Below are 246,335 nucleotides of genomic sequence, written 5' to 3'. Positions count from 1 at the left end.
TCTCCACAGGGTCCTGGTAGAGAAGATGGCTACTGGCAACCTAAATGTCACATCTTCCCAACTTAAAACTTCTCTTTCCCGTTATCTATATGTCAGACTCAGAAAAGGTCTCTGGCCCTACTTGGGTCATTGCCCATGCTCCTGGATCACTCGTTATGTCCAGGGAAATGGATACTAAGATTGGCCAAGTCTGTGTTATGGGTCCATCCCTGTCATCAGGAGTGAGGTTACACTTCCACAGAGTAGAGGTGTTTGGTCCAGGGTAGTGTCTCCAAGGTAACCTGCACAGCCAGGGATGAAAGCCCTCACAATCCAGCTCCTTCCAGCAGTTGGGTACCAGTTAATACAGTCAAGAAGTGTCAGGACTAGAAGAAGTATAGTAATGTGGTCCCAAGACAGTGATTCTAATTCCCTCCTCTACTAACAAGCACAGGTCTGTCTGCAAGGGTCAAATTCTATCTTTCACTCTGGAGTTTCAAATTATCTATAAATGTATCTCCTCTAGTGGTTGAACTGCCAATAGGTTGTACCTGCCTTAACCAAATGCTGACTTGTAGGACTGCCTGTCGGAGCACCATCCCAGTTTAACAAGAATAAAGAACATGGAGCTTTTCTAGAGCAGTGCTCTTTGAATAAAAATTCTGGGAAAAGCACTTTGAGAACTGACTGTATTTCTAAAGATTTCTTAATAATGATAATTTCTCCCAGCATGAGCAAGAATAGAGATCTGTGTTTCAGAATAAATGGATTATGTGTCCTAGCAACCTGGAATTTTAAACTTTTTATTAGTCTTCCCCTGCAGTTGGCACATGAAAGGGGAAAAACACAGACATCATTAAAGAGAGAGTTTATGTGTGAAGTGTGAGATATAAGAGCTCTTAATTTTCTCTTGCAGCTGAGTAAATCTTTGGAGTCTTGGCTGAATTACCGGAAATGAAACGTACAATTCAATTGTGGCTTGACAAGTTTATTTACCCAAGGAGGGTCTCAATTATTGTTGATTTTTTTTGCTGTTTTAATTAACTTAATAATAAAGTTGATATACTATATTTATGTAATTATGTTGAATTTATGAAATTTATTTCTCCTTTTATCGCCCTACTTCAAAAGAAAAAAGCAAATATACAAAGAAATGCATACGATGAGCTTAATTATTTAACTGGGCAAGAGTCAACAGGGATATTAATTTATAGGAATTATCTGGAATTCTTCATTGCCTTACTTGCAACTGGTATTGATTTTCCTCTTAAGGAAAAATTTCCCTTTTTTCTTCTGAACCAAAGACTTATGATGATTAAATGAGATAACATATACTCAGTATTGGCATAGAACAAGTTTTCAATAAATGTTTCTCTTTTCAGCTCCTTCCAATAACTAGTCATCAGGCCTGATGATTTAGCAGAACAAGTAGTTCTCAAATTGCAGAGCATATTGGGATCATCCCAGAAACTTGTGAAATATTCCACCCCCTGGTGCCCACTTTGGAACCACAGGATCTGAATTTCCAGAGCTATGTCCAACAAGCTCTGCTGAACACCAACTATCAGAACCGCTGATCATAAGCTTTGCTTAAGTCGGAGCCTGCAACAACTTCTGGGTTTGTTTCTTTGGCTCCCAAGAATTGAATGAATTCTGTATCCATTTTAGAGAGAAATTTGGAGCTAGAAAGGAACTTAGAGAGTATTTATTCCATTTCCTTCTATTGCAGTTGGAACTGAATCCCAGAGAGGCTAAGTAACTTGCCCCATGGGGACACCCGGTCAATTGCTGTGCATGATGTGTTTGCCCCTGGGCCCCATCCCACACCAGAGCTGAGTTTGAGCATTAAGTTCTCCTTGGCTTCATGTAGTGGAGACATTGACTTTGGGATCAAATTTACCTACTTTTGCTGCTAATACATAGATGACTCCATCCTGAATACGTCACACACATCCTATGTTTCATACATCGTACAAAAGTAGCTTCCCAGTTCTAATGGCTGGCTATTTCTCACTTTTATTACCTGATATAATTACCCCTTGCCCAGTCTTCTGCCTGGTGATGTGATTCATGACTGTTATTAGCAGCAGGCCTGAATGAACTTTGAGAGGAACATTATGAGCAAATATCATCGATCAAATACCGTATAATCCCATTTGATTATTTTAGTGTATCAGGAGAGTGAGAGATTTAGGTAGGTAACTTTGGAAAGGATTGTTTCCTTTTTATAGCTTCAAGTCAAGTTGGCTTTGGGGAGTATAACGTCCCATTTTTCAAGTTTAGGGGCAGAAGTTTTAAGTGCCCACCCATCTATCTTAGAACTGCTTGATATGAACATTGGATGAAAGACCACCATATATGATTTACGATGATGTTTTTGAAGTTCAAGTCCTAAAAGTGAATGAGAAACTCAAGATTAGGTGTAATTAGTGTCTCTTTCAGTTATCTGAATTGATCTATCCTACCTGTAACTCAAATTATTATTACTGGAAATTAATACCTCTCAGGCTACGCCTTACTGATTTCTGAGCCATTCCCAGGGTGTACTTCATGTCTTCCCATCTGTTTCTCCAGCTGTGGCCTCGTCTGTGGCTGACCTTAATGGGATTCTTCCCTGTTGGCCGAGGCAGTCTTCCACTACTAACTGATGCTCTTCCCACCACTATGCATGGCTGAAGGGGCACAGCCTACACTTCTGTCTCTTCATTCCCTATACCTCTGTTTTAAGGATAGTTTCCTGAAGATTTGATAGTAATGAAAGGGAGGTACAATACCCGCAGAGAAAGACCAGATCAGCACTCAGCTTCTCTAAAAAGTCTAAGCCCCTACTTAACCCCAGGTCTCCCTTTACCAGGCTGGGACAGCTCACTTCCTACTGGAAAGTTCTAAATGCTTCAAGGTTTGTGCCAACTGTCTCCCATCCCTAGAAAGAAAAGGGAGTTTCTTCCTCACTTCTGTCTGTGGTCTACTTGCCTTAGACAATTAATCTATTGCCGAAAGATTGAGAATTAGAAATGCTCTTTCCCTCATGGGCAACGATGATACAGGAGAGAACGGCGTGGCTCTCATGCCCCGACAGCACGGTCGTACCATGGCCTGATGTTAGTACATTTCCCAGAAGCTGGGTTATTCAGTCCCAAACCGTGAATGAAATATCAAGAACCCAACCAGTTTGAGCTGTTCCAAGCTCTATTTAGATAATTCCATCTCTTCATCAACGCTTCATAAACGGGCATGCATAGGGGTCCAGTCTTCCCTGAAGTCATCTTGTTACACAGAGAAACATTCCTCAGTGCAGTACTTTTCTTTTTTTTTTTTTTAATGCTGTACTTTTCTGAGTGTGGGTATTAATGTTCTTACTGTGAAAACCACACCCCAGGGATCCCTCCACAGCGTGGCTGATATTTGGGCACCCTCACGTCCCTTGTGTGCAATCCTCCTAAAGCTGCAGGCCTGGCTGGATGGGGAAGCCCAGTGGGGGAGGCCCTAGGAGTCAGCCTGCTGGGACACAGAGCACAGCAGAAAAGGGCAGAGGACAGATCTGAGGGGCACGTGGAGAATAATCAGCACAGTGCCTGAGGTTAGAGTATCCAGGGAGAGTCTGATTCCCTGCTGGAGACTTTAGAACATCATAACTCAACAAGAACTAGGGTTTTCCTGAAGACTGGGTTCAAAAACTCTAACCTGGCTGTGTCTCTGTGTGTGCATGTCTGTGTGTGTGCCTGTGTGTGTATGTGTGTACAGAATCTGTGTGTGTGTATGTGTGTGGGTGTGTGTCTCTCTGTGTGTATGTATGTCTTTGTGTGTATTTGTTTGTCTGTGCCTGTGTGTGTATGTCTATATGTGTCTGTGTGTATCTGTGTGTGTATGTCGTGTGTGTGTGTGTGTGTGTGTGTGTGTGTGTGTTTCCCTGAAAGCAGGGTCTTGGGCTGGGACAGAGAAGAAAGGAATTTCTGGGGTGGAGGACCCAGAACTCACACTGTGATGATTCTGAGTCTGAGAGGCAGTGGATACCCAACCCTGGCCTGTCCAGGCATCTTGGGGCTAACTGGCACCTGGGAAAGCGGTCTTGGGAATCTGAATGACTGTGATTTTGATTAGGCAAGGCGGGCTTTGACATAGCATAGTAGCATCACCCTTTTAAAAGAACCATCAGGCCAGGACTGCCTCTAATATTCGAGGGCCTCAAGGCAATAGACAAACAAAAGCCTGCATACCACATGTCCAAATCTTCAGAAGTCACAAATCAAGCTATGTCACAGCTTAGCCCTTGTGCCAAACACGGCCACAGCACTCCCCAGGGATTGTCCTTGCAACCTGGAAGCTGAAGAAGCCACACCCTTCCCCTGCCTGCTAGTGGCAGCCTAGCTCTGCTGGGGCGGCCACGACAGACAGGCCAGGGCAGACTGGGGTCTGGGCTCAGACTCCTGTGGGCAAATCCACCTGCCTGACCAGGGACAAGGATGGACGTGGGCCCAGCTGACTGGGGAGTTCTCAGCCCTCAGCACTTTCACCAACAGAGCAGAAGGAGTCTATTGTCAAATTGCTTTGGAAAATTCCACAAACCAACTCTCCTGCCCACGCCCTTGGAGAGTCACAATTTACATTACAGCATATAGTAAAGATTCTGATGGATCATATGAGAAGAAAATCTGCTGAACTTTGTTTAACTCAGCATTTCCCAAATGGGGCATTTTTTTGGGAACCTTCCTTTTCTCTTTAAGCCTTATTAATATCCCAGGGCACCAGGGTTCTCCAGCACACCTAAGGAACTGCTTTTCTGGGAAGGGTTTCTGGACCTCAGATGCAGAGGATGGAGTGAATCATAACTCGGTCTGCAGCACATGATTGTTCCTGGTTCATGCCAGGCCCTACTCTCATTCACTCTTACATTTATCCAGAGCCCATGATCACTGGGGTAAGCATGGTGCTTTAGGGCTCACAGTACTTTTAGGGGTCCACAAAATAATTTCTTTTAAATCAGAAGTAAACATGTGCTTTCAGGTCAAAGAAGATTTTTTGGTACATAATATTAATATATTCACCTTTATTCCAAAACAGTTGTAAAATATGATTTTATATATATATATATATATATATAGTATATATTATATGTGTATATATACACACATATAATATATATATATTTGGCTGTGCCCCGGGGCTTGTGGAATTTTAGTTCCTCAACCAGGGATTGAACCTGGGCCTACGGCAGTGAAAGCCTGCGTCCTAACCAGTGACCACCAGGGAATTCCCTTTAATATATTTTGTCTCGATGAAATGATCCATGAATGCAAAAGGACCAAGGGCCTCTGGAAATCAGAATGTGGTCCCGTATTTATGTATTCTCCTTATCTTATATTCCAGTCCTATTGTCCCCAACAAGCAATGCTTTTAACGTGTACACTTACTTCTATTTGTATGTTTTTGAAAATATATATTGTTGCTTTGTGTAATGTATTTTTCATTTACATGATATTGTATTGTTCTGTTTCCTGCAATTTTCACTGAGCACCATGTTTTTATGATCAACCCATGCTGCTATAAGTACGTTCAACTCTATATTATTGCGTCTACCTGCTGCAAAATACTCCATGGTACATCTGCACGTTTTACCAGTTCACTCTCCCAGCAATGCACGCCCAGACTCCATCTCCATCTCTGTACTGCAGTGACCGCCATGTACATTCCCCTCATGGTCCCGGGTGGGAAAGTCTCCAGGATATATTCTCAGAAGTTAATTTCTGAGCCAGAGGGCACATACATACTTAATTTGGCTAAGTTATACCAAAAGACTCTCAGGGAGAAATGCTGTTTTCATATTTTTCCTTTTTTTGAGCTGGTCATGTCAGGGTTTGCTATCCATTATGTTAGCTTCATAAAATAAATTGGGTAGTTCTTCTTTTATATTCTGGAGCAATCTATATTGTACTGGAATTCATCGTTCTTTGGAAGTGTGAAAATATGGGCAGTATGACTGCTTGGGGTTAAAGCCAATTTATATAGGCAGTTCTCTGAAAATGTTTTATATTTCTTCCTTGGCTATTGGTTCTAATAAATTTTAAGAGCTCTCAATCCAATGTGGGCACCTAGGCAGGAATAACTAGGTCCATGTGACACTAAGATGTGTATTTCGGTTACTGATGACTTTGTAACTTGGTGTAACGCCTGTGTACAATGGTTGCTCAGTAACACTATTGATGGGCTTGCAGTTCTTAGCTTCCTACTGCAGAGCAGGATTTCATTCTCTGTATGTGAGATAGGTCTGCCCTGGTCCAGGAATGGGATCTTTTTGTTTTTCATCATCTCAAAGTTTTGCTTTTAAGTTGACAGTGATGTCTTATACTTTTTGGCATAAGTTTTTACATATTTAAATTCTCAAAAAGTTTTCCCTACTGAGGAAGCCAAGGCTGGCAAATGATGACTTATAAATCATGTGAATCATTCTGATTACCCAGAGGACATTTTTTTCCCTTAATATTAGTCATTCCAAAATTGCACTTGTATCACAAAACTGTCCTTTCCTGAATTGTGTGTGATAAGTGTGTGACCCGTTCCTTTCTAATTACTGCAATTAAGATTAGTATGTTTTCAAAAAGGGAGCTATCTGTAAAAATGATGTGAGAGTTTTTCATTTCTCAAGTTCACTTGGCAAGTTACATTACACAGATATCTTCCATTTTAAATAAACCCACTACTGTACCTATGTTAAAACTTATAGAATTATGCCAAAGGAGGCTCATGTGTTTCCTAAAGAGTTTTCTCTTGGACCTATCAAGAAATAACTCCCGCCCCCTGCACCCAGGATATATACCACGAATTTTGTCAGTCATTGAGAGAATAAGATTTACTTTCCTGATATTAATATTATAACTTATTTTGCTGGAATACAACTATTATATAAAAGAAAAGATATGACAATTGGATTCTAGGATCCAAAGTGACTCAGAGGTCAACTTTTCTTCCTTTCTCTCACTTTTTCCAAATGTAACCTAAAGTCCCATAGGCTTAAAGAAATTTTCCAGAAGAAAATCTTTATATGAAAGCAACTGTGTCGGGCTTCCCTGATGGCGCAGTGGTTAAGAATCCGCCTGCCAATGCAGGGGACAAGGGTTCAAGCCCTGGTCCGGAAAGTTCCCACATGCCGTGGAGCATCTAAGCCCGTGCGCCACAACTACTGAGCCTGCGCTCTAGAGCCCGCGAGCCACAACTGCTGAGCCCACGTGCCACAACTTCTGAAGCCTGCGTGCCTAGAGCCCGTGCTCCGCACAAGAGAAGCCACTGCAATGAGAAGCCCGTGCACCACAACGAAGAGTAACCCCCGCTCTCCGCAACTAGAGAAAGCACGCACGCAGCAAGGAAGACCCAACGCAGCCAAAAATAAATAAATAAAATAAATAAATTAATTAAAAAAAAAAAGCAACTGTGTGGACTTCATATCATTAATTCTGGAAAGAAAAGCGCAAAGTCCATTTTCTAATCTTAATTTGTTGTACTTGAGTATCTTGTGCTGACTTCTGGTATCAGTGGGAGTTTGGTGCTTTCGTCCATTAATTGATTTTAAAAGCATTTATTGATATCTGCTTTATGGCAGGGTTATAGTGGTGAACAATTACAACCACAAAAAAAACAGACCCTGCCCTCCTCAAGCTTACATTCTAATGGAAGAACTAGACAGCACACAAAGGATCAGGGGTGGTTTTAATTCTCTGGGGTTTCTGTGTAGAGTGTGGAATGAGATGGGGGTGAGGGGGAAGAGGCACAGTGGTGACAGCAGACAGAGATGACCAAGACAGAAGTGGTGGCTTGGCTGAGAGCAGTAGCAGTGGAGAAGGAGAGAAATGGACAGATTGAGGATAAGATTTGAAATAGAGCTACAGATCTCCAACATACTATATGTAAGGCTACCTTGGTCCAGCTTCCCAGAAACAGACTGAGATGGAGACTTTGGGGCAGGAATTGCTTGAGGAGTGTTCTCAGAACGCCTGTGATGGAGTGAAGGAAGCAGGGTAGGGGAGTCGAAGTTGAACTGCAGTTACAGCAGAGGCCTCAGCTGACCTCAGGGGGAGAGCTGAAGTTGGGCTGGCCCTTCCGATATGTCCCAAAATGAAGCGAGGAAGGGGTGGGTCTTTGTCCCGCTCATGAACCAGTCATTGGAAATGAGCTGCTCAAGGAGAGGACCTGGGCCAGGCAGCCCCCTTCAAAACAGGCAATTCCTGGAGAGGGACTCAGCTGGGAGTTGTCAGGAACCAGCATTCAGTGGCTGGGAAAATAGGTGCCTAGGTCCTAATGGGGGGCATTTGGGTGGCGCATCACTCCATCCACTAGAGTACACGTAGCTCTCACTTCCCTAGCAGGTGTTGCGTTCTAACCTAGACTGATGATAAAGTGGTAATCTCAAATTTTTGAATTCTCAAAATTGAGTGAGCATCAGAATCATCTGAGAAGTAAAGTGCATATTCCTGGACCCAATCCCCCCAGTCAGAGGTCTGTGCTGTGACCAGAGATTCTTCATTTTTAATGAGTATTTTAAGTTATTCCGATGCAGGGGTCTGCAGATAACACTATGGAAAAAAAAAAAAAAAATCTTGTGTTAGGTACAATTCTAAGAAGCCGCCAAGACTTCCTGCCCTTGGTGTACATGCCCTGCATAATCTCAGGATTGTAAACTGGTGGATTTTACTCTTGTGATTATATTATGTTATATGGCACAGTGGATCTTAAGGTAGGGAAATTGTCTAGGTGGGCCTGACCTAATTACATGAACTCTTTAAGATCAGGGAGCCTAGCCTCATCATGTGAGACACTTCACCTACAGAACAGTGAGTGGATAAATGGGTATTCTTTTAAGCCACTGAATTTGTGGTGTTTGTTATGCAGTAACAGAAAATTAATACAAAAATTATTGCATTAAGCATATCCTGGAGACAGAACAGAGAAGAAATAGACTTGGTTCTGCGACTAGTTGTTCTAGGTGAGAGCATGGCAAGAAAGGGAATGTCCCTTTAAGTTCTTCCCAGTTAAATGGAGATGATATGCCCACCATGCCTCCTTCATGGGATTTCTTGGGGTGGGAAGGCCCAATTCAGGTATAAACATAACATACAAAGAACTGAATCATTATTACAATATGAGCTCTAGGACTTTTACAAGATTATTCATAGTGATTCTTCCAAATTGAATATATAGATTTTGAATGAAAAATTTCTTGTGTACCTTAAAGATATATAGAAAGTACTTCCTCTGACTTTGAAACAAATAAAAGAGCACCAGGCTACTCACTGGCTTGCCTACCCAGTGCCAACATACTGTGGAACCGGGGTGAGCGAGACTCAGGGTGCCCTCTGAGCCTGGAACTCCTCTTCCTGGCACATTGTAGGGCTGCGTCAAGACTCTGTTAATGGGGGCAACAAGGGTGGACCACAGAGAGTGGAGTTGATCAGGATCCAGCCAGGAAAAGAGAAGCCACGTTGGCTATTACAACAGAGTAAATATAATGTACAGAATAGGTGCTGGAGGGCTGAAGGGGCAAAAGGGAACACTGGTGTAAACAGATAATAACTTCAGGAAGTACTGATCACCACTTAGAACTGTGGGAAGAAAAGAAGAGGTTGGGATTAGCGAAATCTAGAAATTCAGAGGAGGGAACCTCTTGGAGCTGGGATGCAGATCTCTGAGGAAGAAGCCCAAGTGGTGCTGGCACCACTGAAGAGGTAAAATGAAGCAGGTTCTGGGCACGCTGAAAAAGCTGGAGTCTGGAACAGCTACTGCTGCTGGGGCAAATGGCCACTGCTCCGCTCGCAGTCTCTGTAATACCCCCTGTTGGCAGAACCCAGTAGGGGAGCAAGCAGGCAAAAGGAAAAGACTGTGTGCGGAGTCCAGCCACAGCATCACAGAGCAGGTTGTGAAAGGGTGGGTTTGGAGCTAAGAAGCGGTACCTTAGTAACCAGCACAGGTGATTTCCAATGCGGCCAGGGAAGTCTGATCTCATTTGAAGGATTCAAGACAGTGGTTGGAGATGGGAATGGTGGGAGAGGGCTGACTTATTATCAACTACCCCTTTGCCCTAAGGAAACATCCAAGGTCTAAGGAGCCTGAAGGGGACAGCTTTCTGACAATAGAAACCCTGGGTTGGAGAGAGAGGGATGAGAGCGGTAGGTGGCTGGCTAGAGAGTACCTTCCAGGGCATGTCCATATGAAAGATGCTCTCCATCAGAGCCAGGCTGGTGGACTAAGCTCCTGCTTCTCCAGTGAGGGTACTCGTCCCCCTGGAGGGACATAGAAGAATGCCAGGGAGTGCATAAAACTATAGGATGAGCATGGTGCATCTTCTAGGAATGTCACCTTTTCTGGAAGGTTTTAGGGAAAATATTTGAAGAAATCTAGGGGTTTGAAAGTGGTAATGGTGTTCTTGAGCTACTTGGATATTACAAAAATCGTAGTGGAAACTATAGCTGTAATAAAGCTGTACAACCTTCCATACATCATCTTTTGGGGATGGAATTATGTTAACTCCTTCAGGTGACACTGGCTGACATACAGGTCTACATGCGGAGGCCCCTGAAAATATTTTCATATTAAAAATGTGTTGTGGAATGGGGTACAAATTTTACTTTTAACATTAATATATAAGATGTCGAAGCAAATGTATGTTTGCAATAGACAACATCAACTGCCATCCATCCTTCCAGAGTCCTTGAAAAAGTTTGGGGACTCCTAGTCTTTATGATCTGTCACCTGAATTTTTTAATGCTCAGGAGGGGGTCTTTTTTTTTTTTTTTTTTGTCTAGAAAAGACTTTTTCTTTTCTATTTGAAATTACAAACATTTATTTTATTTTATTTTTAAAATAAATTTATTTATTATTTATTTATTTTTGGCTGAGTTGGGTTTTCGTTGCTGCACGTGGGCTTTCTCTAGTTGCGGCGAGCGGGGGCTACTCTTCGTTGCGGTGTGCGGGCTTCTCATTGTGGTGGCTTCTCTTGTTGAGCAGCTCGGGCTCTAGGCGCTCGGGCTTCAGTAGTTGTGGTACACGGACTCAGTAGTTGTGGCTTGCGGGCTCTAGAACACAGGCTCAGTAGTTGTGGTGCCCGGGCTTAGTCGCTCCGCGGCATGTGGGATCTTCCCGGGCCAGGGCTCGAATCCGTGTCCCTTGCGTTAGCAGGTGGATTCTTAACCACTGCGCCACCAGGGAAGCACCTGAAATTACAAACATTTAAATTATAAAAATTAAAACTTAGTTTTCTTAAGCCTTTATATTAAATTTAGAAATCTTGTTAGACTTTTTAATAAACCTACTAAAACAAGAAGAGTCATCTTTGTTCTCAGATTAACGGTAGATTAACTCAATTTGGACAGATTAAATCCTCCGCACATTGGTCACACTTATAAACTTAATTAAATTCCCGTAAATATTTTAAATTGCATTTGTACATTTAATATATTTAATTTTCTTAAGTGTTTCAAGTGCCCAACAAGGCAAATTTATGACCTAAAAAGCAAAACCTTTCTAAGTACTTTGATAACTCTCATATATTAAATAAATTAAATTTATAAATATAGTTATCTTTTTGTTCTCTTAAATATTACAATGCTGGTTAAATATTTCTTCAAGGTTTCTTTTGTTTTTCAACTTAAAATTAGAAGTCAAAAACCAATGGTAAAACCTTTCAAACTGAGTTCACAGGCTAAGCCACCAGATTTTCTAATCTGCCATGTTCTCTAACCCTTTAAATAACCCTGGTTATTACAAAACTGATTCCAAAAGTGAATATAAAATTATGAGTTATATGGTTTTGATTTGCTTCTTCATCTCTATTCAATTCTAATCTTTTCCAGGGTTGAAAGGCATTTTCCCAAATACAGGAAAACAATTGTACCATCTTGGGTGGGTCCATATGACAGCATTAACCATTCCTGACTATGACATGGTTGGGATTTTGATCAGGGTACAGACCTTTGGGCTCCATGCATCACAAATGATCATGCTGGATCATTTTTGAAGATGGAGGTTTGAAACCCCATCTTGGATTACATTTAATAAATTTATTTTCTGGCTATTTCTATTCTATACTCTTTTTTTAAAAATTGGGATATAATTTGCATATAACATTGTGTAAGTTTAAGGTATACAAAGTGTTGATTTGATACACTTACATATCGCAATGTGATTACCACTGGTAGCACTGGCTAACCTCTCTACCATGTCCCAGAATTACCATTTCTTTTTTGTTGTGGGAATAATTAAGATCTACATCCTTTCATTTTCTCCTCTTGTCTGATATATTAGTGCCTTCTCTTTTCTGGTCACCACTTAAAGACATTTTCATTTCTTATCTTCTGGTTCTCCCAGCAGAGCATTATTCTGCTGTGGTGGCAAGATAGCAGGTGTGGGTACATGTGGGAGAAGGCCTTCCATCTCACCCTCTGGATACAACCGCAGGTGCAAAAAACACTTACTCAGTGCGAATGAACCAATGCGTTTATAGGAGGAGCCAGGAGAAGCAAGAGTCAGCATCCCTCCCACTCTCACTTTCCTTTCTGCCGTTGCCACTGAAGGCATGTAAAATTTGTGCTAACCAGACAGGGGGCAGAAGAGAGTAAGGGGCTTGGGCTCTAAAAATGCCTCTTGAGGTAGCCCCCCGAAGGACTTAGGAACTTGGCGTGTGGCTTCAAACAGATTTGGATTTGAATCTTGCCTCCACAATTGAAGAAAAGCACGGAAAAGTTATCTGACCTCTCTGATCCTATTTTCTCAACTTTGAAGTCCCCAACTCATGGGATGATTGTTATAATCATTTGAAATTGTGTACATAAAGCAGACAGCATTGTGCCCAGCACACAGTTCACTATAATTGCCAATTTATTGATTCATTTTTCCATCTCCATCTTGCTCAGTGTGCTGTCTCCGGCACTTAGCATAGAGCCTGGCACCAGCACTTGTTGGATGGATGACTTCCTATCCATGACAATGTTTGGGCCAGCTGCTAGAACTGTCAATGTTGGATGCTACTTGTACCCGAGTGACTTGCTTGGGCCATGCATGGAACGTTGGTGTTATATGAATGCTATGGTGATTGTTTTGTGTGATGTCTGTTTATGCTGTTGGATATCAGGGTAAAGCCACAGTCATGTATACAGAGTGAGGTCAGACCTGAAGGATAAGAGAGTTCATTGTGTCATCAACTTGGTAAAAGGCCTCTATTGCAGAATTGGGTGGGAGAAGTGTAGGTGGGTAAGAGAATGGTGATCTTTCTTTCTCTTGGACTTGACCACAGAGGTGTCAAGATGACTGGGAAGAGACTGTGAGAAGGTCTTTACATGATACCCTTCATATATGGCCACTTTCTGAGTCTTAGCCCTATCTTATTCTAATGAGCATCCGAGATAGCTACACTCTGATGCCAAAAGGCTGGGATTTCTTCTTTCTCTTGGCTCTTAACCGGTTACCAGGGATTCTCAATTTCATCACTATTGACATTTTGGCCCAGATAATTCTTTGCCGAAGGGGCTGTCCTGAGCATTGTAGGAGGGTTAGTAGGTACTGTAGCAGGGAGCAATGGAATGCTCTACTCACGAGATGCCAATAGCATCTCTACAATTGTGACAATAAAAAATGTCTGCAGACATTGCTGAATGTCCCCTAGGGAAGCCCGTTTGCAAACCACTGAACCAGACTGTTTCTTATGTTTTTTGTATTTACTTCCCTCATATGCCCTTTGGCACTTTGTAAAGTCTTCTTGAAAATTCTATCCTAACTGTGCTAAGGGGTAAGGAAACATATATTGGATAAGCATAAACCAGGTCCTTAAAGGAGCAGACCTCGACAGCTACTGAGGTTGATGGTGGCAGTAAGAATCAAAGCAAAAGAATCCTAAGGGGAATTGAAATGCAGTTTCCCACCTGGAACTTCTCTTCAAGCGTTCGACACTAAGACGGATGGTGGATTTGCTTATGTTGATTTTGGAATTTTTTCCACTCTGAGGCAGGTGCACATTTAAGAAGTTCTGAATAAATGTCATGTCCCTTTATGGAGGCTTAATTAGAGCTGGGTTTCATAGTTTTTAGCTGGGAAGGGAAAATACAAAGGGTAAAAGTTTAACGTGGCTGAAAGCCCAAGAAATAAATTTGCAAAGCACTTTATGGCCTTTCCAGCTATATCAGAAATTAAGAGAGAATGACGGTGCCATTTCCTGGTAGCCAAACATCTGGAAATGTTTTTCCCTTGTTTTCATGGGCACCATGGTTGACTCACAAGGGACTCTCCCTCTTGGCATCTTTTACATGGAGTGCTAGTTGCAACTTGTTGGCAGATAAGATTGATGGATCCTTCAATTCCCTACACTTTCCTTGTCTTTTGAAACATTCCATCCAGGCCCCAAAATGCAATCCAGTGGAACAACACAATGGGGTGGCCTGCAAAGCAGGTGCAAAGTTTTGGAAGAGATTCCAATACAGGTATCTCTGGGCAAGTGACAAGTCAATAAATGTATGTCTTAGGGCTAATTTGCATTTTTTAAAACCTGAGATATTGTGGAATAGGTAGGGGACAGTTTGCATATTAAGTTGAGTTCAGGAGACATTATTAAATGATGCAAGGGATTGGGCTGGACGTTGGACTAGACATGGGACAGGGGAGGGGAGTTTGGTCAGGCAGGATCACTTTTGGAAACATCCTCAGGTTGTAAGGGAGTGAAGTCAAGCATGAATATAACTGTGATACACTTTAATACCCTGTAGAGGCCAAAGGCTATGGGAGGGAGGAGGGGGGAGAGGCTACTTGTGATCCAGAAGGATGTGGGATGACCTCATGGAGGAGAAAGCATTTGAGCTCTGTAGGATTTTGACAGATGGAGTTAGATGGCTGTGGAAGGGCCCTGTAGCTGCAAGGAATGGAAGAGTACAAGCAAAGGAACGGAAATGTGAAAGAGCAGGACGTGTTCTGGGGCTCAAGTGTGGCTGGGTATTATTGGGGTACAGAGGATGATTTTAGGTGGGCTGTGCAGGGCTGGCACTCAAGTAGTAAGAATCAACAGAGCATTGCTGCTCATTCATTGTCCCTCTGCTATTCTGGATTGTTAAATGTTTCATATATAATCCCTAGGTACATGGATACATTTTAAAATGTTAATCATTATATTCAACTGTGAATTCAAGAACTGCTGTATAATATAAATTTTTCTCTTAAAATACATTTATTTAGGAAGAAAAAGTGAGTCAATTTAAAGAGAAAATTAAATAATAGAATAGGTGGATAAGCAAATCCTGAAGATGGCACGTGAATGACTGAAGTTTGGGAAACACTGGACCAGAGGCACAAGAGATTAGAGGCAGAGGACTGGTCAATAGCCATTGGATTGACTGTCTTTGCAGTCAGCTAGATCATGACTAGTATTTGTGACCTGTGGCGTAACAAGTGTGTAGTACTGAGCCCAACCAACATTTACATTTTTAACCTTTAACCTTTTTACTTTACTGTGCATGAAAAGCTCTATTCAACTTAAAGGGATTTCTAAAAAATCATATACAAAAGCTTGCTAAGCCTGTAATTCTACTTCTGTAAATATTTTGAGCATTTCCTTCTAGACTTTTCTCTACTTACCCTGCATATATTAGATAAAGTTGGAATCATACTTGTAAACTGTTTTGTATCTTCCTTGGCCATCTATGATAGTTTCATGAGCATTTTCCCATGTTACTCTATATTCCCTCAAAAAGATTTTTTCCGTTTGGAGGGATGTACCATGATTTAATCATTCCTAATGTTGGACTTTTAGGTTGTACCCAGTTGTTTGGACAGATAACAAAGTTGTTAGAAACAGCCTCTTTATGGCCACCGTCAAAAAATGTACAAATAATAAGTGCTGGCGAGGGTGTGGAGAAAAGGGAACCCTCTTACACTGTTGGTGGGAATGTAAATTCGTAGAGCCACTGTGACGAACAGTATGGAGGTTTCTCAAAAAACTGAAAATAGAGCTACCATATGATCCTGCAGTCCCACTCCTGGGCATATATCTGGAAAAGACAAAAGTTCTAATTTAAAAAGATACATGCACCCCGGTGTTCACAGCAGCACTATTTACAATAGCCATGACATGGAAGCAAACTAAGTGTCCATCAACAGATGAATGGATAAAGATGATGTGGTATATATATATATATTACTCAGCCATAAAAAGGAATGAAATCTTGCCATTTGCAGCAACATGGATGGATCTAGAGATTATCATACTAAGTGTAGTAAGTCAGATAAAGAAAGACAAATATTATATGATATCACTTATATATGGAATCTAAAAAAATGATACAAATGAACTTATTCACAAAACAGAAATAGGCTTAAAGACATAGAAAACAAACTTATGGTTAACAAAGGGGAAAAGGCAGAGGAGGGATAAGTTGAGAGTATGGGATTAACAGATGCATATTACTATATATAAAATAGATAAACAACAGGACCTAGTGTGTAGCACAGGGAACTATATTCAATATCTTGTAATAAAATATAATGGAAAAGAATCCAAAAAAAGAATATAGATATATACACATATATGTATAACTGAATCATTTTGCTGTGCACCTGAAACTAACACAATATGGTAAATCAACTATACTTCAATAAAAAAGAAATAGCCTCTCCTTCTTAAAATGTACAATTAGAGTTTTTTTTAGTATGTTCACAAAATAGTCCAACCATCAACATTCATTCCACAACATTTACATCACCCCAGAAAAAAACCCCATAATCCATTAGTGGTCACTCCCATTTACTCCCTGCCCCCCACCAGCATCTGGCAATCACAAATCTACATTCTGTCTCTATAGATTTACCTGTTCTGGACACTTCATATAAATAGAATCATATAATGCGTGGCCTTTTACGACCAGCTTCTTTCACTTAGTATAATGTTTTCAAGGTTCATCCACACTGTAGCATATATTAAGAAAGCATTAAAAATCCACTTATCTTCCTTATTTAAAACAAAACAAAACTTCTAGTTAGCTTCTAACAGAAAGGTGTCTCCTCTCCTCTCCCCTCCTCTCCTTTTCTTTTCCCACTCCTCTTTCTCTCATTTATATTCCCTCTCTCTCTCTCTCTCTCTCTTATGAAAAATAACTGTCTGCCTGCTCTGGGTTCTCCTGATTTTAGCACATCTTAACTATGATGTCCTTCACCTCTTTCCCCTTTTCTGCTCCAGTCTCCATTTCTTCCAGGCTAATTTAAAGAAACAAGAAGGAACAACCTCTTTTTTAGCTACAGCTTTCTCATCTGTATCTGCTGACTGATCATAAGCAAACTTACCTTATTCTGGGAATGATGGTAGAGGACTTCCTTTCTGGACAATGTTGTATGAAGAGCGGGCAAGCACTATTTTGCAGCATTTTCTTAACCTAGAACACGCATTTACTCAGTGCATGGCACCATAGGGGTTGCTCTGTGGCATATGGATGTGGGAAAACCAAAGACCTCCTTTAGGTAGCTTGTATTCTAAAAAGGGGTCTGAAACGTTCTTGATAATACTGCTTCATAGTCATCCACTGGACTACACTCCTTCAAGGGCTGGACCCATGTTCTGGTTCCAGAACAGCTGCAGTGCTTTGCACAAAGAAGCCTTATTTTTGTTAGGATGTCTTAAAAGAGATACACATAAAGTGCTGAGAAAGGTCAGGTGAGGTAGGGGTTAATTCTGGCTGGAGAGACCTAAGTAGGCTTCATGGAGAAAATAGTTTCTGTGGAAGGCAGTGAAGGAGGAGTAGGAGTCAGGCCTGTAGAGCTGGAAAGAGAATTCTAGGAAAAGAGGAAATGTACAGAGGTGAGGTGGTGTGAGGCATGGAAAGGGAACCATGAGTCAAGTTAATGAGGAGTTAAGTTTGAAATAAACAAGAAGGAAGTTCAGAAGTTCACATCAGATGTCTCAAACTTCCAAGTAAGGAAAAAAGCAAAGGTGTCTTCAAAACACGAAAGGAATGGGGGTGGAATTTGGGCCCAAAGGAGTGTGGAAAAGGTTTGGCTGTAGGATGTGGGTTGGAAACTCAAATAGACACAAGACATGAGATCTTGAGGTGTTTGTGGGTCATACGTATGGAGATATCTACAAATATTGAACCATCTAGATTATAATTCAACCAGTATCTTAAATATATTGGTGCACATATTTTACATTTTAATCATTTACTTTCTATTAAAAATTAAAGTATAGCATACATTCATTTATTCATCATCTAGCAACAAATGTTACTAAACACTATTTTAGACTATGGGGACATAGCAGTGAACAAGATAGACGAGACTCCTGCCTTTTTAAACATTTACATTCTAGTGGGGAGTGGGGAGACAGCAAAAACAAAACAAAACAAGTAACAGAAAGGTGTATAATAATAGCAGAGACAAGCATAGTTAAACATCATTAATTCAAAACGATTTATTCAAAATAATACACAAACATTAAAAGGATGTTTTCTAGCTAACTAGTACCATTTCCTAATATAAATATTAGAAAATCCAAACATGGTTCATTTACGTGTATTTTCTCAAACAGTTCATAGGTCAAATTCACAGGGTTTTATTGTACCAAAGCAAAAAAGTTATTCAGCACAATATGAAAGGCAATTTGAAAATGTCTGGGACATTTCAACACAAGGTATATCCATAATTAATGTCCAGAAAATCATGCTAAGAGTTATAACATCTTGGTAACAATAGATAACACTAATTTTTTCCTCTTGAATGTATTTATGTACATATTTAGATGCATAAGATGCAAAGGTACATAAGACACCATTCCTACTTTCAGAGAGCTCCTAGTCTGGAGGAGGAAAGAATCCATTAGAAAGCTAACAAAATACACTGTAAATAACTGGTCCAAGTCCCGAGGGAGGCAAGCTGGGCCTTCCCTTGAACCTTCATTAACGTCACAACCTGGCCTTGAAGGATTCGGGGAGGGGGTGGGAAAGGTCTGCTTAGGTAGAAAGAACTGCATTAACAAAGGTGAGGAGGAAGCAGGTGTAGAGAAAAGGAACTAATATTTATCGAGTTCTCAGCTCCACCTTAGGTACATAGTAGATACTCTCTAAATGTTTGTTCAGTGCCTCGGCATCCTTGATGAAAAAGGCTCATTAGAGCCACGTTGGAGAGAAAGACACTGAGGATCAGAGAGATGAGGTCATATTTCTAAAGTCACACAGCTAGAAGTTGGGAGATTTAGATATTGACCCCCAGGATGTCTGCCTAACAAACTTCTGTTCTTTGCCCTGTCCAGATGGGTGGCTAAAGTCTAGGGTGTGTAGTCAGGGAGCAGAGTGGGCACTGTAGCCGGCGGGGAGCTTAGACACACAAGTTGGGACTGGACTGCAGCCATCCCTAAATGACATTCTAAGGAACATATGCTGTTCTTAGTGGGAAGCCACCAAAGATCTTAAGGTACGAGAGTAATGTCATCAGTCTTTATTTTAGGAACAAAGTAAGTGTGATAGTGTGGAAGTTAGGGGGTAGGAATAGGGGCAGTGGCTATGAAAGTAGACTGATAGACAAGTTAAGAAACGCTATTGTACAGAGCTGATGAGGATGAATAGATCTGAGACTGAACAGGGGTTGTGGAAATGGAGACCCAGGGGAAAGAGGCCTGGAAACATGTCACCACCATTCACTGACCAGACAGATCTGAGGGACGGCAAGGGATGCATGATGGTGCTGGGATGTCTAGTTTTGGTTTGGATGATGTCATTAACTGAAACAGGGAAAATAAGAAAAGGAATGCAGTTGGTGGGCAGAAGATAATATTTTGGACATTTTGAGTAGAGCCATCCAACGAAAGATGTATAGTGGACGGCAGGAAATATGAGATGAGCACAAAGGAGACTGGCTGGAACAAGAATGTGTTGGAAGCCACTGGTCTCTAAGAGACAGGGCCAGATGATGGGAGGGCCAAGGAGAGGTGTAGAAGGAGAAGAGAAGAGAGGAGAGGAGCAAGGCAGAGGAGGGGAAGTCAGCAATGGAGGCTAAGGAAGAAAGGCAGAGAGGTACCAGGAGAACCAGAGAAGGGTTATGGAGGCCAAGGGAAGAGTCTGGGGGGGAGGTGGAGTTGGCTGATTGAAGGTTTTCAGTGACCTCACTGAGATCAGCTCCCCGAGAACAGATGGGGCAGAAGCCAGGGTGAGGAGTGAAGAGTGAGTGAATGATTAGGGAAAGACAGTACAGTCGATTCTTTCAGAGTTTCACAGCAATGAGACGAGAGACTGTATAACTTGAGGGAAGTACAGAGTAGAGAGAAATCTTAGTGTGATCCCGTGGGAAGTTTGTGAGCTGGCAGCTGCCTTCGTCAGTCACCAGAGGGGAAAAGTGAGTGAAGCACAGTTCTCTCTCTTCCACTCGTGGGCAATGCAGCTTTCCTAACACGGAGCGGAGAATCCGACTTAGTAACAGCATCCTTTCTATAACTTTTAAAAGACCGGAGTATTGCAACATTGCTGTTCTTGGGGTATGTCCTACGGATCGCTTTATAATGATGTTCTCTTCGGGAGGGATAAAGATAGGACTGGACTTGTAGCAAAAGGCTGTAGCAGGTGGCCAAGCACCTCAATTCTGAGCCAGGCTGCCGAGACTCAAAGCCCATCTCTGTCGCTTGCTGTGTAACCTTAGTCAGTTATTTAACCTCTCTGTGGCCCAGTTTCCTCATCTGAAAACAAGAGTAGTAATAGCGCTACTATAGTGACGGATTGTTGTGAGCATTACCCGAGTTAATACGACAATATGAAGAACTTGGTATAATGCCTGGCATAGAGTCAGCCCCATGGAGGTACTAGCTGTTATTGTTAATAGTTACGCCAAGGATCTTGAGCATCAGTGTTGGGAAGGACCCTGGGGTTTAACTAACCATGACCTTTTCACCTGCCACCAGCCCATGTTACTGCTATGACTGCTTTGGCTGTTCTTCACCAACATGAAATTCTTTTAATTTTGCATGAAACAGACCTGCAAATTAATATTTGCTTTTTCAAGATTAGAAGAGGCAGTTCTGAAGTAGAAAAACAATGGACTCTCCTGCGAGGTAATAAGGAAGAAGACACTCTTTAGGAGAAACTCCTTTTGGTGTAGTAAAATTCTGAAGCACATAACAGTATATGTGCTCATAACAGTATAACCAAATAAATAATTATAATACTGGGGATGGAGGGGTGTCTACATGCAATTAATTATCTGACTCTTTTGATTTATTTTGACCATATAGGGAAGCTATATTTATGCTTCACATCTTTCTTAAAACATTCGTCCTCTAAAATATTCCAAAGCACCAAAGTAAAACCTCTGGCCCAAGGCAGTATGCAAAAATAACCTTTTATTTTGTTGTTAGTTTTGATGGCAATGCAGTCTATTACTTGGAATTGCTCTACTTCACTGTCCCCTGCTGGTCAAGGCCCAGGACAACCCACAGCTCCATGACCACACTGGTCAGCTTCTGATTTTGTGCTCCCCAAAGGCTGCAAAAAGATACCCCAATTTCTTCTAATTAAGAAAATACATTGCTATTTTAACTTACATCCTGGCCAAGTCCTGGTTTTGTGCGACCTGTAGCTTATTCAGTTTGGGGGACCCTCTTTAAGATGAAAGAATAAAAAATTAGAAATACAAAATCAGATATGGAAGAGAATATCTATTTTTGAATGAGAAAAGAAATGACAACAGGTTACAAATTTCAAAATGCTGGGGCTTCCCTGGTGGCGCAGTGGTTGAGAATCTGCCTGCCTCGAACACGGGTTCGAGCCTCGGTCTGGGAAGATCCCACATGCCGCGGAGCAACTAGGCCCGTGAGCCACAACTACTGAGCCTGCGCGTCTGGAGCCTGTGCTCCGCAACAAGAGAGGCTGCGATAATGAGAGGCCCATGCACCGCGATGAAGAGTGGCCCCCGCTTGCCGCAACTAGAGAAAGCCCTCGCACAGAAACGAAGACCCAACACAGCCATAAATAAATGAATAAATAAATAAAATTAAAAAAAAAATGCTGACAACTACCACAAACACCACACAATCCAGAAAAATAAAATATTTTTTATTAACTAGCTCTCTCACACACCTCCCTAACACTCTTTTTCCCTGCATTAAAAAATTCTTTGTCTTTTAGTAAAAAAAAAAACGATTTTGTAATATTTTCTATGGTGGAAATAGAAAGATAATTCAGATTTTCCTTGATCATGGTTCAAAAAATTTTTTTTACTGTTGATAGTTGAGAAGAATTTCTCTCAACTTCACAATCCCTTTGTAGTGTTGTGTGCATTTTAGGTTGGTGGTCAATTTGGGGGAAATTTCTATGATTCATGTATGAGATTTCAGGACATTTTCTAACTTTCTTGTACAATATGTAATCTTGAATACTCTGAAATTGATAGCACTTATTAACCAGTTTATCTCTATGTCCCCCTTGTAGTGGTATGATTTCTGTTATTCTTTTTTTTTTTAGATGGCAGCACTTCATGTCAAATTAGCACGATATCTAAATATTGTTCCAATTAAAGGTATTTTCGCTTCTCTCCCTTAATGGGATCATCAAACAATCCCAAAAACCAATTTATTACTTCTATTTGAAATTCGTCTCTTCCTCTTGATGAGTTACTGCTTTTGGTATGATCTGAAATTTTTTGGTCACAATTTGCTTTTCAGTGTCAGACTAATTTCTCCTGGTTTCATTCTTCATAGTAACCACTTTTGTTTCATATTCCACTAATTTTTTAATCTGAATTTTCTTTCAAAATGGTAACTATGTGAGGTGATGGGTGCGTTAGCTAACTTTATTGTGATAATCATTTCACAGTAGATATGTATATTACATCACCATGTCGTACACCTTAAATTTATACAGCTTGGTCAATTGTACCTCAATGACGTTGGAAAAAAATGTTTTCTTTCGGTTCTTCAATAAAATAAATGACAAGTCAAATGATGTTTGTTGCTTCTCATTTGTTTTACTGAAACTTTGCAAAACAACTTTCAAAACTGCAGCTGATACATTCCCCACTCTCCCCAGTTTCTCCTCCGCAGGACCCATAACTGCCTGCAGTCACTCTGATGCCTTCGATATGAGGGAAATGTGATAGACAAGAAGTTGGAGTGGAAAGGGACAGCTATCCAAACCAACTGTGGTTAAAATATCTTACTTTTGAAAATTTTGTGTAAATGGATGATCACGTGAGCACAGTGCTGGGGCCCCTCGCAGGGGTCATTAGCTCCACGGGGACTCTTCACATCCCACTGTGATCCCTTCTGTTTCCAGGAAGTGCCAGAGTTTGGGAACAACTCTGTATTACCTACTGATTCCTTTCTGCTGTTCCTGTCTGTGCAGAAAACTGTTTTAATTTAGATCAGGTGGATGGAAAGTCAGTCTAAAAGAGAGAAAATTCAGAATTAGGAAATATTTTAAAATGTACATTAAAAAAAAATAGATCCGCAATTATATTTGCTGATTTCACCTCTCTCAATAATTGACAGAGCAAGTAGACAGTCAGTAAGGATATAGTAAACTTGAACAACATTGCGAATAAACTTGTTCTAGGGAAAAAGTACTGTTTTAAAAATAATTTAAATAAAAAATAAAAGTCTTGTTGCTATAATCTGCTTTGTAGTCTCAAATTTTATTGTCTCTTGGAAAGATCGATACTATTTCCATCTGACCAGCCAGTTTGCAAGTCTGGAAACAGGTATTGAGGCCCGAAGTGTTGGGTCTCAGATTCATTCTCTCCCAGGAGGCCCTGGGCTCCTTGTGCAAATTCCTTCCATCCCTCCCTGGCAACCTACTTTGCATCCTAGAGACCTCCAGGAGGAACAGTGCCAGAATTCCTTCTGATACACCCTCTGCCCTCCTCCAATGTCTCCTGGACAATGCATCTATCTCATAAGTAAGAGGGACTGAGCAACTGATCTTTTCCAGGACAAACGTTACGCTGCAGCTTCCACCGCTGGACACAGGACCAGCTGGAACAACTGAACATCTTTGCTCAGTGGGCCTCTTGTTTCAAGTTGGCCTTAGCAAGGTCCCCATCCCACAGACCACCCAGTGTACACACGGTTAGTAATGCCACATATGGCACCGACGTCTTGGCCTCTAGGGACACGTTTTAGGATAACACATCTGTCCTCTCATGCCACCTTACTCCAACTTCCCCCAGGAGATGCTGGTGGTTTGGGAAGGAGTTGTTGTCATACAACCCTCAGATCCTCCTCCTCCTTTCCTCTCTGGGATCGCTGCAGAAAGCACGTGTCACGTCCTGCAGTTGACCACCCAGTAAAAACTCTGCCTGGTGGGGTGAGGCCTGCGGTTTTCTAGGCCTGCCTGTGGCCGACTCCCTCAGTCTTGCACTATGTGCCAAGACACGGAAACTAAACTAATCAAGACACGGTTCCTTCCCAGGACATCTAGCAACTATGAAGATGTAAAAATTAATACGATCTTGCATATTGTGTTACACACCCAAATTAATACACACCCAAAACTGAGCGATCCCAACACTTTCCCAATTTATCTGCCCGCATAAATTATTCCACCTCTGGATAGTCATCCCACAGGACTACTCCTGACTTAATTGCATATAATGGCGTGGGTGGTACTGCAGAATGTTTTCTGTTTGCCTATTGGAATGGGAGAGAATAGACAGGGAGGTGAGGGAAGAGGAGGAGGGAGCAAACTGGAAACATTTCAAGCAGACTCTGGAGCTGAACTCGTTTTAACTTGCCAGGACGCTGTAGAGTACATCATCACACACGCCTCGTCCTGTTTGTGTTAAGTCAGTAAGCTTCACTTGAGCGTGTCCTAAGTGGCAGGTACATTTCACATTCTTTGTCCTTGGTTTCAAGGTCCCTTCATTAGGCCGCACTGGCACGTTTGGTGAAACTTCTGACCAAATGATTACTCCCTGAACCCCAAATACAACTTCACTTTTCCTGACTTTGTTCCTTTTCTAGATGCCACTGCATTTACCTGGAATGGCCTTCCCCCAATTCCTGCCCTTTGTAATCTTCTCCATCCTCCCAAGCCCACCTGCCTTGGTCACCTTAGCAGATGTGAGTTTTTGCTCTGCGTAAGAAAGACCCATCCTTTGCTATTTCTGAATCTGTTTCCTTAGTGAGTTACTTGCAGAATTTTATTTTTTTCTCCAGTTTTCTCTAGTGGGGACCCTGAATTGGTTTCTCACAGTTCTGTCATGGCTGGAGTCTAACATATAATGACTTCACAGACACAGAAGCAATTTCTCATACTTCTCAAAAAAGACACACGTATGGATATCTGCTTGATTCATTTGTTCATGTATCTTGTTTCAGTTCAGATTATATACTTTTGGAGGGATGTATATTTTGTACCTTCTAAGATACTTATTTAACAACCGATGCTCAGTTAATGGCAGCAGAGAAGGAACACATTCTCCCTGAATTCTGGAAGACATAAATCAAAGAAGTCTACCATGAGCCCCCAAAGCTTTATCCTAAAACTTTGTATGCGTTTTACAATCCTGTCTGTAACATACCCCTGTTTGTTTTAACATGAAAATGTTATGAACTGCTTATACTAGGTAAACTTAATGCTTTGAAAAGATGTGCCATATTGAATTTCTGAGTCTGTATATCCTCTGATCCACAGCTGCTCACCCCTGCTGTGCATTCCAGTTAAAAAAGCATGGCGACTAGAAGTTAAATAAATGTTTATGGGATGAATACATGAATAAAAAATCTGATAACACTAATGGAAATTTTGTATTTAGGCAACTCCTTCCAGAAATTTATATATTGGGTCACAGTCTTCCAAGGGAGTTAACTCACCAGCAGGAGTATGATCTGTGTTTCTTTCAAGTCCGGCCAGCTAGTGCACAGATGCAATCATTCCTTACTATAATTAGCTTCACTTTACAGGTGGGAAAGTGGAGGCTTAGGCAGATAAACAAGCACCACAGTAGCCGTGAGTAAATAGACCATAACACCCCTGTCTCTCAGGGCACCCAGGCCAACTCCCTCCTGCAGGGGCCCCAAGCGCCCCCAGTTCAGGCCTTCACGTAGCACTTTTCATGCTGGGTTGAGATTACTTGAGCACTTCAGACTGCACCCGTGGGCCAAGAGCTCCTCCTTGCTGGGACTCTGTCTTGATCATCTCTGCGCGCTCAGCTTCCCACACGGAGGGCTCCTAGGAAGTGTGAGAATGAATAAATAAAAATATATAAATCCAAAAAACTGCTGAAGGATTCTTGATTTTCCAGGCCTGTCTTCTAAGTAGGCCCTTGTGTTTTTAACTTGTGCTAAGAGTATAAGTCTAAGTGAAAAAGAATCTAATGCTTACATTAGAACATGAACTCAATGTTTCTCAAGACTTTCTTTTTCTATTTTTACTGTATTGAAAATGTTCACTCAAGCATATCTTCTTTACTCTGGATTGATTCCCCTTCAACTCTTTGGGAAACCCTCGTGGATCAGGCCACAGGGATTGTTTTTGTCTCTGAGAACAGGCACTCCCTCCTTTGCTGCTGCAGGTACACAGCTTGGTTGTCTTCTGTGGGGATGACATGAATAGTCTTGGTCACCACTCTTACAGGACCCCGAGTTAAATTGGCTTCAGACAGATACAAGGAAAATTCCTTGTTAACTATTTTATAGGTACAGATGGCAAATCTACAACTTATAATGGTTTTTTAAAACAGCTTAACTGAGATATAGTTCACATACCGTGAAATTCACCTATTTATACCAATTAATGGCTTTTGGTGTGTTCACAGGGTTGTGGAAAGATCACCACCCTCAATTTTGGAACGTTTCCATCACCACAAAAAAGAAACCTCTAGCCTTTGGCTCCAACCCCAACCTCTCCCCGCAGCCAGGGTGGGAGATGGGCGGAGACTAGCCATAGGCACAGGGAGAAAGCTCTGCGGCAAGTACAAGAATCTACTTTGTATGAATATGAATTAGTAAGGATCATTGTGTTTTCAAGTGACAGAAATCCAAATCAAACTGGCTTGGGCAAAATGGAGCATTTTTTTTTTAAACATCTTTATTGGAGTATAATTGCTTTCCAATGGTGTGTTAGTTTCTGCTGTATAACAAAGTGAATCAGCTATACATATACATATATCCCCATATCTCCTCCCTCTTGCGTCTCCCTCTCACCCTCCCTATCCCACCCCTCTAGGTGGTCACAAAGCACCGAGGTGATCTCCCTGTGCTAGGCTGCTGCTTCCCACTAGCTATCTATTTTACATTTGGTAGTGTATATATGTCCATGCCACTCTCTCACTTCGTCCCAACTTACCCTTCCCCCTCCCTGTGTCCTCAAGTCTATTCTCTAGTAGGTCTGTGTCTTTATTCCTGTCCTGTCCCTAGGTTCTTCAGAACCATTTTTTTTTTTTTTTTAAGATTCCATATATATATATGTTAGCACACGGTATTTGTTTTTCTCTTTCTGACTTACTTCACTCTGTGTGACAGTCTCTAGATCCATCCACCTCACTACAAATAACTCAATTTCATTTCTTTTTATGGCTGAGTAATATTCCATTGTATATATGTGGCACATCTTCTTTATCCATGCATCTGTCGATGGACACTTAGGTTGCTTCCATGTCCTGGCTATTGTAAATAGTGCTGCAATGAACATAGTGGTACATGATTTTTTAATTATGGTTTTCTCAGGGTGTATGCCCAGTAGTGGGATTGCTGGGTCATATGGTAGTTCCATTTTTAGATTTTTAAGGAACCTTCATACTGTTCTCCATAGTGGCTGTATCAATTTACATTCCCACCAACAGTGCAAGAGCATTCCCAAAATGGAGCATTTTTTTTCATGTTAGTTTTTATTTATTTTTATGTTTTAATCTTTATTTTATATTAGCGTATAGTTGATTTACAATGTTGTGTTAGTTTCAGGTGTACAGCAAAGTGAATCAGTTATCCATATACATATAGCCACTCTTTTTAAGATTCTTTTCCCATATAGGCCATTACAGAGTACTGAGTAGAGTTCCCTGTGCTATACAGTAGGTCCTTGTTGGTTATCTATTTTATATACAGCAGTGTGTATATGTTAATCGCAACCTCCTAAGGGAGCATTTATTGACTAACAGGATCCATGGACATTTGAGCAAGCAAACCATGGGAAGGGCACACAGGCAGCTGGGTCTTAGAAACAGATAGAACAAGGGACTTGAATGCTGCCAAGACTCTTCTTTCTTCTCTGCCCTTCTTCTCATTTTTTTCTCAATAAAACCATTTTCCTCCTCACGGCAGGAAACAGCAGCATCTCCCCTGCCTCATGGCATTCCTCCACCGCCAAGGAACTTAAGAATCACCTGGAAGCCTAAAGCCACCAACACGGACAAATTCCCGTGGAAGGCAACCAGGCCAAACTTCAAAAATCATTATTGTTGGGCTTCCCTGGTGGCGCAGTGGTTGAGAATCTGCCTGCCAATGCAGGGGACACAGGTTTGAGCCCTGGTCTGGAAGGATCCCACATGCTGCGGAGCAACTAGGTCCGTGAGCCACAACTACTGAGCCTGCGCGTCTGGAGCCTGTGCTCCGCAACAAGAGAGGCCGCGATAGTGAGAGGCCTGCGCACCGCGATGAAGAGTGGCCCCCACTTGCCGCAACTAGAGAAAGCCCTCACAGAAACGAAGACCCAACGCAGCCAAAAATAAATAAATAAATTAATTAATTTAAAAAAAAAACCAAAAAAATAAAGAATAAATAAAATGACATTTAAAAAAAAATCATTATTGTTTTGTGGGGTGGGTTTTCTTCTGGGGGATAGGATGATGTTGCGTTTCAAACTTAGAATAACTTATACAACAGAAAAGGTGGTTGATGACAGCCAACATCTGGCTATAAATGAAAGATAGAAAGTAATACAAATTAAGAGGCATGTTTACTTCACACCATGTGCTTGAAATCCAATAATAGTCACAATGTAGATATAGGGGTACCATAAAAATCTGTGGGCGGTGTCATGAAAAGGTTAAAAACAAGGATAAAATAAGGATAGAATGTTAATGCAATCATATGACGAAGTTCTGGTCAATGGGATGTAAGTAGAAGCAGTGTGTGCAGCTTTTAGGAAGTGTCCTTCAGGGGTGTCCTTTCTCTTTCTCCCTCCCCTTTCTTATTCTTGATGGTTTGAATGAGGATGCAAAGCCTGGCGCTGAAGCAGTTATCTTGAATCTTGAAGTAGAATTTGTCTGTTGAGGACAGTGAGAAACAGGATGGAAAGGGCCTGGGTTCCTGATGACCATGGGGCCACCATACCAGCCTGGGATTACTTATGCCAACGTTATCATAAGAGAGACAAAGCCTCAATCTTGTTCAAGCCACTGCTGTTTTGGAATTTCTGCCATACTTGGTCAAACCTTGGGATGAAAAATTGCAATAAAATGTTTCCTATTTTAATAATTTCTCAATCTCAGTGGATGGTACTGACAGAGTAGGACAATGACATTTACAAGTAAAGCCTCAAAAAAAAAACCCTACTTCCTATGTACTCTTTTGCAGGAAGTCACTGGAGTAAACCAATTAAGAGGAAGACATGGGATCCTGGCAATGGGGAGTCCAACACAGGAGACAGGTGGAAGCATCTCTCAAATGGGGCTGGTGGGAAGCTCCAGGACAACAGGTGTGCAGCCAGCCTGGAGAGCAACCTGTCCAGATTGTAGCACAAGAGTAGATTCTTCTCCAATATAGATTCTTTTCCATTATAGGTTATTACAAGATATTGAATATAGTTCCCTGTGCTATACAGTAGGACCTTGTTGTTTATCAATTCTATATATAATGGTTTGCATCTGCTCATCCCAAATGCCCAATCCATCCCTCCCCCCTCCCCCTCCCGCCTTGGCAACACAAGTCTGTTCTCTATGTCTGTGAAGATAGGTTCATAGATAGGTTAATTTGTATTGTATTTTAGATTCTACATACGAATGATATCATATGATACTTGTCTATCTCTGTCTGATTTATTTCACTTATATATATATATATTCCAGGTCCATCCATGTTGCTGCAAATGGCATTATTTCATTCTTTTTTATGGCTGAGTAATATTCCATTGTATATACGTACCACATCTTATCATTCACCTGTCAATGGACATTTAGGTTGCTTCCTTGTGTTGGTTATTGTAATTAGTGCTGCTATGAACATTGGGGTGCATATATCTTTTTGAATTAGAGTTTTATCCAGATATATGTCCAGGAGTGTGATTGCTGGATCATATGGTAACTCAGTTTTTAGTTTTTAAAGGAACCTCCATACTGTTCTCATAGTGGCTGCACCAGTTTACATTCCCACCAACAGTGTAGGAGGGGTCCCTTTTCTCCATACCCTTTCCAGCCTTTATTATTTGTAGACATTTTGATGGTGGCCATTCTGACTGGTGTGAGGTCCAAGGCCCCACTCTTTTTTTTTTTATTTTATGTGCTTCCTTTTATTTTATTTTTTTCTCTTTTTTTTTTAATTGGAGTATAATTGCTTTATATTGTTGTGTTAGTTGCTGCTGTATAACAAAGTGAATCAGCTATACGTATACATATATCCCCATATCTCCTCCCTCTTGGGTCTCCCTCACACCCTCCCTATCCCACCCCTCTAGGTGGTCACAGAGCACCGAGCTGATCTCCCTGTGCTGTGCGGCTGCTTCCCACTAGCCATCTATTTTACATTTGGTAGTGTATATATGTCAATGCAAGGCCCCACTCTTAATAATTGTATTATGCTCCTCACTTTGCCAGTTGAAAAGAATGTGGTGATTCCACCTGTAACTTTAGTTAAAAATCTGACAGAGGACTCTGGGAGTTGAGGAGATTGGCTCCCTGCCTGTACTGATTTCCCTAGATGGTGTTTACTGAACAAATATTCATTCGGGGCAGCATAACAGTTCCTAGAGGAGAAATCAGTTCAAGCACCACACTCATATTTTGTAACCTGAGTATTCCTCTTTCTCTCTTTCCTGTGCCCAGAGGGGCATAGGATGAATGCTCAAAGGCATTCCCTTTAATTTGTATACCCCCTTAGCCTCTGGGAAAAACACTGGATGTGGGTGTCTTGGTCAGGGCAATGTTAGTTCTGTAATGAATAAATCCCAACACTTCCGTGCCTCAATCACACAGGGCAGCCCGAGGCCTGTGTCCCAGTCAAAGGGCTAGCTCTCCTCCTTGCAGTCATCCAAGGACATAGGCTCCCTTCCTCTTGTGGCTCAGCCTTTCCCTAGCCTCCCTGTCATGAGCAGAAGGGGAGAGGTGGGGAGAAAGACAGCACTCTTTAGCCTGCTTGTCTGGTAGTGACACACATCACTTGGTCACCTTCCATTGGTGACAGCTGGTCACCTAAGACCCCATGGAGATGGCAGGGGAGCTGAGAAATGCAGCCCCTGGCTGGCAGCTCCTTTCCAGTAGCAACTCTATTGCACGGACAGAGAAGGACGAGCAGGGATGTTTGATAGAGAGTTAACCTTCTCTGCCATAGGGAGCGTCCACGTTTTCCCATTCAAGGAAAGACACTTACCTGTCCACATTGGAGAGAGGCAGGCAAAGAGTACTCCTCCATTTCCTCATGGCTGCAGGTGGAAATCTGATGATGGCAAGCAAAACCCAGTGCCTTATAAATAGATAAATGGATAAAGAAGATGTGGCACATATATACAATGGAATATTACTCAGCCATAAAAAGAAATGAAATTGAGTTATTTGTAGTGAGGTGGATGGACCTAGAGTCTGTCATACAGAGTGAAGTAAGTCAGAAAGAGAAAAACAAATACCGTATGCTAACACATATATATGGAATCTAAAAAAAAAAAAAAGGTCATGAAGAACCTAGGGGCAAGATGGGAATAAAGACGCAGATCCACTAGAGAATGGACTTGAGGACACAGGGAGGGGGAAGGGTAAGCTGGGACAAAGTGAGAGAGTGGTGGTGTATATATGGACATATATACACTACCAAATGTAAAACAGATAGCTAGTGGGAAGCAGTCGCATAGCACAGGGAGATCAGCTCGGTGCTTTGTCACCACCTAGAGGGGTGGGATAGGGAGGGAGGGAGGGAGACGAAAGAGGGAGGGGATATGGGGATATATGTATACGTATAGCTGATTCACTTTGTTATAAAGCAGAAACTAACACACCATTGGAAAGCAATTATACTCCAATAAAAATGTTAAGAAAAATAATTGATGTTAAGTATTAAAAATAGATATGTATACAAAAAAAAAACCAACAAAAAACCCAGTGCCTTGAAGACTTTGGCTAAAGCAGAGCCAGAGACCACCAGCTTCTTAGAGAAGTTCATTACTTTTTTCATTTTATTGAAGACAAGTAACCTCTCTCTCTTTTTTTGATATTTATTTTTTTTTCTAATTTTATCTTTTTAATTGAAGTATAGTTAATTTATGTCATGTTAGTTTCAGGTGTACAGCACAGTGATTCAGTTATATATATAAATATATATGTGTGTGTGTATATATATATATACATATATATATATATATTTTCTTTTTCAGATTCTTTTCCCTTATAGATTATTACAAAACATTGAGTATAGTTCCCTGTGCTATACAATAGGTCCTTGTTGGTTATCTGTTTTATATACAGTAGTGTGTATATGTTAATCCCAATCTCCTAATAACCTCTCTTTTGCATAGACTCTATGGAAAAAAAAAGATGTTCATGTTTTCTAGGTAGGGAGCCTATCCATTTGAATATTACCCTAAACAAAGCTGCCTAAGTATCCATCAAAAGGGGAACGGTTAAGTAAATTAGATATAACCATGCTATGGAATAATAAGGAGCCAGTAAAAATCACATTGCACAAGACAGTTTATCGACATGAGAAAATATCCGTAATGTATTAGGTAAAGAAAGCAGGGAACCAAAGATAATTAAATAACTACTAATCAATGACTAACTAAAATTAAGTGAACTAACAGAACTATACGTTCTTCTTTTTTAAAAAAGAGGGTTGGGGCTTCCCTGGTGGTGCAGTGGTTGGGAATCCGCCTGCCAATGCAGGAGACATGGGTTCGAGCCCTGGTCCAGGAAGATCCCACATGCCACAGAGCAGCTAAACCCATGCGCTACAACTACGGAAGTCCGCACATCCTAGAGCTGGTGCTCTGAAGCGGGAGAAGCCAGCGCAGTGAGAAGCCTGAGCACCACAATGAAGAGTAGCCCCTGCTCTCTGCAACTAGAGAAAGCCCGCATGCAGCAACGAAGACCCAACACAGCCATAAATGAATGAATGAATGAATGAATGAATGAATGAATAAATAAATAAATAAATAAATAAAAGCATTTATAAAAAAGAGGGTTGTAATAGATTACATTATTGTTCAAAAACACTTTCCGCCTCCTTTGTATACTATCTGTCCCATTGAGGTCGGCTTGGTCACTGAGTTTGCCATGTGGGTGGAAGTGATGTGGTCCTTCCAGGAGACCCGCAGGCAGGCACTGCTCCTGAGTCCCAGATGCACGATGATGGAGAGTGGCTGCCGCCGACCCACCACGGACATGTGATGTGAGCAAGAAATAAACATCTGTCATCGTAAAACGCGAACTGAGCTTATCCTTAGGTGGCAGAGGTGCTTTTGAAAAAATTAACAAACAGAATTGAGAGGTCGAAGTAATATGAATGGGTTTCTCCTTATTTCACAGCTTCAAAGAAAAACATTTCTGTTTTTTGCTAGATCAGAACATCTTTATTATACTGTAAAAAGTATTATCTCCTAGTAGAGATTCTTGTCCTCTGATAAAAAGAAAAATAATCTCATTATGTTCTGATTGAACTTGATGTGTTCATGCCCCAAGAAATAGGGGAGGCAGAAAGAAACAGTGGGCAGTGCCATAATGGGCTTCATTCATTTCCATGCAAAGTAAGAATGCAAATGGCAATATGAGGTCAAAGAAGAGATTCTGACACAAATGAAAAGGCCATGGCCTTTGAAATTAAATTGAAACCAGGCAGATTGTAAATACAAAAACTGAGGTAGCAGCAGTGAATTTACATATAATGGTTGCATTCACAGAGCAGGGCAAAGCAAATGATGCTGTTATCAGTTATGCAAGTAACTCCTATCCTGTATGTGATGAGTAAAAATTATACAGTACCAGTAATTAAATAGCAATGAAATTCAATGGAGAACAAGGGAATTAAAAGTTCATAAGAGCATTCTATTTGACTTGTGATATTTGGGAATGAAATTAAAAGCAACTTCATAGTGAACTGACTATAGAGACAATAATAATTCAGATTTACAAGCTACAAAGGAAAGGATCAGGAGCCATGATAAAATTTCTCACAATGTGCCATGGAGGGACAAAATGATAAATCAGAATAATTGTTATTATTTTTTAAAATATTTATTTATTTATTTATTTTACTTTTGGCTGCATTGGGTCTTAGTTGAGGCACGTGGGATCTTTCATTTCGACGTGCAGCCTCTTTGTTGTGGCGAGAGGGCTTCTCTCTAGTTGTGGTGCGCGAGCTCCAGAGCGCGTGGGCTCTGTAGTTGCTGTGCGCGGGCTTAGCTGCCCCGCGGCATGTGGGATCCTAATTTCCCAACCAGGGATCGAATCCTAATTTCCCAACCAGGGATCGAACTCACTTCCCCTGCATTGGAAGGCAGATTCTTAACCACTGGACCACCAGGGAAGTCCGCAGAGTAATTATTGTAAACTAAAACATTATTATCCCTTTGTAGAAGGGGAGGGAAAAAAACCTCTGGTGAGATTCCCCCTTGCATCCTGAGTGACATTCTTGTCTCCGCAGTTGGAAAAGAGAATAAGTTAGAGAAAGCCTACAGAAGGCAATGATCTCAGATGGAGATGGATGGTGGAGAGGCTATTGATGTAATTGCCAAACATGTACTTACCTACCATATGCTTAGCACAAGGCCAATATGATGTATAAAGTAGATTTTTATAACAGAAATGACAGCTCCTCACCAAAACTTGGTTTCTTTCCTTTCTGGGCTCACAGCTAGACAGCATTTTCCAGACTCCCTTGCAGTTAGTTGTGATCAAAGTATTAAAGAGAAAAAAACCCTACTAAGACAAAAATTGAGCTCTGGGTGGAAAACACACTGCATACTTAGTAGAAGGAAAGCTTTTCTTAGCACTTAGCTTTGAAAAGGGACAAACTTTGAAGAGCACCTACTAAGTATACAGAGCACAGAATGAGATGCTTTTCACACGGGTGCATGGAAAAGAAATATATTTGGACAAAGAGGAAGGAAAATGCAGTGTCTGATGTTTTCAGTCACTGAAGTCTATCAAACAGTGAAGAATGCCTGATGTAAATGACTGGAATCCAGTCAAAACATTTTTACAAGGTATAACTAGAATGAATTGTATTTTAAAAATTGTCTTATTGAGATATAATTCACACCCCATATAATTCACCCATTCAACATGTGCAATGCAATGTTTTTAGTATATTCACAAAACTGTGCAACCATTGCCACAATCTAATTTTAGAACATTTTCATTCCCCCTTGTATACCCACTCATTAATTCCCTTTCCCTCACTACCCGTCCCCTCAGCCCTAAGCAACCACTCATCTACTCTTGGTCACTACAAACTTGCCTATTCAGAACATTTCATATAAATGAAATCATACAATATGTGATTTATTTTGTGACTGGCTTCTTTCACTTAGCACAGTGTTTTTGAGGTTCATCTATGTCGTAGCATGTATCGGTACTCCATTACTTTTTATTGCTGGATGACATTCTATTGTGTGTATTTACCACATTTTGTTTATCCATTTATTTGTTGTTGCACATTTGGGTTGTTTACACTTTTGGCCGTTGTGAATAATGTTACTATGAATATTTGTGCACAAATTCTCTATGTTTTCATTTCTCTTGGGTATATACTCCTAGGAGTAGAATTGATCAGTCATATGGTAACTCTGTTTAATCATTTGAAGAACTACCAGATTGTTTTCCAAAGTGGCTACACCATTTTACATTCCCATCAGCAATGTAGGAGTTTTCCACTTTTCCCACATCTTTGCCAACCCCTGTTATTATCTGACTTTTTTGATTATAGCCATCTTAGTGAGTGTGAAGTAGTTTCTCATTGTGGTTTTGATTTGTATTTCCCTAATGAAATGATATTGAATATATTTTCCTGAATATACTTTGCTTATTGGCTACTTGTAGATGTTCTTTGGAAAAAGGCTTATCAAATCCTTTGTTCATCTTTAAAGTGGGTATTACTGAGTTGTAATTTTATTTTATATTATTTATTTTTTAAAATAATTTTTATTTATTAATTTTTGGCTGCATTGGGTCTTTGTTGCCGTGCACGGGCTTTCTCTAGTTGTGGTGAGCGAGGGCTACTCTTTTTTGAGGTGCACGGGCTTCTCATTGTGGTGGCTTCTCTTGTTGAGGAGCACAGGCTCTAGGCGCATGGGCTTCAGTAGTTGTGGCATGTGGGCTCAGTAGTTGTGGTGCACAGGCTTCGTTGGTCCACGGCATGTGGGATCTTCTTGGACCAGGGCTCGAACCCGTGTCCCCTGCATTGGCAGGCAGATTCTTAACCACTGTGCCACCAGGGAAGTCCCTGAGTTGTAATTTTTTAAAATATATATTCCAGATACCAGTTCCTTACCAGATGTATAATTATAAAATATTTTCTCCCATTCTGTGCATTGTCTTTTCACTTTCTTGGACTGTGTCCTTTGAAGCACAAAAGCTTTTAGTTTTGATGAAGTCCAATTTATTTATTATTTCTTTTGTCATTTGTGCTTTTGCTGTTGTATCTAAGAATCCATAGCCTAACTAAAGATCATGAAGAGTTACTCCTATGTTTTAAGATTTTTATAGTTTCATCTCTTACATTTAAGTCTTTGATCCATTTTGAGTTAATTTTTGTATATGGTATGAGATTTTTGGGGGGTGGTGTCCGATTTACCCTTTTTCCCGTGGAATTTCAATTGTTCTAAATCCGTTTGTTGAGAAGACCACCCCTTCCCTCATGTAATTGTTTTGGCAAGCTTGTTGAAAATCATTTGCGCCTAAATGAGAGGGTTTATTTCCGGACTCTCAATTCTATTCAATTGATCTCTATCTGGTGACAATGAGTACTAGAAAGTAATTAAGCGATTTGGAACTCTTTGCTCAAAACTGCTCTTAACTGATTCTTATACTTTTAGGCAATCCATCATTGTTTGTTTAATTTCAGAGCAAACCTCCCGAAAGTGGTAAATGAAAAACTGTTCCAAAAAAATTAAAGCGAATTAAAATAAATTGTTTGAGAAGGTTCTAAAAAAGTTCAAAACATCCTGGGGTGTGGTAATATTTGAGTGAGAAATAACTGGCCTAGTTTACTCGCTCTATTGTTCGTTAGAACGTCTCTCCCTTTCTCCTCAGGGACGGGCACTCTCAAAGATCATTATCCATAAAGTGGAGGAAGGCAGAATTTCCACTGCCATCACTGGTTTTCTCTCCTCTGGCCAAGTGTTGCGACGTCTCTAAAAGCCATAGAAAATTCTGTAATCTCTAGAATTTTTCAACCGCCTTCCCAGAATGAGATTTGTTTACTACCACAGCTGAGAAGGAGAAGCGCACACCTGGCCATCGCAGGTGCCCGCTCGCCCGAGAGCGTCGCCCAGGCCTTAGGAACGCCAAGGTCCTGTTCGCACCTGCTCGCCGAAGGCGCTAGAGCCCCTGGCAGCTCAGGCTCCCCACCTGCGTCTAAGCCTTCCCCTCGCAACGCGCCCCTGGGCCTCGTTTAAAGGGCACCGCAGGTGCAGAGTTGCAATGATGCAGTCCTCTTGGGCGTTCGCAGCGCGCCATCCCCGGGGCTGCCCTGCCAGAGAGCCCGGCCACCTGGTTTCTTCTGGGCGGCAGGTCGGAGGCCCCCGGGTCCCGCTCGCTGCGCGGTGGCGTCGGCGGAGCCGGTGGCGCGGGATCGCGGACCGCTCAGAGGCTGTGGGGCCGGGCGGGCGGCGCTGGATGGGACGGGGCGGGGCCAGCGGGCCCCACCCTCGCCTGGGCGCGGCTTGCGGGTCGGCTGGCAGCCAGGCGGGCGGCTGCAGACTCGAAGAGAGCCGGAGGCGTGGACGCCGACCCCGGAGGACTCGGCGGCCGGCGCGGGGAGGCGGGTGTGCGGGCCGCGCGGCTTCCCTCGGCGGCGCCGCTCCGGGCCTCGGCCATGCCCTCGCCGTGGAGAGAAGTGCCCCTGGAGAGCCTCCTGGGTAAGCCGAGGCCGCCCGCCGCGCATTCGCCGGTCCGCTCCCCCGGCCCTGCCCGGCGCCGCGGTGCTCGGCCGGGTTGGCTGAGCTCCCAGAGGGAGGAACGCGCGCTCGGTGCCCGGAATAGAAATGCTTATCGTCCCCTGGCAACTTCTGCTGCTGGAGGAATTGAGAGAGAGAGAGAGCCCCCACGCCACCCTGGTGTTGCGCCCAAGGGGCCCGACTTCTTCACCTGTCGGCCTTGAACCGCGAAGCTGGTACCAACCCCGAGTCCCCTCACCCGTGATGTTTAAGTTTAACTGAATAAATTTCAGCACCGAACTTTACCTTTCAGAAGGAAAGGGGCACCCGTTTCCCCCGGTAGCTGTAGGTGAGCAGTCAGCGCGGTGGCTACCGCCTGGGTTGACCCCTCACAAGTGGCCTTGGGTAGTGGCTGCACATTTGAGCATTTGGCGGGAAACGTCGAACTCGAGTCCCGTGTGCTCACTTAGCAGCTTTGCAGAAAGTCCCAAGAACAATTATTGTTGTAATATTGTCCGAGTTGTATGGTTGAAATCAGAATTCCCAGACAAACGTTTAGGAGATTGCTAGCATCTCGCTGTTCACGATGAAGGGGAGGGGTGCCTTCCTAAGAACTTGATTTTCTGGGAGCTGGTAATGCTTGGGCTGGGGGGCGGGGCTCATTTTTTGGCCTAGTCTGTATCTCACAAGTACACGATGTAAAGCGAATTACATTCAGTGAGTACCTAGGGTGCTAGGTACTGTGTGTACTTTATCTTTTAAAATCTTAATAGCTTTGCGAGGTGGTTAAAAGTACTGTTTTTGGTGGTTAAGGATGGTTTGGAACCGGACCGCTCGGTTTTAAGTTCACTATGCCATTTGCCACTTTTGTGACCTTAGGCAATTACTTAACTTTCTGAGTCTAAGGAGTTTTCGTTGTTTGATTTTGCATTTGTAAGAGGGGAGTAGAAATAGTGTCAATTTCATAGGATGCGGAAGAAGAGAGAAGATCGGAGTGAATACTTAGCACAGAGCCTAGCACATGGTAACTGCCCATTGGTTAATTATCATCATTGTAGAAGATTACAGTCAGTAGTTGGCAGCTGTGAAAGTAACGTCAAATCTGGGTTTTCCACTACCCTACACTGTCTCCTAGGGTTAGGTTTAAAATAGTCTGCTCACAAGAAAATGATTATTTCCTAACTAACGTGCCTTTGGCTGTAGTCTGGAGTGGGAGGAAGGAGTTCTGCCGTTTGTTGCTCTTTTTGATTTTCACGCTATTTCTCATTAAAGAAGGGTCGATTTAGTTAAGGAAATTTTATCAATCAGGGTCCTGACAGGAAACCAGATTTAACCTAGATGGTCCAAATGAAGAGCCTTTAATAAAGGGACTACCTACCTACGGGAGGTATGAACGAGGTTAAAGGGACAAGCAAGGGATGTTGAGCCATTCTCATTGTGGGCCTGACAGGAAAGGGGAGGAATTCTGTTACTGGAACCCAGTTAAGGCCAGGGTCATGAAGGAGGGCGGCCAGCGGGAGCAGTTTTAGTGGCGGGAAGGGCTACTGTTTGAAACAGTGAGAAAGTTACACTTTCTCTCTCTCTTAAAAACTTTTTTTTCCCCTAGGATATGTTTCTTGGTCTCTCTGCGATGGCCTGGGACCGATGATCTATTACTTTCCCCTGCAAACACTAGAACTCACTGGGCTTGAAGCTTTTGCCATAGCATTTCTTTCTCCATTATTCCTCACAATTACTCCTGTCTGGAAATTGGTTAACAAGAAGTGGATGGTAGCCCTGTTGCGGATAATTACCGTTGGTAAGATTTAAAAGTGATTCCTTAAGTTTTTTGTGTTTTTTTTTAAAGTTAAAAATCAAGTGAAAACATGTAGACTGTTCTTTTTTTTTTAATTAATTTATTTATTTATGGCTGTGTTGGATCTTCGTTTCTGTGCGAGGGCTTTCTCTAGTTGCGGCAAGCGGGGGCCGCTCTTCATCGCGGTGCGCGGGCCTCTCACTATCGCGGCCTCTCCTGTTGCGGAGCACAGGCTCCAGACGCGCAGGCTCAGTAATTGTGGCTCACGGGCCTAGTTGCTCCTCGGCATGTGGGATCTTCCCAGACCAGGGCTCGAACCTGTGTCCCCTGCATTGGCAAGCAGATTCTCAACGACTGCGCCACCAGGGAAGCCCCTGTTCTTTGAATGCTAAATGATTAAATAAAAGATTTCTCTTTCTCTTACTACTACCTTGAAGAGTTTTAGTAGAATTGGAAGTCTAGACCAAGAGTCAGCATGTTTACATTTTTAACTTTTCTGTCAGATTGGAAGAGCTTAAGGATCTCTGAGATGAAGAGGGGAAAGATACCTTGGAGAACAGCTTAACTCTTGAACATATTTTTGTTCTTTTTTCCAACTATGACACAAAACTCCGAAGCCATTAAAAAGTTGTTAAATGATACTGCCTAAAAATATGAAAATTATGCATGATGAACACCGTATGAAGCAAAGACAATCAACAGATTAGGACAGCTATTGCAGCTCTTCCAGTCAGAGGGCTAATTTCATTAATATATGGAGTTCTTACAAATCAATAATAAAAAAGGGCCAATAGTTCAATAGAAGAGAAAGCAAAGGATATGATCAGTTTACTGGAAAGGAAATATAACTGGTTCTTAAAAAGATACTAAAATGTATAGAATACAAATCATACACACACACACACACATATATTCATAGACAGTCTCACATATCAGGTTGGCAAAGAACAAACTCTGACAACAGTGTTGTAAGCGTGGGAAAGCAGGCACTTACGCATTGCTGGTGGAGCTGTAAATTGTCACAACTTCTGCAAAGGATCGGTTAGCATTGTTTATCAAAAGGACAAATATGTATCTTTCACTCAGCAATCCCACTTCTGGGAGTATATCCTATAGATAAACTCACATATGTGTAAAATGATAAAAATAAAAGGTTCTTTAATCATTGCAGCAATGTTTATAATAATAATGTTAGAAATAACCTATATGTCATCTAAATGGGATAGGTTAGGTTAAATAAGTTATGGTTATGAAACTTGGAGTACTATAGAATACTATGCAGCTATATTAAAGAATGAGAACATTTATGTAAGGAAATGGAATGTTCTTCAAAATATGTTGTTAAGTGGGAAAAAAGAAGCGCTAAACAGTATGTGCAGAAGACTAGCATTTGTGTAAAATAGGTTAGATGAAAATATATTTAATAATTAATTGGACATGCATTAAATAGGTCTAGAAGTATTTTTTAAAAACCTGATACCATTTTAGTTGCTTCCAAGGTGAAAAATTTGGTACCTAGACACAGGTATGAAAGGGAAACTTTGCACTGTATACCTTTTGTAGCTTTTGAATTCTGAATTTCAGTACGTTACATTGCCAAAACCCAGCAATTAGAAAATGTACACTTACTATCACAAACACTTGAGGTTATTAACATTAGTAAATATTGAGAGACCTTGGAGAAGTACTGGTAGGAAAAAAAAGTAAGGTGAGGTCATGGAGAAATGGTTTTAAAAAACAAAAACACCAGACTCCAGTCTGGTGGAATCTGTAGCTGAGAAGTCTGCCTGTCTTGCCCTTGTGCTATAACACAGTTGGTTTCTCTGAGTTTTCCAAGTGGCATTTGTTCTTGAGCCACGCTGTAGGAACAGTCACTTGACTTTTTTCAGAAACAGTGACAGGAATCACTAGGGAATTGCCTTCTGTTTTTCCGTGCATCAGTCCCTGAAGAAGGCAGAACGTGGTTAGTGAGTGTAGTGAGTTATGTGGTTACCCACAAAGGTCTAGAGCTCAGAAATAGCAGCGGTAAAGACCATTGGAAAATGCATCCTTTTAAAGGATGACGTCTATAGGAATGAAATAACCATGAAATTTTCAGCTCTAGAGATAATAGAAATGAAACTTTCTTCTTTTTGAGTATATATAGTAACAGAGTTAAACTGGCCTTGGCTTACAGAATCCTTCTATGAACGATGATGGCCTCATCATACTCCTTGGTTGGCTTTATGGGAGGGATCTCATCAGTGGCCCTTTTTCGCTGCCTTTGCTCAATGCTGCCTGTGGCAGCTTTACCTACAAAGCCACCCACTGAATAGTTACTGGGACAGTTTTTTTTAAATTTTTGAGTCCAGTTCTGGCCCAGGAATTTATGGAGGCTATAATGTAATAGTAGATAACTTTGGCGGGGGGTATGGTATTTGAGATGCTTCTTGTTGCTCCCCTTTCATCTGCTTCCTCCCTGAAAACCCATCACCTTGAGTAGAGGTAGAATTGTATTTGAGAAAGGGGAGTGGGTAGGAAAGTGACTCAGAGTTGAGGATGAAGAAACCAGTTTTTGTCAGATGCTCTTCCAGGTAGCCATTGAGCTTTGTTGATGCTAAAGAGAGGCTGAAGTAAGCCATGATTTGCCTTAAAACTCCCTTTTCAGATGCTTCTTAAGGAAACGAAACAACTTTGTTTTTACAGAGTCCTAAGGCATTCTTACATAACTACAAAGAAGATCTGAGTGTTCTGTGCTATCTCATCACTGACACCTCAGATATTTTAAGTTGATTACTATGTGGTTAACTATTAAACTAGTTCATACTACCAGTGATTTAGGTTATTTTTGACCTAAATATTTCGACCCACTAAAATGGCTATGATCATAAACATAGACAATAAGTGTTGACAGGGATATGAAGAAATTGAAACCCTCGCACATTGCTGGTGGAAATGTAAAATGGTGCAGCTGATTTGGAAAACAGTTTGGCAGTTCCTCAAGATGTTAAACATAGTTGTCATATGACCCAACACCTCCACTCCTTGGTATAGACTCAAGAAAAATGGAAACATATGTTCACATAAGACCTGGTACACAAATGTTCATAACAGCGTTATTCATAGTAGCCAAAAAGTGGAAACAACCCAAATGCCCATCGACTGATGAATGGATAAACAAAAGGCAGTATATCCATGCCATGGGATATTATTTAGCCATAGAAAGGAATGAAGCACTGATACATGGTACTACATGCATGGACCTTTTTTTTTTTTTTTTTTTTTAAATTTAAAGTGTCATTTTATTACCTTTTCTTTTTTGTATAACAATATCTTTTTGTTTTATTTAAAGTTTTACAGACACGATTATACACATGATATTCAGCAAAAGATTTTCACTATCTGCATTTTTCACTGGCCATTATTCTTGTGTGTGTCTGTGTTTATTGAGGTATAATTAACATTATAACTAATGTTAATTATAAACTAATTAACATTAGTTTCATGAATATAACATAATGATTCCATATTCATATATATTGCTAAGCAATCACCACAATAAGTCTAGTTAACATCTGTCCCCATACACAGTCACAAAAAAATTTTTTTCTTGTGATGACTTTCATTATTCCTTTGTTTCATCTATGATTATTCCTGAATAATTGTGTTGAATAGCGAGGGAGTATTTAACAAGAATCTGCTCTGAGTATCCAACATATGAGGTGCATCACTGCAGACCAGGCTCTCTCTGCCTTGGGACCTCAGCCTGGAATGCACTTTCTCTTTCTCCTGCCAGGTAACTTTTACTCATGCTCAGGCCTTAGCTAAAGTGATACTTCTGGGAAACCACCTTTAAACCTTCTGCAGTCCAGAGCTCCTGTATATTTCCCTCTGGACCTATATTTCCTTTTTTCATATTGTGCATGGACCTTTTTTAAAAAAAGATTTTATTGAAGTTTAATTGGTTTACAATGTCATGTTAGTTTCAGGTATACAGCACAGTGATTCAATTTTATATATAATATAATATATTTTTCAGATTCTTTTTCCCTATAGGTTATTACAAAATACTGAGAATAGTTCCCTGTGCTATACAGTAGGTCCTTGTTGGTTATCTATTTTATATATAGTAGTGTGTATATGTTAATCCCAACCTCCTAATTGTCCCCCACTCTTACTTTTCCCATTGGTAACAATAAGTTTGTTTTCTCTGTCTGTGAATCTCTTTCTCTTTTGCAAATAAGTTCATTTGTATCTTTTTTTTTTTTTTTGGTAAGATTCCACGTATAAGTGGTATCACATGATATTTGTCTTTCTCCGTTTGGCTTACTTCACTTAGTATGATAGTCTCTAGGCCCATTAACATGCATGAACCTTGAAAACATTATGCTAAGTGAAAAAAAACCAGTCACAGAAAGCTGCATATTTTATGATTTCATTTATATGAAATGTCCAGAATAGGAAAAATCCATACAGATAGGAAGTAGGTAAGTGATTGCCGGGGGCTGGGGGTCGGAGTTGGGGGGAAGAGGAGGGAAGGGAGTGACTGCTAATGGGCACAGGTTTCTTCCTGGGGTGATGAAAATGTTCTGGAATTAGATAGTGGTAAGAGTTGCACAACTTTGTGAATGTATTAAGAACCATTGAATCATACACTTTAACAGAGTGAATTTATGGTATGAATGATATCTCAATAAAAATTTTCAAAAAGATTTATGCACGCAGATAATTATATATTAACTCTATCTTCCCGAGTGTAACCATGGTATCAGACACAGCAGTTATCAAATGCAGATCATCGAATACCAACGCGTGATTGCCAGAAACGTTCAGCTCTCCTTAATCTGCAGGCAGCACAGCCTCCTTCCAGGCTCCAAATGCCTAACTTCGGCTCTTGGTTCTCGCGCTCCGTCTGTCTTCCTCACTGGTAGTGCAAGCCGTGACGTGGTGGACAGGAAGTGGTTTGCAAAGGTATGGTTCATATCTTGTGCCTACAGACAAACAAATGTGGTCAGTTACCAAAGGGAAGGTTGGGACCAGGAGTTGCAAGATATAGTATTTACCTTGCATAAGGCCTTGTAGAAGTCTCACTTTTCTCCTTTTCACAAAGTCGGGATGTGAATATTTGCCATCAGTCTCAATAATGTTGTGAGAATAAAGGCATTCTAACAAGTTGCCTAGGTAACGGGCTATACAAAGGCTAAGTCATGTGCCAACAAGGCTAAGTCATGTAGATTACCAACAAGACTACCTCATATACTCCTTCTCTGACACTGTGAAATTCACAATGGACATAGTACATTGAAACCACATAAAAAGTTGTTAAAAATACTTCTGTCCCTACAGGTACTTCAGAATCTGGGGATTCATTTTAGGACAGATTCTTCTTGTTGTTCTCCGCATTTGGTACACTTCACTGAACCCAGTCTGGACTTATCAGATGTCCAACAGAGTGATACTGACATTAAGTACCACCGCCACACTTGATCGCATTTACACAGGTAAGTGTAGGCCCAGTTTATTTAGGGATTTTCTCTCTTGCACAGTTTATTTACCTTTCTTATCTGAATGTAACACATCTTGGAAAGATAAAACTAGTCTTTCTGCACTCTATCTCCGTTTCTACTTTTTCTCCCTCTGCAAGAGTAGCCGGCACAGGTAGTGGACGGTTATCTAGGCAGAAGGCACCTTTTGCTCGCCAGCATAGAGGGTGACCATAGCAGTCCGTCTCTGGCTTGTCTCAGTGTGGAGTGCGAGAGTAGACCCAGGCCTCATACTCCCTGCTGGCTTTCAGCTCTGTCTTCCTCCTCTTTCCCTCTGGACAGGACTTTCCAGGACGAGGACGGTGGGAACTGCATGGGTTTGTTTGGGTTTTCTTTGGTTTGTTTGTTTTTTGCTTTTGTTCCCGCCCCGCCCCGGGCCCAGCTCTGAAGATATTTAAGCTCCAAATATGAAATTTAAAAAGAAAGGAAATCCTACATATTCATACCACCTTTCAGATCACCTGTCTGGAGCTGACAAACAAACTTGGACATTTGCTTCACATGCTAACTCGAGACTCTTCTGAAAAGAAGGGAGAAGTGTTACTAGATTCTACATAACTTGCTCCTGGCTTTGTGTGTAACTCTCAGTGAGTCGCTGTTCTTTTGTAAATACAAGGAGAAATCTCACAGATTAATGGAAGTTTAGAGGGTTTGGCTCACCATGAACAAAGGGCTTGTATAATTCCCCCTTGGCCCGAATTTTGGCATGAGGTGGGGTTAGTGAGAACAAGGGAACATCATGCACGTAAATTGGTCGAGGGACGTTGATATTAATTAGAACATTTAGAACTCGGTCTAGTGCCCTAATATATGTTTTATATTTCATAAATCGCTAAAAGTAGAAACTCAGGCAGCACATTTCACAGGTACAGCCTGATAAGGATCTGGATTCAGGTTATCGCTTACATTTCCCGACTGGAGTTTTCTTCTTTCTCACCTCTGTTTTAAATTTATGTGACCCAGTTGTTGGTCCCTTCCTGTTTTTACACTGTGCCCCATTTACAAAACTTGACTTCTCACCAGCTTCCCCAGGATATCTGATCATCCCAGGCATTTTTGGGGGTAGCTTTATTGAAGATTTGCTGGGTCTTGGGGGAGGGTCACCCACCATAGTATGCAGCAGTGTTAATCAGCAAATGCAGCTTAGGCGTCTCTGTTCTCCAAAGACTGTCTCCTAACCTCCAGGTCCTGGCCTCCTTCCGTCTTCACATCTTCTCTCCCTCATCCCTATAGCTTTCAGCTCTGCTTCTCCTTCCTCTCACTCCTTTATTGGCAGAATGGCTTTCTTCCTCTTTGTGAAATCGGGCTGTCACCCTCACAGGCAGACCCGGAGTTTTCTTTCTATCCTGGAGAGGGCTTCTCAGTGTCATGAAGCATCTACCCAGCAGGCTCTCTGTTCCTACAAAGAAATTCTACTGCCAGCATTTTCTCCAGTTGTTACGTTTCTGTATGTGAAGTCATTAATGCAACAAACTGAGACCTCGTGGTTAAACAGTCCCGGGAAGTATAGTATAGTAAAGTACACAGGTGCTGCCTAAGCTCTCTTTACCAGCTGTATGATCTTGGGCAAGTTACTTGTTTTCTCTGGGCCTCAGTTTTTTAATCTGTGAAATGGGATTAGTAATAAAGCCTACCTCGTAAAGTGGTTGTGAAGATTAAATGAGTTCATGTAAAGGGCTGGGCACAGGGCCTGGCCCATGGTAACTGCTCAGGCGATGCACTGTTGTCACTCCGGGGACACAGAGGGTTAGACGAGAGCCCTGTGCTTTTTTTTTTCTTATTTTATTCAGTATTTATATTTATTACACATGCTAAATTGTTTGTTGAGACCTCGGAATGGGAGATACTATGAGGGGAGTAAAGATGAGAAGGGGTGAGAGAAAAGGAGAGGGGTATACACAAATGAGTTCTAGGGAGGGATTAAATGAATACTGTCCACTGACATCATCAAAACTGGGGAAGTTTTTGCCACATTAGCACATTCCCTTCCTTTATTGTTATTTTTTTTTAATGTATATTAAACTTATCCAGTGAAACCATCCAAAGACATACAAAGAAGAGTAATTATTTTGCCCTATCCTCAGGGCTTTTTTTTTTTTTTAAACATCTTTATTAGAGTATAATTGCTTTACACTGGTGTGTCAGTTTCTGCTTTATAACAAAGTGAATCAGTTATACATATACATATGTCCCCATATCTCTTCCCTCTTGCATCTCCCTCCCTCCCACCCTCCCTATCCCACCCCTCTAGGTGGTCACAAAACACCGAGCTGATGAGAGCCCTTTTCTTTTGGGGAGAAGCAGCCTGATATTCTGAAAGTGTTCCACTCAAGGTGGACTGCATTTGTTCCCTGAACATACCTTTCACTTTTCGTACATATATTTTAGCTCATACTGTTCATTTCACTTTAAAGAAGTAAATAAATTTCTGCATTTTCAGTTGTCAAATTCCAAAATGATTTGTTCCCCCTAAATCGTTCCCGATCTAGCCTGCCTGAAATAACCTCTCCCACTGACTATCTCCCAGCACGTTCTGCTTTGGATTGGGTCTCATCTCCTCTTCTGAAGTAAGGTCCTTGAAGCCAGGTACCATTCTGTTAAATAGAGAGGGTAAATTTCCATGTAACTGATCCTTTTCCATTTTTCATTCTAGATGGTGCCTGCTGTAGACCTGCGGGGAAGAAGTCTGGTGAGGCAGCGAGGGTGATGGCTTCTAGACCGAACTGGTTGTTGGCAGGGGCTGCCTTTGGCAGTCTCATGTTCCTTACTCGCTGGATTTTTGGAGAAGTCTCTCTTGTTTCCAGATGGGCAGTGAGTGGGCATCCCCATCCAGGGCCAGATCCTAACCCATGTGGGTGAGTTTGGGTTTGGAAGCAATCCAGAAATTGGCTAGTATTGTTGAAGAAATTCCTCCTCTGTGTGAGCAGCTAGATCTGCACCAGCCAGATGTTTCGTGTTCCTCTTTCCCTAGATGTCAGAAACATTGCAGGACATTACTGCAGTAGGACAGTACTGGGTCTACTCTGGAGATGACGGAGCTGGAGGGGTATTTGCCCCAGTGCTGAGGGATTGCTGGGAGGTAGATGAGGGAGGACTGAGGATAGTGCACGGCTAAGTGAGAGGTCCTGGGAGCTCCTGCATGGGCACGCTGAGGAATTCCTGCCAAGAAGAGCGTTCTCGGTGCCAGGGAAAGCATGGCATTCCTCCAGATGTGCCTATTACAGTTATGGGCACTGGGTAGGATGAGACCAGAGGGCCTTGATGAGAGACCGGGTTGGCAGCAAGGCAGAGAGCTTTAATCTCTGCAAAGGAGGGAAGCCTGGGGGAGCTCTGCATCCTCTGTACTGTGGGACTTGTTCCAGCTGTGGGGCTCCCAAGGAGTTAGCAGTCTTGAGCTTAAGTGCTGGTTCCTGTGCTTGGTCCTCACTGACCCTCTCTCTACTCTTCCTGACACCTTTTTTCTCCCATGGCCAGGTCCAGCCTTTCACGTAAAAAGATGGGAGGAACCCTTAAAACTTCTGCCTCAGATATCTGTTTTCTCCTAAAGCGCTGAAATTCCCACATATGGAGACACACTGGCTCTTTCCCCAGAGGATGTCTGGGCACATCCCACAGTTGTCTCACATGCAGTGTGTCCAAGTCTGGCTCAGTAGTTTTCACTACCCAGACATGTCCTTCCTCCTCCGGGCCTTGGTTTTTACTCTATCTATCCCTCTACCGTCTAAGCTGGAAACCAGGAGTCGTCTTAGAATTGTGTGTCTTCCTCATTTTCTGCATCTCACTTGGTATTAAGTCCAGTCGATTCTACTACTTCTCTTAAAGCATCTGTGCCTGCCTCCCTATCCCCCACCATATCTCCTTAGTGGATCCTCCCATCTTTCATCAGGCTACTGCTCTGGTCTTCTAATGGCCTCTCTGCAGTGTGGCCATCTCCACACTGAGAGTGAGATCTCTAAAATGCACACCTGACTCCATCACTCTTTTGCTTAAAACCTTTCAGCAGTTTTTCTCCCCCAAACCAGGTCATATGAGACAGGATCTGCACCCTCACCCTCACTTAATTTTTTAAAGATGCTCCCTGCCTTATCCCCATGCTTCACCTGGGCTGAAATCACTTTCAGTTCCCTAGACGTGCCAGATTGTCCCAGTCCTCCATCTGCATGTACGTTCTCTAACCTGTGTCTGGGCTACCTCCTCTGCCTTGATGTCTTGGCAAGCTCTTACTCACCCTTCAAAACCCAGGTCATGCATCTCCTCTGTGAAGTCTTCTCTGATTATCCCACAGGCTACCTTGAATGCCCATCCTACCCCCACCCCCTTGTACATCTCTTATTATTATTCTGTATTACAAATTGTTTATACTACAGTTATTTTATGTCCTTCATCCTTTCTAGACGCTAAACTCTTTGAGGGCCGGGAATGGGAAAACGAACTAATACTTATGAGTTCCTCTGTGTCCGGCCCTGAGCTAGGAAGTGTACATATGTGATCTCATCCAGAGTCTATATCTTTTTGATCTTGGATGCTCTGGCATATTTGGGAGGTGGGGAGAGAAGGAAGAAAGGCACAGAAGAAGAGAGGGGGAGGGAAGGAGTTTATTCTTATGTGTTAAAGCTTCATGTCCAAAACTCCCATGAAAACAAGCATAAGACGTGCGGAAGAGCAACAGGAGAACTGGACCAGGAATCCGAGGCCAGCCTCGAGGGCTGGAGTCCTGGTTGGCCGACAGCAATTCACCATTCAGCTTTGGACCAGTCGCCTGACATCCCTGGCCTTGTTTTGCTCACCTTTAAAATGAGGGTTTTCATTTTATGATTTTGTATGCTGGAGTGACACATTGAAGATGGAGATGCAACGCCTGAGACCAGCACTTCCCCAATTGTGTTGTGTGGAACACTGGTTTCCTGAGATGTGAATAGGTAATCTGAGACAAAAAAACAAGCAAAACCCAAACCTCTTTTAGATCAAGTAGGTTTTGGAAACACCGTACTTCATCTTCCTTTGTGATTCACAAGGCACATTAGCATCACAGAGACTCTCGGGAGTTTCTCCAACTTACTCGAACATGGAATTCCTTTGTTAGAACACCTATCAACACATCATAAAATTGATGTTTCTCAGAACCCTGTCTGAGAAATGTTGCATTAGATCATCATCACCTATGACCGTCATAGTAGGAATTGCTCTCTCAAATTCTGTAGATTCTACTTAAGGGAATGGGTCATAAATCTGTTTTGATGGGCTGAAGATGTGGGAGATGGGAGGAAGGTGAGAGAGAGGCACAGATGGTGCTGAGGGGACTTTGGGAAACCAGAGGATCAGTGCAGACCACAGAGCCTGGGAGGATGAGGGAGCAGGACACTGTCTTAGCCACATGTTCCAACTTCCCATTAGCCCACCCCAGCACTCCTGACTCCAAAACTCTCCCTCTTCTGTGCTGTTTTCTACCTTCTAATATCCTGTGTTATTTTCTAACTGTGTTTATTGTCTGGCCCTCTCCCCCACTGGAATGTGAGCGCATGAAGGAAAGGGATCTTTGTTCACTGACGCATCCCAAGCCCCTAGAACAGAGCCTGGCACACAGTAGGACCTCATAAACATTTGTCGTTGACTTGGGGATAGACAATGATCAACAGTGTCCTCGCCAGCCTTTTCTCTCTTCTGTAGACCCAGGACCACTCTTAACCTTAGAAGGTGGGGATAGGCAGGAGAGCGGCTGAGAGCCTCACTCCAGAGCTGGAGGGGCTTTTTTGGATTCTTAGTCCTATGTGGGCGACTGTGTACAATCTGTGGCAGGTTTCTTAGTGCTCTTTCCCCCAGTGTCCTCCCCTGCAAAATGGGGATAATTATTGCATTTACCTACAGACTTGTGTTAGATGAGCTAATATATGTAAAAATCTTCAAACAGTGCCTGGTATGTAGTAAGTACTATGTTTTTTAGTTTATTTATATTATAGCTGTTTCACTGAGTGCCATGTTGTAGCTTTTATTGCTGCTGGATTTCCCCCTAAAGTTTAAATTCTTTTTTTTTCCTCCTCCTCCAAGTTTTTGCCAAAGTAGCAAAAGAATGAAATAGTTTGTGGTTGTTTTTAAAAACACACAACTATTAATTATTTACCAAACTCACATCAGTCCCAGGAAGGCAGAGACTATTGATAAAAGCAGTATTGAGGTTGAGAAAAGAATGAAAAGAGGCACACTAAATAGAAACTATTCCTAGTGTCTTTTTCTTTTTATCTTTGGCAGAGTCATGTAAAATGTCACGTGGCCAATATGAACTATAATTTAATAGTCTGAGAAAACTCAATTTCTGTGTTTACACTGACCATGAAAGACTGCAGATATCGTTTATCTCAAGTCAGAGGTGCTTTTATGTCAATGTTCTGAATGTATATAATATTGGTTCCCAGTGGGCTTTCATTATCTCATTGGTTGTTTCATACTCATATTATCTTTTGGATGTGCCTAGAGGTAGGAGATACACATCTGTTTTATATCTGGGACAATGGAGTAGTAACAATGTCAGATGTCCTATAACGTGTCATTTTTTTTTACAGAGGTGCAGTTCTGCTGGGCTTGGCGAGTAGATTGATGCTTTCGCCTTGTTCATGGTTTCCTGGTTCCAGTTTAACCTGGTGGATGACAGGTGTGTGGTTTCCCTACAGAAATGCTTCATTGTCCAACTTACTTGCAATTGTCCAACTTACTCCATGTGCCCCTGGAGTGGAAGGAGATGACCATACAACATGTGCTGTTGCCCGGTGGGATAGTCTCACCAAGTGCAGCCACTAAAACCCAGATGTCACCACGGTTACCAGTGGCTACTGGTTCCAGGTCCCTGCTTCCTCCTCCTTCACTTTCCCTCTCCTCCTTAGCTGTCTTATCCCCCGACTGGGCTGACATACTCTCCCTCGCCTCCTAAATGACTTATCCAGGCACAGATGTCAGGAACAGTTGTGTGTTTTTTTTTTTAATTTTATTTGTTTATTTATTTATTTATGGCTGTGTTGGGTCTTCGTTTCTGTGCGAGGGCTTCGTCTAGTTGCGGCAAGCGAGGGCCACTCTTCACCGCCGGTGCGCTGGCCTCTCACTATCGCGGCCTCTCCCGTTGTGGAGCACAGGCTCCAGACGCGCAGGCTCAGTAATTGTGGCTCACGGGCCTAGTTGCTCCGCGGCAGGTGGGATCTTCCCAGACCAGGGCTCGAACCCGTGTCCCCTGCATTGGCAGGCAGATTCTCAACGACTGCGCCACCAGGGAAGCCCGGAACAGTTTTATTGACAGTCTGAGGAGATGGAGGGTCAGACATTGCCACTTTGCCAGACCTCTTCCCCTCTCCAAGAGCATCTGTTTTCAGGACTACCTTCCTTTGGGACTCCACAATGAAGCTCAATTTCCCTTTCTCTTTTGTGTGTAACAGTTTGGCCCTCACTCCTCTACCAAGCCTTGGGGTCCACGTTTGCTTATTCAAAGGCTTGGACCCTCTCTGCCCATTCACACCCTTCAGGAATATAGAATATCAATGAAAACTATCCTATTTCTGGAGCAATCTACTTATTTTTATGATTATGACCATTTCATTACTGTGACTGAAACTGAATTATGCCACTCTGCTCCCTTCCCCTTAAAAGGCAGGAATGGTGAGAGTCAGTTTTAGTGTTAAATAAAAAACTTCCTGCTCTGTGACAGGGCAAATACTATGTTTGGTTTCTGTGAGGAGAGATGTCCTTATACATTTTAATTAAGCAGGTGATGCAGAGTTTTGTACTAGAGGCTGGGCGTGGGTTTGTGAGACTACACGTAACAGTAATGGAAGATGAGGGTTAAATAACCTCGTAGGTACGTTTCTGTGCACCCTCAGTGCCATCATCCTTGCGTGAAGACGTGTATGTCATCCAAATAGGCTACTTAATTCCTGAGGTTAATGAGGTCCTCATCCTCCTGGAGCTGTGTGAGCAAACAGTTGCAGTCACGTTCAGCTGTTTTTACTTGCTTGTGTATTTTCGGGTAGACATTCCATGTGGGGATGCTTGTGTGAATATAATGTAGGAGTAACCTTTCTTCTCATCAGAGAAATGCCTCCTGAGATTCCGCACAAAAATGGCCAGGGAACTTTGTAAATGTGGAGTGTGCAGTGAGCATATAATAGCTTCTTAATCTCTATGCAATTAGGAAAATGAACATGAAATACATTGAAAGTTGTGCAGCATTTATATCATGCCTTTTCTTATGGAATAGGAGCAAAAGGCTTATTGGGCAGGTAATTAGCAGCTTCATTTCAAACATGGGAAAACTGAGGTCCACAGAAACATAAACTTAAAGAACAGAAAAGCTGTGAACTTGTTGTTTTATGCTTATGCTTATTTCCCCAGATAAGTAAACATAGCCTCGGAGAGTTAAACCTAATTTAGTTTGACTGTCTCTCTGAAGTGTGAAATAGAAGGCCCTAGGGGCAAGCAGATTTAGGGCTTCTAATGGGCTGTTTGCAGTAGAGAGGAAAGCAGGGCCGTAATTCGTGAGCTCTGTCTCCCTCTCTGATGGTCTGCTCACCTGAATTCAGTAGGAGCTCACAATTATCTAGAGATGGTGCTCACTTTTCACTGTGATTCGTCTCTGGAAAACACCTCATAAAGCAGAATGCAGAAAAAGAAATCATATTTTTTCATTGTACAGTTAAAGTCCCAGCTAGGTCCCAGTATGAAATTAATTATGGCAGTGACCAATAGAATTTCCCAAATGCAAAGATACAGGAACTTTAGATCTTGATGGCAATTAAATTAGTAACATCAAAGTTCTATTTAAAAAGGCATAAATGTACTAAATGCACTGATAGGACCCCAGTGTACTATACAGTGTGCTTACAGTTTTATTATATGAGAAACTTGATTAAAAGTGAACATGTTAGTTACTATAAATATCATTGGAATATTCAATTACCATGAATTCTGCTTGGTGTCTTAGATGTTGTAAAGATCTGGGGGGGATTATTTGGGAGGACTCAGTCTCAAACGAAAAATAGTTAAGCTGTATAGTTAAGAGAAAAAGGTAAAGTAACGGTGTATCATGTGCTACCACTGGTGTACAAAGAGGGAAATGCACACACAGGCATTTTTCTTCCTGTGCACAGACTACCTCTGGGAGGATGCAGAAGAAAATGCTAACACTGTTGGCCTTCACTAGGGGAACTAATAGGTGACAGGGGACAGAGGGACTCTTTTTTTACCTTTCAGAGTTTGGATTGAATTTATAATCTATTTAAAAGTACAATTTTAGGGGCTTCCCTGGTGGCGCAGTGGTTAAGAATCCACCTGCCAATGCAGGGGACATGGGTTCGAGCCCTGGTAGGGGAGAATCCCACATGCCACGGAGCAACTAAGCCCGTGCACCACAACTACCGAGCCTGCACTCTAGAGCCCATGAGACACAGCTACTAAAACCCACGTGCCACAACTACTGAAGCCCGCACGCCTACAGCCCATGCTCCACAACGAGAGAGGCCACCGCAATGAGAAGCCCGCGCACCGCAACGAAGAGTAGCCCCCGCTCGCCGCAACTAGAGAAAGCCCGCGTGCAGCAACGAAGACCCAACGCAGCCAAAAAATAAATAAATAAAATAAATTAAAAAGAATAAAAGTACAGTTTTAGTGGATTTAAAAATATGTAGCCTGTTTAAAAATAGAAACTAAATTAAAAATGAAAGTGGTAACAGTCGAGGGAAATTTGAAGAGATGTTTTCTTTCCCTTCAGGTAATTCTTTGTAGTAAGACAGACACAACAAAGTCATTTTGATATCTTTAGATTAAAATATCAAACTAGGACTCATTATTTTGAAAAATAGTCATTATAAGCTGGTAAACAGGAAAAATTCCCTCTCCCTAATAATCAAATAAATGAAAATCAAAATATGCTATGACTTAATCATTAATTTGGTAAAGATTTTTAAAAAGAAATGCTTTTGGCAGGGTTCAAAAGGCTCACCTTTGGGACTTCTGGCAGAGTTTCTGGAGGAAGTGAGAACTGGTATAACCTCCCGGGAAGGCAGTTGACCACAATTATTGACTCTTTAAAATGCTTTTGCCTCTTGACATAGTAGTTGTACGTCTAAGAATCTTTTTAAGAATTATTTTAAGAAAATAATCAGAGGTGTAATAAGAGATTAATTGACAAAGAAAGATGTTCCTCACAGTGTCAGAAGCTTCCTAAATGGCCAAGAATAGGAAAATGGTTGCTTATTTTTGTGTGTATTTATGCAGTGCAAGAGTGTATGTACATAAACATGTTTTAGAAGAAAAACATTAATAACACGAAAAAAATGTTCTTGGTATAATGTCCCACAAAAAGCAGAATATAATCCTCAATATGTGGTACGATTCCATTTATGTAAAAATACTTCTGCATATACACAGAAAAAGACATAGGGGAAATACATAGGAGTATTAGCTGGGATCATCGCATCTCAGTCCTAGGCGATCCTCAATTGCTTGTTCACAGTTCTGTATTTTTAAAATTTCTGCAGTGAATAGGCATTATGTTTGTTCATTTCAAAATGAAAAAAAACTTTTATCATTAAAATAATTGTTGTTGGATCTAAGATTTTGAAGGTCTAACTATAGAGTTAAAATCTGTGGGTTGTTTTTGAAGTGGGGAGGAATAGGCAGTCACATGGCATTGTCCTGTGATGGTGCAAGTAGAACTTACTGATGGGTGAGTGCCATGGGGCACTAAGAAGCTGGCTGGATCCTCTTCTCGGGGTTCTTGCCGCAAGCAGTAAGGAGGCTGCTGTAGACATACTTGAAGGGTGGCTCACTGTTATAAAACATTGACTGAAATGTCCAATGTCTAGAGGATGTCATATTCTCTGCAAAGGTGTTATATTGATGGCTCCAAAATGGGGTGCTGTAAGTCCCTGCTGTGCTGCTGTCTCAAAGCGGATTTCATAGGACTATGGAGAAATGTTATATTCCCTCAGATTTGGCTCAACGAATTAGCAAACATTTACTAAGTGCCTGCTGTGGACCAGGCAGATGGCACAGCCCCCACCACCTCCGAGGCTGTTGTGTGAATGAGTGAACTGCCTGCAGAACTGTAAAGCAGTGAGTCTACAAATGCAGTCTCAGTCACAGCTTCTTTGGGGGCTATGGGGTTGGTAAAGTCAACTTATATATTGTGGGACGAAGGGCAGCATTTAAACTCCTTTAGAAAGTTTCTTAACACAAATGTTCTACAAACATGACTCTGCATGCTTTCTAATGCCCTAGATCTGGCTGGTTAAATTAAATTAACAAATTTTTGGTATTACAGGTAATTTCCTTTTTTTTTTCCAGCTTTTGCTATAAGGATCTTAACACAAATAACCGAAAAATGCCTTCTTCTCTCCTGCTGTTCTTCCTGAAGAAATAGCACTGGACTGAGATTTACTGGACCCACATTCCACCTCCAGTTGTGCAAGTAACTAGCTGCATGACCTTGAGCAAAGCATGTTAACCTTGCAAAGACCTTAGTTTCTCATCAGTCTAGAAATTGAACCAGAATGCCCCTAAGGTCCCTTCTGGCTCTAAATAGCTATAAATCGGTTGTCCTATAAGCTTATTATTCCTCTTTTTTTTTTTTTTTTTTAAGAAAATGGAGGAGACTATTACAACTTTCCTGTCTGATTGTTTTTCTTTCTCTCTCTCACAAACAGGAGCGACCTCGGCTCTGGGTCTCCTTTACCTGCCCACGTGGGCAGCCGCTCTCTCTGGCTGTGTGCTCGCCCTCTTCACAGCGTCCATGTGGCCTCAAGTGCTTGGACACCTTATTAGCTCAGGGTCAGGCCGTGGGAAAGCCATGACCACTGCCATGGTATTTTATCTTCTAGAAATATTTTTCTGTGCATGGTGCACAGCTTTTAAATTTGTCCCAGGAGGTGTGTATGCTAGAGAAAGATCTGATGTACTTTTGGGTGAGTACATGTGGAAGGTCTGGATTCAAGTAACTACTCAAAAATTCCCTTCAGGGCTGACTAGGATTTAGCACTTTACATGACTGATTAAGATAAATAGGATGATCTTGCCTTTCTTATTGAAATAGACTGTTTTGGTTAAAAAAAAAAAACCTGGAGGAATGTCTAAATTAGTATTTAAAAAGAAATTTCTTAATTCATTAATGAGTTTCAGTAATATTTATTACTGCAAAGGCCTTGGAAGTGAATAGCTGTGAAAAAAACAAGTTTAATCCATAATAAGGTATAAAAGAGGTCCCCGTAACCCCATATTATATGATATGTAAGGAAAAAATATGAGCATGGTGCGTACATTGCTATTTTGGTGGTAGGCTTGTAAATATATATAGGAAGTGTGATTTTTTTTGGTTCCCCTGAATTTTATGTATGGTTTTTATTTACCGTCTTTTTACCAAAAGATTTTTTCATGTGTGAATTTTAGTGTAAATGGTAAATTCTCAAATCATAGAGTACATATCTTCCATTTCAGTGGTTATGAACTTATGTACCAAAATTAAAATATCATAAACTTAGTTCAGTTCAATATTTCAGAAACTGTCTTCTGGCAATAGTGAAATTACTGATGTGTACCAGGCAGACACAGATCAGATATTGCTTGTCGTTTTATTTTAAGTAAAACATGTCCAGAGCCTCCAGGATAAAATCTTTGAAAAACTGAGGAGACAAAACATGTTAATAGGGGATTCAGTTCTTGTTTGTTCAGACATTTTTCCATTTGTTCATTTATTCATTAAAAAATTATTTTGCACCTACTATGGTCCAGGCACAGTGCCAGGTGTAGGGGATTTAAGAGACATAGGGTCCTACCCACCTGGAGCTTCCGTGTAGTGGGGGAGATACCACACATCAGATTAGACAGATTCTTAGGGGGTTACAGCTGGGGTAAGTGCTGCACAAAAGTCTGGGCTTCTACTTATGTTCGTCTGCAGTTCCCCCTTGTGCCCTTGGAATATATCCAAATCGCCCTGTACATTTTCACATAAACTCTTCTCCTCTATGAGCTAGACATCTGTCAGGACAGGCTGATTTGGAAGAGGTATTTTTCAATTATGTGAGATATTTTTAAAAACTTTTGAGGATTTGCTATTTCTGCTGGGACATCCAGGCTGTCAGCTGATCAGAGACATACATTGCTGCATTTCGTCTGCGATAGTCTCGGCTTTGCGAACCTTGTATTTCTTCTGATTTCTTTCAGGTGTGTGTACTCTCTCCTGCTCTATCTTCCTATCCAATGCCCTGCTTTTTTCTTACTCCAGCTTGTTTGGGGGTCTGCCATGTGGAGCAAATGAATGAAAGTAAGAGCCATGCTAAGCATATATTTCTTTCTTTAGAATGTTATGAATGAAGGGTGTTTTGAGTTCCTTCTCGCTACTTATGGAATTGCAGAAATCGTGCTTTATTCCAGCTTCAAACAACTAAGAATTCTTTTCAGTAAGAGTGACGTTATGTCGATAAGGCCACAAAAACTAAGGAACATTAGTAATGTTCAGAGTAGCTTTGAATAATGATTGAAAAGAATCTGTATTAGATCAGAAACTAGATATAAATGTATTGTCTAGGTTTCTCCTGCTATTTCCTGGAAATTGCACATAACTTTTTTTTTTTTTAGCCTTCCACCTAAGCATAACTTTTACTTGACATTCTCTAATTTATATATTGTTCAATCATACCTCTGTTTCCATTCTCATTATATACAACGTTAGAAGTATGTAGACTTCATGTGTAAGCTACATTGGAATGCACCCCAGTTAAGCTCATCTTTCTTGGCCCAGTGTGAATTCCAGCGTGCATCCTCTGTGTGGACCCACAATCCAGGCCAGAACTGTTGCCACAAACACTGCCGTATTAAGAACCTACAAATCCTCCTCGTCTGTTCCTCAACTCGGTCGGTGCCTGTGGTCCCTTCAGTGGAGAAGACTGAGTCCCTAAGGCAGTCCAGAAGGCTGCTTTCTCTTCTCCCCACCCTTCCCTGCATGACCAACAGTCAGTGACCGACACTATCACCAACCTAACAACTAGGAAACACTCAGGAAATTCAAAGTAACCCCTCATCAGAAAAAGTTTGGGGTTTTTTAATGTAAAGCATAATTTCTAGAACCCTACCTGATTTCTTATGATCATCCTAATTATCAAAAGTAAAACTGGAGTAATTACTTAGGTACTGAGATAACTCAATAACTGATTTTTCAGGATATGTCCATTTAAATGAAATCAAGGCTCCTGGAATTTACCATTAGAAGGATTTTTTGGATTAGAATGTAATATATTCATCTTTCTTTTTTTAACAGGGACAGTGATGCTAATTATTGGGCTGAATATGCTATTTGGTCCCAAGAAAAACCTTGATTTTCATCTTCAAACAAAAAACAGTCCTAAAATGCTTTTCAGAGAGAGTGGAAAATACATGAAACTTTGTGAGTATAATTTTGCTTCCTTTTTAAAAGCATTTTATTATCATATATGGCCTTTATTATGTTGAGGTTCCTGGACTTCAGACTATACTACAAAACTACAGTAATCAAGACAGTATGGAACTGGCACACACACAAAAATATAGATCAATGGAACAGGATAGAAAGCCCGGAGATAAACCCATGCACATATGGTCACCTTATCTTTGATAAAGGAGTCAAGAGTATCTGATGGAGAAAAGACAGCCTCTTCAATAAGTGGTGCTGGGAAAACTGGACAGCTACATGTAAAAGAATGAAATTAGAACACTTCCTAACACCATATACAAAAATAAATTCAAAGTGGATTAAAGACCTAAATGTAAGGCCAGACATTATAAAACTCTTAGAGGAAAACATAGGCAGAACACTGTATGACATAAATCACAGCAAGATCCTTTATTTATTTATTTATTTATTTATATTTATTTTTGGCTGTGTTGGGTCTTCGTTTCTGTGCGAGGGCTTTCTCCAGTTGCAGCGAGTGGGGGCCACTCTAAATCGCGGTGTGTGGGCCTCTCACTGTTGCGGCCTCTCCCGTTGCGGAGCACAGGCTCCAGACATGCAGGCTCAGTAGTTGTGGCTCATGGGCTTAGTTGCTCCGCGGCATGTGGGATCTTCCCAGACCAGGGCTCGAACCCGTGTCCCCTGCATTGGTAGGCAGATTCTTAACCACTGCGCCACCAGGGAAGCCCACAAGATCCTTTTTGACCCACCTCCTAGAGAAATGGAAATAAAAACAAAAATAAACAAATGGGACCTAATGAAACTTAAAAGCTTTTGCACAGCAAAGGAAACCAGAAAAAAGACAAAAGGACAACCCTCAGAATGGGAGAAAATATTTGCAAATGAAGCAACTGACAAAGAATTAAACCCCAAAATATACAAGCAGCTCATGCAGCTCAATATCAAAAAAACAAACAACCCAATCCAAAAATGGGCAGAAGACCTAAATAGACATTTCTCCAACAAACACATGAAAAGATGCTCAACATCACAAATCGTTAGAGAAATGCAAATCAAAACTACAATGAGGTATCACCTCACACCAGTCAGAATGGCCATCACCAAAAAATCTACAGACAATAAATGCTGGAGAGGGTGTGGAGAAAACGGAACCCTCTTGCACTGTTGGTGGGAATGTAAATAAAAGAAGTGAAATTGAGTTATTTGTAGTGAGGTGGATGGACCTAGAGTCTGTCATAAAGAGTGAAGTAAGTGAGAAAGAGAAAAACAAATACCATATGCTAACACATATATATGGATTCTAAAAAAAAAAGAAAAAAAAAGGTTCTGAAGAACCTAGGGGTAGCACAGGAATAAAGACACAGATGTAGAGAATGGACTTGAGGACATGGAGGGGGGATGTGTAAGCTGGGACGCAGTGAGAGAGTGGCATTGACATATATACACTACCAAATGTAAAATAGATAGCTAGTCGGAAGCAGCTGCATAGCACAGGGAGATCAGCTTTGTCACCACCTAGAGGGGTGGGATAGGGAGGGTGGGAGGGAGACGCAAGAGGGAGGGGATATGGGGATATACGTATGCAGATAGCTGATTCACTTTGTTATTCAGCAGAAACTAACACAACACTGTAAAGCAATTATACTCCAATAAAGATGTTTAAAAAAAAGCATTTTATTATAAAACATAAATTTTCAGACATATGAGATTAAAGAGTATGATGAACGCTCATGTACCCTTAAAGCAGTTCCAACAATTATTAACATTTGCTAATGTTGTTAATACCTATCTTCCTTATATTTTTTGGTAAAATACTTTAAAGCAAATCTCTGATATTGTATTTTTTCAACCATAAATACTCTGTATTAGTTTTGTTTCACTTCTAATGTAGATTTAACAGGTAGGATTTCCAAAATATTTTGTTGTAATAGTTGAGACCATTTATTTCATTTCTTGTTCTTTTTTGGGAGATTTAATATGTTAATGTTTGGAATATTGATGAGCTGGAAACTCAGGCATGAAATTAGTTTACTATTCAGTCTGACTCATCTCAAAATATACTAGATTAAATAAAAATGTTTATTGAATGTGTAACATTTGCAGATAGTGTATTAGGATATAACATACTGCATAACTCCATAGCATTATGTAGAATACAAAGATATATAAAAGCTGGTCTCTACCGTCAATGACTTGATGCTTTACTAGAGAAGACAGAATCTTATGGTGTAAAGAGCTAAAAAACAATTAAGAAGCTAAATAAAATTTTAATATATTTCTAAAAGAAATGTCATGAAGCAGTAAGATCATTAGATAAACCCCTTCATATATGTTCCATCATAATTTGAAAAAGTTATATTAAAATTTAGGGGAAAAATTTAAATTTAGGTGGTTTTTTTTTTTTTTTTTGTATGTATTCTTATACTTTAGGTCTGTCCCTTGAAATCAGCATCTGGCGGCTTTTGTTTGTTTGTTTTTAGTCCTGATAATCTTTGTCTTTATTATTACTATTATTATTAAATTATTTAATTCATTCATCAAATTGAGGCACTTGAAACAACTTATTTACAAAGTTGTTTAGATAGCTTTGTATGATTTTCCAAAACAAGCTTTATTTTTTGGACCCATTTTTGGTTCACAGCAGAATTGAGCAGAAAGTACAGAGATTTCCCATAGGACCCTCTGAGCCCACATATACACAGCCTTCCCTGCTAGTGACCTGCCCTACCACAACTGATGAACCTACAATGAAACAGGACTATCACCCAAAGCCCTTTGTTTACATTAGGACTCATTCTTGATGTTGTACATTCTGTGGTTTTTGATGAATGTATAATGATATATATCCACCATTGTAATATCATATGGCATAGTGTCACTGCCTTAAAAATCCTCTGTGCTCTGCCTGTTCATCCCTCCCTCCCCCTGCCAATGGCAATAACTGTCTGCTTTTTTTAAAAAAATTAATAGATTTTATTTTTCAGAGCAGTTTTAGGTTTACAGACAAATTGAGCAGAAAGTGTGGAGTTCCCATATACCGGCTCACACTCCCACCTCCTCAGTTTCCACCATTATTAACATCTTGCATTATTACAATTGATGAGCCAATACTGATACATTATTATTCACTGAAGTCCACAGTTTATATTCGAGTTCACTCTTTTTTTATGTGTTCTGTGGGTTTTGAAAAATGTATAATGACATTTATCCACTATACAGTATCATACAGAATAGTTTCACTGTCGTAAGCATGGTAATGTGCTCAACCAATTCATCCTTCCCTCCTTCCTCCAGACCCTGGCAACCACTGATCTTCTTACTGTCTCCATTGTTTGCTTTTACTAGAATGTCAATCTTTGTCTTTTAACTTGAAATGTAATTTATTTTTATCATGATTTCCCTTGTGTTATGATTTATTTCCATACTCTTACTTTGTTTTTGCTTTTTCTACTTTTTCTAGGCATATTTTTCCTCTTTTTTCTTCTTGCTTTTGCATTGATTGGGTTTCCTTTTTCCTTTTTTCTTATCCTTCTCCTCTCCACTCCTCTTTCTAGGTTGGAAATTATACCTTCAATTTCTTTTTTTCAGTAGTTGGTTATTTTTTTCTCAGAACATTAAAGATAGTATTCCCCTATCGTCTGACTTCCATTTTTGCTCTTGGGAAGTCAGCCATCAGTGTAATCTTTGCTCTTTTGAAGATACAGTGGCTTTTCTCTCTGGCAGCATTTAAGATTTTTCTTTGTTTTGGTGTTCTGAGTTTCACTGTAATACATCTGGATGCGGATCCAGCCCCTCCCTTACTTGCAAGTGTTTGGGCTTTTTGAATCTTAAGAGTCATGTTTTTTTATCAATTCTGGAAAATTCTCAGCATTATTTCTGCAAATATTACCTCTTCCCCATTCTTTCTCTTCTCTCCTTTTTTGACTCCAGTTAGATATGTGTTGGATCTTCTTATTCTCTTCTTCATGTCCCTTAACCTCTTTCATATTCTCTACCTTTGTTTTTAAGCTGCCCCTTGTACTAGTTCTCCATTAAGTTTTGTCTAATCTGCTTTTTATCTTGTCCATTGAGTTTCTAATTTTAATTGTTATAATTATTATATAATTTTATTTCTAGAAGTCTATTTAATTTCTTTACAAATTTTCTTGCCCATTAATTTAATCTCATATTTCTTAGTTATCCCATTGAATATCCTCTTTTATTTTTCTAAACGTGCTAAGCATGCTTATTTTATATTCGATTCTAAAATTTTTAATATCTGAAGTATTTTGGGTTTGATTCAGCAGGGTGTTTTTGCTGTGGTTCCTGCTCATGGAGACTTGCTTTCTGGTGTATTATTTCTTGTATATATTTGTGATTTATTTTTATTTTAGTTCATGGTTCTTGGAACATTTTTAGGGAAGCTTCTTAGAAACCTGAGTTTAAAGTATGGGTTATATATGCGTGTCACACATGAAAATTAACCCAGTAACTAGACATTGCCCCTTTGCATAAAATCTTATCTGCCAATAAATTCAATATTTTCATAAAATTATTTTTTTAAAAAAGAAACTTAGTTTCTTCTAAACAATTATTTCTGGTTTCTGTTTAGTTTTGTGGCTGCTTGTTGGTGTGGGGTTGTTGGGATTAGGACTACGGCATAAAACCTATGAGAAGAAATTGGGAAGAGGGGTAAGTCATTAAAAGTTTTGATATAGAATTTTATATGATATACGGCCTACAGAGCACAGAAAGGAGTTCTGACTTGATTTTTCTTGAATTGGAAGCCACCAGAATATTTCAAGCAGGAGCATGAAGAAACATGATATATATTAACTTGGCTGCTCTGTGAAGAATGGATTGTAGAGTAGAAGCAGGGAGATAAGTTATGAGGCTTTTTCAGTTGTCCAGGAGAGAGACCCTGGAAGTTTGGATGGGGGCCGTGGCCCTGGATTTGGAGAGGAGTGGATAGACTTACAATATATTTTGAAAGTAAAGCTGATAGGAGTTGCTGATGGATTAGATGACACTGAATGAGAAGAAGGAAAGAATCAAGGATGACTTCTATGTTTTGGCTTGAGCAACTGGGTGGAGGGTGGTAGCATTTACTGACGTGGGAATAACAGGTTTTGGAGTGATGAGAGCCAGAGTCAATCATAGGTATGTAGTTACGTGAAAAGGCATAATTTGATTAATATAATCATGCCTCTTGAAGTCTCTCTTGATGGTTCTGTTCTCTTTATAGGACATTCGGTAAACTGAGTAATATTTCTTGCATAGAGATGAGATTCACACCCCACTGCTGTAGCACAATGAGCTGTTTAGGTTAAGTGGTGGCCCTCCTATGCAAAGAGGTGGTGCTTACCCTTCTCTCAGCTTGAACTTGTATGTTCCACTTTGAGTTGTTTTTTTCAGTTGTGGTGATAGAGTTGGTCTAATCTGGCCATACTCTTTCACAGGATCCCTATTGTTGATCGGTTGGTATTAGTTTGAAATAGATGGTTAGGGTTGGGCACTGCATTCTCTGACTGGGCCCATGGGATCAAAAGAGGACTCTTCAGAGGGTGCTGTGCTCCTGAACCTTGGCCTTGCCAGCGCAGTGGGGAGCAACACCATGTATAACTCAGAGTTGGCAGACCACTCTGTAAATATGGTAAAGGACTCTGTGTATCCCTCTGTGGTCTCATTCTCTGATATAAGGGTAACCTCTTCCTGCATATGCTTGTTATCGTATTCATGCATTTCTTTATATTGTTACTACACATGACACACCTCTATACAATATTGTATTTTTCCATGTTTTTAACTTTATCTAAATAACATCTGACATATATATTTTGCAACTTAATTTTTTATTTAAAATAATCCTGGTGAGATTCATCCATATGGAAATATGTAGCCCTAATTCATTTATTAGGGCTGTGTAGTATTCCATTTTATGTATGATCATTTTTTTATTCATTTTCCTATTTTTCCTATTGAAACAACAGCCAGGTTGTTTCTAATTTTTTGCTATTATAAACAATGCTTATCAGAAATATCACTTTCCAAACATTCTTCCTAACTTCCAAGCCTAAGCTAGAAATTCACAGATTATAAAATACCTACTAGCAAATATCTCCGTATTATTATGCATTAGCTGTGGGCAGATGCCTAAAAAATATCCTTTGCTGAAATATGAATTTTGGTGGAGAGAGGTGGAGAAGAGTGGATCGCTGAAACTGCCATTGTTCATTCATCCTAAATTATCATTAAAACAATTCCTCAGGCACCAGCCACAGAGGTCTCTGCTGCCATCTGGCCTTTCAGGTTTGGCTTTGACAATGAAGGATGGCCTAATTTAGAAAGATCAGCTCAACTGCTCAGTCAAGCAGGTAAGTCTTACTGAAATTATTTCCAGGTTTTGAGAAACTCCTACTGTTATGTTTATTTTGAGCAAGATCATAAGTAATAGGAAGAGGGTTTGCTGGGTCATAAACTAATCTCTTAAAAAGGCTTTACTTTGGTGGGCAGCTACAGGAGGATTAAGCTTCTGTAACCACATCTGTGTTTGCTTGAGAGCAATTAATTCAGTTGATTCTGAACAAAGTCTCATACTGGGTATCTGCAGGAGAATCTTGTCATGCCTTTGCTCTTGGAAATGCCCCTGCTGGTGGCTCCTGTCACTTGGGAACCCACTGTTGGGGACCAGAAAACTGTCAGATTAAAAGGCAGAATGGGTTGGAGTGATGCTCATTTGCAAATCAAATTGCTTTCAAGAGCCTGAGGGCCAATTTTATTTGTTTCCATGCCCTGGGGTACTCATCTTTGGATGAAGCATCCTTTAAAATATGTGGGTGTTTGGTTCTTAGATCAACAACATGGAGAATGGAGCAAGAGACTTAAAGGGCTAAACTGTTCTAGTTATTCCTAACGATAAGCATGTCTCCTGAGAAATAGCTGAGGGTCTGTATGATTCTAATGCCATTAAGAAATTTCTCTGGCCCTTAGTCCTTTAGTCCTGATTACAGGCCTCTGGGGCAAATCTGACCAGGGTATCTGAATAAACTTACTTCTGTGTCAATACAATGGAGGTGTTTGCCCAGGAATAAAACACTACTGTATACTCTATTGTTTCTGAACATAAATTGGATATTTGAGAAAGGTATTAAGCTTATTTGAAATTTGGGGAACGATGTTAATATTTGAAAATTTAGAAAAGTTATGTTTTTATCCTTTCCTACATTTCCTCAAGGTGTCCCATGTTTTAATTGCGTTCTAAATATGGTAAAAAAATTTTTACAGCTCAGATTTGAACCAGTTCACTTTAGTAACCCATTAGGAATTACTTTGGTTTTTGATTTACGAGTAAAGGCAGGGGATTAAAGAATCAAGTTTTGCTAATTGTTTTTACATTGCTATGGTTAATCACCATGTGCATTTTTTTTTTTTCTGAACAGGTGCAGATTTCATTACAATTTTGGAGAGCGACGCTTCTAAGCCCTATATTGGGAACAATGACCTGACCATGTGGTTAGGGGAGAAGCTGGGTTTCTATACCGACTTTGGTCCAAGCGCAAGGGATCACACTTGGGGGTGAGTGTCCCTTCGGAATTAATCCCAAACATATCCCTGAAAGACTAGGCAGCATAGACTTGGAGTGGATAGTTGATATTGTTATACCTTAGTCCTATGAATATGTCCCAGTGATGCTTCTTGGAGGATGAGGAGGTGCTGAAGATATGCATATTCCATCCTATTTTAATGGTTTCCCTTTCGCTGGATACTTTCAGTTCTTCACTCTTATAAAAACCATTTAGTGTAGGAGCTGAAGTTACAGCACTAAACGTGTCTGTCCTGGACGCTGTCCTCATGGAGCTTACATTATAGTGTGAAGAGATGGAAAATAATCATGGACACACAGAAATAAATAATTTGAGATAATGGTAAGTGCTGTGTGGAAAAGGAGAGTGGCTGGGTGGGCAGGGCAGCGGGGGATGCTGCTGTAGGTAGTGTGGTCAGGAAGGTCTCTCTGCCGACCCCATGATGAGGAGGACCCAGGACCCGCTGTGGGAGGAGCCAGTGTAAAGACTTGAGTCTGGATCAGTCCTGGTGTGCTGGAGCACAGGGTTTGAGGGGGAGCTAGTAAGAAAGGAGGTCAAAGGTGTGCCCCTGATCTTACAGGTCCCATAAGCCATGCTTAGCACTGATTTAATTCAGTTTTTAAAAAAAATAAATTTATTTATTTAATTTTATTTATTTTTGGCTGTGTTGGGTCTTTGTTGCTGCACGCGGGCTTTTCTCTAGTTGTGGCGAGCAGGGGCTACTCTTCGTTGTGGTGTGCGGGCTTCTCATTGCAGTGGCTTCTCTTGTTGCAGAGCATGGGCTCTAGGCGCACGGGCTCTAGTTGTGGCTCATGGGCTCTAGAGCGCAGGCTCAGTAGTTGTGGCGCACGGGCTTAGTTGCTCCGCGGCAAGTGGGATCTTCCCGGACCAGGGCTCGAACCCGTGTCTCCTGCATTGGCAGGCAGATTCTTAACCACTGCGCCACCACGGAAGCCCTTTAATTCAGTTTTGATAGGAAACCACTGGAGGATTGTAAACACAGGAGCAATCTGATCTGATTTACATTTTTGAAAGATCATTCCGGCTGTTCCTAGAAAAACAGATTGTCAGGGGGCAGGAGTGGGAGCAGGGAGACAGGTGATGAGGTAGAGGCATTAGCACAGGTGAGAAATGACAGTGGGAGCCGTGGAGATGGAGAGAAGGGGGCAAACTCAGGAGCTATTTTGGAGCAGGGCTGACAGGACTTCCTGATGGTTTAGATGTCAGAGCTGGAAGTGACAAGGATACACCAAGGTGTTTTACCTGAGTCCCTGATAGGAGATGATGCCATTTAATGGGACAGGAATGACCGGGTGAGCATCAGGATTGTGCTAAATTGAAGATGCCCCTGGACGGTCAGGTGACGTCCATAGGTGCTTGTGTGCAGCCTGGAGGGCCGAGTGGGACAGCACAGGCTGGCCATGTGCATTCAGGGATCATCACTGTAGGCATGGTTCTGTCAGAGGAACTTCAGGAGGCCAGACAGTGTGCTCAGCCTGAGGTCTGAGCTCTGATCATCCTTTCCACATGTAGTTCTTTGACTTAGAGTGAGGCGGAACGGGTTTTCCTATCTTTTTCGGACCATTTGTAATTTCTAATTTTGTAAATTGTTGCTCTGTGTCCTGGCTGGCAAGGTTGCACATTCTCAAATGCGTTGATTAATATTAGAATTGTTTATGCAGATAAGTTGCCAGAGTAACAGTGCTAGTAAAATGGAGCTTGTGTATCCTAATTCTGCCCTTTTCGTGTTTCCATAACACGTATTAAGCAGAGTTGATAGTGTTGTGCTTGGTGACACAGTGAGACATGCTGAATAGCCCAGATGCAATGAACAGTCCGGCAGACTGCCCCATACCTCTCCGCCACATTATTGCTCTCAGTGCCCCTCAGTGGGATGCCTGAAGTGTGTGCATCCCTCTTGAACACATATTCTTAGTCCTGTTTGCATGATATGGTGAGACCAATAGTGAAGCACGTGTTTCTTTCCATTCGAGTACAGGATTATGGTTTTGTCAAGATACCGGATTGTGAAATCAGAGCATCACCTTCTTCTGTCACCAGAGGGCGAGATTGCACCAGCCATCACTCTGACTGTTAACATTTCCGACAAACTGGTGGATTTTCTTGTGACCCACTTTGGGAACCACGAGTGGGTTTCTTTGGTCTTTCTCGAAGTACACAAATGCCAAGACATATTATTAACACATTACTTTGACTTCCATGCATTGACCTTTCTTACTTTCTTCTTCCTTTTTTTTTTTCCAAAGTATTTTTCTCTTTGTTGCTGGTTTTAAAAATCAGGCATAGAGGGAGTTCCCTGGTGGCCTAGTGGTTAGGACTCTGGGCTTTCACTGCCAGGGCCTGGGTTCAATCCCTGGTCCAGGAACTGAGATCCTGCAAACCGCCCCCCCCCGCCAACAAAAAAAAAGAAAAAGGAAAAAAAATCAGGCATAGAAACCTTTGAGATGCAGGCAGTCCTTAACGATGGTACAAGGCAGCATGATGGCCATGTTAGCCAGCAATTACTGAGCAGGTGCTGTGCTAAGTGCATTATTGTATTTAATCTTCATTTTGTATAACGTTAGTACTATTATAGCCCCATTTTACAGATAAATAAACTAGACTGAAGGTTAGAAGACTTGTCCAACCCGGGTCACACAGCTAGGAATTAAGTAGACCCAACTCAGAGCCTGCAAGTGCTTGAAACCGCATGGTAAACCAGACTACGGAAAGATGAAATTCCCTTTTCCTACAGGATTACTCCAGTTGGAAGTACTGTTGGAATTTGAGGGTACTAAATAACATTTCCTTTTCCCTCAAGTTTTCAGTCGACTGAGAGGCAGGCAGAGGAATCTGGCAGGAGGATCAAAATATCTCTTTTGATTCTGATGAACGTATTTGGACAACATGGCTTAAGTGTGTCCACGTGGACCTGCTAATCCATTCCCCCAACAGTACATGATGCTGGCTCCCCCAAAGCAGCTGACCTACCTGGCAGGGGCAGAGTCTGCCCTGTCAAACTCTCCCCTTAGTGGAGAAGATAACGCAAGGAAACACCCCTTCTGCAAACCGGCAGGTTCCAGGGAGAAGAGTGAGGAGGTGTTTGAGACAAGCATGCCCAGTTCATTCTTTTTTTTTTTTTTTTTTGATTTCTTTCCTCTGATAATTTCTCTTCTGCTTATGCGTAATTGTTCCCTTCACTAATACCCATAGCAATTTGTACTTCCTCTTTTTTTTTTTTTAAATTAATTATTTATTTATTCATTTATTTATTTATGGCTGTGTTGGGTCTTCGTTTCCGTGCGAGGGCTCTCTCCAGTTGTGGCAAGCGGGGGCCGCTCTTCATCGCGGTGCGCGGGCCTCTCACTGTCGCGGCCTCTCTTGTTGTGGAGCACAGGCTCCAGACGCGCAGGCTCAGTAATTGTGGCTCACGGGCCCAGTTGCTCCTCGGCATGTGGGATCTTCCCAGACCAGGGCTCGAACCCGTGTCCCCTGCATTAGCAGGCAGATTCTCAACCACTGCGCCACCAGGGAAGCCCCCCCAGTTCATTCTTACAAGCTTAATTAATTAGAAAAATCCTCCCAAGAAGTAAAGGGTGAGAGGGAGAGAGGCCAGAGATGATTTTCTAAGTCGGTTCCCCTCCAAGGAGACATGAAGAATGGGGAATGAATTTTATCCACAAAGAATAACATTCACAACCAGTGACTTAGTACTGAATAAATCACGAATAATGCCAGCAATATGTCGTTAAAACAAAGATAAAAGTATATAATTTATACTCTACCATACTAAACATTCTCTAATAGTAATTGAAAACACAAATGCGAAGTGCTTAGCGCTATAAAATACAGCATAGGGGCCCTGTCCACATTAGTGACACAAGAGGCCACAGAGCTTTACAGTGACATATAGAACATTAGAAAAACAACAAACAAAATACGGGTAGCAGACATATTCGTTTTGTTTAGGTGAAACTTACAGTATGACAGAACCCAACATTGTTGTACTGTAAGTTTCACGTAAGCAAAATGAGTATGTCTGCTACCCATATTTTCCTATTACTTCCCTTTTTCTCGCAGTATTACATGGATCTGTGAAAGCATACTTGACTATTTTCTGAAATAAGTCAGAGCATAAGGAATATAAACTAACCATTCAAATGTAATTAATGTGAACTGTTTGGTAATCAGACTCTTGCTGGTCTTCTTAGAAATGGGAAGGGTGTTTGGAGGACGGATGGTATAGACAGTCCACATCTCTGTAAAAAGATGTTTGAAGAAACGCCTTCTGTTTCTCCCAGCAATTTTCAGGTTGCAAGTATAGGCATTCAGAAATCATTCTGCTGAGCTTAAATTGCACTTGAATTGGGTTTATCTTTCAAAAAATAGGCACTTTTGTGTTTAAAGGTTGCAAGGTCTCAACCTAAGAAACAGTTGAGTATACTCCATCCTGTTTTCCTTTGCTTTTTTTCCCCTGCCCCCTTTAACTTCCTCTGACCTCTGAAATGTGAAGAATAGACTTGTGAGGGAAGAGCAGACTAAAAGATAGCCCTCAAATTGTTTGGAAAAGAGGAGAGAAGGATTACCTTTTCTAACTTTCTATTAACCACATATTTAAAGCCCTGTAACTAACAACATACCCTTTGCTTGCTACCTTACTCACTTGATTTAATAATAATGATGCCAACCACAGCAGTAATGATAATAGCTAGCACCTGTCGAGGAGATGTGACTGTAAGGGAAGGGAAGGGAAGCAGTATAGTTTAATGGCTAAGAGCATGAAACTCCAGAACCTGGAATCAGACAATCTGGTTTGAATCCTAAGTCAAGGTGTATGCTTCACCAAATTATTTAACTATCTTGAGCCTCAGTTTTCCCATCTGTAAATCAGGAGCGATAATCCTACTTATAGGATTCTTGAGGGAATTAAATAAGATATATTATCTCATGCAAAGTATGTGACTAGAGTAACTGCTCAGTTAATACTGGCCATTATTATTAAAGCAAATCAGACACCTCTAAGTGTGAAGCGCATTGGGCAGCTTTAAAAAAAAGTCATTCACCAAACTCGAATCAAGCATCTATTGTGTCCCAAGCACAATGCCAGGTGCAGCCTTTTCCCTTAGAGCCTTAGCTCTTGTCTCACTCTTTAGAAGCCCTGTCCAGTCCCCACAAGTGACATGAGAAAGTTCATGTTTCAAATAACTTGTGAAGCCATCACTACATATTTTTGCTCACCTTTGTTTTTGTAATACTAGATAAAAAATTCTTACTCTGAAAAAATATTTCATGATTTCATTTTCTAGTGATTATGGCATATAAACATGAAATCATATTAGGAATGAATTACAGAACGCTTATGCATGTTATTAGCTGATTCAATGGGATTTCTAAAATTACTGACGACACAAATATCTCTTTACAACCAATAAACAGAAAATAGCAGCATTCCTTAGAAGTTACTTAGGTATACACCGTAACTAAAATTGGTATTATTTTAGGTAATTAACTGAGCCACCAGTTAATCACCATGTTTGTTTCTTATAACATGCATAAATGTAGAAAGAAGAAAGAGCACAGAACCTGTAGTCTGTAGTTACAGTTTTGGTTCTGTTGTAAGATAAACTCAGTGAGCTCCAGTTCCCTTGTCTCTGAAAATCAGATAAAATTATTTTTTCTAGCCCACATCATATGGCTATTGGGCTGATCAAATATCAACAGATAAGAAAACATAAAACATGTGTTCAATCTCTCTCTTTCTCCCTCTCTCCTAATTCCTCCCCCTCCTTTCTTTATACCCATACATACATATAGGTTTTACTTTTATTATTATCACTGGATAAAATTTATCTCCTGAGAAAATGTAAAGCCAAATTCACAGATTATTTTCCAATAATATATTACTAAAACATATTTGAATGAAAGCTCTATCCGTGGTGCAGTGACTTTGGCATTCTCTAGATTGGATTTGAATCCCAGTTGTGTGTCAGAAGGAATAGAATTCACTGCAGACTTAATGAAGGGACTACTTACCACGATGTTGGAAGGGTCAGAGGAACAGATAAGAGATGCTAAGGTACTCAGACACTAGTAATGGTGGGGAATCAGTACCATCCTTAGGGCTGAAGGGACAGGTAGAGGAAACAGTGTTCCCAGAGCCCCGTTTGATCTGGAACCAGAAGAGGGGCCACCAGGCATGAGGAGTGCAGCTCGAAGAAATACTCCAATTTCTCTCTCTTCCTACCCAAACCTCACTGGAAATTAGTAGACAAGGAAGCCCAGGAGATGAAATCTGCAGAGACCAGCCTCCAGGGCATAGAGAAGGGCTGGGAATGGATCTAGGCAAAGATGTTTAGCAAATGGTCATCCTTTTCACTCTTCTGTTTCTTGAGACATCTTTTAATAGTGCTCAGCTGTCTATACGTAAGAATGGCTAAGCTTAGTCCTGTCTTCTGATCCTACGTCAGTGAGGTTTCTCCAGTCTTCTCAGCTCTCGGTGATCTCCCTCTATCTTCCTTTGTCATTGATTTTTCTTAACAGTCATTTATTAGCTGTCTTACTCCGTAAGTGCCTGTGTTGGTCTGCTGCCTATTTGCTTTTGGATCCATTCCTGGTTCAGCTCCCTTCCAGCTACAGATTGCAGGAAACCACATTTCCCAGAGTCTGCTGCCTTCTGGCTTCTGGGTAGGTTTAGCCAATGGGACGCACTAATGCAAGGCTGGAGGGCTGGAGGAGGGCAGGAGACAGAGTACTTCTCATTCTCTCTCTCTTCTTTCTCTGTTGTCTCTGGCAGCGGCTAAGTCTCTTCTGTGGCTCCAACTCCTCCTTCAGTGGCCCTGGATCCTTCTGAGTAGCTTCCTCCATAGTACTGTTTCCCACCAGGTAGGACTGGCTTGTGGACTCTGGGAATATCACCTCTTCCTGTTGTCCCTCTAGCCCTAGAGGTGGTAGTGGTTTCTCACTGTTACTAAACTCTAGTTGCTTCACTGATTCCTGTTTGGCTTCCTATCGCCTAGTAGCCAATCCCTTGTATTAAATTCACTTTGTTTGAAACACCTAGAGTGGTTTCACTTTTTCTTGCTGGATCATGCAAATATGATGTCCCTATTTTTCCCCAGACAGACTGACTATAAACCCCTCAGAGTCTTGATGTACTTGCCTGATTGTCTCAGTTACACACTTATAGTGCTTAGCATGATAAAAGCAGCACACTTAGCCAGTATTTGACCAGGAGAGCCAGGGAGGCTTTCAGAAACTGTTCAGTTGAAGGAGCTGAGTAGGTTAACAAACCTGGTGTGTTCTGTGAATGTTAGGATTCTCCCTCTTACCGGTACTCCTTGCTTTTTCTTTTTTTTAAACTACTAATCTTTAGCTGTAATACTGATGACCAGGTCTTAGATTATTGTTATAATTTCTTCTGATGAAAAGTTGAGCAATTGCTGTTTTTAGATATTTATATCCACTCGACTCCAAATGATTTGCGGGGACAGGTCATGTTGTTCTTGGTCAAAAGTTTGTCAGCCTGCTCAGTTGAAGCACTATAGCTGTCTTGCTCATTTGCATAACATTAAGTCAATGTGTCCTAGTAGGAATTATTCTGGGTTTGTGCAGTGTTTGAAGATATTCTTTGGGAACTTAGTTAGGTACCTAATATTTTTTAAAAATTGTTTTGCAAATACAGTAAAGAGGTATATTTTTGCATTTTTTCAGAGATGACCTCGATAGGAAACTTCAAGCTATTGCTGTTTCAAAACTACTGAAAAATAGCTCTGAGCAAGTGATATTTCTGGGATATATCACTTCAGCACCTGGTTCCAGAGATTATCTACAGCTCATTGAACGTGGCAATATGAAGGTAACACAATCTTCATAGGATTTCTGATTTCTTAAATAAAGTGTTTCTTCTTCATGTTTTGAAAAACCTAACCCAACATTGTAATATATATCCTGATTATCTACTGCTGCATGGAAAACTACCAAAAAACATACTGGCTTTGAGTAGCATTCATCTCTTTGCTCATAAATCTGCAATTTGGACAGGACTTAGTGGGCACAGCTCATCTCTGCTCCACACAGCTAGGTGGCTCACCTGGGGACTGGCGGAGCCACTTTGCAGATGACACATAAATGGCAAGTTGGTGGGGCTGTTGACTAGGAGCTCAGCTGGGGCTTCGGGCTCAGAGTCTTGCTTCCTCTCCGTGGGCTGCTTGGGCTTCTTTCCTGCATGATGGCTGGGTTCTAAGAGTGAGTGTCCTAAGAGAACCAGGAAGAAGTTGTATTGCCTTGTATGACCTCGCCTTGTAAGTCATATAATGTGAGTTCTGCTGTCATCACAAGCCTGCTCACATTCAAGTGGAAGAAACATAAACCCCATCTCTCGATGAGAGGAGTATCAAAGTCACATTATAAGAATGCCATATGGAAAGTGGATTATTATAGCCATGTGTAGAAAATACAATCTGCCACATTGTACAAGTTAATCATGATGAGAGTAAAAGATAAAATGGCATACAGAGAGGCTGGCTGATCAGGGCCTTACTAAATGACACTGAATTTGTCCTTACCTGTTCAGGTCCCAAACGGTTGAATTTCTCAGTGTATCCAGATATAATCATACTCTGGGAAACTGACAGACAAATCAAATCCTTGAGACATATATACACTAGAAGGTTAAATACATTAGTTTATAATGAGAAATACAATTATTATATTTAGTTAAGCCCTATGTAGATTTCTTGGTCCTTTACATGTCTTTTTTTTGTGCTTCATGGTCTTGAGATAATACCTGCAAACAAAAAAACTTATCCATTTTATCAAGTGCTTGGAAAGACAGGTGAGAGAGAGTTGTATGATGAGGGTATTCTGTATGTGACAGAAAACACAAAACGACAGTGGCTTAAATAAGAGAAGTATAGCTCTTTATGTAAAAGTCTGGGCTGGTGATTCACCACTGGTACGGCACTTTGTGGTATCGGCAGTGTGCTCCTTCTATCTTGTGGCTCCGCATTACAAGGCTTCCACTCCCAAGTTTGCCTCATGGTCCAAGATGGCAGCATCCTTGTTCTAGTTAGCAAGAGGGAGGAAGGAATACAGAGGGGACCAAGAGCATATGCAAGTTATCTCTAAGGCAAATTCCAGGAAACTGACCTCTTCTACCTACATTTCATTGACTGGAATTTAGTCGTTGGCCATACCTCACTGTACGGGAAGTTGAGAGATGCAAAATTTAATCTTGATACCCTTATACCTAGCTAAAAATCCTACAACTTTGGAAGAGGGGCAAGGCAGATATTAGGGAGATGAGTTAATCTCTGCCCTAGTGGATAAGGCAGAAGTGGAGTCAAGATGGACTCCTAATTTTGGCTTTGGTCAGAGGGTTTATAATGGTGACCCTTATTATTATAGAGAATACATAAGGAAGAAGAGTTTTGCAAAGAAGATGAGTTCAGCTTTAGGTTGAATTGAGGCAACTGTGGGATATTAGTGGAGCTGTCCATTAGGCAGCTGGACATATGGATCTGGAACTGAGAAGGGCTGTCAGGACTAGAGATACAGATTAAGGGGTTGCCACCATCTAGGTGATCATTAAAACCATGGAAGGGGACGATATTGCTTATGGAGTTAGAGAATTGCAAGAGGAAGACCAAAGAAAACTCCTGATAGAGTCACATTTAGTGTGGCTACCATGGGGGTGATGGGTGAGGGAAGAGGAGGGAAATTATCTCAGAAAAGAGATTAAGGAGAAGTCAGAGGAGTAAGAGGAAAATCTGGAGAGTGGAATCACAGGGGTTGCATTAGTTATTTATTAGTGTATCACTGTGTAAGCTACAAACCTTAGTGGCTTAAAAAGAACAATGGTCCAATATCCACATGACTCTGTGGGTCTACTGAGTGGTTTTCTGTTCTTGCCTGCATTCACTCGTGGAGTCAGCTGGTGGCTGTGGCTGGGGAGGTCTGACATGTCCCCACTCACTGGTCTGGGGCCTTGGTGCTGGCTATTGGCTGGGCTTCTCTCTCTATGTAGTCTCTTATCACTCACTAGCCTACCTGGTGCCACATTTACCAGCTTTGTGACCTTGAGGCAAGTTATTTAACCTTTCTGGGCCTCAATGTCCACATCTATAAAGAGGGGATAGTAATACCTATTGTATCATCGGGTTGTTCTGAGGATGAAAATAAAGTAATGCCTGAAAAGCCCTAAGCCTTGCATGTAGGAGGCACTTAATAAGTGGTAGCTACATATTTGTATTGTGTACATCTGGCTGTATGTATCAAATCACATTAGATAAATGTATAAGTATATGGTCTACAAAGTATAGAAGAATACTAGACAAGATGATATTTGGCAAATTTAAGAAAAAATTGATTGTATCCTAATAAGAGAGAGAATTTGTGTGTGTGTGTGTGTGTGTGTGTGTGTGTGTGTGTGTGTAAGAGGAATTTTATTTGATTTTTATTTAATACTCTGTTGGGTTCCACTGGCACAGTCAGAAGCTGTGTCAAGATTGGCAGTGGACAGACACTATCAAACTCTTAGAGGTAAACATAGGCAGAACACGCTATGACATAAATCACAGCAAGATCCTTTTTGACTCACCTCCTAGAGAAATGGAAATAAAAACAAAAATAAACAAATGGGACCTAATGAAACTTAAAAGCTTTTGCACAACAAAGGAAACCATAAACAAGATGAAAAGACAACCCTCAGAATGGGAGAAAATATTTGGAAACGAAGCAACTGACAAAGGATTAATCTCCAAAATATACAAACAGCTCACGCAGCTCAATATCAAAAAAAACAAACAACCCAATCCAAAAATGGGCAGAAGACCTAAATAGACATTTCTCCAACAAACACATGAAAAGATGCTCAACATCACGAATCATTAGAGAAATGCAAATCAAAACTACAATGAGGTATCACCTCACACCAGTCAGAATGGCCATCATTAAAAAATCTACAAACAATAAATGCTGGAGAAAGTGTGGAGAAAAGGGAACCCTCTTGCACTGTTGGTGGGAATGTAAATTGATACAGCCACTATGGAGAACAGTATGGAGGTTCCTTTTTTTTTTTTTTTAATTAATTAATTAATTAATTTATGGCTGTGTTGGGTCTTCGTTTCTGTGCGAGGGCTTTCTCTAGTTGTGGCAAGTGGGGGCCACTCTTCATCGCGGTGCGCGGGCCTCTCACTATAGTGGCCTCTCTTGTTGCGGAGCACAGGCTCCAGACGCACAGGCTCAGCAGTTGTGGCTCACGGGCCTAGTCGCTCCGCGGCATGTGGGATCTTCCCAGACCAGGGCTCGAACCCGTGTCCCCTGCATTGGCAGGCGGATTCTCAACCACTGCACCACCAGGGAAGCCCTGGAGGTTCCTTAAAATACTAAAAATAGAACTACCATATGACCCAGCAATCCCACTACTGGGCATATACCCTGAGAAAACCATAATTCAAAAAGAGTCATGTACCACATGTACCACAATGTTCATTGCAGCTCTATTCACGATAGCCAGGACGTGGAAGCAACCTAAGTGTCCATCGACAGATGAATGGATAAAGAAGATGTGGCACATATATACAATGGAATATTACTCAGCCATAAAAAGAAACGAAATTGAGTTACTTGTAGTGAGGTGGATCGACCTAGAGTCTGTCATACAGAGGGAAGTAAGTCAGAAAGAGAAAAACAAATACCGTATGCTGACACATATATATGGAATCTAAAAAAAAAAAAAAAGGTTCTGAAGAACCTAGGGTCAGGACAGGAATAAAGACACAGATGTAGAGAATGGACTTGAGGACATGGAGAGGGGGAAGGGTAAGCTGGGACAAAGTGAGAGAGTGGCATGGACATATATACACTACCAAATGTAAAATAGATAGCTAGTGGGAAGCAGCCGCATAGCACAGGGAGATCAGCTTGGTGCTTTGTGACCACCTAGAGAGGTGGGATAGGGAGGGTGGGAGGGAGACCCAAGAGAGAGGAGATATGGGGATATATGTATATGTATAGCTGATTCACTTTGTTATAAAGCAGAAACTAACACACCATTGTAAAGCAATTATACTCCAATAAAGATGTTAAAAAAAAAAAGATTTGCAGTGGATTCTCATATAACTTTTTCTATTAGGAACTTTATTAATGCAGAGAGGAGTTTTAATCATAAATGCTTGAGTGAACAGATATTTCTCTTTAAGAAATGAATATTTAAATTCTGTAGTCTTAAAATTTGAGAGCAACTTTTTAAAACCTAATAAATAAAAAGATAGTAAAACATATTCATAGTTGATTAACCCCACTATATACAGTTGAATGACTAAATTTTTATCTCTTTCCAAGGCAAACAAGAGCAGTACCTTTAGAATTTATTTGCTTTTTTTATCATTAAAATTTTTTAATTTAATTTTTAAAATGTATTACAGTTTTTCCATGTATACAAAAGTCATAGTTGATATGTGTGTGATATGTAAGTAATAGTAAAGATTAATTAACAAGCATTCATGTGTCCACCACCAAGCTTAAGAAAAAAAATTAGTACATAATAAATTGTGGTGTGTTCTTTGTGATTTAAAAATATTTTTTAAATTAAATTTTAATAGTAAAATTTAGTCAACATAGTCAAAAGTCAGGTATATTTTTTAAAAGAAGAAAATGAATATTTCTTTAATATAAAAGCTCCATATTTAGAGTTTTGCCAACACATTACAGAAAAAAATGTTTATGTTCTGATTTTCTGATGAAAAGTAACGCTGGTCTCAAGCTTTCAACGTCAAATAGACTCATGATTACTTCTGAAACGTGTGTTGCCAGTGACTCAATTTAACAAACAGACTGAGCTCCTGCCAAATGCCAGCCTTCCTGCCAGGAACCAGGGAGCCTAGGTGATTGAGTCTTTCTGCTCAGGAAGGGGAGAGTGGAGACATCTAAACAATTAACTGTACAGAGTGGTGTAGCTGGTGCGCATAAAGGACTACACAGGATGACCGATGAGCATGCAGTCAATTCTGCTTGGGATGAGAGACTTGGAAACCTGTGCAGAGCCAGTACCATGTTGTGATTGCTGCCTAACTCCCTCTCTAGACCACCTTCATGTTTTACTCCCAGCATCTCATACTGGGGCTAGATGGGCATATGGTAGGTGCTCCAAAAATATCTATAGAATGAATAAATGATTTTGACCTTAAAAAATCAGTAGGAGTCAGGCAGAGAAAATAGCAGGCACAAAAGAAAGGCATATTTATTACTGTAGCTCATACATTTTCTTGGCAATTCAGAATAGAGCACCGTTTTTAATGCTTTAAACATTCTCTTCTCTCTTCATTATTAGGATATTGACAGCACAGATCAAGACAGATGGTGTGAATACATTATGTATCGAGGGCTGATCAAGTAAGCATAGATGTTTGATTGTTGTTTTTTTTTCTTTTTCTTTCTTCCTTTTTTTTTTTTTTTTGGATTGTTGTTTTTCTTAATATACTGTTATTGTGATCTTTTGGGTCTATCCTGGAAGGAAAAACTTTCTGGAAGCAATTAGTTAATTGTGTTACTTTTCATAAACATTGATTTGACTAGTTACCCAGTTTAACATTTTTTTCAATGTATAGCCTAATGATTTAAGAAGGAGTAAATGGTTAAGCAAATTAAGTTTAATTATGCAAAGAGGATACTGTGTGAGTTATTAAGCATGATAATTATGTAACTGTCAGTACATGTTAGGAATGGCACCATTTTTGACTGTATGCCATGGTGGAAACAGCATGGACCGTGGACTTGAGTTCCAGCTTTGCCAGCTTCTAATCATGTAATCTTGGGTAAGGTAACTACCTTGTTGGAGCCACTACTATATTGTGGTGAGCTCTCAAGGTAGATTATACTTTTAAAAAATATCACCCTATGTCATCCCATATCAAAAAGTAAATATTATCCATATATATATAAAAATTCAAAAATACTGTAGCTGAAAGATCTCAAAATTCAAACACGTAACTGTGTAAATTTGTTTTGAAGGCAGTGTTGCTTTAAACAAAGCAAAGAGCACTTTAATATCAAAAAAGGGACTAATCAGTCAGTCACTTATTCAGCAAGTATTTATTAAATACCTATTACATGATTGGCATTGTTCTAGGCATTGGGGATATAACAGGAACAAAATAAAATCCTTGACTCGTGGAGCTTCCACTCCAGTGGAAAGAGACAGAAAGTAAGCACGTAAGGAATAGACTATGCCAGGTGGTGATAAATGTGATGAGAAGGATGAATAAAGCCAGGTAAGAAGGGTGGGGAGTGCCGAGGGTGGGCAGGGTCACTGTTCTGATGGGGTGCTGTTCAGGCAGCAGCCCGAATGAGGGGGGAGTCCGCCTGCATACATCCTGAGAAGAGCATCCAGGCAGAGGGAAGAGGAAGTGCAAGAGTTTGAGGAGGGCATGCTTGGTATTTTTGGGTAACAGTGAGGAGGCCAGCACAGCTGGAGTAGAGTGAGATGGGAGGTGATGTGAGAGAGGTAAGGAGGGACAGATCTTGTTGACAGTGATGGATTCACAGGCGCCTCCACTTACAGGGTTCTTTAGTGGATGCAACATGCTGGAGACCATCCCTGAAACTCATCTTGAAATTCCGTTAGTACAGAATCTGTTTGGAGCTATTTGACCTGAGGACTCTTAACTACCCTCCTTGGGGCAGTGCTGGGAACTGTGGGACAGTGGGGGCTTCTAGGATGGACCTCTCTGGGCCTTAGTTCCTCCTCCATACAGAGCAGTTCATCACCTGGAGGCATCTTGGCATTGCCTGCCTGAAGAGGGGAGCTGGTGTGGAACTGATCACCTCTTAGGTAACCTTCTGTTCTAAGATCTGTGATCTACATTGATGAAAGAAATGGTTGCCTTCTGGAGATGATATAGAATCACAGGGTCAACTTCTCTCCCTTTGGAGATATGGCTTGCTCACTTATGAGTCACAGTCTGGTGAAAGCAAACCATTAGGTTCTACTGTTCTTTACCCCATTTGCCATTCAACAAGTACTGATGGAGCATAATGTATCTCAGCCACCAGAGGTATAGCAGTGAACATTCAGAGAAGCATCCCTCAACTGGCTGAGGGAAGATAGACAATGATTGGAATGATGGAGTCAATAATTCCATTGTGTCTTATTTTAGGAGGTGATAACTATAGTGAGGAAAACTTGAGCAGGATAAGGAACATCCAGAATATGGAGATGGGATGCAGTTGTAAATAGGGGTTTGGGTAGGTCTTAATGAGAAGTTGACATTAGAGCTAAGATTTGAAGGAGTGGCCCATGTGGCTGTCTGGGAAAAGACCTTTCCAGGTAGAGGGACCAGCTAGTGCAAAAGCCCAAAGGCAGGAGGGCTGATGTTTTTGAAGAAAAGTGATATTCGTGGGGCAGGAGTGTGTATATGGAGATGGAGGTAAAGGAGGTAAGTGGGGAGTGTGTGGGCAGCGAGGGAAGGGAGCAGGTCTTGTGGACTCTTATGAAGGACTTTGGATATTACTTAGTAAATTGGTTCCTGGATAATTTCATTGGTTCATATGCTTACTGAGGTGGCCAGGGAGGCCCCTGAGATGCTAAGCTCATTCTGGTTACACTAATAATTCAGAAACTCTAAAGACCCAGCACATACCCATATGGCTGCAGGACAGATAGCTTGACTATTATTTTGGTGTTTCCAAAACATTAAGGTGGGAGGGAGCATGCTAGTTTTGTAAAGTATATGATATCTCAGATTGAGAACACTGCTTCTGTTTAAATTCATATTAAAGTGGTTGCTTTAATGGGGATATTAGAATTTCTAGAAGACAGTTTATGATATAGACTGAAAAAGGTATATATTCAAGACGTAAAAATTGTTAGTTGCCAAGGGACAGGGGTATTTATAGTATTTATAGTACCAGTGCCCATAATAGTTAATCACTGGGCTCTGTTTGTACATTTGTGGCCCAAGACCTTCTTTGTCTCTCCTTAGGAGAGTGGGATGGCAAATATATGTGTATATTTAGAAATATTTGGGGCTTCCCTGGTGACGCAGTGGTTGAGAGTCTGCCTGCCAATGCAGGGGACACGGGTTCGAGCCCTGGTCTGGGAGGATCCCACGTGCCGCGGAGCAACTGGGCCTGTGAGCCACAACTACTGAGCCTGCGCGTCTGGAGCCTGTGCTCCGCAACAAGAGAGGCTGCGACAGTGAAAGGCCCGTGCACCGCGATGAAGAGTGGCCCCCGCTTGCCGCAACTAGAGAAAGCCCTCGCACAGAAACAAAGACCCAACACAGCCAAAAAACAAATTAATTAATTAAAAAAAAAAAAAAGAAATATTTGGAGATATATATATATACACACATACATATAGTGACTATGACTGTCAGAGATGGTATATTAGTCTGCTTAGGCTGTCATAACAAAATACCATAGACTGGGTGCCTTTAACAACAGAAACTACTTTTCTCATGCTTCTGGAGACAGAGGGAAAGAGCATGCATGCTCTGTGATATCTCTTCTTTAAGGACACTAATCCTATTGGAACAGGGACCCACCCTTATGACCTCATTTAACTTAATTACTTTCTTAGAGGCTCTATCTCCAAATATGGCTACACTGGGGCAGGGGGTTAGGGCTACAGCATATGAATTTGGGGGGAGGAAACACAGATGTTTAGTCTGTAACAGACAGGAAGGTAATTTTGAAAATACCAAAATTAATGAAGTTAGGACTACTGTTACTCAGTTTCTGTCCACAAAACCAATTCTATAAACTTTACCTTGATCATCTAATTCAATGCCCTGCTCTCAGTAGGCACTTAATAAATATTTACTGGACAACAACGAGAGAGTCCCTGTTTTAGTAGAAGATTTGGATTGTCAGGTTCCTTATCGTCAAGGACTTTTTGAAGGCTGTGTCTATGAAATGGGTTAGAACTTTGATCTTAGAGATTTGGGAAATAAATAACCTAGATTTACTAGAGACAGTGACATAGAATTACAGGGAACTGCACAGATTTGGGACCTGAGCTTAGACAAATGCATTAACCTGTCAGACAACTCAGACCCACATCTGATGCCATCATAGCTCTTCTCTTACCTGCTGTGGTGGGCAGATTTGCTGCCTCCACTGGTTCCAGCTCTGGGTTTCTGTCTCTATTTTGTATGGAGTTACAGGTTTTAAGTGTTCCTCCTACTGCCACTGTGGCCCAAGCCCCCATCGTCTTTTACCTAAATTGTTGCAGTGGCCTCCTAACTGGTATCTCTGCTTTGATCCTTTCCCTGGAGTCTGCTCTCTACACAGTAGCCACTGCATCTCTGCACAAAACTCCTTGGATTACCATTTCATTCTCAGAAGAAAATCTCAAGTCTGTCAGGAAGGCTTTGCATCATCTGCTGCCCCCACCCCCGTGCAAACTCAGGTTCCCCCTATGCACTCCACTCCAGTCATTGTGGAGTTGGTTCTCAGAAAAGCCAAGCACGTTCTACCCCAGGACCTTTGCATTTGCTGTTCCCGTTCCCTAGAACGCCCTTCCTCCAATACCTGTATGGTTTGCTCTCTCACTTCATTCAACTTTTTGCTCAAACGTCACTTTGTCAGAGAGTTATGCTCTGACCATCCACTATAAAATAACAGCCTCTGCCACCTAGCATGCCCTGTCCTCTGTACCCTGCTTGTTCCCCCATAGTACTTGGGTACTGATCACCATACATATATACATATTTAATTTGTTCTCCCCAACTAGGATGAAAGCTCTATGAGGGCAAGACCTTCGTTTTGTTCACTGTTTATCCCCAGTACCTGAACAATGCCTGCATGTAGTAGGGACGGGCTATGTATTTGTTTTTTAAATAAATGAATGACTGAAGCTGACATTTTTTTTTTTAATTTTTATAGCTACTTTATTTATTTATTTATTTATTTATTTATTTATTTATTTATTTTTGGCTGTGTTGGGTCCCCGGTTCGTGGGAGGGCTTTCTCCAGCCGCGGCAAGCGGGGGCCACTCCTCATCGCGGTGCGGGGACCGCTCTTCATCGCGGTGCGCGGGCCCCCCACCACCGCGGCCCCCCCCCGCCGCGGGGCACAGGCTCCAGACGCGCAGGCTCAGCAGCTGCGGCCCACGGGCCCAGCCGCTCCGCGGCATGTGGGATCCCCCCAGACCAGGGCCCGAACCCGCGTCCCCCGCATCAGCAGGCAGACTCCCAACCACTGCGCCACCAGGGAAGCCCTGAAGCTGACATTTTTTAAGAGGCAAAGTATAAATAAAATAAAATGAATTCTTGGCTGCTTATGGTTCTCCCATTTTTCCACGTGAGCTTCTCTATAACTATCCAGAGAGACAACATCTACAAAATGCTTTGAATTTCCTGGAGAACCAAAAGATGTAAGCAAAAACAAGATGTACAATTTTTTCAGACATGAAAATTGTGCAGTTTTTCAGGCATTAAAAATCTTTTATTTTAGATGTTTCATTGTGAATGAAAATGTACATGAGGTTTTTTTTAGGTGAGAAAGAATTTAGGATTTTTTAAGGTAAGAAAGAATTTAGGCCTATGCTCCTGTCATTCTGAAGAATTCCTGCTATTGACGCAAAACAAATGTGTGAGAGGCAATTTGTACAGACAGAATATTCATTAGTGTAATAAAGTAGAGTCAGTTTGCCAAGTATGTTTAGTTAATTAAACCTATGTGCATATTCCTTATTCATTTATATCATAAAAGCAATATTTTGATAAATATTTAGAGTAATAAATCAAGTTAATTCTAGTGATATACAGAGTAGAGTTAGAAATGGGAAATTGGATTAATAATGAAGGTGTTATCTATAATACTAGATCTCATCAGACTTCTGTATGATAATAAAATCTTTACAAACCATTTGTTTCTGCCACAGATTGGGTTATGCAAGAATCTCCCATGCTGAGCTGAGTGACTCTGAAATTCAGATGGCCAAATTTAGGATCCCTGATGATCCCATTAATTATAGAGACAACCAGAAAGTGGTCACAGACCCCAGGGAAGTTCCCAAGAAAATTAACTTCAATCCCAGGTGAGTGAGTTCCTTTATGTTGTGAACTACAGCTATGAGGTTGTCCATCCCCTCTCAGGACCTAAATATTACCTCACAATGAGCTACAAATTAGATTCGGTTCTAGAGGTTTATTCATGTTAAGGGAGCTCCTGGTAAAGATTATGACATCCTACTTGGGTTGAAGTTATGATCCCTGCTTTCTGGGATAGAGAAACGTGTTGAAGTCCCAACCTCAGGCAAAAAGATCAATGGCACCATCACCGTCATAATAGCTAACATTAAAGTGTTTTTGTGTCCTAGACCCTGTTCTAGATGTGTCGTGTGTTGTCTCGATGAATCCACATTGGATCAGTCCTCTTGTTATCCCCATTTTAGAGGTAAGGAAGCTTAGGCTGAGGAACATAACTTCATCAGGGTTACGTGGCTGGTCAGGGACAGAGCCAACAAGTGGGAAGGAAGCCTGTTAGTATCATTGGGTTGCTGTGATTCTCAGCGCTGGCTGCACTTAGACTCACCTGGAGAGCTTTTAAAAACTCCCTCTGCCTGGGTCCCACCCCAGACCAATTCATCAGAACCTCTTGGTGATACATGGGCTTTGGGTTAAAAAATAATCTTTCCAGGTTATTCTAATGTGCAGTAAGAATTGAGACTATGGAGAGTGGATTATTTATTTCCATTACAGATACTCTACCCTCTGAAATATGTTGGGTGTTGTTTAGTTTTAAATAGAGGTTATCTGAGAAACCTATTTGCAGCAAAACATGTGATTTGGAATAGTTGCTCTTTTTTCCTCCCATGACTGGATAATGAGAGGAAATGTCTGCCTCAAACCAGACCCAGAATATGTCATATACCTTGTTAGTATTATTTGACATTTCTACTACTTTTACCAACTAGTAGCTATAGAAACTTCTCAGATGTCATTTTGTTTGGGGGGGAAGTGACATTTATCCATTCTCTTTTTCTTCCTTGTCTCTCCTTACAAGAAAAAACTGTATCAAAGTGTAGGCAGCAAACGTAAGGAGAGCTATAGCCAAGTCTTGATTTGCTTCAGTCACTGTATTTGATCTTGCCCTTTGTAACTGCAATGTGGCTGTGAAGAGCATGGGCTCTGGGGAAAAGCTGCCCAGTTCAGACCTTCACTTTTTGCCAGTGAACAGCTGCGCAACTGTGAGCAAGTTGCTTAACCTCTCTAAGCTTCAAATCTCATCTGCAAAATGGGAAAAATAGTAGTGCCTGACTCTTAAGTTTTTTTGAGGTTTGAATGACACACAAAGTTCTTAAAATAGTGCATGGTAAATCCTCCAGAGCCAGTAGCTGCAATAGCAGCAACAGTATTTGTAGCAGTTAACAGTAGAAGTAAAATAGAAAGCTTGCCTCCTTTTGTTGACTGAGGTGACTTCTTAAATGGAAGCTCAAAGATCTGGGAAGAAAAAAAATTTTCCTGTTTCCTTATTCTCATATCAGGAGTGTGGAGAAGTCCAAATAAAATATTTTTGGCTAATCACAGCTGCAGATTGATCCACACCAACCATGAAGGGTGCTCAATCTGCTTTCTCACTCAGTTTAATTATGAAAATAACAGAAGCATAAGTAGAAGGTCTGCTTTAAAATTCCTTATAAAATATATACATATGAAAATTTATAAAATAGAAATAATCAAAGAATCACAAAAATCCCATTCCTTAATTCAACAGCCATTAAGTACCATGATGCCAGTACCATGCTAGGCCTTATGCTGGAAACTGAGGACAGAGTGGTGAATAAGACCAAATCTTTGTCCTGTGGAGCTTATGTTTTAGTGGGGAGATAAGCAATTCAAAGATTATCACTGGTAATATTTTTGGATACATCTTTGCTTTTTTATATGCATATATATCTATATATCACACAATTATCCCAACTTTGTAAATGTATGAAACATGTATATGTGTATGTGTGTTCATTCTATTTGTTAATCTGATTTTTTTTACATCCAAACAGTATATGATGAACTTCCTTCAGTAATAAAATACTCTTCTGAAAATATCTTTAATGATTGCATAATATTCCATTGTATGGATATACCAAACTTAGCTAACCAATTGTTTTATTGCACATTTAGCCTTTCATTATTACAGAAACTCTTCCAGGGACTCTATGTCTTTGGGTATATCCTTGATTTCTTCCTTAGTACTCGGTTCTAGTCATGGAATAGTACAGTGAAAGGTTATGCAAAATTTTAATATCCCTTATTGTTGTTTTGAGATGACAAAGTAAACAGATCTCCCATCTCCTACGTTATTGTAGTCATTTGGATATTGCAATTGCTGATTAAGAAAAGGAAGTCATAGCTTCCTTTCCAGTGCCTTTTGTATTTCATCATACCAACCAGAGCTATATAATTACCTAATTATTCTTTGGCAAAGTAAATCATTAATTTGTAGCACCTGAGCACTGTAGAAGCCTTAGAAATTGCAATTTTACCAAAATAGATTTTATAGATGCATAAATATAACATGAATAACATCCCTTCACCTATAAAATGGATATTATTCCCACCGAGAAAGGGAGAAAATCCAGACTTATTTTTCACAAATGTTTTCAGCCAATAATTCTCAAACAGTTGTGCTTTTGGAATGATCCATAATCATGGAATGAGGACTTTGAAGGTTAAAATTTAGTATGCCTTTTCCATAGGCATGAATCCTTTTTTTTTTCTTCATTTGCTGTTTTATAAATTAATCATATCTCTCCTGGTTTTATGATAGATAAGTAAAACCACAATAGATTATGGTTAAATTTTACATAAGAACATATCTTTTGGAATAGTTTTTACATATCAACTACTTTTTTTTTTTTTTTTAGATTTGGATCTTACAAAGAAGGACATAATTTTGAGAACAATCATCATTTTCATATGAGTACTCCCAAATACTTTTTATGAACTATTTAGAACAGGAATTCATTGACCACACAATCCTAAGGGAAATAAAAATATAATTAAAGATAAAAAGAAGAGATGAACTAAAGCGGGAAACTATACACAAAAAAACCCTTGATTTTGAAAAAATATGATATCTATGCAGTGGGAAATTCTATCAATTTATAACATATATTGCTAAATACAAGCATTTCTCCAAATTGTTTTTCTTAAATATTTGATAAAAAATAGAATGTGGGGTAACCTAAGAAAGTTTTACTATGAGAGAGAAAATAACAAAAATGTCTTACCTTTTTTTTTTTTTTTTATTAATTTATTTATTTATTTTTGGCTGTGTTGGGTCTTCGTTTCTGTGCGAGGGCCTTCTCTAGTTGCGGCGAGTGGGGGCCACTCTTCATCGCGGTGCGCAGGCCTCTCACTATCACGGCCTCTCTTCTTGTGGAGCACAGGCTCCAGACACGCAGGCTCAGTAGTTGTGGCTCACGGGCCCAGTTGCTCCGCGGCATGTGGGATCCTCCCAGACCAGGGCTCGAACCCGTGCTCCCTGCATTAGCAGGCAGATTCTCAACCACTGCGCCACCAGGGAAGCCCTGTCTTACCTTTTTAATGCTTAAAAATAGGAAATGGATTTTTTGACTAGCTGGAAGGATTACTTACAGAAATCAAGCAGCCTTACATCCCTCTTGGAACAAAGCAGGGAAAAAAAATGTTTAAAGATTAAGTCTAATTGTTAGAAGAATAATGTGTACATATAACTGTTGTTGACTCAGCAGCTGCAGCACGCCCATTGCCATCCTTCCCTGAGCTATGATAGCGTCGTGTCTCTTCTCCGGGTTTGCATCACTCCCTGGCTGTACAGGACACGCTCTGTTGATGTCTCCAGTCAGTCAGGCCACCAGCTGTCAGGGAACATACCTCGGCACACAGAGGGGTCCCACAGAGAGAATTTTCTTCCCTAGAGCCAAGCAGGTAAGTGATGGGGAGAATTCAGCCCAAAAGCATTATCTCCGTGAGGAATAGTGGTTTGAATGTTGTTCAGGGGGGCACACATTACATCTTGGAGCTAGAAGGGCCCTGAATGTTGTTTGATCTCTTGGGGCAGAGATAAAAATTCTAAGAGAATTTCCAAAGGTTTTATGTCACCATCTAAGGAGGTTCCTGGGATCTATTTAATAAAAACGTGTTGAGCACATCACCATATGCAAAACACGATGTCATACTGTGGTGGTTTTAAATATGTCCACAAGTGATTTGGCACTTCCTTCAAAAGGTGGGGCCTGACTGGTCTCTTTCTGAGTGTGGGCTAGACTTAGTGACTCACTTTTGATGAAGAGAATAATGTGAAAGAGGGGGCATGTGACTTCTAAGCTTGGGTTTTAAAAGATTGTGGCTTCTTCTGCCTCAGTCTCATCCTCTTGGATCTGAGAGAAGCCAGGTGCCACATCATGAGCCACCCTGTGGAAAGGTGGGGAGGGACTGAGGCCTCTTGCCAACAGCCATGGGTGTGAGCTACCTTAGATGCGGAACCTCCAGCCTCAGCCAAGCTTCAGATTGTACTTCAGCCCTAGCTCACATCTTGACTGCCACTCATGAGAGACCCAAGTCCAACCACCTGGCTTAGCTGCTCCTAAATCCTTAACAGATAATAACTGTTGTTTTAAGCCATCTGTGTTCAGATCTTCCTCAACTTATGATGGAGTTATGTCCTGAAAAACCCATGTAAATTGAAAATATTGTAAGTTGAAAATGCGTTTAATGCATCTAACCTACCAAACATCATAGCTTAGCCTAGCCAACCTACCTTAAAAGTGCTCAGAACACTTACATTAGCTACGGTTGTGCAAAATCATCTAACACAAAGCCTATTTTATAAAAAGTGCTGAAAATCTCATGTAATTTACTGAATACTGTACTGAAAGTGAAAAACAGAATGGTCATCTGGGTACAGAGTGGTTGTAAGTGTGGGTTACCCTGTGATCTTGTGGTTGACTGGGAGCTGCGGTTCACTGCCCTGCCCAGCATCACGAGAGACTATTTGTACTGCATATCACTAGCCCGGGAAAAGATCAAAATCCAAAATTCCAAGTGTGGTTTCTACTGAATGCATATTGCTTTCAAATCATCGTAAAGTCAAAAAATCCTTAGTGGAGCCATGGTAAGTCGGGGACCATCTGTATTTGGGTAATTTGCTCTGCATCAGTAGATAACTAACACAGCCCTTGAAACTATTCACATTTAGGGAACTCTGGGAACCTGGCAACAACAAACATATTTACTTAGCATCTATTATATCCATAGTACAGCACTGGGCATGTGATGGTGATAGGAGGTATCACTTAAGTGAAAAAGACACTGCCCTTTTCTCTGGATCCTCATCACCAAGTTTGGGAAACAAAAAGATGCAGAGACATCTTGAATGGTAACTATTGACTCTTGACTCTCTATTGAGCCAAGTGCTTTACCAACATTATCTCCTAACAACAATACTGCAAGGTCATGTAATCCAGATGACAACTGGGGTCACTTTACCTTTTAGCTCTGGATAAGATGGACAGAACCCCCATGCCACTCCCTCCAGAAGACAGTGTCCTCTCCCAAACTTCTGTCAGTTGTGGGAAGTTAAGGGGCAAGTGACATTTTTGTGGTCACCTCTCACACAGATCTCCTTCCACTGTCATAGTTCAGTTCATAGATGGTCTTGCGCTTGCATTTCTAACACTTTGATTATGCTGCAGTACAAGGAGAGGATGCACTTAATGCACCTAGCAGTGCCTGGCACTCAGCAGGTGCTCAGAATTTCCCAAAGTTCTGGGGAGGCAAATACACAGAGGCAAGGGCTGCTTCTGACTGTGCCAAGCCAACAGAGGTCTCTGTTCTTTCCTTGAGTTCCTCAAAACAAACCAAGTAAAGCAAAGCTACTCTCACCATGTGTTTTAGTGATAGCATAAGATTTAGAAAGACAGAAGGGTTTAAATTATAAAAACTCAAAACCTCTTCAAGTAGAATTAGATATTCCCTTGTTTTACAAATCTTTTGTCTCTTCCACATCATGAAGTTTAGGAATCTCCCTCTCATCTTCTCTGGTTCCCACAGCTCCCCCAAATTTCTGTTCATTTCTAATGCAAAGTGGATACTAGCTCTTTTTCTCAGTCTCTCGCTTGTTCATCAAGCGCTCAGGACCTTACTTTCCATCTCACATGGCTTATCTGAGGTGGAGATTTCAATACACCTCTCTCAGTAAATGACAGAGCAAGCAGAAAGTTTAAACAACACAATGAACTTAACCTAACTGACATGTATAGAACAATGAGTGTCCCAAGTAACTTCAAATTACTCATTCAAGTGTACATGGGACATTTACCAAAACTGACCATATGCTGGAGCAAAAAGCAAAATTTAACAAATGTCAATTATTGAATTAATACAGAGTATATTCTCTAATGACAATGAAACTAAGCTTAAATAACAAAAAGATAATGAGAAATCCCTAAATATTGGAAATTGGATAATAAATTTCTAAGTAGTCCATGAGTCAAAGAAGAGATCAACATAAAAATTAGAAAATATTTTGAACTAAATATTAATGAAAATATGACATCAAGAGAAATAGAACCAATAGGAGATATGTATCTATATATAGATATATATGCACACACATATATGGATATATATACATCTATATATCTATAGGCTGTATATATAGAACCAATAGGAGATGAATATATATGTACATATATATCTCTGTATCCATATATATCCACATGTGTATATATATATCCATCTCCTATTGGTTCTGTTTCTCTGTAGAGACAGGCTTGATATGATATCAAAACTGAAAAGAATGTTAAATGGAAAATCATAGGCCAATCTTGATCATGTACATAGATATAAAATTCCTAAGCAAAATATTGGTAAATCAAATCCAGCATTGTATAGAAAGATAATATATTATGACAAGTTAGGTTTATTCCAGGAATTCAAGGTTAGTTTAACACTTGAAAATAAACCAATGTAATTCAGAATGTAAAACCAGAAGTACCACAACAATGTATAAATGTAAAGATATATACAAAAAAGCATTTGATAAACTTAAATACCCATTTATTATTTAAAAAAAAAAGTCTTAGCAAACTAGAAATAGAAGAAAAGTTTCTTGATCCAATGAAGTGTATGTACAAAATCTTACAGTGACCAGAACAACAGTGAATTATTGAATGCTGTCTTTTTGAGATGGGGCATGAGGCATGAATGCCTGCTATGATCACTGTTTTTGATACCAGAGGTCCTAGCCAGTGCAATAAGGCTAGAAAGACAAATAAAGGGTATAAGAATTTAAAAAGAAAAATAAAATTGTCATTATTTCAGACTACATGATTGTTTTTGTGAGAAAAACCCATCAGAATCTACAGGTAAACTTTTAGAATTACTGGAAGCATAAATCAAGTGGAAAACACACACATTAGGATGAACTGGAAAGAACTAGCATTGAAAAGAACTGCAAGCCTGCTTCAAATCATCTAAGTCCTGTTCCTTAAAGTGTGGCCCATGGACCATCGGCACTGGATTAGTCTGGCTTCTCCAGAGAAACAGAACCAATAGGATATACGTATATAGGAAGACATGTATTATATGAAATTGACTCATGCAATTACGGAGGCTGAGAAGTCTTGCAATCTGCTGTCTGTAAGCTGGAGACCCAGCAAAGTTGGTGGTGTAATTCAGTCCAAGTCCCAAGGCCTGAACCAGGGAAGCCAATGGTGTAGATTCCAGACTGGGTCTGAAGGCCCGAGAACCGGGAGTGCTGAGAGCAGGAAAAGGTCAATGTCCCAGCTCAAGCAATCAAGCAGGAAAAAAAATGGTGAGTTCCTCCTTCCTCCACTTTTTGTTCTATTTAGGCCCTCAACGGATTGTATGATGACCACCCACACTGGGGAGGGCCATCTACTTTACTGAGTCCACGGATTCAAATGCTTATCTCATCCAGAAAACCCTCATAGGCACATCCAGAAATTATGTAATCTGGGTACCCTGTGGCCAGTCAACACTTAAAATTAACCATCATGCTGACATCACCTGGGTTTTCTTTTTAAATTGTGTAGTCTCAAGGCTTGCCCCAATTCGACTAAATCAGAATTTTCACTTTAACGAGATCCATAGGTGGTATGTGTGGACATTAAAGTTTGAGAAGCCCTGATTTTAGCTGTCCCCAAAATCTCAAGCCCTGAACTGAAATGAAGGTGATTCTGGATGGCTCGTGCCCCTAGACTCCTGGCCAAATAAGTAAATAACATAAAATAAAATACAATTAACAATCCTCTTATGAGGAAGATAATAGATCTCAAATCATTTTTGTAAATAATTCTTTCATATACAATGTCCAGTCCACAAACAAAGATGACAGAGCACACAAGGAGATAAGACACCCATAAACCACAATCAGCAGAAATAACAAGGGAAACAGACTGACTGAGGCTTTAGGTATGGGATTTATCAGATATAGACTATAAAACAACTATGCTTGCTGTGTTCAAGGGCCTAAAAGCCAAACTTGAACATTCCAGCAGGAAAATTACTCTTTTGTAAAACTATACAAAGTGACACAGCAGATTTGAAAAAAAAAAAAGAAAAATTCTAGAACTCTCAAAAATACCATAATTGAAATTAAGAATTCAGTGAACTGCTTTAACATCAGAATAGACAAATAGCTGAAGAATTGGAGGATAGGTCAGAAGACACTCAGGTCCACAGGTCGAACAGGGCTAGGGAATAGGTCCCAAGGAATAGGGGTAAGGGGAAAATTCAAAGGCATCTGTTTAATATTTGCAAAGACACTATCCTTGTTCTCCATATAAATAAACACATATTTAATAATCCCTTTATACCTTCATACAGTAGTGTGCTTTGTTCAAGTCAAAGTATACACCTTTCACTAGTTTTAACAAAGTTCACAGAGCCCTGGTATTATGTAATCCCCTTTAACCTGATGATGATTATTCCAATGCAAGTCCAGGAACTCAGACCACCTCTAACCAGCCCAGCCTTGCAGATGCTTGCTGTTGCCGAATCCTGGGGTAAAATAAAGGCCCTGATGTTTTGGGTGGGGTGAGGGTGTGGCTGACCACAGTTTCTCTGATTGCTGGGCCCTTCTGAGAAGACTCGCCTTGGAGTAGGAGGCTGATATCAGCCTGCTGTAAATTGCTAGGAGGGAAGGTTGCCATCCTGGGAATTAAGGAGACTGCTTTGGAGACTTTGATAATGTGGCTGCACTTGAAATGATTGGTAAACTGGTATAATCTGTCAAACCAGCAAAATACAGTATGTTCTTATCTCTCCTTTTAAGGTTTCTAAGGAAATCTATAGACCTAATTCCTCTTCAATTCCAGCTTACTTTGTAGAGAAGTAAGGTTTGCAGATTCCTTATGTTTGCACTGCTGCCTAGCAGAGTAAAACACTATATAAAAGTTTCTTTTTTTTTTTTAATTTGTTTTTTTGCAATAACAGAAACTCTCAAAACGTATCTTTATAAACATTTTCTAACATTTCTGGCAGTTTTCCACTTAGATTTTTTTTTTTTCTTTTAAAAACTGAGCTAGCAAGCAAGATATCAAATATGCTTCCCCCCGCCCCCAGATTCCTTTTAAATTTAAGATGAGAATACACTTGTTTCTTGAATACACCCTTAGTGGGACAGGTATTATGGATTGAATGTTTTTGTCTCCCCCAAATTCATATGTTGAAATCCTAACCCCCGATGTAATGGTATTAGGAGGTGGAGTCTTTAAGAGCTAATTAGGTCATGCAGGTGGAGCCCTCATGAATGGGATTAGTGCCCTTATAAGAAGAGACAAAAGAGCTTTCTTTCTCTCTGCCCTCCACCATGCGAGGATACAAGGAGAAAAAGGCCATCTGCAAATCAGGAAGAGGGCTCTCGCCAGACACTGGATCTGCTGGCACCTTCATCTTGTACTTCCCAGTCTCCAGAACTGTGAGAAACGTTTGTTGTTTAAGCCATTCAGTCCATGGTAATTTGTTATAGCATCATGAACTGACCAAGAGAACAGATCTGATAATCCAGTGAGTCTCAACCTGGGGTGGGGGTGGTCTGTAGATTGAAGAAGGCAGAGTTCCATGGGGGAAATGGAAACATCCAAATCTCTTCCCGTACTTTAAAGTGGACATATTCTTAACAGCCAATGTCTCCTCCATTCTGGAGACCAGGCTCTCCTTTCTTCCCTGCTTGCTCTCCAACCAATTTTCTACTTAGTGGAATCTGGCAATTCAGAGATGTGTCCTCTTGATGTCCATTCATTTCTCATTTGTTTTTTTGAATACTAGTACACTTTAAAAATGATCAGATGGATTCTGGGGACAATGGAAGAGACAAGAAAAAAGGAGAGTGCTGATCTGCTGTATTGTGGAGTGGTGAATTTATCTTATTTTATACAGTTGGGTCAGTAGTTATTTTGATTTCAGAGTATTTGGGAAGCATCTGATTATTTTAGCCATAGCTTCTTATGAGCTAATAATACAATCTCTCTCCCTCTTTCTCTCTTAGTTAGATCACTTTAATCCGTACCAAGAAGCTCTGAGTTAATGCCGTGAGCTGCCTTTGTTATGCGAGCAGCTAATAGGAGCAGAAACATAGTCAAGTAATTTCAGAGTAAAGACATTAAAGAAGACTCTAGAATGGGAACCACCTAGTCAAGCATTGATTGATAATGCAAATAACCAGACACCCTTAATAAACTATAGCTTTTCTCTGCACTCAATGTGTAGGCATAAGAGGCAATTCCTCGGAGAATATGCCCCTTTCAGAATCCTGAAATTCATAATCACAGGGCTGGAAGGGAACCTAGAGATCATGTAAATGAGCTCTCTTGTTTTGCAGACGACAAAATGAATTCAGAAGCTAGGTGCCTACACAAGGATGTAGCTGAATAACAGAAAAGCTGAAACAAGAACACAGTTTTCTTGACTCCCTGGTCCAGAATTCTACATTCCCTACAGTATTGCCTCATAAAATTTGGTGGGGTGGGTGGGTGGAAAACATTTCCAGGGTATATCATGAGGATCTGATACAGTCATGCTTCTACACCATAAAAACTGATGCTCCAAATTGAGTTATGTCTGTCTGTCTTACACACATCTCTAATCACAGATGGTGCCCCAGCCCTGGACTCACTCACCACCCTATAGGGACAGACGCTGACCCTCTACTTCTTCTCCTTCCTTTCCCCCTTCCCCAGGGCACCAGTATAGGGCCCGTATCTCCGGTGGAGGAGATTGCTTTCCGAACCACCTTTTTGACCTCATTTCTTCCCTTCACTTTGTTGACCCTGCTGTCAGCAGCTCCGTGGAAACTCTGCTTCTTCCCATTTTGTGAGATGCTCGGACCAAAGGGACCCCAAGCCCACTCGCTGGCTAACTTTGTCACTGATGCTTTGCCTGGCTGGCTGGTTGGCTGTTAGAGTTCTTCCCTTCCTCTCTTCCTCTCCCTCCCTCTTCTACTCCTCCAAGGTCATTCCCTTCCTAAGGAGGCAGGCCCTTGTCTTCGCTGGAGGCTGGAGGATAGAGACTCAAGATCTTTCTTGTCACCAAGGACATTCAGCTTCCTCTGCTCACAGCTGGGCTCCTTCTTTGAGGCAAATGTCCACCTCTGCCCCGCTTCAGATCCAGTGACTTATTTGAAGAATTAGGTCAATGCTCTCCAAATGTTTTGATGTACGCAGCCCTAACAGTAAAAAAAAAAAAAAAAAAAATGAGCATGCACTGTCAATATATTTACTTATAACTGACATACATGTACTACTATTAATCCATATGTTAAATATAAGTAAAGCTTAATTTATCTCCAATATTTTGGGGGTAAGAAGAAATATAAATTGTCACAAATTCTCTTTGTACATCCTCCTCCCCCCCTGCACACCCCAGAACTGCCGAATTGGGCAGTAGATTCTCTGGGAGCCACACATGGAATAAGTCTGGGTTCCGTAACAGTAATAACGATTGCTGCCACGTTTTGAGCCCTAACTGTGCATCAGGCATGATACCATGTCTTTACATAAAATGTTCCACTGAATTTTTGCAGGAGCTCCATGTGGTAGGCACTCTTGATTCTCATTTTATTGTTGAAGAACTGAGGCTCAGAGATGCTGAGCTTTGCCTACCGTTGCCACTAGCAAGAAGCAGGGCAGAATCAAAGCCAGGTCTCTTCTGACTTGAAGCACGTCTTAGTCACTGTGTTGTGCTGCTTCGGGGATGACAGCAAGCAGTTGAGGACTAAGAACTGTGCTGAGCCCTGGACACACACAGAGAACAGGGACGCAGCCTCTGCCCTGTAAGACTGCCATCCTACTGGGCTCTGATGTCCTGGGGGGCTCCCTAGATCTGACTGAAAAGGGTTTGATCAGGTTGAGTATATCTTCTGAGGCTTAAAAAAAAAAGTTCACAGCATGGAATTGTTGTAGGAATTTTTTTAAACCTTAAAATGTATAATTATGCAGTATTGTAGCACATTTGGAATTCTGTTGGCTCTGAGTCTTGGAATCCTATCATTTATAGCATTCTAAGTTTCAAACACTCAACTTATAAACTAACTTTTTAATAAATTAACTTTTCACAATTTTTTCAAGAGTTTGGATTTCCCAAACAACATACTTAAACAAAGTTATTATAGCATTTTAGAAAGATCAACAAGAAGCACTGATGAAATTTTCAGGTAATTAGAGTACCATGTTCTTTGAATATTCTGGTTAACTGAGATTACTGCTTCAAGATACTCTCAGGTGAATAGAGTCATAGGAAAAGAAATAATTTCCCCAAATTCCTTAATGAAATAAATAACTTAAAACCTGATGGCATATTCTTTCCCAGCTGGAGATAACATTAATATCCCTTACTCACAAAGCCCTGGAGCCCATCACAGTAAAGAACTAGAAGTTGAATGTATTTCTGTTCATTTCTACCACAGATTCCCGATGGCACGTGACTTTGCATCCCTAAACAGTAATGGCAAATGTCACAAAAATTAATCATTGTAAACACCTGTGTTCAGAGACTATCTGTTCTTTAATATTGACAAAACGTTGCTTTGTAGTCTGCAAGTCCTTTTGCATTTACAGTTTCTTTTTGATCATCATAGTCATCTTTTTTAGCTGATGTCCTAATTATCTATTATTGTGTAGTAAACATGTCTCATGATTTTGTGGTGTTGACCTAAAACAAATAGACTGCCAGATATTTCTCCAGCAAAGATGGGTTTATTCTGGATTAGCAGAGGATTGCAATTTGGTGTCTGTGGCCACGACAAGCCACGTGCAAGTCCCAATAAGGCACGGGAAGGAGACCACTTGTATAGAAGAGAAAAGGAACTTGGGAGGGCTACAGTAAACAAAGAGTCCAAGGCTGAGTCCTTGCCAGGAAAGAAGAGGAGTCTTTCTTCTTTCTTTGGGGCTCTGCTATCATCATGGGGTGTGACAGCTCTCCCTTCTGGTCTCCTGACTTTATTTAATTGAGGTTTGTTTATTAATTTTTTACAGTGGGTTAGAAATTTGGGCAGCACTCGGCGGGGCAATCCTTCTGTTCCATTTGGCATTGCCTGGGTCACTTGCTGGCATGTGGATGGTGGCGGGGCTGGACCAGAGGGTCCTAGCTGGCTTTACCCATGTGACTGTGTCTTGATGAGGAAGGCTGGAGAGGACTCAACTGAGTCCCTTAGCTGTCTTCTCTATGCTGTTGGGTAATTAGACTTTATATATGGTGGCTCAGGGCTCCCAAGTGAGTATTCCAGGAGGTAGAATATGGAAGCTTCCAGAAGACTAAGACGTAGGCTCAGATGGAACAGTCACTTCTGCCATATCCTATCCATCAAAGTAGTTGCTCAATTCAAGGACAGGACCAGGTCCCCACCTCTCAATAGGACAGGTATCGAAACGTATGTGACCGTCTTTAATCTGCCACAGCTAGATTTCAGGAGGTGTTCTTTGCATTTTCTAGATGAGGAAACTAATACTCAGGCTGATTGAGTTGACTTGCCCAGAAGGGCATATCTAGTAGGTGGGGAAGGTGAGACCCTGCCCAGGACTGCTGATTCCAAGGCCAGTATACCTATACTGCTGGAGACCTTGCTGGGCTCAAATAAATATTTTCTAAAGAACATAATATGCAACAGTGCTTCTTCTCCTCCTCCTCTTCCCCCCCTTCCCCCTCCCCCTCCCCCCTCCTTCTTCATCTGGCTTCTTAGCTTTTAAAATTTATTGGGGGAATTCAGGGCATTTGAGGGCCCAGACAAGCCCTTAAGTGTCTGTGTTTCTGATGGTACATGTGCCCAGTGGCTCTTTTTTCCCATTTGACCTGTTTTCTTCCTGAGGCAGGAATGAGGTAAGGGCAAGAGGGAAAAGGTGGAAGTTTTTCTGTAAGAAATGGGGGTCGGGATAATTCTATTTAGTAGCTCCAGATGCTGCCCTTAGCATTGGCTGCTGGTTCCATTACCTTCAGTTCTCAGCAAGCAAGGGGCTTCACCCATGCAAGAAGCACCATTTATTTAAGATTAATGTGGGTGGGAAATTAGTCAGGAAACAAATAGCTGGGGGACAAGGAAATAAGTATGAGCTATTTCATTGACCATTAAGAATCAGTCCTCTGGAATCTGGCTTTAAATCGAGACCTCGCTTAACAAAAGCCAGAGCATGCTTCACAGCAGTTTTCCTGTACAGTATAAATGGCTTTTTTGAAAAGCACCTCCCAGTACATGACATTTGCTCTATTGCTCAGATTTGGTCACAGGAAATCCTGGGGTTCTCTCTGGTAGAAGGCACTTTGTCTTTACTAATAAGCTATGCTTTCACTTTTCTTTATCTTAAAATGTCAAAAGATGCTTCTTTTCCTCTCTCAGTGAAGCAATGGCTATACTAACCCTCTCCTTTTTTTCTTATTATATAGCAGAGCCTATTGTTATATTATCCAATATTATTTTATATTATTAATTATGTAATATTTTATTTGTAATTATAATTATAATAACAGCCTATTGCTATGGCTACTATAGCCTACTGCTATAGTATCCTTTAGATTTTTTAAAAAATTTATTTATTCATTTTATTTAAATTTTTTTTTTTTTTTTTGGCTGCATTGTGTCTTTGCTTGCACCCAGGTTTTCTCTAGTTGCTGAGAGCGGGGGCTACTCTTTGTTGCAGTGCGCTGGCTTCTCTTGTTGCAGAGCACAGGCTCTAGGCGCGCGGGCTTCAATAGTTGTGGCACACAGGCTTCCGTAGTTGGGGCTCGCAGGGTCTAGAGCTCAGGCTCAGCAGTTGTGGCGCACGGGCTTAGTTGCTCCGCGGCATGTGGGATCTTCCCGGACCAGGGCTCGAACCCGTGTCCCCTGCATTGGCGGGCAGACTCTTAACCACTGTGCCACCAGGGAAGCCCTATCCTTTAGATTTAAATTTGTGCTCCAAGTCTTCGCAAATACCTCGTCTCTCCTCTTCCAAAGTGCTGGAATTTGTTTTATTTACTGAAAAGAAACCTGCCCTATTTTTTACCAGACAGCAAAAGCACTAAAGAAATCTACAAAAGCACTTTGGAAATCTACATCAGATCTAAGCAGGGAAAAATTCCCTTCCAAGTACTCCTGAATGTAACCATGCCAAACAGCATATTGCATACCCGTAGCCCAGGACTTCAAAGTAACAGCAAAATTAAAGTTCAATCAAAGCATCGTTCACTCGGAACATTTTTGCTTTGTGGATATCAAGTACCACATGTACTTGCAGTGGCTAGAATTTCCATAAAAGGAACAACAGGAGAGCTAGATTGCATTACCTAAAAGCACTGGTGGCTGTTATCACAAAGGGAAAAAAATTAAAGCAGAGGAAAGATGATAGGAGTAGAGTTAGCTGAAAATGAAAGGCAGAGTGCTTGAGCACTACCTGGGAATATTAGTGGGACCATGAGCTGTGCCCATCTGATGTGTGCCGTTATTATATCCTTTATCCACAATGTCTGAGGCTTGGGAAATTTCTGTGATTTATGAAGTGCCACCAAGCTTGCCTCTCTGGCAAGGAAAGCTACTGTGGCTCAGTTTAGTGCAGTGGTTTCCAAAATGGGATCTTTCGCTCCTGGGGTGCAGGAAAAATATTAATTAGAATTACTATTTTATTCCATAGTATTTTAGTGTTTTAAATCTTGATCTGGGGGTTATGTTTATAGCAATGCTATTGAAAGTGAGGGCCATCACAGGCAACATCACTATCACCTGGAAGCCTGTCAGAAATACAAATCCTTGGGTCCCATCTGAAAGCTACTGAATCTCTGCTGCTCTGGGGTTGGGACCCCATGGGCTGTGCTTGAACAAGCGCTCTAGGTGATTCTGATAACCACGAGACTTTGAAGAGCAAACTGGTTTTTAGTGTATATGTTTATAAATAAATACACATGGGAGATGCACTCAGACGTTTTTACTGATGGGATGCTCAAACAAAAATGCAGGAAGATGATGCAGTGATGGAAACCTGCTGACTCAAGGACATACTCTTCCCTTTTTTTCTATTTTGCTAATTAACCCTGGGATTGGGGGGAGGTATCATTTAGCCTCTTATTGTACTTTCTAGGTGAATTTAAACAAGTTACTTAATCACTCTGGAAAATGAGAATAAAGTGAGATGTTTTATCTCACAGGACTGTTGAGGAGAGTTAAGTAAGCTTGTGTATACCAGAAGCATGTAGTGAACCTTGAGCACAAAACAGATGCTTGGTTCCTCTTTTCCCATATAGCTGTGGATGCCACAGCATCAGCAGTGTAAGTTCTTCTGCCTGCTCTGGTAGATCTATTAGTCCCCAAACACATCTGTATATGTATGGAAGCTAAAAAAAAAATCTCTTACGGTCTACAGACTATAACCTTGTATATTACACTTTGTGACACCATGCCAATACAGACAGATGGAGAGGGCAGCAAATGAGTTTATTCAACATAGTTACCCTTTCCAAGAGTTGTATGTAATTTTCCATTGACATTCCAAGCTGCAAAGAATAGCAGTGTCAGTGATGCTGCAGACCGTAGCAGTTCAACATCATGCTGTTGTGAGGAACAGCTAGTAAAACCCATTTCTGATTATCCTCTAGAGCAAGTAGCCTCTGACTCAAGCTGTGCATGCTTCAGCCTGGCAGCCGGACACAGCTGAGTTAGCTTGTGGGAGATGATGAAAAGTATTAGCCAAAGGTTTTCTCTACGAGACCCGGGAAATGTGCCGAACCTTTTGTGTTCATAAGAATCACCTGGAGAGCTTGTGCAATTGGCACATTTCTGGGCCTCATCCCCAGAGATTTTTATTCTATCGGTATGAGGCGGGCCTAAGAATCTGTATTGTTAACAAGCTTCCCACGTGATTCTATTGCAAGTGGTCCACGCACAGGAGAATTTATGTGCCCTGAATCGCAGAGGTTTTAGAGCTGATTAGCACTTTAGAGCTCATTTGGTGTGATATTTCTTAACCTTTTTCCCTTCATGAAAGCCAAGACGATTGCCATTAAGATAAATGCATGACACTTTCTCATTAATATATTCACATTTGACAAAACCACAAAGGTTGGGAAAGACTAAAACATGCCACAACTGTTAGCAGCAGTAATTCACAGCAGACCGAGGCACTGATAAGACTGTGTTTTACTCAGTTCCCTACTATGGAATTTAACAGTACCTCTCAAGAAAACTTATCAAAATATGAGGGAGAGAGAAAAAGTGTTAATACAGAAATGACCTTGAATCTACTGCTGTTTTAGAAATAAGTCATTAGTAATCTTGAGTACTTTATCAGTAACAGATTTCCTGGTGATACAGATCACAACTGAGACACGCCCTTGTGGCAGGGTCTGCTAGTTGTCTCCTGATATTTCTTTTCCTCTGTGCTCTGTAAGAACCTCCAAATTTTAGCTGGGCACATGGACACTGAGGAAAAAATGGCTACATCTCCCAACCTCTCTTGCAGCTACGAATAATCATGGGCCTAAGTTTCTGACAATAGGATATAAGAGGAATTAGTGAGACTTCTAGGCAGTGTCCTTAAAGGCAGGGCATGCCTCTTCTCCTTTCTGTGGCTGGAATGGGAGGTGAAAGTTAAAGCAGCCGTCTTGGACTATAATGAGGAAAGTATGTGTTGAAGGTGGCAGAGGAAAGAACCAACTAGAGGGGAAGAAATAATCAAAGAAATAATAGAAAGAAAAATGTCCAAGGCTGAGAAAAGGTGGAATCTTCTGACTGAACATATCCTCCAAATCCTGAACAGGATGAAGGAGATGAAATCAATATCAAGAGGCACACGGGCACCATTTCAGAAATCACAGCCCTTGTTGCCACAGGATCCAGGGAGGTTTCAAATGGCTTAAGACTGTGGGATTGTGAGTTGTTGCTTCAGCACCTTGAATCTTGAAGTAACTGCCCCTATACTGTTTCCAAGGTATAGAGCAAGCAGTCGATGATTGTGTCTTAGTCGATGAGCCTCAAGAGGAAAATGCTCAGATCAAGATGATGGAGTAGGAAGAGCCTGGGCTCACCTCCTCCCACAGACACACCAAAACTCTCTCTTTCTGAGAATGACCTAAAGACTAGCAGGACAACTCTTCTACAATTAGGGATGTAAAGGAAAAACCACGTTGAAACCAGTAGGAGGGGCAGTGATCTAGCCAGAACCCACAGGTGACCCAAAAGCAGAAGGGGATATCCCAAACTCAGGGGTCCTTCCTGAGGAATGAGGGGTTCAAGCCCCACACTGGGTACCCCAGCCCTAGGGACCAGGATGATCAACCCCCTTAAAGGTTTTGAAAGCCAATGGCGCTCTATGACTGGGGAGCCAGGGGCTGTAGGAATCTGTGACTCCACTCTGAAATGGTCTCACACAAACTTACTTGCTCTGAGTCCCAGCCCAGAGGCAGCAGATTGAAAAATGCCTGGCATTCTATCTGGCCTGCCAAGAACCACCCCAGCACACACCCAGCCTGCACCAGATTCCTGCTCTAGGCCCCCAGCCCCCTGCCAAGGCGGCAGCCCTCACTGGGCCCCAGGAGAAGTCCCTGTCAGCACCAGGCTCTGGCTACAGCCCCACCCACCAAGGTGGTGACCCCCAACATGCCCCAGGAGAAGCCTTGTCCTGTGCCCACTTCAGGTCCAGCCCTCCCATCAAAGCCACTGGCACATGCAATCTGCATAGGGACGTTCCTACACAAGGACATGCCTTTAAGACTGGGAGAGGTAACTGTTTTGTCATAGAGACAAACACAGAAAGTCAAACAAAATGAGAAGACAGAGGAATACGTTTCAAATGAAAGAACAAGATAAAACCACAGGAAAAAACCCTAATGAAATGGAAAATGAGTAATTTACCTGATAAAGAGTTCAAAGCAACAGTCATAAAAATGCTCAACAAACTCCAGAGACAAATGGAGGAACACAGTGATAACTTCAACAAAGAATTACAAAATATAAAAAAGAACCAATCAGAGCTGAAGAATACAATAACTGAAATGAAAAATGCACTAGAGGGAACCAACAGCAGACTAGGTGATACAGAAGAATGCATAACACAGAATAGTGGAAATCACCCAATCAGAAGAGAAAAAAGTATTTAAAAAAACAAGGATAGTTTAAGGGACCTCTAGGACAACATCAAGCATACTAACATTCACATTATAGGAGTCTCAGAGGAGAAGAAAGAAAGAGGGTGGCAGAAAATGTATTTGATTAAATAATGACTAAAAAATTCCCAAACCTGTGGAAAGAAACAGATGTCCAGGTCCAGAAAGCACAGAGAGTCCCAAACAAATTGAGGCCAAAGAGGTCCACATCAGGACATATCATAATTAAAATGGCAAAAGTTAAAGAGAAAATTTTAAGGCAGCAAGAGAAAGGCAAAGAGTCACTTACAAGGGAACTCACATAAGATTTTTTCAGCAGAAACTTTTGTAGGCCAGAAGGGAGTAGCATGATATATTTAAAGTGCTGAAAGGAAAAAATCTACAACCAAGGATACTCTACCCAACAAGGTTATCATTCAGAACTGAAGGAGAGATAAAGAGTTTCCCAGGCCAGCAAACAAGAAAAGAGTCCATCACCACTAAACTGACCTTATAAAAAATGTTAAAGGGCCATCTTTAAGTGAAAAAGGAAAGGCCATAACAAGAAATAAGAAAATATATGAAGGAAAAATAAACTCACTGGTAAAGGCAAATTTATAGTAAAGGCAGTGGATCAACAACTTAAAAAGCTACTATAAAGGTTAAAAGTTGTAAAATTAACTAACTACGATAAATAGTTAAGAGAGACACAAAAAGATGTAAAATATGACATCAAAAATGTAAAATGGGGTGGGGGGTAGATGAAAAATATAGAGCTTTTAGAATGTCTTAAACAACTATCATCTTAAAACAAATTTACCTATCTACCTACCTATCTAGCTACCTATCTACCTATCTATCTATCTATCCATCTATCTATCTCATGGTAACAATAAACCAAAAACCTACAATAGATACACAAAAAGCAAAAGAGGAACCTAAACATAACACTAAAGAAAATCATCAAGCTACAAGGGAAGAGACCAAAAGAAGAAAAGAACAAAACCACAAAAACAAACAGAAGACAACTAACAAAATGGCATTAAGTATGTACCTATCAATAATCACTTTAAATGTAAATGTACTGAGTGCCCCAGTCAAAAGACAGAGTGGCTGAGTGGGTTAAAAAAACAAGACTCATCTATACATGGCCTACAAGAGACTCACTTCAGAGTGAAAGACACAGAGAGATTGAAAGTGAAGGGATGGAAAGATATTCCATGCAAACAGAAACTAAAAGAAAGCTGAGGTAGCAATACTCACATCAGACGAAATTGATTTTAAAACAAAGTCTAGGGCTTCCCTGGTGGCGCAGTGGTTGGGAGTCTGCCTGCCAATGCAGGGGACACGGGTTCGAGCCCTGGTCTGGGAAGATCCCACATGCCACGGAGCAGCTAGGCCCGTGAGCCACAATTGCTGAGCCTGCACGTCTGGAGCCTGTGCTCCGCAACAAGAGAGGCCGCTACAGTGAGGGGCCTGCGCACCGCGATGAAGAGTGGCCCCTGCTCGCCGCAACTAGAGAAAGCCCTCGCACAGAAACGAAGACCCAACACAGCCAAAAATAAATTAAAAAAAAAAAACCAACAAAAAAACAAAGTCTATAACAAAAGACAAAGAAGGGCACTGCAATAACGATAAAGGGGTCAATCCAAGAAGAGGGTGTAACACTCATAAACATATACACACCTAACACAGAAGCACCTAAATATATAAAGCAAATATTAACAGGCATGAAGGGAGAAACTGGCAGTAATACAATAATAGTAGGGGACTTTAATACCCCACTTACATCAATGGATAGATCATCCAGACAGAAAATCAATAAAGAAACACTGGCCTTAAATGACACATTAGATCAGATGGACTTAATACCTACAGAACTTTCCATCCCCAAAGAGTAGAATACACATTCTTTACAAATGCACATGGAATATTCTCCAGGATAGATCACATGCTAGGCCACAAAACAAACCTCAATAAATTTTAAAAAAAGAAAAAGAGGAAAATGTCAGAAACATTATACACTTAGATTCTAGGAATAGCATCACATACAGCAGAATGCAAAATAACAGTAAGGTAGATAAACAATCATTCATAGAGCAAAATAACTTTTATATCTGTACCTGCTGTTGAAGTCCCACAGAAAGTGCACCAGGGAAACTTACTGCTTATACAAGCTGAGTCTACTGCAATTGCAGAGCAAGGAAAACATAACCTCTTCTGGAGTCTCGGTAGGGTCTCCAAAGGGGGAAGTTAGGGAAGGGTACTTATAGAGTTTGGAGGGCTGGAATTAGTCATAGGGCAGTTTAGGTCAGGGATTGACAAAATTTGTAAATCTGGCAAGTTGCTAGAACTGTCCGTGGTCTTTGGAACACATAAATCCATGTGGAGTTATTGTTACTGTGGTCTTATATTGGGATATATGGGTCTAAATGAGCAGGTGTTAAAATAATTTGAATTTAGATAGTTGATGTTACACACTATATTCTGGCATAGTTAATCTATTTTGCAAACCACAATACAGGCTGTTTTTTGTTTTTTTGCAAACTGTGGTTTCCATTTCTTTTCTCACTGTAGTATCTCGCATAGTGCCCTCGTGGGCACTCAATAAATGTTTGGTTGAATGAATTAGTAAATTAATTATTAAAGGTAAATCAAGAACAAAACTAATGGTCCAAGTATCTACACACAAAAGCATCTGGCAGTGGTGCTTAATAAAAATGCAGATTCCTGGGGTCACCCCCCAGATAGTGTGATTAAGTAGGTCTGGATTTGGGGCTAGGTGATTCTGATGCAAGTGGTCCACAGATTTCACTTTTGAGAAACACTAGCATAGTGGCATGGTGATAAAGTGGGCTTGAGATGTTAACATGTGGAAGGAAATAAGACCTTATAGGTATCTTTGGGACTTGGTTAAATAGGATTGATAATTGAACTAAAGAAATCAAGAGTTATGTCCCCTTCAAAATAAGCCAGCTGATAGAAAAGGAAGCACAATGAACTGTATAAGTACATACTTACCTAAAACTCTATGCATTTTTTAATGAATAATAATCCTTTGATTTATTTACTACACATTTTTGTTACCCAGAGCTAACCTCTTTCAACTCCTTTTTATTTTTTCTATTTTATTTTTTCTTTTTTAACATCTTTATTGGAGTATAATTGCTTTACAAAGGTGTGTTAGTTTCTTCTTTATAACAAAGTGAATCAGCTATACATACATGTGTATCCCCATATCTCTTCCCTCTTGCGTCTCCCTCCCTCCCACCAAAATCTGTGGATTTTTATGTGATACACAGTGGTGAGCACTTAGTTGAGAAGTAAAGAAAAGAGAAATAGAAGCGATATTGTCATGGTAGAGCGTGTCAGATTACAGTGTCTTGACAGAGCTCTGTTACTAGGTTATTTCTTATTAATAATAAAATGCCTAAATTAGAATGCTTTTATTATGCTTTTCATTGAGGTGAAATTAACATTAAATTAAACATTTTAGAGTGAACGATTCAGTGGCATTCAGTTCATTCACAGTGTTGTGCAACCACCACCTCTCTCTAGTTCTGAAACATTTTCATCACCCAACAGTAAAACCATGTACCCATTAAGCAGTCATTCCCCAATCCCTCCGCCCGCCCCCGCCCCACCCCTCCCCAGCTCCTGGCAAATGCAGATCTACTCTGTCTCTATAGATTTACCTATTCTGGATGTTTTGCATAAATGGAATCATGCAATATGTGGCCTTTTTGTGTCTGGCTTCTTTCACTTAGCATAATGTTTCCAAGATTCATCCATGTGGTAGCAGGTATCAGTACTTCATTCCTTCTAATGGCTAAGAATATTCCACTGTATGCATATACCCCAATTTGTTTATTCATTCATCTGTCCATGGACATCTGGGTTGTTGTTCCCACATTTCTGCTACTGTGAATAGTGCTGCTGTTTGTGTACAAGTATACCTGCTTATTTTAGGTATATACGTAGGAGTGGAATTGTTGGTTCACGTGATAATTCTATGTTTAGACTTTTGAGGAACTGCCAAACTATTTCCTGCAATGGCTGTACCATTTTACACCTCCACCAGAAAAAGATGAGGGTTCCAATTTCCCCACATCATCACCCACAGTTTGTATTTATTTATTTTTTGCTACAGCCATCCTAGTGGATATAAAGTGATATATCATGGTGGCTTTGATTTGCATTTCCCTAATGACTAATGATGTGGAGCATCTTTTCATTCGCTTGTTGGTCATTTGTATATCTTATTTGGAAAAACGTCTATTCAAATTCTTTGCCCATTTTACAATTTGGTTGATTGCCTTTTTGTTGTTGAGTTATAAGAGTTTTTAAAAATATATTCTGGATACCAAGCTCTTATCAGATGTGTGATTCAAAAATCTCTCTCCCATTCTGTAGGCTGTATTGCTTTTTAAAAAATTAGTTGAATTGACTAACAGTTATCTTTATACTAACATAAATTTCACTCCCTTGTGTTCTGATGTGCTTTCTTGAGTGGAAGACCTAGTTAGGGCCATGTGAATACATATAAATGTCTGGTATATATTGCCTCGCTCCTAATCTTAATAAGTTTGTGGGAACAAGTTGCTCATGGGAACATATTTTTCAGGAGGATCATGGCCAAAAAAAAAAAAAAAGATTGAAAATTGCTTTTCTAGACCAAAGGTCCAGATTCAAGAATAGGATGATGTATTCCTGATTCCTGCATACCAAAAACTGGTTCAGAGGCGTGAAACAAAAGCAGGAGGGACACCAACTAACGTGACATATATGAAGTCTCCTCAGCCACACCGACCTTGCCGTTCCTCAACCCTTGGATCTTGAGACAGAGTGACGAAAAGCAAGATAATTCCGTGATCCTTATTCCCAACGTTGGCTCATTCAGCAACCTCCAAAGAACAGAGTGCAGCTCAAGCCATTAGAATTTGGCTTATTAAAAGGGGACATGAGTCTCACAAAGCCTCAAATACCAGCTTTTTATTTTTTATTTTTTAAACAAAACTAATAGCAGCAGCAGCAGCATGAGATGTAGCATGAAGCTGAAATTGTTCAGATCCTGGAGCTGGAAGGGAAGGATATGCACCAAAGAGTGATTGCCCTTAATTTAGGAATAATACAAAGACCAGTGGGAAAGCAGACTGTTCCTGGCTGATAAAACCTTGGAGGATTTCAAGTTTCCCGACACCTCTAGACAGGGCCCTAGCAAATATTAAGCGCAGAGTGAAAACCATCTTTAACATTCGGCTATAGACTTTCAGATCTGGACTGTGCTTCATCTTAAAGGTGTCCCACTGGCATGTAGCACGCAGAGACAGAATAAAAGCCGCTGATTCTTCCTAATGAAATCAATCCCACTGGCTACCCACAGCCAAATTCTAGACAAATCAGAGCCATCTATTAACATAAGTATAAACTGGAGACTGTGTATGCTCAGGGTCAGCAGAAACCATGGATGAACTTGGCGGGTGATGAGAAAAGTACAGAAATCTACTCTGCCCTCTAATACTTTGCCACTTCGTCTAGTCCCAGTGGACACAACGATCACCAGCAGAGAGTTAATCAACTCTTGATGGATGAAATGTTTACCGAGTTTTTGTTACATGCTGGAGACAGTGCTAGATCATCAAAGACAAAGCTCCTGTTCTGAAGGTAAGGCGGCCATACAGAGTAGAGGTTTCTCACACAGGAGGATGGGGCCTGGCAGAGTGGGGAGGCCCACTGGACTTGGGAGGAAGGAGAGCTGGGTCAGCTTTGCTCTGAGCCAGGACTCTCCTGGTTGCAAGTGATAGAAACCTAATTTGAATTACAAAGAGGGAATGTATTGTCATGAAACCAATCCCCTGGAAGGGAGGGGATCTGCCAGGCTTCAGAAGCAATTGGAACCAGGGACTAGATAGCCATCAAGACAAGGTCACTGCACGGGCTATGTCTGGAGAGCTCTTCCCTCCCACTTAGTTTATCTGCTACTTGTTATTCATGTGTCCAGTCACTTCCTCAGGAAAGCCTCCCCTCCCCTGACTCAGCTCCCTGACTGAATCTCACCCAGACACCTGGCTGGTCTATTCAAGCCTTTGGGGCAAATTAGAAAAAGGTGACCCTTTTGCATGGACAGCGCCAGGGTGTGAAGAATAGGGTCCCCCTTCCTCTGGGCACATACAGCTTCACACCAGGCCTCATGGCTTGGTGAGAAGACTCTAGATGGGATTTCAGCCCACTTGTCCCCTTGGCTGTACTGCTTTGCGCAGTGTACACACTGGCTTATCAGCTGTGGACCCTGCAGTTCTCAGCTAGCATGACTGGCTCTTGGAGACCCTAATCTTTCTGTTGAGCCTCTCCTCAGAGCCTGTGCCCATCTTCAGTGAGGGACCACACAGTGGCAGGCGAGAGACTGAATTTGCATTGTCGAAGAGAGAAGTTGGAAAACCACAGAAATAAAGTGATGCGGTGCTCACAAAAAAACCCTGTAGTCTATTGTATATTCTCAGAAGACTACCTTTTCTCACTACTTGTCAAAATAGGAGTTTTACTTTGCTTGCCTGATTATTTAAGGAATGTCTCCCCTGCAAACTTGTAAGCCCCACAAGGACAGCAGTTGGGCCTGTTTTTGCCCAACATGTTATTCCTAGGGCCCAGCAGTGTCTGGCACGTGGTAAGCCCTTAATAAATACTGTTTGTTTCATGAATAAATGAATGAGCAAACAAATGAGTGTGTGTTTATTCCTCTGAGACTGGCTTTTTTAATGAGGGGGGAGCCATGCTTGAGGGCAGCTTATAAGCCCACAGACAGAGAAGGCTGCTTCTTCTTAATTCTGATTTTTAAAATTCCAGGGAAGGATGCTCACTGGCCCATTTGAGATCGCATGTCCACTGGGAGTGGGAGGCACCCTGACTGGCAATTCCTATCAAAGCTCTTTTTGGTGAATGGTAGGGTGAGCAGTACCCCAAAAGTAGAGGAGACTCTTGCTGGCGAAAGAGGAGAAGGCTGGGCAGAAACAACTCTGATGGCCCCCATACTGCCATTGACTTGCCATGGGCTGGTCACTTCTGTCTTTGTTTCCTCACCTGTGGAATGAGGGAATGAGCTGAGCTCATCTCTGAGATCATCCAGCCCAATGTTCTGTTCGTTTTGTTCTGCTTCTGGTTGTGGTTCTGTTTCCTCCTGCCAAATTCTGTTCTAGTGCTGCACGTGTTAAGTGGAAAAAAACATGACTGTGGGCAGCCTCAGTCAAGGCAGGCTTAATGGAGGTGAGCTTTACGCTGAGTGGGAAGGGCAGGGGAGTTGTATATGGAGAGAGAGGGAGGAGGGGAGGCTTTTCAGGGTGAGAGGCTGGCTGGGAGAAGTCTGTTAGGGATTGGTGTTGAGCCATTTGTTTGCTAAAGTCTTTTTTTTTTTTTAAGAGTAAATATCTTTGTAAGGGGTACCATGTTAGCTCAGCTATATTTTCTCCTGAATTAGCTTATCCAAGAACAGTAAGCCGGTCATCCACAAGGATCTGAGGGAATGAGACATTGGACAGGTAAGTTTTGATCATCAAAATAGGTCCTGAGTACAAGCATTTCTCACGTGTATGAATTAGGCTGATCACCGTGGGGTCGATGTATACAGTTGACCCTTGAACAACACGGTTTGAACTACACGGGTCCATTTTTATGTGGTTTTCAATAGATATACAAAAATATACATGTAGAATATCGTGTGCAAGACTTGTATTGAAGTGGACAGCCTATCCTTACATAGGCACGAGGTGAGTGATAGTTAGTATAAAATTCATAATGTGTTAGTTTTCTTACTGTTTTATAACTCTGCTCTCAAAGAGTTACATTACTGTACAGTATGCTTCTCTCTCTCATAATTGGAGACACTACGTATCAGCCTATCATCACAGGTAAGTGGTTTTAAAAAACATGTAACAGTGTTTCCAGCACTGTGCTATGAATATGACACTATATGCCATAAAAATTTTATAATGATTCATTCATTAGTGTATAGACTAGGCTACTGGGAAGCCATCATATCAATTACACTAGGCGACCATAAAGCAATCATAACGCTGCTTCTTCATTATCAATGCATGAATCGTTATACCTGTGAATATATACAAACTTCTTTTTCACATTATCTCTTCATTTTTGATGCCTCGTGTTAGTAATACACATAACATCTACAGTGTTTTGTATTATATGACGATGTTGATGTAGGTGCTGACAGACGACTCGTAAACAGATGGTGTAAACTTACAGTATAGATAAATACAGTACTGTAAATGTATTTTCTCGTCCTTATGATTTTCTAAATAACATTTTCTTTTCTCTAGCTTACTTTATTGTAAGAATACAGTATATATTACATATAATGTGCAATATATGTTAGCCAACTGTTTTATCAGTAAGGCTTCCAGTCAACAGTAGGCTATTAGCAATTAAGTTTTGGGGGAGTCAAAAGTTATATGCAAATTTTTGGTGCCCTGACCCGACCCCACCCCCAGTAGTTCAAAGTATAACTGTACTTTGTATGTGTGCTGGTTGGGGGTGGAAGATAGCTTTGCTCCAATAGTGGGGGAGGGGACTCAGGGGGGCAGGAAGGAAAGAAGTGTCTCCCTTTATCATGAAGCTTAAAATGCATGAGGCTCTTACATACACAACTAGCCCTAAACCCTTCCCGTGATCATTAAGTACAATAACCTCTTGGTTATTGAGAGGTCTCGGCCTGTCTGTTCCCCTTCTAGTTTTTTTTTTTTTTAGAAGACTTTTTTTTTAATTTTATTTATTTATTTATTTATGGCTGTGTTGGGTCCCCACCCCTGCGCGAGGGCCCCCTCCAGCCGCGGCAAGTGGGGGCCACTCCCCACCGCAGTGCGCGGGCCTCCCACTATCGCGGCCTCTCTTGTTGCGGAGCACAGGCTCCAGACGCGCAGGCCCAGCAATTGTGGCTCACGGGCCCAGTCGCTCCGCGGCATGCGGGACCCTCCCAGACCAGGGCTCGAACCCGCGTCCCCCGCACCGGCAGGCAGACTCCCAACCACTGCGCCACCAGGGAAGCCCCCCCCCCCCTTCTAGTTTTTCAAGCAACCCCTCTGGTTTTCCTTAAGGATGCTGTTTAAGCTCACTTCAGTCTTTTTCAATCTTGTTCCTACTGGGAAACAGTAAGGTTTGCCTTCACTCCCTAAGGATGGGCCTTGTTCTGAAAGTGGGAGCAGTCTGTCCAAGAGGGCCATCCACCAGGCACCACAGTGGAAGCTCTGGGAACCTGGGAGCGGGGCTGCAAGAGGGAGAGAAGGCTTCCAAGGGGATATGGCAAGAGGGGGACAAGTGGCACAGTTTGGAGCTGGGTTCAGTGGCAATCCTATAACAACACTCTGCTACTTTGGGCCCTGCTCTCACACACCCCGACACATAGTCCTGTTGCCGCACCCTTGGATCTGTTTCACAAGTAAGAGAATAAAATTCCATACCCTGGAACTGGGGAAACTGTGTTTCATGTTACCACTAATGATGGACAGAGAGAACCCAGGACATTGCCTGGACCCCTAGAACTAGGCAAGGTGTGACTGCCTACTGGTACTAGAAAAATCGGTCCAGCTTCCACATCAGAGGCCCTGGAGTGTGTGTTGGGGGAGGAGAACGGGTGGGTAGGCAGCCCTCTGTAAAATGCTCTACAAAGATGCAATATAGCAGTGACTGAAAATACAGATCTGCAGCCAGTCTGCATGGGTTTAATTCTCCTGGTTCTGCCACTCACTAGCCGTAAGACGTTGGGCAAGTTACTTTACCTACCTGTGCCTCTGTCCCCTCATCTGTAAAATGAGTTTAACACAAGTTTCTACCTTGTGGCATTGTTGGGAGGGTTAAATGAGTTCATACAGGTGCTAGAACAGTACCTGGTGCCAAGTGAGTGGTACTTGAGTGTTTGCCAATATTTATAGTCCCCCAAAATTGTCTGTGGGTTTGAAATGTTTCCCAAAGCTGAAGTTATAAACTTTGAATGGAGGTTTAGAACAGGCTAAGGTTGTGGTGATGGAGCTTGGAAGCCAGAAAAAGTGACTGTGAGGATGGAGGGATGGAGAATAAAACGGAAGCCGTTGTAAGGGCTCGAGGCTGGACTTTCAGGGTAAACCCACCAGACCGTGCGGGGCGGGGAGCAGGGTGGCTGGGAGGCCTAGAGCTCAGCAGGAGCTGATGAGGGCCTGGGGTCCAGGAGGAGGGGAAGAAACAAAGGAGAGGCAAGGCACTGGGTGATTGTGGGCAGGGTAGGGCCCAGGGTCTGGGTGTGGCTGGCTGCAGAAAGAGCAGGGGGTTTTTTTGTTTTTTCTTTTTTAAAAATTTATTTATTTTATTTTTGGCTGCGCTGGGTCTTTGTTGCTGCACGTGGGTTTTTCTCTGGTTGCGGCGAGCAGGGGCTACTCTTCATTGTGGTGCACAGTCTTCTCATTGTGGTGGCTTCTCTTATTGGGAGCACGGGCTCTAGGCGCGAGGGCTTCAATAGTTGTGGCACGTGGGCTCAGTAGTTGTGGCTCGCGGGCTCTAGAGCGCAGGCTCAGTAGTTGTGGTGCCCTGCCCTGGCTTAGTTGCAACGCGGCATGTGGGATGTTCCCAGACCAGGGCTCGAACCCATGTCTCCTGCATTGGCAGGCGGATTCTCAACCACTGCGCCACCAGGGAAGCCCCAGAAAGAGCAGTTTTGACTGCAACCAGTTTGGAACTGGAGGTGAGCAAAATCTGGAAAGAAAGGAAGTTTATTTTTGGCATCTCCTCTCCAGAGAACACCGCTCCTCTTCTGCTCTATGTCTGATACCTCCACACTGCCTTGAAAGTGCTGCCCTCCAGAGCCAAGCCTCCCCCGTCCCCACCTGAAACTGCTCACCTCCCCCTCCACTCCCCTCACAAACCTCCCATTATTTGAGCGCAGGCTCCCAAGTCAGCCTGCCTCGAGGAAAGCTAACAGAGCGGAGCTCGTCTCTCACTAAAAAAATTACTGATAGCCACGGACTAGTCCCTAAGGTGCCTTGATTTTAAAAAGTTCAAACTCGTAAACTAAAACGAATTTCTAATCTAGGAATTCTTAATTTAGGGGGTGATAGGGTGGGCGTTGGTAGGTTTCTGGCCTTTGGCAGACAGTCATCATTTTCAATGAATCTTAAAGGGAGTCTGTGATTCCCCAAATGTTAAGGGCATTTGCTTTGACCTATTTTGGCTGAGGCAGCGGAACAAAGTAAAACGTAAGCATCACAGCTTAGTTGGAAGAAAACAGTTTTCAATTGTGTAATGTCTCCAGATTCTTTTCTGTTTCTGTTTTGGAACCATGGATGTTTTCCTTAAATGCTTGGATTCACTGCTTTCCCCCCACCAACGTGTCCTGTGGTAGCTTCACCTGGGGTTCAGGTGCGACTGCTGGGAGGTACGGGGTAGCTGAGGCAGATGTAACTAGGTTGCAGGGGCCTGGACTCGGCTTAGTTGGATGTTTTCAACAGCCTACGTCATCTTCCCTTCTAAAACAGGAAGCTCATACTTCCACAGCATGCTGTCATCACCAAGGAAGTGGGCATATATTTCCACAGCGCGCGAGCTCCTCTTCCCTCCCCCATTTCCTATTGCTGCCTGTCGCTCCACCCACTCTCCCAGACTGCTTCCCTTTGCCATAATGAGATGCTCCGCAGCCACGACGTCCGGAGACGGATGGGGCCTCCTGTACTGCCCTGAGACGGATGTTAAAGATACGGTATTCATGGAAGCAGGCTAGAAAAGGCGAGGAGGAATGAAGAGCCTCGTTTCAACAACACACAGGAGCCGATGCTGGAGTAAAATGGTTTTTCCTTCTGTCTACGCCTTGCTAGCTGGGGTAACTGAAGCAATGCTGTACTTATGAAAGTCACTCTAAAGGTCATGGAGTGTTTAGATTCTATTGGAAAATTATACCTTCTGAGATTGAATCTAATGCGACATCACTAGGACTTGATTAGCTCAATGCGGTTGAGGTGGAAACACCCAATTCAGAGAAGAACATGTGGTAATGAATGAATACATTTTAATTCAAATATTCTGTTAAATCCCTAGACAGGTGTGATTTCCATAAAATAAAAGGCCCTGGATAAAAAAGAAAGGTGTCGGTTTAGGCATCTTATAGTTGTGCTGGAGAACAGATTAGTTAAAAAAAAAAAGGCTTATTAATGCTACCCTAATAGTCATGTGTCAAGAAATCTTGAAGGTTAGAAATAGTTTCAAAAATAAAATTTTCTCTACATCTAGGAGAGGCAAAAAAAAAAAATTCATTGCTAAATGAAATTGAAATTGAAACACTGATGTCAAATCTCAGTGTAATTGAAAAATTCTTAGCTTTTCTGAGAGATCCCTAAGATGGCTGCTTCATAAAGGAAGAAACTAGGATCTTCTAGATATTTAAACATACAGACTCATTTTTACCCGAAATAGTCCCAAGCATAAAAATTAGCCTATTGCATCTCACAAGATTGCATTAGGTTCACACAGAAATATGTGATGCCATCACATAATTGGTGCTCAAGCAGTCATTCCTGCTCCCCTCCTACTTTTATAAATGCTTTTATATATTTTATTTTATTTATCCCTTGAAGGTATTATTCCCATTTTTTTATAGATGAAGGAACTGAGGCCCAGACAAGTTTAATGCCGGTTCAAGGGTTTAAGTGTAGGTAGGGCTTCAGTCTTAATTCAGGATGGCCCAAGGGTAATACTTAAAGACATTTTGCCTTTGTCTCTAGTATAGCAGATTTAAAATCTTTTATACCAGTAACTGTGGCTTTCAGGGAAATGTAGTATTACATCAAAGTACAAGGAAGATAAATTATTCATTATGGGAACACAATATGTGTCTCTATTCAGGTAGAATCCCCTGTCATTTATTACGATCTGTTTACTCGTTTGGGGTACCATCTTTCTATAGTCGCAGGAATTTCTTATATCCATTTGAACTTCCAGTATCAATCAATTTTCATTAAGCAAGTTTTTAAAGAGTTTGAATGGCGGGCATTGATATTGGGTACTCATTTTTTTTCTTTACTGTATAAAGTCTCACATGTCGGTTCCAAACTAGACTAATTTCACACTGGTGGCATGTCCTAGTGAAGGACGCTCTTGTATGCTAATTCAATGTTCACCGTAAACTCTAGAAGGGAGGAAAGAAGCCCAGCTAATAGAACATAGTGACTGTGGAGTCAGGGACTAGCTCAGAGGAAAAGACAGATTTGGGATGACAAGCTGGCTGTGAGGGGGAAGAGTATATTCCAGAATGTGCTGAGTCCCGGAGAGTGTCACACCGACCACAGCAGCTATCATTTACTGAGCATTACTATGTGCCAGGTACTTTTAAGAGCTTTACTTGTATTTACTCATTCATTTAATCCTCACAACATTCCTATGAAGTAGGTCCTACTATTTTCACTATTTTGTTGATGAGGAACCAATACGATTTTAATCCAGGCCATCTGGCTCCAGAAAGCCTAAATTCTGCTTCAGAAAAAAATGGCATAAGTGCTCGAAGGCTAAAAAATGTCCAGTGTAGAGGTGGTTCCAGAAAGTTCCATCTATTAAGGTTTTTTTATACTGGGACACACATTATAGCCCCAGTGGAGGCAGATGAAAAAAATGGAAGTTTCTTGAATGTGCATTATAAGCCCACATGACAGAAGCATATCAATTTTACGAAGTAACCAGTAGTGACTGTTACTTGTTTGTGTTTAATAGTCAGTGTTCTGACCTCTAGTGTAAGAGCAGAGATTGTCCTTTTTGGTAACAATGAGGAAAATGTCTACTTCTATGCTTTTTCCTTTAACCTGATAATTGGGACCTGACTATATGCAGGTGTTGAGAAATGAAACCAACATTTTTATTACCCTAGTAGCATCTGGCAAGTAGCTATTTGCAAAACTGTTCTATGTATATATGTGAAAAGCAACATATGTTATAGTGACATACGTAATTAAATTAAGAGCTGAAACTGGTTCCCAATAACACAGGCCTTAATGGTTAAAAGGTTAATTCCAGTAGGCTGAAGAGGCTGCCCCCTTTCACTGATATATATTTATTACATTTAGTAGGACCTCATTAGATACTCTGGATAAATAACCTCAATAATAATATACCATGAAGTAGACAGCTGCTTCTGAAATAAGATCAAAAGGATAAAATAGATAAGAAAGGGGTAGTAACCTGGAAATAATCTTTCTGACTCATATTTTTCATAATATATATCTACAAAGGCAGCTTGAGTGGCTAGATATTCAACTCCAGAAAAAGGTCAGGTTTCACACACTGTCTTTTAAAAGCACATTCATATCCATATTATTATATCCTTATAAATAACTCTCTCACGTATGTAGGGCATATATTAACCTGATTACGAAGAGTGAGAACTGAAGCCCAGCAAGAGAACACTATAACACAGGGAGTTTGGCTACTTAGGGGCACTATTACTTACTAGCTGAGTGGCAAGTTGTTGAAGTTCTCTAAGCCTCAGTTAACTTATCTGTAATTTGAGGATAATATCAGTACTCCATTGGGGGTGTTGTGAAGTTAGGTGGAATAATTAACAAGCAAAGCACTGTAAGAGTAGAGCTTATCACACCGGAAACACTAAAAAAAGCCATCATCCTTTGGGTCAGCAAATTGTCAGTTGGTTATGAGTTTGGAGAAATAAACCATCCTGATCTCTATGGATATATTTACTCCTCCCCCCACCCCTCATATCCTGGAAACCCACTTAGCTGGACTTTTTGTAACTAGTGGAGTTCTACACACTCTCTCACTGTAATCTGAGGCTGAATTAATTCCTTCCTGCAGTTTGTTTTCTCATTCTCTTCAAATCTCCACGGGGCACATTTATCTATTTGTCTGAGCAGGCCCAACTTTATTTCAGTCTTAAGGACTATGCCATTCTCCATTCTGTAACCCCAACCCTAATACATGCAGGAAAAGCAAGCTATAATGGAATTTGTGGAATTTGGGGAAAAGTTCTAAAATGTTATTAAAGAGCACTGCTATTCTTTCTCACTAGACTCTTCCATATCAAATTTCAATCTAGGCTTAAGGTATTTAAACATATATGATTAAAATTAATGTTGGGCAACAAATAATATGGAAAGATTCCAATTAAATTAGGTATCAGTTGACACAGAGTAACTTGCTTTAATATTACCTTAAAGCAGCAACTGGGTGAAGCAAAATGGCATAGAGACTGCATTCCCAAATATCTCTACCCACCACAGTCCCAAGACAATTATTAACTTTTTTCTCCAAGGATATGAATATAAATGCACAGAAGCATAACATTATTATCTCAGTAGACATCCCCACAGGGATCGAGTGATTTGGGAATGCTACCAATGAGAAAAAATAGAAATGTATTATATATTAAAAAAATTCCGTACTGAACTTCATAAAAAAGAAGGCAATATTCCAGCTCTGAAGTACAGAATTTGAAGTAGATTGATATAATAACTTTCAAATGGAAAGGGAGAGTTGTCTACCCACCTTTGGAATTTGAAGCCTTGCTAATTGGACAGTGCAGTGCAGGGGAAAGACCTGGTCTAGGAGTTGGGATACTTGAGTTTAATTAATGCTTTGCTATTAACTAGCTGAGTGACTTCGACTACATGTTTAGCTCTTTTGGACCTCAAGTTTCATATTCCTAAAATGAGGAAGTTGGATTTGATAATCTCCAAAGTTCCTCTGAGATCTAAAATTACACCTTACAGTCAACATTCAGTTCACTTTGAGGAAGAGTTAACTAGTGCCTACTGTTTGAAAGCACTGTACTAGGTGCTAGGGACATAAAGATAAATACAACAAGCTTCCTACCCTCAAAGGTTTATAATCTTATAGATTATTAAAATGACAGGGTAATATTTGCAGAATATTATGCAGTCATTTAATTATACCTGTTTTATTACTCATAACACATGTGGGGCAGGGAGGCTTAGCAGACTATGAGCTTTGCCTCTCAATCCTCAGGCTATAGCCGACTCACTAGAAAGATCTGAGTAAATTACTTTCTACATCGGTTTTTTTTCTTTGAAAATAATCATACTGACCCTGAAAGTGATGCTGGAAAATAACAAAGGTTGTATATTCTATAAATTTTTATGGACTGCATGTGCCAGAGGAGTGTTGGGTGCTGGGGCAAAACAGCTGGCAGGTACCTCATGTAGATTAACCATTATATACATTATTATACAGTTTGCTGCAAATAAATCAATATAGCAAATGACTACCTAAAATTAATTGTGGCCTTATTTTAATTTGGAGGTCTCAAGAAACAAGTCCATTTCTGTGCAAAATAATGTGTCTCAGCCCTTGAAGTACCACGATAAGCAGTAAAATGCCATACAAATATTACATATACAAAATATTATAAACTTGTATAAACTATAAATGTTTCCTAGATGTAGAATAGGTTGAAAACACAAATGGGGTAAAGAATGCAGGAGCAGTTTTTCTGCTCAGACTAAGGACAGACATGCTGACAATTAGATCTGCCCCAAAAGATCTAATTTTTTTTTCAAAAGTAAGGGGTGGTGGGGGGAATCAGTGGGCCTCTCTTTTATTTGGCGACAAGCAAGTGCAAGAAAGTTCATCTGTAATTTGTTCAGTTATCTATCTTTTGCACATCTGCGTTCTGGCCGGAAGGGACTTTGAGGTTTTTCTGCAGCACATGAGCATCAGCGGGCTCTATCCTCTTATAGTAGTTCTTCTTCGTCTCAATAATCTCAAAGCCAAACTTTCTGTAGAAGTCAATTGCAGACTCATTGCTGATCTGGACATGCAGATAGATGTTGTCAAAAGTGCCATCTTTTTCATCTTTTTCCTCATCTTTCCAAGATGTTTAAGACATGATTTGACATTTTAGTTCCTATTCCTAGCCTTAGGTATGGTGCCAGACATCCTAGTGTCGTGATGTAAAGTCTCTTCTGATTCTGTGAATGAGCCACCCTACAGCATACTGCACCTACTGCAATATCATTGAAATAGGCAAGTATTTCAGAGTCCAGAGGTACCTACCCACCTCTGCAGGGCCCAGCTGATGCTCTGTCAGGTTAAAGGTCACCAATGATGAAATGAGATTTTTGTCTTGTCTGAACTGAACCTGAAGTGGATAAATCAGGTTCAATTCTGAGAATCTATGATTAGATGAAGTGATCCATAAGTGTTTGAATGACAGAAACATGATAGATATAAAATTATAAGGATGTAACTTATTAATGAGACATTAGGGATTAAGAGGGATGGAGTATATTACAAGGGGAGTGGTGTGGGACAGAGGAACTGGTTTCATCTTGTTCCTTCAAATATGTTGCTTTTAGCCGTAATATTTATGCCCTGATTTGAAACTTAAATTTCAGAACCCTGAAACTCAAAAGCCTTGGCTGTATAAGTCTAAAACAAAAACGACTGTTTTGTTACCGGTCGTTCTTAGTGTCATCCATCCTCTGAAGCAGGAGGGTGGATTGGCTCCGCTGCAGGATGGCGCAGGGCTTCTGCATATAGAGAAGCGGTGTTTGTGTGTTGTGGCTGGGATAGGATGGGGGCAGTCCTCCGTTAATATCTCAAAATATCATTCCGCTACAATAATATGGTTGAGTGTGATGAGTTGGTTTGAAAGCCTTAAGAAAAACTGGTCGGAACTCATGAAAATGGTGCGAATGGTCAGAAGTCACCTAAATTAACGCCTTCCTCTGCCAAATAACAGCCAGTTTTGTTTTCTGGACAGTTTCTTGGCGTTACTGACATATGCGCTTACGCTAATTGTCCTTTGAGGGCTGGTAACTTGGCCCCTGGACTCGCCGACATGCCAGACTGAGCCCGAAGCTCAGAGGGTGGCCCTGGGTTTCCTGCACGCGGTCTGGGGGGCGCACATTGTGTATCACCGACAATGCAGCATTCGAAGCCTTTAGAACAGCCCATTTGTCATGAAGGAGGAAGAAATGTGCTGTCTCTGGAAAAGAAGTGCATTTCGAAAACGAGGAGAAGACGGACTGTTGTACAAGAAAGAATTTGTTCCTCACCAGAGGGTTTGCTGGAAATGAAGACGCGGCGATGCTTTATCCAGTTTCTAGCTGTACGAAACGGCTAGCAAGATAAGTCCCAGTCCAAGTTCGGCGCGGACTGGGCTCCTGCAGAGAGCCGCTCGGAGGCGTGGAGACAAGCAGGAGACTCCGACGCGCCGCGCCAGGCGCGAGGGAAGAGCTGATTCCCCTACTCTGTGCAGCGGGATGCAAGCCGCCCCAACTGCTCTTCCCCTTCTCGGTTCTTCGGGAAACACTTCGCATGCTTTGTTTCAGATGTCGACCCGTCTTTCTCGGTTGGTCTACAGCTCCACCAATCCCGCCCGCCACAGGGCGGGGCTTCAGGGTCAAGGTGGACCAATTCCCCAGCCTCGCCCCTACACGCGCTTTCGGACCCCCGGGGCTGAGTGACAGTGGTCGGGGCCAACCTGCTCTCCCAGAACGTGGCCTCCGCCAGGGGCGTTAGGGAATGAGGCGTCGGGGCCAATCGCATTGGACCTCGGGGGGCGGGGCCTCTTTGCCAGCTCCAGACCGGCGCTCTCCGTACTCCTTTTGTCAAATGAGAGATGAGGAGGGGCGGTCGCTCAGTCAAGGTTCAGCCAGTGGAGGAGGAGAGGTGGGCGGGCCGGGAGTGCCTGGCGGCGGGTCCTCAGCTCCCAGCCGAGGTGCGGCGAGCCGGTGGGGGGACCGCGAGGCGAGCGCGGGAGCCTGGGCGGCGATCGCGGTGTGAGCTACCCGAAAATGCACTCGGATGCCGCCGCTGTCAGTGAGTAACAGAGAGCTAGCCGGCCGGGACCGGGCGGCTGCCAACACTCTCCGCTTATCTCCCACAGTCCCCGCTCTGCGCCTCCTGTCCCAAAACGCACCGGGAGCCCCTGCCCGGGAGCCACCCCTTCTCCTCCCGGGGCCGGGGCGGGCGGTGACGCTGCGGGCGGCGCGGGGCGGGGGCGGGCGTGGGGGGAAGGGGCCGGCCTGTCGGGGGAGGGCGGAGGTGAGGGGGGTGGGGACTGGCTCCATTTCAGTGTTGGGGGAAGGGGGGGGCGGGACGTGCGATGAAGGGCCGGGACCAGAGTGTCCCGGGTGAATGGAGGTGGAGGCGGCGGCGGGCGCTAGCGAGCAGGGCTGGGGGTTGGCACCGGCGGCGGGGGAGAGAGAGAGAGCGAGCGAGCGGGGCGCAGGGGTGAGGATTTCCTAGGAGCCGAGCGGTGCGGGCGGCTCCGTGAGAAAGGCGGGTGAGTGCTAGGGGAGCGCGGGGGCGGGGACAATGGGAAGAAGGGCTGGATGGTGGGGGTGGGGGGGAAACAATGGGGTGGGGGATTGGGGGCAGCGGCCGTGCGGGGCAAGAGGGCGGGCGAGGAGATGAGGGCTGATGTAATGGGAAAGCGAATGGTGGGAGGGATTGAGGTGTGATGGGATAGTTGGGGAGTCCGGCGGGCGGGAGGGCCTTAGGAAGCGTGGAGGGGTAACTGGGAGTGGTGAGAGGAGGCAGACGTCGGGGTAATAGGATGGAGCAGGTGTTGGGAAGATAGGGTAATTGGGAGTGGAGAGGAAGAAGGTGGGGAGGGTTTGGGGTGACGGGATGGAGGTAGGGGTAGAGGAGGTGCAGTGGGGGTGAAGAGCTGGTTGGGAGGGAAGGGAGGTTGGGAGGGGCCGGGGCAGGGGTAAAACTGTCTTGTCCAGATTCGGTCCGCGTGGGGCTGGGGGGGAAGGTGTCAGACTACGCGTTTGGGGGAGGTGTATCCTCCCCCGGATTAGGGCCGGGTTCCTTGAGGGGGAGCTCTGAGGTTTGGGGTGCTTAGAGAGGAGGGGGCGGGGCTGAGGTGGAGGGGGCGGGGGAGGTGCCCAGAGGTTGGCGCTGGCCGCGGTTTCCCCCGAGCGGCGGGAAGCGAGGTCAGCGCTGGCGCGGGCTCTGGCTGCGGGAGTGGGAGGCGGGGCAGGGGAGCGGGCTGCGGGTTTTCCGTGGCGGGAGCCGGAGGGGTCGGGCCCTGGAGGCCAGGAGCGTGGGGCGGAGGGTGGTCCCTGGCGGTCCGTGGATTTGGCAGTCTGTGACGCAGTTGTCTAATTTCTGGTCGTCAGGTGTGGAGGCTGGTGGCTCGGGACCCGCTTCCCTGCCGGGAGGGCCGGACCGCAGCGCCCGCGGGGCGCGACCTCTCCCAGCCTTGCGGAGAAGGTGTTTTAGAGGTTTCCTTTAGGGTCTGGCTCCAGTCGCCGGGTGTGAGGGGAAAGGCAGTCCCGCGGAAAGGGGAAAAGCAGTCCTGCGGAATTCTGGGACTTGTAGTCCGGGCCGCGGTTGGGTTGGATGCACGTGGGTAACTGTGGAAACGAGTCCCAGAATGCAGCGCGCCCCTCGGAGCTTCCCAGCTCTGCCAACTCGTGCTTTATTCCCCGCGGACCCGAGCGCGCTCTAGGGCGGTGCTCCTGTCCCCTGGGACCTTCTCCCTGTGTCAGCGGCTGGGGGAGAACCAAGCCAGACGCAGTCCTTTCGTACTTAGGGTCTTGATCCCCGAGTTGACTGTTTCCCTCTGCGTTTGGTGGCCTTACTTGTAGAATAAATGCTTGGTTTTGAACCATCTAGTACGTAGGTTGTGGAAAAACATTCAAGATGCAACACAATCTAAAGCAGCGCTTACGGTGGTGTATATTTGTGGCATCCAGTGTATATAAACACTAGGTTAAAATGTTCCGTCTTAGACAAATCTGGGAATGCAATGGAGACACATGTAAACCTTGTGAAGATAGTATAAATTATGTGTTTGTAGTTCTTGGGCTGTTTAGATTGCCAAAGGATAAGGGAACTTTTGGAAAAAAGATGGTCTTGAAATGAATTGACTGTTGGAGGCGGCTTAATGGAATTGAGGGTGGACGTGGTCCCGTTCATTTAAGCCAGCCTGAAAATGTGAAGATGAGCGAAGGGAATATTTGATGTCTTCAGTTTTCAAAGAAGCATGGGAAGCAAATGAGACTAGAGAAAGGTAAACTCAGTGCAGGACCTTAAGAGGTTTCCATGTTTTTTCGTTTCTGTTCTTTAATATCAGAAACCATCCATTTAGACTGTAGACTCTCCAAACATCACATCCTTTGCCAGTTTTCTTTACCATTTATATGCGATGACTCCAAAACCTGTAATGATTAACTCAGAGATGACAGAGTATTTTTATGTGTTACATAGGGTATTTTGAAACTGTTGGTAGCATGGTCACTAGAAGAGTATTATGATGACCCTAATGATAAAAATTTTACCAAGAAGTCCAAAGATTTGGAAACTGTCTGGTATGGTTACAAATAAACTGAACTTGAGTACTTGTGTGATTTTATCAGAAAAAGATTTATATCTATTTTATATTTTACTTAAGCTTATGGTGAAATACCTAGGAAATCCTTTGTAATATGTAACATGGTCATGTTTGTTTGTTTTAATGTGCATGTATCACTGGAATTTGCTCTTGTAAAGGGTGAAGTGTATGAGGTTGAAAACAAGAGCTGTACAAGATGGTGTTTTTAAAGAAAACATTAGGCTAGTCATTTTTTTCCCTTTTCTTTTTTTTCAATTTCATCCCAAAGGGCAGGTGCCCTATACACACACATGACACTCCCTCTCCCCCAGCCCCCAAAACCTGGGTTCCTGTACATAATCACCTTATACTTTCTGCTCTGGTTTTTAGGCTCCTCTTTGATTTTTGGCCTTTGGGGAGGTTCTGTGTTTTCTTATGAACAAAATTTTTTGACTGTTTTAAACAGATGGTTCCAACTTAGTGATGGTTCGACTTTACAATGGTGCTAAAGCAATATGCATTTGATAAAAGCTGTACCTCGAATTTTGGATTTTGATCTTTTCCCAGACTGGTGACGTATGACACTCTCTTGATGCTGGGCAGCAAGCGGCGTCCAGTCAGACACAATACACTTATCACCATTTTGTACCCAGACAACCCTCCTGTTTTTCACTTTCAATACAGTTTTCAATAAATTACCTGAGGTATTCAACATTTTATTATAAAATAGGCTTTGAGTGAGATGATTTTACCCAAGTATATGCTAAGGTAATAAGAGTTCTGATCATGTTTAAGATAGGGTAGGCTAAGCGGTTATCTGTAGGTTAGGCATACTAAATGCATTTTCGACCTAGGATATTTTCAGTTTGCAGTGGTCTTAACTCAGGGTAAGTGGAGGAGGATCTGTACTGGTAAGGATTTTCAGGTTATCTTGTCAGTAACGTTGCCAGGAAAGAAAGCCCCTCATTTTCAACACTTCAGAGGATTTCTGTACTTTTACTCTTTCCTTCCTCAGCTCTTACCTCCAAGAATTACCCCTATTAACACTTGATCACATTTTTTTCAAATGTTATTTATCATTATATCCTTTTCTCTTTTCATCTTTAACTGCTCCCAGAAGCTCTTATTAGCTTATTGCTTGCTTCCTGACAATAATATATGCTTGCATTTTTCTCATCTCAATAATAACAGTCTTGCTTAGTCAGCAGTGTAAAAATCATGGTTTCAGAAACTGACCTCATGATGACTTTTGTTGTATCAGTTAGGATGCCTCTGGCAAATAACAATACTCAATCAAAAATGGCTTAAGTAGTAGAACTTATTATTGTCAGCAAGAAGTTTAGCGATAGATGGTTCTAAGGCTGGTGCAGAGTCCTAATGATGTCTTAAGAATGTAGGCTCTTTGTATACTTTTTTCCTTTCTTCTTAGTATTTGGTTTATCAAGAGCCTCAGGCTCATTGCCTCATGTTTGCCATGTGGTTGCTGCAGCACCAGACATCATGCCTTTGTAAGAAAAGGAGGGAAGGAACATACTTCCTTACAGTTCCCTCCTAACAGAGTGGAGTTTTTTTCTCACCTTGGCGACTTCCCCTTTAGTCTCACTGGGTAGAATTGACCTCCTGCCACTGCTAGTTGTGAGGGAGGTGGAGAAAGTGAAAGTCTGGCATTTTCAGCTTCTCTTGTGGGATGTGGACTTTGCTAGGGTGGAAGAAGGGTGAGGAGAGTGCTCTGGGTTGGTAGCCTGCAGTTATTTCCCTGAATCAGCTACTTTGTCCAATTGTCTCTGGCTTGGACTCAGTTTTTTTTACCTGTTGATTTATTTTCTGTTTCATTCTAAAATAGAGGTGACTTACTAAATATAGATAAAATTCTGTCGAAAGAAAGAAAATATAGATTTACAGGCTACACATAAATGCTTGCCATATGTTAGAGATGGGCCATATATTTGGCTCTGAGCTTCCTAGTAGCCAAAATAAAGAGGAAAACAAGACCAATTAATTTTATTCATTTGGTTAATGAAACTGCAGTTCATTTAATAACCCAAGCTGGAAGCTTAGACATTCCTCATCCTCTCTTTCCCTGGTCAGTAGCGAGAGAGAGGCTGTATCTCTTCCCATGCCTGTCCTTTCTTTTCCATACCTATTGCCATTGTCCTAGGTCTGATCCATTCTTTCTTATATTGTAATAACCAGTACTCCTTTTGCCAGGCTCAGCCTCCTTTTTATCCTCTCCATCACCAGTTGCATATCTTTGTCCTTATGATCCCCCTACCCCAAAACCTCAGAGTCTCCTAGTTGCTTACTGAAATAGACTCCTCAGAAGCTGGGGTTGAACCTGTTCTGTAGTTTAAGCTCAGTTTTGAATTCCCCCAGCACTGCTCCCTCCCCACTGCCTTCAGTGCTACTTCTGTGGAAGTTCTGTGTTCCTTGTTCCCTCTCTCGAAGGCTCTCTCCTTCCACTGAATCTCCAAAGACTGTTTACTTCTATTCTCAGTTTTATCTTATTTAACAGTAGCTGCTTGTTTACTTATTTGTCCCCCCACCAATTAGATGATAAGCCCCCTGAGATCTGGGACTGTGTCTTACTTAGTCACCACTTTATGGTCCAGCAGAATGCCTCGCTTAGGACCTCAAATATGTAATAAATTGAACTTAAATGGTCAACTCTTGAGCAGTTAGTGAATTATCTGGAAAATTTTAATGTTTCCTCCTGCTATCCTGCATGTTTCCGAGGTGTCTTTCATTGTCTTTAGATTTTTCTTCCAGGCATACAAACTTCCGCTTATTCATTCTATGCCCTCTTTTGACCAAGTTGTCCTATGCAAACCAATTTAAGTAATATATATGTTTAAATACATGCAGATACCAGTTTTGAAGAATGTCTGTGGCATGGAGCAGTTCTCGGAGGGAGCGGAGTGCTGGTGATATGCTGAGGGGCCGAGAGCAAGCGTGCATGTGACAGTACACGCGTCTGCTTCTGACCTGGTGTGTAACAGGCTGCCCAGGTGGGGAAAGCTTGGGCAGGGCTTGGACGGCCTGGATGTGTCTGTTTTTCCCCTCTTCTTGTTTCATGACCAGATTCTGGTCCAAAGGGCTTATTTCTTAATGTTAACAATACATTGAGCTCACTAAAGGCTTGCTTTCTTTAGAAAGTGAACTATGTTAGTTGGAGGTGAAGTTTCTGAGCCTCTGACATTAATGCTAACATCTCTTCATAGGTGGTCAGCTTAAATTAGAGTTAATAGCTTTTCACAGCTTATTCTTTTTTCTTATTCTGAGATTCAAGTTAGAAGTACCTCTTGAGAGTTATTCTTTTAAGCAGAATGTACATTTAAAAATATTTGTGGCTATAAAAGAGGCTATAATTTGTGGCTTATGTTTTAAATAGAAAAAGTATTGAAATACATTTTAAATAGAATCATATATTTTAGCAATCGTTGCATGACTGTTTTAGATCTAAGGATCTTTTTTCTATCATGTTCAGTATTCTAGTAGACAAAGTATCTGCTACTTTAGATTTTAATTGTTTTTCTTTTAATCAGGAGATACCTTTAATGAGTTATTTTCAATCTAGGAAGGTAGGCTTGTAGTTTTTGAAACTACTAATTAATATATTGAGTAAAACACTAAATGATGCAGAAAAAGATCCCCACCCACCCCAAATAACATTACCTCTGGGTATGATTTTTTTTAGTTCCATCTTTGAGGATTTTTTCCTTGTGAATATTTTTTGAAAACCTTTCATTACTTGCTGGCTGTATCAGTAGTACTTGCAGAGATGGTGTGTCATCCGTCTGTGTCCGTGATGGCCTTTGCCAGTCGTCGGGGCCCAGGCTCTTCCTCTGATTGGGGAATTCTTACCATCAAAGGCAGAGCTGCCCAGATACAGCCACACCAGGGTGTGAATCTGAAGCTGAAGGCAAGACATGGGAAGCAATTGGAAGTGCCTGGCGGCCTTTTACAGACGATGGACGGTGGTGACGGCTGCTTCTAGAGGCCGTGGGAGCTACAGCCCAGGCAGGTCCGGGCTGTGTCGGTGGTGCACTCTGCAGCATGCCCTTAGGCATTGTTTTGGTTGTACAGCTGATGTGCTTGGTGCTCTGGTTTTCCTAGAGAGTCTGTGAACTACCCAATAACCTTTAAAAAAAAAAAAATCGCTGTTCAAATAGCTAGTTGGTTTCTGATGCTCGCAACTAAGAATTCGGACAAATCCAACATCCAGACCCGTCATGGGTTGGTACTTGGCTGAGGCCCTTGTGGAGAAGAGCAGTGATCTGCCTTTCCACCCTGGTTGGACTCTGTTCAGAGTCCAAGAGTCCTGGCTCGAGGTGACCCAAAAGGCTAAAGGGGGGACACAGGCAGTGTCAGGGGGAGCTGCCTTTGCCAGTGGTCAGGCAGGACTCTGAGGCACGCATCAGTCACCCCACTGATCTCACCATGTGGAGCTCTTACTGCTGTCTTTGCCTGATTCCATCTTTGTCCCCCCGCCCCCTCCCCAAAATTCTTGAGAGTATTAGGTATGGAAATAATATTGGTAGAATGTTTATTTTGTTTAGCCAAAATTATATCTAATAGTCCTAATTGCTTTTTAATTGACTTTATCGAGTATAATTTACATTCTGTAAAATTGTACCCATTTGATAAATACGTGTGTGTGTAACCACTACTATAATTAAGATATAGAATGGTTTCATTACCCCCTAAAGTTCCCTTGTATCCCCTTTCAGTCTGTACTTCTCTACCTCCCACCACAGTTTTTTTTTTAAAGATTTTTTTGATGTGGACCATTTTTTTTAAAAGTCTTTATGGAATTTGTTACAGTATTGCTTCTGTTTTATGTTTTGGATTTTTTGGCCACAGAGGCGTGTGGGATCTTAGCTCCCCAACCAGGGATCGAACCCGCACCCCCTGCACTGGAAGGCGAAGTCTCAATCCCTGGACCGCCAGGGAAGTCCCCCACCACAATTTTTGGCCTTTAATATATATCATCTTAGGCCTCCTCTGTGTTAGTTGATGATTTGTCATTTTGCTGTTCATGGGGATAGTACAGTATAAAAAGGTGTAATAATCTCTCTCTGTCTTTTTACTGAACTGTTAAATCCAAAGACAAACTGTCAGTGCTGTATAAATTATAAATCTGGTAATTAATACTTTACCACATAGAATGGGCTTGAATTAGATGACTTGTTCCCTTGAAAGATTTTCTGGTGGATGGCTTTTCTTGCTTCTCTGTGGGCCAAAGGCATACAATGCTAGGTTTTGCTCCTTGGATACCACGATTTCTTTTCATTGTTATCTGGGTCAGGTTGAGAGGCAGGAAAGCATAGTAGTTAAGTGTGGGCCCTGGTTCTGGGTTCTGCCTCTGTTAGCTGTGTGACCGTGGATAAATTACTCAGCTACTCTGTGTAAGCTTCAGATTCCTCATGCATAAAAAATACCTCCTGTGTGGTATGGAGTTAGTCAGTCAACAGTGTTTATTGAACACCTACTATGTACCAGGCCGTCTTCTTCATCTGTCGTGAAGTTCCCCTTGCAGTGTGGGGGAAGATGCAGATAATAAGCAGATAAGTCATGTAGTATGTCAGATGGTGAGCAGTTCATTTGAGAAAACTCAAGCAGGGAAGGGCAGTGCACAGGTGCCCCTGTGTGTGCAGGGGGGAGAGGAGCAGAGCAGGGGACGTTGTAATTTTACAAGGCTCGGTCAGGGAGGGCCTCACTGAGAGGCTTGTCAGACAAGACCTGATGGAGGTGAGGGGGCATTCCAGGGAGAGGGAACACAAACGCAGAGACTCTGAGGAGGGGAGCAAGGCTGTATTTGAGGAACAGCAAAGAGGCTGGTGTGCTTGGAGTGGAGCTGGGGATTGGGCAGAGAGAAAGAAGTAGGAGGCAAGATCAAAAGTGATCCTGAGGATTAAATTAGATAAAACACAAAGTATTTAGAGAAACGCTTGGCACTTTTCTAATGATTACTGTGTAATGACAATTTCTTCATTAGGCTTTAAAAGGAGACCCTTGAGAGGAAAACAGGTTATAAGAAAGAAAAGAAGCAAGTGAAGCATTGCCTCACTTAGTCACTCTCCAAACCTTTTTTCTCGCTGCTGGGTGCTGCTGTAACAACGTGACTGAGCCTGGTCCTCGTGTTTCAGGAGCTTCCCTCCAGCAGGCTTAGTGGTGGATGCAGAGAGGTCCTGGACAGTTGGAGTATGGGACAGGGCAAGGTTATGTGGATGCCCGGGGTGCTGTGGGAACAAATCGGGAGTCATTAAAATTAGACTTCAGGGAAGGCTTAGCTATTGTCATGTGGGTTTAGCTTTTGAAGTTTCATTACGTGAAGAAAAAGATGGGTGTGTGCCTGAGGGGTGAGGTGGGAGGGTGCTTTCCAAGCAGAGGGAACAGCCTGGCAATAGCATGGGCGTTGGATAGGCCAGAGCGAAGGGGGGCGAGGTGGAGGGATGGGCAGGAGCCACGTGGGAAGGGCTGGAAAGAGGCACCAGGGAGGTTTATGAGTGGAAAGGAGGTGAGGGGAAAGAGAGAAGTTAGAGGAGGTGGGGCGTGGGGAGAGAAGAGGAACAAAGTGGGATGGGGAGGGGAGGGACTGACACATGTTTATACACAGTGATCATTCTTGGGCTCCTCCAGCTGCCGTGCCTGCGTTAACTCATGTAATCCTCGCCACAGCGCTCTGAAGTAGGTCATGTAGGTACTGTTATCATCCCCGTTTTACAGATGAGGAAGCTGAGGTACAGAAAGGTTAACTAACCTTCTCAAGGTCACACAGCTGATAGGTGGTGAACTGAGATTCTAACTCAGGCATTCTGACTCCGGGGTTTAGGTTCCCACCACTGCCTGTGAAATAATACTCACTGTTTTATCTGTGCTTTTCATTTAATCCTTATGGTAACCTGGCAGGTATATTGGAATTCCATGTTTTGTCACTGTTATCTTTGTTTTGCAATTGGTTCTTTTCTTCTTGGAATGGGTCCCAACAGGATAAGGTCTAGGATGAATTCCTCCTTTCCCACTGCTCTTCTTCCCCTCATTTCTGCCATCTCACAATGACAGTGGGCATTTAAAAACGGATTCTCGCTGGGCAACTGATTGTGGCAAAGAAGAGTATTTCCATACTTTTTCTTTACTCACTAATGAAATAGTCATTTTTAGTCTTAGATTTTATTTTAAACAGACATTTGTATTAAGTACTTTTTAAACACATAATTTTTATATATAGGAGATACCTAACAACATTGCAGAAAAGCCAGAAAGCTTACCTTTCAGTAGAGCTACTAAGGTAGTTTTTGCGTAACATCTTTGAAATGATTCTCTTTCCTTTTCCTGTAGTTGAGGGTGGGTTTAAGTCTTTTTCCCCTTTAAGATCTCTTTCTACAGATTCCATTCCCAAAATTATTAGACCTCAGATTACTTGTTCTTAATTAAACAGGAAGCTGAGAAGGAGTGTTGTACATTCAAGTCCAGGCAACTGGCTATTGAAGTGAGAGTTTTAAAAACCTGTCCTCTTGTCATCCCTTCTGCCCCGTCTTTACTTTTTGATCTTCTGGGCTCAGTCTGTCTTAGTCTCTTCTATGTTGAATAATAATAGGGATTAAAATAATAAACCTTCATTAGTGCACAGTATGGGCCACCGCTGGGCTGAGTGCTTGGCATGCACCGTCTCAGGAGTCCTCACGAGCCCTTGTGAGGGGGGGCCTGCTGTTGTGGTCTAGTGAGGTTGGGTTATAGGCAGGGCCCTCAGCTAGGACGCCACAGAGCAGGGGCTCTAACCCAGGGCTTTCCGAGGCCAGAGCTGTACTCTTTACCCTAAATCTGGCCTCTCCTGACATTAGTGAGATGAGAGGGTGATTTTTACTCTGAGCGATGGGAGTGGACGGATCTGTGTTCCTCCGTGGGTAGGGTGGGGTGAAGGGAGTGAATCTAGGGCCCTGTGTACCTTGTCACAGTGGGAGAGCTGCCAGGCCGGCTGTCCTGAAGTGGCCGACTCCGTTGAGATGGCACCACCAGCAGGCACAGGCTGCGCAGTGGATGACGGGTGCTAGGTGGCATGCCGCCTGTCTTGGGCGGGTGGCTTCTTTCCCAGCCGCTTCTACAGGTCCTGTGAGAGTTAGGAGGAAAAAGCCAGCAGCAGTGGTGTGCTTGGATGGTTTTAACGTCAGATCTTGTGTTCAGTGAAAGCGCCGAGTCACCTGTGATGACCTGCTCCCATTCCTTGTCAGTTTTCCCCTTTCCATGCTCACCTTTTTGGCCCTGTGCCTTATAAATAGCAAATATTTATAGATGAGGAGAATGATATTAACACCTTCCTCACTGCTACTTTGCTTCATTTAGTTTTCACCTAGCTTTTCGACCTTGAAAAGCCTGGATCTTGATCTTTTCTTCATGCTGCAGGGCTTGCAGTGAATGAGTTGAACTGCCCTCTGGCCCGTGCTGAGGTTGTGATGTGGATATGGATTGGCTGCGGCAGGCTGGGGCTGGGGATCGAGGCGAGGGTGGAGACGGAACGCTCCTCTCCGGTTGCACTGTAGAGTCACCTGGACGGCTTGAGAAGCCTTTGACAACCCCACTCCTCTTTTTATTTAGTTGGTCTGGATTGGGGCCCGGGCCCTGGCAGTTATTCGCACTGCCCAGGTGACTCTGATGCGCGGCGGCTGGATGAACGCTCAGGCGCTTCCTGTGTGCTCGGGGTTTGGTTTGGGCCGGGCGGCAGAGGACTCCAAAGCTGCGGCTGCCCCCTCGGGCCCTGCCCTGGGCGGGGAGCACAGGCCACCCCGCTCGCCGCGCAAGTGAAGCGGAGTGGCGCGGAGCCGCGTGCCGGGCACCGTGCTGGGCACCTCGCAGCACGAGTTAGCTGGATCCTCACAGTGTCCTTAGGAGGCAAGCACTATTACCATCCATTTTATAGACCAAGAAATTCCTACTTCTGACAAGTTAGACAGGTGTGTGGTGTGAAGCTGACCCACGACCTGGCTTTTGGTTTTTTCCCAGTTGTGGAAAACTCGTTTCGGATCTTTGTGTTTTAATAATTTGGCCTCAAATGTGAATATGTTTGTTTTAACGAATGAGACGTGTACTTGTGCCATCTCACATAGCTAAATGACGATCAGTTGGTGTGCAGAAGTGTAAATTGGTGTCTGTAATCCCAGTTGAAAATACTACTTTTTATTTTATTTTTATTTTTATTATTTATTTATTTATGGCTGTGTTGGGTCTTCGTTTCTGTGCGAGGGCTTTTCTCTAGTTGCGGCGAGTGGGGGCCACTCTTCATCGCGGTGCGCGGGCCTCTCTTGTTGCGGGGCACAGGCTCCAGACGCGCAGGCTCAGCAGTTGTGGCTCACGGGCCTAGTTGCTACGCGGCATGTGGGATCTTCCCAGACCAGGGCTCGAACCCGTGCCCCCTGCATTGGCAGGCAGATTCTCAACCACTGCGCCACCAGGGAAGCCCCCAATACTACTTTTTATAGCGTCAAAAGTAGACTTCATTTTATGGTAGATTTTGTCTGTCAAGTTATTTTGAGATAAAACTCATTTCTAATGACCTTTTACTTAAAATTGCATTTTGTACTTGTCTTTTAAAATGACTTATACTCTGTATGCTTGAGCTCATGTATAGATCCTCCCTGACTTGTAAGCTGACCCCCTCTTTACACTCTGGCTTCTGTAACCTTCCAGGGTACTAAGCAAGTCGAATCTCAGCATTTTAAACGTGCTCCAGTCTCGCCATCGTAAAGCCCAAACTCAGCAGCCTCTCAGTCCCCCACCCGCACCCCAAAAGCCATTACTGATTTAGTTCTTCATTTTCATTGTCATCAGAATGCATTTATTAGTACATATCTGTGCATAGTTCTTATTAAAAATTTTTATACCTGAGAGTGTTGCTCACTGATTGACCACCTGGAGTTTTTAGCTCATAATAAAATACTTTCATGAATCTTTAGTGACAAGAGGAAAGAGGTGTAGTTAATAGAAATAATATAGGCGTTATGTACCTTTTCTGCACTATCTTTTCTCCAACAAAGAAAAAAAGAAGTTGGTAGGTTGTTTTAGATTTTACCAGTTTTAGTATCTTTTTATTTAATATTAAAGTTCTCTAATTTTGTGTGCTTGCTTATTAACAACCTTGGGTGGGAAATGCTGCTGCTTTTTACCCCTGATGGAGTATGAAGATACATGGACACTTGCTCCCATCAGAAATAAGCTAGAATGGAGAAAGGAGCTTTGGATTGGGAATTAGAAGATGTGAGTTATCCCCAGCTTGGCCACAACTAGTTACCTGACCCTGCTTGGGCTAATTTTCATAGCTCAAGGAGAATTTTTGAGACTTGGACAAAAGGACATGAAATGTTGAGCTTCCCTCTCAGCACCTGAAAGCAATCTTGTTGGTTTTCCTCCCAGTACAATCACATTTGGTGTAGAGGTTAGTTCTAAAGTCCATATGTAAGGTGAAAATCACCTGTATTAAAAATATCACTGGAAATACTTTCAGAAGGTGCCCCTCATCAGAGGTTGTCTCCAGCACAGCAGTTCTTTCCTCTGGCATTAGGACAGGTCGCTGGCTCTTCAGCTGAGCGCCAGTTGCAGCAGCTGGCTTATGTTTAGGGACTGTGTTTTATGAAGAATACATTTCTTTAAATACTTGACTCATACAAGGTTGTGAGATCCACGTGGAAACTGAGCCGACCCAGTGACCGTCAGATTCCTGTTGCCCAGCTCCCACTCATGAAGTAGAGACCTCGAGGGCAGTTACCGGGACAATTGACTTTTCTTCTCTCTCCCTCTTCATTTTGCCAAGCAATTGAGTTGAATTTGTGTGAGTTGAATGTGGGTGTCCTGCAATCCCGTTGTACTCAGGATGTCTTCCCTCCACTTTTGCTGCCACAGTCCACCTTAAGACCCTAATCATTTCCCACCTCAGTCACTTCCAGTAGTCTTCATGAAAGGCCGCTCTAAATCCAGGCCACACACTCGCCGTAGGGAAGTCTATCTAAAAAACTGATTAAAACACTTTCATGGCACCCAGGCTCACAGCAGTGCTTCTCAGACTTCTCCACCAGCGTTCTGCTATGGCAGAATTAAGTACCCTCTGGATTCTGGGAGCGTAACTTGGTCTGGTGAAATTTCTTTCAAATTTTGTGCCATAGTCATTTTTTTGTTTTCATGTGAAACAGTTGTACATGAATTACCTTTGAGTAGGACTGATGCTGCTTGAGTGTGCCCTGTTTATCTGTTACATTTGCATACCCTCTGATGGTCCAATTGGAAATACAAGTCCTTAGGAGATTAAACTCTTAAGCAGGATTCAGAGCTGCCTTTTTCTGACCTTGCCTGCCTTTTGAGTCTCCTGATACCATGCTGCTTCTCACATATGAAGATCTAATGGTGTGAATGCACTGAAATACCCTGAACATATTGAATTTAAGTCTTGATGCCTTTGTACCTGCATTCATTTATTCCTTGAGTACTTTTTGAGCACCTGATGTTTCCCAGGTATTGCTTTAGGTACGAGGGATACAGCAGTGGACAGGAGCAAGCAAGTTCTGGCCTTTGTGAAGCTTACATTCTAATGCGAGAGGAAGATGACACACAAATATGACATATATCAGGAGGTACTAATGCCATAAAGAGAAGTAAAGCATGGTAAAGTGATAGTGAAGAAGGGGTCCTGTTTGTTGGGTCTGGCAAGGTTCTGTAAGAAGGTGATATTTCAGTGGCAACCTGATTAAGTGTGAGAGCAAGCCATGTTATTATTAGAGGAAAGAGTGCTCAACGCAACGAGAATAGCACGTGCAAAGGCCCTGAGGTAGGAGCATGCTTGGAGTGTTCACAGAATAGCAGGAAGCTCACTGCAATTGAGAAGAGTGAGCAAGGGGAAGATGAGTAAGAGATGAGATTGGGTACATGGGTAGAGGCGGAATGTGCAGAGAGAGCCCTGAGTCCATGATACGGACTTTTCTTTTGCTTTGGATGCCTTCCCCTTCCATGCTTTGGGTGAGGTTGAAATTAATTTTAATTTGTTCCACATGGTAGTTGGTTGCCCCTCTGTTTGCTAAATAATTATCTCTTGCCCATTGATTTGAAAAAAAAAGGCAAAAGATTTATTCGATCTGAAGAGAAACCAGAGTATTTCATTGATTTGAAATGCCAGTTAATCATATTAATTATATGTGTTTATACATACTTAAAAACATACAGACATGCTTGCAGGCATATATACAGACATATGTTTATTAGCTCTCTTCCGTTGATTTGTATTATAATTACTGTTATAATTACCTCTATACCAGGCATTGGCACACTACAGCCCCTGGCCCCAGTCAGGCCCACCACCAAGTTTTTATAAATAAAGTTTTATTGGAACACAGCCACACTCATTTGCTTGTGTATTGTTTATGGCTGATTTTGAGCTACAATGGCAGGGTAGTTGTAACAGAGGTCGGATGGCCCACAAAGCCTAAAATATTTAAGATCTGGCCCTCTGCAGAGAATTTACCAACCTCTGTTTTATATTATGTATTGTCTGATAGGGCAAGTTCTTCCTCATTCTTCTTTTTCAACAATTTCTTGGCAAGTCAAGCACGTTTGTTCTTTTCAGATGAACTTTAGAATCAATCTGCCAAGCTTGCCCGACTCCCTTCCTTTTCCCCCACCTCTTTTTTGGGGTGGGGAAGTGGGAGGCAGGGAGAATAGGAATTTGACTGCATTTAATTTGTACTTTAGTAAAGGGCGAAGTGATCGCCTTACAATACTGGGTCTTTCCATTCCAGGAATATAATATCTCTGCATTTTTGTCTTTCAGGAAGCTTTCATTGTTTCTTCATTTGGTTGTTGCATGTTTAAGTTTATTCCTACATGTATTATTGCTTTTCATTGCTGTTATAATTAAGATCACCTCCCAGCTATATTTAACAAATGACTATTTATGTCATAAAAGAAAGGTTTGGATTTTTATGTATTTAAATTGTTTCTGACCCTCTTACGGAAGTAAACTCCTATTAGGACTGTTAATTCTGAAATTTGATTCTTTTGGTTGATGGTCATTGTCTGAACTTACCAATAATTGTTTTATTTCTAATATTTATGTCTCTGCCTATATTGTGGGATTCTATACTGAGAGTAGTTTGGGGGAAGTGAATTTTGACTCTCATTGGCGTTCACTTTCTTCTATTATGTAGGTCACAGCAAATAGTAATTATAAAAAAACCCAAACAAACAAACCAAAAAAAACCCCAGAAAACTTTCTGCCCAGTCAGCATTTGTTGATCATTTTTAAGAATGCCCAGAAGATAATTTAGGCAGACCATTTATCAAGCAGGCTGTGCCTTTCTGCAGAGCCTTTAGTCGCTCTAGAGTCAAACCCAGTGACTACTTTACTGTGGAGGGCCTTTTGATCATGGACTAAAGTTGACTTAACCAAGCATTTATACTTTGGAATTAAAATATGAGCAGAAGGAGATTTTATGAATGAGTTAGTACTTTCCTAAATATGTTCTCTGTAAAGCATTTGATCTTTATCCTTAACATCATCTATTCCTTAAGGATGTGAAATCTATTTTAGATTTCAAGGTCTGTTACTTGCCCTGAGCACTGAACAGATGAACCGTAAATTCAATATGTGTTAACCTTTGTGGATTTATCTTTTAATGCCATTTTGGTCTTTTTGTCCTGAATTTGTGTCTACTCCCCAGCTTCTTACCTTGGTGAAACTAAAGAAGAACTATTCTGTTCGTGCTGCTGTTCCTTTTCATTTTCCCTTTTTTTTTGGTGAAGCGATGATGAGGTGGTTATGGTAGTAGATGCTGGATATGGAAATAGAGAATTGCTGACATGTATTATGTGACTTGTGAAATGAACCTTGTTGCTTGTGTTGTCTGTAAAGTGAAACTTCATGTATAGAACCTGATCTTAAATGCTTTTGTGTATTTTTTCCCACTGTTGAGATGATCTTCCACCATCATTATGAACGTCAGTTGGTGGTATATGAATATAGATAGAAAGCCATCACACACAGTAGAGATGTATCAGGCCACATGCCTCAGTCATAGAGGGAGCTCCAACTTTGAGATCTTTGATGTGGGGCTTGACTTGGACCTACAGAAAGTAGAAACCATTGTAGATAGCTGTGTGGTGTGGAAAATGGTATAATCAAATAGAGTGATAATTGATATCTTTTATTCGGCACTCACTGTGATCCAGGCATTACATTGGCTGTCTGCCACATCTAGGCATTGTGATCTCACTTCACAACTGAGGACGTTGAAATTTAGGTTAAATAACTGGTAGGCCTGAGATTCAAACTGACTGTTAGACTCCAGAGTCAGGTTGTAAAGCTCAGTGAGTGGTATTTTGGCAGAAACCGTGTGTGTGTGTGTGTGTGTGTGTGTGTGTGTGTGTGTGTGTGTGTGTGTGTGTGTGTGTGTGTGTGTGTGCGTGTATGTGTATAGAAGGATTTAGCAGTTTTATTTTGTTTAGATTCTCCTGTGTGAATCTTGACAGTTGAATTCACATCAGGGTGGTATGGCATGAGTTCTGGAGACCTCATTGCTGCAATGATCTTTGGCAAACCCCTTCTGTGTGGCCTCAGTGAGAGAGAATCTAGACCCTTAAGTTTTCTGGTTTTGTTTTTTTGGGGGGCCCAGGAGCTTAATTAATATTTCAAGATGTTAATGTAGTATATCAATTGTCGTCCAAATTTTAAATTGAGAGAATACAAAAAGGGGGTTTATGGCTTGGTCATAGGTGCCAGGAGAGGGGGGCAGTGGAAGATTAAGCTCCCCAAAGCCTTTGCGGGTCAGGACGAGGCTTTTGCTTCTAGTTTTAGAGCCCCTACCCAGCTTTATGAAGTAGAAGCATAAGTAAATAAATACACACACGTATACACACTCGGATACCCCAAATGGTTTTTAATCCTTTTCTGTGCAATCGCACTAACTAAGATGGAAAATCAAGGTCTGTGCACATTATGTCATCATTTACCTTAAATATGGCTAAACCATTCAGATGCCAAATAATTAATAATGCAAAATAGTGAACACATGTCTATGTTTGAGGCCCTGCTCTGGTTGCCTCTCAGCCAAGAACTCTGATTCTTTGGACCATTCTCGGTGGCTGTGCCTGTGGCGTGCATGTGCCAGAGCCGTGCATGTGTGCATGTCAGGGCCTCCGCTGCCTGCTGGCCCCTCTGTCCTCCAGGCCAGCCTAGACCTGGATTCCTGGCTCAATTTAGAAAAGAAAGTGAAGCTTTCTAAATGCTGGCAAGTCAGCTTGCTTTCCAGATTCGGAGCAGCAGCCCAGAGAGTCCAGCCCCAGCAGAGACAATTTGTGTTGTAGTGTCTGCGCTTTGCATCTGATATGTGTCCCACATAAAAATTCCAGTGAAGGGAGATTTTTTCTTTTTTATCCGAATGGCATAACTTGGAAAGTTACAGTATCTTTTCAAGGTTATTTTCAGACTAACCTTTACTAGTCTTTATGATAGTAAAGAAAAGGAACTACTGTAAGTCTTGATATTTTATGAAAATACTTCTGTTGCTTGTTCAAATATGAAATTATTCATAGACTTTTAACCCATATTCGCATAGCCTAATATGTAGGCAAGCATACTTAACTTTATAAAAAACATTTGAAACTGGAGATTCAAAAGCCGAACAGTTTAACTTAAAAGTTTTATGTTGTGCAGGATTGTATGATGGAGCAACTTAATTCGTCTTGTGTGTATGATTCATTGTGCAATTATTAGAGATGGCATGTGGAGACAGTCTTTGATTTGGCCATGTTTCTCTGTGAGTGTGAGTTCTGCCTCTGTGTTTCTGGTTCTGTGGCACATTTTACTGTTGCCATGCAGGTAACTATAGACTACATCCCAGAGCCCTGGCCTTTCAGACTGGGAGCTTGCAGGATAGTCCTTTGATCTGTCTGTGTTTGTTAAATTAGGAAGGGGAGGGGCTTAGATTCCGTTTCTGCTCTATGTTATATAAGAGCCAACAAAATAAGTATATTGTAAGAAATGCCGAATGGTTGAGATGCTTTCCTATTATTTTCTTGCCAGGAGCTTGATACTGTGCTAGTAATTCTGGGGAAGAGAAAGAGAAAGTGAACAAGTTTCGTTTGAGATCTGTCTTCTATTTGTGTGACTTGTTTAATTTGCTAGCATTATTGATATTTTTCTTTTAAGCTCAAGTTTATTGCTGATAGGCTATTATAACTACTGAAGTATTTTTATTTTACCTTACAATTCACATGAACATTTCATGAACTTTATTTTAACATGTGGTTGGGAATTTAATTTTATTGTCAGACTTTATTTCTAGCAGATAGGTTGGTAGTTGCATGTTGTATCTTATTTAATAAGTATCAAATTAATGGAGATAGAATTCAGTTGTATCAAAATATTTGTTTATCTTCACTTCTGAGCTTTCTTTTTTAATAGTCTTTTTGCAATATGAGAAGTAAATGACACTGAATTTTCCCCTTTTTCTTTCAAAGACTTTCAGCTGAACTCTCATCTCTCAACACTGGCAAATATTCATAAGATCTACCACACCCTTAATAAGCTAGTAAGTCAATCTTTTAAAGACAAAACTACCAGCTGTTTAAAGTAGTAGTTTTAAGTGTATTTGATAAAATTTAGATTATGGGTATTAAGATATCAGCTGTTTATGAAACTATTGAATTTTAAAGCTTGCTGTATGGTATGTGATTTCTTGGTAATGATGAACATATTTCTTGCAGAATCTAACAGAAGACGTTGGCCAAGACGATCACCAAACAGGTATCTATAAATGCTAACACTACTTAATTTTAAATAAACTTCCTAATATAAAGTTATAATGCATTCCATTAGCAAGTTGTTACTTGGTTGAGGATTGTTTTTCAGGGTGTATGGAGGTAGCCATCTCACAACTCCTTCCCTGGAGGAAATCTGTTCTAGGGCTCTGGTTTATAACAGAGTCCTTCAATTCCTTTAAAGGGGCTGGGGAGTCTCCCCAGTGGTTTCAAAATAATCATTTCTCTACTGAAGTGTTTTAGTTTATACTAAAAAGTTGCTACAGTAGTGCAATTTGGAAGGTATTCCATAAATATTTGTTGACTTGAGATGTAAAATGAGTTGATAGGTCAGTAGGGGCATGTGTGTGTATGTGTTGTATAGGTCCTGAGGATTTATGAATGGGAAAACTGAAAGTTGATAATTGTAAACAATTCTCTAGCCCTGTGGTTCTCAAACTGTAGCTGGCATTATAATCACGGGGGGCAGGGTGTAGTTCCAATGGATTGCTGGGCTCCACCCCCAGAGTTTTTGATTCTGTAGGTTCGGGGTGGGGCCCTAGAGTTTGCATTTCTAACCAGCTTCCAGATGATGCTGATGCAGCTGGTCTGGAGACCACACCTTGAGAACCGCTTCTCTAAACTGTAATGATCATAAAGTTCAGAAACTTGCACTTGATCTGTAGTTATGAAAACTTCTAGCAAAAATGATTAAAATATATTTTAAAGTTTTTGAAAATTACCACAGTAATACATGAATACATGCTTGTTAGAGAATTGTGAATAACACAGAAGCAAATGAAGTAAAAAGCCACAATCCTCCTTCATGTCTCCCAGCCCAGCCTTCCCCCAGTTTGCCGCTTAATGTTTGTTCTTTCAGACATTTTTGTACCTGCATATATTTTTATAGTAGTGGGTTTTTAAAAAAATTTATCATTGATGAGCTCATACTGTACATACTGTATAGCATCGTTCTTTTTTCATTTAATTTTTTAACTTAATGGTGTATCTTGGAGGTTGTTGGGATTTAGAACTCTCCCCACCCTTCCCCTCCAGATTGGTTCAGGATCAATTGAAAATTAGGCACAAGATGGAGATTGAAGTAACAGTTGTGTTGGAAAACACAGCTTAGAAGAGCAGCAGAAACGCAGAGGCTTTTCAGTATTTCAGCTCAATTAGATAGCCTTACACGCAATCACTGCCACAGCTAGTTAAGCACAGCACACCTCCCGGCCCCTCTCTAACCCACCACTTATGGTGGAAGGGTATCAGCTTCTGCTGGCAGGTTGATCTGAAAGGGAGTTCAGAAGGGGCTGGGCCCCTCTGCTCAGTTCCTCCCCGCCCCAATCACCAGTTAGATCAGACATTCCTTCTTCCAGAGGAAGGAATGAGAGAAGGGGGAATGTATTCTAGAAGGCCAGGCCACAGAGGGTCCCTTCACCTGATCTTTCTGTTTTAGTAAATATAGGTCAACTCAAGGCAGTCAAAAACAGTTTCCTTAATAATTTTATTGATTGATTGATTATAGCTCCTTAATTTTAGAAGCAGTGTATGCACATGGTTTTAAAAGAGATGTCAAAAAGGTGTAAAGAAGCGAAGGTTGCTGGCCCGTTTTATGAGCCCTAGCTCCCATCCCCACTAGTACTACACCCTTGACTCTCCAGTGATAACTCTTATATTCTTGTATTTGTTTCCCAAATGATGATGATATATGTTTTTCCCCAAATACAAGTATACCTTTGTATGTGCCTCTTGTTTTTGTCACTCAGTATATCTTGGAGATCTTTTCATTGCAGCACATTTATAAAACTTTATTTTTCAATGACTGCATGATTTTCTGTTTCATGGATATATCATAATATGTTTCTATTGATACACATTTAAGTGTGTTTAACTTTTAGCTAATTTTCAGGGCCAGTTTTAAAAGTTAAAAAAAAAAACCACATTTCTCTCTACTATTCTGGAACAATATATTGGTAGACATCAGAGATTTTTTTAAACTTAAGAGTTAGTGTAGTTTTTGATTTTTTAAAACTGAATTTTGTGTTTGTAAAGCCTTTAGGTTGTCTTTCCCTTGGCTAAGGTAATAAAACATCTAAGTGCTGATCTTGTACATTCTGTAGTTAACGTTGAACTTTGGATTTAAGTGAGTATTGTTACCGTGGTAATTTCACATTTAAATATTTAACCTGAATGTGGCAATTTAATAACTATAAGCTATAATTAAGGAAAACGAAAGTGGAGAGTGTGTTTGGCCTCATGCCCCCTCTTTCGCCCTTGGGGACAGTGGATGTGCCTGATGTTTGGTATATGACTTGCTGGTGCAGTGCCTGGTACCTCGTACGTGCCAGTCAATGTCAATTAACATTAGTAATTTCTCAGAGTGGTCCATTTCATTAACATTTCCCCATCTGGTTATAGCATCACTTGTGATTACCATACCTGACAGAGTATACTTTAAAAATTAAGTAACATAAAATCCGTAGTGTTTGGAAATCTGAGAAAGTTAATCACTGTAGTGCCTCTTTGAATTTCTTGGCCCATCAGTAGTCTGAGTCATTTCTATAACAACTGTATATGGAAGAGCCAAACTAAGTGCAAAAGAGGCCTGTTATCTTCCTGCTCTGTTTCCTTTAACACTTTTCTTTGGTGCTTTCAGTCTTCCACCAAAAAAAGAAGAAAGAAAAAAAAAAGGAGAGAGAGAGTGTATGTTAAAATTGGAGAAATAGCGCAAAATGCTGGGAGTGAATTTAAAAAGCCAGAGAGGACCAAAAAAAAATGATGAAGGAGGATGATAGATGTCAGAAGTCAGTATTGTTTAGAGAGAAAGGAAAGGAAATATTTTGGTCTTAAATAGTAGGATAAAAATTGCGCATTTGGACACTACTAGTTTTACTGAAGCAAGCAAGTAGTTCAATGCTCTGTTCAAGAAAATGAAATAAAATATTTAGGTACTGGTAAGATGTCTTAAAATGCATCCTATTTACCAACTTAAATTACTATACCTTTGTGACATTATTCAGTGAAAAGTGAGGTGAAATGGCTATATAAAAAGTATTGAAATGGCAGAATGAACATGTAAAATGTTATTGAGTCAAGGCTATAAGATACAACAAACCCATTATAATGAAAATTAGACAGTGAGATTTTTGTATTGGAACATGTGTTTATACTAAGTTTGGAAAAGTCAGAAAAATTCTCTAATTGTATAAACCTCTTTGGAGATGACTAGAAACTGGGCACACAATTTAATATGTCTTACAAAAAAATGAATCCTGAACGGGACCTTTTTTTACTTGAGGCCCACAGCAGGAAGATTAAATTAAAAAAAAAAAAAAAAAAAGCAGTGGAGCAGTGACTTAGATACCATTTATTAAGAATAACATGCTTAGTTAAATTATTATCAAAACAGCTAGCTGCATAGGCATTAAAAGGCCTTTGGTTTGATCCAGGGGAACTTAAATTGCTCTTTAAAATTGATTTTTCTGGGACCAAATATTGGAATAGATATGTTAAAAATGTTGGCAGTATTTCTAATTGTTTAACGTAAGAAGAATAGCTATATTCATTGACTACCTGATTTATTTGAAAATATGGTCAGTTAATAGAATAATTTATTTGCTCTTCTTAAAAACTGAACCAAAAAGAAATGAACCTGAACTCAAATCATAGCCTTTGGTTAAAAAATAGAAACAATTTTTATTGCCTTCCTAAGGATCACTTAAACACTTCAGCATCAAGAAAGAGCTTCTAACGATGGAAGAGGTGATTTCAGAGTCACTGTCACAATGTAGAAATATTATAGTCTGAACACCAGAATATCTATCACGATAATGTGAAGGAGCCTGAATCATAGTTTGGGATTACTAGTTGAGATTATTCATCTCTTCCTCTTCCTACTTCTTTATTATTATGATAAAAAGGCATTTTCTCTTTCATAAGTACCTGCCAGATGTTTCTAATGAGATTTAAGATGGATCCTTAAAATCTTTTTCATCAGTGTTTTTTCTTGGGTGATTGGCAAATATTGAAAACTTGCAGCTCTGATCATTTTAAATCAATTTATGGGTTAAGTCGCTTTAATTTGTCAAGTATTTATTGAATAGGAACTTTCAGGTGCTCAACTTATTGGCCCGTTGTCTTATCTGTAGAATTGGGGTGGTAATAATACCTCTCAGATTTGTGAAGATAAATTTGAAAGTGCTTTGTAGTTACTAATTTAAAATGTCAGCCTTAATATTTTGCCTCTACCTGTAATGTCAGATTGTTTATACCTAAGTAGATACTTGTAGCAGGTTAAAATAGCTAAAGCTTCTTTGAAACATAAGCATCCCATAACATTTTTGTTTATAGTATTTGCTTACTGAATTTTCTTTTTACTCTAAAAATAAAGTTTAATTAAGGTAGATAGTGATATAAGTTCTAAAGCAGTAAAGTCTAAATTTAATGATATGAATAAATACAAATTTGTAAAACATTCATTTAGATTTAAGTGTTTTTATTATAAAAAGACATCACAGAGCTATTTTAAGAAGCAAACATTCTAGAATATTTGTGTTTAAAAAAAAATCCGACCTGCCAGGAAACTTAGAATCAAGTGCTTGTCTTAACTGACGAATGGGAAAGAAAATCTGAAATGGTGGTGTATTATCTATTCATAGATGTTTCAAATTTCTGGAAACATACTGATCTTTAAGCAGAATTTGATTTACGCTTGTTTTAGGAACACATTTATTCAACAAATATTTGAGAGTCTACTGTGGGACTCTCAGTACTGTATATACTGTATTACTACTGTACTGAGATGATATATTAGCTGCTGGGTCTGCACAGGTGAACAAAGCAGAACCCTGCAAACCAAGGTGCACTTTTGTGCATGAACCTAAAAACCTGAGTTGTTGCTGTCGCTCAGGTAGGATCCCTGGAGCCATGCGGGCTTGGGGGAGCAGCTTCGGGGCCACCGAGCTGTGAGTTGTGTGCTCTTTGTGTATTTTTGTTGACTTGGTTCAAGTTGGCAGATTATTTTTGGTAAACTTGTTTTCCTCAGCATTAAAAAATTGGCTTTTGAGAGAGCCTGGAACTTTTCATTGTCGTCATGGGTTCCAGGGTTCTACCTGTGGAGCTGTGCTGCGTCGCGCAAGTTGGACTCGTCCTTCCTGTGAGGTGGGGGGCGGCGAGAGGCTCAGTGAGCCAGTGGGTGCCTGGGCTGTAACGGGAACTGGGGACGAACAGACGCCGTTTCCTTGTGAAGGGTGGCCCCTAACAGTCACTTGCTTATGCCGATGATTAGAGCAGAGAGGTCTGAACGAACGCCACGGGAATAAGTGAAAGAACAAAATGCCAAATTGGGGATGCTTTGGGGCTAGAATACGAGTAAGTTTTACACCAGGAAAAGCGATTTGTGGAACTTGAACAGTAAGAAAAAAAAGTTGAAAAAGTTAGTTACTTTATGATGTTTGTATGTTTACCAGAAACATGATACTCTTGTCAAGTAGGAATCCGTGAAAGCAGACATTATGCCAGTGTTTCTATGAAGAGGCAAATAGTAGAGGAGCTGGTGGATTGATCTTATTGGTGAATATTGGTGAAGACATTATTTTAAATGGTGTTCATCTTACCCCGCGCTGAGGAGATGAGTGCATTTCCTCTGTGTTCGGCAAACGCTGGTGGGAGGGAGAGGTTCCTCCCCGGAACAGATGCTCAGAGCCCGACCGTGACCAGTACCAGGAGACGGTGTCTTTCCTTCAGACGTGCAAGTCCAAGACGGGAGAAGCAAGCCTCGAGGTTGAAGGCCGACTCGTTTCTGAGCAGCGTGGCAGGCTTTCCGGCAAGGCGGGACCCACTTTTTCATTCTGCAAGCCCCACCCCGAGGCATTAACGGACAAGAATAAATCTTGACCGTTGGCAGTCTGCAAAAGCTTGGGTCTCCGTGCACCTCTTCAGACCCTTCTGCGCGCTTCAGTGTAAACAGGACTGCCGTTCCACCGGGAGGATGAGCGGGGCGAGTGTGGCGGGCAGCACGTTCTCTGGCTCTCTCTCTTCCTGATTTGCGGCTGTTGTGGGGAGAGAGAGATGGGCGTGCCTTGTGTCTCTGAAGAACCTCCTACTCGCTCCGTTGTTGGGCCCCGGGAAGGGTGGCTGAGGATCCTCGTCTCTTCAGCCTGGTGGGCGCTGCCTCTGGCCGAAGGAGTAGGCAGGGTCCAGTACCCGGCGCTGGGCGCACGCCTCGTTCGCGCTGTTGTCCTGGTTCGTGGCAGAAGAGGTGCTTTCGGCTGATCTGTTCCTGAAGCGCATCGCCCGGGAACTTAGCGTGGTGGTGGAAGCCTGAGTATGTCCTGAGATTTAGGTTCCAGTCCCGACCATTGCGCTTACCAGGTTGGGACTGTTAGCTACTGACAACTCTCTCCCTGCCTTCTGAACCGCTTTCTAGAGAGAACTGTCCACATTCACTGGGATCACACCCTCCGCTCACATCCTTCCCCAGCCTCTTGCTTCTGCATCCGACTGCTGCCACCGCCCTGTGCACTCCTCCTCCTTTGGCTTCCGGGAGTGTACATTCGCCCAGGTTTTCTCCCCACCCAGCTCTTCACCCTCTTTTCCCAGCCCCCGAATATCCACACTCCCTGGGCTCTGGCCTTGGTCCCCTGCTTCTCAGTCTCTGCTGCTGAGGCTGCGTGGAGGCGGCAGTGAGTGGTGGTGGGGAGCTGGGCCTCGCCGCCGAGCTGCTTGGGCTCCATCCTCGACTTCACCTGCTGCCTTCCGGCTGCCGCTTCATCTGTCTGCCTGAGTTTCCTCATTCGTAAGAATGGGGTGGTTGTGAGGATTGGGTCAACGTGGAGGTCCAGCCTGAGCACACACCTCCCTGGTGGCACTCAGATCCCAACATCTGTCTACTCGCAACACTTGGCCACGTGAGCACGTGTTGAATGGATATTTTTCCCTCATAAAACTCCGGAGAGGTAGATCTCATGTTCTCATTCTTCAGATGATGAACCAGAGACCCAGAATAGGTCACTGACTGACTGAGCCACATGACTAGGTGAGGAGCTGGCGCTCATCCATTGAATGCAGAGCACTCAGACCCTATCGCCCGGTGCTGCCTTGTCCCAACGGCTCACTGAGGGCCCCGGGCCCTCCCACCAAGGCACCGGTGGAAGGAGGAGGGCGTGCAGTCCAGATTTCCCCACTTAGCACTTCCGAGACCTTGGAAAGTCTCTTGAATGCCTAAGCCTTAGTTTTTACCATCGGTCAGTAGAGTTAATGAACTCTGCCCTGCCTGTCATTCAGGGTTATTGTGGGAACCAAGTGACATAATATCTCTGATAGTACTTGTGCCAAGATGGGTATTTTAATTATGTTGTAATTGTCTTGTAATTTATAATGGTTTAAGACAGTCTGAAGTGAGACTGTCCGGGTTTGAATTCCAGTTTTGCCCCTTACCTGACCCCTCTCTGCCTCCGTTTTCTTATCTGCATAAGCAGTAACGATTATTCTTTTTTCGTAAGCTTGTTGTGAGGTTAAGCGAGGTGTCATACATGTAAGTGTTAAGGGCAGGGCCTGGCTCACCATAAGGTTTCCATAGGTGTTCCATGTTGTTGTTACGTTTTAATTTCTTTTACCAAATGAAAGTTAATGCTTCCGAAAACCCTGACTGAAAGTGGCAGAAACAAATTAAAAATTTTTATGGAAGTTTTGCTCAAGATCATGTCAGGCTTTTGCCCCAAAAATCCAAATTCTGTTTTTTTTTTTTAAATCAGATATTCCTTGAAGCTTAAGAGTGTTGGGACTGATGTACTTGTATGTATTTTAGACCCAAGGTCACCAGTCGAGCTGGCCTTGCCTAATGAAGTACAGAAATGAGATAGCAGTGCACTTCCTTCTGAAGGAACGTTGATGTGTAAAGGAAGCCGGAAGCTTAAGATGATTTATATTAGTATTTTTGGAGAGTAAACTGAAGTTATTATAACTTCATTTCTGGTGTGTTTTTTGGGGGCACTATTAACTTATTTGTGTCATTGCTAGGTTTATTTCTTGACTCTAACATTTTCTCAAAGAAGAACTGAAAACCAGTTTTTCACTTTTCATTTCTTCATGTTTACAGATAACATCTAAACCCTTTGCAATGTAAGTTGTGAAAGCTCTTCATTTAGCGCCGATATTCTTTGGAAGGGTTTCGACGTGGCATCCCTTACTTTTGTGCTCTTCACTCTGTTTTGTAGGAAGTCTGCGGTCTTGCAGTTCTTCGGACTGCTTTAGTAAAGTGATGCCGCCGAGGAAAAAGAGAAGACCTGCTTCTGGAGATGATTTATCTGCCAAGAAAAGTAGACACGATAGGTACGTCGCAGAGACAGTGGAACCACATTGATGGCATATGTGTCGAAGAGGCACCTTTCTACCCAAGCCCAGTGTGGGTCTTCTAAGCGTACAAATGCCAACTGGAATATTGTTTTGGTTCTGCCAGGAAAACTTTCAAAGTGTAATTTTTCATGATACTTACTTAACGTGTGGGCTTATGAAACAAAAACAAGTTAGGTAACCTGAGTTCTTAGAAATTCAAGTTTTATCTCAGTCCATTGATCCATCAAAACTGGTGTAGAGTTTCTTTCTTTGCTTTTAAGAGCTTGCCCTCTGTGCCTGTTGAGGACCTCAGGATTGGTACGTATCTCTTCTTTAAGAGGGTCTCACTCACTGCCTACAACCGCAGGAATCCTGTAGCTGCCTTTGCCAGGACCTGGGCTGCGTGGCTGGAGAGAGCTGCCTGCACCAAATGCTCTAAGCCTGCCTGGAATATTAGCTGAGCTGACATTTCTTCTCAGAAGAGTGAGCATTTGTTAGAAACCATGAAAAACAAGACTGTTGAAACCACTTCTCGTTCAGACAAGTGAACTGTTAATTTTGGTCACTCCCAAGGTCCATTAGACTTGCTTATTTTAGGCATCTTTACTGTTTCACCCAGATTTTAATCTTTTCTGCCTTTTCCCATCTTCCTCCATTCTGGCTCTGTAGGTCACTTCACTTCACTTATGTGGCCTGAATTGCCACATCGATAAATCAAGGGAATTAGATGAGATTTTTCTGCTTCTTTCTTTTTTTTTTTAATAAATTTATTTATTTATTTTTGGCTGTGTTTGGTCTTCGTTGCTGCACGCGGGCTTTCTCTAGCTGCAGCGAGCGGGGGCTACTCTTCGTTGTGGTGCGTGGGCTTCTCATTGCGGTGGCTTCTCTTGTTGCAGAGCACGGGCTGTAGGTGCGCGGGCTTCAGTAGCTGTGGCATGCGGGCTCTAGAGCGCAGGCTCAGTAGTTGTGGCGCACGGGCTTAGTTGCTCCGCGGCATGTGGGATCTTCCCGGACCAGGGCTCGAACCCGTGGCAGATTCTTAACCACTGCGCCACCAGGGAAGCCCTGAAGCCAGTTTAAAAACTGGTAATTGAGTTGCAGAAGGGTGCGAGGTACTCTCATTGATAGCATTTCATCAGTCACCTAGGGGATGGGGAGCTGTAGCGTTATCCGGGTTTCATTCTTGGTCTTTTTTGAAAAAACAACTTTATTTACATACCACAGTGTATACAATTTTAAGTGTACAGTCCAGTGATCTTTACGGAGTTGTTGGAGTTGTGCAGCCATCACTGCAAACCAATCTTAGAAGGTTCCCATCACCCCAGTTGGAGCCTTGACGCCCATTCACAGTCCATCCCTGTGCCTGTTCCCAGCCCCAGGAAACCACGAATTCACTCTCTGTCCCTACGATTTGCCTTTGCTGAACAGTTCACGTCAATGGTCTTTTTGTGCCTCGCTTCTTTCACTTAGCATAAATTTTTTGAGGTTCATCCATGTAATAGCATTGGTATCTTTTTCTTTTTTCTGAATGTTATTCCATTGTCCTTTTCTATGTAGAGTATTTTTAAGTGATTCAGTCATTACAGTGTCATATAGAGGTCTCCAGGATATTGACTAGTTAACAGACTTTGAGCTGAGATAGGATGTCCAGGCCCAGCTGAGATAGGATGTCCAGGCAAATCTGTTTGAACCCCTGGGCAGTATCCACCTTTGTTTCCAGGTGGGATGGCTACTTTTTATAGAAGAAATACAAAACTGGTGGTTTGCGGTTTCAGTATCTTAATACTTTATAACCATGTTTTGGGGGTTTTCTGGGTATTAAAACCCAGAATCTCTGATCAGCGGTATATACAGATATTCTGGTGAAAGTCTTGATCATGAATGAATGCTCTTTTAAAAAGAATTATACATGATTTTATATTATATGCTATGTAAATAAAAACTGTATTCACAAATGTTTATATAACTATTTAGACAGTTTATATATAAATACTCATAATTTTTCTATCAGAATCACTATTTTAAAAGTACTGCTGCTTCTCCCCTCCCCAAGTAGGGCCTGTCTTGGTTCTCAGCCCCGTGTCATCATGAAGTAAGGAATCCCTGCCGAGGGTCACAGTGTTGGCAGGCGGAGGCTGCTGTGCTTGCTGACTCAGTTCTCCAGCTTATGTGTCATTTCCACAATGCGAGGGCGTGATAGGAGAGGGGCAGAAGCCAAGGGTTCTCTGTACTTCATTTTCCTGAGGTTTTTTTCCTGGAGACTTGGACATAATTTGATGTTTCTTTTTATTTGCTTGACAAGTTCCTTGGAGGTGTCTAATACTGCCAGGTTCTTCCTTAGTCCATGCTCTGCCCAGCCTGACTCGCATGGCACGGGAGTCAGGAGAACTTGATGCAGAGACATGAGTGAGTCCTAGGGTCACCAGTTGAAGAAACACCATCCACATTTCTTGCTGTATCACTAGTGTTCTGTAGTTAGTTCTGGCTAGAGAGGTAGAAAGTGTATTAAATACTTGTTCTCTTCAGTTTTTACTGATTATTTGTTCACCAGAGAAAAACCTGTATTAAGTGCTTACCATTTAATTTTGTACTGGGTATGACTGTGTTTAAAACTATAGCTATAAAAGCTGAAGCTTCCAAATGCAAGAAGTGAAATATTTTAAATATACATGAAATACTGACTGAATAGATGTCTGGTTGGGTAAAAGAATAAAAACTATTTGCTACTTAAAAAAACTCAGTATCTTTACTTTAAATAACTTAAAACCCCTTTCTTGATTTCTAGCATGTATAGAAAATATGATACAACTAGAATAAAGACTGAAGAAGAAGCCTTTTCAAGTAAGAGGTGCTTAGAATGGTTCTATGAATATGCAGGTAGGTAATCATTTATATCATCTAAGACTGAGCCTCATAAAAATAAGGAGTGCCTTAGAGGAGATTAAGGAATTAAAAAGGAGTACTTTTCGAATTTGGTGTGTGTGTGTGTGTGTGTGTGTGTGTGTGTGTGTCTGTCTGTCTGTCTCCCTGTTTTCGGGAGGGAACACAGTTGAAACAAATCACCAAATGTCCTATTTATAGCCAGCAGCTAAGCCAAAGAATTCAGAACACTAGAAGGGAACTGAAAAGATGAAATGTACTTGGGAGAAATACTTTGGATTGCTAGGAAACCTCTTGAGAATGCTGGTAATGGGTGACTATTTGGTTTATGCATCCAAGTTAAAATAAGCTTTGCTGCTTTGAACCTTTATGTAGTGCAATGGAATTTCTTATATTGTGTCTCTATTTTGAAAGATCATTTGGCAGAGAGTGTTTGTTTTGTCATTTAAAATGTCTTAAATCCAGTCCCATTTTTGCAACTTATTATAATTGGTTGGATAATGTAATACTGAAATAAAACGTTTGTTTGTTTTTGTGGCTGTGTATGTGTAAAAAAGGGGGAAAGAAGAATTTTCAGGCGAGTTTGAACTGAAGGCTCTTTTACCTTTCCTCTTCCCCACCATATTTCTGGCCCTATCATAACTTATCAACTTGACAGTTCCAGTGACCTTCAAACCAATTTTCTTGACATCAGTCTCTACTCCCAGTCGGGTTCTATGTGTTTCCTGTTGTATTATTTGAAAAAAAAAAAATAAACTGAACAGATTATACATGTCATTCCCTAACAATCTGCTGTACCCTTGCCCCCCACTTAAAAATCCCTGCTACCTACAGGAGAAAAGACAACTAACTCAGTGCCATCTCTTTGCCTGGAGTGTTTTTCTCCACTTTTCCATATGGCAAGCTGCTATGCATCTCTTAGCTTACTTAGCTTAATAGCCTTCTTTGTACTCTTACACAAAGGACGTTGTTCATAACTGGTTTTGATACCCTTTTTTTAAAAATTAATTAATTAATTAATTTTTGTCTGTGTTGGGTCTTCGTTTCTGTGCGAGGGCTTTCTCTAGTTGCGGCAAGCGGGGGCCACTCTTCATCGCGGTGTGCGGGCCTCTCACTATCGCGGCCTCTCTTGTTGGGAGCGCAGGCTCAGTAATTGTGGCTCACGGGTCTAGTTGCCCCGCGGCATGTGGGATCTTCCCAGACCAGGGCTCGAACCCGCGTCCCCTGCATTGGCAGGCAGATTCTCAACCACTGCGCCACCAGGGAAGCCCTGGATACCCTGTTATTGGGGTGTCAAAATGAGGATTCCTCCTGGGTTTTCCTCCTACCCCTACTCTACCCTTTTTCTGATAAAAGTCTTGCACCTGTGGCCACAGAGATTGTTCCAGGTGCTGCCGGGTAACCCAGGTCAGGACAATCAGATAAAATTTCCTAGGGTTTTCAGATTGAAGCTGGGAGAAGAGCATCTTTCTCTTCTGGTGGTAGACTTGAAAGGATGCGATCCTGATTCCTGTAGTTTTTTGGATTTTTGTGAGCTACCCCAATATCCTTCTAGTGAATTCTCTTTCATTACTTGAACTAGTTTGAGCTGGATTTTGTTTGCAGGGCACAGACACATGGTACAGACACTTATATAGTATTAGAATTTATCTGTTTTCATGTCTAGGTCTTGAGAACATGAATCTCTTGAAGACGTTTTGTGAAAGTGGTTAGCACGTTTCCAGGTGTTCAGTACTTGAGTCTGAATGATGGAATGTTTTCTCATGTTCATGTCAGTTTGATTATGAAGATCTCTTGCTTTCTCATATTGGTTCACATTTATTGTTATGAAATATATTATAAAAAGGAAAGTTTAAGCAGAAAAAGTGTACTTAATCCCACCACCATAGCACAGCTATTTTGATATTTTTGTGTCTTCCTTTATAAGCAAATATGAATTTTTCCATAGTAAAAGCCACACTTCTGTTTTCTTTTAAAAGGAAGCAAGGTACAGTTTTCCTTCTTGTTGCTTTTCTCTGGCTCAGAAAGATGACATTTGAGATAAAGATTAAGCCACATTCTTTAGGTTCCTTGAGGCCCCTGCCAGGTGGTTCCTTGGGATTTCATCACTGCGAGAAGTTTATGTGGGTGTGGCTATCCCTATTTTTATTAATGCCTCCCCCTTTTTTTTTTTTTTTGCTTTTTTTGTATTTTATCAGGGAAAATAGCTTGAAATTGAGAACAACTGGCACCTGCTTTCTTTTTTAAAAAAATTAATTAATTTATTTATTTATTTTTGACTGCATTGGGTCTTCGTTGCTGGGCGTGGGCTTTTCTCTAGTTGCGGTGAGCGGGGGGTACTCTTCTTTGCGGTGCGCAGGCTTCTCATTGTGGCGGCTTCTCTTTGTTGCGGAGCATGGACTCTAGGCGTGCAGGCTTCAGTAGTTGTGGCACGCGGGATCAGTAGTTGTGGCACGCGGGCTCTAGAGCTCAGGCTCAGTAGTTGTGGCGCACGGGCTTAGTTGCTCCGCGGTATGTGGGATCTTCCCGGACCAGGGCTCGAACCTGTGTCCCTTGCATTGGCAGGCGGATTCTTAACCACTGTGCCACCAGGGAAGTCCTCATTTTTTAATATCCCAACTACATGAATATAAACTGAAGATAAGTATTATTCAAGAAAAATGCACGGCAAGAAGTCCCTGGAAGGTTGTGGTCTGGGCAAGTCTGTGGGAGCAGACAGTGAGGCTGTGGGCCCCCTGCGCTAGGGTGAGGGCCTGCCCCCCTCGCTGTGCTCGTGTTCCCTCGGAGAGAGCCACCTGCTTTTGGTTGACTCCCTGCACTGAATCTGGAGTGGAGTGGAGGGTGGTAGGGGCCTTGGTGGTGCAGTTGTGCTACACAGATGGACCTTAGTTCTTTCCAGAGTTCTCAGTTCCACCCTTGCCCTGCCCTCTGCCCTCTGCCCTCTGTCCTCTGCACTCCTTTAGCCTGAGCCCAGCTCCTCCCAGCTCCTGCATGGCCAGTTAGTCCCAGCCCTCTTTTGCACATCCTGTGATGCAGCCTCTCACCTTTTTAAATCCCTGTCAACTCAGTTTCTTATTCTCAGAGATTTAATAAATGAAATGCTCTCCACTGGGACTCTTGTCCTGTTCTCTGTGGTTATAGGCTTACTCCCTTTTGTACTTTGGTACTTGAGTCCTCTGTGACTTTAGAAAGGATTGCTGGGGGCAAGATTGGGGGAGTGTCTTATTTAGACCTCCGTCTGAAACTGGAATCCCATTTCTTTTCATTATAATAACCAGTTTTACATAAATGATTTATCTAATAACTTCCACTTTCTGAAATATATCTAACAGTAAGAGATGAGACCAGATACACAAGTGCCAACATTTCAGTCACACTAAAGCTCACACATGTAGGTCATAAAAGTTCTACAAGTCCTGACTGTAGGCCCTTCATCTCTACTTTGGATTAGGTTCTATAGCAGAATTGTTTCTTGGTTTACCAAAGTGAGATTTGGGACCAGGAACAGGTGCTAAGAGACAAAGGAGACAAAGGTTTTGCTGACAAAGGTTTCTTGGCAAAGGAGACAGCATGGCCCCGTTTGCCCCAGTGATGCAGCATGGTGTGATTATGGAAACTCTGCCATGAGCGTCTTGGGCTCTCATGAAAGGGTTAAGTATATTTAGTTAGGGGCCCCTGCTTAAAATGTCAGTGAAAGTGGGAGGACCACTTTTTTCTAGATTATTGTCAGTACATCCGCCTTCTAAATGTACCTCTAGTATCTTTCACCAGGGCATTCTATAGCTTTTAAACCATCTCCCTCAAACCCACTTTTAATCCACTTTGTGTTAACCAGTAGCCTATTTATTAGATTAAGATTGTTCAATTCTACAGGTAAAATGATAAATCTAGTGTAAATACACCCATAATCCCAATGAACAATGTGATCACAAATAGATCTAAATGTGTACATGGGAATGATAATGAGAAAAAAGGAAAAGTTGTTGTAGATAGCAGGATTATGGGTAGCCTTTAAGTAATGTTGACTGATAAGCTATATTTAATATTTTTAGGATAAAATATTAAAGTCATATGAGTCATCATGCCATTGCAGATCATATTGTTAAAACCCTGCTCTTTTCAAATACACACGTGCACGTGTATATAAGTAATATGACAATGGCATTGCATAAAATGTGGAAAAAAGAAAAAGGCATGGCTAACTTAATGTTTACCACTGCCCAGTGTACCTTAGCCAACCTTTGAGGGCCTGCTACGTGCCAGGCTCTGGTGTGCGGATGACAGAAGCGCTGTACTCAGAGCTTATTTTCTGGTGTGGCAAACAGACAAATGAGAAGCATCGTCATTGTAATGAGCATTGACAGGGAGAGGAGGCCAGGTTGGAGGGGGTGTGAGTGGGACAGCCAGGTGGGAGACCCCAGGGCCCTGTGCACAGGCAGGGGAAAGGCAGGTGGCTTGCCAGGCTCAAGAATAGGTTGCAGTAAAAGAGCTTTTTTAAATCACGAAGAATAGAAGCCAAAGACAAAAAATTTTTTAAGATTATAATGTACCTTTTTTTTTCTCAGCTCTGTGCAACCACCTGCCAGTGAGTCCTGTCAGTAGATACCAAAGAGTCATCTGTTCCTACAACCAAACCTCTTAGCAAAATAGTAATAGATGGATACTTCCATATGAGAATAATTACTCTTTAATGTCACAGCCTAAATGCTTTACAGTAGTGGAATGAGGAAAAGAACTATGAAACATGGGATACACACACACACACAGTCACCTACGGGGGGTAATGTAAAGTGTGTCAGCTAGGTGTTCTCATAGGAAGATTATCAGACAGTCGGTGAAAAAAGCAAGGTGTAGAATTTATAGGTACAGTATGAACCCATGTGTATAGATAAACAAATTCAGGGCTACATTTCATCGTATATTTGCACATACATAAATACACAGCAAAAAGGTCTGGGAGGATACATGCCTGTCTCGTAAGGAAAGGAAGAAGGCAGGCTTTCTTTTTTTACTCTATTTTACCTGGACTTCTTTATTGGAACATTTCACCGTGTGAATGTCTTCATATATCGTTTGTGTAATATACACATGAGTGCCCACATGCGGTGCTGTGCGCACTCAAACCCAAGTGATAAAATGCCAACTGTATTTTCATTTGAGTCAAGAATGAGATAAAGATGCCCACTCTCACTCTTCTTATTTGCCATTGTTTTGGGAGTTATTAGCTATTAGCTAATGCTGTTAGGTAAGAGAAAGAAAGAAGGGGCACGGATACAGGAAAGGAGGAGGCAAAAATGATCATTTGTTGAAGGTGAAATGATTGAATTGTGGTGTACCTGGAAAACCAAAGAGAATTGCCTGAAAAACTTAGAAACTAAATAAATATGTATATACATTCTGCAGGTAGGATTTATAGAATGGCTTATTTGGGGAAGGTTTCTTAAAGAAATTCTTTTATTTATTTATGGGCTCTGTAGTTTGCGGCACGTGGGCTTTCTGGTTGAGGCGCGTGGGCTCCGTATTTGCAGCCCGCCGGCTTAGTTGCTCCGCGGCATGTGGGATCTTAGTTCCCTGACCAGGGATCGAACCCGTGTCCCCTGCATTGGCAGGCGGATTCTTTACCACTGGAACACCAGGGAAGTCCCAGAAATTCTTTAATAAGTGGTCATCTCTGGGGAGTAGAGAGAAGTTAGGGGGAAACTTTTGCTTTTCTAACATTTTTATTTTCAGTTTTACTTTTATTTATTTATTTTTTATTATTTATTTATTTATGGCTGTGTTGGGTCTTCGTTTCTGTGCAAGGGCTTTCTCCAGTTGTGGCAAGCGGGGGCCACTCTTCATCGCGGTGCGCAGGCCTCTCACTATTGCGGCCTCTCTTGTTGCGGAGCACAGGCTCCAGACGCGCAGGCTCAGTAATTGTGGCTCACGGGCCCAGTTGCTCCGCGGCATGTGGGATCTTCCCAGACCAGGGCTTGAACCCGTGTCCCCTGCATTGGCAGGCAGATTCTCAACCACTGCGCCACCAGGGAAGCCCTCAGTTTTACTTTTAAATGAAATTTTATATCATGTTCATGTATTAATGTTGCCCAAAAAACTAAGTTAAAAATTAAGTAAACTTTTATTTGATTTTCCCTCCATAATCAAGATAAAAAAATTAAGAATTCATAGAAAAACATGTAAAATAAAAGGAGAAAAAAGAAAGTCCCAGAAAAAGGTAACAGATTTGAATATGTGAAATAAAACTTTGTAACAAAGTAGCACATTTGTGATTAAAAGGAAAATAACACATGCAGAAAAAGTATTTGCTCTGGCTAGATTATGTGAAAGAGCCTGAGTTTGGACTTCAGGGGGAGCCAAGGATTAGAAGCAGAAAAGTGACACAAGACTGTCCAAGGTGATTTTAATAGTCATCCTTTGTTGAGAACAGCCACCTTACACTTTTATTGTGATCTAGTTATTACTGTACTGAAATTACTCTTATGCTTTGTCTCCCTTCCTGGAGGGCAAGGACCATGTATTACTCCTCTTTAGCCACTTCTACAGCGCATCGCTCCAGGGTGTGCCCGGTAGATAATATCTGAATGAAACTGAGACATTTTCAGATGGTGGATCCTGCTGGTCTTGGCAGCTTGCTAGATCTGAAGTCTATGGAAGATTGTAGAGTGATTCTTGTGTGGTCCAGTGGCTAAGACTCTGTGCTCCCAATGCAGGGGGCCCAGGTTCGATCCCTGGTCAGGGAACTAGATCCCACATGCCGCAACTAAAGATCCCGCATGCCGCAAGTAAAAGATCCCGTGTGCCACAACTAAGACCCAATGCAGCCAAATAAATAAAATCTTTTCTTTTTTTAAAAAAAAGAATAAATAGCTCTTACACTTGAGGAACTTAGAAGGAAAGGTAGATGAGTTGGGACTTAATGCAAATGTGAGAAAAGCATTCCTAGCATTGCACGGGGTCACAGAGGACTGCCTGACCCAGCCTCCGCTGCTGGGGGTGGGGAGATTGGGAGGACTGCCTGTATGGTTCCTGTCTTAAAGATTGAAGAAGCTGGCATGGGAAGATGGGGAGAGGGGAGAGGGAGATGGGCTGAGGCCACAAAGAGTTAGTACTGCGTTGGGTATGTGTCAGGATGTGTGTGCATAGCAAACAATGGGTCGGTGTTTCTGGATCTTAATTTTTATTCATTCAGCAATATCTATTTGATTCTTTTTTTTTTTTAATTAATTAATTTATTTATATTTATTTTTGGCTGTGTTGGGTCTTCGTTTCTGTGCGAGGGCTTTCTCCAGTTGTGGCGAGCGGGGGCCACTCTTTTTTATAAATTTATTTATTTATTTATTTTCAGCTGCGTTGGGTCTTCTTTGCTGTGCGCAGGCTTTCTTTAGTTGCGTTGAGCGGGGGCTACTCTTCGTTGCAGTGCACGGGCTTCTCATTGTGGCGGCTTCTCTTGTTGCGGAGCTCGGGCTCTAGGCGTTCGTGTTTCAGTAGTTGTGTCATGTGCGCTCTAGAGCACAGGCTCAGTAGTTGTGGCACACGGGCTTAGCTGCTCCGCGGTATGTGGGATCCTCCTGGACCAGGGCTTGAACCTGTGTCCCCTGCATTGGAAGGCAGATTCCCAACCACTGCACCACCAGGGAAGCCCTGGGGGCCACTCTTCATCGCGGTGCGCGGGCCTCTCACCGTCGCGGCCTCTCCCGTTGCGGAGCACAGGCTCCAGACGCGCAGGCTCAGTAGTTGTGGCTCACGGGCTTAGTTGCTCCGTGGCATGTGGGATCTTCCCAGACCAGGGCTCGAACCCGTGTCCCCTGCGTTGGCAGGCAGATTCTCAACCACTGCGTCACCAGGGAAGTCCCTATTTGATTCTTTTATTTCCAAGAAACTTGATACGAAGGTGGAAATCTATGAGGCTGAAGAGGAAGGGACACGGTAGATCATAGAGAACCTTATTTGATATGCCAGAGACTTTGGACTTTATCCGTAGGTAGTAGGGAACTTAAAATCGAAAGAGTTTGTGTTTGAGGTGGCCCCTCCAGGTGGCTTTGTAAGGGATGGGTCCGAGGGGGGTGAGGCTCTGGAATTAGGGAGATCCTGAGGAGACTGCTGTGGTCATCTAAGTGAGAGAATGACATCTGAACAGGTCAGTGCAGTTAAGAAATATTTGGAAAGTAAAATTGGCAGCACACTTGGTAACTGATTGGCCCTGGAGAATGTAGGAGAAGGGGGGGACTCCAGGATGATGCCTCAGTTTCTGTTTCTGGTGGTGCCCCCGTTGAGACGCTACAGGAGGATAATCTCAGCTACCACAGAGAAGCCACATAAAATAAAGATGGACTGTGTCTACTGGATGTGGCGATTAGGAGTTTATTGGTGACCTTGGCAAGAAGAATTGCAGTGGAGGGAGATGAGCAAAAACCAGATTGCAGTGGTTGAAGAACGAATGGGGGCTACAGTAGAGCTGGGACATGGGGACAGTTCTTTCAGGAAGAAACAGATTATGTGGAATGTGAAGAAAGGGGTTATTGCCTTGTCTAGAACAAAAAGACTGCTTGGTTTTTTTTCTGTGTAAAAGAAACAATTATGTTATCTCCCAATTAGTTTTATAAAGAATATTAGGTGGTGGTTTGCTGTGTTTCCAAAAATTACTGTATGTGTTGAAATTATTACCAAAATAAGAATAGAGATTTAAGCTACTTTAAAGAACATGAATTGAATGCCTGTAGCCTTATCTTTAGACATAAATTATGTGTACATCTGTCCACAGGTTGAAGGACTTGGCCATAAACTGACTTAAATGTGCAGAACAGAATCCTTCAAAGATAGAACTGAAATTCTAGAATATTTTTCAATATATTCTTGGTGATTTCTTCCTTCAGAAAGGATTTATGGTCTTTAAGTGTTATATGATCTAAGTTTACTTTAATAATAAGTATTTTAACAGTATAATACTACTATAGTAGTAGTAGTGTATGTACATGGTTAGATTTAATTTCTGTAAATTGCATTTCATCACAGGTACTGATGATGTTGTAGGTCCCGAAGGCATGGAGAAATTTTGTGAAGACATTGGTGTCGAACCAGAAAATGTAAGTCTAACTTACTAATTTGGGTAGATCAGTTGATCTGATTTTGTCTCTTGGCAAATAAAGCAACAATGAAGATGTAAGGGTGCATTAGTTTTTATGAGGCAGTCTAAGAAATAAGTTCCAATTCTAAATTGGTTTGTAAGCAAAAGTTTTTTTGCAACTGGTATGGTGTAACTACAGTCAGTTATTTTTTTCTCTCATTTAATTTCTTGTCTCTAAAAGGTACAGTAATAAAGTAATTAAACTAGATGTTTAAAAAGTGGCGTGGGCATGTGTGCCTACCATGACAGATAACTGGGGGACTGAGGGCTTTGTGTATCTTTGTCCCCCTCCGTAGTTGTTCCAGCCTAATGTAGAGTTTGTCCAGGACTTTGAATAATTAATTATTCATAAGCGTTTTGAATAGGTTATAATTAAAAAGGTTTTTTCACAGCTCCTTCATTTCCAGTTGAATTTAGCTCAGAAAGTGATTGCTTTTTAGTGTAAAGCCCCTAAGTATTTCCTTTAAAACATTTAATTAGAAGTTTTTTATATGCTTCATTATTTTTGCATAATTCTTATCATCATGTTATTTTTGAATATTTTTTCCTATTCCCACATTTGTCTTACTGCAAAATGAAACATTATACAAATGCTCTGACTCATTAACTATGCAGTTTAATATTACATCAGCCTCCAATTTAACAAATACCTCTTATATCCTAAATGAATTTATGCTCTGGAAGAGCTCTCAAGGGATCATCCCTTTCATTCAGACTGTTGGTGAGATATCTGGTACCCATGCATATCATGCTCTTCAAGACTTCACACTTTTTTCTTTAAAAAAATTTTGTTGGGCTTCCCTGGTGACGCAGTGGTTAAGAATCCACCTGCCAATGCAAAGGACACAGGTTTGACCGCTGGCCCGGGAAGATCCCACATGCCACGGAGCAACTAAGCCCACAACTACTGAGCCTGCGCTCTAGAGCCCACGAGCCACAACTACTGAGCCCACGAGCCACAACTAATGAAGCCCGTGTGCCTAGAGCCCGTGCTCCGCAACAAGAGAAGCCCGCGCACCGCAACAAAGAGTAGCCCCCGCTCACCGCAACTAGAGAAAGCCCGTGCGCAGTAATGAAGACCCAACGCAGCCAAAAATAAAAACAAGCAAACAAACAAATAAATTAATTTAAAAAAAAATTTTTGTTACCATTTCTATGCCTCCATCCTTCCCACTTCCCGCCCAAGTAACACTGTAAATTTTCTAAAGAGCCTTTGGACTGTCTTTAACTTACTACATGGATTTTAGTCTTGTATTTTTATTTTAATGTAATCTAGTTCAGGTGTTTTGATAAATTATTGAGTTTGGTACAGAGGTTTGGGGACAGCTGGGTCAGTAGTATTTTGCCTGATCTAGTCCATAGCCTAGTCATAGACAGACAAAAACATTTCACTGACCTTAAGAAGGAAGTTTTCTGACAGGGGCTGGGCCAAGGTTGGCAGTGTTTTCTGGACAATAGTGTAAAAGGGGCGAGAGTGAGCTGGGCCTGAGAGGAGGTCCAGAGGTTCCACCCGGGGGACAGTAATCAGCATGTGATCAGAGGGGTGGGTAGCAGGGCCCGATGGTGGGGAGGCTGGGAGGCATCGGACCGCCAGTGTGAGAGGGATCAGGTGGGCATCTCCTCTCAGGGCCAGAAAGGCCTGTCGGGTGGGAGGAGTGCTGACACTGATTCTAACCGAGAAAACAGGGAGGCCCAGCTCTTTAAAGTTCCTCAGCCCCAAATACCAGTACTCAATAAAAAATAGCTACTCTTATTATCGTTTTTTGGCAATTATGAGTCTTTGGTTCTCTATTTCTGTAGCAGTAGAAATAGTCTTGAAATGTTGAATCACATAGAAGACTGAACGACTGAATTCAGACTATTATTCCAAAGCATTGATTCCTGTACTTCAATTCTAAGATGCCACTAATAGAATTTTTTAATTCTATTCATCACTAAAAAGGAAAAATGTTAAGTAAATTCTGATAAGCCATCAATTGTGGATACATCCCAATTTCAGAAATTGTTTGAAAAACCAGCACAAAAATAGTTTTTTAGAGGCTTGTCTGCATTGATGAGTGAGCACTTTAAAGTCTTTAAAACCCTCACCTTGCCTGATATTTATAGCTTATGAAATTTAAGCAGGCTTGTAAAATTCAGTTCAACTTCCATTTACTAAGTAACAGCAAAATCCTTTAAGTATTTAGCTTCCTTATTAGCTGTACTAGGGAAAGGTCTATTTGTGTAAAGAAGTACCCATTGTGAATATCTGCTTTGGCTGTTTGGCCACATTACATGCATGCTTGTATGTGTGTTCCTTTACCATAACCATTTTTTATTTATTTATTTATTTTTTATTTTTGGCTGTGTTGGGTCTTCGTTTTTCTGTGCGAGGGCTTTCTCTAGTTGTGGCAAGCGGGGGCCACTCTGCATCACGGTGCGCGGGCCTCTCACTATCGCGGCCTCTCGTTGCAGAGCACAGGCTCCAGATGCGCAGGCTCAGTAGTTGTGGCTCACGGGCCTAGTTGCTCCGCGGCATGTGGGATCTTCCCAGACCAGGGCTCGAACCCGTGTCCTCTGCATTAGCAGGCAGATTCTCAACCACTGCGCCACCAGGGAAGCCCCATTTTTTTTTTTTTTTTTTAACTTAAGTATTTATGTGGAAATTTTAATCCTTCTAATAGAGGATTGAGTATAGATGATGTTTGAGAACATACGAAGTTTGAATTAGAAAATATGTAAATAGATACATAAGAGTCAGAATTCCAAGAAAAGCTGAGGGATGAGGAGAAAATCCACTAATGTGTGAATAGTTTGAAGAACACGTAACTCCTTCTTTCTGGAAAATCCTTCCTAGTTGGCCCCTGGTCTCTTAAGTCACCATTTTCTAACCAATTTAATAATCATTTTTTGTGGTGATGTGCATAATATGTAGAAAAATTGGTTCACTTATCAGTTCTAGTTATCTAGAATCTAGATTAGTAATCTAGATTCTAGATTTTTAATCTAGATTTTTAAAATCTAAAAAACCTAGTGACTTAAAAAAAATGGGTAAGTACTGATTGAATTGATATTTGATTGATAGGTCCTAGAGATTTACTGGGTTCTCACTGATACTAATCTCCAAAGTAGAAAACCATAAAGTCAGCACCAAGAGAAAGCTTTGCATTAATCTTCCAGTTATAAATTAAACAAAGCTGGAGATTTTTAGTCTACAAACGAGCTCATTGGCAGTTGAAAGGACAGACCTTCTGAACCTCCTGAATGCTGCTGTTCTGGAGTCCTTCATGTGCCTTTTGGCTCTCAGGGCCTAATTAAATCATCTAAAGTGATTTCTGAGTGGCTGCTTGCCTCATTATGGTGGGGAGTGTTATGCTTTTATTTTGCATTTTGTTGTTGTTTGGGATTTTAAAAACTTTGGTTCTATTACAAAAAATAATATAAGGCAGGTGCAAAATTGTATTTTTTGATTCATTTTCAGGGATAACAGCCTAAAAATATGTTGATGCTCTTTTTTTTTTTATTTTTATTTTATATTGGAGTATAGTTGATTTACAACATTGTGTTAGTTTCAGGTGTACAGCAGAGTGATTCAGTTGTACACATACATGTATCTATTCTTTTTCAGATTCTTTTCCCATATAGGTTATTACAGAATATTGAGTAGAGTTCCCTGTGCTATACAGTAGGTCCTTGTTGATGGTCTATTTTATATATAGTAGTGTGAATATGTTAATCCCAAACTCCTAATTTATCCCTCCCCGCCCCCGCCTTTCCCCTTTGGTAGCCGTAAGTCTGTTCTCCGTGTCTGTGAATCTATTTCTGCTTCATAGATAGGTTCATTGGTGTCATACTTTAGATTCCATATATAAGTGATATCATATAGTATTTGTCTTTCTCTGTCTGACTTACTTCACTTAGTATGATGATCTCCAGGTCCATCCATGTTGCTGCAAATGGCATTATTTCATTCTTTTCTATGGCTGAGTAATATTCCATTGTGTATCTATACCACATCTTCTTTCTCCATTCATCTGTCGATGGACATTTAGGTTGCTTCCATTTCTTGGCTTGCCTCATTTTTTTATGTTATGTCACCCCGATTCCTTTCACCGTCACCACCATCTGACCCATTTGGGCACATGGATTGTAGTTTAATGGTTTGGGGCAGTTCTTCTGTTAGTTGAAATGAAGCATTTAGGTCCTGGGTAAAGAAATCAGATTAACTGCCAAATGCAGGGCATGTTAGTCCCCGGCCAACTGTATACAGAAACATTTATTTTCTTCCCATTGCCTTCTCTTTTTTTATTACAACAAATGGACATATAGCCATTCAACACTGTATGTGTGAGCTCCACTTTTGTACTCAGGTTCCCTTTTGTGTGAATGACTGTCCAGAGATAGCCAGCCTTGCAGAGTGGCAAAGCTTCCTAGGACAGTCCTAGAAAGGCCCTGTCCCTCTTCTTTACCTCTCTAGGAGTGGCATACTTTCTTTTTTAGTTACCCCTCACCTTGTCTTGGGTCTTTGAGGTAGACAGGATGGGAGAGCTTCCTCCTCATCCCCCAATCCAGGCGGCCTCAGCTCTGTCCCTGTGTAAGAGCCCTGGAGAGCTTCCAGTTGGAGGCATCTTGGAAATGTAATTTTGTCTTTTATACCTTTAGGTATTTATTAAACTCACCATCACTGTCTCGGTGCCACCTTTTCTCTAAAGCAGCTGAGTGAAAAAGTGACGAGCGGTGCCAAAAGCCCGAGTTGTCACAGTTCCTCATGTCTGCACACTTTCAGAAGATGCACTGAAAGCAAGGATGGCGCCCCACTGAGAAGTGATTGAGTGATTGTCCACTCATCCTGTGCTCATTGCAGGCACAGTGCCACCGAAGTGGAGTGTTGGGCTACTTTAAAATCATTTCCCCAGTGTATGTAGTTGAACTCACAAACATCGAGTCCACTGTCCGTGTCCCACCACCTACCGTTTGGGTTTTTAACACTCTGTTCTGCACCTCACTCTTTTCATTTTCACATAATAAATCTTGGAAACTGTTCCATATTTGTACTGATGGCTCCACTTCATTTGTCTCACTGGTGACATAGTATTCTTTTGTATGGAATGTGTTTAGCAAAGAAGTATTTAAGTAGTCCCTTATTAGTAGATGTTTGGTTGTTTTCAGTCTTTTGCTACTACAAATAGTACTGTAGTCAGTCTTGTTGACTATACAGCTTTGTGTATATGTGCAGGTGTATCTGTGAGATAACTTTCCATAGGTGGAACTGCTGGTTTCAGTTTTGATGCATACTGCAGAACTGCCCTCGGGAGAGGTTAATGGCTTTACACTTCCACCCTCAGGCATCATAAGAAGTCATGTTTCTCCAAACCCTTGTCAGCAGACTGAATTATCAAACTTTTAGATGTTTGCCAAACTAGAACTCATTTTTGAAGTTACCTTGTTCATATTTCAGTGACTAAACTACTGTGGACCGAAGCATTTGGCTGATGTTAATGTATTTAATTGCTGAGGTCTGTCCTCCTTATTTGATTGGTCTTTCTGCTTTGTTTTGTTTTAAACAGGTAGTTATGCTCGTCCTAGCTTGGAAATTGGATGCACAAAACATGGGTTATTTTACTCTACAGGAATGGTTAAAAGGAATGACGTCTCTACAGTAAGTCCTGAGGCTACCCTGGGGCAAGGGTGGGGGGTGGGTATCCTTGCCCTCCCCTCGCTGCCTGCCTGCCTCCCCCCTGGCGTCTCATCGAGCCTGGCTTGGGTGACTGAAGGAACGCCAGGGGATCTGGGCAGGCTTCACCTGTGGCCATAGGTGTGAAGACCAAGCCCCATTTTCCTATGATGAGGAGGGCTATAATGGATGAATTTTAGAAATTAAAGTTTTTATATAATGTATATCGTTTATTTTAGTATTCTTCTAGAGCAGCTCAATAGAAATAGGCCATCCTTTTCTCATATATGTGAGCCACGGGTATAATTTAAAATTTTCTAATAGCCACATTTAGAAAAGTAAAAAGAAACAGGTAAAATTTATTTTAATATATTGTACTTAATCCAGAGTATCCAAACTATTATCATTCCAACATGTAACCAATATTTTAAAAAGCTGTTTTACCTTCTTTTTCATATTGAATCTTGAAAATCTGGTGTATATTTTACATTTATGGTACATCTCAGTCTTCATTAGCAGCATTTCAGGTGCCCAGTAGCCACATGTGTCTAGTGGCTATGCTATTGGACAGCGCAGGTTTAAAATCAAAGTATTAGCATCTGGTTTATAATTAGTGAGAAAAGTTGAGTAAAGTATAACTTTAAAGATATTCAATATCTTTTATTTGATATATTCTGATATTAGCTTTGGGAAAAGTTAGAACTTCATTACTCTAGTGATTAAAAAATAATAATAATAAAGATTCTGTTTATGTTACCTGGGCCAGAATTGAGGGAAAAAAATCAGTAGTTTTATGTGTTCACTTCGTGCTTACATGCATGTGTGTCTGTTCACGTGTGTGTGCTTGCTAAGAGTTTCACTCAAGAAAACAAATTGTCATTCTCTTTTATTCATTGAAAGATACACTTGAGGTGGATGATGAAACATTTCAAATGATATTTGAAGGGGAAGTGCTAATTCTTAATACAGTAACTGATTTAAAGTACTTGAATGGCTTCTCTTTCTTTTTACTTTAACTAGGAATAATAGACTTCAGTTTTTACTGGATTAAAATTGGAATTGAAATGGTTTTATGGTTTTATTTAAATAATTTTGTAATTTGTCAACTTTCAATATCATTGTCCCTTTGGCATTGGTAACAGTGCTTCATTTTCGTTGTGTTTTAGTAGTTTTATGAGGCCTGTTCACTGTTCTTTCATTTGAGCCTCACAGCTACCTAGGCAGATCAGGCTTTACCCTGCACATTTTACAGATGGGCAAACTGAGGCTTAGAAGGGGTATTTGATTTGTGAAAGAAAGTGGTAGGATGGGAGGAAAACCTAAGACTTCTGATTCTTCAGTCACATTCTTCCTCTGACAGCTATTGTCTGATGACAAGTGCGTTTTAGGTAAAAGCCAAATCACCCTTTTACAGATACGCTTTCCTCTCAGCATGCTCTAGAATTTTAGGGTTAAGTCTCTGGAATCTCTTAAAATTGTGTATGTCGTGTTGGGGAACACCTCCTTACAATTTCCAGCCTACTAACTCCTGCATTGTTTTCCGTGTTGCCTCCCTTTGTTGCTTTCCGGATAGAGCACGTGATGGCTGCTCCTTTTTAAGTATCCTTGTAATGATGAATGCACAGCCAAATCAAGATTTTATTCATGGCTTTAGAGAAGGCACCATCAGCATTTCTTCAGGCACAGTTTCATGTGTCTTAAGCGGGTGTAGTATCCATTTTTGTACAGTTCTAGATTCGTTTTTACATTTGCCTTTACAAAAGAATATCACCCCGTGCCAGGCCTTGCCCATGTTTTGAGGATTGCGTCGCCTGGGAATTGAAATACACAGTTTCCTGGAAGAGGCCTACGCGTGTGTTCATGGGGTGGGGGGCTCCCCACAAGCTCTTTGTGGGGAACTCTGCTCGCCACTTTGTGTGACACGGGTAGTGGCAGGTGGATTCCTATAGAATGCTGCCACTTGGCCCTCGCAGTTTACAGTGTAGTAACAAACCTGATCCACTGTGAAGGAATTGAGGAATCTGCTTTCTTCTGTGAGATGAAACTCTGAGATTAGTTTCCTCATCAGTGAGGTGAAGGTGATTACTCACAATAACCTTTAAGGTTCTCTGTAGTTCAAAAATAGCACAATTTCAAGTTTTAAGAACTTCCTCCCCCTTCCCCTCCTGCCTCCCTGGGCTCGTCATTTGTTCAGCAAATATTTGAGTGGCAGAGGTGTGCCAAGCACAGAATTCTAGGTCCTGGGGAAACAAAAGCCATGAACAAGACAAAGTCCATTTGGGGCAGAAGCTTGGAAGCAGTGTTCAGGCAGAATATCCAGAAGTAATAAGGTCACTTCTCTTTATGCTACTTGCATTTATAAGGTATTTGCACCCAATAAATAAGAGAACTCAGAGGCTCATCCTTTATATGCTCTAAAGATGGAAAGTAGTCCATCGTTTGAATGATCTATTTTGTCTTCTATTTGGATTTTTTCTTTTTTTCTCATTTTTGGCTTTATTAAACCTGTCCAGTGAAGTTTTACGGACTCAAGCTGGAATTAAAGTGTATATAACAAAACCTTTTCTAAAAAAATGGTAACTGTACAGTGAGCGCATGCTAGAAATAGGAAGCCCATGGGTTTTGGAACCAGAGGGTTTTGAATCGGTTCTGCCACTTCCTGGGTGTCCCTGGTAATGTCCCTAAAACCAGGAACGTTGAAGTGATGAAATGTGGCTTTCCCCAGGGCACCCAGAAATCAGTCTCCTGGATGCCATCTGGAGTTGTGTGCTTGGCCTCTCCAGGGCCATGTTTTGTGACTCTTGGAAGCAGTGACAGCAGCTGGTAGGGAACATCTATCCCCAAGTTCCCGCAGTTGTTCTCAGAGAAGGCACAGCTCTTGATTGATTGATTTATGTATTTATTTATTGGCCACATGGCTTGCACTTGGCAGTGAAAGCGCCAAGTCCTAACCACTGGACTGCCAGGGAGTTCCCAGCTCTTGTTTTAATTGACTGTTTTTTTTATTGCCTTGTTCCAACGTGTGGTTTAAAGTTACCTCTGATGAATTAAGCTTATAGAGTGTTTAAGCTAAACAAAACAAAACCCCAAAAAAGTGTGTTAGAGTTGTAGCTAACTTTGCAGAGAACTGGTGATGGGCTGGAAAAATACCTTTGGACTGACCAAGTGAAGGGGCAAAGGCTGTCCCGGGGTAATGGGAGAGAACTACCTTTGATTTTATAACCTTTGAGGATTATTATCCTGATTCTTGTTGCTTCTGACTGTGTTACAGCAGCAGAGTTCAAACAAGCAATGATTTCATTCCACAGTATATGCGTATTTTCTTACGGGGAAAGATGCCCCTTAGCGGTTTGGCACTGTCCCTGTATGACCACCGCAAGTTTCCTAGTACGTGGTACACAGAAAAGCAGGGGGAAATGTATTGAATGATGTGGCTGCTTTCTGAAAAGTCTCAGGCGGAGCCTGTTTCTTCACAGGCCCTTTGTTTGAACTGAGCCCCTCTGCAGATGGCCTTGTTGAGTGGCCACTAGATGGCAACGTGCGGTTCAGACAGGGTGATTCAGCGGCCTGTCTCCCTGATGGGGGTTAGTCCACAGTCTCCACAGGACAAGACCCCTTTTAAAGCAGATTAAACCCCTTATTGACAGTATCGTCTCTAACCCATCCTTAATAGATGCACGAAGTGAAAATTTTACTTTGGGCATTTTATGCTTGACACTCCAGATGAGCTCTCCGAGCGTCTTGCAGACGTAGGGACGTCTTTGCCGGTGTGGCTGGACTTGCTTCCAGGCACGCTGCAGACGTCATATTCACCTGGCAGCGACTTTATTTTCTTTTAGCTATGCAATGGTCATCTAAATGAGTGGTTCCTGCTCTAGAATCTGATGAAACAAACAACTGCTCTTCTTCCTTTCATTGGGCAGGACTAACTAAACTAAACCACTGGCCCAAATCTGGCCAGTTTCCTGTGGTTTTCGTCCTTAACCTTCTTTCCAAATGAAGAGGGGAACCTTGGCCTTAGATGTTTTGGGGTTAGCTGGTTTCCCTCCTCTTTGATCCTCCCCCATATTATTACTAATAAAATAGTATTCGTTATTTATATACATGATAAGAAAATCGAGCCATACAGTAGAGTGCCCAATGCAAGGTAAGCCCTGCTCCCACTCCTACCTCACAGGCTCTACTTACTGCTTTCTTGTGCATCCTTTTAGCCTCCAGCAACCCTCATTTGGGTTCTGGCAGTAAATCTCTGTAACTAGGCTATCAGTCAGTGTCTCTTTTTTTTCCTTCCCTAACCTTTCTCCGCAGAGATCCAGAGTGAGCTTTTCAGGATGGAAGCCTGATCACGGTCTCTCCCATGATAGGAGGTGGCTTCCATTGTTTCTAGGATTCAAAAAAACCTCCCAAGACAAACAAAAAAACCCACTGTGGACCACAAAAACCCTTTGTGGTCTGGCCCTACCTCCCTTTCAGCTTCATCTTGGACCACTTCCCCTCTTACTCTACCCAATCCAGTCACAGTGGTTTTCTTTTAGTCTTTGGACTTGGCATGCTCCCTTCTGCCACTGGGCCTTTGCACATACCGTTCCTTTAATGTGGAAAGCCCTCCCCTCCAAAAACATCTAGTTTCCACCTATCTTTCAGCTCTCAGCTTACATGTCAGTCCCTTAAAGAAGGCTTTTCTGACTTCTAAAAGTCTAATTTTAATCTTTTTTAGTTTTCAAAAACATCAGGAAGAAACAAAGCACATTCTAAATTGTTGTAGACTCATAGAAATGAAATATTTACTGTAACTTTTGACTTTTAGATATTTTATCATCTCAATAGATCCTGGGGAGTTTTTTGTAGATAGCTCCAAAAAAAAAAAAGCTTTCACAAATTTATTGCTAAAAATATATTAGTACACTCTATTATGAACCATATTTTAGTTTATAAAGTATGTAAAATATTTACATTGATAATACTTGTAATATGTATTGTCTATACTTAGTAGGAGGTAAAAGCTCTACAGAGAAACGCAAGGATACACATGCAGCATTGAAAAGCTTTAATATTGTCAGTGAAAATGATGACTCTTTGTTCTCATTTTTAAGGGCTAGATATTATGAACAGAAAATTAGTTTGTAAAAATAACCAATCAGTCTACTTAAGAAAAATAAACAGTGTGTCACTTACCTGTGAAAATAGATTGTCATCACTAGGGGCTCCCTGGAGAAATAGCTGATTTCAAGTTTAGGGTAGAGAGAGTACAAGGTGAGCTAGAATATCTTGTGCCAGAAAGTGAGGACGTGCTCAGAGACTGACGGGGGCCATGTCAGAAGGACACTGGAGCCAGCTTGAAGGGGCCACTGCCCAAACAAGGACAATTTATGCATCAAAAAGAATGAAGACAGTAGCAGATTATAACACTGAGTAAAAGGCAAAAATCCTTAAGTCCAGAAAGTAAGAAAGATGGTGAGTAGAACTCTTTATAGAACAATTCCAGCCTGTAAGTATAAAAGCATGATAGAATTAGAAAAATCACCATTTTGTACCTTCAGATGTAAAACTGATTCAGGCAGGGATCATCAACAGATGCTAAAATGTTTCACCTGGTGAAATGTTGTTGAGGAACAGGATTGTCAGTCTCAAGGTATCATCCCCCAGATTACACACCATTTCAAAAGGGCGAAGAGTACCGTTAAGTGGAGAATCTGGTGGACGCTGCCTTCACCAAATGAATCAACTTAATATCACCAGTAATGGGACAGACTGACTTTATGAGCCTCCTCACGGGGTATACTGAGAAGGACATCACGTGGAGAGTTCTTATCATGAGCACTTAATCTAAATATAATCATAGGGAAATTATCTGACAGACTGAGATTCTGCAAAACAACTAGTCTGGTCTTTTAGAAAATGACATTGTCAAGAAAGAAAGAAAAAAGGCTGGACACCTTCTAGATACTAAGGAGATAGATACCTGAAAGCAGTGCATGAGCCTTGACTGGATCCCGGATGAAAAGAAGCAGCTGGGGGAAAATTGGGAAATTTGCGCATGGGTCATATATTAGCTCAGAAAGTTAACATTTCTAGGATATTAAGAGTGATGATGGCATTGAAGTGTTTAGGAGGAAAGTGGCATTATGTTGGCAACTTACTTTCAAATGGTACAGGAAACAGTGCACGTATGTGAGAGAGCGAGCACAAATGTGACAGTGCTCGTGGTGGACCCAGGGGATGGGTATATGGGTGTGTATTTACTAGGCCTTCAACTTTTCTGTACATTTGAAATTTCTTAAAATAAAAAGTGTAGGAAAAAAATAGCTCATCGTGGACATGTTCCAACTCCAGGGTTTTTATTGTCTTTTGGTATTGTGTTTTATATTACTGCCCCACGTTAAAAAAAAAACTCGGGTTATAATTTGCCTTTATTCTGTTTTTCTAGATGTGATACAACAGAAAAACTCAGAAATACTTTGGATTACTTAAGATCATTATTAAATGATTCTACAAACTTTAAACTTATTTACAGATACGCGTTTGACTTTGCACGGGTGAGTTCTCTGGAGGCTATCCAGATGTTTCCCCCTCTCTCCCTCCCCTTTTGAGGTTTGTTTTATGTACTACAGCAAGGAAGTTGAATAAGCTACTCCCAGGATGCTAGTTAGAATTTCTCTCTATGTGTACACTTTCTACACTAACTGATTCTGGGCAAGAATGTGGTATGTCAGCAAAAAGCTCTAGTGACAGACTATTAATAGCTCTTGAGATTGGCTTAGAAGTAATTTGTAAATGGGCATGTAATAGACACTGTTCTAAATGTCTCTTAGGTAAGCTTGACAAATCTTTTCCTTCTCACGAAACAGCAAAGCTTCACCCATTGAGTTTACTGGAATGAGTTAGTCAGATCAAAGCCAGTTTCATTTTGGGTGCTATATCGTATCTGAAAATCGTTTGAATTTCAAACGTAAGCTAATTTCAGTGGACGTTATTCAAACATAGTTTCTAGTCATCATTTTGAGAAGTGATCATCTTGTTTGTCACGTAGTGAGCCAGTCCAAGTAGGTGAATAGGTGGTTCTACTGGAGTGACATAAAGCTGTATTTTTCAGCCTGGTCACCGTAAGTAGCGAATTCTGAGGTATAAGTTGGCATTGTGTTCATTCACTGTCCACGGCCCATATATACGATTACACTTTATTGCAGAATGGTGGTTTCTGTTATGTTTGTGTGTTTGGTGGGTTCAGGTGACTAGGCTTTCTTGATTGATGATTTCTTTTTAATCTTTTTTTTTTTTTTTAAGCAGAGAACTCAGTGACAAATAATTCTTTTTTCTTACCACCTTGTTGATCTTTTCACTTTTTCTTCGCTTTGGCTCTGTTAGCTCAGCCAAAGGTTTATTTGCTGATGAGTTCCGGTGCATCTATAATAACACATTAGTAGTTCACTGTGATGTCCTCACTTGTGAATTTTTGCAACCTTCAAGTAAAATCAGGACATGCATGAAAATTTATAGATGTTAGAAGCAATATGGTGAAATTCAGTTGCAGTGTTTTACTAAACAGCGTTTGTGTAAATGTATATAGAATTTGTTTGCCAGATGCTTTTAGAATAGATGCATAGTTTTTAGGATTAAATGTTTTGTTTCATGAGTTTTTTTCCTTCCAAAGTCAGCAGTGTCCTATTGTATGGGCAAAAGTTTGTTTAGAAGCATCATGCCTTCTCACGAAAATATTTTCTAACTTCCTTGTTTGAAGGTCAAATTTTCCCACATATCCACTGCTTTAGAACTGGCTTCCGTTTTGCTCCTCCCTGGCTTTCCATCCCCTTCTCGGCTGGTCACCGAGGCCCCTTCTGTTGCCTCTTTCTTGGTGCTTCCACCACAGCCTTGGGGTTGAGGCCGTGCCCCTCGCCTGTACTGCTGCCGTGGCCTTGCGTCCACGGTCTGTCCCTTCTCACCCACACTCACACCAGTAGGGTGTCGTCCATCTTCCTTCATCCTGGGGCCACTCGGGCACCTTCAGCTCACCGAGCCATTGCACCCATCGCCTCCGTGTGAGTGTAGTGCTTCACCACCGTGTGGATGGTACAGTTGCTCCCCCCGCAGCTGAGTGACGGATGGGATGGTTTTGTCCTCCTTCACAGAGGAGTGGGGAACTTGGGGCAGGGCCGCCGCGTTGCTCAGCAGTAGGTTCAGGACTCAAACTGAGGTTCTGGCTCCAGGTCGCGTCTGCGGCTCCCTCCAGGCCCTCGTAGTCCAGTCCCAGGCTTCCTCTCCCACAAGACGCCTGTGTTGTGCTGACGTCGAACCAGCAGTGCGCTGAACCTGCCGCCTGCCCCCGCCTCGCTGCTGCCTGCCTCTTGTCCCGCCAGCCTCTGCTTGGAGCCAGGTCTGTTCCCCGACTGCTCTCTTCAGCGTCGGGCTTCTGGGCCCGAGCCACATGCCTCCACTGTCACACAGAATCCTCCTGCCCCGGAGAGAACACGTGCCCTCGCTTACATGGCCCTCGTGTCCCTCTAGCTGCGCCTTGGAGTTTGGGTACAGGCCTGCATTTTTTCTGACAGGTTAAGGGAGTGCCTGTTTTCTTTCATCATATCCCTGGGAGCAGCCCACAGAGATCTTTGCCTTTTAAGGAGAGTATCAGTAATATCAGCAAATTAAGCCCCTTTATGTAATGATGAATAACAACCACCCGTATTTAATCATTACCAAATAGATTTCAGTTTAGCTAAAATATGCTGTAAGATGAGTTTGTTATTGAATCCTTTGTTTTGTTTGGTTTAACTGTATCCCACAAGTGTCGAGGTGTTGTGTCTTCATTTCCATTCAGTTCAGAATATTTTCCAGTTTCCCTTGTGGTTGTTTTGGACTCATTGGTTATTTAGAAGTGTGTTGGCTTGTGTTATTTGCCAACTATTAGGACTTTCCAAGTAATCTTTCTATCGTTAATTCTGCTGTGGTCAGAGAACATACTCTGGACAGTTTCAGTGCACTAAAATGCAGGGAGGCTCGATGTGTGGTCCAGAATATGGTCTGCTGTGATGAATGTTTTGTGTGTACCTGAAAAGAATGAATATTCTGCTGCTGTTTGGTGAAATGTTCTATAAATGTCAGTTAGGTCAAGTTGGTTGATAGTGTTGTTGAGGTCTTCTGTATCCTTATTGATTTCTGCCTACTGTTCTATCATTTACTGAGGGAGGAATGTTGGACTCTCCGACTATAATTACTTCTGTCATTTGTATCATTTCTTGTTTCATGTATTTTGAACCTCAGGCATTATGTTTAGATAGACTTAGTATTATGTCCTCTTGAAGAATTGACCCTGTAGCATTATGAAATGTTTTTCTTTATCTCTGATAATATTCCTTGTTCTGAAATCTACTTTGATACAAATATAGCCATTTCTGCTTTTTTTTTTAAATTAAAGTCTGTATGATATATCTTCTTCCATCCTCTTTAAAAACCTATTTGTGCCTTTATATTTAAAGTGGGTTTCTTATATATAGCATATGCATAGTTGGGTCTGACAATATATGTCTTGAGATGCTTAAACAATTTACATTTAATGTATTTATTGATATGGTTAAGTTTACGTCTCCTAAATTGCTATTCATTTCTCTTTTTGTCCCATCTGTTTTTGTTCCTTTTTTCCTCTTTTCATGACTTCTTTTGGATTGAGGGGTTTTTTTAGATTCCATTTGAATCATTCTTTTCCACTATTGTCTTATTAGCTGTGTCTCTGTTTCATTTTTTTGCAATTGCTCTAGGCTTTACGGTATACATCTTTCAATTTTCACAGTCCATCTTCCGATAATATTATACCACTTCATGTATAATGCAGGAGCCTTTACAATAGTGCACTTTCATTTTGCCCTTCCGTACTTTTTGCTGCTGTGTCATACATTTTACTTATACATGTATTATACGTCTCACAATCTGTTGTTTTAGTCTGTTCAGGCTGCTGTAACAAAATACAAGAGACTCAGTAGCTTATAAATAATGGACATTTATTTCTCATAATTCAGGAGGCTGGAAAGTCCACGATCACAGTGCCAGCAGGATAGGTGTCTTTCTGCCATAAGCTCACGTGGTGGAAGGGAGGAGGGAGCTCTCTGCAGCTGAGGACCCCACCTCCTATTACCATCATCTTGGTGATCAGGGTTTCAACATATGAATTGGGGGGGGGGGAGCAGACACAAACATTCAGATCATAGTATATATTAATATCATTTTTGCTTTAAATAGGCAAAAATATATTTTATATTTACCCAAATATACACCACTTGTGTGCTCTTTCTTCCTTTTGTGTGGATCCAGGTTTCTATCTGCTATCATTTACCTTCTGCCTAAAAAATTTCCTACAGCATTTCTCATAGTACAGATTTTCTGGTGATGAATCTCTAAGCTTTTATTTTGCCTTCAATTTAGAAGGTACTTCTCTGGACAAAAGATTCTAGATTGACCATTTATTCTTGTAGTACCTTAATGATAGTTCTCCATTGTCTTCTGTCTTGTGGAGTTTCTCATGATAAGTCTGGTGTCATTCATTATTCCTTTGAACATACTGTCTTGTTTTGTTTTCTGACTGCTTTTATTCTCTTTTCACTGCTTTTCAGCAAGTTGACTATGGTGTGCCTTGGCATAATTTTCCTTATGTTTATTCTGGTTAAGGTTTGTTGAGTTTTTTAGGTCTTTGGTCTTACAGTTTGTATTAAATCAGGAAATTTCTCAGCTGATATTTCTTCAAATATTTCTTCTGTTCTCCCTCTCTCTTCCTTCTGGGGCTACAGTTATACCTATGTTAGATGCTTGATATTGTCCTGCAAGCTACTGATACTGTGTTCAATTTTTTTGTTTTTGTTTTCCCTTTGGATAATATTTATTACTATATCTTCTAATACTGATCTTTTCTTCTGCTAATCCTAGCCCCAGTATATTTTTCATTTCAGATACTATATTTTTCATCTCTAGAAATTCCATTTGTGTCTTTTTATATCCATTTCTCTCATCGTGATAATATTTTCTTCTACCTTCTTGAACATCTAGAATGTGTTTATAACAGGTGTTTTAACAGCGTTGTCTTCTGGTTCCATCATATCTGTCATTTCTGTATCTCTTTCTCTTGGTTAAAATTTTTATCTTGGCTGTGGGCAATATGTTTCCGCTTCTTTGCATTCCTAGTAGTTTTTATTCTTTCTTTGTTGGATGCTGGGTATTGTGAGTTTTATGTTGTTGGTTGCTGGGGTTTGTTGTATTCCTTTAAATAATGTTGGATTTAAATTTTTTTTTCTGGTATATAGTTAAGTTACTTGGAATCAGATTGATCCTTTGAAAGGACTGGTCCAGAGCAGCCTCAGTCTAGGGATGACTTAACCCCACTAGTAAGACAATAATACCCTTCTGAGGATTCTATCCAAGGCCCTATGTATTATGAGATTTTTTCCACTGTGGCTGGTGGAAATAGAAACTATTCCCAGCCCCATGTGAGCTCTGGGAATTTCTGCGTACTCTTCTGCAGTGATTCTTTCCCAGACTCAGGTGGTTTTCTCTCACATGTGCACAGATAAGTCCTCAGCCAGCGGCTGGGGAGACATTCTGCGGGTTTCCAGGTCTCTCTGTGCAGCTCCCCCCTTGCTGGTATTTTGCCCCACCAATCATATGCCTCCTTGGACTCCACAAACTCTGTCCTTTCCAACTCAGTCGGTTGGGGTTCCACTGGGCTGGGTCTGGGTCCCCCTCCTGTGCTGTGGCCTGGAAACCACCCCCGCACAGTATGCTGCTGTCACTGGGGTCTTATCCTTTTTCTCAGTGGTCATACTCCTGTGCTGCACACTGACCAGTGCGTGAGAGCCATTGTCTCATGGATTTTGTTCAGTTTTCTGGTTGTTTGATGTGCACGGGGCGTGGGAATCTGGTTTCTCTAACTCTGTCTTGGTTGGAAGCAGAATTCAACCCCCCCACTTCTTCCCTCCAATCCTTTTCTTTTCCTACTAGAAAAATGACTCGTAGAGGTAATAACGCATAACTACACAGCAGACCTTTTAAAATTGAACTTTTAGTAAGAACTGAACTTTGTTATAGTTTTAATATCCTAAATATTCTCTATTGGAAATAACAATGACATATGTTAAATATTCTGAATTACCCTTTAATATACCAGGAAAGAAACTGTAGTACCAGAAAGTGATAAAATGCCCCTTTAACATCTCTCCACCAAAATTATAATCCTAAGGGTGCGATTGTTTTCCCCTCACCTTAGAATCTTGTAGCCAATTAAAAATAGTACTTGGTTGTAAAGTTATATTATTTTTCTCCTAATTTTACTTTGACCTGAACTTATTTGTAGTCTTAGGGATGGCAGAGAATTGTGAAACTTGAGAGTTGAAAGAAACCACAAGAGGACACTTGGTCTAGTCTTGTCACAATGCAGACGACAAGGCTGAGGGCCAGAGAGGAGGGGACAACACGAGGGCCCGGGCTCTGCCCCTGAGTGCAGACCGTGTCCTCCCCACGGAGCCACACCACCTTCCTGACTCAAACTGTCCACCGTCCTGTGGTGTCCTGTTCCAGGAAGATGGTGGGGTAGAGACTCAAGAGCTGAAATGGCCAGTTCCTTCTACAAGTGGAATTTTGTCTGAGTACTTTTATGCTTAGCGTTTTCCCCCTAATGTAGATTTTATTTATTGTATAAACAAATATGGTTGTATGGATTCCTTAAGTAAAACAGCCGTTTTTGCCTTGATTCCTTTAAAAGGACCTAGTGAGAATAAGATTGGACAAATAGAATGAGATAAAAAGACTAAATATAGTGATTTTTTTGGTTGATCTGGACTAGTTATTAAATATGAGTTAAATTTGTTTTTTCTACATTTTCTGGGGCAGAGACAGGGTACTGTGCTGAAAGCCACAGAGAGTTGCCTCTTGGGGTTCTGAGAAGGATGAATGTTGGGCTGAGTGAGGTGCTGATAGCAGCAGCATCTTGGCACCTGGCTGAGAGTGGACACCGTGAATTGACGGAGATGCCGCTATCGGAGGTCTTCCAGCAGTGCTGCATCCGACAGCCTTGGTGTAGGAAGGCGAGAATGATGGGGAGGACTGAGGCAAGTCCTCAGTGGGCTCGGAGGTGGGGTGGGGGAGATGGGAGCCGAGTGGAGCCCTCCCACGTGACTGAGATGGAGAAGCGCTGGATGGAGAGAAGGGAGGCCTTCAGGGTGGAGGAGAGGAAGGGCAGTGAGCAAGAGAAGAATGGGAGATTCCTCTAGGGGCAAGTCCTTGTTTTTCATTCCTTGCAGTAAACCTTGAAGAAGTTGTAACGGAGGGTTTTGGGGAGACCGAAGGTACCAGTGGGAATCCCCCTTCCTGAGAGGTGATCCTGTGACAGTTAATCTGTTGTTACAAGTCAGTCCTCACAGCCTGTCCCTTGATGCACCCACTTTTCCGGCTACCAGTGCTTTTACTTAGTTTCTGAGGAGGTGTTTCAAGAAAGTGTAAGAGGTCACAGGTGAAAGCTAACGTCTATGTCGCTTCCATTTAATGGAATGGTTGTGGATGTTAGAATTCGCGAAGGAAAATTTTGCTGGGTCTTGTGTTCAACACCCCCTGTTATCAGAGAACTCTGCTTGGCTCTAATCTGACATCTGCTCTGACCATTTGATTCATTTTCTCTTCTAACTTGAGTCAGTTTCTTACTTCTTAACCGATGTGTTTGTCTACTTTCCCTTTCCACACAACCCCCAACGCACCAGACACACACACATAGGTACTCCTCTCTACTTCTACCTTGTACTTTCATTGTAAATTATGAGGAAAACAGAAGGTGGGCCTGTGCGAGGACAGAAGTAGGAAGAATATGTGGTCATCTCATCTGAGGTCTGTTACCCTGGACATCTTGTCAGCTTTACCTTTAAGATTACCGTTTGGTTATTGCCCAGATTTGCTCAGCAGTTGTTTGTAAAGCGAATTGGACTGTGTGTCTCTTAACATTGAGAGCTGTCTTCCCCCCTTCCTTCTCGGGGAGGTGGATTGGTACACGATGAAATGCTCAGGCTTGGAATCAGACTCCTGGTTCAAGCCCCAGCTCTTATCGATTGTCATTTCATTCCTCCTGTGCCTCAGTTTCCTTATTTATAAATTGGGGATTATAATAATGCCTATCCTAATACGGTTGTTGTATTAAATGAGTTTGAAGTATGAGGCACTTAAAACAGTTTCTGGCTCAGTTTAAGTTCTCAGTAAAAGTTAACCGTAGAATTAGAAATAGTTGTTGAATTATTCTTCGCTGACATTACTTAGGTTTCAAATAATAATTTACCTTCCAAGAGTAGTGCATACAGTAATAGAATCTATGCCAAACAAAACGACTGTGGAGAGGCTATGCCTGTTGGCAGATCTTTCTTTTTCTTTTGTTTTAAAGGAATTGTCAGTAGTTGAGCTTAATCAAGTAATTGCCTTGCAAACATTGTTATTTGAAAACTGTGCTGGGGTAAGTTCTAAGAGCATTATGGTTTAGTTTCACTTTTCCCAGTGGGAGGGCACTCATGGGTTTTATGACCTTTTTGCTTGTTTTTAATGTGTATTAAAAAAAAAAAAACTCTCATTCAAAAAACTGATTTGCTGTATTTTCAGCTTTGTAAACAACCACTTTGAGATTTGAGTTCTTTAGCGCTATTTTTGCCTTATGTTTGTTGAACTGTGGTAAGGAAGACTGCATTTTCTCTTTATATTTTGTAATCCTGTGGTCTCAAATGAGAGTTCCGTGACCTATATTACAGGTCTTCAGTGAAGGCCTTTTGATTTCATGTACTGATTTCTGACTTGGTTGTCACCATTTAAAATGGTTGTGATCATGGGCATTTATATACTATTTCTAAAGTTCATCTAGTCTCTCTCGAAAATCTTAAGGATTTCTTTTTTAATGTTGAAGATTTTTTCTTTATAATTTTAGTAATTCAGCATTCCCCTTTTCAAGTACAAGTCTTTAAGCTATTCAAACTTTGTGAAAATTGGAAGTAGATCATTTGACACAAGGGTTGGTGATACAGCGTATCTGGATACCTAGATGTTTGAAGATTAACTTTTGTTATATATTTATATTTGCATATTGACAATTAACTGTTTAATTACTTTGTTTCAGTTTGTGTCACTGGTGCCATTTAAGAAAAAAATGCTTAGTTTTCACATCTTACAGGAAGACCTGTGTTGGAACAGTCTTATATAAACAAAGGCAATATTTGTTTTCATTTTTGAACGTCAAATCAGAACTTGGTAAAACTTCATTATTCTCTACTCTACATTAGGTGTTAGTAGTCTTTAGCTTGAGTAGTGCATTTATTCCATATATGAAACATAACTTCATAGAATATTCAGAGAAGGATCCTTTGGTCTTGCAGCTGTAAATAAGAGGGCTGATCTCATCTGTAACTGAATTTTAAAATCTGTGTTTAAGGAAGACCACAAGGCAGCATCTAGTTGTGTATTATAGGGGGTTAGTACATCTTTGGTGTGTGTATAGAACCTGTTCGTTTCCTATTATTATTTGAAAAATAAAATTGCTTTTTATTTTGTTATCTTAGAAAATGAAAGTTGGGTTAAGAGGTGGGCAGGGAGAAGTTTCACTCCTTCTCCCTTAACCTCAGTGGGTCTTCTGGGGATGCTTGTTGACTCTGGACAGCCTGTCTCAAGGTACTTTCTGCTTAAATTCTGACCTTGAGATGCAGAAATCTGCCGCTCGCTCCCTGGTGCTCCACGAGCAGAGTCACAGCGTTGGTGTTGACAGTGTACTATTTGAATTTCCTGCGAGGGGTTTCTAGATGTCTTTGCTGTATTCCTTGAATTTGTTAAGGTGATTTTTTTGTTTTTTTTTAAATACTTGTAATGTTGATGGCTGCTTCATAACATTCTGGGAGATTCATTTCACTTTTAATTGGGAAGCCTTTTGAGAATGCCATTAGGATCATTGTCAGAGAACCCCCTGGGCATGTCTCCATTTTGCTGTTTAGTAGCTGTTTGCTCTGGGATCTCTCAGCTGTGCTGTCCCCAGGAATTCGGAGTGCTCCCCGTCATGGGCATTTGCACGTAGCCTCACATCCACCCACAGGCAATGTTGGTTATCAGCGAGATGCCACTGTTCAGATCGCGAGTGCATCCATAATATCTCTCTCTTATTTGCTAGGCAGAAGATGGTGTTAGTGATTGCGAGCTGCTGGCTGGCACCCTTGCAGAGCAGGAGTAAGTGAGTGCTGTTCAGCTTTCCGGTCCTGTGAGTCTGATGCCTTTCATCCATGTTTTGGCATCGCTGCCAAACACATGCACTGAAATCCTTCATGATCATCAGTTTGTCAGATGATTGCACTGTTTCAAAGAGTCTGTCCAGGTCCTTTGTATCTTTTTTTTTTGTCACCTTAGTGTATGTCCATTGTCACGGGGACATGGATGATGTTGGAAGAAGGCACAGTATGTATCAGGGCAAGACTAGCGACTTTAGGTTGAGTGAAGGATGACAAACTCCTCAAAGGGAGCGCATTTCCAGAGCGCCCGTGCCCTCAGCCCGGTGCTGCCTGAGCTGTTGTTCAGCAGGTGACCTGGGGCCCGGTCCTGTGGTGCCGCGTGTGTTTTCAGCAGTTCCCTCGTTTTCCTTGTGGGTGCTCCGTAGCGGGGCGTGCCGTAGCTGCCACACCCGTGTGACACGGTGAGAGGAAGCTTTCCGTTTGCTTGCACAGTGCACCGCAGAAGCAAGAGCCCGTGCAGTGCAACAGACCTGTGAGGCTTGGTGGCAGAAGGTGGGCCCCCTCGAGGGCACCTTTCCTGCCGTCGTCCTCTCCACGGAGTGGGTACTGCAGCCCTGAGCAGGATGGTATGTGTGGCCGGGGACAGCAGGGCAGGCTGTAGAGAGGAGGCCCCTATTTGCACTGAACTGTGGAGTTGGGGTCCCCCGCCATCCTCAGACTTCAGGTGTGTGGCCAGAACAGGGAAGGGTGACTCGGAGCCATCCGACCTGGTCTGTTGGTGAACGGTCGTTGTGCTGTACAACCAGGACCAAAAGACAGACCCATCACACATCTTCCCGAATCTTCATCTACTTTGCTGGCTGTTGAGTTAGGCCCTGCCTTACATTTACTGTATTGTTTCAGTCCGTCACTTTAAAATTCAGTGTCACGGCCAGAAATTCTCTGTATACTAAAGAGCACTTCACTGTTAGAATCCTTGCGGTAACAGTTTTTTTGGGAGGTGTGTGTAGCTGCACATGTGGCTGACAGTGGTGGTCACGGTATTACCCCGTAATTTGGTGAACAACTAGATTCCGCCCCACGTGGGATAGCCGGGCACTTTTCCTTTTCCCTTTGTAGAAAAGCACTCTTGCAGACTTTCTTTGAAGTTGAGATACCACGAGGAGGCTAGCTCTGGATATATAAAGTTACCACTTAGGGTCCCACGTCCTCTGTCCTTTTGCATAGAAACTGCCCACCTGTAGTTCCCGAATGGAAATCGGTAAGAAAGATCAGTGAGAAATTAGGATTCTTAATTGCAAGTCTAAGTAAAATGAGCTTAATCTGCCCATATTCAGGTTTATGTAAATGTCTTTTCTGGATTCCTTATGCAATGTTGTCTTTCACTTGGCTGTTAGTTAGGGGTGTTCTGCTAGGAGATTTCACATCCAGCGACTCCAAGGTAAGAAAGACCGTAACAGGTAGACAGACTGCTTTCCCCCAGAGTCGGGGAGTGAATGCATCCTCTGATTTGGGAAGACCCTCCAGAGCCCCAGCATTCATTATGAACTCAATTTAACAACAGCATTTTTAGGTTACAAGAAAAACATTTACCAAAGAAATAAAAATTGGTGGAAAAATGATTTTTATCAAGGAAACCTGATTCCTAAGCATGGAATTAGAAACCTTTAAACTCCATTTAGTTAAGTTATGGACTTTGGGATCAGTGATTATGATGTTGATAATAATCATAAATGTCAAACAGCAAGTTACAGATTTTTATTTATCGCATGAAATAATCATAGAGATTGTTACCATGTAACTAATGTATTTTGCATTAGGGTGATCATTCAGTTGACATGAATCTTTCTCGCAGTACAATTATATAGTACCAAACCGTTTAATCTTCCCACTGTGTCCTGACACCTCCCCTCCCCTACCTTAGTCTGGATTCAGGGTTTTTATAGTGTATGATAATGAGCTGTTTACTAATTTTTTGTTGAAGTAAAACAGAAATTTGAATTATTGGGATTTATTATTTGGGGGCACCTGGCTCATCCTTGTTTTTGTTTGTTAAACAGGAAAAGGACCAGCGCAGCCTAGACATAAACACTGCCAAGTGCATGTTGGGACTGTTATTAGGAAAAATCTGGCCCCTTTTTCCAGTTTTTCACCAATTCTTAGAGGTACTAAATTGTTATTTTATGGAATGTATGTTTGCTTGCTTAGAACAACCAAGTATGCTTTATTTAACTCTTTTATGTAATTTTCTGTTTGTTGTACTTTTCTGCCTGTAGCAACTGTGGTGACGTAATTGCCGTCAGTGAGCACTTCCCTGCGTTCTGAGTGTGCCTGTGTGTGCATTGCACGTGCTGCATCGCTCCCCAGTACAAACGCATCCGAGACGGCGCGGCTCTGTCCTTTCCTCTCTTGTCCCCATTTTAAAAGCTTGTTTTTGTTTAGATTTCCTGCTCTTTATAACAAGAGTAAAGCAAGATTTACTTTTTTGTGTGGCTTTAGGTGAAGTTCACCTGCCTTCTCACTAAATTAAGTTTGTAATGTATTCTTATCTACGCTTATCTCCAAGTAACTTGGGGACCTAGATCAATCCAAGTGACAAAGTCCTTCAGACAGCATCTCCTGCAGTTTAAATTTTCTTCACATTTGTATTAGGAGTAATCCAGCACTTTCCTCTATCGTTGTCGTTCATTTGCTTTAAGTATTAGCGATAGGACTTTTGAGCTGTTGGTTATTAAGAACTGGCTTTGATGCAGTGTAGTAACTCTGCAGGACCTGAAGGAATCTGAGATGTAAGTGTGAGTTACATGGGTTGTCATGTCACATAGACCATCCTTCCTGCCGTCCAGTCCCAGGCCCCTTTAAAAAATGCTTTCTGCTTGAACGGATGGGGGTGTTGCATCTTTGAGAAAATCCTGGGCCTTCCCCTGACTCCAGCTTCACTCTTGAAGTGAGCTTCCTTACAACTTACTTGGTGTAATGGTCCAGAAAAACTTCCAACTGATAGGATTCTTTGAGAACTATTATTAAAAATTGCTTTTAACATTACTAACTGGGACTCCTGAAGAAAGGTATAAAAACTAGTTTTTAATACAAGAAGTACTTGTTTACTTGTACTTGTGACAACCCATATTTACCAGTGATCTGTTCCAGTTTCTCTGACAACCTTAAGAAGTGTTAGCTTTGTTTGGAAAATGAGTAGAAACAGATTCCTATTCTCAGAGAGTTGGGCAGAATTTGAGCCCGGGTGTGAAGGGTTCTGTAGCTGAAGACCTTGCCGCCAGCAAATTTGACTTCGCACAGTTCCAGGAGCACCGTCAACTGTTTCGATGACTGGGTTTTGCTTTTAGTTGCTTAGAAAGTTAAACTTGTGGTCTGTGCTTTGTTCTCCCTCTTATATTAGTTTGCATTTTTCTTTGAAAAGGGCACAATAATCCTTTCATTTGAGCTTTTCTTGTGTTTGCATCCTCCAAACCGTTGGTGCAGCTCTCTTTGCTTTTAAGTACTTGTTTTGTTTTCCAGTGTTCCTGATTTTAGTGGCGAGGATTTTTAAACGTTGTCGGACTGGGTTTTATTTTTAAATCTTTATACAGGAATACTGTATTTTAAAATATGCGTGTGGCATATTTCTTGTCTGGGAGGAAGAGAAAAACTAGTTCATTGCTATTCTGGGTTCTTTTATGATCAGACTCAAGTTCTGAATTATTAGAGCAGTAACTCTTCAGTGGCTAGACCGCCTGGTCCTGAGGCCGCTTGCAGCACTTAGCAAGGTCTCGTTGAGTCAGCCCACCACTGCGTGTGCTGTAAGCTAACAGCTTGACAGTGAGCATGCCGTTCATGTCAGGGGCTATTAATGGGAGCAACTCTTTATTTAGCACTTACTGTGTGCCAAGCACTAAATAAAGTACTTTACGTGAATTACAAAAGTTATCTCTTTAAATCCTTGCCACATCTCTGTGGGATAGGAATTATCACTCTTTTACGTAAAAGGGTTTCTGCCGTTTAGAAATTTCACTTCTGGGGATGTAAAATTGTGTTTCTTTGGTGTATTTGTTGTTTTGTGTTGAGCCTCCATAATATTTTTGTAATGAGAATTGTCATCTGAAGCTCCCCTCTTGCTCTCTCTCACCTTTCTCCTAGATTGGTGCTTAACGTACCTCAAATGGAAAGAGTTAACCTTCGTGAACTTTATTAAGTTGATTGTTACAGCAATTGAAACCATCTCATTGGTTAATTGTGTGTGTCAGTAATTCATACTACTTTTCCCTCCACCAGCAATCAAAATATAAAGTTATTAACAAAGACCAGTGGTGCAATGTGCTAGAGTTTAGCAGAACAATTAACCTTGACCTCAGCAACTACGATGAAGATGGAGCATGTAAGTACCGGGCAGGTGTTCCCCCGCTCTCCCCCGGCCCCTGCACCTTTGCTCATCTGCCTCATTGTGAGAAGCCTCATAGCCGTGTTGTTCTCTCTCTCTCTTCAGGGCCAGTTTTGTTGGACGAGTTTGTGGAATGGTATAAAGACAAACAGATGTCCTAGGACTTTATGCATAGCAGCGAGAGAGTCACTGTTACCACAGTTATGTCAACCATTAGCCATACATTGCTGTTTGTATCCAAGCGCATGCTGCTTTTCTTGCACTGTCTCCCTTTGGCAGGGACGTGCTGCTGTTCGCTATCGAGTGGGCCAGCTCTGCTTGCTGTGTAGGCTTGTTCTCTAGGAAGGCTGCTCTGCAGTTTGTATCTACACTACAGATTGGTGAATTTGCCAACGTCCTCACTGTGATTATGTGTATATTGCTGTTTAAATTTTGTATATGTGTATAAAAAGAAGAAGCTTCACCTAGAGATTATTTCTGCAAAAATGTATTGTAAAATAATTTTTGTGGCATATTTCTAGTCCCTTTTTTCAGATGAACCAATTATACATTTATTTGGTCTCAAATGTAGCATTTCAGAAAACAAGACAGAACAACTGTTACCATATGCAAATGTTGCCAGAATTAACCTTATTGTTTAAGAGGCCAACTTTGGAAGGAGGTGGGAGTCATTAACTTTTCAGAGGCATATGCCAAATATAATTTGGTTTACTTAAATATTAGCATTTTTAAATGATGGAAGTTAGAATAATTGAACATACAGACACATACTATGCCACAAATCATTTCCACCATGCAGGGTATAGGTTTTGATTTTCTAATGTGAAAGCTAGCATGGTTTGACTATAGGTACAGATGAACAAATTAAAATTGCATCTTTTTTTTTTTTTCATTGGTTTTAAACTTTTGTAAACTTTTTTAGTGTTTTTTTTTTTTTTTTCCTTTTGCATTCTTCTAGTCCGTGTTTGGTCTGCTGATGCTTTCTATGCCATTCTAAGTAAAATTTATTTTGCCGCCTCCATGAAAACCTAATGGTTTGCTGGCAATTTATAACTGCAGAGCACTTGTAGTTGTGGCTTGAATTTTTAGTTAAGCTTTCATGGTGTTTAATTCTCTAGTTTTGAGGGGGAAAGAACTATACAATAAGTGAGAGGTGTTTTGCTTTGCTTTCCATTTTTGTTTCTTTCACGCTAGGCTTTTACTGGCAGAATGTCCATTGCAGGCAGTGGACACGACTCCACCAGCACTGAGGTAAAATCTCTGTTACACGGTAGGACCTTTCCTGGAGGGGCCGCTCATCATTACCTGAGTAATGTGTACAGAGAGGTGGTAGCCATTATTTATGTGGATGAGGAAACAAGAGTAAACAGGACGGTAGTTTTAGGTTTGTATTTTATGTCTTTTTTTTTTTTTTCCCCCTTGTCTTACCCTTCTCAAGGAAATGTATAAATAACATGTTCCTCCCTCAACTATCTGGTGCTATTGAATGACTAATTTAGTCCCTAAAGTTTTGTGAAAACACAAAAGTCTAACGACTTAAACCAAGTGAAAGCTAATGGTGCATTTAGACAAGTGAATGCCTAGTTGTGAGCAGAATCCGTGATTGAACATGCAGCGGTTGGAAGAGGTTCCGTTTATTCCAAAATCTGGCCCCAAGACCTTTTGGGTCAAATGTGAACCTCTAAATGGCATTAAATGAGTAAAGCACACAGACAATGCTACTCTTGACCATGATTTCACAGTTTCTTTGCCAACAGTGTTCAGATTTTCATACATTATTTTTTTCCCTAACTGAACCACCAAAGACAGGAATTTTATATGTATATACAGTGTGTGTGCATATACAAAATCATGATATGGTAGAATGAAATTACTTCCTTTTTCTACCGAATAGAAAGGTTTGGTTTGCTGTGAAATAAACCAGAAGTTGGAAAAACTCTGTAGTGATTAAGCATACTTGACCATTCCTTGTTGAGAAGTTGTAGACTCCCTTCTACCTTACACATTCATACCAGTTTGCACAAATTCCTATCTGCAAAGGATAGAAGATGTTGAGCAAGCACTGCTCCTGAGACCAACGCATTGAAAGGGCTTCCGTTCTGACGGGCGCCTGCTACTCCAGTGGCGATTGGCCATAGGCAGGTTCCAATCTGTTGAAAACTTGAGTCATTTTCAAAAGGATCCCATAAAGTTGACAAATTACACTTTAAGGGCAGCAGTTCTTAAGTTTGATCAACTCTAGTTTTGTTTAAAGCAAATATAAATCATAGATGAAATTGGTTTAAAAGGTATCATTAGAAACTGGAGAATTTTTTAAACACTAAAGCACAGTTAATCCTAAAATAAAAGGATTGTTACAGGGAAGATGTTACATTTTAACCACAATGGACATTTTGATGATAGGGGTTTTGGAAAAGCCAAGTAAAAACTATTTCATGATGTACCTAATATGGAGATAAGTATTCCAAAGGGATAATCTTGCATATTTAGAGAAGTCCAAGTAATCTTTGAACTCCCTTGAAAAATAAATCTTTGTGACTGCAGAGTGCTTGCCCTTGGTTTTCTTGATTCTGTGCAGTTATTTTTAAGGGGAAGAAGAGGGGCCAGGGTAATAAGATACTTTTTCTTAAAAATGTCCCTCAGTTACATAAGCACTTGTTTATGGGTGAATGCCAAGTGAATGAGGGTGCCTTTTTCTGGTTTTTCTTTCTCACCTACGTCTCCACCCTTTCTCTTTCCATCATGTTTTGAACTCCACGTTGCAATACTCTGTCATAACAGAACGCAACTTTTAGATGTTTACTGCTGCGGTAGGTCGGAAATTTCCTTATTTGATTTGCCATAAACACCCCCTGTAACATTACATGCAGCTTATTTGAAGCATGACCTCTGAATTAAGTTTTTATAAATCTGACTAGACAGACCTCTAGATTCTGGATTAACAACAAACTTCCGTTTGCCTCTCAGTCTCCATCTTAACAGTGCTTTTGAAGTTTATACAGAAAGCTTTAAAAGTTAGTTTGTGCCCTTGGTTTTTATTCTTAAAACTGCTAAAATACCTCTGTACGCCTTATCTTTTATTCTTTCATACGTTGTATAATAAATGTATAGAATTCATTGACCAACTGAAAGGTTGGGTGTCTGTAAATGAGACCAAAACGTGGGTTGTTTTTTTTCATGAAGTCATTTCTCTTGGGGGTTACTGTTAGTGAACAGCAGCTAACCTGTAACTGTGAATGCTTCGTGTCGTCAGTATTTGCATTACCTTCATAAACGTGTGCAAGTCCTGTGACTCCCAGCTTAACTGAAATACTGTTATGCCATCTAACTTGAGTACAGCAAACTGGTTTTAGGTTTTAATGGAATTGATGTAAAACGATACCCCATAAATAAAAAGTATTTGTGTTTGGTTTCAGAACTGATTTGTCAATTCTTTCTTCTCTGACTTTTTCTTTAAAAATCACTTAAGGTAGGGGCTTCCCTGGTGGCGCAGTGGTTGAGAATCTGCCTGCCAATGCAGGGGACACGGGTTCGGGCCCTGGTCTGGGAAGATCCCACATGCCGCGGAGCGACTAGGCCCGTGAGCCACAATTGCTGAGCCTGCGCGTCTGGAGCCTGTGCTCCGCAACAAGAGAGGCCGCGATAGTGAGAGGCCCGCGCACCGCGGTGAAGAGTGGCCCCCACTTGCCGCAACTAGAGAAAGCCCTCGCACAGAAACGAAGACCCAACACAGCCATAAATAAATAAATAAATAAAATTGTAAAAAAAATCACTTAAGGTAGTTTCAAAGTATTTCGTTTTTTAATCTTTTTTGCTTTTCCCCAACTTTTTATATGGAAAAATTTCAAAGCTACGGAAAAAAACGCAAGAGTAACATAATGAACACCCATATACCTATCACCTATGTTTTCCGTTGTTCACATTTTGCCACATTCTCTGTGCCACTCTGTGTGTGTGTGTGTGTGTGTGTGTGTGTGTGTACTTCTCCCTATAGATACAGAGATGGAATTTTTTCTGAACCATCCTAAAGTAAGTTACATTGTGACACTTCATATTTTGAAACAAGGACATTCTTATAACCACAGTACACTGCTCACACTCAAGAAATATAACATTGATACGATACTATTACCTAATATACAGTCCAGATTAAAATCTCCCCCTTGGTACCAAGAATGGCCTTGAGAATTATTTTTAATCCAGGGATAAGCAATGCATTTAGTCGTCATGCATCTTCAGTTTCCTTTAACCTAGAATAGTTCCAGATACAGTATTTTAATAAGACAGTACAAACGGTCCTCAGCCAAAGAGGAAAAAAAATTAAAAATTTCCTACTGTGTGTTGAGTATTTCTAAACATCGAGCTAATAACCTAGTGCTTACCATGTGCCAGGAGCCAGGTAGAAATGACCATTTTTACTATCTCCAAGGCTACCACCCACTTAGTTTGTAAGTGTGTGTCAGCCTTGGTCACCACTTTCTAAAATTGTCCTACGCTAGAATCTTACCTCCCTGACGGTGGGACCTCCAGCTCAGAGTGGATGCCCAGAAAAATGGATGAGGAAGGAAGCAAGTCACATGGCCAAGAATTGTCAGGACCTAAGAAACCTTGTGTAGAGATCAAGAGAGTCCAGGAAGGACTGATACAGATGTTAAGATTTTTAGAAGCTTGAAAGCAAGAGAGGAGGTAGAGAACAAGATTCCTAAAAATCAGGGTCCAGGTACACACTTTTATTTATTTATTTTTTCCTTTGGGCCCATTTTATTTTCTTTAACATCTTTATTGGAGTATAGTTGCTTTACGATGTTGTGTTAGTTTCTGCTGTATAACAAGGTGAATCAGCTATACATACACATATATCCCCATATCTCCTCCCTCTTGTGTCTCTCTCCCACCCTCCCTATCCCACCCCTCTAGGTGGTCACAGAGCACCGAGCTGATCTCCTTGTGCTATGCGGCTGCTTCCCACTAGCTATCTATTTTACATTTGGTAGTGTATATATGTCAGTACCACTCGCTCACTTCGTCCCAGCTTGCCCTTCCCACTCCCCGTGTCCTCAAGTCCATTCTCTACGTCTGCGTCTTTATTTCTGTCCTGCCCCTAGGTTCTGCAGAACCTTTTTTTTTTTTTTTTAGATTCCATATGTATGTGTCAGCATACGGTATTTGTTTTTCTCTTTCTGACTTAGTTCACTCTGTATGACAGACTCTAGGTCCGTCCACCTCACTACAAATAACTCAATTTCGTTTCTTTTGATGGCTGAGTAATATTCCATTGTATATATGTGCCACATCTTCTTTATCCATGCATCTGTCAGTGGACTCTTAGGTTGCTTCCATGTCCTGGCTATTGTAAATAGTGCTGCAGTGAACATTGTGGTACATGACTCTTTTTGAATTATGGTTTTCTCAGGGTATATGCCCAGTAGTGGGATTGCTGGGTCGTATGGTAGTTCTATTTTTAGTTTTTTAAGGAATCTCCATACTGTTCTCCATAGTGACTGTATCAATTTACAGTCCCACCAACAGTGCAAGAGGGTTCCCTTTTCTCCACACCCTCTCCAGCATTTATTGTTTGTAGATTTTTTTGTTGTTATTGTTGTTTGTCTGTAGATGTTTTGATGATGGCCATTCTGACCAGTGTGAGGTGATACCTCATTGTAGTTTTGATTTGCATTTCTATAATGATTAGTGATGTTGAGCATCCTTTCATGTGTTTGTTGGCAATCTGTATATCTTCTTAGGAGAAATGTCAGTTTAGGTCTTCTGCCCATTTTTGGATTGGGTTGTATGTTTTTTTGATATTGAGCTGCATGGGCTGCTTGTATATTTTGGAGATTAATCCTTTGTCAGTTGCTTCATTTGCAGATATTTTCTCCCATTCTGAGGGTTGTCTTTTCGTCTTGTTTATGGTTTCCTTTGCTGTGCAAAAGCTTTTAAGTTTCATTAGGTCCCATTTGTTTATTTTTGTTTTTATTTCTATTTCTCTAGGAGGTGGGTCAAAAAGGATCATGCTGTGATTTATGTCATAGAGTGTTCTGCCTATGTTTTTCTCTAAGAGTTTTATAGTGTCTGGCCTTACATGTAGGTCTTTAATCCATTTGGAGTTTATTTCTGTATATGGTGTTAGGGAGTGTTCTAATTTTATTCTTTTACATGTAGCTGTCCAGTTTTCCCAGCACCACTTATTGAAGAGGCTGTGTTTTCTCCATCATATACTCTTGCTTCCTTTATCAAAGATAAGGTGACCATATGTACATGGGTTTATCTCTGGGCTTTCTGTCCTGTTCCATTGATCTATATTTCTGTTTTTGTGCCAGTACCATACTGTCTTGATTACTGTAGCTTTGTAGTATAGTCTGAAGTCAGGGAGCCTGATTCCTCCAGCTCTGTTTTTTCTTTCTTAAGATTGCTTTGGCTATTCAGGGTCTTTTGTGTTTGCATACAAATTATGCAATTTTTTGTTCTGGTTCTGTGAAAAGTGCCACTGGTAGTTTGATAGGGATTGCACTGGATCTGTAGATTGCTTTGGGTGGTATAGTCATTTTCACAATGTTGATTCTTCCAATCCAAGAACATGGTATATCTCTCCATCTGTTTGTATCATTTTTAATTTCTTTCATCAGTGTCTTATAGTTTTCTGCATACAGGTCTTTTGTCTCCATAGGTAGGTTTATTCCTAGGTATTTGATTCTTTTTGTTGCAATGGTAAATGGGAGTGTTTCTTTAATTTCTCTTTCAGTTTTTCATCACTAGTGTATAGGAATGCAAGAGATTTCTGTGCATTAATTTTGTATCCTGCTACTTTACCAAATTCATTGATTAGCTCTAGTAGTTTTCTGGTAGCATCTTTAGGATTCTCTATGTATAGTATCATGTCATCCGCAAACAGTGACAGTTTTACTTCTTTTCCAATTTGGATTCCTTTTATTTCTTTTTCGTCTCTGATTGCTGTGGCTAAAACTTCCAAAACTATGTTGAATAATAGTGGTGAGAGTGGGCAACCTTGTCTTGTTCCTGATCTTAGTGTGTATGGTTTCAGTTTTTCACCACTGAGAACGATGTTGGCTGTAGGTTTGTCGTATATGGCCTTTATTATGTTGAGGTAAGTTCCCTCTATGCCTACTTTCTGGAGGGTTTTTATCATAAATGGGTGTTGAATTTTGGTGAAAGCTTTTTCTGCATATATTGGGATTACCATATGGTTTTTCTCCTTCAATTTGTTAATATGGTGTGTCACATTGATTGATTTGTGTATATTGAAGAATCCTTGCATTCCTGGGATAAACCCCACTTGATCGTGGTGTATGATCCTTTTGATGTGCTGCTGGATTCTGTTTGCTAGTATTTTGTTGAGGGTTTTTGCATCTATGTTCATCAGTGATATTGGCCTGTAGTTTTCTTTTTTTGTGACGTCTTTGTGTGGTTTTGGTATCAGGGTGATGGTGACCTCGTAGAATGAGTTTGGGAGTGTTCCTCCCTCTGCTATATTTTGGAAGAGTTGGAGAAGGATAGGTGTTAGCTCTTCTCTAAATGTTTGATAGAATTTGCCTGTGAATCCATCTCGTCCTGGGCTTTTGTTTGTTGGGAGATTTTAAATCACAGTTTCAATTACAGTGCTTGTGATTGGTCTGTTTATATTTTCTATTTCTTCCTGGTTCAGTCTCAGAAGGTTGTGCTTTTCTAAGAATGTGTCCATTTCTTCCAGTTTGTCCATCTTATTGCCATATAGTTGCTTATAGTAACCTCTCATGACCCTTTGTATTTCTGCAGTGTCAGTTATTACTTCTTCTTTTTCATTTCTAATTCTGTTGATTTGAGTCTTCTTCCTTTTTTTCTTTGATGAGTCTGGCTAATGGTTTATCAATTTTATTTATCTTCTCAAAGAACCAGCTTTTAGTTTTACTGATCTTTGCTATCGTTTCCTTCATTTCTTTTTCATTTATTTCTGATCTGATGTTTATGATTTCTTTCCTTCTGCTAACTTTGGGGTTTTTTGTTCTTCTTTCTCTAATTGCTTTAGGTGTAAGGTTAGGTTGTTTATTTGAGATATTTCTTGTTTATTAAGGTAGGATTGTATTGCTATAAACTTCCCTCTTAGAGCTGCTTTTGCTGCATCCCATAGGTTTTGGGTCATCGTGTTTTCATTGTCATTTGTTTCTAGGTATTTTTTGATTTCCTCTTTGATTTCTTCAGTGATCTCTTGGTTATTTAGTAGTGTATTGTTTAGCCTCCATGTGTTTGTATTTTTACAGTTTTTTTCCTGTAATTGATATCTAGTCTCATAGCACTGTGGTCGGAAAAGATACTTGATATGATTTCAGTTTTCTTAAATATACCAAGGCTTGATTTGTGACCCAAGATATGATCTATCCTGGAGAATGTTCCATGAGCACTTGAAAAGAAAGTGTATTCTGTTGTTTTTGGATGGAATATCCTATAAATATCAATTAAGTCCATCTTTTTTAATGTGTCATTTAAAGCTTTTGTTTCCTTATTTATTTTCATTTTGGATGATCTGTCCATTGGTGAAAGTGGGGTGTTAAAGTCCCCTACTATTATTGTGTTACTCTCGATTTCCCCTTTTATGGCTGTTAGCATCTGCCTTATGTATTGAGGTGCTCCTATGTTGGGTGCATATATATTTACAATTGTTATATCTTCTTGGATTGATCCCCTGATCATTATGTAGTGTCCTTCTTTGTCTCTTGTAATAGTCTTTATTTTAAAGTCTATTTTGTCTGATATGAGAATTGCTACTCCAGCTTTCTTCTGACTTCCATTTACATGGAATATCTTTTTCCATCCCCTCACTTTCAGTCTGTATGTGTCCCTAGGTCTGAAGTGGGTGTCTTGTAGACAGTGTATATATGGGTCTTGTTTTTGTATCCATTCAGCCAGTCTATGTCTTTTGGTTGGAGCATTTAATCCATTTACATTTAAGGTAATTATCAATATGTATGTTCCTACTGCCATTTTCTTAATTGTTTGGGGTTTTTTATTGTAGGTCTTTTCCTTCTCTTTTGCTTCCTGCCTAGAGAAGTTCCTTTAGCATTTGTTGTAAAGCTGGTTTGATGGTGCTGGATTCTCTTAGCTTTTGCTTGTCTGTAAAGGTTTTAATTTCTCTGTCAAATCTGAATGAGATCCTTGCTGGGCAGAGTAATCTTGGTTGTAGGATTTTCCCTTTCATCACTTAAATATGTCCTGCCACTCCCTTCTGGCTTGCAGAGTTTCTGCTGAAAGATCAGCTGTTAACCTTATGGGGATTCCCTTGTGTATTATTTGTTGCTTTTCCCTTGCTGCTTTTAATATTTTTTCTTTGTGCTTAAATTTTTTTTTTAATGTTTATTTATTTATTTATTTATGGCTGTGTTGGGTCTTCGTTTCCGTGTGAGGGCTTTCTCTAGCTGCGGCAAGCGGGGGCCACTCCTCATCGCGGTGCGCGGGCCTCTCACCATCGCGGCCTCTCTTGTTGCAGAGCACAGGCTCCAGACGCACAGGCTCAGTAATTGTGGCTCACGGGCCCAGCCGCTCCGCAGCATGTGGGATCTTCCCAGACCAGGGCTCGAACCCGTGTCCCCTGCATTGGCAGGCAGACCCTCAACCACTGCGCCACCAGGGAAGCCCCTGTGCTTAATTTTTGATCGCTTGATTAATATGTGTCTTGGCATGTTTCTCCTTGGATTTATCCTGTATGGGACTCTGCGCTTCCTGGACTTGATTGACTATTTCCTTTCCCATATTAGGGAACTTTTCAACTATAATCTCTTCAAATATTTTCTCAGGCCCTTTCTTTTTCTCTTCTTCTTCTGGGACCCATATAATTCGAATGTTGGTGTGTTTAATGTCCCAGAGGCCTCTGAGACTGTCCTCAATTCTTTTCATTCTTATTTCTTTATTCTGCTCTGTGGTAATTATTTCCACTATTTTGTCTTCCAGGTCACTTATCCTTTCTTCTGCCTTAGTTATTCTGCTATTGATTCCTTCTAGAGAATTTTTAATTTCATTTATTGTGTTGTTCATCTTTTGTTTGTTTGCTCTTTAGTTCTTCTAGGCCGTTGTTAAACGTTTCTTGTTTTTTTCTCCATTCTGTTTCCAAGATTTTGGATCATCTGTACTATCATTACTCTGAATTCTTTTTCAGGTAGAATACCTATTTCCTCTTCATTTGTTTTGTCTGGTGGGTTTTTATCTTGCTCCTTCATCTGCTGCATATTTCTCTGTCTTCTCATTTTGTTTAACTTACTGCGTTTGAGGTCTCCTTTTCGCAGGCTGCAGGTTTGTAGTTCCCGTTGTTTTGGTGTCTGCCCCCAGTGGGTAAGGTTGGTTCAGTGGATTGTGTAGGTTTCCTGGTGGAGGGGATTGGTGCCTGTGTTCTGGTGGATGAGGCTGGATCTTGTCTTTCTGGTGGGCAGGACCACGTCCGATGGTGTGTTTTGGGGTGTCTGTGAACTTATGATTTTAGGCAGCCTCTCTGCTAATGGGTGGGGTTGTGTTACTGTCTTGTTAGTTGTTTGGCATGGGGTATCCAGCACTGGAGCTTGCTGGTCGTTGAGTGGAGCTGGGTCTTAGCGTTGAGATGGAGATCTCTGGGAGAGCTCTTGCCGATTGATATTACGTGAGGCCATGAGGTCTCTGGTGGTCCAATGTCCTGAACTCGGCTCTCCCAACTCAGAGCCTCAGGCCTGACACCCAGCTGGAGCACCAAGTCCCTGTCAGCCACACGGCTTGATGAAGAAACGCCGCAACGCAGTGATGGTGTGACTGGAAGTCCACACTGTTTTAATTGGTGATGTAGCTGGTTCGTTCAACTATAGTTTGGGCCAAAAGCTATGGGTCAGACCAGGAAAATCTCTGTTCTTGCAGACATCCACAAAGTTTGGGGATGGATGGTAGATGGAGATAAAGGAAAATTCTGACCCTAAATTGATGGAAAGCAGTGGGAGGTGACACATCTTAGGACAGGGAATTCTTAACCTGGGCTACAGCAAACAGTAGGAAGTCATGAGGCAATTATCCACTAATAGAAAATAGGAACACGAGATGTATTCTCCAGGTAATACTAGTGGTCCACCTAAAAATTAACAGGAATTGAAATAAAGTTCTCCAGCAAGGTGATTGGAATAAGGTAGACTGGGGAGAGAGATTAAGTCACTAATGCCTGCTCCAGATGAAAAACCCAGCTGAAGTGCATTGCAGACAGACCTATAAGGGAAAAATTTACAGGAAGATCACTCTAAAGGAAGGGTGTTTATAAAGATAGCTTTTTGAAATGATGGAACAAAGAAGAAAGTGAACCAAAAGATGAACCACATAACCCCCGTCCCCCCCGCAAAAAAGGGAAGATCTTTGAGTCGGCTCCAGGGCTATAAAAGTGAGGAGGAAAATAGCTACTTCTGGACTTTCTTCATATGTCTGAACCTACAGGAAGGCAGGACCTGTTTTCCATGATGCTGTAAGGTGGGTTACATCATACTGAGATGACTCATTTGAATGTTATCCCCAAATTCTGATGTGAAAAATAGCTTCTAGGCAGAAGCTTAGAGAAAAGCTTTTGTGATTCCATTAGAAAAGAATTGCCTGTGGAACTTTGCTATAGCTAGAAGGGAAAAAAAAACTATCACGTGAGGAAATAATACATCAAGCTTTCTGGCCCTGTCTACTTAGCTAAGCTTGTAGGGCAGAAGATGATCCAAAATAAGGCACGTTCGCCACTTTTGGCACATTCAGCAGAAAATAGTTTGGTTTTTTTCCCCCTGAATTTGTTCCTAACATTTATCTTCGATTGCCTTAACGAAAAATCAACCAAAGTATAGAAGTACTTGCTTAGAAATTATGGTGAGTGAGTAAGTAGGCTGTGCTGAGAATAATAATTGGAAACTGAAAAAAAATGACTATAGTAATTAAATGGAAATTTTTTAAAAAACACCATTTAAAATGTAAATCTCTTCTCCCAAAGAAATGTATTCAATTCTTTGAAGGAAATTCTTTTGTAATCACTCTGAAGAATGTGGATTGTGAAGAACCCTGGCCATGAGAAGGTAAGCTGAAGAGGTTTGGTTTTTCCTCTGACACTTTCCAGCAGAGATGTCTCAGAATTGCCTAAATTTGAATATCTGAAATTCAAACTAGTGTTCTCTAGAAGTCTTAGGATAAATGTATGGTGATTAAAGAGAGCTGCAGCTGTACTCGTTACCAGTGAACTAACTCACCAAAGAGTTTTGGACCAACTTTTAATAGTATGTTGAAAGCCGCTGCATTTTGTCTCTAATTGCTTATTATTTATTTTGGCTTCATTACCTGTCATGGCTCCTACATGTTCTGTCTCAAGAGTAGGATTTGGACAAGGGTTATCCTATCGCATCTACTCCCAGAGTCGCTGCATAAAATAATAGGTACCTTTTAACAACCTATTCTGCATGTCTTAAAGTGCTCGTAAATCCTTCCAAACCTTGTTCCTCCTCCATCAAGGTTGATTTTCAGATTCTCAATGTAATCATCTTTATTAACTTTAATTGTATGTTTAGGCAGAATTCCTATGTGAAATTGGGAACATAAGCATTAAAATTTATAAGCGTGCAGAGAGAGGACCAGGGTAAATAGAAAATCAACAGACTGAAGAATTAGGAAGGACCTCTGGATGGGTGGTCTTCTGCTAATTGGGCATAAGTGGCATCAACCACTTATAAATGGTAGACCAGAAAGACACTGACTCAGTTGGAGCTGAGAGTTCCTTTTGGAGAGTCGAGCATTATAGAGACAGAGGGGGACTCATCGGAGGACTGTCCCTAGGGAGGTGCAGCAGTGCACACAGAGATAGCGATGGAGGTGGCAGAGAGGTTGACTGAAGAGTTTGTGGTTGTCACCAAGAAATAGCAATATAATTGATGAAAAGATGCCAACAGAAGAAATCTCCTTTAATGGTAAAGGATATGGAATGTACTGAGGCAGCCGCATAAAGCAAGAGATGATAAAGCATGTTCCCTGGTGGTCCCTGGTGGAGGAACTGCTTCCCAGATCCCCAGAGTTCACCATGGGAATGTCCAGCTCTAGTTAAGTGCAAGGATTCCACCAGGCACGAGATGCTCTCTTTGTCCTCTCACGGGAGGCAGGGGGTGCATAACCGTCTGCTGTCCTCTGGAGCCTTTGGCCATAAGCCTGCCCACCCACCTGATGGGAGGAGCTGATGCAGGACACCCCAGCACGTTCCCTGCAGGAGGGGGTGGAAGGCCAGTTGTCCAGGAGCACCCTCCCCAGGCCCAGATGCTAGGCATTTCATAGAGGGGAAGACACACATGAGAGGAAGACCCCAAAGGTTCTGGAAGGGGATTGGGGAGCCGAGGTGCTGGGAGGTGAGAAGGGTCAGACAGCACAGCTTAGTGGAGGGCACCTCCGTGGGGAGAGGTGGGGAGCAATAGGAGGCCAGTGCTGGGCGAGCAGCAAGTTCACCTGAGACCCAGAGCTTGTATTGTGTTTGGGTCAAACCTCCCACAGAGGCACTGACTGCCCTCATTCAGTTACAGAGAGGGCGTGCAGGCTAGCGGAGATACTGTGCTCTTCCCGCTTCCTCAGAAAGGACATAATTTTCATGCAGCATATATTTTTCTGTGCAATGAGTGTCAAAATCTTTGCAGCTAGGCAGCTGCATTGCTGAGAACTCCCCCTGCCCCCAGCCCCACCCTCCCTGCTATTATAAAAGAATAGGTTGCTGAAGGCACCTGTAACCATCTCTTGCTCCAGAGGTGGAGATTTGGAGATAAGGGAGCAGACTTCCATGGGTCTTTTTAGGCAGAGTATTTTTAAAATTCTGACCACAATGAGATGACATTGCAGGATCCTGAACAAGAGAAAATGAGACTTTTCATCTTTCTGGTTCATCGCGGTCATCGTCGTGACTTTAGCACACTGATACCAACTGCATACACGTGGATTTTGTTTTGAGAGTTGGTTGCCAGCAGGCTGTAATGGATTCAAGGGGTGCAGTAAAGAAGGCCAGTTGTTGGCTTAATAACATCGTGGAGCTCCTTTCAGAAGATAAGGCAGCCAGCCAGGCAATGTGCTCTACACTGATCTCCTGGAACACCTGTCAACAATCATGGGGAGTATACGGAGGAAACTGAGGTTCAGAGTCTCTGAGTAGCTTGTCCTAAGTGACGTAGCGGGAAGGTAGGGGAGCTGAAGTTTGAGCCCAGGTGGATGTCTCCACCCAGCAATTTGCCTGGGTGCCCACGTGGTGTGGAGAAAGTTGGCCAGGAGGCGGATGGAAGCATGTAAGCCCTACGTGTGCGGCTTGGTTCTCTGATGGACTTACTGTTGCCCCTCTCCTGCTAATTTCATAGAGAGTTTTGGCCAATTTTTCAGGAGTGGGGATGTTTAGGGATTGGTTGAGCATCAGCCACGGAATTGAAGTTACTGGAGCGAGGCTGTTGCTGATTGACCGATTTCAGAAGTTTGGGGCTGGCTTCCAAAGGCGTGGTCTGATGTGTGGCTGTTTGCCAACAGCACCAAGCAATTAATTCTGACACTGTCTACCCAGAGACAGCATCAGATCCTACAAGTTAAGGGCTCAGTCCCACAGGACTGCACCCGCACTTCAGATGCTAATCCCAAGTCCAGGTTATCACCTGTGCTTCTAGCCAACTGGCTATAAATTTGCTAAATTTCCCACACCGCTTTCTTAGGTTCGATTAATTTGCTAGAGTGGTTCATAGAACTTAGAGAAACATTTACTTGCATTACCAGTTTATATAAAAGAATATAACTCAGGAACAGCCAAATGGAAGAGGTGCTTAGGGCGAGGTATGTGGGGCACGGAGCTTCCATGCTTCCTGAGCACCACCGTCCCCAAATCTTCAAGTGTTCATCAACCTGAAAGCTCTCTGAACTCTGTCCTTTTGGGTTTTTAAGGAGGCTTCATAATAATAGGCCTGATAGGTTAAATCATTGGCTATTGGTGATTGAACTCAATCTCCAGCCCCTCTCTGAAGATGAGGGGGTAAGTCTGAAAGTTCCAACCCTCTAATCACAGGGCCGGTTCCCTTGGCAACCAGCCCCTCCTTAAGTTACCTAGGGGCTTTCTAAAACCCATCTCATTAACATAGCAAAAGACACCGTAATTTCTAGTCACCTAGAGAAATTCGAAGGATTTTAGGAGCTCTGTGTCAGGAACTGGGATGAAGACCAAATATATATTTCTTATAAATCCCAATATCACATGTGGATCCAGATACAAGGCTGTCACTGATCAATAGAGACAAGTTTAAAATGAGTTCTAAAAAAATAAATAAATAAATAAATAAATAAATAAATAAAATAAAATGAGTTCTAGCAGTTACATGTTCCTATGGCCAATGAACAATCCACTTTTCCCTCCTGTTTTGAATTCGGAGTATTTTCAAGATAAAGAGGAGAAAAGAGATGGTGATGGAGTGAAGGACTGAGGGAAGAAGGAGGAAGGACCCCAAAGCACAGGTGGAGGTTTAGGAGAGGGACCCGTTTTCCCGAGACAGCAGATGTTTGTAAATGGGTAGGACGCAGTAAAGAGTTCTCACCTTACAGCCTTGATTTTCTCAGGGACTGACTCAAAGATTTCTACTGAGAAGGAGAAGGAAGAGGTAGGAGTTTCAAGGAAAGAGATGAAAGTTTGGAAGAGCCTCTGGGGAGAATGAGAACAGATGATTAAGGAATAGGTCTCATTGCCCTGAGAGAAATAAAAACTAAAAATAAGACGAGGCTCTGTAACTGTGGCACAGGAAGAAGTGAAGGATCCAGGACATTAGGTCCAGGTGGCATGGCCAGCAGGCTCCAGCCCCCAGCTGGAATTGTTATAAAAGGTGGCAGGATTTGGACGTTGGGCTCCTCTGACCTGGGAAACTCCTGTCTCTTTGCAGACTGCTGAGACTACCCACCTCTGGACATGCCTTTTGAGAAATAAGGGAGACCCAGTGAAGCCATGTCCCCTGACATCCTTGAAGACTTGCATATACTTTGCATTGTTTTCTAGGTGAAGGGACGGCGAAACAAAGTGGAAGTTTCCATAGCTGAGTTGCCATTCCTACCAGTCTTCAAATCCAGACCAGCCCTGTGGTCAGCCCTGTTCCTGTGGAATGGCCAAAAGACTGGGGCAGAATGACCTCAAGTGTAAGAAGTTAGCAGGGAAAGACTGAGGCAGGCATGAGAAACTTCCTAAGTTCCTGGAGTGGTGTAATGCAGCCAGGGCTTTCTGTGGCTTTTGAGCTGCAGGCACAATGGAAGATGGCATCTGTGTGATTATCTGGGGGCACTGGAGGGGATCAGCTGGTGGATTAAAAAGGAAAAGTGGGACAAGGGGCATGCTGTGCCTCAGAATTACAATTCCAGGAATACCAGACTACTCCTTACTAATTTGGAACAAACATCAGAGGAGGTCAAATTTTTCCAAGGCAGAGAGTGAGATACTAAGGTAGAAGGACAATTAATGACCGCTTAGGTAAAGAGGACTCATCCAGTGGTGCTCCAGTGGGCCATCTCTAGGGCTAGATTCCTGCCTGGCATCTAGGAGATCTTGAAGGATGTTCTGGAGGAAGGAAGTGTAGGAGACCAAGACTCTAACTAGGTAGGAGACAATCACTCTGGTGGGGAGCAATCTGGAAATGGAACTGACGGTCAGTGGGAGGAAATGGAAGGATGGGTCTGGTGGCCTGACCCCAGGACTATGACATCGTCATAAGCATGACAACACATTTAAGAAATATAGAAAGAAGAAGCAAAGCTTGACCTTCTCCATCATTATCCCATCCTGTACTTCCCAAATCCAAGCTGGATGAGACTAGCTGGATGAGCTCCATGGACCCGGGTGGTCCTAATATCAGACCCATCAGAAGATGGGAGACTGTACCTCTTTCAAGGTGTTAGTAAAATGGAGGGGTTGGAAAACATATTCTGGGGTTTTTTTCAATATGAGAAGTCAAATGATAGCCCTGTCATTTTCAAAATGTGTCTCCTATTTGATGAGAAGCTGAAAGGACACATTGCATAAGAGCCAGATTGTCTAGAACCCATTATCTGGTGGTTGTGATTGTGGGAGACCAGCCAGCATACATTGTGGACCCTATTAGGGAACGAGCGGGGGAGTGACAGTTTCTTCTCTTACATGAAGATCCATGTCACAGTCGTGGATCAGGTCCACTCAAAACTTCTCATCTTACCTCAACTGTCCCATTAGTTTAACACTTTGTCATTAACCATACAGCAGGCAGAGTGGAGGAAATCACAGCCCTCATCAAAAACAAAAGTGGTGGTTGGGTAGAGGAGGACGTATATATCACACTAGATAACAATTCCATATTCATTCATTCATATTCATATTCCATATTCCACATTCATTCAAGTGTTCACACTAGATAACACTTCCTGCACTTGGGGTCTCTCTCTGAGACAATGGGACAAGATCAGAGAATGTGCCATATTGGCCTATGTTTTCAGAAAGCTCTTGAGAAAAACCATCAGGTGCAACAATTAATGTAAAAGTTAGCTATAAGACCTTTCATAATATGGAGAGACCAAAGACCCTGGGAAATAAGACCAATTCTTATTCTAAAATGATGACATTCTTGGGAAGTATGTGGACATCATATGAAGTTTGGCTTCCTGCAGTGGCTAAGTTGTCTTGGACAACCTCCTGCTAAGAATAACTAGAAAAGTTAGGCAAAATATTAAAAATCTGTTTGAAGGGATTGAAAAGCTACTAAGGAAGTGAACATTTGTTAGGTAAGATCTAGAGGAAGAAAGAAGCCAGGAGAAATGAGCCTAGTATCCGAAGCTCATCTTTTTCCTTTCAGACAATTGTCAATTCTGAAAACGAAAGCAGAGGCTGAGGGGTTCAGAAGACCTTTTTGGGGTCTCACAGGGACAAGGGTGACAAAATTAGATTTTGGAGTGTCCCAGGGAGGATGGGCTCCCGTAACCAGACTTATGGTTAGGACCCTGAGAAGCTGGGGGCATGGTGAGGTCTACGAGTAAGGATGAGCTGGAAATAGACCAGTACTCACAGGACTAGAGCTCAGTTCCAAATCAATTCAGTCCCTCATGGGATTAGGTTAATTGCCTCAGTCTAACCGCCTGACAGAACCAGAAGTAAATTTTCTCCGGAAAAGATACGTCATCCACAGTGATACATATATGAAGTAAAATTCTATTCACTCATGAAAAGAGAATTAAAACGGAAAGCAAAGAGATGTAATTTATCTTCAGGAAAGCTAACAGATGAAGAAAATAACACAAAATCTAGTGATGCTGACATTTAGTGTTTTCATACTAGATATGAGTATCTTTGGTTTCTGCTGAGACTTACTTCTAAGCTTGATCTTGTTGCCTTTTTGAACATGTGAGTTCACACCTCTCCAGCTACGGTGACTGGACCTTGGGTACAAACCTGTCCTGACAGGTACCAATCCACTGCCTTGGCTGAGTCTTTCATATTCTTTTCCTCAGGAATTTGAACTAAGATATACTGAATAAGTCACGAGGAAATAGGTGAATATGAGATCTATAATATCATGAAGATTTGGGGTAGCTTGACATTTTACACTGTTTACATGTCAATAAGTCAGAAGTAAAAGCCGTTTAGCAAAGAGCAACAGGAAGAAGCAGGTATGGGATGTACAGTTGCCTGAGAGATGGATGGGGCAGCTTTGTGCCCACAGTTCCAGGTCCACAACCCATTTTCCCAGCTCTTTGTTCTACTTTTCAATGTCTTTTTAATATCCATAAGACTACTGAAGACTTGAAATAAACTTTCTTTTATTAGTTAAAAAAATATCATACAGAACCTCATGCTATGTCTACAATTTCTTGTACACAATGTTAGCAATCACTAAAAAATAACCAGGCCTACAAAAAGGACAAGATTTTTTTAAGGGGGAAAAATGCATAGAAAAAAGATCCATAAGAGATTCAGATATTAGGGTTATCTGACATGGAATTTAAATAACTATAAATGAATATTTATAAGACAGAATTTCAGCAGAGAACTGGAAACTATAAAAAAGAATCAAATGAACATTCTAAAACTAGAAAACTTAATTCGATGAAACTAACAACTCAGTGGATCGGATTTAACAGAAGATTAAACATGACGTAGACAGAATTAGTGACTAGAAGATGATGTCAGAAAAAATCTAGATGAAAGCACAGAGAAACTTAAAAAAATGTAGAAAATATAGAGACAAGTCAAGAGATTTATGGCACAGTGACAAGCTCTAAAATACACATAATTTGAGTCCTAGGAAAAGAGGAGAGAGAAAGCAGAAGAAGAAATATTTAAAGAAATAATGTTCAATAATTTCCCATAACTAATGAAAGATGACAAGCCCCAGTTAAAGAGTCCTACAAACACCCAAGCAGGACAAATATAAAGGAACCAGACTTAAGTACATACAAGGAAAACTGCTGAAAAAACAAAGACAGAAAATCTTAAAAAGTAGCCACACCTGTAGGTAGCAACTATAAAATACTATAGACAAATTAAAAACAAACAACAACCAGAAGGCACTGGAGAGTAAGCAAAAGCAGAATCTGAAGGGAAGTTGATGCCATTTTTTATAGCGTTTAGTCTAGGGCATGCCAAAGTCTGTACCACGTGGGGTGAGTAAAACTTTGTTAGAAATCCTGCAATCTTTCAAATAACCAGAGGACAGATTTCAGGGCAACCATAGCCCCTAGAAAGTAAGAGGGGAATCCCAGAAACAGAGCCAAAAGGAGAAAGCCCAAATTCTGAGTATTAACTCTGCCCAAATCTTCACCTAATCCCTGAACCATGCGTGTGCAGGGCAGTTTGCAAGGAGCCCAGCTCAAGATAAAACTGCTGAAATGAATTTTGAATTGCCACACAATAGACAGAGTTTGCCATTTGAATGGGAGCAAGTTAACACTCTTTGGAGGAACTTAACAGAACCCAGAGTTTCCACAACAAAACAGTCACAATATCCAGGATACAGTCTAAAATTACTTATGAAGAACCCAGAAAATATAACTGAATCTCAAAAGATGACTATCAGCAGAGACTGGTCCTGAGATGATCCAGATATTAGAATTAGTAGACAAGAATTTTAAAGTGGATATTATAACTGGCTCAACATAAAAGAAAATGTGGTCATAATAAGGGAAAGGATAGGAAATCCCAACAGAGAAATTAGAATATCTTGTAAATACAACAAAATGAGAATTCCAGGATTAAAAAATTCAAAACTGAAATAAAAAATTCACAGGAAAAAGATTCAATATAAATGAAGATAGATCAGTGGAAATTAATCCAACATGAAGAACAGGGGGAAAAAAAAGATTGAAAAATAAATAGAAGCTCAGATATCTATGGGACAATACAGCAAAGATTTAACTTACATGTAATTAGAGTTTCAGAAGGAAAGAAGAGGAAGAATGAGGGAAAAAATTAGAACTCAAGGCTAGAATTTCCCCAAATTTGGTGAAACACATACATTTACAGATTTGAGAAGCTCAGGAAACCCAAAACAGGATAAATATGAATAAAACCATACCTAGGCACATCATAGTCAAACTGCTGAAAACCAAAAATAAAGAACAAATGTCATATGATATCATATACATGGAATCTAAAATTTGATACAAATGAACTGATTTACAAAGCAGAAACAGACTTACAGACACAGATAATAAACTTATGGTTACCACAGGGGGAAGGGGGCGGGGGAGAATAAATTAGGACTAGCAAACTACTATATGTACAATAGAGAAATAACAAGGTCCTACTGTATAGCACAGGGAACTATATTCAATATCTTTTAATAAACCATAATGGAAAAGAATATGAAAAAGAAATCACTTTGCTGTACACCAGAAACTAACACAACATTGTAAATCAACTATACTTCAATTAAAGAAAAAAAAAACAATGATAAAGAAAAAATTACAAAAGCAGTAGTCAGGGTAAAAAAACAATACATTTGTGGGACTTCCCTGGTGGTCCAGTGGTAAAGAATCCACCTTCCAATGCAGGGGACGCGGGTTTGATCCCTGGTAAGGAAAATAAGATCCCACATGCCGCAGGGCAACTAAGCCCGCACGCCACAACTACTGAGCCTGCGTGCCACAACTAGAGAGAAGCCCGCGCGCCACAACGAAAGATCCCGCATGTCGCAACTAAGACACAGCGCAGCCAAAAATAAAATACATACATACATACGTACATACATAAAACCAATACATTTGTATACAGGGGAACTACCATTTCAAAAACCACCACTTCTCATCAAACACAATGAAGTTGAGAAGACACTGAACCAATACCTTCAATGTAATAAAATTTAAAATAAGCTTGTTAACACAGAATTTTTACATCCAGTGGAAATACCCTTCAAGAATAAAGACAAAATAAAGACAATTTCAGGTAACTGAAAAAAAAGAGAATATGTTCCTAGCAGTTTTGCAGTACAAGAAATGTAAAGGAAATTGTTCATGCTAAATTGATGGACTGAATATTTTACTGTTATGATATATCCCTCCTTCTCTTCAGTAACATCAGTTGCCTTGAAATCTACTTTGTTTGATGTTGCTGAGGTAAGGAGGGATATTTCATAACAGTAACATATTCAATCCATCAAGAAAATATAATAAAAAGGGACAGAAACAAAAGGAGAAATAGGCAAATCCACATAGTTGAAGAGTTTATCACATCTCTCTCACTGATAGAACAAGCAGACAAATGGACATTAAGGATATTCAACATTTGAACAACACAACGATCATACTTGACTTAATTGACTTACATAGTGCACTGCTTTCAACAATTTCAGAATAGGCAATTTTTTCAAGTGTATGTAAAACAACACCAAAACTAATGATAAACTGGTTCAAAAAGCAAGTCTCAACAGATTTCCAATAAAGTACCAAACAGCAAAACTAAATAATGGTCTCAGAAGTCAGGATAGGGATTACCCTTGGGAAGGGGGATAATAGCAGAAGGAGGACAAGAATGGGCATCTGGGTTGCTGATTACGTTCTGTTTCTCTGTTTCTGGATGCTGGTCACATGGCTATATTCAGTTGTGAACATGTACTGTATCCTTTTGTGCACTTTACTGTATGTTGTTCTTAATAAGAAGTCAACAACAGAAAAACCTTCCTACGAAAAAAAATGAAGCAAACCTTCAAGCTTGGATAACCCCACCAATGAATTCTTCCCAACATTTGAGGCAGAGATTACACTAACATTTTGAATCTCGTTTTATAATCAGTGTAATCTAAGAACTTTACAAGAAAGAATACTATAGGTCAACTTCTTTTGTGGCATATGTGCAAAATCTTAAAATATTAAATCAAATTCGATAAAGAGTATAAAGTTGGGTTTATTCCAAGAGTGAGAAGTTAAACTTTTGAAAATCAATCAATGCAATCTACTATATTTACAACATGAAGGGGAAAATCATAGAATAATCTCAATAGTTAAAAAAAAAGATTTCACTCAAGCATCTGAGGTTCATTAATTATGTATCTGATGATTCATACAGCTAATCATCTGAGAAATACAAATTAGAACCCAGTGAGATGCTTTTACTCAAACCCTGGAGTGGCTATGATGAAACGTAAAATGACTGACAATCCCCAGGTTAGTGAGCAACTGAAACTCTTATCCATGGCTGGTGTGAGTAAACTTTGGTACAAATACCATTGAAAATCATTTGTCATTATCAATTAAACTTGAACATACACAATCCCTGTGATTCATCATTTCCTCCCTAGGTATAACTCACCAGAAATGCTCACGCACCTGTGCCAAATGATACTGAAATGCAAGTTCAGAGCAAACGACCCCTACGTGCAACAGCATTGGTGATTATTACAATTCCACTACCAAGTGAAAGAAACAAGATGCACTTCATTCTCTGTAATTCCCTTCAAAACCAGGAAAACTAATTTGTAGTGTTAGAAGTCAGGACAGTCGTTACCTCTGAGGAAGAGGGAAGGGCTCGTCATTTGGGGAGAGAATAGGTGGTGGGCGGGGATGAAGTTCTAAGGTTCTGGTAGTGACTTGTTTGTCTTCAGATGATGGTTGTACAGGTTTTTTCACTTGGAATAACTCGTGGAGATGTACACAGTATTTGTGCCCTTTTTAGGTATATATATTCTGCTTCAATAAAAGAATTTATATTAACATAATAGCATAGGAAATTGTCCATTTTACTGAAGTTCTAAAATCTTTGCATTGCCATACAAGTACTATCTTGGTTTCTTTTTTTTTTAAATTAATTAATTTATTTTTGGCTGCGTTGGGTATTCGATGCTGCGCGTGGGCTTTCTCTAGTTGCGGCGAGCGGGGGGGCTACTCTTCGTTGCGGTGCGCGGGCTTCTCATTGCGGTGGCTTCTCTTGTTGCGGAGCATGGGCTCTAGACGCGGGGGGCTTCGGTAGTTGTGGCACACGGGCTAAATAGCTGTGGCTCACGGGCTTAGTTGCTCCGCGGCATGTGGGATCTTCCCAGACCAGGGATTGAACCGTGTCTCCTGCATTGGCAGGCGGATTCTTAACCACTGCACCACCAGGGAAGTCCCTATCCTGGTTTCTTTTTCTGAAAGGCAGCATCAAGTCATCCTGTGAGTGTATAAACCCTAACATAGCCCAAGAATCAAGCCAGTGGGAGCAATGTATGTGGAATGTGAAACATCCAGATAGATCCCTAGGCTGTCACAACAGAGCCACAGGGCTGCCAGGAACCTCAAGGACCAGAAGATGATTTAAGAAAATCCTTTATGGGCCAAGGGCTTCGAAGAAGTCTCAGTTAACAAATATCCTACGGGCATTCTCCTCCTCTGCTGACTGGTCGTCATGGATCACAGGCAATCGAGGCATGAAAAGTTTGCCGCCAAAATTACGGCACGTAATATCTGCTGAGCTCTTTTTATGATCCAGGCCCACTTTGCAGGCAATAACTTTCTTAGTCCTCACTATAACCTTATTATTCTCATGACATGGATGAAAATATCAGAGGCACAGACTGGTGTAGCTATTCCCACAGAGTGAAGAGGCAAGGTTCGAACCCAGGCAATCTGGCCACAGGGTCCCTATGCCTAACTTCTATCCACGTAGCTGCTCCAGGCTAATTAGCAGCTTTACAAACTACTCTTGCCCACATCTCAGTAATGGGATGGAAGGAATACAATTTTTTTTATGCACTGGTAGAATGTTTTTCCCTCCCAAAGAAAATATTATATATTTTTTCCTCTGTTGGCTGTGGTTAGAAACTCATCTGCGTGGAAAGCCCTTGCTTTAGCAGCTTTACAAGAGAAAACTCTTCCTCCTGCCTAGTCGAGGGGGAGGCTTGGGATTAGGGGAGGCTGCTGACCCACCAGAAGCTTCTGACCTCAGGAGAGCTTGGCTGTGACAGTGAGTAACTCTACCCGTTTCTGGAAGCAATAGAAACCCTCTCTTTACAAAGCCCTGTAATACTCAGCAGCCTATCCAGTTCAAACCCTAATTCTTCAGGAAGAAAAGAGATTATAGACTGTGTATCATTTTGTAACATCAGACTTTCCTCAGTGGAATACCGTTTAAGTGTTTTTTGTTTTTTTGGTCCGGGCTTTTTTGGTTTTTATTTATCTCTTTATCTGAAGATACATGAAATTCTGTGAATCTGTTTTTTGTTTCTCTGATGAGCAACTGGGCCAATGTAGGAACCAGAAATCCAGATTTTGACACTTTCCCTCCTCCTTTAAGCTGTTAAAAACATTCTGCATTTCTAAAGTTTCACATTTTGGCTTGATCTGACTTTATCTTATAGTAACTGAAAGCTAGTTACTTCAAATTAAGTTCTAAGCAAGTAAGTGTCCAAGGATACACGTAACAGCTAAAATATGATGCATCATGTCCTTATGACTCATTTCTTTCTGTAAATGGGTTTCTGGAAATGGTTGATTAAAGAAAGTGACTTAAGAGAAGATAAGTCAACCCTGACACAGCTCAGATTGTTTAGGGGTGCCGGGCTGTCTGGGAAGTCTGATTCCAGCCCAGGTAACTGTTGGGTGTCAGCAGATGGCAAAGTGTCTGCCGGGATGAAGTCTGACTGAAGCCAATGTGAATTGTAACTGCTGTGGTGTTTCTGCTTGTCCGGGCAGCGATCTCAATATGTGAGACCTGCTAGCCTGGCTCATTTCATGCAACTTAATTATATGAATACTAATTGTATGGATTCTCTTAGATGCCTCCTTGGTGCCACAAACAACTCAAATGTTGTTAGTCATCAAATAGGTTAAGAAGAGGCATAGAGGACTTCCCTGGTGGCGCAGTGGTTAAGAATCCACCTGCCAATGCAGGGGGCGCGGGTTCGATCCCTGGCCCAGGAAGATCCCACATGCCGCGGAGCAACTAAGCCTGTGCACCACAACTACTGAAGCTCGGGCGCCTAGAGCCCGTGCTCCGCAACAAGAGAAGCCACCGCAATGAGAAGCGCGCGCACCGCAACAGAGTAACCCCCCTTCGCCGCAACGAGAGAAAGCCCGTGTGCAGCAACGAAGACCCAACGCAGCCACAAATAAATAAATAAGTAAATAAATTTATTGAAAAAAAAAAAAAAGAAGAGGCATAGAATGACAAGTTTACTATGAGCCAGCCCTTCCCGGATTCTAGTTTCTGTTTCTTGGCAAGGAGCTGATTCCAGTGTTCTCAGTGGAACAGAATTTGGATTCTGTTGTTTTCGTGTTGCGTCCCCGGATTGCAGCAGCAACCAAGAACATACAACTGGGATGCTTTGCTTATTGCTTATGACTTAGTGATAAAATGTTGTGTCCCTTCCCTAAATTTAAAAATTTTTTTAAATAATAAATGAGCATGGTTATGAATTATATAATTCAGAGAGGATCCTAATGAAAACCAACAGTCACCTGCATCACTCATTCATTCCCAGCTCAGTTCAAGCCAAACTGTGAAACTTTGCAAATGCAAGAATGTTCTTGGCCTTCCCTGGTGGCGCAGTGGTTGAGAACCTGCCTGCCAATGCAGGGGACACGGGTTCGAGCCCTGGTCTGGGAAGATCCCACATGCCACGGAGCAACTAGGCCCGTGAGCCACAGTTACTGAGCCTGCGCGTCTGGAGCCTGTGCTCCGCAAGGAGAGGCCGCGACAGTGAGAGGCCCGCGCACTGCAATGAAGAGTGGCCCCCGCTTGCCGCAACTGGAGAAGGTCCTCCCACAGAAACAAAGACCCAGCACAGCCAAGAATGAATAAATAAATAAATAAATAAATAAATAAATAAATAAGCCTCTCTTTTCCCTTTAAAAAAAAAAAAAAAAAAAAGAATGTTCTTAACAGCTTAATATACAAGAGTTAATATGCAAGAGTTTTCTCTTGCTGTTTGATGGTTTGTTCTCCAGTTTCTCTGTTGACTACTGAGTCATGTTATTCAGTTGGTTTATCATATCTTTCTCTTTAATGTTTTGGGCCTTAATCAAATACGTGATGACCTGGCAGAAAATCTGCAAATTCCCTTTTCTTGAACCTATCTGAGAGCTGAGGTTGCAGGTCAGCCAACTAACTAGAAGTCTAGGGAATTCCCTGGAGGTCCAGGGGTTAGGACTCCGTGCTTGCACTGACATGGCCTGGGTTCAATCCCTGGTTGGAGAACTAAGATCCCGCAAGCTGCGCAGCGCGCCCAAAAAAGAAAAAAAGAAATCTAAGGAAAGACAGGCACCTCCAAGGAGGAATGGGCTGTGAGCACTTGCCTGGCCAGGGCAGATGCTTCTAGATACAGTACAAGTTGGTAAGAAGAATTCAACTAAGATTTTTAATGAATTGCTAAGGGCTGAATGCGACTAGCCTAAAAATATGAAGCTCCTTGGAGCTACAGAATTTGCACCAATTTGCAGGTTCTTCACTGGAGCTCAGCAGGTGCTCACAGAAAGGCTGGGGACAGGACGGTGACGATGGTTTGGGTCACGGCCGGGAGCACTGAGTTTAGGGAGTCACCTCCTTCAGAGCAAGCCTGCTTTTTGTCTTCGAGGAGGCGTCGCCTCATTCCTTGGGCTGCTCCCTGCAGACACAACCCTGAGAAGTGCCCTGGGAAAGGGGCTGAGAGCTTGCGTGCTTGGTACACCCAGTAGGAACTTGCAGGCACCCACATGGCCGAGCACCTCTCCCGACAAGGTCGAGAACCAGTCTCAGAGGACCCGGCCCAGAGAGTTCTTCCGCTGAATAGGGAAGATCCCTTTCCTGCCCACCAGGTCTGGGCCACGGGCTTACTGTTTGAGCAGGACGATGTGAAATAGTGGAAATGAAAGGTCAGAACCTGCCCCTCTGGCCTTGAAGGATTGTAGGAGGTGATAAGAGAGGAAGAAGGAGGAGAAAAGAGAGGTGAGGAGGGAGGCACTTGGGTTACATGAGACCAGGGGATGCTGAGGGCATCAGGTAGGATTTTGGGAGGGGGTTGCCTCAGACACTCCCCTCCCACCGACCTGGAGCCACCAGACCCAAACTGCCTCAGCCAGGCCAGGAGGAGGGAGCTGGAAGTTAGCTTTCCAGAGCTGCTCTCTGTACCACTGTGCTGTGGCTCAGACCAGGCAATCCCGCAACGAGCCAGAAGGGGGTGCACTGGACCTAACTTACGTGCCTCCCCGGATTGCTTTGGCCACGGGCTCCTGGGCCAGGTCATGGGGCTGCTGCCAGCCGTGCTGGACCCTTTCCACCCTCTGCTGCTCTTTTCTCATGGTAGGCAGCCTGGGCCAGTAAAGCACAGCTCCGGCAAGCCTGTTATTGTTAGTGACCTGTTACTGACCTCACCCCATAACTGTTGAAATGTGGGCCCCATGGGAGCCATTGTGGCTGAAGCCAGAGCGCCACCATTTTCAAGTTCAGAGGCAGCATGATTTGACAGGGATTTGGCTTCTGTAAGTGCTGAACGGAGGGGCCGGGAACACAACGCAGAAGCGCAGGAGAGTCTTGGCTTGTGAGGTAGGGTTTGAACAGGGAGGGGCAGGAAGTGGAAGGAGCCAGCGGATGCATTCCTTGCCCCTCCCCCTTTCCCCTCCACCCACCCCCCTCCCCGCCCCACCTCTTGACAAGTTCATGACTCCAAGATCCAAGCAGCCACTCTAGAGATGCCCATGTGCCTGCGCAACCGGCTGTGTTTCCCTGAGCATTGTCTTGTATTTGCATCCTCTGCCCCTTGCTTCAGTGACCTTTTCCTCTCACTCTGGTAGCCCGGGGATTGTTCTCCAACCCCATGCCTCCCTGCCAATAATACACTGGCTTTTAAGTTTTCCTGCATACTCTTTTTTTTCTAGGGACCCCAGGCGCAGGCAGCAAGTGTGGAGGTTGCTTAAGGTTTTTCCTGGGGATCTTGCCCCAAAGCAGATCATAGACGTGGGGCTGGGTGGCCCTCGGTGGAGGGCTTTAGGGCTAGAAGTGCAGGCAAGTCCGGCCGACCTCAGTGTTTGTGAGAGCCTGGGTGAGGATCGGCCTGTGAGGGACAGACCTTGACAAAGGCAAAGCAAGGGACAGCCAGAGAATGACAATAAGATGTGCAGCCACTGGGCAGTCAAGGGACACCTTCTGCAAAGCCTAATTTAAGAACCCTTTCTCCCAAAAGCCCCAAAGACAGAGCGTGTCCCTCATATACCCAGACATTGACAGGAGGAAAAGAACAGAGACGAGACAAAAATCAGAGAGATAAAGTCATTCTAACGAGGCTGCTCGAACCAGTCCCGACAGAGAGTTCAATTACTTTTCAACAGACTCAAATTTTATTCAGAAAGAAGACAACTTAAATTGGAAGAGATATAAATATTTTTTTATTGGCAAATCTAAGTTGTTCCTGCTAGCCCAGGAAGAATATCAGTTACAGATGAAAGAAAGAAATCGCATTTACTCTCCAAGTCTGCGTGGCTTTTGAGTGATTTTGTGGCCCTGCTATAATTCACTGGAGTACTAGGTGAGAGCCAAGATTATAGGTCTAAGGAGCACCAGAAGTGGCCCTGGATGGGCAGACAACTGGCCAGCGCTGCTGTTCACTAACTTCGTGATTGGGAGGTCATTCTTTCTTATCTTGAAATGTGGCTGTTTGGCCAGATCCATGGTTCTAAGGCAGAGGTTGCAGACTGCAGGTGCCCACGGGGGCCAGGCAGGCAATGAAATGGGTGAAGAGGACCCGAGGGGAACTGTGTGAAATGGAGTATATTTGGCCCGCATGAACAGGCAGCCACTTCTTGACTCCCGCAGAAAAGAGGGTGTGGTGTTCCCAGGTAGTAGCTTACATTTACTGAGGCAAATAGACGATCTCATTTTAAGCTCACAGTAACCCTGTGTGGGAGCTACTATTACTATTCCTGTTTTTCAGATGGGGATGATAACTTGAGTTGCTTTGAGTCCTGAGGCAGAGAGAGGTTAAGTAATCTGAAGGCCAAACAAGTAGAAAAGTGGCCGAGCTGGGCTTCAGACTCGAGCAGTCGGGCTCCAGAACATGCCCGGTAATGATAGCACAATTCTGCTGATTTTCCATGATTATTTGGAACTGGAGATTTTTTAAAATTTCCAAAAATGATACAAATATTTAAAAATGAACTTATTTACAGAATAGAAGCAGACTCACACACTTAGAAAACAAACTTATGGTTACTAAAGGGGAAAGGCGTGGGGGAGGGATAAATTAGGAGTTTGGGATTAACAGATACACACGACTATATATAAAATAGATAATCAGCGAGGACCTACTGTATAGCACAGGGAACTCCACTCAATATTCTGTAATAACCTACATGGGAAAAGAATCTGAAAAAGAATAGATACATGTATGTGAATAACTGAATCACTCTGCTGTACACCTGAAACTAACACAACGTTGTAAATCAACTATACTCCAATATAAAATAAAAATTTTTTTAAATTAAAAATAAAACATTTTAAATCTCCCAATTTAAATATTCAGAGTTAAAAAAAAAAATACTCTGCAAGCCAAAGAAGACCAAACTGTGGGCCAAGATATGGCCTGTGGGTCGCCAGCATGTGTTTGGCCTTCCATGAGAGTAAGTTAGGCAGTATCCTTGGAAAGCAAAGTTTTCGGTTTTTTTCCTCAGGTATTCATAGCAGTGTTTAAACTTGTGCGTTTCTCTTCAGAGAAATCAAGTTGGGCACCTACACACTTTTACCAACAATGCTTTCATTGCTCAACACATTTCCGGAATTCTTCTTTTGGAATTGCCTTCAGAAAGGTTTACAAACCAGCTATATTATTTTGTAACCATATCTCCTTTTTTGATGAATCTAGTACTTCCCTGCATGAGTCCAATCATCTTCACCAGATGCGGCTCTGAATCACTTTTAGTTATTTCCAGAAATCACATCCATTCCTAGTGCATGGCAACTTACTGCCAGGGGAATCATTCAAAAGAATGTGTTTCAAAAATCATTAAAATAAGTTTATAGCCTTCAAGATAATGACACTTAAAAGGACACACCAATTCATCCCTACATGTTCTTATTGGTTAAAAAACCAGCCACTAATATCAGGCTTCTTCTCATTTATATTAGCTGGGTCAGATATTTAGAAAGATGATATGATATTATCCCTTGTAAATTCTGCCGTATGCAATCAATTGTCTCTCTTTCTTTCTCTCTCTCTTTGGTGCTAAGAATTATGACAAGGTACAGATTTAAATGGTTTAGGTCTACAATAGGATAATATCTGAGATCTTGAAAAGCTGAACAGTGCACATTAGATTACTTTTTCTAGGCTCTTTGCTATGTACGAGGTGGCTCTGTTTAGCACAGCATTTCTAAATGCACCTGTTATGTGCAGTTTTCCTTTAGTTCCTGTGATCTGAAACAAATTCCAGTGTAGTTACTAGCCTCATAGAGAGGGCAGTTTTCCATAAGTTATTTAAATGGGAAAAAAAAAACTACAGAGGAATATGAAATAAAGAGGAAAAGCAGCGGTGGCCGGTTGGGCAGATAATCCTGTTTCTGTTGCATCCATTCTCAACTCACATCCTCCCCGGAAGTGGGGTAGGGGAGACAGGGCGTACTCCGATACCATCTGCTACCCCTTCTGGATTAGAGTGAGTAAGACTGGTTTCCAGCTAGGAGCTGTTATTCTGTCTCTATTGCATCTCTGCTAGAATCCATTTATTTTCTTTTTGTATTTTAAACCCATCCTCTTCTTACCCTAAGCAAGTATTAGTGCATTTATTGCTCTTTCCTGCCCAATAGTTTCTAGACTCCGATTGTATGACCTGAAATTTTTCTTTTAATGGCAGGGATTGACATAGCAACGTCAACTTTTAATTTTTCCATGTAAGGATATTAAAAAAAATACCGTCTATGATTGCCGCCATTTGATGAAAGAAAGGTGATTTTAACCTTTAAAAAAATAAAAGAGACACAATCCTAAAATAAAGGATGATGAAAGAAATTTATCTCTTCACACCCTACATGATCACACCCATTCTTGAAAAGAAAATAACAAGTGTTGGTGGGAATGTGGAGATATTGTAACCCATGTTCCCTGTTGGTGGGAATGTAAAGTGGTGCAGCTGCTATAGAAAATAATACAGTGGTTCCTCAAAAAATTAAAATTTTCATATGATCCAACTATTCTACTTCTGGGTAAATAGCCATAAGAATTGAAAGCAAGGTCTTGAAGAGATTTGTGCACCCATGTTCATAGCAGCACTATTCACAATAGCCAAAAGGTGGAAGCAACCAAATTGTCCATTGACAGGTAAACAGATGAACAAAATGTGGTATATAGATACCAAATAATATATTAAAAGAGAATGAAATTCTGACACATGCTACAACATAAATGAAACTTGAGAATATTATGCTAAGTAAAATAAGCCAATCACAAAAAGACAAATACTGTATGATTCCACTTATATTAGGGACCTAGAGTAGTCAAACTCAGAGACAGAAAGTAGAATGGTGGTTGCCAGGCGCTGGGGAGAGGAGGATATGGGAATTATTGTTTAATAGGAACAGAGTTTCAGTTTTGCATGAGGAAAAATTCTGGAGATGTGTTGCACAATAATGTGAATATATTTAACACTACTGAACTGCACACTTAAAAATGTTAAGATGGAAAATTGTATGTTTTATGTATTTCATCACAATTAAAAATAAAAAGTAAAATAAAATAAATGAAACCATCATTCTCCTCTTCAAAACAGAACAAAACCCACCCTATATGAGTGTATCTCTTGCATCACTCATATCTCAGCAGGCTGGTAAAACTTCATCACAGTTGGGCACTGATCCTCAGGGGCTGTTTGGGAATAATTGGGCCAAGAGGCCTCATGCTTCTAGGAGGGAGCCGAGGTTCTATGCTAGAAACAGAGAAGGAGCAGTGAAATGTCCCTTGCCTCAACCAACAAGGGAGTTTACCTGGGACAGGGCAGCTCTGTGGGAGGAGCCTGGCTATGTCCCCCAGGCAGTGGAAGTCTGCCAGTCTCTGGCCACTCAATTTCAGATGAGGAATCTGACTCTGGAATGTGTAATCTTATTTATTTCCCTTAGCATGGGGTAACAGTCAACTATTTTAAGGACAACCATTCATCAGTGGAATGGTTGCTGGCTGAGTGTTGGGGCAGGGATCTGGAGCGCCCCCTGCTGCTTTACCGGGTGCTCTGCCTTTGCTGGAGGGTTTCAGGAGGCTTGGGGAAACTGCTGAATGAATACCAGTGTTTCAATATCTTACATGCGCGCCCCCCCCACCCCCACAACTTTATTAAGGTAAAATTGACAAATAAAAATTGTAAGTATTTACAGTATACAGTGTGATGTTTTGATATATGGATACATTGTGAAATGATAACCATGATCAACTCAACATACCCATCACTTCACATAGTTACCATTTGTGTGTGTGTGTGTGTGTGTGTGTGTGTGTGTGTGTGTGTGTGTGTCTGATGAGAACATTTTGCCTGACCAAATGTCAAGTATATGATATGGTTACCTATAGTCACCATGCTATACATTAGCTCTCCACAATTTACTTATCCTGCATAACTGGTACCATTTTACCAACATCACCTCATTTTTCCTTCCCTGCCCCACTCCCTGGCAACCTTATTCATCCATAATAGACACTTGGTTGATGCCATATCTTGGCTATTGTGAATAATGCTGCCATGAACAAGGGAATGCAGATATCTCTTCAAGATCCTGATTTCATTTCCTTTGGATATATACCCAGAAGTGGGATTTCTGGATCATAGTGCCAACTAAAAATAGGCACTTGCCATCTGCTTCTACAAGGATTAAGTCACAAACTGCTGTACAGCTGACCTTCAATGCACTCTGAAAGGAGTTCAGGGTGGAGATCAGGAATGAGGCACTCTGCTCTGGGAAAAACAGGCAGAACAGGCCTTCAGATAGTTAGATATTTTCAGGAGACGATTTTATGAGCCCAATTCTTGCATCTCCTCATATCTGGAAAAGTACTAAAATCATTAATGGTGACCTCTGCTCCTCGTGACTACTAGCAAGCCTCTGCCAACATGTGTGCTGGAGTGCATATAACCCCCTTCACTAAAATCGTATATAATACTGACCTCTCCCCTACCTCTTTGGAGCAGTTTCTCAGAGCTATCTGAAATGCTGTCTACTGGGCTATAGTCCTCATTTTGCCCCAAATAAACTTAACTCATAACTCTCATGTCGTGCATTTTTTTTCTGTTGACAACAGATAGTTAAATTTTTAACTTTTTGAGGAACCTCCATACTGTTTTCCATAATGGCTGTACCAATTTACTTTCCTATCAACAGTGTGTAAGTGTTCCTTTTCTCTACACCCAAAACTTGTCTTTTGTCTTTTGATAATAGCCATTCTAACAGATGGAGGTGATACCTTATTGTGGTTTTGGTTTGTATTTTTCTAATGATAAGTGATGTTGTATTTTTTCATATATGCCTTCTTTATGTCTTTTTAGGTCCTTTGCCTATTTTTTAATAGAGTTATTTGTTTTCTTGCTATTGAGTGTTTGGATTCCTTGTATATTTTGAATATTAGTTCCTTACCCGAGGTACAGTTTGCAAATATTTTTTCCTGTTCCATAGATTGTCTATTTACTCTGTTGATTTCTTTGCTATGCAAAAGCTTTTTAGCTTGATGCAATCCCATTTGTCTATTTTTGTTTTTGTGGCCTGTGATTTTTGGGGTCATATCCAAAAAATAATTGTCCAGACCAAGGTCAAGAAGCTTCTCCCCTATGTTTTCTTCTAATAGTTTTACAGTTTCAGGTCTTATATTATGTCTTTAATCCATTTTAAGTTAATTTTTTTATATGGTATGGGACAAGGGTCTAGTTTCATTCTTCTGTATGTGGATATCCAGTTTTCTCAACACTGTGTATTGAAGAGATTATTCTTTTCCTATTGTGTGTTCTTAGACCTTTGCCAAAGATCAATTGCCTGAAAATGTGTGGATTTATTTCTAGAGTCTCTATTCTGTTCCACTGGTCTATTTATCTGTTTTTATGCCATTACCATACTGTTTTGATTACTATAGCTTTGTAGAATATTTTGAAATCAGAAAGTGTGGTGCCTCCAATTTTGATCTCTTTGTTTAAGATTTATTTGACTATTTGGGGTCTTTCATGGTTCCATATAAATTTTAGGATTGTCTTTTCTATTTTGGTGAAAAATGCCTTTGGAATTTTTTTAAAATTTAATTTTATTTATTTTTTTATACAGCAGGTTCTTATTAGCTATCCACTTTATACATATTAGTCTATACATGTCAACCCCAATCTCCCAATTCATCCCACCACCACACCCCATGCCACTTTCCCCCCTTGGTGTCCATACGTTTGCTCTCTACATCTGTGTCTCAATTACTGCCCTGAAAACCAGTTCATCTGTACCATTGTTCTAGGTTCCACATATATGCATTAATATACAATATTTCTTTTTCTCTTCCTGACTTACTTCACTCTGTATGACAGTCTCTAGATCCATCCACGTCTCTACAAATGACCCAATTTCGTTCCTTTTTATGGCTGAGTAAAATTCCATTGTATATATGTACCACATCTTCTTTATCCATTCGTCTGTCGATGGGCATTTAGGTTGCTTCCATGTCCTGGCTATTGTAAATAGTGCTGCAATGAACACTGGGGTGCATGTGTCTTTTGGAATTATGGTTTTCTCTGGGTATATGCCCAGTAACGGGATTGCTGGGTCGTATGGTAGTTCTATTTTTAGTTTTTTAAGGAACCTCCATACTGTTCTCCATAGTGGCTGTATCAATTTACATTCCCACCAACAGTGCAAGAGGGTTCCCTTTTCTCCATACCCCCTCCAGCATTTGTTGTTTGTAGATTTTCTGATGATGCCCATTCTAACTGGTGTGAGGTGATACCTCATTGTAGTTTTGATTTGCATTTCTCTAATAATTAGTGATGTTGAGCAGCTTTTCATGTGCTTCTTGGCCATCTGTATGTCTTCTTTGGAGAAATGTCTACTTAGGTCTTCTGCCCATTTTTTCATTGGGTTGTATGTTTTTTTGATACTAGGCTGCATGAGCTGTCTATATATTTTGGAGATTAATCTTTTGTCCATTGATTTGTTTGCAAATATTTTCTCCCATTCGGAGGGTTGTCTTTTCATCTTGTTTGTAGTTTCCTTTGCTGTGCAAAAGCTTTTAAGTTTCATTAGGTCCCATTTGTTTATTTTTGTTTTTATTTCCATTACTCTAGGAGGTGGATCAAAAAAGATCTTGCTGTGATTTATGTCAAAGAGTGTTCTTCCTATGTTTTCCTCTAAGAGTTTTACAGTGTCCGGTCCTACATTTAGGTCTCTAATCCATTTTGAGTTTATTTTTGTGTATAGTGTTAGGGAGTGTTCTAATTTCATTCTTTTACATGCAGCTGTCCAGTTTTCCCAGCACCACTTATTGAAGAGACTGTCTTTTCTCCATTGTATATCCTTGCCTCCTTTGTCATAGATTAGTTGACCATAGGTGTGTGGGTTTATCTCTGGGCTTTCTATCCTGTTCCATTGATCTCTATTTCTGTTTTTGTGCCAGTACCATATTGTCTTGATTACTGTAGCTTTGTAGTATAGTCTGAAGTCAGGGAGTCTGATTCCTCCAGCTCCGTTTTGTTCCCACAAGACCACTTTGGGTATTCGGAGTCTTTTGTGTCTCCATACAAATTTTAAGATTTTTTGCTCTAGTTCTGTAAAAAATGCCATTGGTAATTTGATAGGGATTGCATTGAATCTGTAGATTGCTTTGGGTAGTACAGTCATTTTCACAATATTGATTCTTCCAATCCAAAAACATGGTATATCTCTCCATCTGTTGGTATCATCTTTAATTTCTTTCATCAGTGTCTTATAGTTTTCTGCATACAGGTCTTTTGTCTCCATAGGTAGGTTTATTCCTAGGTATTTGATTCTTTTTGTTGCAATGGTAAATGGGAGTGTTTCCTTAATTTCTCTTTCAGATTTTTCCTCATTAGTATATAGGAATGCAAGAGATTTCTGTGCATTAATTTTGTATCTTACAACTTTACCAAATTCATTGATTAGCTCCAGTAGTTTTCTGGTGGCATCTCTATGTATAGTATCATGTCATCTGCAAACAGTGACAGTTTTACTTCTTCTTTTCCAATTTGTATTCCTTTTATTTCTTTTTCTTCTCTGATTGCCGTGGCTAGGACTTCCAGAACTATGTTGAATAATAGTGGTGAGAGTGTATATCCTTGTCTTGTTCCTGATCTTAGAGGAAATGCTTTCAGTTTTTCACCATTGAGAATGATGTTTGCTGTGGGTTTGTCGTATATGGCCTTTATTATGTTGAGGTAGGTTCCCTCTATGCGTACTTTCTGGAGAGTTTTTATCATAAATGGGTGTTGAATTTTGTCAGAAGCTTTTTCTGCGTCTATTGAGATGATCATATGGTTTTTCTTCTTCAATTAGTTAATATGGTGTATCACATTGATTGATTTGCATATGTTGAAGAATCCTTGCATCCCTGGGATAAACCCCACTTGATCATGGTGTATGATCCTTTTAATGTGTTGTTGGATTCTGTTTGCTAGTATTTTGTTGAGGATTCTTGCATTTATATTCATCAGTGATATTGGTCTGTAATTTTCTTTTTTTGTAGTATTTTTTTCTGGTTTTGGTATCAGGGTGATGGTGGCCTTGTAAAATGAGTTTGGGAGTGTTCCTTCCTCTGCAATTTTTTGGAAGAGTTTGAGAAGGATGGGTGTTAGGTCTTCTCTAAATGTTTGATAGAATTCACCTGTGAAGCCATCTGGTCCTGGACTTTTGTTTGTTGGAAGATTTTTAATCACAGTTTCAATTTCATTACTTGTGATTGGTCTGTTCCTATATTCTATTTCTTCATGGTTCAGTCTTGGAAGGCTATACTTTTCTAAGAATTTGTCCATTTCTTCCAGGTTGTCCATTTTATTGGCATAGAGTTGCTTGTAGTAGTCGCTTAGGATGCTTTGTACTTTTGCAGTGTCTGTTGTAACTTCTCCTTTTTCATTTCTAATTTTATTGATTTGAGTCCTCTCCCTCTTTTTCTTGATGAGTCTGGCTAATGGTTTATCAATTTTGTTTATCTTCTCAAAAAACCAGCTTTTAGTTTTATTGATCTTTGCTATTGTTTTCTTTGTTTCTATTTCATTTATTTCTGCTCTGATCTTTATGATTTCTTTCCTTCTGCTAACTTTGGGTTTTGTTTGTCCTTCTTTCTCTAGTTTCTTTAGGTGTAAGGTTAGATTGTTTATTTGAGATTTTTCTTGTTTCTTGAGGTAGGATTGTATTGCTATAAACTTCCCTTTTAGAACTGCTTTTGCTGCATCCCGTAGGTTTTTGGATCATCGTGCTTTCATTGTCATTTGTCTCTAGGTATTTTTTGATTTCCTCTTTGATTTCTTCAGTGATCTCTTGGTTATTTAGTAACATATTGTTTAGCCTCCATGTGTTTGTGTTTTTTACGTTTTTTTCCCTGTAATTGATTTCTAATCTCATAGTGTCGTGGTCAGAGAAGATGCTTGATATGATTTCAATTTTCTTAAATTTACTGAGGCTTGATTTGTGACCCAAGGTGTGATCTATCCTGGGGAATGTTCCATGAGCACTTGAGAAGAAAGTGTAATCTGCTGTTTTTGGATGGAATGTCCTGTAAATATCAATTAAATCTATCTGGTCTATTTTGTCATTTAAAGCTTGTGTTTCCTTATTAATTTTCTGTTTGGATGATCTGTCCATTGGTGTAAGTGAGGTGTTAAAGTCCCCCACTATTATTGTGTTACTGTCAATTTCCTCTTTTATAGCTGTTAGCAGTTGCCTTGTGTATTGAGGTGTTCCTATGTTGGGTGCATATATATTTATAATTGTTATATCTTCTTCTTGGATTGCTCCCTTGTTCATTATGTAGTGTCCTTCCTTGTCTCTTGTAACATTCTTTATTTTAAAGTCTATTTTATCTGATATGAGTATTGCTACTCCAGCTTTCTTTTGATTTCCATTTGCACGGAATATCTTTTTCCATCCCCTCACTTTCAGTCTGTATGTGTCCCCAGGTCTGAAGTGGGTCTCTTGTAGACAGCATATAGATGGGTCTTGTTTTTGTATCCATTCAGTGAGCCTGTGTCTTCTGGTTGGAGCATTTAATCCATTCTCGTTTAAGGTAATTATCAATATGTATGTTCCTATTACCATTTTCTTAATTGTTTCGGGTTTGTTTTTGTAGGTGTTTTCTTCTCTTGTGTTTCCCACTTAGAGAAGTTCCTTTAGCATTTGTTGTAGAGCTGGTTTGGTGGTGCTGAATTCTCTTAGTTTTTGCTTATCTGTAAAGCTTTTGATTTCTCCAACGAATCTGAATGAGATTCTTGCAGGGTAGAGTAATCTTGGTTGTAGGTTCTTCCCTTTAATCACTTAAAGTACGTCATGCCACTCCCTTCTGGCTTGTAGAGTTTCTGCTGAGAAATCAGCTGTTAAGCTTATGGGAGTTCCCTTGTATGTTATTTGTCGTTTTTCCCTTGCTGCTTTCAATACTTTTTCTTTGTCTTTAATTTTTGCCAATTTGATTACTATGTGTCTCAGCGTGTTTCTCCTTGGGTTTATCCTGTATGGGACTCTCTGCGCTTCCTGGACTTGGGTGGCTATTTCCTTTCCCATGTTAGGGAATTTTTCAACTATAATCTCTTCAAATATTTTCTCTGGTCCTTTCTCTCTCTCTTCTCCTTCTGGGACCCCTATAATGTGAATGTTGTTCCGTTTAATGTTGTCCCAGAAGTCTCTTAGGCTGTCTTCATTTCTTTTCATCCTTTTTTCTTTATTCTGTTCCACAGCAGTGAATTTCACCATTCTGTCTTCCAGGTCACATATCCGTTCTTCTGCCTCAGTTATTCTGCTATTGATTCCTTGTAGTGTATTTTCATTTCAGTTATTGTATTGTTCATCTCTGTTTGTTTGTCCTTTAATTCTTCTAGGTCTTTGTTAAACATTTCTTGCGTCTTCTTGATCTTTGCCTCCATTCTTCTTCCAAGGTCCTGGATCATCCTCACTATCATTATTCTGAATTCTTTTTCTGGGAAGTTGCCTATCTCCATTTAGTTGTTCTTCTGGGGTTTTATCTTGTTCCTTCATCTGGTACATAGCCCTCTGCCTTTTCATCTTGTCTATCTTTCTGTGAATGTGGTTTTTGTTCCACAGGCTGCAGGATTGTAGTTCTTCTTGCTTCTGCTTTCTGCCCTCTGCTGGATGAGGCTATCTATGCCATTGGAATTTTGATAGGGATTGCATCGAGTCTGTAGATTTCTTTGGATAGTATGGACATTTTAATAATATTAATTCTTCCAGTCCATGAATATGGGATATATTTCCATTTACCTGTGTCTTCTTCAATTTATTTCATCAATGTTTTATAGTTTTCAGTATACAGATATTTCACCTCCTTAGTTAAATTTATTCCTAAATATTTTTTGGTTTTGATGCTATTGTAAATGGGATTTTTTTTAATGTTATTTCTCAGATAGTTTGTTGTTAGTGTATACAAATGCTACTGCTCTTTGTATGTTGATTTTGAATCCTGCAATTTTACTGAATTTGTTTATCACTTCTAATAGTTTTTTAGTGGAGTCTTTAGGGTTTTCTATATATAAGATCATGTCATTTGCAATATTTCAATGTCTTTATAACCAGTAGGATCATAATACCAGCTGGCGAATACCAGGTCAACACTAGCTTGTCCATTAGGTTCTTAATAAAGGTCTTTCAAAAAATTACCAAACTCTGCTGCACTGAACTGAGGAGGGAGGAGATTTGTTTGTATCTGGAACAAGTTAGCTAAGGAAAACAAAGTGGCTTAGATTAGGTGTATGGGCTTAGTGGGGAGTCAGGGAGGAGGGATGGTGAGCAGCTGGCCAACTGGAAAATCATGGAAGAGCTAGGTAAGCGGTGGTAAGGATGTGGGCAGAAAGGATAAGTTGGAAAGAATAAGTGGAAAAACACCTCTCCCTTCCCTCTTTTCAAGGGAGTGTGCAGAGCCTTGGCATACATGATTAACCTTGCAAACTCTAATAAAAGTAAGGACAGTTAATGGTTTATCTTCCTTCCACCACTCTGTTAGAGCTCAGAGCAAATCACAAAGCAGATTTTCTGAAGCCAGCAAACTAGATAAATGGCTGGTTAGTTCAGGGAAAAGTTAGCTTTCATATACAATCAGACTCAATAGCTTTTTGGCATCTCACGGGCACATCTCAGTGTAACCTACTTTCTCTTCTTCCATCCGGAGGTGATGATATTGACAGACGAGGAAAGCTGAAAGCCAAACAGGAAATAGAAATAGCAGCAAAACGTCTGGAGAGCATCCATGAAGACTGAGTGGCAGGCAGCACCTTCCATCGGAGAAGCTTGACCATCACAGTTTAAACCTGAGAATCCTCCCACACTAGGGGTGGTGGTGAGCCCCCAGTTGGGAAGAGAGGCATAAAATTTGCTCCCCTTCGCCACTGGAGCCAGCACTAGCACGTCTGCTTAGAGGAGTTAGGCCACTTCCCCCAGAGCACTTCCCTGGGCACTAATAGCAGAGCCAGGGCTCAAACCGAGATCTCACCCCAGAGCTGTCCTCCTCACCAGTGCACTAGAGCACATTGTGATATATCACCCAGAGTGTAAAAAGTGTCCACCTGGAATGGGGGGTTGGGACAAAGGAGAGGAAAGGATGGGTGAGAGAGATTTTTGCAGAAAGCACTCCAAAAGACAAATGTTATTCATTTTTCTCAGCCCAGCAGTCTGAAAAAGCATAGTTCAAAGATCAATGACCAATTAATATCCAGCTGCTGAAAGAAAACAGTGCTTTGACCTTAGCAGAAAGTTACATAAACTCTCCTCAGGGCAAGAGACTTCTTAGGGAGAATTAAGAGGTAGCATAAACACAGCTCATTTGGGAAGAACCAGAAGAACTTTCCTGTTTAATCCCTAGAATTCCACTGAAAGCTGCGGTGGGGCAGCCCAGAGGGGGACTCAGCAATAGCTCGGGAGGTTCTGGGATTAGGGGACCAGGTTTCTTGAAGTATCTCCAGTCAAAGGCAGTGGGATGGTGGTGGTGTTGGGGGTGATTTCCAAATTCTTCCTCTATGCTTCTGTGTTTCTTTTTGGACTCAAGCTTGATTGTTTCAGTAAAGGCTCTGGCTTGCTCAGGGTCCCTGGCACATGGTGCTTTGTTTGATAAGCACAGATGCGGTGTGGCATGTTGGAGAGAACTCTGAACTTCTGAACTTCATTCTGGTCCCAGCCCTGAGTTATGGGCTGGCTGACCTTGGCTGTGCTACTCTGAGCTGACTTTTATCATTTGAAACACAAAAGTGTTGGGCTTGACTAATTTTTAAAAATTCATTCCAGCTCTAAAAGGCTATGATTCTGTGACACAAATATTTTCATTTCCTAAGTGAAATGAAACTTTCCTAAGTTTCACACAGAAATTTTGATGAAGCAAATCTAACTTGCAAGTAGAATAACAGTAACAATAAATATTTGCATGGTGCTTATTAGTGCCAGACATGGTTGAAACGCTTTACAAATGTTGAATCATTTAATTCTTACATCAGTCATTTGAAATAGATAATATTATCATCTTCATTTTGCAGATGAGGAAACCAAGGCACAAAGTGGTTATGTAAGCCTGTGGGGTAGGTGCTATTCTTATCCCTATTCCATGGATGAAGACACTAAGGCATACAGGTGGGGATGTGCTGCTAGCTTTTAGCAGAGGGTGGAAAGGGTCCAGCACTGCTGGCAGCAGCCCCATGACTGGGCCCAGGAGCCCGTGGCCAAAGCAATCCGGGGAGGCACGTAAGTTAGGTCCAGTGCACCCCCTTCTGGCTCGTTGCGGGATTGCCTGGTCTGAGCCACAGCACAGTGGTACAGAGAGCAGCTCTGGAAAGCTAACTTCCAGCTCCCTCCTCCTGGCCTGGCTGAGGCAGTTTGGCTCTGGTGGCCCCAGGTCGGTGGGAGGGGGTAGTGTCTGAGGCAAGCCCCTCCCAGAATCCTACCTGATGCCCTCAGCATCCCCTGGTCTCATGTAACCCAAGTGCCTCCCTCCTCACCTCTCTTTTCTCCTCCTTCTTCCTCTCTTATCACCTCCTACAATCCTTCAAGGCCAGAGGGGCAGGTTCTGACCTTTCATTTCCACTATTTCACATCGTCCTGCTCAAACAGGAAGCCCGTGGCCCAGACCTGGTGGGCAGGAAAGGGATCTTCCCTATTCAGCGGAAGAACTCTCTGGGCCGGGTCCTCTGAGACTGGTTCTCGACCTTGTCGGGAGAGGTGCTCGGCCATGTGGGTGCCTGCAAGTTCCTACTGGGTGTACCAAGCACGCAAGCTCTCAGCCCCTTTCCCAGGGCACTTCTCAGGGTTGTGTCTGCAGGGAGCAGCCCAAGGAATGAGGCGACGCCTCCTCGAAGACAAAAAGCAGGCTTGCTCTGAAGGAGGTGACTCCCTAAACTCAGTGCTCCCGGCCGTGACCCAAACCATCGTCACCGTCCTGTCCCCAGCCTTTCTGTGAGCACCTGCTGAGCTCCAGTGAAGGATTTGGGTGGGGGGAGGGTACTGATTTGGAGCATTTGCCTCTTTTCTCATTGTTGGCAGCTTGAATCAGTGCCTGCTATGGAGCCTGAAGTGGCTAAGTGTTTCTAGAAACAACCAGCTATTTATTGGCTTCCTGGCTCCAAGTAATCTGATTTGTGATTTCATAAGATCTCCAACAGAGCAGTGGGAGGAGGATGAATTATTAGCTCTCCTTACTTTTAAAGTTCTTAAGATAATTTTTTATGCCAGGGTTGTACATACTTCCTTGAAAAGATTTTTCAAAGTAAGAAGACAGATGAAAAATCTCACAGTTAGATGCAGGGAGGCCCTCGGTTGCTGGCTGTCCTCACCGTCCCGGCTTTGTAGACTGAGGTGCTGAGACCCATGGAGGATTATAGAAACCTGCTCCTGGCCCTTGAGAAGGAATTCAACACATCCTCCCTGATGGGAATGACGGAGATTTATAATAAAAGGCTTCTACTGGGGCATGACTGCATTAGGCACATGGGTCATGTAGAAATCAAGGCGGGGGGCCCAGTATGGGTGGGAAGCCAGGGCAAGTTCAGGGCTTTGGTTAAAGCACTGAAAGGGGCCGAGGAAGGTATGTCAGACTCAAGAGACGAGGGTAGATACCACCGGGGACCTAGAAATCCCAGGAATCTTTACCCAAGCCCTTTTAAAATACACTCACAAGTGGCTTTCCATTTACCAAAGCAGAGAAGAGTTGGGTCCAAGCAGCCCTCTTCCAATGGTGAAAATTGTTAGAGAGATAGTACTTGGTCACTCTATCTATTGAAATTTTATGAAAATGTTTTAAGCGAAGAGAAAGACTGAAAGTCAGGAGTAGTTAACATTCATCTAATTAAAAAAATTTTTAGAACATGAGGATGCTTCCCAAGAGATCACATAAAGTTATTATTAGAGGAGATTGACTGCATTCTTCTTTAGTGATTTCTGCAAAGTGAACAGTCTGGGACCTCCTTCCCATCACTAACATGTGTGTCCTTTCTCATAGAAATATGTCAAAAATCACTTTTTCTGGCTTCAGTTGAAATTTATTTGTTCAATCAAAAATGTTTATTGAGACACCAAGGGGGGAAAGGGGAGGTGGGATGAATTGGGAGATTGGGATTTATATATACACTAACTAATATGTATAAAATAAAATAGATAACTAATGAGAACCTGCTGTATAGCATAAGGAACTCTACTTCACTTCGCTGTACAGTAGAAACTAACGCAACATTGTAAAACAACCGTACCCCAATTTAAAAAAAATGTTTATAGAACACTTACTCTGTGCCAGGCACTGTCCCCAGCCCAGGGAATGCTCTAGTGACCAAGACAAATCCAATTTTTGCTCTTACTGGGAAGACAGGCAATAACACGAGGAAGTATTTAAATAAACAATAATTTTATAGATAATTTTAGGAGGTATGAATGTGATAAAGAATGCTTTGGGTGAGGTGTGCTACTTTATTTTTATTTTCTTTTATAAATTTATTTATTTATTTTTGGCTGCATTGGGTCTTCGTTGCTGCACGCAGGCTTTTTCTAGTTGCGGGCGAGTGGGGGCTACTCTTTGTTGCAGTGCGCGGGCTTCTCATTGCAGTGGCTTCTCTTGTTGCACAGCGCGGGCTCCAGGCACGTGGGCTTCAGTAGTTGTGGCACGTGGGCTTCAGTAGTTGTGGCACGTGGGCTCAGTAGTTGTGGCTCGTGGGCTCTAGAGCGCAGGCTCAGCAGTTGTGGCACCCGGGCTTAGTTTCTCCGTGGCATGAGGGATCTTCCCAGACCAGGGCTCAAAGCTGTGTCCCCTGCATCGGCAGGCGGATTCTTTTTTTTTTTTTTTAACATCTTTATTGGAGTATAATTGCTTTACAATGGTGTGTTAGTTTCTGCTTTATAACAAAGTGAACCAGCTATACATATACATATATCCCCATATCTCCTCCCTCATGCGTCTCCCTCCCACCCTCGTGGCAGGCGTTTGTACTGCTGGTGAAGGAAGCTTGTCTTCCTGAGTCTTTCCCTCTGAATTCTAAGCGGTCTGAGGGCAGGACGGCGTCGCTGTGGGTCCAGCCCCGGCCCCCATCCTCCCTCATACCCCGCATCCCATCCTCACCCGGTGGCCCTCACTGCATTTTGCACATGAGAGGCTTTACGCTGAATGGAGGGGTAAATCCAAGCGCGTTTCCGTGCCTATGCGTGTACAATTTAGCGAGCCAAAGTCGGCCTGCCATAAATACCATAAATACTTAGGGGATTTAAAAATGTGCCACCGAGTTAACTGAAAATAATTCATCCCAGGTTGCTGAGCCAGCCAAAGTAAAAGCTGATACATTTTGAAGCCATGAGGTCGGGGAGTTGGTGGAGTACGTGGGCGCTATGACCTACCGCTGGTGGTAGGATTTACCGAACGGAAGGATCTTAGGAGCTTCTCCTACGGAAACTGCAAGCTTTTACATAACCCACTCTCCCTACAAGCAACTCTGCTTCTGTGCAAGGGAATGCTTTTGCATCTATTTGGTTTTATCACGGTTCCCCCCCCCCCCCTTGGCAACAGCTGGCAGGACTTGTTCTAGGTTTTCTGCTCCCTGGATTTGGGTGTGAGTGAATTTCCATTTTTACTGCTTGTAAATCATTGTCTAGGCTTTGACGAGCCACTTTGGTTGGCATGGGTGGCATGTGCTTAAATGCCTCATGCAGGACATACCAGACATCTGATCACTGCCTCGGAGGCAGCAAACGTAGCTCACCAATGTTCACTGTCTCACACCCTTGCTGGAGCTGCAGACTCTCTCAGGACCTTGCATGGAAGATTTTTCAGCTCCTTTTTATTTGAATGTTAAACTAGGGTTGCCAGGTAAAACACAGGTCACCCAGTTGGATCTGAATTTCAGCTAAACAACGAATAATATTTTAGTAAAATAAGTCCCAAATATTGCATGAGACCTACCTACACAGGAAGAGAGTATTTGTTGTTTACCTGAAAGGCAAACTCAGCTGGGCGTCCTGTATTTTTATTTGCTAAACATGGCAGCCCTAATTAAAGAGAAAGACAAATATCATATGATATCACTTATATGTGGAATCTAAAATATGGCACAAATGAACCTATCTACAAAACAGAAACAGATTCACAGACATAGAGAACAGACTTGTGGTTGCCAAGGGGGGCGGGGGAGGGAGAGGGATGGACTGGGAGTTTGAGGTTGGTAGATGCAAACTGTTACATTTAGAATGGATAAACAACAAGGTCCTACTGTAGAGCCAAGGAACTATATCCAATCTCCTGGGATAAACCACAATGGAAAAGAATATTAAAAAAGAATATATATATATGTGTATAAATGAGTCACTTTGCTGTACAGCAGAAATTAGCACAACGCTGTAAATCAACTTTACTTCCATTTAAAAAAAGAGAATAAAAAAATCACAGTCGCAGCCAGCTCTGCGGGCGGACGTGCTCCCTCTGTAGGCGAGGCGCTGAGTGGTGGTGAGTTGATCTCACGCCAAGGTGTCCTGCGGAACCAGGTCCCTCCGTGCCGGGAGCGAGGCCGCGTGGGCAGCCGCGCCCGGGGCTGGCAGGAAGCAGACAGGCTGCGCTCAGAGCGGACGGCGTCTGCCAGCCGGGTCGCGGCTGTCTGTAGCAGGAGTAACTCCAGAACACACAAACACACCCAGCTGCTTGAGTTTAAAAAAAAAAGGAGGGTGGGGAGCGGTGTAGCAACCGAGGGCTGCTTTAGATTTTACCGCTCCTGGGGTCGTAGAGTGTCCCGGCTGCCCCCAAGCTGAGTGCGCCCAGCCCACCTGAGGGAAGGAGCGGGGCGAGAAGGGATCCATCCGGAGGGAGAACCATCCAGAGAGCGAGAACCGCACGGCTCCCCTGGATCCGGAGGGAGCAATGGAGGGTGGGAACGAGGAAGCCTTGACCCTCGTCTGCCCATCCGTAGAACGTACGAAGGTGAAGTTCGGGGCTGGAACTGTGGAAAGCCCAGGGCTACACCCAGCTGCCGGGTACCACACCCTGTCCCCGTGCCCGGAGCAGTGAGGACAACAGGCGTGGCTGCAGCAGGTGGCCGGTCTTCTTGGGAAGGAGCGTCTGGAAGATGTTGTGACATCCTGAAAAGAATGTTTTCTAAATCTCCTGGGTGGCAGGGCCCCCGGTCAAGCAACCCAGCCAGCGGGAGAGGCAAGGATAAGGATTGTCCTCAGTGGTGCGGGACATCCAAAGTGAATTCTGGTTGGAAACAAGGGCTAGCTGGGTGACCTTGGGCACATCAATTTACGAATCTGTGCTTCAGTTTTCTCCTCTACAGCATAAGGTTGGAATCAATGGTGGGCTCTGCCAGCTCTGATCCGTTATTCACCGGGAAACGGCTCCAAACTGGAACAGTGCTTCCCCGAAGTCAGGTCAGTTACCTACACCAGCTATTAGAAAGAATAGAATGACAAAGCTGGAAAAAAAAAAAGGAGGGGAAGCGAATTTACTTCCTGCATAATTATCAACATTATTTCTTATCATCCAGCATCAGAAGTTTATTCCCCTTGCTGAGGGATGGCATTCTGAACGTGACCAACATTAATAATTCGATGCTGAGGCAAATCAAAACTATAGTCATAGTGATTTTGCTATCTAAAGATGTCCATAGAGTCTGGAATCATAGATAATACTGCTTTACTTTAAAAATATATGGCAGATTGAAGATATCTGTGATATTATTCACCCATGTTTCTGGAATGTATATATATGTATGTATGTATTTAGTGTGTGCGTGCGTGTGCATGCATGTGAGAGAAAAAGCAAATATGGCAAATGTTAATAATTAGTGAATCTAAAAGTAGTCAATGAATGTGTATGTAACTAGGTTTTTCACAGGTGTATTCAGGTAACTACTATTTAACCAGTCAAAACATTGCATATGAATGGAAAACGAGCTTTTAAATCAATGAGATATAAGAAATGACTGCAATATTTACATTAGTTATTAAGGGCATTAAGTATATAGAAAGATGACTTTACATGAATGTAAAGAATTTATGGAAGGGACTTCCCTAGTGGTGCAATGGTTAAGAATCCTCCTGACAATGCAAGGGACATGGGTTCGAGCCCTGGTCCAGGAAGATCCCACATGCCAGGGAGCAACTATGCCCGTGCACCACAACTACTGAGCCTGTGCTCTGCAAAAAGAGAAGCCACTGCAATGAGAAGCCAGCGCACCGCAACGAAGAGTAGCCCCTGCTTACCGCAACTAGAGAAAGCCCGCGCGCAGCAACAAAGACCCAACACAGCCAAAATAAAATAAATAAATAATAAATAAATACATTTATTAAAAAAAGAATTTATGGGAAATATCTAGTCTTATTTTTCATTTTTGTTCATTTTGTAACTTTACATTTGATTTGAAAACATTGCTAATTTCCACATCACATCTTAGGCAAAAATTGCAGGAACCCATGGGTTCACTCCTTCTAGGTACATCTGCTATTGAATGAATGGGTTACAGTGCTCCACCCAGAATTGGTCAAGGCCTTGCTAATTCTCCTTGTTTATGAGCTACACCGGATTACTTTTCATTAAAACTGAAGCATCAAACTCTGTGTTTAATTATTTTGATGAAATAATTCACCAACTAAGGATTATTTGAAATCTGCCTTTTCCTTAATTTCTGCTCACTATTTAATGCTGGAATGTAGGGGTGGGAGTTATATATAAAGCATGACCCTTGCTCTCAGTGAGCTTGCAGTCCAGATGATATAGGACACGGGTTGCATAAGGACTGACGTTCTAGTTCTGGGGATGGAATTGGAAGCAGGGTTTTTTTTTTCTCTAAATTAGAGTGGATCTTTATGCAGCCCCACGAGGTGCGGGTAAAACACCAGTAAGCTTCAATGCCATCTCCAGCCCTTCTGGGTAGAGCAAAGCTTGTTGTCAAAGAAAAGGAAGAAGGACTTCTTCTGACAGCCTGGAGTCTCCGGGTGGTACCCAGTACACCACCCAGGGCACATCCTATTGCCTTGGGCTACCCTGCAGAGAAAGTCAGAGGGCCCTCTGTTTACTGCAGTCAGTGATGTAGTCCTGACCGTATCAAGAGGGGCCAGCTTTCAGGGCCTGGGCTGTGCTGCCACCATAGCCCACTAATCCTATAAAAATACATGGCAGAAAGTCCCACGCTTACATTTCAAACATAATATTGGGGCTTAAATTTAAGCTGCTATTTAGCAATCGAGTTTCATCAGCCAGCTTTTTGTCTCAATACATTTGGAGAACAGTCTGATGACTAAAGAAAGCAAATCTGAAGTTTTTTTTTTTTTCTTTTATAAATTTATTTATTTATTTATATTTATTTATGGCTGTGTTGGGTCTTCGTTTCTGTGCGAGGGCTCTCTCCAGTTGCGGAGAGCGGGGGGCCACTCTTCATCGCGGTGCGCGGGCCTCTCACAGTCACGGCCTCTCTCTTTGCGGAGCACAGGCTCCAGACGCGCAGGCTCAGTAGTTGTGGCTCACGGGCTTAATCGCTCCGCGGCATGTGGGATCTTCCCAGACCAGGGCTCGAACCCGTGTCCCCTGCATTGGCAGGCAGATTCTTAACCACTGCGCCACCAGGGAAGCCCAAATCTGAAGCCTTGTAACATGGTGTTTTAGGGAAGCTCCTGAAGGAGACTATCCAGGGACCGCTACCAAGACACAGCCAGATCAGAAAAACCATGCAGTGCAAGGCAGAGTGGAATAAAGGCTAAAGAGAATTATAAGGTATGCGTTTGGGGAACACAGAGAGAGAAACGAGGAAGGTTGATTCTGGAACAATCAGAAGAGGCTTCATAAAGAGGGGAGCAGCTTTTGAGGTGGGTTATGAAGGGTGGGAGGGATATTTATAGGCAAGTAATGGAGAAACATAATTCTTGCCCTCAGGAACAGCCAGAATTCCAAATACTAGATGGAATAAAATGATACTAGGAGGAAGCAATTAGCCAAATCCAGACTGTAGGTCACTCTGCAGGACAATTTACCCTGTGTCTTCAGCAAGTCAAGGGTATGGAAAGAGGTGGTAGTGGAGTGAGGATTAATCCAGATTTAAAAAGACCTGCTGCACCTCATTATAGCAGAATTTTCTGCCTTCCCTTCTTTCTTCTGCTCCCCCCTTCCTCCCTCCTCCCTTCATCCCCTCATTCATGTATTTGACATATATTCATTCAGCACTCACTATGCGACAGGCACTGGGTTAGTCAATCAACTCTGTGGATCCTACCCTCATGATGTCTCTCCAGTTGGTCCTTTCAGTTCCTCTCCCTCCAAACTTCTATCAATACCTTTTCCACAACCTGTAAAGCTAATGTGAAAATTGATTTGGAATCAACAAATCCCACCGAGCCTGGACAGAGGCCATCTGCCCAGGGGAGGGCAGATGCGTGGGACCTCACGGAAAGGGTTCCACAGAAGAGAGCTCACAGACAAAAATTATAAGACATGTGGGGAGGGCTTCCCTGGTGGCACAGTGGTTGAGAATCTGCCTGCCAGTGCAGGGGACACAGGTTCAAGCCCTGGTCTGGGAAGATCCCACACGCCGCGGAGCAGCTAGGCCCGTGAGCCACAACTACTGAGCCTGTGCGTCTGGAGCCTGTGCTCCGCAACAAGAGAGGCCGCGATAGTGAGAGGCCCGCGCACTGCGATGAAGAGTGGCCCCCGCTCGCCGCAAATAGAGAAAGCCCTCACACAGAAACGAAGACCCAATGCAGCCAAAAAATAAATAAATTAATTAATTAATTAAAAAAAAGACAAACTGAGGCATAAAAAAAAAAAAAAAAAAGACATGTGGGGAAGTCACATGGCAAGAAAGACAAATAAAATGTTATACACCCCAGAGTAATATAAGCCCCTTTTTGAGAGAAATAGGGAACAAAAAAATTAAATCTCTTTAAGAAAGGAAAATATTTTAAATAAAAGGAACTGTGAAAGACAATCCCTGTCCTGAGAGTAAAGGAAAGTCCCTGAAGAGTTTTGAAAAGAGATATGACATATTTGTTTGCATAAAACATCCCACTGAATGTAAGAACATGAGTCATGAGTCTGGATGCTTGGGCAAGATTGTAACTAGTGGAGATCAAGAGAAGGTAGTAGATTTCAGACAATCCAGGAGGTAAAATGGATGAGAATTGGACGATTAGTTATGGGAAGTGAGGAAGTAAATAATAAGCATTAATGACGGCTCCTAGGTTTCTGATTTGGGTAACAGGTGGACGGGGGTGTCATCCACTCACATAGACGTCATTCATGTTTTTGAAGTTTAACCATTCTCATATGTGTGTAGCTGCGTGTCACTTTAAATTTCCATTTCCCTAATGACAAATGTTCCTGATCATCTTTTCATATGCGTATTTGCCACCTCTGTATCTTCTTTGGTGAGGTGCCTGTTTGGATCTTTTGCCTATTTTTAAATCAGGATGTTTGTTGTTTGATTGTTGAGTTATAAGAGTTTTTTATATACTGTTGATACAAGTCCTTTATCAGATGTGTTTAAAATTTTTTCTCTCTCTCAAAAAAAAAAAAGGAAACTGTGAGCAGATGCTCTTGCACCTAAATGTACATTTGTTTAATTGGGCATCATATGCAAATAATACCTCTTTGTTGAAAAGAGAAGGTTGTTGCCACCAGTACATATTTGCTAAATGATAGGGTTGAGACAAAGTCTCAGGTGAGCGAGACTGCCTGTCTCTGGTGATAATTGTTTTTGGCTGTTTCCCAGCCATTCAGTGTAAAGCCATCAGAACTCTCTTGTTATCAAATTGTTTTATGATAAAAGTTTCTTTTGACTCATGTGAAATGTAAACCTCTATTGTTCATTTGGATGTCAGTAATCATAAAACAGATTTTAGAGAAGTTTAAAAAGTCACAAAATACAGGTAAGAGATAGTAAATAGAAAAGAATGGTACTTGTTAATGACTGCAAATGTAAATAAACTTAAAACAAGTTATGTTTTCTCCTTTCTCTACTAAAAGCTGTTTCTGTTTCTACTAATACTTTAGGAAGTACATTATAATTTCTGGGGTTTGAAACAGTAGCATGGTAAAGATAAGGCTTTCAACAATCTCAAAACCTAAACACAACAGGAAGCTTTGTTTATGTTTCAACCCCAATAAATCAAAACAAAGGAATCTGAGTAGCAATCAGTAATGGGATATGTACAAATATAGCTGCCAAACACTGCAATGTTAAACCTTATTAGTCATCCAGTAGCCTTATTATCTGTGTTAATATTAACATTTTTACTTTAGACTTATTTTGTGTGGAAGGATAAAACAAGTAGTTATATTATTTGATTTTAAGTTATAAATAAAGCTATGACAGCAAATTATGAAAGAAAAGGAATTAAAATTAAAGTTAGGAAGAGAAGCTAAAAGTTTTAGCAGGTATGTCACAGAGCAAATGTAAAACTAAACCTTAGAAGTGTTCATGTGAACTCATGTATACAAAGGAGACCTTTTCTAACTCTGCCTCTAAATACCCCAGCTACCGTTACCTCAATACTACACTCAACACAGATAATCTATTCTCCATCCTTATGCCTAATTCTCATATGCTAGTATAGTATATTCCTCCATGTTCTGGTCAACTACATAACAGACCATACTAAAACTTAGTGGCTTAAAGCAACAATCTGTTGATACTATTATCTCTCACATTTCTAGAGGTTGACAGGTTTGGCTGAGTTGTTCTTACTTTGGGTCTTATAGGGTGCAGTCAGGTGTGGCCTGTGGCTGAAGTATATATATCTTTATTATCTATCTTTTTTTTTTTTTTTTTTTAAATTTGGCTGTGCCACGAGGCTTGCAGGATCTCAGTTCCCCCTCCAGGGATTGAACCTGGGCCACAGCAGTGAAAGCACTGAGTCCTAACAACTAGATCACCAGGGAACTCCCTGAAGTCATCATCTTTAAATATCTGACATCCAATGGGATGTCTGGAACAGTGGGGAGCTGCTGGGCGTCTCTCTCGCCATGCGGCTAGCTTGAGCTTCCTTACAGTATGGTGGCCTTAGGGTAACTGAACTTCTTACATGGTAGTTGGCTTCACCCAGAGTGAGCATTCCAAGGCATCCAGGCAGAAGCTGCAAAAGTTCTTATGACAATCTTGGAAGTCCTACAGTGTCAATTCTGCTGTATTCTATTGGTTAAAGCCGTCACAAGTCAGCTCAGATTCGAGGAGGTGGGAGAATAGTCTCCACCTCTCAATGTACCCTGTATATACAAAGAGAGAAGAAATTGATGGTTTCACAAAGCATGTTTCTACCATATGAATTAGTTCAAGTGCAATTAAAGAATGATGTCAGTCTAACCTAGAAGTCAAGTTTGATCATAACAGATATTTTCTAGGCAAGGGGAGCCAGAAGAGCAGGAGTAGAAAGGAAAGAAAACAATCCCACAATTCAGTGCTGTACTGGGAGTAGGAATCCTTTAGCTGTGTTTTGTGAAAATTGAAAATGAACACCTGCATCAGGCTCTCTGGGGAGGCCCAGAGAGGTGCACCCCAGCCTTGGGCCACTTTTGGCTCCTGTGCCTGGGAAGTTCCTGGCTTGGAGCTGGTTTGGGCTGGGTTGTCCCAGCACCCCCCAAGCTCTGCTCTAACTAAACTGTGGCCAGCATTGCCACTCAATGTTTATGTGAATTTTTAATGTCTACTGTTGTAGCCTTTAGCCATGTCTAGCTGCCTGCCTGGGTGGTCCAAGGTGATTTCTAAGGTACCAGTGATTGTTTTTCTTAGTCCTTTGGTTACAAGGTTGCCTATTTTGAGTGGTCTCCCCAACTTTATTATTATTATTATTTTAAAATTTATTTATTTTATTTTTGGCTGCATTGGGTCTTCATCGTTGCGTGCGGGCTTTCTCTAGTTGCAGCGAGCTGGGGCTATTCTTTGTTGTGGTGCGCTGGCTTCTCATTGCAGTGACTTCTCCTGTTGCGGAGCACGGGCTCTAGGCTAGTGGGCTTCAGTAGTTGTGGCTTGTGGGCTCTAGAGTGCAGGCTCAGTAGTTGTGGCTCACGGGCTTAGTTGCTCCATGGCACGTGGGATCTTCCCGGACCAGGGCTTGAACCCATGTCCCCTGCATTGGCAGGCGGATTCTTAACCACTGCACCACCAGGGAAGCCCTCCCCAACTTTATTTATCCCATAAGCCCCATGACTTTTAATGTGCCATTTTGTAGAATGTGAGGTTTTTCAGTAATGCACATTTCACCTTATAGCAGACAAACCAGAACTATTTATTCTCCACTAAATGAAGGCAGGTCTCCTTGGAGAGAAGCTAATTCCATTCTTGGGGTAATAGTCTAGGCTGACTTGGAACATTTATAGCCAGAAAGTAATGATGCTTTAGAAATTCTGAAGAAGGACACAGAAACCAGATTAAAGGGGGATGTATTGACCAAATTGCAACAATTTGAGTATCAAAAAATAAAACAAAAAAATTATGGTAATTACAACATATTGAGTCATGAAAAACCAGAGTCAATAACGATATTCAAAGAAAAATAATGAGAATTTTCTTTTCAAGTAACATGTTATATTTGGGTTGTATTTATTCAAAGGAGCAAAGATGTTATTATGTTTAAGTGTACGAATTGCTTCAGGATTGCAGACACATAGACACACAAAGGCAGATGAAATACTCGTCAGCAAAAGACTGAAAAGATTTCTTGCCCAGGTTCAGGATGTCCTTGTTCATTCTGGCGACTGAAGTACATTTATTATATGTTAAATTATAAAGAGTCCACAAAGCCTTAAAATTCATTAACACTTTCATTGCCCACATCACCTAGAATTTTCAGATAGTAGTAGAACATTTGAAAAATATAAACTGGCTGAAGTTTATGCAGAAACAATGTTCAGATAGCCACAGTTCTTGCCCTCAAGTTCTCATGAATATAAGATTTTTCAGGCAACAGAAAGATGGCACTCTCTCCCCTTTACTTATTAGTGGATAGGCTCATGAGCCCTCCTGCTGTTAAGTCTGTGGCCTGCCACTTACTTTATTTGATGACATAGTAATCTAGTACAAAGCACTAGTGGAATTCACAGGCTATAGGAACCCCTTCTCCCCCTTTCACCTGCATCTCCCTTGGGTCTGAAGGTACTTCAAAGAAAACTTGTAGCTTTGAGTTGAATGGATTTTGTCTTTCAAATAGACTGGAAATATGGTGATATCTCTTTGCTTGCATTTATTTGCCGTTTGGTGGTTCTAGCGGTTATTCCTGGTTGTTACTCCCTGGATTTTCTCCTTTGCCCTGCATGGCCACTGAAAAGGACTGGATGAATCTTTCCTGAGGAGTGAGGGAGAGGCCTGAGGCCTTACATATTGAACCATTCTAGAGGGTTAGGGGAAAATTTTGTCAACATGAACCAAAATGACTTTATTGAACCTGAAGGGTAGAAGATAACATTAAAAAGACAGTTAAATGTGGCACTAGTTGCTCTTCAAAAAAGAAAAGATTTTAATGTTTCATATGTTGGGTTTGCAGCCATTAGTCCAAGATGTATTTAATAGTTTTAGCAACATGTAAAGGTAAATTATGCCAGGGATTTTT

General features: G+C 41.5%; 2 protein-coding genes and 1 long non-coding RNA gene across 3 annotated transcripts; all 3 read left to right on the top strand.

The window, feature by feature from the left end:
- Positions 1-37,749: 37,749 nt before the first annotated feature.
- On the top strand, positions 37,750-111,052 carry CWH43 (cell wall biogenesis 43 C-terminal homolog; the record flags this gene model as incomplete). The annotated part of the gene is made up of 16 exons (XM_082389852.1): positions 37,750-38,183; positions 45,322-45,476; positions 48,172-48,373; positions 52,076-52,164; positions 57,200-57,457; positions 59,806-59,931; positions 64,526-64,605; positions 66,182-66,287; positions 67,353-67,488; positions 69,496-69,645; positions 75,207-75,351; positions 80,827-80,888; positions 86,383-86,538; positions 86,821-86,897; positions 89,368-89,423; positions 90,217-111,052. 15 exons carry the CDS (start codon positions 37,750-37,752, stop codon positions 89,421-89,423), a joined length of 2,232 nt encoding a protein of 743 aa, XP_082245978.1. The 3' UTR covers positions 90,217-111,052.
- A 642-nt stretch (positions 111,053-111,694) lies between these two features.
- Positions 111,695-117,990, top strand: LOC309628127. Its single transcript, XR_014244188.1, has 3 exons — positions 111,695-111,712; positions 113,520-113,580; positions 117,683-117,990. It is a non-coding gene; the product is annotated as an uncharacterized lncRNA (long non-coding RNA).
- Positions 117,991-124,646: 6,656 nt separating this feature from the next.
- On the top strand, positions 124,647-194,135 carry DCUN1D4 (defective in cullin neddylation 1 domain containing 4). The gene is given in 12 exon segments (XM_082390730.1): positions 124,647-124,802; positions 124,804-124,861; positions 143,859-143,929; positions 144,105-144,144; positions 152,357-152,471; positions 155,260-155,351; positions 164,367-164,437; positions 170,025-170,116; positions 176,559-176,667; positions 188,400-188,504; positions 190,612-190,714; positions 190,823-194,135. Coding segments are annotated over 12 exon segments (1,053 nt in total). The 5' UTR covers positions 124,647-124,661; the 3' UTR covers positions 190,879-194,135.
- Positions 194,136-246,335: the final 52,200 nt, after the last annotated feature.

This window comes from Balaenoptera borealis, assembly GCF_965194805.1.
Source record: "Balaenoptera borealis genome assembly, chromosome: 4".
NCBI classification, from domain to species: domain Eukaryota; kingdom Metazoa; phylum Chordata; class Mammalia; order Artiodactyla; family Balaenopteridae; genus Balaenoptera; species Balaenoptera borealis.
Note: the sequence above shows the minus strand (reverse complement) of the source record. Positions and strands in the feature narration are given on the sequence as shown.